The sequence below is a fragment of the Guyanagaster necrorhizus genome, assembly GCF_019112545.1.
Source record: "Guyanagaster necrorhizus MCA 3950 unplaced genomic scaffold BT62scaffold_1, whole genome shotgun sequence".
NCBI lineage: Eukaryota > Fungi > Basidiomycota > Agaricomycetes > Agaricales > Physalacriaceae > Guyanagaster > Guyanagaster necrorhizus.
Genome location: NW_025064880.1, coordinates 1 through 211,055, shown reverse-complemented (window position 1 = coordinate 211,055; position 211,055 = coordinate 1). Strand labels below are relative to the sequence as shown.

General features: G+C 45.7%; 66 protein-coding genes across 66 annotated transcripts; 29 read left to right on the top strand and 37 right to left on the bottom strand.

Annotated features, from left to right (window-relative positions):
* Nucleotides 1-26,920: 26,920 nt before the first annotated feature.
* Nucleotides 26,921-27,352, top strand: BT62DRAFT_1014726 (uncharacterized protein). Its single transcript, XM_043178227.1, is given in 2 exon segments — nt 26,921-27,179; nt 27,195-27,352. 2 exon segments carry the CDS (start codon nt 26,942-26,944, stop codon nt 27,332-27,334), a joined length of 378 nt encoding a protein of 125 aa, XP_043045979.1. The 5' UTR covers nt 26,921-26,941; the 3' UTR covers nt 27,335-27,352.
* A 240-nt stretch (nt 27,353-27,592) lies between these two features.
* On the top strand, nt 27,593-28,076 carry BT62DRAFT_3945 (uncharacterized protein). Its single transcript, XM_043180772.1, has 2 exons — nt 27,593-27,866; nt 27,922-28,076. Exon 1 carries the CDS (start codon nt 27,647-27,649, stop codon nt 27,863-27,865), a length of 219 nt encoding a protein of 72 aa, XP_043045978.1. The 5' UTR covers nt 27,593-27,646; the 3' UTR covers nt 27,866; nt 27,922-28,076.
* BT62DRAFT_3950 (uncharacterized protein) lies at nt 27,812-28,300 on the top strand. The gene is made up of 3 exons (XM_043180773.1): nt 27,812-27,866; nt 27,922-28,077; nt 28,127-28,300. Exons 2-3 carry the CDS (start codon nt 27,973-27,975, stop codon nt 28,241-28,243), a joined length of 222 nt encoding a protein of 73 aa, XP_043045977.1. The 5' UTR covers nt 27,812-27,866; nt 27,922-27,972; the 3' UTR covers nt 28,244-28,300.
* Nucleotides 28,301-28,679: 379 nt separating this feature from the next.
* Nucleotides 28,680-29,410, bottom strand: BT62DRAFT_3976 (uncharacterized protein). Its single transcript, XM_043180781.1, has 2 exons — nt 29,035-29,410; nt 28,680-28,915 (listed from the first exon to the last, which is right to left on the bottom strand). The coding sequence occupies exons 1-2, from the start codon at nt 29,273-29,275 to the stop codon at nt 28,788-28,790; spliced, it is 369 nt and encodes a 122-aa protein (XP_043045976.1). The 5' UTR covers nt 29,276-29,410; the 3' UTR covers nt 28,680-28,787.
* Nucleotides 29,411-30,344: 934 nt separating this feature from the next.
* Nucleotides 30,345-33,845, bottom strand: BT62DRAFT_878913 (uncharacterized protein; the record flags this gene model as incomplete). Its single annotated transcript, XM_043182571.1, has 7 exons — nt 30,345-30,725; nt 30,776-30,933; nt 31,004-31,920; nt 31,973-32,269; nt 32,319-32,589; nt 32,639-33,132; nt 33,184-33,845. 7 exons carry the CDS (start codon nt 33,843-33,845, stop codon nt 30,345-30,347), a joined length of 3,180 nt encoding a protein of 1,059 aa, XP_043045975.1.
* Nucleotides 33,846-36,260: 2,415 nt separating this feature from the next.
* BT62DRAFT_977156 (ARM repeat-containing protein) lies at nt 36,261-37,737 on the bottom strand (the record flags this gene model as incomplete). Its single annotated transcript, XM_043189259.1, has 8 exons — nt 36,261-36,358; nt 36,407-36,535; nt 36,595-36,832; nt 36,886-37,092; nt 37,141-37,236; nt 37,283-37,402; nt 37,461-37,622; nt 37,672-37,737. The coding sequence occupies 8 exons, from the start codon at nt 37,735-37,737 to the stop codon at nt 36,261-36,263; spliced, it is 1,116 nt and encodes a 371-aa protein (XP_043045974.1).
* Nucleotides 37,738-38,029: 292 nt separating this feature from the next.
* On the bottom strand, nt 38,030-39,221 carry BT62DRAFT_860382 (uncharacterized protein; the record flags this gene model as incomplete). Its single annotated transcript, XM_043182497.1, has 4 exons — nt 38,030-38,698; nt 38,774-38,845; nt 38,890-39,099; nt 39,156-39,221. Coding segments are annotated over 4 exons (1,017 nt in total), but the record flags the coding sequence as incomplete, so codon positions are not given.
* Nucleotides 39,222-40,410: 1,189 nt separating this feature from the next.
* BT62DRAFT_1014691 (kinesin heavy chain) lies at nt 40,411-44,736 on the bottom strand. The gene is made up of 16 exons (XM_043178226.1): nt 44,332-44,736; nt 44,081-44,272; nt 44,018-44,028; nt 43,865-43,938; nt 43,652-43,808; nt 43,441-43,584; nt 43,160-43,389; nt 42,445-43,110; nt 42,141-42,389; nt 41,829-42,084; nt 41,704-41,768; nt 41,497-41,646; nt 41,278-41,439; nt 41,080-41,220; nt 40,842-41,028; nt 40,411-40,789 (listed from the first exon to the last, which is right to left on the bottom strand). The coding sequence occupies exons 1-16, from the start codon at nt 44,367-44,369 to the stop codon at nt 40,623-40,625; spliced, it is 2,889 nt and encodes a 962-aa protein (XP_043045972.1). The 5' UTR covers nt 44,370-44,736; the 3' UTR covers nt 40,411-40,622.
* BT62DRAFT_998504 (Elf1-domain-containing protein) lies at nt 44,688-45,117 on the bottom strand (the record flags this gene model as incomplete). The annotated part of the gene is made up of 3 exons (XM_043190730.1): nt 44,688-44,830; nt 44,881-45,006; nt 45,057-45,117. The coding sequence occupies 3 exons, from the start codon at nt 45,115-45,117 to the stop codon at nt 44,688-44,690; spliced, it is 330 nt and encodes a 109-aa protein (XP_043045971.1).
* A 171-nt stretch (nt 45,118-45,288) lies between these two features.
* BT62DRAFT_879338 (kinesin-domain-containing protein) lies at nt 45,289-49,036 on the top strand (the record flags this gene model as incomplete). The annotated part of the gene is made up of 7 exons (XM_043182586.1): nt 45,289-45,788; nt 45,838-46,476; nt 46,523-47,160; nt 47,217-48,085; nt 48,134-48,266; nt 48,316-48,467; nt 48,527-49,036. The coding sequence occupies 7 exons, from the start codon at nt 45,289-45,291 to the stop codon at nt 49,034-49,036; spliced, it is 3,441 nt and encodes a 1,146-aa protein (XP_043045970.1).
* A 412-nt stretch (nt 49,037-49,448) lies between these two features.
* On the top strand, nt 49,449-51,540 carry BT62DRAFT_879605 (uncharacterized protein; the record flags this gene model as incomplete). The annotated part of the gene is made up of 3 exons (XM_043182597.1): nt 49,449-49,688; nt 49,717-49,936; nt 50,042-51,540. 3 exons carry the CDS (start codon nt 49,449-49,451, stop codon nt 51,538-51,540), a joined length of 1,959 nt encoding a protein of 652 aa, XP_043045969.1.
* Nucleotides 51,541-51,631: 91 nt separating this feature from the next.
* BT62DRAFT_983528 (P-loop containing nucleoside triphosphate hydrolase protein) lies at nt 51,632-52,854 on the bottom strand. The gene is made up of 5 exons (XM_043189794.1): nt 52,735-52,854; nt 52,585-52,690; nt 52,517-52,533; nt 52,190-52,468; nt 51,632-52,136 (listed from the first exon to the last, which is right to left on the bottom strand). Exons 1-5 carry the CDS (start codon nt 52,829-52,831, stop codon nt 51,940-51,942), a joined length of 696 nt encoding a protein of 231 aa, XP_043045968.1. The 5' UTR covers nt 52,832-52,854; the 3' UTR covers nt 51,632-51,939.
* Nucleotides 52,821-54,227, bottom strand: BT62DRAFT_983527 (uncharacterized protein). Its single transcript, XM_043189793.1, has 5 exons — nt 54,031-54,227; nt 53,817-53,974; nt 53,668-53,763; nt 53,094-53,615; nt 52,821-53,039 (listed from the first exon to the last, which is right to left on the bottom strand). Exons 1-5 carry the CDS (start codon nt 54,215-54,217, stop codon nt 52,947-52,949), a joined length of 1,056 nt encoding a protein of 351 aa, XP_043045967.1. The 5' UTR covers nt 54,218-54,227; the 3' UTR covers nt 52,821-52,946.
* Nucleotides 54,228-54,514: 287 nt separating this feature from the next.
* Nucleotides 54,515-56,624, top strand: BT62DRAFT_925024 (glycosyltransferase family 15 protein). Its single transcript, XM_043184701.1, has 13 exons — nt 54,515-54,757; nt 54,808-55,121; nt 55,180-55,319; nt 55,370-55,379; nt 55,430-55,460; nt 55,519-55,565; nt 55,632-55,637; nt 55,691-55,764; nt 55,813-55,875; nt 55,926-56,018; nt 56,069-56,169; nt 56,234-56,402; nt 56,463-56,624. The coding sequence occupies exons 1-13, from the start codon at nt 54,701-54,703 to the stop codon at nt 56,510-56,512; spliced, it is 1,155 nt and encodes a 384-aa protein (XP_043045966.1). The 5' UTR covers nt 54,515-54,700; the 3' UTR covers nt 56,513-56,624.
* A 69-nt stretch (nt 56,625-56,693) lies between these two features.
* On the top strand, nt 56,694-58,821 carry BT62DRAFT_958344 (glycosyltransferase family 15 protein). The gene is made up of 16 exons (XM_043188448.1): nt 56,694-56,794; nt 56,847-57,036; nt 57,096-57,219; nt 57,269-57,408; nt 57,460-57,469; nt 57,518-57,548; nt 57,598-57,644; nt 57,693-57,698; nt 57,752-57,825; nt 57,874-57,936; nt 57,984-58,076; nt 58,122-58,222; nt 58,279-58,341; nt 58,387-58,405; nt 58,462-58,548; nt 58,602-58,821. The coding sequence occupies exons 1-16, from the start codon at nt 56,750-56,752 to the stop codon at nt 58,649-58,651; spliced, it is 1,143 nt and encodes a 380-aa protein (XP_043045965.1). The 5' UTR covers nt 56,694-56,749; the 3' UTR covers nt 58,652-58,821.
* BT62DRAFT_925022 (kinase-like protein) lies at nt 58,610-62,655 on the bottom strand. The gene is made up of 12 exons (XM_043184700.1): nt 62,319-62,655; nt 61,511-62,269; nt 61,347-61,466; nt 60,153-61,301; nt 60,066-60,102; nt 59,884-60,013; nt 59,680-59,830; nt 59,551-59,617; nt 59,226-59,495; nt 59,153-59,176; nt 58,938-59,095; nt 58,610-58,887 (listed from the first exon to the last, which is right to left on the bottom strand). Exons 1-12 carry the CDS (start codon nt 62,574-62,576, stop codon nt 58,858-58,860), a joined length of 3,153 nt encoding a protein of 1,050 aa, XP_043045964.1. The 5' UTR covers nt 62,577-62,655; the 3' UTR covers nt 58,610-58,857.
* Nucleotides 62,526-63,920, top strand: BT62DRAFT_925021 (oligosaccharyl transferase subunit OST3/OST6 family). The gene is made up of 6 exons (XM_043184699.1): nt 62,526-62,870; nt 62,922-63,042; nt 63,092-63,195; nt 63,243-63,568; nt 63,619-63,771; nt 63,820-63,920. Exons 1-6 carry the CDS (start codon nt 62,650-62,652, stop codon nt 63,843-63,845), a joined length of 951 nt encoding a protein of 316 aa, XP_043045963.1. The 5' UTR covers nt 62,526-62,649; the 3' UTR covers nt 63,846-63,920.
* A 128-nt stretch (nt 63,921-64,048) lies between these two features.
* Nucleotides 64,049-65,118, top strand: BT62DRAFT_3546 (uncharacterized protein). Its single transcript, XM_043180604.1, has 3 exons — nt 64,049-64,164; nt 64,213-64,517; nt 64,568-65,118. The coding sequence occupies exons 1-3, from the start codon at nt 64,135-64,137 to the stop codon at nt 65,049-65,051; spliced, it is 819 nt and encodes a 272-aa protein (XP_043045962.1). The 5' UTR covers nt 64,049-64,134; the 3' UTR covers nt 65,052-65,118.
* A 254-nt stretch (nt 65,119-65,372) lies between these two features.
* BT62DRAFT_925020 (uncharacterized protein) lies at nt 65,373-67,388 on the top strand. The gene is made up of 4 exons (XM_043184698.1): nt 65,373-65,418; nt 65,472-65,905; nt 65,956-66,706; nt 66,760-67,388. The coding sequence occupies exons 2-4, from the start codon at nt 65,772-65,774 to the stop codon at nt 67,114-67,116; spliced, it is 1,242 nt and encodes a 413-aa protein (XP_043045961.1). The 5' UTR covers nt 65,373-65,418; nt 65,472-65,771; the 3' UTR covers nt 67,117-67,388.
* Nucleotides 67,389-67,499: 111 nt separating this feature from the next.
* On the bottom strand, nt 67,500-68,021 carry BT62DRAFT_998496 (uncharacterized protein; the record flags this gene model as incomplete). Its single annotated transcript, XM_043190729.1, has 4 exons — nt 67,500-67,580; nt 67,637-67,711; nt 67,767-67,808; nt 67,866-68,021. The coding sequence occupies 4 exons, from the start codon at nt 68,019-68,021 to the stop codon at nt 67,500-67,502; spliced, it is 354 nt and encodes a 117-aa protein (XP_043045960.1).
* A 3,665-nt stretch (nt 68,022-71,686) lies between these two features.
* BT62DRAFT_879155 (uncharacterized protein) lies at nt 71,687-72,116 on the bottom strand (the record flags this gene model as incomplete). The annotated part of the gene is made up of 2 exons (XM_043182582.1): nt 71,687-71,906; nt 71,959-72,116. Coding segments are annotated over 2 exons (378 nt in total), but the record flags the coding sequence as incomplete, so codon positions are not given.
* Nucleotides 72,117-72,459: 343 nt separating this feature from the next.
* On the bottom strand, nt 72,460-73,314 carry BT62DRAFT_1070227 (uncharacterized protein). The gene is made up of 3 exons (XM_043178633.1): nt 72,886-73,314; nt 72,745-72,831; nt 72,460-72,686 (listed from the first exon to the last, which is right to left on the bottom strand). The coding sequence occupies exons 1-3, from the start codon at nt 73,002-73,004 to the stop codon at nt 72,554-72,556; spliced, it is 339 nt and encodes a 112-aa protein (XP_043045958.1). The 5' UTR covers nt 73,005-73,314; the 3' UTR covers nt 72,460-72,553.
* Nucleotides 73,315-75,028: 1,714 nt separating this feature from the next.
* BT62DRAFT_925017 (uncharacterized protein) lies at nt 75,029-75,463 on the bottom strand. The gene has a single exon (XM_043184697.1). The coding sequence runs from the start codon at nt 75,346-75,348 to the stop codon at nt 75,106-75,108; it is 243 nt and encodes an 80-aa protein (XP_043045957.1). The 5' UTR covers nt 75,349-75,463; the 3' UTR covers nt 75,029-75,105.
* Nucleotides 75,464-75,770: 307 nt separating this feature from the next.
* BT62DRAFT_998490 (uncharacterized protein) lies at nt 75,771-76,218 on the top strand (the record flags this gene model as incomplete). The annotated part of the gene is made up of 3 exons (XM_043190728.1): nt 75,771-75,870; nt 75,934-76,067; nt 76,117-76,218. 3 exons carry the CDS (start codon nt 75,771-75,773, stop codon nt 76,216-76,218), a joined length of 336 nt encoding a protein of 111 aa, XP_043045956.1.
* Nucleotides 76,219-78,047: 1,829 nt separating this feature from the next.
* BT62DRAFT_1070223 (uncharacterized protein) lies at nt 78,048-79,177 on the top strand. Its single transcript, XM_043178632.1, has 6 exons — nt 78,048-78,321; nt 78,372-78,423; nt 78,473-78,490; nt 78,545-78,617; nt 78,672-78,808; nt 78,863-79,177. Exons 1-6 carry the CDS (start codon nt 78,270-78,272, stop codon nt 79,065-79,067), a joined length of 537 nt encoding a protein of 178 aa, XP_043045955.1. The 5' UTR covers nt 78,048-78,269; the 3' UTR covers nt 79,068-79,177.
* On the bottom strand, nt 79,088-86,086 carry BT62DRAFT_983521 (uncharacterized protein). The gene is made up of 16 exons (XM_043189792.1): nt 85,702-86,086; nt 83,476-85,650; nt 82,772-83,426; nt 82,606-82,718; nt 82,450-82,554; nt 82,227-82,397; nt 81,908-82,177; nt 81,779-81,856; nt 81,612-81,724; nt 81,491-81,558; nt 81,117-81,438; nt 80,393-81,068; nt 80,213-80,342; nt 80,007-80,161; nt 79,416-79,958; nt 79,088-79,361 (listed from the first exon to the last, which is right to left on the bottom strand). The coding sequence occupies exons 1-16, from the start codon at nt 85,921-85,923 to the stop codon at nt 79,206-79,208; spliced, it is 5,952 nt and encodes a 1,983-aa protein (XP_043045954.1). The 5' UTR covers nt 85,924-86,086; the 3' UTR covers nt 79,088-79,205.
* A 36-nt stretch (nt 86,087-86,122) lies between these two features.
* On the bottom strand, nt 86,123-87,351 carry BT62DRAFT_925012 (Swi3-domain-containing protein). The gene is made up of 3 exons (XM_043184696.1): nt 86,865-87,351; nt 86,683-86,805; nt 86,123-86,632 (listed from the first exon to the last, which is right to left on the bottom strand). The coding sequence occupies exons 1-3, from the start codon at nt 87,339-87,341 to the stop codon at nt 86,153-86,155; spliced, it is 1,080 nt and encodes a 359-aa protein (XP_043045953.1). The 5' UTR covers nt 87,342-87,351; the 3' UTR covers nt 86,123-86,152.
* A 206-nt stretch (nt 87,352-87,557) lies between these two features.
* Nucleotides 87,558-88,661, top strand: BT62DRAFT_958323 (DUF858-domain-containing protein; the record flags this gene model as incomplete). Its single annotated transcript, XM_043188447.1, has 4 exons — nt 87,558-87,774; nt 87,825-88,127; nt 88,239-88,462; nt 88,514-88,661. Exons 1-4 carry the CDS (start codon nt 87,676-87,678, stop codon nt 88,659-88,661), a joined length of 774 nt encoding a protein of 257 aa, XP_043045952.1. The 5' UTR covers nt 87,558-87,675.
* Nucleotides 88,662-88,845: 184 nt separating this feature from the next.
* BT62DRAFT_880194 (ADK-domain-containing protein) lies at nt 88,846-90,042 on the bottom strand (the record flags this gene model as incomplete). Its single annotated transcript, XM_043182616.1, has 5 exons — nt 88,846-89,172; nt 89,228-89,420; nt 89,473-89,537; nt 89,589-89,697; nt 89,750-90,042. The coding sequence occupies 5 exons, from the start codon at nt 90,040-90,042 to the stop codon at nt 88,846-88,848; spliced, it is 987 nt and encodes a 328-aa protein (XP_043045951.1).
* On the bottom strand, nt 89,971-91,921 carry BT62DRAFT_1889 (NAD(P)-binding protein). The gene is made up of 7 exons (XM_043179982.1): nt 91,583-91,921; nt 91,376-91,511; nt 91,267-91,321; nt 91,105-91,217; nt 90,875-91,054; nt 90,624-90,827; nt 89,971-90,571 (listed from the first exon to the last, which is right to left on the bottom strand). The coding sequence occupies exons 1-7, from the start codon at nt 91,661-91,663 to the stop codon at nt 90,237-90,239; spliced, it is 1,104 nt and encodes a 367-aa protein (XP_043045950.1). The 5' UTR covers nt 91,664-91,921; the 3' UTR covers nt 89,971-90,236.
* Nucleotides 91,922-92,043: 122 nt separating this feature from the next.
* BT62DRAFT_983519 (uncharacterized protein) lies at nt 92,044-93,681 on the bottom strand. Its single transcript, XM_043189791.1, has 7 exons — nt 93,650-93,681; nt 93,296-93,598; nt 92,704-93,242; nt 92,608-92,653; nt 92,522-92,555; nt 92,395-92,462; nt 92,044-92,343 (listed from the first exon to the last, which is right to left on the bottom strand). Exons 2-7 carry the CDS (start codon nt 93,530-93,532, stop codon nt 92,149-92,151), a joined length of 1,119 nt encoding a protein of 372 aa, XP_043045949.1. The 5' UTR covers nt 93,533-93,598; nt 93,650-93,681; the 3' UTR covers nt 92,044-92,148.
* A 375-nt stretch (nt 93,682-94,056) lies between these two features.
* On the top strand, nt 94,057-95,609 carry BT62DRAFT_939386 (scamp-domain-containing protein). Its single transcript, XM_043187712.1, has 11 exons — nt 94,057-94,266; nt 94,319-94,519; nt 94,572-94,755; nt 94,812-94,856; nt 94,909-94,933; nt 94,982-95,000; nt 95,051-95,099; nt 95,148-95,165; nt 95,218-95,350; nt 95,406-95,447; nt 95,495-95,609. The coding sequence occupies exons 1-11, from the start codon at nt 94,110-94,112 to the stop codon at nt 95,546-95,548; spliced, it is 927 nt and encodes a 308-aa protein (XP_043045948.1). The 5' UTR covers nt 94,057-94,109; the 3' UTR covers nt 95,549-95,609.
* Nucleotides 95,610-95,883: 274 nt separating this feature from the next.
* On the top strand, nt 95,884-98,791 carry BT62DRAFT_925006 (polyadenylate binding protein). Its single transcript, XM_043184695.1, has 8 exons — nt 95,884-95,935; nt 95,985-96,290; nt 96,351-96,427; nt 96,483-96,534; nt 96,586-96,679; nt 96,736-96,930; nt 96,982-98,213; nt 98,266-98,791. Exons 2-8 carry the CDS (start codon nt 96,073-96,075, stop codon nt 98,417-98,419), a joined length of 2,022 nt encoding a protein of 673 aa, XP_043045947.1. The 5' UTR covers nt 95,884-95,935; nt 95,985-96,072; the 3' UTR covers nt 98,420-98,791.
* BT62DRAFT_1582 (S-adenosyl-L-methionine-dependent methyltransferase) lies at nt 98,666-100,471 on the bottom strand. Its single transcript, XM_043179886.1, has 9 exons — nt 100,110-100,471; nt 100,031-100,052; nt 99,876-99,975; nt 99,796-99,826; nt 99,645-99,716; nt 99,570-99,590; nt 99,413-99,500; nt 99,059-99,356; nt 98,666-99,003 (listed from the first exon to the last, which is right to left on the bottom strand). Exons 1-9 carry the CDS (start codon nt 100,232-100,234, stop codon nt 98,801-98,803), a joined length of 960 nt encoding a protein of 319 aa, XP_043045946.1. The 5' UTR covers nt 100,235-100,471; the 3' UTR covers nt 98,666-98,800.
* Nucleotides 100,472-100,660: 189 nt separating this feature from the next.
* Nucleotides 100,661-103,029, bottom strand: BT62DRAFT_958312 (WD40 repeat-like protein; the record flags this gene model as incomplete). The annotated part of the gene is made up of 8 exons (XM_043188446.1): nt 100,661-100,850; nt 100,909-101,033; nt 101,087-101,280; nt 101,346-101,927; nt 101,980-102,126; nt 102,179-102,624; nt 102,674-102,848; nt 102,892-103,029. 8 exons carry the CDS (start codon nt 103,027-103,029, stop codon nt 100,744-100,746), a joined length of 1,914 nt encoding a protein of 637 aa, XP_043045945.1. The 3' UTR covers nt 100,661-100,743.
* Nucleotides 103,030-103,124: 95 nt separating this feature from the next.
* On the top strand, nt 103,125-105,242 carry BT62DRAFT_977136 (signal recognition particle protein; the record flags this gene model as incomplete). Its single annotated transcript, XM_043189258.1, has 9 exons — nt 103,125-103,202; nt 103,251-103,415; nt 103,473-103,571; nt 103,622-103,967; nt 104,019-104,127; nt 104,177-104,425; nt 104,486-104,797; nt 104,846-105,069; nt 105,121-105,242. 9 exons carry the CDS (start codon nt 103,125-103,127, stop codon nt 105,240-105,242), a joined length of 1,704 nt encoding a protein of 567 aa, XP_043045944.1.
* A 126-nt stretch (nt 105,243-105,368) lies between these two features.
* Nucleotides 105,369-107,918, top strand: BT62DRAFT_2213 (Rho family guanine nucleotide exchange factor). The gene is made up of 3 exons (XM_043180111.1): nt 105,369-105,662; nt 105,712-107,077; nt 107,129-107,918. Exons 1-3 carry the CDS (start codon nt 105,494-105,496, stop codon nt 107,511-107,513), a joined length of 1,920 nt encoding a protein of 639 aa, XP_043045943.1. The 5' UTR covers nt 105,369-105,493; the 3' UTR covers nt 107,514-107,918.
* Nucleotides 107,919-108,549: 631 nt separating this feature from the next.
* On the bottom strand, nt 108,550-109,194 carry BT62DRAFT_878844 (uncharacterized protein; the record flags this gene model as incomplete). The annotated part of the gene is given in 4 exon segments (XM_043182564.1): nt 108,550-108,678; nt 108,726-108,896; nt 108,908-109,058; nt 109,103-109,194. 4 exon segments carry the CDS (start codon nt 109,192-109,194, stop codon nt 108,550-108,552), a joined length of 543 nt encoding a protein of 180 aa, XP_043045942.1.
* A 60-nt stretch (nt 109,195-109,254) lies between these two features.
* On the top strand, nt 109,255-110,444 carry BT62DRAFT_925001 (uncharacterized protein). The gene is made up of 4 exons (XM_043184694.1): nt 109,255-109,333; nt 109,389-109,769; nt 109,826-109,947; nt 109,995-110,444. The coding sequence occupies exons 1-4, from the start codon at nt 109,266-109,268 to the stop codon at nt 110,291-110,293; spliced, it is 870 nt and encodes a 289-aa protein (XP_043045941.1). The 5' UTR covers nt 109,255-109,265; the 3' UTR covers nt 110,294-110,444.
* A 657-nt stretch (nt 110,445-111,101) lies between these two features.
* Nucleotides 111,102-111,564, bottom strand: BT62DRAFT_998477 (uncharacterized protein; the record flags this gene model as incomplete). The annotated part of the gene is made up of 2 exons (XM_043190727.1): nt 111,102-111,330; nt 111,383-111,564. The coding sequence occupies 2 exons, from the start codon at nt 111,562-111,564 to the stop codon at nt 111,102-111,104; spliced, it is 411 nt and encodes a 136-aa protein (XP_043045940.1).
* A 261-nt stretch (nt 111,565-111,825) lies between these two features.
* On the bottom strand, nt 111,826-114,105 carry BT62DRAFT_958299 (WD40 repeat-like protein). The gene is made up of 12 exons (XM_043188445.1): nt 114,066-114,105; nt 113,762-114,011; nt 113,376-113,712; nt 113,185-113,330; nt 113,096-113,137; nt 112,759-113,048; nt 112,487-112,710; nt 112,351-112,439; nt 112,237-112,302; nt 112,150-112,191; nt 112,070-112,104; nt 111,826-112,021 (listed from the first exon to the last, which is right to left on the bottom strand). The coding sequence occupies exons 1-12, from the start codon at nt 114,083-114,085 to the stop codon at nt 111,919-111,921; spliced, it is 1,644 nt and encodes a 547-aa protein (XP_043045939.1). The 5' UTR covers nt 114,086-114,105; the 3' UTR covers nt 111,826-111,918.
* Nucleotides 114,106-114,239: 134 nt separating this feature from the next.
* BT62DRAFT_983509 (uncharacterized protein) lies at nt 114,240-116,388 on the bottom strand. Its single transcript, XM_043189790.1, has 10 exons — nt 116,305-116,388; nt 116,085-116,233; nt 116,016-116,029; nt 115,872-115,967; nt 115,795-115,821; nt 115,644-115,741; nt 115,581-115,589; nt 115,017-115,517; nt 114,815-114,958; nt 114,240-114,751 (listed from the first exon to the last, which is right to left on the bottom strand). Exons 1-10 carry the CDS (start codon nt 116,319-116,321, stop codon nt 114,463-114,465), a joined length of 1,344 nt encoding a protein of 447 aa, XP_043045938.1. The 5' UTR covers nt 116,322-116,388; the 3' UTR covers nt 114,240-114,462.
* Nucleotides 116,389-116,603: 215 nt separating this feature from the next.
* Nucleotides 116,604-117,510, top strand: BT62DRAFT_989624 (uncharacterized protein). Its single transcript, XM_043190169.1, has 3 exons — nt 116,604-116,796; nt 116,847-117,078; nt 117,131-117,510. The coding sequence occupies exons 1-3, from the start codon at nt 116,654-116,656 to the stop codon at nt 117,446-117,448; spliced, it is 693 nt and encodes a 230-aa protein (XP_043045937.1). The 5' UTR covers nt 116,604-116,653; the 3' UTR covers nt 117,449-117,510.
* BT62DRAFT_924994 (uncharacterized protein) lies at nt 117,421-118,079 on the bottom strand. Its single transcript, XM_043184693.1, has 2 exons — nt 117,793-118,079; nt 117,421-117,742 (listed from the first exon to the last, which is right to left on the bottom strand). The coding sequence occupies exons 1-2, from the start codon at nt 118,069-118,071 to the stop codon at nt 117,506-117,508; spliced, it is 516 nt and encodes a 171-aa protein (XP_043045936.1). The 5' UTR covers nt 118,072-118,079; the 3' UTR covers nt 117,421-117,505.
* Nucleotides 118,080-118,109: 30 nt separating this feature from the next.
* On the bottom strand, nt 118,110-119,381 carry BT62DRAFT_939358 (SNase-domain-containing protein). Its single transcript, XM_043187711.1, has 8 exons — nt 119,094-119,381; nt 119,014-119,037; nt 118,892-118,962; nt 118,784-118,836; nt 118,607-118,729; nt 118,453-118,560; nt 118,333-118,394; nt 118,110-118,281 (listed from the first exon to the last, which is right to left on the bottom strand). Exons 1-8 carry the CDS (start codon nt 119,303-119,305, stop codon nt 118,179-118,181), a joined length of 756 nt encoding a protein of 251 aa, XP_043045935.1. The 5' UTR covers nt 119,306-119,381; the 3' UTR covers nt 118,110-118,178.
* A 154-nt stretch (nt 119,382-119,535) lies between these two features.
* BT62DRAFT_924992 (uncharacterized protein) lies at nt 119,536-120,280 on the bottom strand. Its single transcript, XM_043184692.1, has 4 exons — nt 120,214-120,280; nt 120,097-120,161; nt 119,905-120,043; nt 119,536-119,844 (listed from the first exon to the last, which is right to left on the bottom strand). Exons 1-3 carry the CDS (start codon nt 120,262-120,264, stop codon nt 119,929-119,931), a joined length of 231 nt encoding a protein of 76 aa, XP_043045934.1. The 5' UTR covers nt 120,265-120,280; the 3' UTR covers nt 119,536-119,844; nt 119,905-119,928.
* Nucleotides 120,281-121,922: 1,642 nt separating this feature from the next.
* On the top strand, nt 121,923-122,357 carry BT62DRAFT_450 (uncharacterized protein). Its single transcript, XM_043180939.1, has one exon. It carries the CDS (start codon nt 122,084-122,086, stop codon nt 122,315-122,317), a length of 234 nt encoding a protein of 77 aa, XP_043045933.1. The 5' UTR covers nt 121,923-122,083; the 3' UTR covers nt 122,318-122,357.
* Nucleotides 122,358-123,760: 1,403 nt separating this feature from the next.
* Nucleotides 123,761-124,664, top strand: BT62DRAFT_897 (uncharacterized protein). The gene is made up of 3 exons (XM_043183284.1): nt 123,761-123,987; nt 124,038-124,294; nt 124,355-124,664. Exons 1-3 carry the CDS (start codon nt 123,847-123,849, stop codon nt 124,464-124,466), a joined length of 510 nt encoding a protein of 169 aa, XP_043045932.1. The 5' UTR covers nt 123,761-123,846; the 3' UTR covers nt 124,467-124,664.
* Nucleotides 124,651-125,760, bottom strand: BT62DRAFT_880728 (S-adenosyl-L-methionine-dependent methyltransferase; the record flags this gene model as incomplete). Its single annotated transcript, XM_043182637.1, has 5 exons — nt 124,651-125,014; nt 125,070-125,170; nt 125,212-125,431; nt 125,484-125,564; nt 125,621-125,760. The coding sequence occupies 5 exons, from the start codon at nt 125,758-125,760 to the stop codon at nt 124,651-124,653; spliced, it is 906 nt and encodes a 301-aa protein (XP_043045931.1).
* Nucleotides 125,761-127,030: 1,270 nt separating this feature from the next.
* Nucleotides 127,031-128,536, bottom strand: BT62DRAFT_924984 (S-adenosyl-L-methionine-dependent methyltransferase). The gene is made up of 5 exons (XM_043184691.1): nt 128,132-128,536; nt 127,995-128,075; nt 127,730-127,943; nt 127,582-127,682; nt 127,031-127,529 (listed from the first exon to the last, which is right to left on the bottom strand). The coding sequence occupies exons 1-5, from the start codon at nt 128,194-128,196 to the stop codon at nt 127,166-127,168; spliced, it is 825 nt and encodes a 274-aa protein (XP_043045930.1). The 5' UTR covers nt 128,197-128,536; the 3' UTR covers nt 127,031-127,165.
* A 53-nt stretch (nt 128,537-128,589) lies between these two features.
* Nucleotides 128,590-130,696, top strand: BT62DRAFT_924983 (uncharacterized protein). Its single transcript, XM_043184690.1, has 11 exons — nt 128,590-128,734; nt 128,785-128,982; nt 129,038-129,096; nt 129,146-129,221; nt 129,278-129,489; nt 129,549-129,591; nt 129,641-129,802; nt 129,860-130,112; nt 130,162-130,228; nt 130,283-130,351; nt 130,401-130,696. Exons 1-11 carry the CDS (start codon nt 128,638-128,640, stop codon nt 130,584-130,586), a joined length of 1,422 nt encoding a protein of 473 aa, XP_043045929.1. The 5' UTR covers nt 128,590-128,637; the 3' UTR covers nt 130,587-130,696.
* A 189-nt stretch (nt 130,697-130,885) lies between these two features.
* On the bottom strand, nt 130,886-132,763 carry BT62DRAFT_879260 (uncharacterized protein; the record flags this gene model as incomplete). Its single annotated transcript, XM_043182585.1, has 6 exons — nt 130,886-131,542; nt 131,595-131,701; nt 131,755-132,084; nt 132,143-132,429; nt 132,491-132,600; nt 132,662-132,763. The coding sequence occupies 6 exons, from the start codon at nt 132,761-132,763 to the stop codon at nt 130,886-130,888; spliced, it is 1,593 nt and encodes a 530-aa protein (XP_043045928.1).
* Nucleotides 132,764-133,614: 851 nt separating this feature from the next.
* Nucleotides 133,615-134,384, bottom strand: BT62DRAFT_924982 (diaminohydroxyphosphoribosylamino-pyrimidine deaminase). The gene has a single exon (XM_043184689.1). It carries the CDS (start codon nt 134,366-134,368, stop codon nt 133,841-133,843), a length of 528 nt encoding a protein of 175 aa, XP_043045927.1. The 5' UTR covers nt 134,369-134,384; the 3' UTR covers nt 133,615-133,840.
* Nucleotides 134,385-134,442: 58 nt separating this feature from the next.
* BT62DRAFT_924981 (transcription elongation factor Spt6) lies at nt 134,443-139,751 on the top strand. Its single transcript, XM_043184688.1, has 13 exons — nt 134,443-134,761; nt 134,812-135,229; nt 135,277-135,397; nt 135,451-136,161; nt 136,208-136,510; nt 136,561-136,893; nt 136,945-137,484; nt 137,533-137,709; nt 137,766-138,765; nt 138,818-139,000; nt 139,053-139,183; nt 139,237-139,322; nt 139,376-139,751. The coding sequence occupies exons 1-13, from the start codon at nt 134,497-134,499 to the stop codon at nt 139,701-139,703; spliced, it is 4,596 nt and encodes a 1,531-aa protein (XP_043045926.1). The 5' UTR covers nt 134,443-134,496; the 3' UTR covers nt 139,704-139,751.
* A 75-nt stretch (nt 139,752-139,826) lies between these two features.
* On the top strand, nt 139,827-142,001 carry BT62DRAFT_924980 (uncharacterized protein). Its single transcript, XM_043184687.1, has 3 exons — nt 139,827-140,124; nt 140,172-140,198; nt 140,251-142,001. Exons 2-3 carry the CDS (start codon nt 140,182-140,184, stop codon nt 141,896-141,898), a joined length of 1,665 nt encoding a protein of 554 aa, XP_043045925.1. The 5' UTR covers nt 139,827-140,124; nt 140,172-140,181; the 3' UTR covers nt 141,899-142,001.
* Nucleotides 142,002-143,702: 1,701 nt separating this feature from the next.
* Nucleotides 143,703-144,320, bottom strand: BT62DRAFT_800 (uncharacterized protein). The gene is made up of 2 exons (XM_043182337.1): nt 143,982-144,320; nt 143,703-143,924 (listed from the first exon to the last, which is right to left on the bottom strand). Exons 1-2 carry the CDS (start codon nt 144,161-144,163, stop codon nt 143,801-143,803), a joined length of 306 nt encoding a protein of 101 aa, XP_043045924.1. The 5' UTR covers nt 144,164-144,320; the 3' UTR covers nt 143,703-143,800.
* Nucleotides 144,079-144,920, top strand: BT62DRAFT_924979 (uncharacterized protein). Its single transcript, XM_043184686.1, has 4 exons — nt 144,079-144,320; nt 144,378-144,422; nt 144,482-144,556; nt 144,604-144,920. Exons 1-4 carry the CDS (start codon nt 144,165-144,167, stop codon nt 144,649-144,651), a joined length of 324 nt encoding a protein of 107 aa, XP_043045923.1. The 5' UTR covers nt 144,079-144,164; the 3' UTR covers nt 144,652-144,920.
* BT62DRAFT_1070193 (Nop10 family nucleolar RNA-binding protein) lies at nt 144,757-145,349 on the bottom strand (the record flags this gene model as incomplete). The annotated part of the gene is made up of 3 exons (XM_043178631.1): nt 144,757-145,150; nt 145,203-145,245; nt 145,296-145,349. The coding sequence occupies 3 exons, from the start codon at nt 145,347-145,349 to the stop codon at nt 145,053-145,055; spliced, it is 195 nt and encodes a 64-aa protein (XP_043045922.1). The 3' UTR covers nt 144,757-145,052.
* Nucleotides 145,350-147,043: 1,694 nt separating this feature from the next.
* Nucleotides 147,044-147,349, top strand: BT62DRAFT_879234 (thioredoxin-like protein; the record flags this gene model as incomplete). The annotated part of the gene is made up of 2 exons (XM_043182584.1): nt 147,044-147,220; nt 147,269-147,349. Coding segments are annotated over 2 exons (258 nt in total), but the record flags the coding sequence as incomplete, so codon positions are not given.
* Nucleotides 147,350-149,483: 2,134 nt separating this feature from the next.
* Nucleotides 149,484-149,927, bottom strand: BT62DRAFT_998456 (uncharacterized protein; the record flags this gene model as incomplete). Its single annotated transcript, XM_043190726.1, has 3 exons — nt 149,484-149,588; nt 149,660-149,743; nt 149,799-149,927. The coding sequence occupies 3 exons, from the start codon at nt 149,925-149,927 to the stop codon at nt 149,484-149,486; spliced, it is 318 nt and encodes a 105-aa protein (XP_043045920.1).
* Nucleotides 149,928-150,017: 90 nt separating this feature from the next.
* BT62DRAFT_998455 (uncharacterized protein) lies at nt 150,018-150,934 on the bottom strand (the record flags this gene model as incomplete). Its single annotated transcript, XM_043190725.1, has 4 exons — nt 150,018-150,140; nt 150,218-150,344; nt 150,381-150,577; nt 150,626-150,934. The coding sequence occupies 4 exons, from the start codon at nt 150,932-150,934 to the stop codon at nt 150,018-150,020; spliced, it is 756 nt and encodes a 251-aa protein (XP_043045919.1).
* On the bottom strand, nt 150,719-151,592 carry BT62DRAFT_924978 (uncharacterized protein). Its single transcript, XM_043184685.1, has 4 exons — nt 151,459-151,592; nt 151,375-151,406; nt 151,025-151,323; nt 150,719-150,964 (listed from the first exon to the last, which is right to left on the bottom strand). The coding sequence occupies exons 2-3, from the start codon at nt 151,395-151,397 to the stop codon at nt 151,149-151,151; spliced, it is 198 nt and encodes a 65-aa protein (XP_043045918.1). The 5' UTR covers nt 151,398-151,406; nt 151,459-151,592; the 3' UTR covers nt 150,719-150,964; nt 151,025-151,148.
* On the top strand, nt 151,541-155,436 carry BT62DRAFT_983500 (actin cytoskeleton organization protein). The gene is made up of 19 exons (XM_043189789.1): nt 151,541-151,670; nt 151,727-151,812; nt 151,869-152,007; nt 152,061-152,179; nt 152,231-152,305; nt 152,355-152,653; nt 152,703-152,908; nt 152,956-153,107; nt 153,161-153,503; nt 153,553-153,734; nt 153,784-153,831; nt 153,881-154,037; nt 154,089-154,189; nt 154,243-154,422; nt 154,474-154,729; nt 154,782-154,861; nt 154,915-154,989; nt 155,038-155,187; nt 155,239-155,436. Exons 1-19 carry the CDS (start codon nt 151,631-151,633, stop codon nt 155,350-155,352), a joined length of 2,802 nt encoding a protein of 933 aa, XP_043045917.1. The 5' UTR covers nt 151,541-151,630; the 3' UTR covers nt 155,353-155,436.
* A 47-nt stretch (nt 155,437-155,483) lies between these two features.
* BT62DRAFT_39 (replication protein A, subunit RPA32) lies at nt 155,484-156,728 on the top strand. Its single transcript, XM_043180755.1, has 7 exons — nt 155,484-155,538; nt 155,589-155,674; nt 155,735-155,845; nt 155,898-156,043; nt 156,095-156,251; nt 156,303-156,535; nt 156,587-156,728. The coding sequence occupies exons 1-7, from the start codon at nt 155,532-155,534 to the stop codon at nt 156,663-156,665; spliced, it is 819 nt and encodes a 272-aa protein (XP_043045916.1). The 5' UTR covers nt 155,484-155,531; the 3' UTR covers nt 156,666-156,728.
* BT62DRAFT_150 (uncharacterized protein) lies at nt 156,490-158,355 on the top strand. Its single transcript, XM_043179861.1, has 7 exons — nt 156,490-156,535; nt 156,587-156,838; nt 156,890-157,006; nt 157,062-157,198; nt 157,258-157,435; nt 157,487-158,073; nt 158,129-158,355. Exons 2-7 carry the CDS (start codon nt 156,797-156,799, stop codon nt 158,202-158,204), a joined length of 1,137 nt encoding a protein of 378 aa, XP_043045915.1. The 5' UTR covers nt 156,490-156,535; nt 156,587-156,796; the 3' UTR covers nt 158,205-158,355.
* Nucleotides 158,356-158,700: 345 nt separating this feature from the next.
* BT62DRAFT_998451 (uncharacterized protein) lies at nt 158,701-159,140 on the bottom strand (the record flags this gene model as incomplete). The annotated part of the gene is made up of 4 exons (XM_043190724.1): nt 158,701-158,754; nt 158,801-158,875; nt 158,956-158,988; nt 159,045-159,140. The coding sequence occupies 4 exons, from the start codon at nt 159,138-159,140 to the stop codon at nt 158,701-158,703; spliced, it is 258 nt and encodes an 85-aa protein (XP_043045914.1).
* Nucleotides 159,141-211,055: the final 51,915 nt, after the last annotated feature.

Here is a 211,055-nt window from a genome sequence, read left to right as displayed (position 1 = left end):
ACCTCAACTGTATTTGGTGATTGTGTATTGAGTGGTTAGGTGTTGGTGTTTGAGAGTTCATTCCTCATTCACTTCTCTTAGTCACTTAGCTGTTACCAAGCACATCAGCAGTCAAATCATTGTCAGGAATCTGCTGCTCTAGCTGGATACTAGGCCTAGCAACAGGGCTTAAAGAGGTCAGGGCTGTGATGATAGTGTATTCTGCTCATGGACAACTTTCAATTTCATTATTGTATTAGTTTCCATCTATTGCTCTTCTACTCTCCACTCTTTTGCTATAGATGCAGAAGTTCCTGTAGAATCACTCATTAAGAAATTGTCAAGTGACTCTACTTTTAAGGAAACCTCAGAGGATGTGAGCAGAGACATAGGCATTGAGAGATACTTGAAGCCCATAGTGTCTGAGAACAGACTCATCATCCTTGAATATGGCATCGATGCTGAGAGTGTATTGGAGAGGGGGATATTCAAGAGTCTCAGGACTAGCAGAGCAGAAATCTGCTCATCTCAGAGGCAGGGTTCCATTTTTCTCTCCTCTCCTAGTCTCATCAGTAGTAAGAACCTCATAGGGTCTGTATGCCTATGGATCATTGTTGTTAGTGCTGGGTTCTCAGGATACTAGAGTAGAGAGTGATAGCTCCAAACAGAGCCCATACTAACTGGAAGAGCTGCTCCCAAGGCAGACTGCCTCAGCTTCTCTCTGTTGCTATCATCATTGCCAGTCTCACTCAGCTTCTTCTGCCTTATGTTGAGTCTCTCCTCTGAGATGGCTTCTGAGGCTGTCAGAGTCCATTGTTCAGATCTACTGTTCTTCTTGTAGTACTACTGTGCTATAATTAAATGAAACATTGAGGTCCTATATGAGAAATAGTCAGTGGATGATTTCATCCCAGGCCTCTCTTTCTTGTCACTCATTGGTAATTTGCTGAGAGAAAATCCTCTCCATCTCCACACTGATTCTAAGAGAGTGTTGGATTGTGCTAAAACTTTGTGCTAGGATAATATAGGGAGGTGAGAGGTCTAGGGAGTTATATTGGGATCTCTAAGTCATTCTGATAGCATCAAGAGAGTCCTGAATATGGTCTGCAATCTCATAGATCTTTGGAGCAGTGGAAAGGTCAGAAGATAGTGACTGCTCAAAGAAGTCTGTGAGAAGGTTCTTATTCTCATGGTCAGAGACTGAGAGAGAGACCTATGGCTGTCAGACTTCTGGGATGCGAGTGTTACTATTTCTAAATCTTTCTTCTTCTTGAACATCTCTCAAATATAAGCTGCTAGGCCCAGCTTTGAGTAAGGGACTTATTGGGAGCTGGTAGGTTATTTTTCAGGATGAGGAGATGTCATATAGAGAGAGGTCAGAGGTTACATTTTTGTTAGACCCAAGCATCACATGAGCTAGTCCACATGGTAAACAGCTGTTCCTTCACACTTTGAGGGATCAGCCAAGTCCACTAGATGGGTACTTTACTCATTATGACTCAAGGTCAAAAGTAGACTCAAGGTAGAATAGTGGTTATAAACTTTAGCTTGAAGCTGGGTTTTAAGCCAGTGAGAGTGAGCCTCTTAAATACTATACATAGGGTGCTATTATTACTTCATGTCTATTGTGGTATCCTCTGTTCATTGTCTTTGAGTCCTTGAGCATCACTACCATACATAAAAGGGTTTTTATGTATTGCTGGTTGTCATTGACAGGTTAAAAGACAAATGGTTGGCCAGTCTTATTGTGCTGACTAAGCCTTGTCCCATGGTCCTAAGTGCCAGGTCTAGATGCCTTGACTAAGCATAAATAGGGTTTAATGATGGAAAAAGAGAAAGTAAAAGGGAAAAATCATAACATTACCCCCTCCTTAAGACCATCATCCTGATGGCCTAATTAAGGGATAGTTTGTAGTCATGTATTGTGTCATCAGCATCCATTTGTTTTTCATTTATCCATTGGTTTGATTCTAGGCTGTAACCCTTCTAGCTGATGAGATAGTCGACAGTCATCATCATGCCTCCACTTTTGGCCTTTATCTTTCACAATTTATGATTTAAAACTTGATCAATTTTGTAGTGTTTTTTGTTATTGATTAGATCAGATGATAGAGGGGGAGGGTGCTCTTGATTTGGGAAGATGGGTTCAATATATAAGGAAAGGAGTGTTTCATTGAAGACATCATGTATTTTCCAAGGTGTTGGTAGCCATAATTTATAAGCACTTTATCCAACTTTGGTGATGATTGGGAATGGGCCTGTTCATTTGTCAGCTAGTTTTTGCTTTGGACAGGGCAGGTGTAGGTTGGTGGTGTCCAACTATACCTTGTTGTTTATGGAATAAGAGTGAGTGGGCTGATGATGTTTGTTGTATTGCAATTTCATTGTGGCAGCAGCTTTTTCAAGCACTGCTTTAGTCTCGATATGGATCTTTGTCATGGTAGTGGCAAAGTCTGTGGAGGTGGGAGTTGACATGTGATGTCAGCTTTTCTGTATGACAGGGAGATGTCAGCTATAATTGATAAAGAAGGGAGTCTTTTTAGTCACTGAGTATATCTGATTATTGTGCTAGAAAGCTGCAAGTGTGAGCTATTCTATCCAATCATCTTGTCAGTAATTGATGAAGAGATAAAGGTATTTTTCCACCTTCTGGTTGATGCATTCAGTTTGCCCATCGGTTTGAGGATGGTATGCTGTTGATGCATTTTGTCTGATGTTTAGCAGTCGATATAGGTCACTGATAAATTTGGAGATGAATTGTGGCCCCCAGTCTGAGATGACAACTTGCAGCATGCCGTATTTAGTATATACTTCGTTGCATAGGATTTTCACCCACTCCTCAGAGTTCAATTCTGTGGAGCAGGCAATGAGAATGATTGCCTTCGAGAATCAGTCTATGACAATTAATATTGTATCATAGCTATTACAGTCGGACAGTCCCATAATCATATCTACTGAGATATGGGTCCATGAGGATGATGATACCTCATTAGGGTGAAGTGAGGCAGCTTGTGGCTTGGTTGATGCCTTACCCCTTTGGTATACTTCACATGCTCAGATATAGTTGGTGATATTGGTTCCCATTTTAGGCCACCAGTATTTCTGCAGGACCAACTCCTTTGTTTTAGCAATTTTTGGATGACCTGCTGTCATATGGTTATGACTTATAGTAATGATGTCCCCACATAATCCCTTGTCTCGTGGGATATAGATTTGGCCATCGTAGCAGATGAGTCTGCCTTTTTTTGTTAACCTCTGTTTATGGTTTAGGGAGAGTGCAATGTGTTGGTCCCATTTGTGACTGTCTCGAGTCGCACTCTTGATGTGCTCATGGACCTCTTCTTCTGTCAGCATTATCATGGCCTGAAAGTGTTCAGGTCACAGCAGGATGACTCCTTCATTGTCACCTCCCCCCTGGTCATGATCTGCATGGTGGCTCAGAAGATCAGCCTTTTTATTGGCTATGCCTGCCTTGTGATAGAGGGTGTATTGGTGTTGGCTAAGTTCCATGACCCATTGGGCTTGCCAGTGATTCAGTTTTTGAGGCTGTCAAAAGTATCTGAGGTTTTGATGATCAGTCCAGATTTTGAAGGTCTCAGCGGCACCAATTAGATAATGTCACCATTCTTCCAAGGCAAGCATTATTGCAAGTAGCTTCTTGTCATAAATCTCATAGTTCCTTTCTGTAGTGGAAAGGGCTTTTGAGAGAAACATGATGAGGTGCCACTTCCCAATTTGTTCCTATAAGAGTACCATGCCAACTGCTCCTTCACTGGCATCGGCCTCAACCCTGAATTTTTCTTCCTGGGACAGGATGGCAAGTACAACATTTTCTGCTATACACTGCTTCAGGTCATCAAATGCAGATTGTTGGAGGGGTCCCTAGACCCAAGGGGCATTGCCGGTAAGTTGTGTCATGAGGTGGACCACCTTGCTGTAATCTTGAATGAATCTATGATAGAAGTTGGTGAACCTCAAGAAGGATTGTAACTCCTTTTTCTTTGTCAGCTCCAGCCATTCAGTTACTCCTGCTACTTTGATTGAGTCCATTTGGATGCTCCCTCTGCTGATAATGACACCAAGGTATTCCATTTCAAGTATCTTGAATTCATATTTTTCCACTTTGAGGAACAATCAGTGCTTTCTCATGAAGGCTAGTACTTATCATACTAGTTTTCTGTGCTCCTCCTTTGTTTGTGACATGATTAGGATGTTGTCAAGATAGATGATAACCTTTCTGGTGGCGATAAGGTCTTTGAATATGTCATTCATCATCCACTGAAATGTCATGAGGGAATTTGTGAGTCTAAAAAACATGATGGTGGGTTCAAATAGCCCTTGGTTTGTTCTGAAGGCAGCCTTCCACTCATCTCCTTCTCTGATTTGGACATCAAGCTTTGTGTAATACTTGGCTTCTCGAAGTTTGTCCATTAGCTCTGAAATAAGAGAAAAGAGGTAATGATTTTTGATGGTCATTTCATTCAGTTTTCAGTAATCTTGGACTGGTCAGAGCTTGCCATCCTTCTTCTTTACAAAGAAGAATAGTGATGCCATGGGGGATTTGGATGGTTGAATATGCCTACTGGACAAGTTCTCTTCAAGAAACTTGTCAAGTTTTTGTTGTTCTTGATTGCTGAGTGGATACATTTTGCAATCTAGATTGGCGCTAGCATTCAGGATCAGTTCGATCGCATGATCTCAGGGCTTTGGAGCCGGAAGCTCGTCAAAACTCTCTTTCTCAAAGAGATCTCAAAAATCTTATGTCTATTCTGGTACTGCTTTCTCAAAGGTCCTTTCTGCCCTTCCTTTATTAGCCTTTACTGCTAGGTTGTTGATATGGTGAACAGCTTGAATATGGGCTTCTTTTTGTAGATCAATGGTGAGAATGGTTTCCCTGTCTTCCATCTCTTTGTCCCATCGATCTTCCGGATCTTCATCAGGTAGTTCGAACAGGACCTTTCGACATCAGTATTGGGCAAATGTGATTTATCCTGTTTTCCAATTTATAAGTGGGTTATGCCATATGAGCCAATCATGGTTTAGAAAAATCTCTTTTGTCCTGAGATCAGTCACAGCTAGGTCGATTCATTCTAAGTAATCTCTGATGGTGAGTTGGACCTCAACAAACTCAGTGATCGATCTGGCTTGGTTTTTTGTTCCATCAGCATTATACACTGGTATGAGGACTGTTATGGCTCGAGTCAGGAGCCTGTGCTTGTCAATGAAAGCTCAATTTATAAAACTTCCAGTGCAACTGCTGTCAACTAAGGCAGTTATAGAGTGTATGGCTCAGGTTGTTAAATCTTTGATTTGGGCCTTGGTTATCAAATCTCACTCAGGGGTTTTAGAGCATCATATAAATTTTCAGGGCCCTTGTAACTCGTCAAGCCACTCAAGGGCCCAAAGTTGCTCCACCTCTTTTATCCCTTCCATTATTTTGCTGACCACTTCTTCCATTCAGGTTTAGTGGACCCAGTTTGTTAGTGCAGCTTTTGCTGCTGCTTTGGTCCTTGCTTCTTTGATGGCTCTCCAGGTTTATTTGGTATTGAATGGTTTGAGCCAAGTTGTAGGGCTCTCTGCCCTTGTTTGGCCTGTAGACATTTGAGTTTTTTCTTGCAATTCATCGGTGTGTGCAGTAATCGGCTGAGGTATATTCAAATGCATAGATAGTGATGACATAGTTGTAACTACAGAAGTATCATAAGTCTGACTAGCAGCTGCAAGAGGCACACCTTTGAATGATCCAGCCAGTCCAGTGGAATTGCTCACTGGCTGGCCACATCTTTTACTTCCTTGACTTTTGTCTCTGTACCAAGCCCCTCTTCTTCCTTTTGTAGTTCGGCAATCTGCATACGAATATCCTCCCTGGTATGCTTCTTCTTTAGGCAGTCCTTAAACATGTGCCTCTTCTGTCCACAATTGAAACACTTTTCTTCCTTCTTCATGTGATCAATATCCATCAGCTTCTCAGTGCTGGTATAGATCGTTTCTGTCTCAGTTTTCTGAGAGCCATAGGAGGGGGCTGTAGAGGATTCCAGTGATTTCTCAGCAGTTGTCCCTGACTTATTCAGGGTTGGCAGTGTCGATTTCTTCATGCTTTCTTGTAGTGTCATTGACTCCGCTTTCTGCCTTTGTCATTCCTTGTACATCTTGATGATATGTTCTTTCCATTCATTGTATCTATGAGGCATCAGGATTTTGATACCCATCTCGAAGATCATCATGAGGTACAAAGGAGGGACTCCTCGCTTGAGGGCCTCGACTATTCAACCATTGTTGGCGACATCATCTCATATTCCTGCCAATTTGGCAAGTCTTTCCAACTCATCAAAGTAATCCATTGCCACTTTATCTCCCATCTTATATTCTTTGATCTTCTGCTTATGCACTTTCTGCACCATGGAATCAATAAATTTGTTATTCAGCATTCATTTGAATACCAGCCAGGAAGGGTATCAGTAATGTTCTCTCATAGTTGATCAGAAATTCAGTGATATGAGGATCCACCATGTTTTCACTTTTTTCTCTAGATAAAAGGTTGCAAAGGCTACTTTGTTCATGTCAGTCCCCAAGTATCCTATGTAGACTTTAAAGTACTGTTCACAGTCTACCAAGAATCTGTCAATGTTATCTGTGGCTCCCTTAAAGGGGTGAGACTTTCAAAGAAGGTTGGGGTGGCACTAAAGGACATTGACATTTTCTGGTAGTGTGCCCATCAGATTTGGCCATTCTGAGAATGGCGGCTGCCACCATTCTGCAGGAGGCCCAGGGAATGAATGAAGTGATTGATTATCAGCTACAGGGCTGCCCTTTGGTTCCTTTACCCAGACGATAACTCCATCCTGGACTGTGAATTCTAAGCAGACAGCTTCAGGATTATCCTGTATGGGTTCCTTTCCTGTCCCACTAGCTTCTGCCTGATTGGAGAGTGGCTGTCCCTCTAGAAGTTGGCTGCCCTTGCCAGTTTACAGGTTTCAGATTTCTTTCTCGAGCCATGGCTGTTGCCTAGTTAGCTGAGTTGCTGTGCTTTGAGTGTGTTGGTCGGTGACTGAAATCCTACTCCAGATTGACAGAGCTCAATATACAGCTCATTGCAGGTTTATAGGGAGAGTCCACAGCATTGGTTGCACAGGTAGTGCTGCATGATATGCCAGGGGTCAGCGATTGGGTATTCTGGGTGCTGTCAGTTGTACTGTTGAGCGGCATAGTCTGTTGCCACCCATTTCAGAATATCTGTTCTTTCGTTAGTGCTAGAATACAAATATAATTGTCCCATTTGCAATGCTGCCCAGGCAGCATCATACTATAAGAAATTTATTCTATGCTAGTAGTACTCCTGATACTCTCATATTCTTTCTTTCTGTGCTAACCTTATAATCTCTTCCTGGTCTGTCTCTTCCTGTGAATCATATGGTGGCCCTCATAGAGGGTCACTGCTCTCCATTCCTTTTTTCTCGTCCTTATCATCCTCCTCGAGGAGAAAACTGATGAGCTGGTCATAGATGCTCTCCATAGCCCCTTGCTGTATCGTTGCCTTACTCTCTTGGCTGGATACTCAGACCAGCAATAGGAGATACCAAGGCATTTTCATAAGCAGAGGCTGGTCGGCTTCTGATGCTGGGATCATATCGATTGCCTCCTGTAGCTCTTGCTGCCTCCACTCACTCATGATAGAGATGGATGTTATTTCTGTAGTTATTGTTAATAAGCTGCCCAACGACTTGACTTCTGAGAAAGCTTTGGAGGGTGCAAGTGGAGATGTGGGTAGTACTCAGGGTTCGTAGTCCATAATGCCTGAGGATGGACTCGTCGCTTCCAAAGGCAGAGTCTGTGCTGGGGGTTCATAAGGGAGAGGGATATTGAGGAGTCAGGGGACTCCCATATCATCAGATTCGTGTGCCACTGGCCCAATACTCTGAGACTCTGCTGCTCAGGGTACTGAGTTCTCTGAAGATGGGGGCTGGGGCTGAGAGGTCAGCTTGTACAGGTGTGAGGACACTGGCAACCTCAGGGCAGAGTCCATACCAGTTGCTGATGTTGACCCTTTCCAGTCGAGCCCTCTCCACCTCTCGCTACCTGTCCCTGTGGTGCTCATTGTACTGCATGGCCTCTCTCCTCTGCTGCTCATGCTGATCCTCTGGCTCTGGACATATTGGCTGTGGCTCATCCCACCGCCTTCGCTCCTCCTGTTGAATGGCATCATCGTAGTTAAAGGAGATGGTAAAGTTTCAGGTCAGAAAGTACTAGTGGATGGTTTTCTCCTATACTCCTTGTTGCTGCTCTTTATCAGTAAGGGGAGGCCTGCCTATCCTTGAGCTGGTTCTGGTGGAGGGGTGAGGGCTAGCAGATTGGCTTCAAGGAGATCTGCTGCTGAATTGTCAAGCCATCCAAGGGGTATCGAGAGAGTCTCTAGCATGGTCAGCAATTCCATAGGTTCAGGAGGTGGTAGAGGAGAAGGGAGACTGGTAGAAAAAGTCCTCTGAGATGTCCTCATCTTCATAGTTGAGAGGGGGTCCTTAAACAAGGATCCCTTGTCATCTTGGGATGCTACTGTCCTGGTCTCTGAGTCGAGGGTGAGATTATCCTCCCTCTTCTTCTTCACCATTTCTCGGATGCAGACTGCTAGGCCTGGCTTTTGGGGGCTGATAGGTTGTTGGTCAGAATTCAGAGATGTCATGAAGTGGAAGGTCGGGGGTTACATTGTATAAGATTTCTTGAATATGTAGAAACTCATTGTAATGTCTGAGAGCCCAGACAGTGATTGAATGGCATCTCCAGCACAGCTGAATGATCACCAGTAATCCTATCAATGTTCCAATGATGAATGAAAGAAGTTCAAAGAACTCGTAGTCGAAATTTGGGTCAGTGGAGGTTGTAGGGAGCATTCAGTTTCTTAGCACAATTGGGCTTAAGAAAGGGAAGATAAAGCTTTGAGCTAATTATTAGACCTAAGCATCATATGAGCTAGTCTACATGGTAAACAGCTGTCCCTTCGCACTTTGAGGGATCAGCCAAGTCTACTAGATGGGTACTTTACTCATTATGACTCAAGGTCAAAAGTAGACTTGAGGTAGAATAGTGGTTATAAACTTTAGCTTGAAGCTGGATTTTAAGCCAGTGAGAGCAAGTCTCTTAAATACTGTATATAGGGTGCTATTATTACTTCATGTCTATTGTGGTATCCTCTGTTTGTTGACAGGTTAAAAGACAAATAGTCAGCCAGTCTTGTTGTGCTGACTAAGCCTTGTCCCACGGTCCTAAGTGCCAGATCTAGATACCTTGACTAAGCACAAATAGAGTTTAACAGTGGAAAAAGGGAAAGTAAAAGGGAAAAATCATAACAATTTTATAGAATATGATGAATATTTTGAAATTCTTGATAATGTCTGATGGCCCAAGTGGTAACTGATTGGCATCTTCAGCATAGCTGGATAATCATCAATAAGCCTAATAATGTTCTAATGATGAAAGCAAGGAGTTCAAAGAACTCTTGATCAAAGTTTGAAGATTCAGAGTTGATAGCAGGTATTCAGTTTTCTCCACACTATAGTGTATGAGAAAAGGGAAGAAAAAGCTTTGAGCTAATTGTTAGACCCAAGCTTCATATGATTATAAACATGTGATAAACTAATATCACTTCACACTTTGAGTGAAATATCAGAGTTTACTAATATGATTATTGATCATAGTGATACAAAGCCTTTTAGGATTAGCTTGAGGATAGAATGGTGTAAGAATAAACTTTAGCTTGAAGCTGAGGTTATCAGTGAGAGTGAGCTATTTTATATACTACAGTCTGTGGTTGCTATAAATACCACTACTTATTATGTGTTTGTGTGCTATTGTGCTCATTGTCCTTGAGCATTATGATGTCTTTCAATAGTGAGATTGTGCATCATTGGGCAACTATATTGCATCAAAAGACAATGACTGACTGGACTTGTTGTGATGATAAAGCTAGTCCTATGATCTTAAGCACTCAAGTTGGGTGCTCTGATTAAGTATAAATAGAGATTAATCTGAGCTAAAAGAAAGAAAATATAAGAAAAATTGTAACAGATGCACAGTATCATCAATGACAGCAAGAGCTTGAAGCTGCCAAGTGAGGCATCTTGAGCTCCTGCATCTCAGACTTATGAATAGAGCACACCTGCTCTCCATTCTAAGAGCCCAACACCTCCAGAACAGAGATTGACCTCTGAGCAGGATTCTACAGTCTTGTCACCCTCAGCAAGGCCACAAAGAGGGACAATAATCCCCCTCTCCAAGCTATCAGCATTGCCAGCACCAACACTATCCTTTTACATGCTGACTCTATACTCAATGTCTACAGACTTCAAGTTCTCCTCAATGCTCACATCTCTAACCAAAGACTTCAGTGATTTCTAAGAGAAAGAGTCACTCAACTCTTTTTTAATCTCCAGTTCTATGCTGACTTCTGCATCTGTAGCTGAGACTTGGAAGAGGTGCAAGCACATGGAGGCCATAGGTATGACTCTGACCTTAGGGCCACCCTCCAGCCTCCTCCTCCAGCCAATACCATTAGATTCAGCAGTCAAATCAATAACCAGTTTCCTAGTAATGATCAGACCTCTAGAGCTGCCAATCTATGGCCTGTCTGACAATCCCTCATGGAGGACAGCAGAGAGGAGGCAGATGAAGAGAGTGATGAGAATGATATGAGAGATGATATCTCTCTTGATTGAAAGCAGCTCAGAGAATATGCCAACAAATTGACAGATGAAGAAGTATTATTAGAGAAGATTTAGCATGCTAGGAGAGAAGAGTACCATCAGCTATATCAGAATGATGTAGCATTTCTGTAGTGAGACATAGTCTAGTTAGCCTCACCTATGAGACAATAATATCTTTCAACAGATGATTCAGAAAGACAAGATATTTTATAATACTCTGCTACTCAATATGCAGTTTCTAGCTATAACTAAAGGAATCTCAAGGATCAGCTCAATGAGTTGTCTAAGTACATGTTTAAATACAACATCAAACTAATGCTGTGGACTCCATCCATCACTCCAAGACATATCACATATACAGCACCATCATTCTGAACTACCACAAGCCAATTCTCATACTCCACCCTGTCAACCTGGTCCTTGGTAATGCAGCTAACATGATTTCAGCCACAACTGACCATTCAGCCTACAGACTTTCAGAACCCCTGGACTGACAAAGGCAGTCAGCTTTTCAACAGCCAACCACTGCCAGACAAGGCTAAAGAAAGTGATAAAGGAAAAGAACTAGTTCAGAATGACTCCAAAGCCATCAAACTCAGATTCACAATCTGAAATGAGGTTATTGTTTGAAAGAAAGTCCTATCCCAAGGAAGCCTGATCACTAATGATAACTCCTTACATTCATTCTCTGGCTTGCCAACTGACTGGTGATGCCCACTATTTAACAAGTGGCCTAATCTGATAGGCACACTCTCAGAGAATACTGCAGTGCTCCAGCACAAGCCTGCTCTACTTCACACTCTCCAACCTTTTAAAAAAGCTTCTAACAACATTGACCAATTTCTTATAGACTGCAAGCAATACTTTAAAGTCTATATTGCATACTTGGAAAATAATATGAACAAAGTCATATTTGCTACTTTATACCTTGAAGAAAAAGCAAAAACCTGATGGATTCTAATCTCTCCAAACTTTTATTCCACTATCTGACAATATCATCACTTTCTCTCTTAGTCCATCTTTAAGCAAATACTTAACAACAAGTTTATTGACTCAGCTATCCAAGAAGTCCACAAATCAAAAATCAAGAAATTCTGAATGGGTGATAAAGTAGCTATAGAATACTTTGATGAGCTAGAGTGACTCACTAAGCTTGCTGGAATCCAGGATGATATAGCCAATGATGAATGAATGGTTGAGATCCTCAAATAGGAGGCATCCACATCATACATCAAGATGATCTCCAATATTGGCAAATTTATTCTGAAAGGATATGATGAATGGAAAGAGAGAGTCATTGAGATGTATAAGGAATAGCAATGGCAGAAGGTAGAGCAGACAAATCTACAGAAATACTAAAAACAGCTAGCAAACTCCAATCAGAAGACCAGCAGCCAATCTGGCACTACCAAAGCCAGATTGTTGACCACCAGTATGCCTTCTTATAGCATTCAGAAAACAGAGACAAGCATAATATATATGGGGACTGAGAAGCCTATAGACATAGACCAGATGAAAAAGAAGAGAAAATGCTTCAACTGCAGGCAGAAGAGCCATATGGCAAAGGACTGCCTCAAGAAGAAGAGAACTTGTGAAGACATCTGGACACAGATAGCTGAGCTACAGAAGGAGGAAGAGAAGCTCAGATCAGATATGAAGATCAAAGAAGTAAAAGACAGGGCTAACTAGTGAGTGATTTCACTGAGCCAGCTAAAGAACTTCACAGTGTGCAACATACAATTGCTGGACAGACTGATAGTACCTTTGTAGCTACCTCTATGATTAAACTATATGTGCATTCAAATATACTCAAATCTTCCACCACTATACACACTGCTAAAGAATTGCCAAAAACTAAGACTCAAATGTCTACAGGCCAAACAGAGAGAGAGACCCCCACTAAATGGCTCAGATCATTCAACACTGAGTGGATGTGATGAGCTATCAAAGAAGCATCAATGGAAGAAGCAGCCAAGGAGTATTCAAGAACTGAGTACATAAAATCTGGGTCAAGAAGATGATCAATAAAATAATCAAAGGAATAAAGAAAGCTGAAAGGTGCTGGGCCCTAGAATAGCTTGACAAGCTTAGAGGACCCTGCTGGTTTATTCAGTGAATGAAAGCCTCAGGACAGAATCTGACCACTAAAGCACAAATCAAGATGCTGATAAACCAGACAACTCATACAGTAGTAGTCCTCATTGACAGCAGCTGCATAGGAAGTTCGATTAATCATACCTTCATCAACAGGCATCATCTCTGAACTTGAGCTATGGCTGTGCCAATCTCAGTCTACAATGCCAACAGTACAAAGAACTAAGCTGGCTTGATCACTGAATTCATTGAGATACAATTAACTATCAGAGATCACTCTGAATGAATTGACTTGACTGTTATAGATTTAGAAACCAAGGAGATCTTTCTCAGTCATAACTGGCTGATTTGACATAATCCACTCATCAATTGGAAGACCAGACAGATCATGTTTGCATAATGTAAATACTATAAGATTCTATTCGAATTGCTTGATGAAGACTCTGAGGATAGATGGGATAAAGAGATAGAAGATGGAGAAACAATCCTCATGGTGGACATCAAAAAGGCTATTCATATATAGGCCATACACCACACCAATAATTTGACAGCTAAGGCCAATGCAGAAAAAGAGGAAAAAATATTTGAAGAGATGATCCCAGAATAGGCCTGAGACTACTGTGACCTGTTTGAGAAGGAGAGTTTTGATGAACTCCTAGAGCTTAAACTCTGAGACCATGCAATTGAGCTCATACCTAATGCAAATGCAAATCTTGATTGCAAGACCTACCCACTGGACATCCAAGAACAGCAGAAGCTCAACAAATTCCTTGAGAAGAACCTCTCTAGCAGATGGATTTGACTCTCAAAGTTGCCAATGGCATCTCTATTTTTCTTCATCAAGAAAAAGAATAAGAAGCTCTGACCAGTCCAAGATTATCAGAAACTAAATGAGATGATGATCAAGAATCATTATCCACTTCTGCTAATCTTGGAGCTGATGGACAAGTTGCAGGATGCCAGATATTACATCAAGCTGGACATCCATTGGGGATATAATAATGTGCATATCAAAGAAGGAGATAAATAAAAGGCTGCATTCTGAACTAACTGAAGGCTATTCAAGCCCACAGTGATATTCTTTGAACTAACAAACTCACTGGTCATCTTCTATTGGATGATGAACAACATCTTCAAAGATTTAATTGCCACTGAGAAGATGACCATCTACTTGGATGATATTCTCATCATGTCTAAGATCAAAGAAGAACACCAACAACTGGTTCAACAGATCCTGGCCCTTATGTGAAAGTACAAACTATTTCTGAAAGCCAAAAAATGTGAGTTTGAGATACTAGAAACAGAGTATCTTAAAGTCATCATCAGTGAAGGAAGTCTCTGAATGGATTCCATCAAAGTTGCTGGAGTAATGGAATGGCTGGAACCAGTCAAAAAGAAGGAGCTATAGTCCTTTTTAGAGTTCATGAATTTTTACCAAAGATTCATCCATGACTATAGCAAAATCATGTGACCAATAACACAGCTGACCAGCAATGCTCTCTGATCAGAGGCTCTCACAGCAAATTACCTTTGATGATCTCAAAAAATGACTTGCTGAAGATGTCATCCTTACAATCCTGATGCAGGACAGAAAATTTCAAGTCAAAGCAGACTCAAGCAAAGAAGCTATCAGAGCTATACTCTCTTAAAAGCAGAATGGAAAGTGGTGACCAGTGGCTTTTCTTTCAAAGGCTTTAATGATAACTGAGTGCAACTATGAAATATATGACAAGGAGCTGCTGGCAATAATGCTTGCCCTAGAAGAATGGTGGCATTATCTAATTGGTGCAACTCAGACCTTTGAGATCTAGATCAACTATTAAAACCTATAGTATTTCTGACAGCCACAAAAGCTTAATTGACAGCAAGCTCATTGGGTGACAGAACTAAGCCAGTATCTGTATACCCTACATTATAAGGCCAGGACCATCAACAAAAAAGCCAACCTACTTAGCCAATGAGCAGATCATGACCAAGAGACCAATGATAATGAGAGAGTAACATTATTAAAGCCCAAACATTTTTGGGCAATGATAATGCCAATGGAAGAAGAAATCCATAAGCAGATCAAGAGCACTACAAGAGACAGCCACAAGTGGGATCAATAGATGGCCCTTTCTCTCAATCACAAGCAAAAGATAACAAGGAAAAGAGGGATGATCTGATATAATAGATGGATCTATGTATCCAGAGATCCACAACTCTATAGTGAAATCATCACCACATGCCACAATCATACAACAGCAGGGCACCTGAAAATCATGAAAACCAAAGAACTCATGCTATGAGAATATTGGTGGCCCAAACTCACCCAAGATGTTACGATTTTTCTACCTTTCTATCATTTTCCTCTTTAACCCCTATTCATGCTTAGTCACGGCGCCAAAGACAAGCGTCTAGGACTGTGGAAAAAGGCTTAGTCAGCATAACTAGCCGAATCTGCCATTGTCTTTCGACGAAGAGACAACGCTCGACGACGCACAACAAACCTTTTATGTACGATAACGACACTCTAGGACAATGGGACAAAGGACTCGACAATGCACAATAGGTAGTCGTATATATTTAGGCATCGCTCAGTAGTATTTAAGCAAGGCAGCTCTCGCTGGTAACCCCCAGCTTCGAGCTAAAGTTTATACCTACCATTCTACCTCGAGTCTACATCTGACCTTGAGTCACGACATACGGTTACACATAAGTGAACTCAGGTGATTCCTCGAAGTGCGAAGGAACATCAGTGTATCACGTGTAGCTATCCATGTGATGCTTGGGCCTAACAATTAGCTCGAAGCTTTCACCTTCCCTTTCTCAAGCCCAATTGTGCTGAGAAACCGAATGCCGCCAGTAACAACCGCAGACCTAAACCACGACTTCTTCGAGTTAATAGCTTCCATCATCGGAACATTACTCGGTCTCTTAGCCATCATCACCCTCTGCCGCGGACGACAATCAGTAGCAGCTTGGATAGTCAGGCACTACCAAGCATTCCAGCAGATCCAGCAAATCCTACGCAACGTAACCCCCGATCTCCCTTTCCATGACATCCCCCCCTCCGCCAGAACATTCTTCTTCCCGCAAGGGGGACCCGTACCAGAAACCGGAAATAGCGACCCGGATCAGAGGAGCCTTCACGAGGAGGAAGGACCCGAACGCCCCCGACGACACAGCAGAAACTGCAACCCTGCTCTCACAGGGTTCCAGAACCTGTGGACGACAAACGTCGCTCAGGAGCCCGCCGAGGTCTCCAACTACGTCACTCCGGCCAACTCCCCTGAGCATCCTGCCTCCCCAATTCCCTCAGGGATTGGAAACCGTGCTCGGGACTCCCTTGATGCCGCTCGGATGGCTGCGGGACCCCGCGAAGGTCCCCACACCCCCCAGAACCCCCCTGAGACCCCCACCGAGCCCAACTCCGACCCCAGCCCATCTGTCAGCAGGTTGGGGATCGACGACCCACAAGGAAGGACAATCCACCCCGACTATGACAATGCGGACATTGCCATCTCAGCAGCAGGGGACCCCTACCGGCACCTCCACGTGGGAAGCGAGCCCGAGGTCGGGACCGCTAGCGAAAGGGGAAGGGCCGCGACGAGAAGAATTATACACAGAATATTCCTAGAGTGGGATCTTGCCGTTCCCTTCAATTACGACGAAGCAGTACGGCAGCAGCAGCAGAATCAGAACCGAGAAGCAGAAATCAGGCGAACCCAGGAGGAGCTCACCGACTACGTCCGAGAGGAGGCTCGAGAGCAGTACGAGGCCGCAGAGTATGACAGACAGGGGAGGGAACGAAGAAGGAGGGAGGAGGTCGAAAGGATGGGGTCAGCCTCCCCTAGGGAGTATGAGCTCCATACCGATACCGGATCTCCCTTCAGAGAGCCCGACACGGATGATGACCCATGGATGGGACCCGCCAGCATCGTCAGCTGGGACGAGGCAATCAGATGAGGAAATGCCGACAGACCCCGACCTGTCACCCTCGAATATCCTGCCCGCACTGATACCATCTCTTCAGACGCCGACTCCATCCTCGGAGCCTACGGGCTCCGAGTACCCGACAATGCCCACGTCTCTGACAGGGCTCTCCAGCGGTTCCTGGGCAGCAGGGTCGCTCGGCAGTTCCTTAATCCCGAGTTCCAGTGACTCTTCGGCGTCTATAGCCGAGAACTGGAGGAGACAAGAGCGCGCGGCGGGACGTGCTACAGCTGACTCAGGAGTCCTCCCATCGCCCGAACAAGTAGCCGAGGGGACGACAGACCAAGCACCCAAGTCAACGGGAGGGTCCCCGACGACCCTTCGACCAGCCGTGCCGTCCATCTACGACCAGCCCGTCCATTCCCTCCTCGAGGAAGGGGACAGCGGGGATGAGGGCGACGAGGAGGGCAGCGAGGACAGTGATGACCCATATCGACAACGACTGGAACGAGCAGGGGAGGACACAGACGAAGAAGCACTGCGGGAGGAGATCGAGAGAGCCAGAAACAGAGAATACCAGGAGTTATACGAACAGGGGAGGAATTACTTATGGCAGGACGCACGCTGGCAAGCGACGTCCCTAGGACTTGAGTATAGGTACGCAGAAGGCACTGAAAAAGAAAAGGTTTTACAGTATGCCGCGACGGAATACGCATGGAAAGAATACGGACGGCGGCATCCAGAGGATCCGCTTGTGCCGATACCCCCATATCGGCCCGACAACAAACCAAAGGCACCGGCACCAATGCCACGTACTCCCCCCATTCAACTGAAACGAGCAATCTACGTCGCCCCCTCTATTCGGAGTCGGGCCGAAGATAGTCCATCGATCTGAAGCACGGCATCACGGCTTATCCAAACCAGAAACCGACCGGCATGGCAGGCCACCCAAACCCAGAATCCCTGGACCGGCAGGAGAAGCCGGCTTCTCAGCGGACAGCCCCCTCCGGACCAAGCCGAATCAAGTGGAAAGGATCCCATTCGAGATGACCCCAAAGCGGTCCGCCTTGGATTCACGGTACGAGATGGAGTAATCGTCCGAATCGTCGATCCAAAGGGGAGTCCAGTCACTGACGACAACTCACTACACTCCTTCCCCGGACCACCAGCGGAGTGGAAGCAGCCGCCGTTTGGTGGATGGCCTAACCCAATGGGCCCACTCCCGGCCAACGCCAATGTCCTACAATGCCACCCTGATCTTCTTCGAAAGCCCTGCCCCTTTAAGGGGGCCTCGGATGACATCGACCGATTCCTAGTGGACTGCGAGCAATACTTCGAAGTTTATATCGGATACATCGATACCAATATGAACAAGGTTGCATTCGCTACCTCGTATCTAGAAGACAAGGCCAAAACGTGGTGGATCTTGATCTCCCCGAATTTCCGCTCCACCACTAGGGAGCATTACCGATATCCCTCATGGCCGGTATTCAAACGAATGCTGAACGACAAGTTCATTGATCCTGCGGTGCAGGAAGTACACAAGCAGAAGATCAAGGAGTACAAGATGGGGGATAAGGCGGCTACAGATTACTTCGATGAGCTAGAACGACTCGTGAAGCTTGCCGGAATCAGGGAAGACACTGTCAACGACGGGAGGATGGTAGAGGCGCTCAAGCGAGGAGTCCCCTCCTCGTACCTCACGATGATCTCAGCCATGGGCGTCAAAATGTTGATGCCGACAGGATATGATGAATGGAAAGAACGGATCATCGAGATGTACAAGAAGCGACAAAGGCAGAAAGCGGAGGCAACAACGCTGCAAGAATATTCCAAGAAGCCGACCCCGCCAACCCCAAACAAGTCGGGGCAAACTGCCGGGAAATCATCGGGACCTCCTCAAACGCCGAGTTACGGAAGCCAGAAGACCGGGACAGGAACTACATACACCGGTGCCGGAAAACCGATGGACATCGACCGGATGAAGAAGGAAGGAAAATGCTTCAATTGTGGACAGAAGGGGCACATGGCAAAAGACTGTCCGAAGAAGAAGCGAACTCAAGAAGATATACAGGCACAGATCACCGAACTTCAGAAGGAAGAGGAAGACCTCGGGAAGGAAACCAAGGTCGAGGAGGTAAAAGACGGGGCCAGCCAGTGAGCGATTCCACTGGACTGGCCAAAGGACTTAATGGTGTGTCAGTAACAGTCGGTGACCAGACTAATAGTACCCCTGTAGTTACGTCTATAACATCTACTACGCATTCGAATATACCCCGATCGTTTCCAAAACACACCATTGAATCGCACGAAAAAACTCAAGCACCCACGGGTCGAACAGGGACAGAGAGTCCCACCACGTGGCTCAAACCATTTGATACCGAATGGACGTGGAGAGCCATCAAGGACGCCAAGGACGAAGCAGCAGTGAAAGCCGTACTTCGGAATTGGATTCATCGAGCAAGGGCCGAGGAAGTGGTGGATGAACTAGTCGAAGGAATCAGAAAAGCAGAATGCTGTCACGCTCTTGAGTGGCTAGACGAGCTCCGGGGACCCAAGAAATACATCCTACGAACTAAAACCCCTGGACGAGACCTAACCACCAAAGGGCAAATCGAGACGCTAACCTCTCGGACCACGTACCAGGTAACCGCCCTTATCGACAGCGGCTGTACAGGGAGCTCAATCAATCGGGCTTTCGTCGACAAGCACCAGCTCCCGACCAGGGCAACAGCAGCCCCAATACCGGTGTACAATGCCGATAGAACAAAGAATCAGGCCGGTTCCATCACGGAGTTCGTTGAACTCAGATTAACGATAGGAGACCACTCCGAACAGATCGACCTGGCCGTAACAGACCTTGAGACCAAAGAACTCTTCCTCGGTTATGATTGGCTGATCCGCCATAACCCACTGATTAACTGGAAGACCGGTCGGATCACCTTCGCCAGGTGTCGATGCAGAAAGATCCCATTCGAATTGCTGGATGAAGACCCGGAGGATCGCTGGGACAAGGAGATGGAAGATGGGGAAACTATACTGGCAGTGGATCTCCAGAAAGAGATTCACATATGCGCCGTTCACCATGCCAACAATCTAGCCGCAAGGGCAAACGAAGGGAAGAGCGAGAAGACATTCGAAGAAATGGTACCCGAGTGGGCACGAGACTACAAAGACCTCTTTGAAAAAGAGAGCTTTGACGAACTACCTGCCCCAAAACCTTGGGACCACGCAATCGAATTAATTCCTAATGCCAACACCAACTTGGATTGCAAGACCTATCTGCTTGGCCATCACGAGCAACAGGAACTCGACAAGTTCCTAGACGAAAACCTGTCAAGCGGCAGGATTCGCCCTTCAAAGTCCCCCATGGCCTCTCCCTTCTTCTTCGTCAAAAAGAAGGATGGGAAGCTTCGGCCAGTCCAAGATTACCGGAAACTCAACGAGATGACTATCAAGAATCGGTATCTGCTACCACTAATCTCGGAACTGATGGACAAACTCCGGGGCGCCAAGTATTACACAAAACTCGACATACGATGGGGATATAATAACGTCCGCATCAAGGAGGGGGACGAATGGAAGGCTGCATTCCGCACCAATCAGGGGCTGTTCGAGCCAACAGTCATGTTCTTCGGACTCACAAATTCCCCTGCCACCTTCCAATGGATGATGAACGACATCTTTAAAGACCTCATCTCCACCGGGAAAGTGACAATTTACCTCGATGACATTCTAATCATGTCCAAGACAAAGAAGGAACACCGGAACTTGGTACGACAAGTACTATCCCTGATGAGGAAACACAAGTTATTCCTCAAAGCGGAGAAATGCGAGTTTGAAGTACTGGAAACGGAATATCTTGGGGTAATCATCAGTGAAGGGAGCATCCGAATGGACCCGGTAAAAGTAGCCGGGGTCACCGAATGGCCAGAACCCAACAAAAAAAAAGAACTACAATCGTTCCTTGGGTTCACAAATTTCTACCGACGATTCATTCGCGACTACAGCAAGATCGTCTGCCCAATGACACAATTGACAGGCAACGCTCCCTGGGGATGGGGATCCTCTCAACAGACCGCCTTCGATAACCTCAAACGACGATTGGCAGAAGACATCATACTCGCTATCCCAACCCAAGAAGGAAAATTCAGGGTAGAAGCTGACTCAAGTGAAGGGGCAATAGGGGCCGTCCTCTCTCAGGAACAGGCGGGGAGGTGGCGACCCATAGCCTTCCTCTCCAAAGCTTTAACTACCACGGAGCGGAACTATGAAATTTACGATAAAGAGTTGCTCGCGATCATGCTCGCCTTGGAAGAATGGCGGCACTACCTTATCGGAGCACAGGAAATATTCGAGATCTGGACAGACCACCAGAATCTATGATACTTCCGACAACCGCAAAAACTGAATCGACGACAAGCCCGCTGGGTGACAGAGCTCAGCCAATACCAATACACCCTGCATCACAAGGCAGGAACGGCAAACAAAAAGGCCGACTTGCTAAGCAGACGATCAGACCATGACCAGGGGGGAGCCGACAACGAGGGAGTAACATTATTACGACCGGAACACTTCCGTACCATGATAATGCCAACAGAGGAGGAAATACATGAACGGATCAAGAGTGCAACCCGGGATAGTCACAAATGGGACCAACGGGTGGCCCCTTCCCTCAACCATGAACGAGGAATGACGAAAGAAAGAGAGCTAATCCATTACGATGGACGCATCTATATCTCCCGAGACCAACAACTTCATGGCGAAATCATCGCCACCTGCCACGATCACATCACGGCGGGACACCCAGGCATTGCTAAGACCAAAGAACTCGTTCTGCGAGAATATTGGTGGCCCAAAATGGGAGTTGACATAACGGCATATGTAAAAGCCTGCGAGGCTTGCCAACGAGGAAAATCCTCCACACAAGCCCGCGCCGCACCTTTACACCCTAATGAAGTGCCCTCTGCCCCATGGACACATATTTCGGTCGACATGATCACTGGCCTACCCGAATGCAATGGGTATGATGCAATCCTTGTCATTGTAGACCGGTTCTTCAAGGCGATCATCTCGGTTTCATGCTCCACGGAACTAACCTCTGAAGGTTGGGCAAAGATCCTACGAGACAAAGTATATGCGAAATACGGGATGCCCCAAGTCATCATCTCAGACAGGGGCCCTCAATTCGTCTCGAAGTTCATTACCGACCTCTATCGCATCCTAAACATCAAACAAAACTCGTCCACTGCCTACCACCCTCAAACCAATGGACAAACAGAACGCGTCAACCAGGAAATTGAAAAGTACTTGCGACTTTTCATTAATTATTGACAAGACGATTGGACCGAATGGCTTGCGCTAGCAGCTTTTCAACACAACAACCGTGTACATTCCACGACGGGGAAGACCCCATTCTTTATAAACCATGGTCGTCACCCATATATCACCCACGCGAACCGACTCTGGACAACGACACCCGCATCGTCGGAATTCGCAGCGCACATGGAAAAAATCCACAACGAAACGAAAGCAGCCTTGGAGAAGGTGGCAACAACCATGAAGAGGAGCTACGACAAATATCATCGACCGAGTCATATATATCACACAAACGACAAAGTCTGGCTAGACACGACCCACCTTCATCTACCACGACCAAAGAAAAAACTCGACGACAAACGAACTGGGCCCTTTACCATTGTAAAAGCCATCGGTCCAGCCGCATACAAACTATGGCTGCCACAAACATGGAAAATCCACGACGTATTCAATGAAACGTTATTAACCCCCTACGTCGCACCAGCATTCCCCAACCAGGAACACCCACCTCCACCGCCACCGGACTTGATCGATGACGAGGAACACTTCGAAATTGATCAGGTCCTGGACCACAAACTCTGAAAAATCAAAGCAAAGGGGGGCGGGATGACAACAACGGTTGACTACTTAGTCAGCTGGAAGGGGTACGGCCCAGAATCTAATCAGTGGGTCAACGAAAAACATATGAATGTGGACACCGCCATACACGATTATGAACTATCCCTTAATTAAGCCATCGGAACGATGGTCTTAATAAGAGGGTAATGTTACGATTTTTCTACCTTTCTATCATTTTCCTCTTTAACCCCTATTCGTGCTTAGTCACGGCACCAAAGACAAGCGTCTAGGACTGTAGAAAAAGGCTTAGTCAGCACAACTAGCCGAATCTGCCATTGTCTTTCGACGAAGAGACAACGCTCGACGACGCACAACAAACCTTTTATGTATGATAACGACGCCCTAGGACAATGGGACAAAGGACTCGACAATGCACAATAGGTAGTCGTATATATTTAGGCATCGCTCAGTAGTATTTAAGCAAGGCAGCTCTCGCTGGTAACCCCCAGCTTCGAGCTAAAGTTTATACCTACCATTCTACCTCGAGTCTACATCTGACCTTGAGTCACGACATACGGTTACACATAAGTGAACTCGGGTGATTCCTCGAAGTGCGAAGGAACATCAGTGTATCACGTGTAGCTATCCACGTGACGCTTGGGCCTAACACAAGACATAGAACATTATGTCAAAGGCTGTGAAACATGCCAGCAGGGTAAATCAATGATGCAGCCAAAGACAGCATCTCTGCATCCAAATGAAATTCCAATAGCATCATAGACCTATATCTTGGTAGATATAGTCATCAGCCTACCAGACTGCAATGACTATAATATCATCATAGTCATTGTTGATCAGTTCTCAAAGATGATCATTCTGATTGCTTGTTTGATAGAGTTAACATTGGAAGAATAGGCAAAAATCCTGCAAGATGAGATATATGCTAAACACAGGATGCCACAAGTTGTTATCTCAGACCAGAGACCACAATTCATTTCTAAGTTCCTAAATGATCTTTATAAACTTTTTCACATTCACCAAAATGCTTCAACAGCCTATCACCCACAGACTGATGGACAAACAGAGAGGGCTAATCAAGAAATTAAAAAGTATCTGCAGCTATTCATCAATTACTGCTAGGACAACTGAATCAAATGGCTGGCACTCACCACCTTTCAACATAACAATCATGTTCACTCTGCCATGGGCAAGATGCCATTCTTTATTAACTATGATCACCACTTCAATGTCTCTCAAACTGAATGTGCCCATATGTCAATATCTGCTTTCTCTGATTTCACCATCATAATATCCAAAATCCACAACAAGACATGAGCCACCCTTGAAAAGGTGGCTAATACTATGAAGAAACAATATGACAAACATTGCAGAGCTGAGCAATCTTACAATATTAATGATAAAGTATGGCTGGATACCACAAACCTTCACCTCCCTTAGCCAAAACATAAACTAGCTAACAAACATACCAGCCTCTTCATCATCACAGCTAAAATCAGCACTTCCACATATAAACTCCTTCTTCTGAACACTTGAAAGATCTATAATGTATTCAATAAAGCTCTCCTCATGCTGTTTATTACACCCACTTTCCCAAACCAAAAATGACTGCTACCCTCACTGCCCAATCTTATTGATGATGAGGAACACTATAAAATCAGCCAAATCCTTGATCACAAACTACAAAAAGTAAAAGCAAAGGGTGGCAGAACAATGACAACTGTAGACTACCTTGTTAGTTGGAAGGGCTACAGCCCTGAATCTAACTAGTGGGTAAATGAAAAACACATAGACACTAACAACACTATCCATAAATATGAATTATCCTTAAACTAAGCCATTGGGATAATGGTCTTAAGGAGGAGATAATGTTATGATTTTTACTCTTTCTTTTCTTTTATATGACTAAACCTCTATTTATACTTAGTCAGAGCATTAACCTCAGCACTTAAAGACCATGAGATCAGCTTAATCATCACAACAAGCTGAATCAGTCATTGTCTTTTAATGTGCAACAACAACTGATGATGCACAATTGAACTTTTATAGATAGTAATAATGTCTAAAGACAATAGGCATAAAGGACTCAGCAATGCACAATAAGTAGTAGTATAAATTGGTATGACACTGTACAGTATATAAGAAAGCTCACTCTTGCTGGCTAAACCTCAGCTTCAAGCTAAAGTTTATCTTCACACTATTCTACTCTCAAGCCAATCCTAAAAGGCCTTGTAGTATAACAATCAATAATCACATCAAGTGGACTCTGATGGAACACTCAAACACAAAGTGACATCAGTTTATCACATGTCTATAATCACATGCAGCTTAGGTCTAACAAAGACAATAAGTCAACAGATGCACTGGCATTTGACACTGGCAATCTAAGGACTCTGACAAACTAGATTCTGAAGATCCAACCACCAAGAAAGCACACACTCTCTGTCAGCATAAAAAAAGTGTCAGATGATGAGAATAACATATCTTACCAACTGGCTAAGAACTGAAGGAAACAAGAATGATGTGGAGTCTCTCAAAGGCCTGAACAGATTGTAGAGTATCCAAAGAAAGAGCATCCTGTTATAAAAGGCATTAAGCCAATCAAGTGAAAGAAGTCTGATACAGCCATCTGAGTATTACATGTGATAGAGGAGTCAGAAGACTTTATCACACTAGCCACCTTGCAGAGATAGATCCATCTGAAGCAGATAATTGAGGTTAACCAAGGGCTAATTGATGCACTCTAAGATATAAAGCACTATAGATGCTAGAAGAGATTCACCAGCCTAAGGAGTACATTTGAGGAGTGAAAGAAGACAACAAGACTATTATTCAGATCCAACTAAAGATGCTAGACACACACCAAATGGTCAGCATGAAAATGCTATTAGACAGTGGCTGCATAGGCAGTTCTATCAATGAGAACTTCATCAGACAGAACAGGTTTAACATGTGAAAGATCACCAGACCCATCCCAGTGTACAATGCTGATAGAATGCTCAATGCCAAAGGCTCTATCTCAGAATACTGTGGGCTCCAAATGACTACAGATGAAGAGCATGCTGAATGCATCAGCTTTGCAGTCATCTGACTCCACAATCAGAAAGTATTCTTATAGCATGACTGACTCAAGAAGCACAACCCATAGATGGACTGGAAAAGCAGAAATATTGTATTTGATAGCTGTATGTGTGTTAAGTGATAATAGTCACATTCAGACCAGGATCATCCTGAAGAGTTGATCTGAGAGGAAGTAAATGAAGGAGAACACCTCCTGATGGTAGACCTCTAACTCACTGGAAATTTGAGCAATGATAACTATATCCAATGAGTTAGTAGCTAAGAACTACATGGAAGAACCAAAGAAATCATTCAAAAGTGGTCTCTGGTCATTATAGAGACTATGTAACAAGCATGTCAAAGACCTCCAATTCCAACTTAACTTCTATTGCTCAATTCCACATTTGATCAGACTCTGTCAGACTCCATTTCTCAGTTTTTATTTTATATTTTATTTTATATTTCACCTACTAATTTCATCTCTTTAATTTATCACATCTAGATTCTGTCATAGTAGTGAATAGATGTATATTAGAGTCCTTGGAATCCCAACTCCTCTAGCTATAATATTTTAGATATAGGTTCTATCTCTAGAACTTGATTTCTCAGACTTCACACTAGTATATAAGCTGTAAAATTACTTGTATATGCCTCAGTTTGAATATCAATTTAGATTAGCCAACTCCCTCTCTCTTCTGTTTGACTTGAGAGCCATACTACATATAGATACAGATTTAAAATACATACTACAGCACTTATTAATCTCACTAAGAAAAATGAAAAATGTAGGATATATAAATATGCCCAACAAGAAACTCATTTAAGTGATGATAGCTGGTTTTTGCAGCAGGAAACAAGTCACCCCAATAAAATGGGTAAAGATTCACAATGGTCACTCAGAGAACACTATGGTAGATATATTAGCAAACAAAGGAGCCAACAAAGAAATAGAAGATACCATTAACCTAGAAATAGATTCCACACCATATTTCAGGTACTGCCTTATGCAAACTGACACAAAGCTATATCTACAAGATCCTCCATGAATGCAGGAACCAAAACCTTCTCCAGCACATGAAAATGGTGGCAAATGTGAAGCAATACAGGGGACATATGAGTCTTGGTTTCAGGCCAATGGAATCAGGCCTATGGAAATCAATCAGGCACAAGGATATAGACCATAACATGATCTCCTCTGAATAGTGATGCACAATGCATATAGAATAGGAGAAAAATAGCTAAATATTGCTCCTCAATATCACAACCAAGCATATTATGATCACTGCAATGGCAGCCTGGAACATATGGAACATATCATAGCTGAATGCTCCTCTCCAGGACAGAAAGAGGTATGGAAACTCATCAAAATGTTCTTGGAGCACCACAGTATTCTCTGGCACCCCCCAACAATGTTCAACATTCTTGCATGTGTGACTCCAGTTTTCAAATTACCAGGTGGAAACAGAGACATTGGTAAAGAATGTTTCTATCAAATCATCATCTCCTTATCCATACAAACTATCTGGAATGCCCAGTGTGAGAGTATTATATGGTGAGAGAACTCATCTTTCTTGCCAGAGGAAATCCATAACAGATGGCTGAAGAGGATAAACAAGAGGCTTGACCTAGACTGTCTGATGACATGCAAACATTTTAGCAGGAAAGCACTTGGAAAAGACCTAGTATTAAGGATATGAGCAGGCTCTATCTTTGATGAGCAACAATTTCTGAAAGATTGGACAGAGGTTGATGGGATTTTAGTGAGTATAGGATAGTGACAAAGGCTGGGTAGTGTGAGGTAAGTATAGGGGACTGTGCAGAGAGACAATGAGAATCCTGGCTGAGCTTCAAGTCTCAAGTCCCACACTCAGTGCATAAGCACATTTCCTCATGATGATGTTTCATCAATTCTCTTAAATGGTATACTAACTATATCTGCTTGGTTTCAAACCCTGGCGACAATACTGGCTGCATGTTGGAAGCAACTATGTTGCTGGACCACCTCTGTAATGGCCTCCACCAAAAAAAGAATTTGTTGCCCTCTGTTTGTGATAGCAACATTACCATTGCAGGCTCATCTGTGCCTTTTGATCCCACTAGCTCTCAGTTCAAGGAGGAAGAAGAATGCACAGAAGAGTATCAAGCTGTCGGTATATGACCACCCTCAAGAGGAAGGATTTTGTGCTTCAGATGTTATGGTCTTCAGTAGCAAGTACAAGGCAAAATGATGTGAGTTGCATAATTCATTTTGAATTTCACTCTTCTCATCTCTTTGCTTTCCAAGGTGTCATATTTCCTGCCGAGATGGTTGACATGTCATTGAACAAATCCATCGATGGGAGCTTGTTTCAGAAGATGTTCGATGAGGGAGACTTCATCGCTGCTAGACATCCAAGTTTCCAGCCAGAAGCCCATGAAGAGCTCCAAGGACAATGATTATGTACGCCCTATCTCATCTATTTCTGCTGCTCGCAATTGAAAATTCATAGATATTCTATGTCATTGAAGGTGTTGTTAATGTCAGAATACACCAGACATACTATACCGTGAGCACTGGCAGGATGTTCATGGTGCCTCGAGGTAAGCCACCTCTCTTCATTGTCTAGTGTTTACCCAGGTGTGCGAGTCGGCCGTAGCATCCGATGGCGAGGATCCAATGAGGCTGGACCGTTGATCTTGCCTCCCACGCGAATTGACGACAGCCAAGGCTTTCATACTGTTAGGGTGGCTCTTTGAGCGCTTCTTGAAACATTTCGCAGTCTATCGAAAGCTGTTGTTGATTTGGTCGATGCAGGCACGCTTCATGTTCCACCAACATATGCATGGTGGAAGAGTTTATGCACTCTTCATCCTCGGGGTTTTGCTGCAGAGTATGCCTTTTCCCGGGAAGTCGGAAGTCAAGTTTGACTCCACCACGCGTCAACATCCAATTCATACGTGACGCCCCACATTCATAGTAGCAGGGAATTGTGCCGTATATGTGACCGCTATTTGGCTCCTAGACTGACTGTATTTCTTACTCTACGTGTATTTACCAGCATTCCTGATCACAACAGTTCGTCATTAGCAAGTTATAATGTGAAAAGTCATGAGCGGTAATCAAAAATGTGTTAGATTCTAATACCCTCGTCGTAGCAGGGCACGAAGCCGTCAGTTCTCTTCCCTCAAATCCTTCAAGTTGTCCATGTACTGTTCCATTACGTCTTCAGGTTCTTTACGCCAGCCACGCCTCATCCTCACTATCTCCAGATGCAGCCCAGTAATCTGCACTTTTGTTTCTTTCTTCTCGGATATGACATGCGGTGCGTGAAGAACAAAGGCGTGGCCGAGAATGTGTGTGGGAGCTTCAGTAAGTCGAAAGTTGTGGCACTATCAAAGACGCGAATTGATGACATACCTCGAGATTGGGAACGTTTCCGCGGACAGACAAAAGATGTCCCATTAACCATGGAAGACCGTTGAAATTGGCGGATCTCTATAGCTTCGATTGTGATACTATGTCGTCCAAAGGTTCTGTGCTGGTTGACATGCTGATGAAATGAATCTATGATAGAAAAGTCGAGTTCGCAGATCACAAAAAACAATAATGTGGTCATCAGCACAGAAATAGGGTCATCATTCGGTACTTTGGTCAACATTTTGGCCCAGATACTCGGGCAGAGTGATACTGAGACACGTCGCCACCTACGGCGCACCCGGGAAGAACCCAGGGACCATGGTTCATATCGAAGACATCGTAAAATTCGTGTCCATTCTTGAAAGCGTAGAAAGTCTCCATGAGAAGGCCGGGAGGAACGCGGCAAATGGGAGCCAAGGCTGTTTTGTATTCGTTATCGATTTCTTCGAGCTGGCGGCTTTGGTTTTCTGGGATCTTCACAATGTCATTGACACGTCGAATTTCAGCGAGTGTCAGAGCCACTGTGACGTGACGAGAGCATCGACTTCAGTACCATGACATTGCAATTTCTTCCACCTAGACAATTGTTCCACGAAAGTCAGTACAAATGAGCATGGAACAGAAACAGAAACACCAGAATGTTCTTTAGGTGTTGATACAGTTTGAACATGGCAAAGGCACAGTGACATAACAGTCTGCAGTAATAGATCGATCGCTAGTTCGTAATTCCGGACACGTGAGCGTAAAATTGAAATTCAACCCAGCCCCTATATTGTTCGAAGTACTAGTTGCATTCTCATCTGTTAATGATTCTGTCTAATTGCAAGGTGTGGCTCGGTGGCCAACTTGAGCTAGGGGTCTCCAGTTCGAATCTCGCTATGGGCATTGTACTAGACTTATTAATCTAAAACTATAAAAAGCTGTCAATCCAGCGGTTATAGACCCTATAAGCATATTAAAAAATCCCTTTTTTTGCCGCGTCCAAGTCCCCTTGGCCTCTGGTTGGGTACCGGTAGAAGTACTAGGATTGCGCACAGTGGGTACTATAGTGGAGCCCTTCTCACTAACGCTGATTTAGGATGTACTCAAGTACAAAAGCTTGACTCGCGACTAATGCATCGATGACTCTTGAGGCCCCTTCAAGTGGGGGTGTCTTCTCAGACTGACGTCCCTCAAAGAAACCCTGTGTTACTTCCGTTCATGATCCTGAAAAGTGTCTCCATATCGATAGGAATACATTTCATTCCAAACGATGTGTTAAGTAAAATCCTAAATAAAATAATGATTTTAGTCTAATGAGCTCAACCGTCCTATGTGGGGGCAGCTTCATGCGAAAACACATCTACATAGCGGTTACGAATAGGTCGCTTCGAGCCTTGCGACTTGGGTCGTCCTGGCATAGGTGACGGCGGCGGCCCAGGCTCAGGCCGAGTACTGGGAGGAGTAGGAGGTCCGGGTTCGAGTTCGGGAGTAGGTACTAAGTTCGAACGAACGCGTGGAAGCGCTCGTCGATTTGGTGGTGCGGTCGAAGAATCGACGGCAGACGCCGGCCGAACGGGCGTTCGCCCATTCATCGAATCGGTCAAAGGTCCAGACGTAGACATGCCTGCGTACATGCCTGGTGATGTCGTCGCCGGCCTTGATGGCGGAGGTGGTGGTGGGGCGGGTTTAGCAGCTACATCAGCACCAGCCTACGCATAACAGTGTGAGAAAAACTCTGTGAAAAAGAGAGACCACTAACCTTTTTGTTGACCCATCGTTTCAGCTCTTTGTCGTAATAAAACGACGTTTCTTCTCCTAGACTGGCTTTGACAGGTCCAGAAGTTTCGCCTCGTTTCCACCATCGACCAAACCAAGATCCACTGCTGCTACTGCTCGAATTTGCAACTGGCTTAGGGTCTGTAATAAAATTAGTGCTACAGCATGAGTGAGCCATAAAGACACATGCCAGATTGTTGAGGAGCAGCACTCTTTTGTCTTTTTTTCTCCTCAGATTCGGTGTTTTTGTCGTCGAAAGGCTTGTTGTCCTTGGGCTTAGAGTTTCCAAACCCTAGATCTTCCTCTTCATCCTCCTCTTCGGAAAATTTATGAGGCGGACGCGAAGCTGGTGCTGGCGGGGACGAAAGTGAAAACGTGGTGTTGTCCATGAGGGATACAAAGCCGTCCGTCGACGTCACAACAGCATCGTTCAATTTCACGAAGTTCGTCGCCGTTGGTGTCCGTGAAGACAGACCATCTCCCCACCAAGTAACCTCTTGTGCACTCGGATCGTCATCAGCCTCATCAAACGATGGCTTAGGTGTCGCAACATCGACTTCGTTCATAGTATCAAGAGGCTTATAATCCGAGAGCGCTTGCCCGAAAGAGTGAGATGGCGCAAACATCGTTGTTGTTGCGGAAGCAGACGATATGCGCGGCATAGGAGGTGATTGCTTTCGGCGAATTGTGTCCATGGCTGAAGCGGCCCGTTCTGGTGGCCGATATCCATGAGTCGACATCGCAGATCCAGTGCGGCCTGGAGTAATAGGAAGATTGACCACGGAAGAATGGGGGGACGGATCCGCAGACGGAGCCGCAGACGAGATGGAGCTGTATTGTGAGAATGGTCCCGTATGCCCGCTACGGTCATCAATTTTTGACGCGTCTTCTTCGGTAGCTGTTGTGGCCTCGGCATCACCAGTAACAAGTTTAGTGAAGCGCCCTTCTAGCCATCCGCCTATGGTATCCAGGCTTGGTTTACTCAGTTTCCCGCTCATCCACGAGCCACCTTTATCCGCGTGCGACACACCGACGATGCGATCAGATAAACCCTTCAGCTGCTCTGTAAGCGTTTCGTTGAAGTACGGTGAAGACCGTGATACGCTAGCCAAAATTGCTTCGCAATACCTCATTAAAAGAAGATCAGCAAACTGGCAGCACCAAAAAAAGGGGACTCTACCTGTTAGCAAGTTGCACATAGCCAAATTCAGCCAGAGAGGCAGCTCTGATAAAACGGTACGCTTGAAGGTGAGGCAAACCACCAAAAGGTTCTTGGCCTTTGGTCGGCGTTGCCAAAGATAGCGCAAACTCGACAATCTCGGAAAATATTATGGGGTCAGAATCTTTGTGGAAATTCGGCCACGCCTGGGGACTACGTGAACCTGCAAGTATGAGTCGTGCCGTAGGGTGTCCAATGCCGCCTATCGGCGGAAGAACGGTGCTACCAGCAGGCAGGGTTTGTGAAGAAAGTAGGTAACTGAAATGCCACGTCAAAATAGCGACGACCATCAAAGCCTTCGACATACCAGACGTGCGCAGCTTCAACCCATTGGTTAGCCAATAAGTGATCACCGAAGGCCAACAGTCCCGATGATGTGTCACTATTTATTGACGGTGACAGCATCATGCTGACCGTCTCAGCCCACTTTGAGAGACAATCGGTGGGAATACTACCGGCGGCCACCTGTGGAACTGTAAAGTTGGGTGTCATGGGCGTCATTTGAGGCAGCACCGGCACAGGTAATGACACATGTCCCGTCGCTCTTGAGAGCAAGTTTTGGGGTATCATCTCCTGAACTGTTAAACCATTAGGATTAATGGCGCTACACCAATCCAATCAACTTACCAGATGAAGCACCTTGCCCAGAGTACAACCTATATGCAGCTCGCAAACCTTCCCGACCATTGACAGACGGTGGAAGAGCCTCATTGCCACGGACTTGTAAACTATTCCGAGACGGGTCTTCTTTCACACCTAGTTCGGTCCTGAGGAACTCATTGACAACTTCTTCCCATGCATCCTTGTCTATCCCACTGGCAATAACCATAGCATGAGCCCATAACTTCTCATCCAAGGCATAATGATATGCCTTTTTCCGTTCTCCGCGAAGAAGGAAGTCTTGCATCTTATCCAACGCTGAGGAGCGAAGAACGGATGTGGAGACGGTATCCTCGTTGCGGCCCACTGACGTTACAGATAGACCAGTGTATGAAGAGATGGCTGTGGACTCCAAGGCTGGCGTGAACCCTGAGGCGACCGTCGAGGGAGTCGTGGATTCGCTGATAGTCAGATCTTGTCGAGGTATCAACGCGGAACGTACAGCGGCGTCAATTTGCGGGCTACCAAGTTCGTGAGTACCAATTGGAGACTCACTATTGTGGACCACTTACGAGCCTGAAATCCGACCGTCGTTTTCAACCATAACCTTCAATAATCTCACGAGTACAAGCTTTCCATCTGCTCGACGTCTTTCAGGGCTATTCGCATGAAGATACCCAATGCCCTGTTTCATTTCCTCGGCTCGATGCGTAAGATACTTGATGACTTTGGCTTTTCGAGTCTTCGCTTGGCTTGAGGCGCCTGTCCGAACTAATCCTGATGTAGAACTACCAGGATCCGAGAACAGAGGACCTGGAAAGGATACAGATGTGTCCAAAGCTGATTCAGGAATGATTTTATGGAGAAGTCGAACTTCAACAGCGGTGGAATTGCGAGAAGAAAGAGCTACATCGAACCCAGTGTTAAGCATCGCTGCTCCATGGAAGCAAGTGACTACGTTGCCACCGAAACCAAAACTGAATACCGGTATTCGAGCTGACGAACGACCTAGCGGGTCATTCGTTCCCATCAAAGAAGGTGAAGGTGCGTATGGCGTATGTGTTGGGGGTTTCATCTCTGGCGCGCCTAAGGTTTGAGGCATTTCATTATTATCATAACGATAAATAGCTGAACCATAATCCGTTTCGCTCGTTTGCGCACGAGTATGACGTACGGGGGCATACGGATCTTCGGCCTCAGTCGATGACGATGATAGAGCAGACCCATTGGACATTGAGCGACTCCTCAACGGCTCCCCGCGGGGGAAAGAAGGCGGTGGTGGTGTTTGCTTAGCTGGCGCGAGATAGATTTGGCTCGGAGGAGGAGGCTTGAAAGCATGACTCGAGGAGTACGTACTACCATAACCAGTAGAGGAACGCTTTTTAGGAACGTACATGTCGGCAGGAGGCGGGGTCCGAGTGGACAGAAGATTGACAATAGGTGATGATGCTCTTGAGATGGTGGCAGAAGACTTCGGACGATGGAGATCAGCAGGAGGCGGTTTCTCCCCCGATGCGTTGTTAACGGCAGGAGAGGATGTTTGAGGTAAACCAGCAGATGGCTGGGGTAGGTAGGGGTTGATAGATGGGGCCCCTCCTGCTACAATGGGGGAATCGAGGATAGCAGGAGACGGAGATGAAGACGAGTCCGTGCTACCGGAAAAGAGAGGACGATATGGATCGGCGACGGTAGACTCCGCTGCAACAGGAGGATATTTTACGCTGTCCAGTGGAGAAGATGTCCTACTCGTCGTATTGAGAGGCTGACCTTGCCAATGAGGAACATGAAACCCGTTCGTTTCAGCACGGCGACCGATATCTGCTGACAATGATTGCGTAGAGGGAATGGTAAAAGACCTTAACCCGTTTGCATGATTTGCATCGCGAACTCCTGAGTACTGTGAAGAGGAAGGCGGAGACGAGAAGGAAGTTGAGACAGGTGAAACGGGAGCGTCTAATTTATGCGTCAATTCGAATGGTGACGAGGAGTTCCAACCCAGGCCCTCTGTCTGACTTATCATACCATTTGCGCCAGCGTACGCTTCGGGATCGACGTCTTCTTCTTGAAGGCCTTCGTTAAAGTTAAGAGGATTGCTATAAGGAGAAGTCGACCAATTTTTGCGGGGCGGGCTATCATAGGATGCAGGCGCGTATTGGTGACTATCACTTGTCCCCGGAAGCGTGTCTAGTTGAAAGGGCTTAGAGTGCCCATGAACAGAATTTGGGAGGCCCAGAATGTTTGGAGGCGGGCCGGTGTCCGGAGTGTGAGAAGAACGAGGAGGAAGGTCAGAGCATGCCGGTGTACTGTAAGCGCTATGAGGTGTGGTCCGGCGTGGCGGCAGCGGCAGAGCAGGGGGAGGAGATGACGAGGTAAACGTGTTATGGGTTTGTATGCTGGCCCCGCGTGACATAGTTCGCCGTGCTTTCGTCATCGGAAACGGTGGGTCATACGCGTTGGAAACCTTTGGCCTCTCAATTGGCTTTGTGGGTGAGGTAGGTCGTGCAGGTAGATTGGTAGGTGGGAAGGAAGAAAAAGCAGGTGTCGCTGATGAATATGCGGTCGGATTGTACTGAGCAGCAGCAGTTGGTGTATGCGACGAATATGAAGCCCTGAATGAGGATACAGGGGGGTCAAATGCTGAGGTGGTCGATGGAGAGGCTGGAGAATCGTAAATATGCAAAGGGCCCGGTGGAGATGCTGCATAATGTGGATAACTAGACTGCGTCGTTGCAACCATAGACTTCACTGGCGGCGAGTAGGCATCATGCGAGACGCCGTACAAAGGTTCCCGTCGTTCTACCGCGGCACTGTAATCATGAACTACTCGACGGCGTGAATGACCAAATAAGAGTACGATGCAAAGAAATCAATACCTGGCTGCTGTCCTTGCTTCTCTCCTGGCCCATCGAACTGACCATGAGCCTGTTCACGTCCGGCACCACCAAACGTCGAACCACGTGAATAAAGGGACTGCGATGGGTTGTACTGCTGATTCTGTGCCGTATCGGGCCATGCACTCTGGTGTTCCGTCTTGTTTGACGCATTTCCTACTTCCCCAGGCGCATCGAAAACGGTATCTAGGCGTTCTGAAGACGTATACGTGTCATTGACACCAAACAGGTGCTCTGCCGATTGTGTGACTTTCGTTTCGGTCAACTCTGTTCCCAGTGTTGCAAACGGGTCTAGGGAATCGTCCGAGCCAAAAAGCGACGCTGCTGCTTCAGCACCTTCCATTGTGCAGCAAAATGGAGGAAATTGGGGGCTACCTAGGCGGTATAGGCGGTCGACACGGAAGCCGACTGGGAGTCTTTGGAGGGTCGTAACCACGTACTATTTGGCCCGCTTTGGTTGGACCCACGACGTGTCACCTCGTCTTTTGGGTTTCAATTCCAAGCGTTCAAAAAGAAACTATCCAACGACTCAAGTACTCAAAATTGACAATTATAACTGTGTACGTGACTAAATGGCCCAGTTAAAATACGACAACTAACAAGAAAACCAAACTATCGACAATATAAGAATAGAAATATCCAACAGAATGTGCAAAGGATAGGATGCGTGACATGGAAATAGACGGTGCAGACAGATACAAAGCAGAAAGCAGAGTTGACAATCACAGAATTAAATGAGCGTGTCCATAGAAAGAAGATTATAGAGTTGAGGGAGTGCGGGCCGAAAGAATGACTTCAGGACGGATAATGGTAGGCTCTCCAGACTGAGTAGGAGTTTTATCAAGTAATTTCTCGACTGTCAGGATAGAGTTAGAGCGAAAAAAACAGGAGAACCTAAACGTACTGGAACTAAGATGTTTATTATACGCGCTAGAATATTTTCGCATGTTCATCAACTGTGGACGAACCATGCCTATTAATGCCTCTCTTTGCTCCCCTTCAGCAACCTGCAGCGCACGTTGAAGGACGTAATCTAGGCCCGGTAAGCCGTGAGTGGCATGTCTTCACGCAGTCACCGTAAATGCGACTTACTGGCAAATTGATCCTTCATCATCGTCATGACCGGATTCGTGCCATCCTGCTTCGGCATCATCAGTTCCTCTATGAGGACATGTCGGCTTTCGGCATCTGCGCAGATAAGGGCTTTCTCGCAGACATTTGACGCAAACTTGTGCCGAGCCATCTGCAACATCTGGCCTCGTAGTTTAGCTATCACCTGAGTCCTATCGTGCGGTTGTCCGTGATCCAATACAAATTGGATAACATAGTTCTGTCCCGCGAGGCCGGTTAGTCTGCGATGATGGACACAAAATGACAACGTACTCCGAACTGATCCTGCATCAAATTGTTGGTGTAGTCGTGTAGTTCCTCCAGCAATGGGCGTGCAAATTCTTCAGGCAAGTGTTCAAGGCAGCGTTGAAGTACACGACAGCCGTAAGCATGTGTGGATAACTCATGAACACTTCCCCTAAACGAACTCACGAAGCCCAGTTTGTCCGGGGACACACGTTCGATCAGCTTTTGAATTACCTACAAGGATGATCAGCACAAGAATTTCAAAGTGCGGATTAAACGTACATGGTTCCCATTTGCGTCCCTGACACATTTTAAAACATGGCCGTCAAGTTCTCTGACGAAGGTCGCCTGTTGATCAGGTGGTATATATTCTATAGCCTAGAACAAGTCAGGGCGAGACACGACGGAAATCAAGGAGGTATACCTTTTGAACCACTCTACAACCATACATTTGTAACGAAAGATGAAGAATATGGCCCTCCATAGTATTGGCGAGCAGCGTCTTTTGCATTTGCGTTCCATGTTCGAATAGTTTTTGAATAACCTGGAAACATCCCCCGTCAGTCAGGAAGGGGGCCAACCAAAACAAACCGTCTGCTCACATAATTACCGAAGACGTCTTGTACTAGTTGTAAAATATTGGCTGGTACGATCTCTTCGAAAACGAGTTGCTTCTCTTCGCTAGTGGCAGTCTCTAATTTCTGTTGTATGAAACGCGACCCATGCTGGTCGCCACTGAACTCAACAATATATCCATAGATATCCTGTGATCGTCAGTTAAGAAAACGCATGTTTCTATGGAAGAAGCCTTACCCGCAGCTCCCACTTACGGGTTTTGTTTGACCGGAACTCATCCAATACCGGACTACGCAACGACATGACCGGATGACCGCCGTCACGCCGGCCAAAGCGCATTCCATGGGGATACATGGCCTGAGCAGTAGGACCGTAGATTGTACTCCCGCCCACCATTGGAGGCACTTGTGCACTATAGTCGATACCAGAACCGTATGGTTGAGCATGAGGGGAAGGACTTGTCCGAACAGGAGCGTACATAATGGTCTGCGACGCTAAATGCTGTTGAATAGTGTACTGTGAATAGAAGTCAGTCGCCAGTCCCAACATGACAAAACAAAATACAGACAGATAGTTCACGTTTCTTCTCATTCGACGTTTCCGGATTATTATTGGGAACTTGCGGGGGTATCATAGGAGAATGGGCGGGAGGGTACATCATAGCTTGGGGAGCCGGATAATAGAAATGGGACCCGGGCGGGCGGTTCACAGAGTAGTCATAGAACATCGCGGATTGCTGGCGAATATCAGCCATGCCATTGAAGGCCTGGTGCCCAGGAAAAATCGTGGGAGCAGTGTTCGCCAAATGTGGGGAAGCATACAGCGACGGATCTGATGGAGCAGCTCCGTATGCATAAGGATATTCGACAAACGAGTCTCTACCGGCCGCATTAGGATAGAAGCCGCTGTAGTCAGGCTGAGGGAACGAGGGATAAGGTCCACGGCCTTGAGGCATAGCTATTGGGCCTCTCAGCTGGCTAGGAGCAGGTTGGGAGGGGCCACCGAGCTGTCGAGTCTGCACAGTGAAGTCATCTTCGACAGCCATACTACGAAGAGTTAATGAAAGATCATCTACGCTTGAAGCCTTCTGCATAGAATCAAACCCTGCGGGGGCACTTGGTTGGGCAGAATAGTTGCTTGCAACGAAGGCTTTCGTCGGCGATGTCGCAGAAGCATATCGAGAAGAATTCGAATCTTTGCCCAAAGTACCGTCGTACCGCTGAGGAGAAATTTGACCTTTCTTCGAACCAGAAGATCGGTCGTCCTGACAGCGATGAAAGTAAGTGAGCAAAAAAAAAAAGGATAAAGGAAGGGAGAAAGGCTATTTGCTACGACATACAATTCTTGGACCCGAAAATGGTGCCGATTGTGACTGCCTTTGCTTGGGATGATGTAGATTCAACGGCGGCTCCTGCTACAGACGGGTCATGTATAAACAAAGTCCGAAGGTTACACATGACTAACCAGTTGAGCGAATTCCTTTTTCTGAGGACTCCCGCCGTTAGCATCATCCCAAGCTCCGCTAGTTGACCGCGATGCTGGCCACCCTTCCCCAAAGTTACCGCGAAAATTATGATCTCCCTGCGACACTGAGAGATCATTCCCACTAGCGGCTGACGAAATCGAGGGATTTCTTCGTGATGGGGTAGTTCCTGAATCCCAAACCTAAAACCCAAAATCAACCATTCTAAAACGGAGAAAGTGAATTTCCAAGGACTCACCTGCCATCCTGAATTATTGACAAGTCCCTTGAACGCATTGGCGCCAGCCATGCCAACGCTTAACATGTTACCACTCGTAGTCGGTGTAATCTTCCTTGGCGGGGCCAGCTAGTATGAAGAATGAGTGCCACAAGAGTACAGTGAAGCCTCGTAACAAACGTTTGTCGAGGGATTCGTAGGGGAGTGAGCTCCGGAATGTGTTGACGACCCAGACGGTTTGCGCTTAGACTCCCCATACATTGACGAAAATAGGTGCTATATAATAAGTCTACGCCATTGAGAGGTGAACAGAAGTCCAGCTGGCATGGCACTCACTTGGTGTAGCCAGAAGGCTAAATTACGATGCTGGGAATGGATGAGGGACTATGGTAGTCAACAAGGAAGATACGATGATTGTTTGCTGGAAAACACGACGTAAACCTAGGCGAAACACACGGTGGCCAAAAGAGGGCGAATATGAGAACGTGATAGGGCACAGGGGGGTTGCTAGAGCGAAATGGAGGCCAGAGACGCGACTTACGAGGCGAGAGGAAAGGCAGACAGCTAGGACCGGAAGGAAGCAGATAGGAGAGAAAGGAAAGAGCGGCACGTCGAGGAAGGACGCGAAACTGAGCCAAAACTTTGGCAAAGGCAAAAATGAACCGTTTCTCCTAGAAAATATTTAAAAAAAGTAACACCGGAGGCAATATAGAGGAATAAAATAAAATCTTGGCTCGCGTTTCAACGGAATCAAATGAGGAAATCTCGCGTGGCACGGGGAACTTATCTCGTCCTTCTTTTCCAATTCGAAGCTAGGCGCGTCAGTGACGTAATAATTGCAATGCTTCCGGACAATCCTTCCCGTCAATCTTTCAGCCGTTGCTCCTTGACTTGACTCCGGCAGCAACGCAAGAAAAAGTCAGAAAAATCCGCATAAAAATCATATTTTTTTCTTCGGTACAGGGTCGTGCTTCCCACCTCGCCGACGGATCCGACCCATTTTGGTCCGATCTTATCACCATTATATTCTGTCAAATCACAGGCCAAAATAAGTACCACTTGTGATGCTCAAGGTGTGCCCAAATATTACGGAGGCCCCAACCGGTTCGATGTCACGTCTGATGGGAGCCTATGGAACAAGGTGGTCCCGAAAGTGCGCGACGATTGCCGCAGTGGCTTGTGCATCTCAGATGCACAGGCGATCACGCCACGTATACAGTAAAAATTCATGCATGGAAAATGCTGCATTAGAGAAAGATAATAGATGCTATGCGAGAGATAAAAACAGGAAGAAGGGTAAGATCCACCACGGCAACAGTTTGTGTACTTCACCGAGAGTTGAAGAACCACGACGCCCGCTTAGCTACAAAGACATGATGAATCCTGATTCTATGACACTGGCAAATGCACATACCTCCGGAACTGTCAAAGTGAACGGCGAATGCCAACGACGGTTAGTATTGTTCGGACCAAGATACAGATGGCACATTACCCTGTTTCTTCGTTCTGAAGTCTGGCCAATGGGTTAGCATTGGTGCTACTACCTCCACTGATGGGCCCAGGCACTGATGTCGAAGACACAGTCCCGCCCCCACCTCTTAGAGGCTTGGCGATACGACCAAAATTCAATGAAGACGTTGTCGCCGCCTTTTGTGCTAAACAAAAAATCGAGATGAGACAAGAAGTGAGAATGCAATTACCGCCTACCGCGAGCCTGATCGAGTCGTTCCTTAACAGCCTGAAGTTGAGCCTCGAATTTCTGATTCTGCACGGATAATCTTCGGTCAGCATCTTGAAGGAGGGCCTCCAAGTTCTGTATCCGTTCGTTTCGCGCAAGCAGCTTGCGTTCCGCAATTCCAGCCTCCTTCTTTAGGGAGGAGTTCTGATCAACAAGCTAACCTTATATCAGTCACACGATATGTCGACGCCACTTGTATCAACGCACCTGTTTCTGCACCAAGGTCAGTTGCTCCAAATTCCGTTCTAGGAATGCCATCTTCTTCTGCTGGGCTTTGCTGTTACTGTTTCGAATCACGTTGTTGTATTGCTCCTTGATCTCGTCCAACTGGATTTCCAACTCAACAACCTGAAGGGTACGTACTATTACAAATACAAATCGGGCATGTCTGAAATAGGTGCTCACCTTCTCACACCGATTTTGCAAATCTCGCATGAGAGACTTCTTGACGCCGTCGAATTCCGCTAATTGAACGTTGATAGCCTTTCGCGTGCGCTCGAGATCTTGGGCACTCTCGGCAAGGTTCTTACCACCTTCAATACCGGCGGATGTTACGGCAAAGGCGCGCTGGGTATAGCCGCTCTGGTCAATAAGGTAAGTAAGTTAACAGATGAAAAGGCTGACCTTAAGTTCCTCGTTGACACTCTTCAAACTCTCAATGGAGGCATTCAAACTTCGGACCTCATTCGCTCTCATGTCAAGCTGTTGCTTAAGATCTACGACTTCGCTGAGATGGGCATCGCGTTTCGCCGCGTATTGTGCCTCGAGTTTGTTCTGGGGTGCAAAACAGTATCAGTTGATGTGGTGAAAGGCAAAGGCATATATATATACCTTAAGATCGACCATAGACTCTGCAACATCAACGTTACTGGTTTCTTCGTCATGGATGGTCTTCTCTATTAAACATATGCATGTCAGGAACAAAATTTCCAAAGCAGAAATTTTTAAAAACTTACCAAGAAGCTCTTCGTACTCAGTTTCCAGTGAGGCAACACGACTTTCTAGTTCATCTCTCCTGCGTATCATCATTTCGTTCTCCTCCTGACTCTGTCTAAGCCTGTCAACGGTCTCTCTAACGAGGCTTTGCCCGTCGGCTAATTGCCTTCTAATGGCCGTGAGATCATCCGTCGTTAGTGAGGAAACAGAGTCGGCTGCATCCAACTTCGCGAGAATCTGCCGCAATTGATCATCTTTCTCGGAAAAGGCACCTTGCTGTAGTTATTATTAGGGTAAGCGGTAGTATGAGTAAGCAAGGACAGGTCACGTACCGTGTCGAATTTGGCCATCATGAGCGCCATCTTTTCCTGTTTGCGTTTCTCTTTATCTTCAGCGGATGATTCTTTCGGAGCAGACTTAAGTTCCGCAATCAGTTTCTTCAGTTCCTCCAGTTCATTCTTGCTATCTGCATTCTGCTCTTTGAGGATGTCTATGGTGATGACACCCTCTTTGTTGTCGTAGTCCAACCGTTCAACTTGCAGTCTAAGCTCGTTGATCTGACTGGACATCGACTTGTTCTCCTATATCACGAAGGACAGTATGAGCTTTACTTCCTTGTTTCGCATGAGTACAAACCTGGTTGACGGAAGCCTCTTGTTCCTTCAAAAACACAAGCTCTTCTTTCAACTCCTTCACAAGCTTCTCTGCTGCAACTAAAGCGCTCTCCCTCTCGGCAAGCTGGTCGCTAATCTCGTTCTCTCTTCGCAAGAAGTCCTCCCGCTCGTCCTTCTCCAGGCCAACCACGGTGGGCGTTTGAGGGCGGCTGTCATCAGATCGCATTCCCTCTATAGTGGGGTTCACGGGAACTGGTGTTAAACTGCGTGATGAAGAAGCCGGGGTTGAGGGTGATGAAGATGAAGGAATCTTCTTCATAGGTGCTGCTGGGGCTGCTGGCGAACCATGCTTACCTGGCGTTGCCCACTCTACCTCTTCGACATGTCCGCCAGAACGCCAGACAGCAAGCTCTGCTTCAAGAGCGGCGATATATTTCTGGTATGATGTGTTGGCAGCCTGCGCTTTGCTGAGGAGTCCCTTGAGTTCCAAAGGCGACAGTTCGGTGTTGACGCGGGCAGAGTTCTTGATGGATTTCGCCCGAATACCGAAGCGTAGCGTAGACAGAGTTTCGGCTTCATTGTAAGACGACGGAGAACAGTTAATGATGAGGGTCGTGCGTGAGTTTCCTCCCAGCGATTCTTGGAGGATACGCGTGAGCTTGGAGTCACGGTAGGGAATGTATTTGACCTGTTCCTTTGTCAGAAGCACGATCAAGAGGAAGATAAAAAGTGAAAACCTTTGCATCGGTTAAAGCATTGATAACCATGCCAAGAGCAGACAAAGATTTGTTAATTTTCTTTGCCTCCTCCAACGTCTGGCCAGAGGCTCCTGTCTTACCAACTTTTTCCGAACCGGCTAAATCAACGAGGTAAAGGTTTCCAGTTTTCCGAGCGCCAGTCTCCGTATTGCGTTGCTCAATAGTGATGAGGAAGATACTGTGAGACCGAGACGATTCGGCATTCATGTCTATGGAAGTAATATGCTAAGCGCCACTCAGTGATGTTCAAAGCGACCTACCTGTTGATGATACAACTCGTGCTTCACCACCAGTTCGCATGATTTCATACACTTCTCTCGCACTACTGACATAGTAGTCGGACAGGTTCTTGACGTATACACCTTTTGACTTCTCTTCATGAACTTGCAAGTTATCATTCTGAGCTGATATCCGGAACAAAGTTATTAGCGTTATAGAAAGGGTAACAAAGCAAACGATACGGTGACGTACGAGCCAGCAAATCACGGATTTTCTCCAAATAAATTTCCATGTACGACGCTTTCACAAGGTATTCCAGGTGCGCGTCACTTTCTACGATGGACTGGAAGATCTGTTCAGTTATTCGTGGAATTATACCCTTGAGGTCATCGGAGTCAATGTCAGCACCCTGAAGATGGTGAGTTATTGTTGTTCATGAAGATGGTGGCAGAGGGTATGACAGACCATCATGGTGAATGTCTTTCCGCTTCCCGTTTGACCATAGGCGAAGACGGTACCATTGTACCCATCCAGTACATCTACAGAGCGCAGAGTATGAGAAATATATTGACAAGGATATCACAGAGAACTGCAATATGACGTGCGATCTGGCATTACCTTTGACGATACTGGGTTACCCTATTCAGTGCTGCATGTTATATATGAAAGAATAGCACTCACTCTTTCACGCCATAGTCGAACACCTCATGCTGCTTCGTGCCCATTGGAAAGACTCGGTCGAAAGTGAAGCCATCCTTCTCGGGACCCGACGTGAGTGATGTCGACCGTAATTTGACTGTGGTGAGATTGTCATCGAACGCGACAACGTTTTCTCCACCTTCACGTTGTTCTATCGCGTTGGGAGGCCGAAATCTAGAGTAGGATGGCAAAGGTGAGTGACAATGGGAACTCGACGATGCGAGATGCCGTACCTACAAACGACTTTGATGTTGTTGCCTGTGGTGGCCATGGCGGGACCAACTCTATTATAGGGGCCGCTCTAAAGAATAAAGAATGCAGAAGAGGCAATAAATGTAAAAAGAAGGAAACGGAGCGAATGCAAAGGGCGTGAGTGACGGAAAGAAAGACGATTGGGATCAAAGGCGGATGTATGTTTGCATTTGTTGCCGTGTTACTACGGCTCAACTGAGCTCGCCTAAAACAGCCCAAGCAACGCTGCAACAGCGTGTTCTGGGAACAATGCAAAATCGTAGATAGTATACACTTGCTGAAGGGAAAGTACATATATTACTATCGAGAAGTTAAATGCAAGAGTACAGCCAGAAGTTCAATCGTCATCGCTTCCGGCTGATGGTGGTGCTCGAGCACGGCTGGATGAGGCGGTAGGGCATCGGACAACTGGCTCGCCTGACTGTGCCGCATCTGCAGCATCGATCCATTCGGAATATATGTCGATGGGTTCGGTGAGATCTAGGAATGAGTCAGGGTGCAATCTCAGGATAGGTGCACAGATAGCATACGGTTAACTTTGCTCTGGAATCGCTGGTCGCAGACCTTGCAAATCAGCTGGGCAACTCCTTCTTTCCTGTCCATTCTCACTGACACTGACTTGTCGTGGTGGCAGAAAAGGCATGTGAACGTAATGTCTGTGTCTCTTGTGAGCATCTGTGAGACCATGAATGCATGCTATACGCACCAAGTGGCTCCTTTTTCCTCGTCGGACCCGGTTTCCTCGACGATTTTTTACGTTTGCCCATGGTGTCGCTAAAGCAAGCAGTCAACCGTAGTCGAGGCTCCTCAAATGGAAAGAGGACAAGGTCACGTGTATGACGCGCCAAGCGGAGTTCGTATTGTCCACGTTTGTTTGGCCTGCAACTGCAACTCCCGTTTGTCCACCATCTCTCTGTTACGCTCGCCTTTTTTTTGCGATGGCTACGCGTCGTCCCCCGTCGTCGCGCTCGAAGAATAACAATCAGGCCCCACCGCAGCCACCGCGCTCCCGTTCAGCCATGGCCAAAACGTCGTCCCCAACAGAGAATCCGTCACTACCTGTGCCATCAACGTCAAGACCCCAGAAACCAGCGACAACCGTCCTGTCGAGGCAGAAAGATGATCCGGAATCGAATATACAGGTTGTTTTACGGTGTCGGCGACGCTCAGAGCGCGAAGTCGAAAGCAATAGTCCGATCATTGTTACTTCGAATGGAGCCAAAAGTAACCAGGTGTCCATTGAAACGACAGCTCCGACCTCCACTTTGGGTCTTGTTACTCTCCCACCTATTCGCACGTACCCTTTCGATCTCGTCTTCGGCCCTGAAGCAGACCAGGCATTGATATACCATGAAGTCGTTAGTCCAATGTTGGAGCAGGTGTTGATGGGGTATAATTGCACACTGTTTGCATACGGTCAGACAGGGACCGGAAAAACGTGAGGACCACCAACAACTTGTCAATTTACATTCACATTTTGGTTTCAGCTACACGATGCATGGCGACTTGGTTCCTACGGCCATGGGTAACCCCTCAGTGCATGCTGGCATGATTCCACGCGTTCTCTTCCGACTATTTCATGCTCTGGAGACGTCCGGGTCCGATTTCAGCGTTAAGATCTCCTACATTGAACTATATAACGAAGAACTCCGTGACCTTTTGGCGCCCGATCTTCCTGTTTCAACAGGGAGTACGCAGCTGATGTCCAAGGACACCTCCAAAAATGCAGATGCTGGTTTGAAAATTTTCGATGATGCCAACAAGCGTGGTGTTTTCATACAAGGTATCGAAGAAATACCTGTCAAAGATTCCGCTGATGCATTGGCGGTCTTGACCAAGGGAAGTGACAGGCGCCAAGTAGCTGCAACGAAATTCAATGACCACTCTAGTCGGTCGCATTCTATTTTCTCTATCACTGTTCACACCAAAGACAATGGTGTCGTTGGCGAGGATTTACTTAGGACCGGAAAACTGAACATGGTTGATTTGGCGGGGTCTGAAAACATTGGACGGTCCGGGGCTCAGAATGCGCGCGCCCGTGAGGCTGGAATGATCAACCAGAGCTTGTTGACATTAGGACGTGTGATAAACGCTCTGGTTGATAAGGCGCAACACGTTCCCTACAGGTCGGGGTTTCTTGATTCGAAATGATTTCATCTGATACCTATACAGGGAATCTAAACTTACGCGACTCCTTCAAGACTCGCTCGGAGGCCGCACAAAGACTTGTATCATTGCCACCGTCTCCCCCGCTCGTTCCAACATCGAAGAGACGCTGTCGACCCTTGACTATGCGATGAGGGCCAAATCTATCCGCAACAAGCCTGAACTCAATCAACGCATGACGCGCAACTCCCTCCTAAAAGAGTACGTTGCAGAGATTGAGCGTCTGAAAGCCGACGTCCTTGCTGCACGAGAAAAGAATGGCATATTTTTCTCTGAAGAGACATGGAATCAAATGACCGCTGAGCAGGAGCTGCGGGAGAGTGAGATCCTCGAGGCGAGGAAGCAAGTGGAGATTGTGGAGGGACAGATGAAAGTCGTGCGAGAGGAGTTTGAAGAGAGCATTGGAAGACTGAAGCTCAGAGAAGCCGAGTTGAAGGACACGAGGGAGCACCTAAGATCTACTGAAAAGGTCCTGGAAGAGAAGAAGGCTGAACTTCTGTCAGTCAAAGGTGTGCTCGAAGAAGAACTTGTAGTTCGCCGAGCATTCCAGACGACCGAAGGTATGCTTGACACGGTTGCTGGAGGGTTGAAGGCCGTAGCTCACGAAAGCATCGCCGATGTTGGAAGTTTGTTCAACAAACTTGGTACGTTCCATGTGCCAATGAGATCGGTGTAATAATTGACGTACAACTCCTCACAGAACGTAAAGCTGATGTCATGGATTCGAACGCGGAGGCTGTTGTGACACATGGTAGAAGCATCACATCGGCGATACAGCTTCTCTCGCGACACCTTGATGAATTCATGTGCACTTCATCCGCAAATGTCAGTAAATTGCGACAAGAAGCCAAACAATTTGGATCTTCCGAACTGTCAAACCTTGCGTTGTATTCACAACGTATCCACGAATATCTGAAACGAGTCCAAGAATCGCTCAACGATGTACGCGCCCAGGACGACTGCGAAGATCAAGCGCTCACGGTTGTGAAGAAGACCATGCAGGAGACGCACGAGACTTTCAAAGATGGCTTTGGATCATGGGGTACAAGTCTAAGTTCCACTTGTGTACAGCTGTGCGCCAAAGTGGAGACCGCAGGGGTTAATGCTTTCGACGGAGTGGAGAATGCTTTGAAAGCGATGGTCCAATTAGTTGAGAGTATCCTGAGTGATGCCCTCCAGTTCATTGAAGCAGAACGGGAAGGACTTTCTGCCGTGCAGTCTCTGGGTTCAAACGCTGCGAATGCCGAGATCCGGCGGTTGCGCGAGCAGAATGAAGCCTTGACAATAATGATCGAAAACGAGCGAATTAGCGCGGACAAATCAAAGAGCCAACTGGTCCAGCGGATATCTGGGTTGCTTGGGGATTTTGTGATGGAGAGGGATAAGGGGCTCAGGGCAGCTGTAAAGGGCGTTCTGGTTGCAAATGAAAAGGGCGCTGAATCTATGAAGGAATTCATAGCGAAGCAAAATAGCGCTCTGAATGATATGGATAGCGAAGGTTCCAAAGTGGCGATCACCCTGGAGAAGAGAAGCGGAGACGTCAAGCGCACAAGAGACGGTGCCCTCAAAGTAAGCATTTGTTTTCTTGCGGGTATGATGTTTCTTATTAGATTTCAGAACCTACATCAAGCTAAAGAGACTGTCACCACTGAGCTTTCTTCTCTGAATACCAACGTTTCTGGATCAATAACGTCGTATTCAAATACGATACAACAACAAACTCAGGACATGATACAGTCTTGTTCTACAAGTATGAATCCTTTCTGTACGTGTTTGATAACCATTCATGGACGAGCCAGGTTTCGAACAACATCAACGTGCCAAACGCGCTCGAATCGAAATGACTAAGGCTCTGGGCGTGGACGTTCAATCCGAATGTCGATCACTTGACCGTGGTCTTGCATCAACATCTCGTAATACCGAATGCTTCGTGAGCCAGGTATCGTCTATGGTACTGGAAAATTTATGTTTTTCTCTTTCGAGAACATCGTACTCAAGTTATTCTTATAGGCTTCCAGTCTCAATAATACGATCACGAACTTGAAAGATGCCGCAAATTCACAAGTGTCTTCTTTGGACGGTGCAACGCGTTCCTTGGCAGAGGAAGGTGCCAAAGACGACGTGCCGACGGGATCTACGCCTCGTGGAAAAATATGGGAATATGTCGACCACTGGGAGCTCACCAAAAGTCGCGATGACTTGCTCAAGGCGTGGCGGCAGACGGGGCTCTCGTCTGTCGATAGTGAGACCTTTTTGACGGAGCATCTTCCTCTACCAGAGGAGGACGATATTGCTATGGCGATCGAGGATACACTATCGACGTCCTCTGTTCAATCACCCAGTTCACCGGAGCCGCCGGTGTCGCTGGTTTCTTCTGCATCTTCCGTGTCATATCCAACAATACCACAACCAATAATGAAAGGGGACATGAAGTATTCTACAAAGAGCTCCAGAGCCATAACGGGGACATTGACGGATGCTAGAAATGTTTACACGACACGAGGAAGTAGACGACGATGATGATGGACGATGTACTGCTACTGTCGTAGATGAATTATTTATTGACCATACTCTTTATTACAGCATTACCAGTCATAGTGACACTTGCGGCTCCGATGAATATGAGTGAGCGTGAGTCATTCCTAAAGGATTGCTGGTCCTTTCCGGCTAGCTACCAGTCAAATATGTTGACGTCTTTGGCTCGGTGCCGCATTAGGTCTGGTATAAAAGGCCATTTGGGAACTGCCAGAACTCCTATATCCCAGTATTCAAAATGGCCTCTACGTCCTCTATCGCAGCTACCACTCAGCGAGTCGTCTTGCCGGATATTCCAGAGCTCTACGACCCTGCCTTTCTCGACATCCTTCCACCAAAGCGCGCTTCCGTTACCGAGGCCTTCACTGAGCCTGTCGCGGTATCAACCAATCCCATGATGCAGGCTCTCCATGCTACCGCAAACCAAACACTCACGGAGAACATGGCGCCTACCTTGGAGTCCACCCTCTCGCCTACCCTTGATGCTTTCAGGGCCTTGGACGGATTCCAAAAGGACAATCTTGCGGAAGTGCTGAGCAAGTCTTGGGCAGAGGATGCGCCCCTCACCCTTCGTCTCATCTGGCAGCTGAGGAGCGTTCCCGACGGCAAGGGTGAAAAGGAGGCCTTCTACCGGCAAGTCTTCCATCACTACATTCTTTTCCCAGTGGCTCATCTTTTCTTTCAGTGCCTTTGGGTGGTTGTACGACAATCATCCTCGTACCGCCATTTCCAATCTCCATCTCCTCTATGAGCCCGTCTGCTTCAACGACAAAATCAAAAACGATACTGGTCGTGCCCATGGATATTGGAAAGACTTGCTCAACATCCTCGCACTTGCCACAGTTGATGAACTCGGGTCAGATGAATCCACCTTCCTTCATCGTGGTGGTCGGGCCGCACTTGCCAAGCGACGGGGCAAAGGCTACCGCGCTGGCCGTCGCCCGCCTACTGACAAACGCGCCAAAACTGAACCGCGCCAGAACCCGGAAGAGCACAACAAGGAGAGTCAGCGTCAGGCTCGAGAGGCGCGAGCGGCTCGTGGGTTGGAACGGTATGAGACTCTCGCATCCAAGCTCAAGGAACCTAAATATCGGGCCCTATACATCGCTGTTGCTCGTCTATTTGCCGCTCGTCTCTGCATGGATATTTCTTTGTTGACCCAGTCAGAGTCCATCCCCACGGAGGCCGGTCGTCTCTCCCATCTTCGTCAGCTCTCTCTGGTCGGAAAATGGGCACCGAGTGCAGGCGGTTCCCATGACCGGTTCACTAACATTACTACAGCCATCAGCTACCTCATGTATAATTCGCGCGCGAGCCTCCCCATCATGTTCCCCTCGTCTCTCGAGTCTTCTACCGTCCACCCCTTCGAAAAGGCCTCTATCCTTCGTTCATTCTTCCAGCGTTGGGTTCTCACCCCTCTTCGTACAGCCTCTGAGATACCCGAGACATACATGTCGGCGAATCGGTGGGATGAGATCAAATACACCCGTGTCCCCTCAGTGTGTATGAAGAACAACAGCGAACGGTTCTTCAAGCATGATCCCGAGGGCTTCCAGGATTACATGATTGAGGTTGAGAGCGGAAAGAAAACTATTAGTGGTGCAACCCTCATGCCCAATGAAATCCTGCACCAAATAGTTGCACACTCAGCTGATCGCGGGGCATCAGAAAAGTATCCAAAGCTCGCAGAGTTCAAAAAGACCATTGCCGAGAACAAAGTGCGTGTAGCAGAGGCTCAGTGGAACACTCTTATCTCCAGACTCCGTGAGTCGGGATCCATCGACAACGCTATTGCTTTGTGCGACGTCTCTGGTTCCATGGGAAGTTTCCAACACAGCGATGCCAAAGATCCCATCCTGCCCGCTCTAGCCCTGTCGCTGGTTCTCTCCAAACTTTCCAAAGCGCCTTTCAACGATGGCTTCATCACCTTTTCTCGTCGTCCTGAATTCATCCGTCTGGATCCTACCAAGTCGCTCTACGATACCGTTGCCGGGATGGTCGAGACGAACTGGGAGATGAACACAAACTTCAATGCAGTCTTTATGGATCTTCTCCTTCCTCTTGCTATCAAGCACAACATCAAGCAGGAGGATATGATCAAGCGGTTCTTTGTGTTCTCGGATATGCAGTTTGATGAGGCAGACGGCCAGTCGAGCGATCCTGCGGCTTGGGAGACCAACTACGATATGATCGAGAAGGCGTACAAGGCGGCAGGGTATGAGGTGCCTCAACTTGTCTTTTGGGATCTCTCCCGATACGGTACTACGCAAGTCATGGCGGAGCGCAAGGGAATTGCTTTGATGAATGGATTCTCGCCTGCGTTAATGAAAGTGTTCATGGGAGAGTGTGAGGAGGGGGAACTTGAGGGATGGGAGAAGGTCGCAGAGGGCAATGAGAAGGTAAAGAAGGAAGATGAATTTAATCCCTTGAATGTCATGAAGAAATCGGTGATGAAGAAGAGTTTCGACGGGCTGGTCGTTGTCGATTGAAAGGCTATTTCGCATACTGTATTTTTATTCGCATTAACCCTCCTCAAGCATAGTCACCCTCCTCTGCATGTAATCTATCATTGTAATAGTGGTGTCCTTGTAATGTACAATATATTTTTGAACAGGGTCCAAGGTGCGAGTCGTTAACAAAACAAAGCACTTTCAAACTTTCGATACAGTGAAACTTGACGAATAACTCAAGCAAGCATGGGTAGTGTATTACATGGAACAATTTGTAAGATGCTTCGTTCGAGTGATTATCCCGTAGGACCCGCGTATGGTGGTACTACGATGCACGGCAATCAGGAACATTCATCATTCGCTGCACTGAAAAGCCAAGACCTAGCGAAGCGCGGACGGCAGCCGACACTAAAAGAAATTGGTTGTATCTATTCGGATCTATACTGGCGGCAAGGACTGTTCATGACAATTACCCCCAGAAACCTGAATGAATCGGGTCCCTACTCGACTTGCCTGCTCATCTGAATGAGTGATCCACACGATGGCTTTGAGCGCCGTGTTGTCGGAGCGCAGGTCCTTTAGCAACGACTGCTCCACCAACAGCACCAGCTCTGGGTCCAAAGCAGACGTAGGTTCTAATCATACTTGCATCAGAATGGTGGGAGAAAAGTGTGCACTATACCCTGACCATCTAGCAGAAGCACTTCGGCAGTATTCAATGCCAGAGCAATGGAGAGTGCAATCCTCTGGGATTCTCCCCCTGATAGATTTGTCCATTCACGGTCCCAGAGGTTGCGATCAAGGCTCCATGCGGCGCCTAGGTCGATGATGTGCTGGAAGGTCGACATGGATCTGTCCGACCTAGCAGATAATGAAAGTACCGTGTTCACAAAGTCCCGCGGAGTACCAGGGAGAAGGGGAGACCGCTGGGGGACATAGGCCACTTTTTTACGGTAAGCAGGTATGCCTGAGGAGGGGTGAGCGGCAGGCTAGAGTAGGGAAAGCAGATGCTGGCCATAAGTCATTGGTGTTCTGCAAAAAAGCAAGTCAAGTCAAAGCTAGCCATAAATATCAAGGGCGTACGATCCACGGTATAGAACGAGACCATCGTATACATTTAGGTGCGCTATGCATTTCAGCAATGTGGTCTTTCCGGAACCACTTTTGCCCTGTAGCGCTACCACATCTCCTGCGACACGTCAAGAAACGCTGGAGCACAAACGACACCCATACCTGCAGTTACTACAAGATTAATGTCTGTAAATATTGGTTCGTTGTTGCGAGCCTCATTGGCGGACGAAATGTCTCGCAGTTCTAGCAAGTTTACCATGGCTGTCAGGATCAAAGGGCCGGTAATTCAAATCACCGCAGCCATGAGTAGAGAGCGTGTATAAACGACGAAAATAATAAGTGCACCAATAATATCTAGTCGTAAATACATTAAATCATGGTGGGGTGACGGCCATCTGTGCCTCCAGCTCTTCTTGCGAAAGCGACGTGCTCTCCATGATAACCCCAAAACCGACTTTCGCAGCATTCTGTCGCAATATAGTGAGCTAGGCCATGGACTGCGATCAAAGAGAAATACCAACCTTCCAGTGATCAATCTCTCCTGATAACATAAAGGTGAATGTGGGGGTAAACCGCTGTTCAAGCAGTGCTGATACTTTGCCCCCGGAATCGACCTGAGCCCGGAACGTCGCCAACCGAAGATCGTACTTGACACCCAGGGTTGCAATCGCGTCCCGACGGGCTGGTGCAGCGATCACCTGCAGGTCGGCGGCAACATCGACCTTGTCGCTCAACTTTTGCCAGTACGTCGCCTGCAATATACCAGCCGGTTGGAAGTTTGCGGTCGCTATCCAGTTTTTGTCCGTACCCGTGAGCTTGGCAATGTAGGTCGTAGCGAGTTCTGATATTTCAGGAGCGGGCCGCTGATACAGGCACTCAACACCAAGAGCGAGGTTTTTCGTCACTGATTGCAGATAACTGCCAACGTAGATGCCCGTCAAATCTGTGGGCCAGGGGTTCACGGCTTTCCCGTTCAGACTGTAGTCCTGTCCCTGATAATCGTGCTCCAATTGGAGCAAGTTGTGTCCCGGCTGGGATGACATCTGTATACTGCGTCAGGAAGACGGCTCACATCGAATGCCATGATTAACGCACCTGGGCCTGAAATTTGGAGACATTTCCGGGTGACCAACCCTGGTTCAGCCGGGCATTCACGTTTCCATCGTGGTCCACTCCACCTTGCATGAATACCTGTGGGTAAAGTCTCAGGATGGCGTATCAATGTTCCGTTGCAGAAAGCCCACTTTTTCATTCGCAAACATGGCACCAAAATTATAGGAAGGCGCAGATGTTTGTGAGCCCAATGCAAAGGAGTGAGTGACTTGGAATAGCGGGTTCATGGACATGCTCTTGGTGAGGTCGGCGCGAGCGCCATCGAAGAACAAATTTGTGAGATGGGTCGCTGGGCAGGGAACGGTCAGTCACGTAGAGCTGTGGAAAGCAATAGAGATAGCGCACCCTTGACTTCCTTCTGGAGATTTTCAACGTTGCCTGGGAATGGTAATCCAAGATCAGCCCGCCACTTTGCAAAGCGATTGTAGTAAGAAAATGGAGATTTGGATGGGAAAGCGGCAGTCGACGAGGATGACGGTGAGGCAGAGGAGTCAGCGAGACCATTTTTTATGGGTAGCGATACGGACGCCATTGTTGACCGACGCGCAAGCAATGGGCTCGTCGCTGCCCAAGCTGAGAAAAAAAGTGGATGACAAACAACAGCAAATGGGTTACGTAAAACCCTAACCTAAGCATTCTTTACGCGAATTCTTTATTTTCGAACAAGGCGGTGCAAGGCCGATTGAACTGCGCGTCCGATACCACCTTCCAGCGATGCACCGGGTGCGCAGTTCCGTAGTTCCCACTTGATGTTATGGCTGACGGAATTTTTCATTATCTTCAGAATGATGTTAGTGTATACATCAAGGTGAGAAAGGCACAGGGGGGGACGCCGAGCTGCGGATAGCTCACGGTTGCCAGTGGCGGAGGTTGCGCACTACCCTTTTCAGGCCAATTTCAGGCATTAAATCGTAATGATCTCGGCTCGCGCGGCTCCACTTTATTTTTGACTGCGCGTTCGTTTTAATACAATACGTCCATAGCCCGGACTGCCAGTCAGTCTTTTCCCCCCATCATGTATCTACCAATGATGACGCCGCGGCGGTACATTACCCTCGTCCTTGTCCTCGTCGTATGTTTTCCTACCTCTCTTCATCTCCGTCATACTGAATAGCGTAACAGATTAGCATTCATTACATCTTGTCTATCGCTTTCGAAGATTATAAGCGCATCTCCTCTCTCAGCAACTGGGGTTCACAACTGCATGTGTCCGAAGAAAAGACTCAAGAAATCAGTTCGTATGCTGTGGCATTCCCAGATACGCTATATCACAATGCTTCGGAACGAGCCAATGCCACGTTTGTCCTCCTGGCCCGAAACAGCGACATCAATGGAGTAGTCTCGAGCATGCAGTCCGTTGAAGACCGCTTCAACAGGCATTATAATTATCCTTGGGTGCTACTCAATGACGAGCCTTTTACGGATTCGTTCAAAGAGTGCGGCTTGTTTCACTATCGTCAACGCCGCCGTCATTTCTGACGCTGTATTCATCAGGCGCGTCAGCATCATCAGCAGAGCTCCGATTTCATTTGGACTAATCCCCAAAGAACATTGGGTTCAGCCTGACTGGATCGACGAAGACCGAGCGCGGTTAGGCCGCCAGAAGATGATGGCCCAGCGTATTATTTATGCCGGTGAGCTCACAGTTACTCTAACCTGTTACCTTCATTCATCATCACCGCAGGCAGTGTACCGTATGAACAGTTTCCGTCCTTTGACTTCTCTGACTCACTGCCAATCGCAGCTACCGCAACATGTGCCGTTTCAATTCTGGAGTGAGTGTATCCGATACTCGTACTCTGATCTTGACCTCTGACGTCAACGTCCACTCAGTTCTTCTTTCATCATGAGCTTTTACGGCCATACCGGTACTACTGGAGGTGAGCTATAAATGGAAACCATTGACCATGATCCTTCTTATTGACCATCGCATCCTATCTGTCTAGAGTGGAGTGAGCTTCGCATATATTATCCGCCTTCCATGCTATTCTGACTATCCTTCTAGACCAGATGTCAGGTTCTTTTGTGATATAAAATACGATCCTTTCATTTACATGCGAGAACACGATAAAATATATAGTGAGTTAATGTCTATCATTACCTGTGACAAGCTTATTGTGTAACTAGGCTTCACAATTTCATTAACGGAGTGGGCGCCCACGATACCCACGTTGTGGAGTACGGTAAAAGGTGGCGTGAAAATCCCCGTGAAGCTGACAGTGCAACTCAGCCTGTTACAGAATTCATGGCAACTCATCCCGACTACATTGATCCGCATAACGCCATGGATTATCTATCTAACAACGGCGGGAACACCTATAATCTTTGTCACTGTTAGTTCTCACCATGATCCCGCCCTGGCTGAACTAACACGTAAATACAGTCTGGAGCAATTTCGAAATTGCAGATATGGACTTTTGGAGGTCAGAGGCTTACCAGGCCTTTTTCAATTTCTTAGAATCAAAAGGAGGTTTCTATTATGAGGTATGTTGCATCTGTTACTGTCCTTAGCCATCGCTGCTGAAAATATCTACCTTTGTGTGTTCAGCGCTGGGGAGACGCCCCAGTCCACAGCATTGCGGCTGCCCTCTTCGCTCGAAGAGACCAGATCCACTTCTTCCGAGATATCGGTTATCGCCATGAATCATTCCAGCATTGCCCACAGGGTGATCAGTGGTCAGAAGGCAGGTGTTCATGCGATCCTGCAGACAGTTTTGGTAAGTACAGGCTCCCACATGGATACCTTTCCATGGATACAGACTCACTGTTCCCCGAAGATTATTCCCCGAATTCTTGCGTGAAGAAGTTTGAAGACTTGTTCTCATAGTACCCCCGTGCTGGCATTAACCACTGTATCTAACAATATCACTTTATAATTATGGGTTGTACGATAGTACAAATAGATGGGATTATTGGAGTCATGAGCCGATGGAACCTGTCCGTATTGCCTACGTAACCAACACGAATGACTGTGCACTTGGCCGAACCCTAACCCTATGAAGGCTTTCTGTTTGCGCAATTTGCCGCAGGTTCAATTCTCTCATACTCTTTACCTCTGCCCACCATGATGACGCCCTGGCGTTATGTTGTACTTGTCCTGGGGATTATTGTCAAATACTTTGCTGGTTCCTATGACCGTCCATCACTGACGTTTCTAACAGATTAGTCTGCACTACATAATGAGCTTTGCTCATCCGGGCTACAGTCAAGCGACATCACTTTCCAACATCAAGACGCAATGGAACGGTTCAAAACCACCGTACCAGATTCCTGTCCCCGACGATTACTATGTTCACAACAATGTAACCTCACCGCAAGGACGGAAGGCTTCCGCAGCAATTGTCATGCTCGGCGCGTCCTTGGTTACCGTGCTGCTTGATAGCAGCTCATTTTCATTTTTTTTTTTACAGCACGCAACAGTGATTTGAATGGTATCATCGTCAGCATGAAGCAGATGGAGGACCGTTTCAACAAAAAGTTCCGGTATCCTTATGTGTTCTTGAATGAGCAACCTTTTTCGGAACAATTTAAGCGGTTCGACCCATCGTTGGCTTTTACTCTTTCGAGACTCATCGACTTTCAGCCGGGTTTCAGAGCTTACGGATGTTGATGTTAAGTTTGGATTTATCCCTCATGACCACTGGTACCAGCCCGAGACCATAGACGAGGCTAAGGCATCAGAGGCTCGAGCAGATATGGTGAAGAACAAGGTCATTTATGGAGGTGCGTTCGTATCCCTGCATACACCGTTGATCTGTCTGAATTGTTGTATAGGAAGCGTGCCGTTGGTGGAAATTTTACCGTGCTTCGAACGTACACTTACTTGACACAGCTATCGGAATATGTGCCGGTTCAACTCCGGAGTGAGGATACCAATTTATATGTACGAATTTTTTCTCAACCATTCGCAAGTTCTTTTACAGACACGAGCTTTTGAAGCCGTACAAGTACTATTGGAGGTAAATCCACATACTTCACCTACACTCGCGCGCTGACACCTCAATCAGAGTCGAGTATGGAAACATTATCTTAAGTTTTACGTTGATGTTCTGACAATTGACAAAAGGCCTGACGTCAAGTTCTTCTGTGACCTTGACTACGACCCTTTCCTGATCATGCAAGACCAGCAAAAGGTTTACGGTATGCTTTAGCACTGTCTTCCTTCTTTCAATCTTTACTATGCATTAGGTTTCACTGTATCCTTGTACGAATACGAGAGAACCATTCCGACGCTTTGGGCAGCGGTTCGCGGTGTGTCTCACGATGTATAATTAGTCACAGTTCTGACTTTGCCTTAGAATTCTTGGAAGCAAACCCTGGTATAACACCAAAAGATAACGCCATGGATTTCCTCTCTGACGATGGCGGCTTGACGTACAACCGATGCCACTGTAAGTCGATATATTTGATTATATCCTCACCGCTCAAGTTCGTAGTTTGGAGCAATTTTGAGATCGGTGATCTTGATCTATGGAGAGGTGAAGCCTATTCTAAATTTTTCGACTTCCTGGATTCGAAAGGCGGATTTTACTATGAGGTTTGCCATTCTAGTGTAGTCTTTTGTTACGGATTCATGACAGGGATTCTCTTTAGCGATGGGGTGACGCTCCTGTTCACAGCATAGGAGCAGCGTTGTTTGCAAGGAAGGATCAGATAGTACGTGCTGCCTCTTCTTTATGAACCGGCTGAAGTTCTTTTAAGCATTTCTTCAATGATATTGGTAAGTATTTCCCGTATGCGCAGAACCTTCTGTTGACCGGTCTCCATCCTGTTTAGGCTATCGGCATGAACCTTTCCAACATTGTCCTCAAGGCGAAGCTCACAAGCGGGGAAAGTGCTGGTGTGATAGTAATCAAAACTTCGGTCGGTTTCTATCCCTACTGAAGTTTGTGACCTCCTAACCAGTGTAAATGCAGACTATGAGGGATACTCGTGCCTCAACCGGTACGATAGACTGTTTAACTAGGATTCAAAGGATGTATCTACATGATAGCCAAGGCAATACCTTTGCCAGCATTATTTGCTTGTTTTTTCCTTTCCAGCTACCCTGCCTGGACTTACTTCAAAGAATGCTAACGCAAGTGTAATATACGAAATGCAAGATGATAATGATACGGTGGATATGCAATGTGCGGTAACTCCAAAGACCCAAAGAAAAGAGAACCAACTTTGTCATAGGATAGACTGGGAGTAGTATTGGAACTGGCAGACTCCTAAATATGGGAGACGCGGAAAATCAGCGAAAGCCTCACCGAGTCGTATAATCGCGTCCAGTGTGACCCCAAAGAACTGTCGATAAGACGATCCACATGTTCTCCAATCAGCGAATGTGTCAAGGAGGGCTGAAAGCGTTCACGTAGCTGATTGGCGGTTTGTTCCCCGGAAGCAGCGAAACATGGCAGGGCGGAGTCTACAAGATTTTAGGTCACTTTCTGACACGCTCGTAACCTTGGCAATGCCTACGTACCCTTTTGCATTAGCTCAACGAGGGCTAGAACCAAAGTCAGCGACACGTCGGAGAAAGGTCAATAGCAACGCACTAATGATTCTATCGCAGTGCTTCCTGGCAGCTTCAAACCCATCTTTAAACAACCGCCTGAACTCTAAGAAAGACGGGCCTGTAGCACCACCCAAAACTTCTATATACTCTAGAGGAAATTTAAACGGGGCAGCCTCAAAGCCGATGTTTCCAGGCGTATTGCTCAGTATAAATCCAAAGTCTATATGTATGAGGTGACCGTCCCTGTCTAGAAGGATGTTACCATTGTGCCGATCCTTTATCTGCAGAAGATAGGTGATGACAGAATATCCTAGCTTCGGTCAGCATATACGTCAGTATCGGACAATCCCAGATTTGGCATTCACCTGCAAGAGATTTCGCGAAATTCCTCTGAGCACGAATGAATTTCGCTGATGATGGATCACCATACGTCTTTTTGGTTGCGGGGCGATTTAGATCCCGGGAGATGACAATAACGAATAGACTGGACGTACGCTTTTGAAATGATCAAACAAAGTAACGTGGCCCAATCGACCTTGAGCGAGCCGACGAGCATATTCAGCTTTTTTGATTGAATGAATGGAAGGTGCGTCTGTTATCGTTTCTACCAGTCCAGAAGAGCCTCCAGTTATGAGAATGTGGAAACTGATCAAAATGAAATACTGATTCTAAACTAATGAGGTATTAGACAGACTTACTATCTCGCCCAGCATTGACAATTTTCTTCCTCCCATATTCGTTGAAACTCACGAATGAGATGGGTTGCTAGCTGTTCCTGCCGAAGATCACCGCCTGTCTTGACAATAACCGAGACGCAATCCCAGTTCGCTGAGGGAATGTCAGACATACATATAGCTATTGCAAGTGGTAAAAGTATTACCGAGATGTCCATATGGTGATCCATGCCTTATGCGACTCTATTATCAGATAGATGAGCGATTAACGAGGCACGTAGGTTGAACCAAACCTTTTTGGCTGCCCAGGATTCACCTAAAACTACCGCGGAAGGGTCTGACTTGTTTATCTCTCTTCTGATAATACCCTCGTCTTCAGCAGTTTTCCTTCCACTGATATTGTCTATCCGTATAAGATTATCCATCTCTCGGTTTTCTCTCATCCGCTCCATCCGCTCCGCCTCCAACGCCAGCATCTCTTGCATGATGCGCTCCCGTATCGCCGAAGCTTCAGAGAGTTGCAGCCGCATTCGTGTTGGTTGGAGATGCAGCGATGACTGATCTTGGGGACCCAACCCTGGGGAATGTCTCGTTGCATAGTCTCTTGGCGTTGCTAACCAACTGGAACCGGGAAGCCAACTTATGGGACCCCATTGTGACTGGGACTCCGACGATGCACCGTTCGTAACAGGTTCCCGAACAAGGTTGGCGTTGAGCTGAGCGAGCATGATCGCAGCCGTCCGCATGCGTTCAGAATATTCATCAAGAGATAGGGCGGGACTATTATCGACGTGATCAGGGACGGGTGACAAATGTGCGGAAGAATCAGAGGTAATGGATAGAGCACGGTTCATGGGTGCGGCGTGTTCTGGTGGTGAAGGGGAAGGTGGAACCGATGAGGAGCGTGACCACGCAACCATATCGAGTTCCCTATTCTTTGGAGTCGGAGGTAGCACTATAGAATCAGAAAGATCAATAGGCCGAGAACGAAGAGATTGATCGGATCCATAGAGCTGCTCGACGAGATCCATCTCTTCGTCGGATTCGACGGGTGATGAAGCTGTTAGAGGCGAAGAGACAAAAAAGGGAGAAAAGGCGGACACATGAGCTACAGCAGCCACGACGTCAGTATCGTTGAGAGGGTCAGAGTTGGGACTGTGACGTGAAGAGAGTGGAGGGAATGGGATCAATTCTTTGGAGGTGCCCTTTTTTTCGTGCTCCTTGACAACTATTTTTTTCAAGACGTCTTTGTTGACCCGTTTGTTTGGATCGAAATCGAGGTCATCGTGAAGGATCTCTATCAAGAGTACGTAGGGGGCGCGTTCGGCTGAGTTGAGAACGACACTTTCGCCGGGGGGAATTCGCACGATGCGATGATGGGGTTGCGATCCACCCATGAGACGGGGAGAATCTGACGAAGAGCACCACATAGGCATGCATACCTATTTCCTTGTGAAAAAGAGGTAGATCGTATGAAATGTAAATACCTCAGCTGGAAGTTGGTGATTCAAAGCGGTCAACTCTGCTCTTAGGGCACTTATTCGGGCCGGCCGTGGAATATCGAGAAGCCTATTTGAAATACTTTCAAGAACTAGCAGAAACTGGATCTAAAAGACTGTCAGAGGAGAAACTAATATTGAACAAGATGTACCTCTGATCGACAATAATGGCTTCGAAGGAGATGGGTCTGGGATAATCCATCGTAGGATTGTAACAGACCATCGGCATAACTAATCGACACGGAACGTGGAGGGGGACGTGACGCGGAGACGGAAGGGGATGACTGATAGGGTGAAACGATTTGTTCAGTGTCGAGTTGTCCCAAAGGATCCTCGGACAGGCGTGATTTTCGTATTCCACTAAGGTGTAAAGGTAAAGAAGGAGCTGTCTGTGCAGGACCGACGGCACGATGTCTAAAGGTCTTGTCTTTGTTAGAGATAAGTTCCGAAGACGGTGTATGCTGAGATCCGTCGCTGAGATCGTCAGCGTCATCGTGATCATCACAGCTTGACTCCAAGGAAGCTTTACTCAAATTTGGACTGGCCGCAGGAGCCACCTCGTCCCCGTGTCGGTCGATGCTCCGGTACCTTGTGTCCCCATCGTCCACTCTCCCCTGCTCTATAGCGACTTGGCCCATGATTTCTGTCAGCCTCGGCATAGCTGGTGCGCCTGCGAGTACAACCCCAAGTCCCACAAGGGATGGTCCAACGTGATGCCTAATCTTCTTTCTAGTAAAGCGAGACTGGAAAGAAGAGCAAATGGACGAATAGGGTGCTGGAACCGGAGGCGGAAGATCTCCAAATATAATTTCGTGGCATTGATGGAGGATACGTTGGCATATTAAGAAAGATTTGGAATCGTGTCGCATACCAGAGAGATCACGGAGACTTGCTTGCATGAACCAGAGGGTCTACGAAAATAAATAAAATGCAATCAGATACAAGATATTGTAGACATACTATCATGGCAATATGGGTCGAGCGGTGCGCAATATCGACTACAAAACATTCCAGAGCGTGAGACTTGGATGGCCTGGTCACCAAAAGATGGCAAACAAAGCCCCAGACATCGGCAAGATCCTTGGTGTCGAGCTGGCGCAGTCGCGAGGTGATGTAGTACGTGATTCCTATGTTGTCCGAGTAGAGAGCAAGGTACTGAAGGGCGACATGGACAGAGAAATAATTGACAAAGAGCCGGAGGAGAAGAGCATGGGACATGGAGGGAGAAGATGACAAGGCCGCCGTGTGATCACGACACGTTACTGAACTTTGCCTTCCACGTCCATCATCCATGTATTGGCGTTCACTCTGCGCCTCCACTCTTTTACTCCTCCCCGTCGTGCTTGCCGTCGACGATATACAGGCCCAGCTCGTCGATCTCGCTGCCGCTGGCAACGGCCTCATTCGTCTCAATGCCCAGACGTATGAACTATTGACCACCTCCGACCGCAACTGGTCTGCTGCCATCCAGTTCACAGCACTCGACAAGCGGCGTAGATGTGAACCATGCAGGTCAGTATCTATGTGGATCACCGCTTTATGCACCTTGTAGACTCTGAACAGGGAATTCGACCCATCATGGACTGCAGTTGCCAAAGCTTGGGCAGCCGTCCCTAAGGAACATCGCGACACCCATTTCTTTGGGACCTTGGACTTCGACGATGGTCAAACGGTCTTTTCGCAGGTATGTAGGCCATCCTTTATGTCTTGGCCACGCTCAGTCATTTCCGCAGCTTGGGATGACCTCGGCCCCAGTCGTCTATATGTATCCTCCAACCCAAGGTCTTCGACAGCCTGCCAGTGGGAAATATAATCCTATCAAATATGACTTCTCCAAGTATGTCATTCGCGTTTCCTATGGTACTATTCTTGACTCCCCCACAGTGGTTTCGAGGCAGGACCACTAGCGGAACAGCTTTCCAATCATACCCCCGTCCCCATCCCATACAAGGCACCCATTGACTGGGCTCGTTGGGGCACCTACATTGCTGGTTTCTTGAGTTCACTCTCAATCTTTCGCTATATCGCTCCGGTTCTTAAAAGCCGATGGCTGTGGGCTGTCATCTCGATCCTGAGTTCACTTATTTTCACTTCTGGGTACATGTTTACGCGTATCAGAAACGTGCCATACTCTGGTGCAAACGGTAATTGGATTGCTGGCGGGTATCAGAACCAGTTTGGACAAGAAGTCCAAGTCATTGCTTTAGTTTGTGCGTCAACTCTCTATTTCTGTGTGTAGTTTGCTCATCTTTTGATGTAGATGGTCTCCTCGCATTTTCCTTTCTGATGCTTACCATTATCGTACCTTATCAGACTTCTGCTGCTCGGCAAAGGCTGCAGGTCTATCTCTGGGTTGGAATCATTGTGATTATCTATTCTGTCCTAGTCAGCATTTTCAGAGTCAAGAACAGAGGTAAGTTCTATGCACATTACCTATGATCTCAAGCTTACATCTTTCGAGGCTATCCATTCCGTTTGTTCCTGTAGATACGATCCTTGCCTTGCTAAAAGCAGGCTCAAAATATAGTAGATATGGAAGTAAATGCTATTGATTTGCTATCATCTGTGTAAGGAAAATACGAATTCCCAGATACCACCAATTTTAGTTTCGACTTTTACTAAAACAGGTTGCCGCTTTTCCCAGAACCGCTAGGAACATGCATCCTCACGACTTCTTTTCCTTGAAGAATGTTTTTGACCCTTGTCTCTTTTTTTCTTTTAGCGAGGAGTCACTCTTCCGGGGTTTGTCTCTTACCATCACCTCCGTTCACGAAAAATGTTGTCCATGGACAGAATACGATGCTCAGTAAGTGCTCTTTCCTAATCACAGTTTCCAAGCTCAATATATTTTCAGTACTTCTCTCATGAAGGCAGGGCACTAGGGCCGTGTCCATACGGAACATCTTGCAAGTATGTACACCCAGACCACAACGACTGGAGCATGGCAAAGTCATTCTACGAGCCGGACCCTCAACCATCTCCCCCCAAGCGACCCCGTCTGCCAGCCACAGCGGCGACCTTGAGAGATACCGAGCTTCTCGCAAATCCCCACTACATTGACCTCGACCGTTCTTCACTATGGCCCACGGACCACAAAGCTTTACCATACAGACCTCCTGTCCCTTCGAGCGAGGACGCGTATCTCCAGCATATCTCAACGTAGGGGCGCATCATTTTGCATACCTAGTGGTCGCTGATATTTCTCCTAGTCTCTTCGTGCAGGGTATCCTTCGGCAGCAGGCGATCCATGAGTGCACTGCACGGCGTCGAGAAATACAACAAGTATCTGCGGCGTTTCCAAATCGTAACCAGACCAGTGATATTCAAGTTCTAGAGAGATACAAGGATCTCGATTCTCTTGAGAGAAAGCTTGGGGGTCTGATGACTGAGACGTTAGGCGACCTTGGCGAACTTATGGAACCGGCAACCCTCCAAATAATGGAGGCCTATGTTGACGAATTGTGTAAGTGGGTGAAGGACTCGCGAGGTCAGGTTGAAGATGTGGTCAAATATCTCAAAGGAAACAGCGATAAGATCCGGATACGCGAGCGGAAAGTCAAGGACACCAGCCCCCAAGTGATGAACAATTTGAAGACATTTCTGCAGACCCGAATTGCTAGAGTTGAAGGCCAGATCATTTGTAGGACCGCCGAGATAGTGTGTAGGCTCCTCCTGTTATCTCGAAACTGCTAATTGAATTTAATGTGTAGGCGAAGCATGAACCCGCAAAAGTCGAGAGGCAGAGTCAGTGCGAGGAAGCGTCAGAGTTTGAGATGTACATGACTGCAGCGAAGCAGCTCAAGACGGCTCATCCGTTATTGAATCCTCAGGTGGGAGAAACAGTGGTGAAATCGCGATTGCAACCGATGCTAGAAGAGTTGAAGAAGAATACCACGACATTTGTTGAAGAGAAGTACAAGCTGTTTGCAGCAGGACTAGAAGAGAGTTTCAGCATGAGTTGTATACAGCAGCATTTGTAACCAAAATGGGGTTGTGTTCAAAGTCCGACGTGAACGTGAACTTGCTTTGACCGTCGATGTCGCGGAGGATTCGGTGTCGCGTACGTAACAAAGCTGAAGATTATCACTTTCCATCTTGAAAGAGGATCCACAGTACTACAGAAACGACGGTACCGTCATCGGCAGAGGCTGTCCCAGGCCTAATACCTGCCACTTTGTACATCCATCAGACAAAGAGTGGTCCTCATTGACTCCAGGAGGTAGACCTGCACCTTCAATGAATCCGACTACAAGGGACCCTCGACGACGGCCTAGCCCAGATTCCATTGTTTCTACTCGAAATACTAGACGCTCCCCTTCACCTCGATGGCCAATACCGCCGCCGCCTCTTTCTGTCCAGTCAGCAGCGAGTTCCTCTTTTCCACCTCCAATCTCTGCGACTTCGACCTCTTTCATGTCGCCTCCCCCACCACCACCAGGCCCCAGTGCCATTCCACCACCACCAGGTCCCCCAACGTTAGGTTTGAAGCAGTCAAAATACGAATTGTCTACCGAGGACAGGAAGAAAATCTGGGAACAGAGGCTAAGGTACGCCTGTTTATATCACTATAGACTAACATCCCTAACGGTCTATCAAGTCTTTGGGTTAGCTGGGCAAGGCACCGCACATCTATCATGTCACGCGAGGAAAGGATCAACAAAGTCCAACATATTCTTCACACCGCTCCTCCGTCCTATTCCCCCGCTTCTCGTTTAGAAGAGCTCGAGCGTCTGAAAAAGGAGCAAAACGTGGAAGAAGCAGAGTTCAAAATGATTTTCAACAAAATCATTGAATCCGACAGTTGGCCCATGGTCCCTCGGCCAGAACAAGGAATCGTCGAGAATAGATACGCCGATATGGTGAAGTTGGTTGACACCTTGTCAAAGAGCATCAGTGAATTGAATATCTCCGTGAAAAAAATGCGGGAGGACCAGTCTGCTACCGAAGAGACGCCGACAGTTACCAGCCGGAAACGCGGCCGATTGTCCGACGGGGGACTCGATAATTTTACTTTCAACGTCGCTGAGCTACAGGAGGGAGTTAGCGCAGTAGAGAACCAGTTGCATGACTTGCAAAATTCACTCCTCAATCACGATAATGATATCCAAGCTGAAGTCGTTGGGCTCATGGAAAACCGGTACGACGAGCTCGAAGCAGCCAGGAACGCTGGGACAGATCCGGAGGCACAGTTTCGCCAATTGTCGACCATTAAGCTTAGCACCATGGAGAAACAAATCGAGGAGGTCGCCCTCGAGATGGCAGACGTCATCAACAGGTCGTTTACGGAGGGTGAAGACCACGAGCAAGTGAAGAGAGAAAATGCCGCTTTACTGGGTGAGATTAACATGGTTAGTAGAAATTTTTCTTTTGCTCAGATCTTGTTATGCTCACCTTCCCGCAGCTTCGAGCCCAAGTCCAAACATGGGAGTCCCGGGAAGCAGAAAGTGTTCGGCACATAGCCGTAATCACTGCTGCTCTCGACGACTATAAATCCCACCCTGCCGCGCCGCCTGTGCCCATTGCGCCAGAGCATCTTCGTCCCCACATTGAGTCTGTCGTCCTTCCCGTGATACGAGATACAGTATACACGATGATTGATGAACTGAGGGCGAATCTCCAGCAAACTATGAATCAGAGGGAGATGGAGATCTACGGAGCGCTCTATGATAAGCTCAAGTTGGCCGGCACGGTATCGGAAACAGTTGTGGCACGTATGCAGTCTCCATTGACTGCATCATCTCTGCCTGCATCCAAGTAGCCCGTTGCACCTCTTATTTATATGCATACATATATCTCTTACCGAGCTTGCTTAATCTGGTCCGCAAGAGTGAATTCTTGCTGTATACTCCCATCATTACTCAGACAGTTGTTTTTCCTCGGAGCTGCATCAAGAAGTGCTGTATGTTCATCGTCCACTTCATACTTTTCTTATGGTGCTAGGTTAGGACCAGGATGGATATGTACAGTGACGGGATTATAATACAGTTTTTGGCATTGGCATTTGGGTGGTAAATCGACTAGCAGGTGGTGATAACAATGCGGTATTTTCCAAGAATCAACAAGAAGACGAAACAGATATTCACTTAACGGTGATTGCAATTAGAGCAACGTCGATGGCAACGGTGGGAACTCACAGTATGATTATAGGATAAGCGATGGTTCAAGGCAGTGGACTCTGAGGATAGTAGCGTGTTCCAATACGCGTTCAAGAATTGCAAAGGCCTTAAGAAAGAGGGGTAAAAAAATAGCAACAGAACAGAGAAGACAAATATACGCACGATAAGCAAACCAAGCAACCACTTCCAACCTCCGCCCCCTTCAGGCTTCGTTTCTCCTGCCTTCTTGTCATACACCTAGAAGGTTAAATTATTGGTCAAAAAGCATCCGCGGGAACAGAATCAAACTTACCATAGCTGCTGCAGCTACGATGGTCAGATCGGGGTCCGGGCCCTGGATAAAGAAGGTTACCCTTGTGGTGTATTAACAAAAAAAAAAAAGTAAACTGACAGGGAGGGTGACGTCGACAATGAGCGGGGCCCCGTATCTGGGATATGGGTGGTAACGATTCATGTAAGAGCGCCGGTAGGCTGGAGGCCTAAGCTGAGACGCATGACGGTCAAAGTGCCTAGTGGTATACGGTGGAGGAGGAAGGGTGGTATTCATTGGGGTCGTAGGAAAGTAAAGAAAGCCAAGGTGAGCTTTGTGCTTCGAGCCCTTAAATAAGACAGAGATCGAGTCTGAATTTGTTCTGTCCAAATACCCCCTTTGTGCAGTGAGAACGCAGTGAAGCATACGCAAACAAGATGCAGGGAATCCCGTCATGGAGCACTATTGCACGCATGGGGCGTCGGTGAGTCTGCATGACTTTCAGCATTTTGAACAATGACTTTTAGCTGATGGCAAGCCCCAATATAATGCCGTCTGTCATATATCAGTACCAGGTACTCCTTGAAGAACCAGACTTTTTCAAGTTGGCAGCGAATCCTGGATCTCTGGGCTAGCTCTGGTACACTTCCTCGATTCCTTGGTCTGAGCTTGCGCAATTCCCAACCAGATTCCAGACCTAATGTCATATCTCGTCAACCCTGCGATGCCTTGTACTGAGCCAGACGAAACGACCATCTGTACGGATTATTGAAGATCATGTGACCATATCACAACACGCGCCATCCCTTCAATGATTCAATGCATTTCATCCATACCACTTGCCTGTGAATTTGAGCCTAATGGACACCAACGACCAGTGGTACCCCGAGGAGATATCAGAGCAAGCAAGAAAGCAAGCAAGAGAGGCAATTTCTTCTGAACGCCCAAAATTTGGATATCATCGCTTCACGTCTCGCATAGCCAATCCCGAGAGCGTCAGACTAGTTAGAAAGCAAAGAATCTAAAAGGACAAGATTTTGCCATCAATCAACGGAGAATCTACAAGTCAGAAGAGTGAACTCACTGAGGAACTGTGGACTCCTTGCTCTCAGCTCGAAGACTCTGCCAAATCACTGTTATTCCCATGGAAGATAAAGATGAAAATGTCTGCAAGCTATAGGGGTCTTTCCCGACTACGAGATGATGTTCTTGGGTGAGGTCGCAAGGGCGGTAAGGCCTGTCGGCTTTGCCTATCCCGCTACCAGAAGTCTTCCTGGGTGAGAAGAGCCTTCTCATTCCAATTGGATCGTCAAAATGCCAAAGTTCTACCTGGAAACCCGAGTAAAGACATTTGCTGTTTTTGCGACATGAATGGCGAACTGTGCATCCCAAGATCTGTTGCAAGAGGTGGTTATCCAGCGAAAGATACTGCAATGCGAGACTATAGGAAAAGGTGTGCCAGTGTGCTGAACATGGCTCAACAATAGGCGATGATGAACGTCGAGGAACAAGATGGATGGAGCGAGTGGCTGCCTATCAAGGTCAAATAAATCGAATTTCAACGCAGAGACAGTTGTAAACGGAAATTACTTTTTCACTCGACCTCAAAACCTTTCAATGACTGCCACTGTGGCTCGCTACCTCTTTTCTTCACTACTGCCTTCTCCAAATTTTTACAAAATTTTAATCGATGCAAAAGCGCCCAAAATCCAATGTAATTTTTGGAAAATGCTTGATAAGTCTTCCTTTTTGCAGCTTAGGTCTCTGACGACGTAAAGGGTTCTCGTTGCCAACCCTCTGACCACAGAGCTTGAAGGATAGACGACGCTCTCCGCCGACGTTCTCCCGCCGTAACAGAAATTCAATCGTTCATCTTTCTCCCGTTTCTTCTTCCGTTTCTTATCGACATCAATGTCCTTTCTCTTCCTCCACAAGCTCATTCAACTCAGATTCAATTTAACTGAGTTACCCTCGAAAAGTAAATCCGTTGATGGCGATTACGGCCATCCGTGCTCGTCTTGACCTGCCATTGGGTCGCCAGTGCTCGTAGATTGGCGTAGGAGCTGACTACAAATTCTGGGCATACTGGTTCCCATCGTCCTCGTTGAGTCCAGCGATGTCGACGTCGTTTTCTGGGGTTAGATTCGTGATCAACAACAACTGCTAATGCACGATATCAAATTGCCGTTGTTTTCTTGATGGCTAACTGCTTGGCATTTACACTCTATTGCGTTCGCGCTGTCGGTACTTACGGACGTATACCACTCAAGTACTGCACGCCATTTCTTCGATCGACAAGGTATTGGACCTATCTTCTGGTCTTATTTATAATTGCGTTTCTATCCGTCTATCCGTAACTACCGTCACGACACATTTATATTCCAAACATTCTTTTCAAGTTCCCAAGGCTACCTCTTCAAGGATAAGGCAAATGGAGGATTGGTGAAGGGAATGACAGATTGTTAGCATGGGTGCAGTACGCCCCCGAACGCTGGTGGAGTAGGCTCGCAATTATAAACAATGATTTAATAGCGCTAAATATAAAGGGTCCTTCAGCATGAGACCGCTACCGCCCTTCGTAGCCGTCTCAATTGACCGCACCATGTATTTCCGAAAATCTGACAAAACCTTTCTTTGCGCTCTTGCCACATGTTCTCCTGCACGCGAAAACCCATTAAGATGTGCTCCAAGACCGATCTCACCATAGCCGCTGCCCACATTTGCAATAAGCTCCGCTGCGTACATAGCTTCTCGTATTCAATTTTCTGACTCAACTTTCTTCAGCAAGGTATAGTAAAACAAGTCCTACACATCTCCTCAAAAGCAAGTGCCTCAGGTAATAGGTCTTCTATGCGTGACGATGCGAAGTTCTTGGGAAAAAGCCAACATGCAGTACTTCACCAGGGCATCGACGACATGCCTGACAGATCTTCCATTCATCTCGATCCAGTGATGGACTTCATCAGTATGCGCGCACATTTTGACCAGAACCGACGGTTCATGGAGAGCACTAAGTAGTGCTATGTGCACTGTAATATTATCATTTGCCGCCCTTTCAAGGGAGTTTATTTGCTCCAACTCGAGAAGTTTGTCCTCGGTATTATTTTCCACATCGACACCCATGGATAGGGCAAGCCTCTCTGTTTGACGGCGAAGGTGTGCGCATTTATCAAGTGTTTCTAGCTGGACTGCAACATCAAAAAATGGCCTGCACCATTGTCAGAACCATTCACTTCAGTCAACATGTTTTCTAAAGATGCACTCTACGACATGATGTAGGTCCCCTCGCTCTGGCAAGGAAATAACAACTCGACCATTCGAACTGTCGTCTTCTACAAGGGTATTGGTAGAATCTCTTGACGATAATTCATAGGACAACTAAAGATGAAGACTCCTCAGCAGTGGGAAAGAGAAGGGAAAACAATGGCACATACCGGAGGAGTCATGGTATTCAAGAAAAACGGAAAATATACTACGTGGGCAACAAGCTTGGAGAAGACCACGACGAACTAGACCATCGGTTACGAGAATTAGAGATCCACTGAAACGGCATTTCAGGCAACTATGTGTACATTCGACGATTACTAGGCAGAACATCAACACATGATCTCGCTGAGATGAGCGAATTTACTTTACAACATTCCTTCATTGAAAGAATCATAGTAGCAAGACGAACACGAAAAGGCGCACAGGTGAAGTCCCAAGATCCAAGGCCGGTGCTAAAAATACACCACCTTCTTCTTAGGTGCAACAGGTGTGCGATTTGAAGACACCGCTTGTCGCTGAGCAGCCTTTTCATCTCGCTCCACCTCCAAGTGATTTCTCTTGAAGACGTGAAAGCCATCTTCGTCAGCACCAACGCCCACATATCTGTCTACAACAAAAACAGAAGGATTATGGGTCAGATCTAAAAGGATGAAAGGAAATGTTAGCTAGCATAGACCCAAAGAACCTAAGGCGTATCAACCTTTCTTCCTGAGCGCGCAGTCCTTCGCAAGGTGAGAGGTGTCTCCACAAAGTTTGCAGCACCCTCCATTCGGATACACTCCTTGCTTGTTCTGAGGACAGGACGAGGCTAGGTGTCCTTGGCCACTGCAGACGAAGCAGGAAGCAAAAGGAAGAGGACTCGATGGATCTGAGGGTTTTTTACACCTAGATAAAGTATGCTTGGTCGAGCCACATCTATTATACCATTTCATGAGCACTTTTACATGACCGAATCACGGAAACGGACCTATAACAGATACCGACGACGTTCTTCCCTGTCTTCCCATCCGAGCCTTGGATCTTTGTCTTGGGGCAATTCCTGGCTGCATGGCCTTTTTCACGGCATGCGAAACATGTTGTAAAGGCTTCGCGTTCAGCTATTCGTCGTTGGCGGCGAAGTTCAGATGCGGCAGCTCTACTGACTTTTGCTGGCGAGTTACATGAATTCGAAGCAATGCAGCGTAGGACATACTTTTTCCCTGCTTCAAGTGTGGACTCTTCTTACTACCGAGCGCCGATGCTTTTGAACCATCTTCTAGTTTTGAACGTTTGTTTTTCGTTGGTGGTGTATTTTCGATAGTTGGTTCCTTCTGCTCGTCTATCGTCGCAAGAACTGCAGGATCTGCAGTTTCCGCTGGTGTCGTAGCAAATCCAGCCTCGAGATAGGTTCGTTTCCGTCCAAAGTTCGTAATACGGGTCATTGGAAAGGATAAGCAGATGACGGTCTTGAGTACATGTAATTGAGAGTGCTCATTGTTCCCACGATCCTGCATGATATACGAGACTATTTGTTATATTCCATGTAACCTATGTAGTCGGTGTATCCCTTCTTTTCATTCTCTTCATCTGCGCCATGTCCATAAAGCTCTGTAAAACCAGGCTGACCGTCCGATGGTTTTCCGTACTGCAGCCTCTCTGCAAAGTCGGGATGCGCGACCCAAGGAATACCATTGTGTTTCGTTCCACATTTCACGCCTGGCATATCGGTCAAAATAATGAGTAATGAACTGACTCTAAAGAGAATGCTGCGTACCGAACGAGGTTGATATATGCCAAACCGAACTTGTCAGCTTCAGAGATAAAATAACTGAAGGTTTCCAGTGTTTCTTGAAGAGGCATTCTGTTAAGTTGTCAACGTTTGCAATGTTAACAGTGGAGAATGATATATTGTTACCCCGTATTATTGTATCCTCCGGTAGGGTTGAGTTTGATGCTGACACGGTCCGCGCCCCAAACGTCTATCAATGACAATGCCTTGCACACCTCCAAGCCAAACCTCCAAGGAACTAACATACGCCCACACTGAACACAAGAATGGACCAAAAATCTGGTGGATTAATTACCCATTTGCGCCGTGTATCTCTATCAATGCTTCCATTGAGAGATAAGAACACGGAGGTCATCGATAACGGTGGGGGTGACATAACTTGGCTGGCCGGCAAGATGACGAAACAACAAAGAATGTTTCGAGCCTAGCCGTACACATGATCTTGTTTGATGGACTCGTTGTGCCAAAGAAGACGTCGGAGACAACCAGCTGCCTTAATCTAAGCTGGTTATGTCAAGCCCATCTTAAATATGACCATGCAGGGCAGAATCCTGGTCGTTCACGGGCTAAAAGAGCACTACAGGAAGTTCATCATCCGATATACCGAGGCCGACCCTGACCATGCCATAGTCATCACAAGCATGAGTTCATTATGTTGCTTACAAGAGCGCATGAAGTAACTTTTAACTTTTCTCTACTGAATACAACGTGCAACATGTCTCCTTCGGAGTCACCTGAGTAGTATCGGCCAAGGCATGATGGTATGTGTGCATCGTGGTATACATGTATAGAGATCATGAGCAATGTTCCTGATAACAAGATGTAGCGCACCGGTACCTGCTTCATTGAATTACGCCCGCCGTTAACCGGTAAACCAGCAGTTCACCTCGGCCTGATGCAGGCAACTTGAACTCTGAGGGAGCCTAACGCGCGCCGGTCCCGAGTCAGGTTTTGTCAGATAGAACGGTGAACCAACGGAGGCACCCATGTTATTGAAGAAACTACATCAGAGTATCCGAAGCATCTTTGTTGGACAAATGCAGAGGAAAGAAAAATTTGAACTGATTGGCTTGGGCGTCTATTTTCCACGAGGATGAAAACCGTTCCAGGAAAGAGTCTCAATTAGAGTCCAAGCATACTACGATATACATGCAACAAGCATCAGAGAAAGGTCAAAGATTCTTCAGACGATGGAGAAGATCCACAGAAGAAACATCAGTACATGATACTGATACTGGCGGACGATACGTGCCTAGTAAGAATTGGTGGTAAGACATGGCGTGCAAAAAGACCAGTATATCCAATCCTGACCAGTATAGTGACAGGTTCTTCGTTGCCTAGCTCCTCCTCTTGCATGTCCTCCCCCTCCTCCCCCTCCACTCCACCGTCAAACCACTCTACTGTTTCGTTGTATTCATCTTCGCCAATGTAGCCGTCATCGTCGTCAAGACCATAGTGAAAAGGGATGGCCTAAGGCCATCAGAGTAATTCCAACACCTTGCTATAAAATCTACTTACTCCGAGGGCCTGGGGAAGGATTACTGGTGTTGGAGGCATTGGTGGGTCGTCATTCCCTGTTTCAAACTGGAGAACATTGGTGAACTGAAGTAGGACGAACATAAACAATACCGTGCCCTGAATCGAGGAGGAGGTCGACGATACGGATGGTAGCGCGTAGCATACGAGAAACGGTAAGCCGGTAAGCGAAGAGTTGACGCAAAATTTTGGCGAAGAACTTCATCGTACGTAGGGATATGACGAGGTACATGACGAGGCACGACTTTCAGGATCGTTTTCTTGGAGCAGCACTGAGGCATTTCAAGGGCTGAATCGATGAAGCTTGAAGGGCGACGTTGACAACTGAAATGTCTGTTGAAGCTTATATATTGGATTTTTTCTAGCTTTCAGGGTAAATTTGACACGGCAACCGCAATTGGCTGACCCTATTCCTTCTTTGAACAGGCGTGATGCCGGAACACAGACAGTTGTGAGGGCAGTAATCGAGAATATTCTTTTCGATAAACTGTTCGACGGGACACGCAGGTAACCATTTCCAAGTAGAAGCCATTCCCAGCAATGAATAGAGCTGATCCAGTAGATTAGTCGAAACAATCGAATTTGTAGAGACGCGCCGGACTCGCAGGAGACCTACACCGCCGGCCAGCCGCGAGCCGAACAACCCAGGACGTCGGGTATACGTTGAGTTGGAGGCGCCCAGTCCCTTCCACCGTATCGTCGCTTGTGATATCGAACGAAAGCACTATTAGCGGCCCAACAGATGTTTCTCGTTCTTGCTCCCAGTCCACAGTGATATCCTCGCGCCAAACATACAAGCAGGTGAGAGTTTTACCTTTCAAACTCCTCTGTCCTTAGACATTGAAAAATCCCTCGTATCTTCCGTTCACTTCCTTCAGTATTTCGCCTTCTGTCGCCTAGGGCATTAACGCGGACGCGCGCCAGTGTGACGTGACCTAATGAGTCATTTCCCGTCACAGCAATAAAAGGTCGGAACCGTGTGTATGCCGCGTTATCCTGTATCAGTGATGTACTACCACCACTGAAATGAACAACGTCGTTCAGGTACCCCATACTGGAGTGAATTCTCAACAACAGAACTCGCCTTTAGCAAGATTCGTCAAGGCTAACGACTTGACCAAAAGTCAGTGCGCATGGACCGTAAACGACTGAACACCGCGGTACTCGTCTAGACCAAAGGATTATTACCCTTCAAGAATAAATGCAAGAATACAGCAACACACCTTCTAGCCGTACCCGTTTTCTCTGAGTATCCACCTTTGAGAGCATCTCCTCCTCATCCTCCATGATCCTGGGTCGATTATCCTGATATTTGTCTCTGTTGGTGACTGAAAGGTTCAAGAAGAGCAATCCCTTGGTCGTAAGGTCCTATTCGCCGAGTATCTTGTTGGTCGAATCGTAAGGTGGCATCTGAGCGCTATCCTCATCCACTGGCCCCGTCAATTATGCTTCTTGAGGCCTTGTCTGTGGTCAGGATGGCCCAGGAGCAGCGCCGAAGACTTGTATGCGCCCATTGCCCTCGAGAAGCACGATTAGCAAGACCAGGCCACGATAAAAACCGACCAGATCTGCCTTGTAAGTGAGAAAAATCCATTGTTATCGCTGTAGACTGAACGAAATATGTCTCCGCTGCGGCAGACAATGCAGGTGATGATGACGGTGTCGACGAAGGTGGTGGTGGTGGTGGTGGTGATCGCAGAAATAGGGTTACAAATCAGAACCTTCGGAACTGCCGATCGCAATTTCTTGCCGCAAACATTTTCTCATCGTCTGTCTATTCTTTCTAATAAATATTCTCCTTCTAATAGCTGCATTTCTCAGTCTTCCGGTGCGGTTTACATCATCGAAATCGACCATGTCGATTTTTTCAAACTGACACCGTGCAAAATGACTGTTCCCAATTTGTCGCGGTTTGAATTTTAGGTTCATCTGGGCCTGCTGTACTGCTTCTTCGTTGTCCGACGCTGCCAGATTCAATGCAGCCCTTGCAGGCTGCTGGGCCCAATTTTTCTGCCGAGCGGAGCAGGAACTTTCCTGTAGAACTCGTTCAATTTCTATTTGTGACTTCATTTCTAGTTTATCGCTGAATTGCGAATGCTCTAGCTCCTTTCACACGTTGAAATTCAACACCAAGTATGCACCGCACTCTTCTTCCGATTTCTGGTATTAATCCTTATTTTATCAGCGAAAGTTTTTAGCACTTTCCAGCTTAAATCTGGGTTCAAATTCTTCTATAGGAATCTCCGATTGGACTCGGACGTGCACCGTCCCGGAAGTCCTAAGTGGTATTCGAATTTGGCCCTTCTGTGCTAAAGGCAAAAGGGGCTCTATAAGATCATGGACCCGGTCCCTTGAAATCCGAATGTTACCTACTTTTCTCTGGTTTTACGTGCTGGCCGATCCTGCATGGCGCAAGCTCTTGTCTGATGCTCTGTGTCCTGGGCTGTGTGAAAACCTGCCGAAACCGCCCAAATCCTGTTGTCATTTGGAATCCATATTTCCCATGTCTCTCGATCCAAAAATACGCGTCTCGTCGACATTGCTCCCTAGTGAAACTTTGGACACTTCTTTGTGCTCAAGGACTTGCTTGCAAGCAATTTCCTTATCGTTTAACTTGTCATGGCTCTCCCCTTCGCCGCCATCACCAGATCTTCTTTTGTGTCTTTGGATGCGTTCCGACTGTGCTCCCGACCTTGTAGCTTTCAGGGTCTAAGATCTGAGGTCGCGACTCGTTGAATAGAGAGTATTGGCGTCGTTGTTCACCGCCGCTTGGCTGGTAAGAGGCGGCCTTATTTTTGCCACTCGCTCGTTATTGACCTGTACTATGGTACCACAATCCGAAATCTGACTGCTCACCTCTTGCTTGTCTATTACCTTAGTGCATAATTCCCGACGAATTAGAGAACGCCTCCCCTTTGCTTCACCTGACTGTTGCGTGCTTGTCCTTCTCAGCTGGCGCGGCTCTGATCACCCGGACGGCCAACCAACTTCTACCCTATATCAGAACTTGTTGTTTTAGATATCTCTTTCAGCCTTCATGCGTCTTCGTACAGGCGTCATCGTACACCCGCAACTAGTCTGTAATGGGGCGCCAAATCTATGCGTTGCCTGGCATCTCGGCCGCTCCCCTTGAATGCCTGTTGAGGCCCTCACATAGATATAGGTCCATTACCAGCACCTACATATTCATCACCTAGACAGTGTTAATACGGCCGAAAAATCCGTTATTCTATCCATGCACACACATACGACATCTGACTATATGGAATTCTCTGGTTTACCTCTGTAGCTCCTGGATGGCCGTTGCCGGCAACATTCTTTTCGTCCATTGGAACGTGTTCCGAATATGCTCCTAATATCATGACATTGAGATTGCTGAAATCCAGGCAACATCCACCGGCTTGTGAAACGAAGGACGCGACATTTTTCGTTGAGTGATGGTGTGTGGCCCGAAGCCGGAACGCCGGATACGGGTATGTTTCTTCCAGCGATGTACTGATAGATGAATAGATGAAAACACGTTCTAGACATATCTAATCCCTTATTGTTTCCTTGGGGTCCTTGAAAGAAGCGAAGGCTATAAGGTTTCGCTTGAACAGTCCAGCCGTACCCAGCAGATTGGTATTTGTAAGTCTATACAAGCCGTACGCGAACTTTATGTGCATATATATTGTATTGATTGCCCAACCGAATATCAACTTGAAGAAGCATCCTGACATGCACAAAAGTAACTTTCCGTCTCTATCAACTTCTCGGGCTCATCTTCGGGGGAAATTCCTGGCTGCCGCATGCCTGTAACGTCACTCTAGGACATCATGGGGCCATGTAACAAGATAGAAGATAGAAGCTAGACAAACACTCCTTTACGAGGACAGCAGGGACTGGAACAAGTGCACCGTGCGACAGATGGCCAGACATAGGGCGAGTTTGTGACCTGTGACGTGACTGAAAACATCTTTACTCCTCCTACCGTCATGCGGATTGAAAAGTGCTATTTCTGTTCGACTAGCGTATATCCAGGGCATGGCATGTCAGTTTTGCTACAATTCTGGCATACGCTAATTAGGTCTTCCCAGGCTCTGCATTTGTTCGAAATGACGCCAAGGTTTTCAGGTTCTGCACCTCAAAGTTCGTATGCAATCGTCCTGCTCGAATAAAAATCTCATTGCGCTTTTAGATGTCATAAGAACTTCAAGTACGTTGCCTATTTTGCCGGCTCTCTTCTTTGAATATTAACGCAATGTCACAGGATGAAGCGTAACCCACGCAAAGTACGGTGGACAAAGGCGTTTAGGAAAGCAGCGGGCAAGGAGATGACCATTGTGCGTACCCAGACGACTGTCGACATTGCAGAAAGCTCATTTGAATGGAAATAGGACTCCACGATCGACTTTGAGAAACGACGAAACGTACCAGTACGCTACGACAGAGAATTGATGAAGACCACAATTACTGCCATGAAGCGGGTCGGAGAAATCAAACAGCGCAGAGAGCGGGCGTTCTGGAAGAACAGGTGCGTGGGACACCCTCTACACAAGGCGCCGTTTGCTAACATCTGTTCCAACAGAATGGCTTTGAGCCGAGAAAAACTAAAGGCTCACCGCAAAAAGAGTATGGAAACAGCCAAGCAGCCATCTTCCACCCTGGTCGAGCCCATGGCTATCGAACCATCCGAATCGTCAAAGATACGGGAGAAAATCAAGGTCCCTTCAAAGAGCCGGAGTGCTCTCATCCAGGGCGAGGATCGGTCAATGACCATGGATATAGATTGATAGTCTTCTTATTCTCTTCTGCGTCTGCCATGTATTCCATGATTCACGTATACACTATTGATACACTATTGAAGTATTATTCTACCGTAAGGAGGTTCAATGCAAAATGCTATGAGGTAAAAGATCGTAAAGATAAAATCAGCGCTGTTTATACTTTGCCTGATTGTCGTGGCGAACATTAGGATCTAACGTGTTGTGAAGACCCAGTAGAGTCTTGCTAATAGCCTCACTGGCGCCTATCATCGGCTTCAAGACTGCGATTGGAACTGCTCTTATAACGGAACGAACGGGTCCCTGTATCTCTTGTCAGAAAACCCGCCAATTGGCGTTTTGAACGAAGAAACATACCTCGTTACCCGATCTCTCGTAGACCTCCATAGGAACAGCCAAAATGGTCTGCGCAGCCGAATTCAAGTTTCGATGCAGACTCCTGTACGCCGACTGCACTCCTTCCTTAATGTCAGCTGGCTGCTCAGCGTACTTGCTGATCATCTCCCCAGCTTCATCCCCATCACCATAACCATACTGAACAAATTCATCTCCTTGCAATGTCTCCGCCATAATAGGATTGTCGAACTGTCCTCCGAGAACTCCTTCGGCCTGCTCCAGTATGACTTGAGTTCCGGTGGCCAAACGGGCACCAAGCTTAATGGCTTCAATAGCTGTCGACTTGACAAACGCTGTAGCACCCTTTTGTACTCCTCGGACGATCCTTCCATCCTTTCTGTACTGTGCAATGGGTAAGAGCACCAGATCTGCAATGCCTGATCCAACGTTAACTACGGAACGTATCGGAGCGACGCCGGAAATGACATCAACCAACTGCGTAGCTTTGACGTCTGGTGTCCATAAGTCGTTCAAGAGGTCGAAAAGACGTGGCCAACCAGAAATCTGCATATATTGTCAGCGAGTAGCAAAGGTATATAACTGCTAACTCACCCCTGCTAAAGTTATATGTCGAAGCGTCATCTCAGAACCATCGAAGTGAAAGAAGTTCATCAACTCTATTGTCCTACCCTCCTTCAGCGCCCTATAATCAACGCGCCGGGGTTTGTAATCCATCTTGACGTCGATAGGAAATACCTCGGCCAGTTCTAGTAAGATGGTATCAAGAAGCATATTTTCTGCATAAACAGGAAGCTTACGGAAAAAAATGTCATCATCTAAATCCTGGGGTGTGGATGGCAGTGCATGAGGATCCTTGAAACTAAAGAAGCTCTTTAGGAAGTCAAGTGCGTCTTGATCCACATGCAGCCTTAGGGGCAAGATCTTTGCCTAGTGAAGTGATGAGATGACCATCAAGCTAAGTTCGAAATGAGAATTACCTTCAGTCTCGCTTCTTCTGAAGAATGCCCATGCACAGGATGTATCATGCGAAGTTCAACACGAGCCATATTTGAATCCGTTTCCCGTACGTTACCACGTGAATCGGATCGCATACTCGTCAAAAATTTATTCCAGGTCGACGTCTTCATATGATCAAGAATCTCAAAATCTCGTACAGTAGAAAAGATCCTCGACACCGTCGGTTCTTCTGGCTTATACTGGTCAACGTTGAGCTTCATGTCAGCTAACCGAAACTCGATACTAGGTCCCTTGGCACGAGTAAGTCGTTTACCATGGACTCGAGGGACCTTTGTCTGAGCTTTGTTGGCTGCCGACGGTTTGAGGGACTGCCATGAGCTTTGGCTAGCCGTCTCATAGTCGTCCTTGAGTTCTTCATCAATCGCAGCAATCAGAGCACCGGGTTCTAGCTCATCAGCGTCCTGGTCCAATCCTATGTAGACGGAATTGAAGAGTAAAGCACTGGTCTCGTCTTCCAGGCTTGTGTCCTGTGTCTGCCCGCTGGCGACAAGCTGTCTGATCTTCGCCAAACGTTTCCGCATCTCCTTCACTCCCTCTTCAATAGTTCGTCTGGTCTTGGCCCAGTCGTATCCGGCATAGAGGAAGACATTGATGTCCGCGTCGTTCAACTGAACGTGCATGACTCTTTCTCCAAATCTGGCATGGTTGTTGAGAATCGTCAACACCGGGAAGGAAGATACTTACTCCATATGACCATCTATAGGTTCAGGCTGCAAAGTGTCGAAATAGTGTTCAACCGGATGAATGCCTTCCGGACGGAGCATCTTGATGGTCTCACCGCCCACTTTTGATACAATCCCAACCCGCTGGTCATCAGGTGTCTGCGTCTCATCGGTACCCTCATCGTCAAAGTCCTCAAGGTCGTCATCCCGCAGCTCACGCAAACCTGCAGCTGCGCTGAATGATTCATCCAAGTAGTCAAGATTCGTCGGAAGGTCGTCATAAATCATGTCTGGAGCCGGTCCTACATCAGGAACGCGCTTGAACGCAAGATCGTCGATGGAAGCTATGAGACTTGTTCATGAGAGTGGAGAAGTAAATTGAGGACAGGCACTTACACATAAGATTTTGGCGACTTGATGGTTGCTCGGAGATCATAGTCGGCCTTCGTTTCAGCTTAATTTCTCTGGGTGCAGAGAATGTAAAGTGGAGGAAAGAAGATTTACATAAGTCACTTACTGCTGTTCTGTCGGAGCCTTGAAAGTAGATACAAGATCACCGACAAAAGCAATCAGCTCTCCCAAAGTATCAGCACAAAGATGCAAGCGAAGTCCAACATGATCCACGGTTACCTGAGATGCAGACGTAGATGAGCAGATACACACAGACGATCAATACCAACACACTTTGATTCCTGACCCCTGTGTCGCAGTAAAATGCACGTCAAGAGAAGCAACCTCCGCAAGCAAAGCATAACCAATTTTCTACAAGACGTCCATCAGCCAAAGACATTCTTATAGGACCATAGGACGAACCCTCCAGTAGGAGACACCATTGCGAGAACTCGAAGTAAAGTTAGGCTCAGTGATGTCAGAGGTGTCGTTGACGGCGAGTAATGCAAAGGCCGGAACACTCAAACGAAATGAGACGTCAGACGATGATCCAACAAGGTTTGTCCCAAATTCTAAATCGCCAATATGCACAACGACAGAACCTGGGTGTTTTGGCGCCACAGCATTGATCGACCCATCAGAAATTCGAATCAAAATACGGGTCCGCTCGCTTGGAATTACAGATTCAAAGGCCTGGAATCTCATAAGCAAATGTATAGATAGGGAGAATTTTGTCACTGACACCAGGAGGAGCTTTAATGAATTCAGCAATATCAGAAGTCCAACCAATATCGGGATAGAACCTGAAAGTGAATCCCCATAATGAAATTTTTATGCGGGATTCCTTCGCTGTTGTCTCCGGTATAACAAGGGAAGTAAACTGAAGGCGAAGCAGACATTGAGAGGTCGCAGTCTGATAAGAGGCGAGTCAGACTTGAAAGAGATCGCAGAGAGATGAAACTGACCAGACTCCGAGGAGCAGTCAATGATAGATATGTTTCGAAAGCATTCGAAGTATCAGCATTCTTCAAAGTCAAATCCATGACTCCCACTGTGACGACGGTTTCATCCTTGGAGAATATTAGGCTAAATGAAATTGATATCGGAATACATGTTCTCGCCTTTCCATCGGGCCTCATTTCGACCAGGATATCGACGTCAGACGCGTACAAGTCTAACGGCCGAACAGACACCAAATCCTCAGACTTCCGAGGAAGAGCTATTCGAACAAATGCTGGAAAAAAATGTAAACCTGACGTTTCCCTACTCATCACAGATTATCTTTACCTTCAGAAATCGTGATCTTCACCGCCGTTTCACTCTGTTTCGGTTTACTGGCCCTGGTGGTTGTTTCGCTACCGCTCCCACTCCTTGATTGGGTGAAAAATCTACTGCCGATGATACTTGACTTGTCACTATCGCCACCACTAGGTGCAGTTCCGAACGCCCCTTCTAACAACTGAGTGACATCATCTGCCCAATATTGCAAGCCGTCGAGTGCAGGTTTAGACATATTAACACAGACCGATGGGATGGAAATGGTCAAAGCTAGTGTAGATGTGCGTGATGACTTCGTCACGACAGCATAGGGTAGTAGAGATATGCTAGCTTCTTCATGATCATCGGAAGAAGTCAGGGGCCCAATAGATAGGAGCGCTGCGGCCTTCCCGATTGTCATCGTTGAAGAAGATATGACGATACGCCCGATCTTAAGAGCGGCAAGTACATCGCCATCAGTTGCCAGAGAAGTTGCGTCAGCAAACCTGGTGCTGGGTGGTTTCCTCGAAAGTCCATTTGCGACACGAATGTCATGCAAATCGAGAATAAGCGAACCAGAGCGAGGCGATATTCCGGTAGGAAGTGGACACCGTACTTGCAAACGAATTAGAGGCACCTCGACAACGATGTTCAGTGAAGCTCCCTGTTGTTTCCGCGGCCGACGCTTGATTATCAATGAGACTGTGCAAAACGTTTCTATGAAAAAAGCAAACCTTTCGCGCTGAGCGCTTCTGTTCAGTCCTTGGTAGCTTCTGAGCTTGATAGTCAAAATCAAGATCAAGATCTTTCAAAACTAGTTGCTCAAGCCTTCGCCTTTCCCGCTCCGCCTCCTTTTCTTTGAACCTCAGAATTCCATGACGAGGCGTAGCGGGTGGTGTATCACCTTCAGCGTCGCCAACGTCCTCGTCCTCGCTGTCATTATCGAAATGATCCTCCTCATCCAGTGTCAAAGAAGTATGAGCCGCAGTGAGTTCATCCAGGAACTCCATCACACTGCACGTTGCAAGGATTTGTCGGAGATCCACAAATACATGCAATGGGAGGATTTTTACCTCAACATCTGTTTGATGGACCTTCCTGTTCTTCTCACGTTCAGACGATGAGGGGCTCTGAGACACGAACACTACGACTGCAGGATGGCTGCTGGGATCGGACCTCTTCTCGGGTCTATGTCTGTGTTTAGTCCTCCACTGTGATAATCTCATTCCATTTAGATGATGCCTATCGTCAGTCCAATCCAAAATATCGAAAGAGGGTAAATCCGGACATTCGCCACACTTCGAGATAGGGTCCGGGTGCTGATGTGGTCTGAGATATGATTCTGGAAGATGGAAATCAGTGATCAAAATGGGCGTGGCGTAAGCATCCTGGGATAAAGGCTCGCTGGGTTGAAATGCGAATGCAGATAGTTCATCCAGGGACAGTGAAAGGGTCGATGACGTGGTAGAAGCACCATTCTTGCCCTTTAACGAGCGGGATCTCGCACCCTCCATCGAGCCTAAAGATATTTCCGCGGAAGAAGAAATACCCTCAACGTGAAATCTTACATAGCTTTGGGGTAGTCTGGGTGGAATTAAGGGCCTTTCAAAGAAGCCTGTTATCCCATTTGTCGCTAGTGCCGCATCGGGGTTGGTCGATGGGAGGAAAAGGATGACCAAACTTCTAAGATTCAAAGCCACTTCCAAGCCCATCATTAATAGCGGTGGAGACGGTGAAATCTCAACTGCTGAAGGGGCTGAAGGGTGTTGGTGTGATGACCAACCATTTGCGATGTCCATAATACTCCGTACATGCCAGGCACGGAACGAACAAGCGATGATCCCTGCCGTAACAGAAAACTTGAAGTTTTCATTTGACGCAGTATCCTCGCGCGGGTGAGAATGACCTGGAGTAGTCAATCGCAGTGAGATTGGATCAGATCCAAATGAGAGAATGATGTCTTCATCCTGCTCTGCTGGATCATTGTCTTTCGCTGGCCTGAAGTCGGGCTGGTCCGGAGATTCACCAAGGTCGGGGGCAGGAGCCTGGATATCGGCTGTGTGATCCAATTGTGTCGAAACTGCACTCTGGTACATGCTACTAGTCACCGAACTTGCTGGAGAGGCAGTTCGAGGCGGTAGAAAGGCGAGGGATTGAGTCATGGCAAGTTGCGTGTCTTCGTCCAGTGACGAAGAAGATGAGGTTGGGGACGGACATCGAGGTGTACTAGATGATGACTGAAGCGTACTAGTAGGGGAAGACACTGGTCGGATAGATGTGGAAGACAAGGACATATCGAATGCTGGCCGAAGATTACGTGCGGAAACTGTGATACCATTGATGGATACGGACCGCACCTTCCCATCCTCCTCATCGTCCGACCTGTCTTCTGTACGATAGCGTATGTCTGAGATAGATAAAGTGAGACTCGTGCGACCTGGCAGTATGAGGGTTATCTTGGTATTTGCTGCATCGAATTCGAACCTCGCAAGGAGGCGTTCGATTAATACTGCAAACATGGAGACACCTGCTGGATCGATATCTGGCAAAGCATCCTCATATTCTGGGGATGTTATGAAAGGATCGAGACCACCAGGGACACTGGGATCGTCGGTGGCGGAGAGTTCGGAGTGAAATGATTCACGCAACTTGAACTCTTCCCTAGGGGTCAATTCATCGTGAATGAAGGTTTCCGCCACTGAAGCTACCGAAGCAACCGAGTCGGCGAGGTTGGTGGTATTTGATGTATGTTTAGACGAGGGCAAGAGAACGAATGTTAGATGAAGGGAGTTGAGAGAGAAGCCGACTGCAGAAGTCAAAGGATTCGGCCAGGGAATCCTAGCAATGACGGAACCTATGCGACCATCACGCAACTCGATCGGCAGACCATTCAAGAGCTCGTTGACAGCCTAGACAATGCGTCAAGCTTTTGCAACCGTCGATACTATAATGTCACGTACTTGATTACTCAACTCCAAGTCAGCAACCTGAACATATCCTGATCCAATCTGAGAATCTACTTGATGCACATCCAATTGACCGGGATTGAGGAAGTGTCCAAGAGTCTTTTTGAGCAGAAAGGATAGGAATCGACTCTGGATACTCGTTGGGAGGGAAATGTTGATTGCTGGAAGCTCCGGGAGCCAGGATGTGAACCAAGACATTGCAGGGGTAAAGGACATTGCAGGGTCGGAGCTGGTGGACGTTACAGGGCTGCACGAGATAGCACTGGCATGGGCCGTTGTCGATACCCTCGGACGCACACGTTGTCGGTGTACGAGCTAGGATGCAACGTGGATGAGGTTATTTGCAGTGCAATACAGCAATTGCAAGGATACTGGATCAGGGGAGGCTGCACCAATTTGGATAGAGGCCGAGCGATCACGTGCAATCAATTAGGAAATACACAAGTTACTCGGCATACATATCATTCAAGGGGACAAGCAAAGGCTCTGCTACAGATTCCCTTTGCTTTGCTACATCTCCCATTTCAATGTCCTCTTTTATATGTCCTTCAGACGACAGAAACACGGAACTCTCAGCCTCCATGTCGTCCATAGCTTCCCATCCCTCATCGTCAAAATCAGGTACTGAGCTTGGCCCACTGTCTCCAAATTCGTGCCACAACTCCTCGTCCTCGTCCATTGCCAATATGCTTGTGGCTTCTCCTCTACGTTCATCTGCATCCATCTGCGCTTCACGTATGAGCGAGTCCTCTTCATCGGGGCCTGACGATACCCCAGGTGAAGACGGTGGCCGAGTGGGAGGAGCAGGTGACGATGAAGCGTAGTTTGCGACTTCTGATTCATTGCCATTGTCAAGCGTGTCTTCGTCCTCAGCGGTGGGTTTGTTCACACCCATGACCTCGTCACGCCAGCTGGTCATGTGAGACTGGAGAAAAGATTACTTCCAAGCCCATTGTTATAAAGAGCGCGACGGACATGCATGACTTTGGAATGACAGAGCTTCTCTATCTTTTCTACCGTATCCTTGAACTGAGTCTTGGGGAACATCCGCTGTGTCCAGTACTGATACCGTTGTAGCAACCGATTAAGATCCATTTCCTATAATATCCACAGTAATTCAACGAAATGAACCAGAGAAAATGTAACAAAGACGGCACCTCGTGTCCCTTTCCCTTAATCTTGAAATCCTTCGTGTCCTTGATCAGCTGCGGAAATCCAGATGGACCCACCAACAAGGCTTCATTCAGCTTTGCAACCTTGTTCTTTTCCTTCATCTGCTGCTTGTCATCTTTGCCCTTTTCTTTCCCCTGATCGCCCAAATCGCGAGACGGTGAACTGCTAGGCAGCACCTCGTGCGGCGTCATCGGTGTTCGTGGCACGGGGTTGTTCTTGTACTTTTCTGCAATCTTCCGCCTCTCCTCTTCGACGTCAAAGCTCTTTTCCTCTGATAGTTTGAAAAGGTCGGCGTCGTTGAATATCTTGTTGACCTCGTCGGCATCACCATACATGTCAGGAACGAGGGGAGATTTACTGGGAGAACCATCTTCGCTGCCTTGATAGAAGAGCGGGGCGGCACTCCGAGGCGGCGTCGTCGGGATGAGTTCGTCGACGGGATTGTCGAAGAGGTCCGCCATTAAGACGCGTTCATTACGTAACGTGGTGTCCAGCTGGCTGGAGACAAATAACCCCTGTCTTGCCTTAAATCTTGCAGATTCCTCTAGTATTCCTCATTCGCCTATGTAATCTACCTCCTCGACCTTCTTGCCAGGGGGGTGACCGTATCATATGAATATGAACCTGCTGCTGGACGAAAAGATTGAGGAACAAGGTCTCTTTCATTATTTAATTAGCTTCATTCGTCCAAGCTCTCATGATAACGAGATCCAACACCCTTGTAATTTTTTTCTTATTTTTTTGGTCTCTTCGGAGCCCGGTCCGGCGTGAACACCTTTAGCACGTACGGTCATTATGGCTTCTTCCCCGCAGCCTGACCTGACTGACGGAATCGAATACTGGTCATCCCAGCCAGCAAGCCTTGATGGTGTCCTGGGAGGATTTGGGACTGGCGTATGTCGTAGCCATCCCTTGAGAGCATCATCTGATTTCTTCCTTCCCAGGCTCTACCACGCGTCGATGCCTTGGGATCACGCTTATTCCTTCTTCACCTATTCCCAGAGCTATCTACGGTTGACTCTGCTTTCAAACCGACAAGTAAAGCACATTTATCCCGCCGAATACGTGCGCTGGATGTGGGGGCAGGTATCGGCAGAGTCACCGCCGATGTTCTGCTCTTCCTCGTCTCCGATGTCTTGTTACTCGAACCGGTGACTCCTTTTATCCAGGAAGCACTTGGGCGGGCGAGACACGCAGCCAATACACCTCAGAAAAATTGGCGCGGGCTAGCAGACAAAAATACAAGCGTTACATTCGTTCAAGGCACTTTGCAGGACTTTGACCCAGCTCATCCGCTTGCTAATCCACCGGCAAAATTTTTGCAACGGCTTGGTTACTTCCCTGAGACGCCGCTTGAGGATGTTGATAGCGGATTTGACGTGATATGGTGTCAGTGGTGTCTGGGTCATCTAAACGATGCACAACTTGTTGAATTCTTCAGACGAAGCCATGTGGCCCTAAGAGAAAAGGACAGGGGCAGGAGCTTCATTGTGGTGAAGGAAAATGTGTGCTCTGATGACGCAGATGGCCGTCCCAAGTCTTCGTTTGATGATCAGGACTCGTCCTTGACGAGGTCAGACTTGTCTAGTCTTTCTTGGCAGCAGACTGACCGTCCGAACGACAGATCTGATAGCGCATGGAAAGCCGCATTTATGCAAGCGGGCCTGAGGCTGGTGAGAGAACAGGTCCAAGAGGGATTACCTGAAGGACTGTATACCGTAAAAATGTTGGTTGTTCCTTCTTTCGCCTCCGAAACATTCATGCTCATTAGATTTTCTTAGGTATGCTCTCCGATAAAAGCGTAATGATTCTTCGGAGCCGCGAAGCTGTTTGATGTAGAAGAAGCAGTGTATAAAAGGATATATCGTCACATTAAAAAATACAGGCAAATGAAAAGGGGAAAGCCCAAGCATCGCGGGAGTAGTAAATACAGTAACTCAGCATCCTATAAAAGCCAAAAAAAAACTACTCCATCCGACTCCCTGCGACTGGACGTCCGTCAACTAACATAGCATCGGTGAGACTATGCCTCCGCTTCACCTCCGCCCTCTCGCTGATATTCGGAAAGGCCGTTTTAAGTACTGAATCTAGCTGAGGCCAGATTTCATCAGACGTCTTCCCCGAGAGCGTCTTGAGCACGAGCTGATGCAGCGGCATCATTGGGAATGAGAGCTGGTGCGGGTGCTGATGCGAATTTCGCGCAGGTTCGGAGTTAGTCGCATTTGTAGTATAATACGATAAGAGGGGGGAAGTAGTGGAGTAGAAACTGTCTAGCCGCCTTGCGAAGATTTCCTGGGAACAAAGGATCAGGAAAGTGATTGAGAAGGAATGGAAACGGGACGCGAACGGGATTGTCATCTGGTCTTTTGGTCAGGGGTTCCCCTGTTTCGTCATCAAAGCCATCGACCGTGGGTCGGTTGTATGATGTGTTATAGACGCGTCCGGACGGCAGATGCACCCAGCGGTCGGAAATGCGGCTGAGAATGACCTGGTCAGGGACATCGAGGTTCACGACGAGGCTCAAGGGCGTTCCTTGTTTTCTGTTCGCGGTTAGATTTAGGGTAATGATAATGCAGCAGACGAGAAGCATACTTGAGATGGGCATCTAGAAGTTCACCCTGGCCCAGTGTTCGTGGGAAGCCGTCCAATATCCAGTGCTGCCCAAGTCGTTAACAATGAGGACGACAAGCACGAGGCAGGACAGTTACCCTGTTGTGCAGAAGATCCAGCTTGCTAGTGACGACCCTGAGCATGACTTCGTCGGGAAGTAGCCCACCCTGCGCAACAATGCCCTCTGCCTGTCGGCCGACCTCAGTTCTGTGGTGCAATGAGCAAAGCACCGGCGATGACGGCGAGGAAAAAGACGTACCTCTCCTGAATATGCTGCCTCAACAGATCTCCCGCCGAGATAGACAATATGTCGTACTTCTTCACCAGCCGCGCCGAGAGGGTGCCTTTCCCAGCTCCCGGTTTGCCAAACATGAGCATCCGGAGCATCTTTCCATTACGCCTAAGGTCCCGTTCACGGTTCTCTTGAGCAGCGGCACGAAGGGTGTTGAGGAAGAACGGCAGTGCCTTCCGAGTCGGGACCGTCGACGAGAGGAGTCTCTTGGTCACTGTCACCGTCGCTGAACGCGGTCTCGCGACTGGGAAGGACAACATGAAGACTGGAGCGGGGTAGGCGGGGAAAGAAATTGGGACAAGTAGTGTTGGTAATAAATAAATAACAGACGGTAAAGTTTGGGGCAGCCCCTGAGTCAGCTAGCTTACGGGGAGGCCTAGGCCAGGTGATCGAGTCAAGTCCGAATGTTGCTGTACAGCCAAATAAGAGTTAGATGTAATTGGCAGAAATTTATTCAGTGTGCTCCATTCAATGATCCGTCGCTAGGTGTAGCCATCCATCCTATCATTTCTCGCATCTCCCTTACCCCAACTGCCCCACTAACTGCATCATTCTCCAGCGCCACACAGACTGCCTCGGCAACATGGTCGACATGGATGGGTGGAATGGTGAGAGCATTCGACATGCTGTTCGTCACTTCTGGTACTGCCAATGCAGACCCTATCGAACGAAGTACACTTGAGGGCGTCGGGATCCCGCGAGGAACCTTGGAATGCATGACAGCGGAAAACTCAAGGAGCGCCGCAAATGGTGTGCTTAGGGGGCGAAAGTGCGCATGATAGACGAGACCTATATAAAAGGGAGGACGTTGGTGGTAACACCTACAAAAAGTGGCACGTACTGGGTCGAATGTAGACACCACGGAATTGGCCAGGTTTCTGAGACACAAGGCTGTCGATTCCTGCTTCTGCTTCGCGTTTGGTTTCAATGTATCGGGCGGGAATAATGGGTCGAAAAATATCCTCTGCTGATATGTATACGAACGGACGACGTGAGAGGCCCTCTGCTGGCCCGGAATTCACAAAAGCTTCACAAACTCGGAGCGCTAGCAGGAAATGAGAAGCGAAGCGAAGCATACTGGAGCGTACTAACCAGCATCACGGTTGAGGCTCTCGTACCCGCTAGTCGTCTTCTTCTCCAAGGGGTTCTGCGAGCCAATCAAACTCCCCACTAGGCCGGAAAGGCTCCCTTCGTTTACCGCGGTCTTGTATTTGCCGTCGTCAAGGAGCGTCCCAAGCGTATGCACTACCCCGTTGGCGTCCTGCAGAGCACCTGCAAACGTTGACGGGTCATGGGCCGTGCCCTGCAACCACATCACCTACACTCGCATGCGGTCAAGGTGTCGTCTTCGTGAGAAAACGAAAGAGAGCGACTTTCTTTTTCTGTCCATGTTGGGCTGTGGCCCTTGGGCGTACGGTATGGGCGCCCAGACGAGCTACAGGTGTGTGTCAAGTTGAGCCTGAGCGCGATTACGGATAACGAACCTCACAGACGTGACCTGCATGCCCTTTGCCAACGCGGCGCGACAGACTGCAGAGCCTATCAATGCAAAGTCTCATTAGTGGCATTTTTTGATGCAGCTTGTTCGCCTACCGATGAAGCCGTTCCCTCCGACGACGAGGATTTTTTTCAGGGCGACACCGCTCATCGAGGATGACAAGATCGGCAAATGCCGGTTTGGGAAATGGGCGTTCATTTGTCCTGCCCAGTCCCGGGTCTGGAGGAGAATCTGTCAGCAAAATATAATAGCAATAATTAATAATTTGAATAAATGCACTTTGAAACACGGTTCCAACTCACCGTCGTGCACACCGACGCATCCACGGTCCCACGCCTTCCGATGTCCGTCCCACTAACTTGCAAGTTACGTCGATCACACATCAAAGGCAAGATCCGTCAACAGATTCTATTACCCAGCGCAGTATGATCGACATTACAAGCGTAAATAGGTACCAGCAGGAACACAGTTCCCAACCCCACCCTCGAGTCCCGCCAAGATGTTTACAAAAGAAATCAAGTAAAAATTATTCTTGTCTGTGGTGGTTGCAATACGACGAGCAAATGATGGGATAATGTAAACCCAAATAAAAACGAGAACATGAAAGTGCAACATAGAAACATCAATAATAAATTCGACACTGACGAATAAGAATGATAATATCAATGCCAGGAGCAAAACCACCGTAGTAGTCAGTGTTCCTGACACTTGTCGTGAAACCCCGTATCAATCGTATATGGTAAATGAAAAGCCTTAGGCCCGCGCCCTTCACTCATAAGAGTGAAAGACGTTAAGAAGAGAAAGGTCCTGGCTGACCTCTGGGTATATATGTATGAACAAGGCCAAGCGATTGACGAGAGGCACGGTCTTAAACCGCGGGGAGCGTGAACGTGACTGGAAAGGGCATGAGAGATTCATGCAACCAAGACAAATGGGAGAGCTCACCAGGGAAAGTACCATCAGACTCGTCAGCAAGAGCGTCAAAGGTACCAGTAGAACAATCAATAGAAGCTCCTCCATCATAACAACCTGGGCACGTATCCGCAATGACAGCGTCGACGGTCTGTAAAGGTGTTGTTGGCCTACAGACATCCATTAAATGATTATGACAAACCTTTCCATTGGCAGTGTTGGTAAGGGTGATCGTCTTACCACACAGAGCCGAGTTCATGACAATGGCAGCTGGTCATAGTGGAAGATTCTGGTCAGCAGGGAATCCATCGTACAAATGTGTAACTTACAAACAGCCACGATCTTGTCGGAATCAGCATGAACCTAAGATACCAGTGTCTGAGTAACATCTTGGGTAAAGTCGAAAAAAACTTACTTGGCCACACGAACCGGCGACACCATACTGATAATAGAAGGTGCCTCTGTAAAGCAAATTTAAAGGAAGAAGCTGATTATATACAAGAACACTCACACGCCCCCCGAGTAGAAAGTTCCGCCGGAACTAGACGAAGACGACGAGCTGTCTGAAGACGCATTGGAAGTGCCCGTCGATGCGGCAGTGGAGGAAGAGGAAGTTGACGTTTCTTGGGTCTGGGTGTTCTTTTGGGCCTGCTCCTGCGTCGAGGAGGTGGTGGGATCCGGGGTCCATGTGCTCTGGCTCTCTTCACTTGACGACGTCGTCGCGGCAGTCCAAGTATTCGTGTCCTGAGTCCAGGTGTTATCCTGGGTTACAGGCATGCTAGAACTGCTGCTAACGCTAGAGCTGGAGCTGGAGCTGGAGCTGGCAGCCGGGGTCCATGTACTGGTAGCCTGAGGCAACTCCGAGGAGAATGAAGAAGTAGTGGCGGGTACGTAAGTGGCAGAGGAAGAAGCTTCGTCATCACAGTCGTCATATTCACTGTCATCATCTGAAGTATCTGTCGAGGTGGCCTCTACGGCGCTGGCGGACGAAGAAGCAGACACTGAAACAGAGCAGTACGAGGGACGATTAGCAGCAACGGTCTCATTAGCCTTTGGAATGAGCAGATTAGCTCTGATGTGATTACGAGGAAGACACGACGTACCAACAGGGGATGACAGCAGTCATCGAAGAACTGGGTGTCGTGCTGGTTCTGACAACCAATGGCGAGATACCGTGCGTGATAAACATCATAGGGCTCGAGGTAGCCCTCGGCATAGCCGGCAGGCTTTGTCGAACGAACTACACGGTGCAGACCATGAAGGCTGCTACGAGGAAAGTGGGGCGTGGCCTGGACAGCGGCAATGGCGACAAGAGCAACGGTGGCGAGGGAAGCGAACATTCTGGGCGGCAAGTAAGGAATGAGAGGTCAGAGAATGTATGCGACGACAATAAAGTCGTGGAATAACTGCCGTCGATTATTAGTACGGTTTAGGAAGAGCGATGGCGAAAGACGTACAAGGGTACCGTAGGGAAGGTCGGGCAGAAGGAGGGTGATGCAAAGGCGCAAATTTTCAACTACCTTGTGCTTCAGTTTATATACTTGGCTTCGATCATGCCGAGATCGGCCGTGGACCCACGCGTTTTCCCTCGATTTGATTCTATATCAGGGTTAAAACGTGTCAAAATTCGTGCCCGATTACCAAATGCACCTTGGTCCGAGGGACGATTGAAATTGATGGCTACCAGTGGTTACGCTATAACATCCCTCCTACAGCAGGCCTCGAGGCTTGCGTTAAGTAGGTATCCATGCGAGATTTTGCCATGTTGTAAGTTCCATGAGAAAACGGACGCTCTATTCTGGCGGCATGAATGCTCGAGGCATCCGTCGGATTTGCCTCGTTCCCGATCCTCCCTCCATCTGATCGATGCAAATTTTAGCGCCGATGCTCAGGCAGTGATTCGCGCGGACGGGTCGGATGCTGTGCGCGATGCAGCATCGGTTGACGCATTCGAACCGTGGCGGCCGTCGGCATCCACGTGGCCTTGTTTGTTCCCTCTGGTGCAAACACGTACTGTTATTGCTCGGGGTTAGGGTTAACTGCATACTTCCATTTGACACCATCCTGAACATGAGTGCATCTATTTCTGTTCCTTTATTATTCTCCCCGTACTCACCTTTCGTCAGGCTACGCTCAGAATCCGTTTGCCTCCACCCATTCCCTGGACACAAATCCATTCGATGACCCGACTCCACCGCAGTCACAGAGTACTGACACTCGTTTGGAGGAGCTGCAACAACGCGAGCTCGACCTAGAGCGACGCGAACAGGAACTCAATAGAAAGGCTGAGCATATAAGGCAGCATGGCAAGAACAACTGGCCGCCTTGTTAGTTTTCTCTGCAGTCGTCTTTGTTCCTCTGACTTCCACGTACTTCCAGTTTTTCCCTTGATTTTCCATTCTATCCCGGAAGAAATACCGGAGGCATCGCAGCCTCTTATAACCCGTCTATATCAGCTATGGCTGGTGCTTCTTGGCACACTTGTCCTCAATATGATCGCCTGTATTTTCATCCTTATTGCTGGTTCCTCTGATGGTGGGCGCGACGTCGGCGCCAGTATAGGGTGAGTCCCTGTGCTTCCTCTGCCGTAACTCATGTTCACCTTGCGATTCCCCGCAGTTACTTGTTCGTAATTTCCGTCACCTCCTTTCTTCTCTGGTATCGGTATGTGTGTCCGCAGTCCTTCGATGGCGCCTCTCTAACCGCCTCGCAAAAGCCCGATTTACAACGGTTACATGAAGGTGTGTGTCTCTGCCAGTGCGTCGTCGCATAATCTCACGCGATTACAGGAACAAGCCTTGTATTATTGTGTGTACTGTATAATCTGCTTTTGTCAATAGTGTCTTATGCTTTCTTAGACCTTTACTTCTTCTTTGGCGGGTTCCATCTCCTATTCAGCATCTACATGTGAGTCACTCTGCCCAACTTGGTGCCCGAAACTTATTGCCATGATAGGATCATCGGAGTACCTAGGTAACCGACATGTTTCTCGCCGAGTTGCACTGCGTCTCATTTCTCCTCGCAGCACTGGTTCTGCTGGCCTTATCCAGACGATTCAGATGTTTGTAAACCACCACTGGGTAGCTGCAATCTTGGGCTTGGTGGCTACAATAGGCTGGATCATTCAAGGTGTCGGTAATGCCTTCTATTACCGCCAGGTAAAGTTCGGTTTTATGTGTTATTTTTTGCGACTTACCTCAATCGACCATACAGATCTATGCACACCACACTGTCGCAGGGCATACTATGGAGAAGGCAAGATTTTTCGCCTCGTGTCCCTGCACCGCGCTGACTTTCTTTAGGCCAAAACGGAGCTGGCCTCCCACGGCGCGAAAGCATACTTCACACGGGGTTGAGTTGCGCCCCTCAGTTGCAAGCTCGAGCGTCTGTTCCTTATCTTGAATTATATTCTGGAGCATGTACTGTTTGTTCTTAGAAGTAAAAATCTATTGGACTTTGTATCATTGTACTTTGGTCAAAGGCTGATGTGTTTTTATCCGTGGCTGGCCCAAGAAGGCAAATGATCAATGCGTTGTAGCTGAGTTTGAAATTTGAATTGCTTTGAATCGAAAAGCGGTCCTTTGTTTTTCTTCATCCACCATCATCTAAAGGTCAGTACGTCCTTGTCGTCGTCCTCGTCCTCGCTGATGCAGAATTTTACCTCCCCTTTCAGCTAAAAAGCCGATAAAAAACATAAAAAACCTTTTTTTATCCACAAGCGGTTGTCTTGTTGCTCCTCCTGTGTATGTCCTAATCGTTGACTCCTCTACTTTTCGTTGACCTCAAAAGCAGTCGCAGAAAAGTTCATATAGCAGTAACGACCCCCCAATTCCCATAAAAAGCCCAAATTTTATTTGTTTGGAAAAAGAAACTTTCTGTCATGTCCACTCCTGCTGTCGTCGAAGCCGTTGCACCCGTTCCCGAAGTAGCCCAGCCTGCTGTTGTAGCTATGGCATCTCCAGCGCCCTCCGCTCCAACTTACGCCCCCCAGACGACTTCGTCGGCTCCGAGTGCTTCACTCTATGTTGGAGAGCTAGACTCTACTGTCACGGAGGCTATGTTATTCGAGATCTTCAATATGATTGGCCCTGTAGCCAGGTTCGTCGATTTTTTGCCGTTATATGCGCCGTATAGGATCTCAAATTATGCCCGAATTAGCATCCGTGTCTGCCGTGATGCTGTTACACGTCGCTCCCTTGGCTACGCCTATGTTAATTATCTCAACACTGCTGATGGTGTGTACCTCCGTGGTCTACTATTGAAGTGGTCTAAATTAATGCATTCTTCTAGGTGAGCGCGCTCTCGAGCAGCTCAATTATTCATTGATCAAAAACCGCGCATGGTCCGTCTGAGTTGATTTTACCTAGCTTGGTCTGAATAATAGCACCTTTAGCCGTATCATGTGGTCTCAGCGTGACCCCGCCCTTCGCAAGACTGGTCAAGGCAACATTTTCATCAAAAACCTCGACGAGTTGATCGACAACAAGGTGTGTATTGATTATCTTCGTCGACAGAGTGCGATTGTTCAACAATGGCGTTGCAGGCTCTTCATGACACCTTTGCTGCTTTCGGGAATGTCCTGTCTTGCAAGGTCGCTACCGATGAACAAGGCCGATCCAAGGGATATGGTTTCGTGCACTATGAGACCGCTGAGGCTGCAGAGAGCGCCATCAAGGCCGTTAATGGCATGCTACTTAATGACAAGAAGGTTTACGTAGGGCACCACATCTCTCGCAAGGTACGTCTATCTCCTTTGACTGAGATTCTGTTTAATCAGTGATCGTCGCAGGAACGCCAATCCAAGCTTGACGAGATGAAGGCCCAATTCACCAACCTCTACGTCAAGAACATTTCTTTCGAAGTCACGACCGAGGAATTTGATAAACTCTTCCAACAATTTGGAGCGGTTACTTCTGCTGTGATCCAGGCCGATGACGAGGGCAAGAGCAAGGGTTTCGGATTTGTCAATTTTGAGACCCATGAAGCTGCTCAGAAGGCTGTCGAGACCCTTCATGACACTGAGCTCTACGGTCAGAAGTTGTTCGTCTCCCGTGCACAGAAGAAGGCAGAACGGGAAGAAGAGCTGCGCAAATCGTACGAGCAGGCTAAGATGGAGAAGCTTAGCAAGTATCAGGGTGTCAACCTGTACATCAAGAATTTGGAGGACGACGTCGATGATGACAAGCTTCGTGCCGAGTTCGAGCCTTTCGGTACTGTCACGAGCTGCAAAGTTATGCGTGATGACAAGGGAACTTCTAAAGGCTTTGGCTTTGTGTGTTATGCATCTCCCGATGAGGCCACCAAGGCCGTCGCTGAGATGAATAACAAGATGATTGGTTCGAAACCCCTGTACGTCTCGCTTGCTCAGCGCCGTGAAGTTCGCAGGCAGCAATTGGAAAGTCAGATTGCTCAGCGAAACCAGATCAGGATGCAACAAGCTGCAACTGCTGGTATTCCTGGAGGGTATATGAATGGGCCCATGTACTACCCGCCTGGTCCTGGGTATCCTCCTCAGGGTCGTGGTATGATGGGATATGGTCAGCCTGGAATGTTGCCACCCCGTCCTCGCTATGCTCCCGCCAATGGGCAGGTTCCTGGTATGCCCCTCCCTGCGCCTTTCGGCCAACCACCCCCGCAGGGCTACGGCATGCCAGGCTACCCTGGAGGCGGTCGTGGCGGTGGACCTCGTCCTTCTGCAGGACGCACCTCCCCTCCCATGCCTGCTGCGCCTCTCCCCCGCGCTAATGGACCCCCGCCTGTCAACGGCGCTGTTCGTCCTCCTGGTCCACCTCAAGGCCCGCCCCGCCCGCCCGCGGCAGTCCCTGCCCCCGCTGGCCGTGCACCGCCTCAACCACAGGGTTATAAGATTAACCCTCAGACTCGCAACGCTGGTGCAGCTGTTCAACCCGCTCCTCCCGTTTCTGACGCTACTTCTGCACTTACCCAAGCTGCTCTTGCGAGCGCGTCGCCGATGGAACAGAAGCAAATGCTCGGTGAGGTGATCTACATGAAGATTGCATCGTATGTTTTCCGTGGTTTGTCAGTGACGAAGATGCTCATTATCCTTTCCTAGTTCTCAGCCAGAATTGGCCGGCAAGATCACTGGAATGTTACTCGAGATGGACAATGCCGAGCTGCTTCACTTGCTGGAGAACAACGATGCGATGAACAGCAAGGTCAATGAAGCTCTGTCTGTTCTCCATGATTACACTGTCAAGGAGGAGTAAGCTAGGGGCTGCCATGGTATATTTTGGACCACTTTTGGATCCGTCCTTTCGTTTTTGTTTGATGTCAATCGCCCCTGCACTCGCCCGCTTTGATACGTTTTCATTGATCATCTTGACTGTCCTTGTCTTGATCCATCTTGTACATCATCGTCATATGCTGTCCTAGGGTTTGGATATGTGTCGTTCCTTCCGTGTGTACTTTTTAGACAGGAACAGAGGTGAACAACTGCTTTATGATTACGACGTGTGATATTGGATTTCAGGACACCACCACCACCACCGCAAGTGGTGGGTTGCTGATGCATTATTAGGCAGAACCTAAGTAACGGTATATGGTCCGTAAGTAGATAATAAATGCATATGATACTTTATAATGACGAGCTACAGGCGCTTCGAGGCGTGGACAATGTTGATACGACATGATAAGTTTACAGAAGGGTGGTATAGGTCGTGTTGGGCATCCGCTACGAGGCTTCTAACTGTCGTCTCCGGAAGTCCAACAGTAAGAAAAAAGGGACGTAGGGCCGGAAGCAACAGCTCGTAATCCATCCATTGCAGCTGTCCAACAGTCAAAGCTACAGGCTCTAGAATAATCGTCAATATAAATTGTTGTTATTGGGAGGCTGAAAAAGGGCTCACCCCTAGGCCAAGAACCGACTGGAATGTTGCCTTCCCGTCTAACAATATTTTCAAACATTCCGGTAGAGACAAGCAGATCTGCCATGCGTTGCGGGACAGTAGGGTCTATTCTCTGGCGACGGAGGCAAGTATGATATGTTTCCCAAAAGGTGAACCAGCCCGATGCGTCGGGTTGAGAGGAGACAGCTGGTGAAGAGGGATCAATGGTTGGGGTGAGGTCTGGTTCTATAAGAATGACCAGACCGCCAGGGCGGAGCAGACGCGAGACTTCACGCAAGAATCGAGGGTAATTATGTATCTGCAAAAACGAGGTCAGATCGTGACTTGGGAAATAGGGCGCCTGAATTTACCTACCCCCATAAACATCGAGCGAGCATGAATGAGATCGAAATAACCGTCTGGGTAAGGAATGGATCGTTGGTCCAAGTCACAAAGTTCAAAGCTGCAGGAAAGAGGGAGAAGAGGGAAGTTTAGGACACGACATGACGGCGCAGAGACCGATATTTCTCACGTGCAGTTGGGCGGGACATCGCTATTGGTGCTGGTGAGCACAGAGGCGACGAATGTGGATTTCTGAGAGGCATACCGGGGCTGAATTGGGGCCAAGTCGATACCAATGACTTCTGCGCGAGGAAATTCGTCTGCCATTTCTATGGCCCTGAACAGAAAAGAAAGCAGGAACCTCGTCAATCCCCCCTCTACGGTTGATCATTGGATGCAGACGAAAATAAGCATACCAAAGACCCCCTCCTGTTCCTAAATCAAGAACTAGACGGATCATCAGGCCTGTGAATTCGATTTTCGCTGATGAACTGACCTCGACGCTGTTGTCCGAACTGCAAGGCTTCTCTTACGGGACCGACATAATTTTGGCCGCCAAACACGAACTTGAGCATCCGATGGTGGTATTCAGAACGCTGGACGGCAGGACGCGTAAGATAAAAGAGGTAGGTGTGAAAGTGAGTGGCTTGCCTTGACTTCGTCGCGATCGGAGCTGGTATACACGTGAGGGGGTAGATGAATAACGCGTAAGGGGGAGAAGAGGACGCACGGAAGCAAATAGGACGTGTTCAAAGTGTTCAGCGATCGACCATGTACATGGCGAAAGAATTCAGAGTCGTCATCTCCGACATACGTTAATTCCTCCCCAGTTGGAGGGACAGGCTGGCGCAACATACATACAGGAGGGAGATTTTACATACTTTCGCGCCTGTTTAAACAAGTCCTTTTGACCCTCCGACTCGGGAAAATGCACAGGCTTCGATTGGGACCACTTGAGTATATTGTCACGTCACACTCGGCCTTTCTGTTAGGCTTTGTTGCCGTTATTGGCTGATGAGAACAATTCACGCTATTCGGGGGCGTTGTGGCAGGAGAAAAGAGGCGAAGACACACTAAGAAGACAAATGTACGGTCTAGATCTCAAGCATTTGTTTTTTGATGTCGAAGAGTCCGGCGAAGCCTCCCAGTCCTATATTGAACTTCATTATTGACAGGTCGTTCTGTTCCTCGGATGCTCACTTCTCAATACACACTCGGAGGCTAATTATGCGCGCGATGGAGCAGTTTGTGATCCTCATGACTTGGCGGCGGGCATGTAAAAAATCTTACAACTTGAGATCCAAACAATGACGAAGAGACTAGTCGGTCTGCCCTTAAGGTCCAAATTGCGGCGTTGTGAACTGTTATTGAACATGCTTTATGTCATGCACAAATACTGTCCGTGTGGACTCCCCATGCCACCCGCGGTTGCTACTAGCACTTACTAAGAATCTGCCTCCAGGATCGACCACTATTCGCATTGTGAGCCAGACAGATCCTATCGGAAAAACACCAAAGAAGGGACCCACAAAGATTAGAGATGTACCCTCCGTGGTGGCCCGGTATGATCTTGAACTGCATCCCAGCCTTGGGTCTGCCAGAGTCAGATTCAACAACATCCACGTTCCACAGACGCAGATTATCGATGGACGCGCTGTTCCGAAGTCAAGGCATCTCTTGCTCGTGTCCAGGTACGAGACCACTTACCAGGCGATATGTTTGTTATCTGGAAAGGCGACGACACATGAAACTACTCCGGAGCTTGGTGGGTTTCTCAGGGTTTTCAGAAGCCTGGGGGTGGAGGTAGGACCCGAACGACCAAGCTGGCGTACATCCCAGACGTCAACGGTCCCGTTACGCCTTCCGGCATATATTTGGCCGCCGTCCGCAGACCAGCATGCCTGTGACGGAATAATATGTCAAAATCAATCTGTGCCCTTCCGGAGCCATAGCATAGCATCCGCACCGACAAGCACCAGGGTGGAGTCTTTTCATTCATCCAGAGTCTCCCTACTCCTGCGCCCGCCCCGTTCACTCTTTTGTCCCAAACGATCACCTGGCCATCTATAGACGCCGTCAATAAAATATCCGCCGAGAATTTTATATAGCTCTCAGGATCGAGCAAGGGGGGCGCATTCTTGGAGGGTGCTATTAAGCCGAAATTGGGACGCGGGGGTTGTTGGGGCTGTTGGGGCTGGGCTGGCGGAGGAACAGCTAGTCCCGTAGCCCCGTTTGCCGAGGCTCGCCATTTGTTTTGGGCCCTGCCCTGCGTATCGTTCTCCGGTTCGTCGAAGAGGTCATCGAAAGATCCATCTGATTGAGATGGTGAATCAGGTGCAGATGCAGCTGGTGGCACGGGTTGTGGCGCCATCGCAGGTGCCGATGCAGTGGTACCTTCGTCTGGTAAAGTTTCGGTTTCGGGCCGGGTGATGGCTGCAGGTCCTGCCTCTGCAAATACCGCATTTGTCGGCCGCACCGCAACTCCTGTGAGCTGGGCACCATGAGACGTGAAGTTTCTTATCTTCTGGCCTGTATTAAGGTCCCACAGCTGTTGAAATCCGGTTCACTACGTTCCGGATTCCAGTCATGCAACGACTTACAAGCGCGTCACCATCCCATCCAGCACTGAAGAATCCCTTTTCATCATGGTCTAGAGATAGCGCAGATACGGGCCCGCGATGACCACTCATGACATGACATAAACGTCCAGGATCATGCCTCACCGTATACAGGCTGATGGGGCCAGACTGTTGCTTGCTCGTTAGTGAGGCGAATTTGGGAGAAAAATGGAAAACGCACGTCGCTTCCCGCAAGAGCCCACAGCGCGTCTGAATGCATCGCTAAACAATATACCGGCGACAACCCTGTCTCATCCTCGGCCGAAGCAGTCGACACGTCTGGAGGCGTTGGATTCTCCCACCAGAAACGGAGCTGCCCAGATTTCATGATTCCCTCCACAACACCAGAGTGATGTCTTTGTGGCGCCGTCAGGAAGTTCTTTCCGTTAAGCGCCGTAAAAATATCGTAGTCACGGATATAACCATCATCAGATCCAGTGAGAAGATGCGTCATGCAGTGAGAAGAGGCGAGTGCATGGATGGGAACCGGGTGGGGTATTGCACATACAGCCTCGACGATACATGTACGATAAATGGGTACGTCAGAGCCTCTCGGATAGTAGAGAGCTCTTTTCCGAGCTCGGGCAGGCGAAAGAGATCGCTTGCGAACCAAGGGTGGTGAGGCATCTATTATTCACGTCAATACGATGGAACGAAAGGACGACCCGTCACCCACGTTTGACAGAAGATGAATGGGATTGGGATTCAGGTGACAGTAAGGACGCGTTCTGGACTGAGCTTTGCTGTGAGGGTATCTCGCTCGGTTGCACGTCTCTTGAAGGCTCTGACTCCTCCTCCTCGTCATCGTCGTTATCGTCAAAGAAACCTTCGTCAGTAGAGCTAGAAGAATCCTTGCAGAGAATAAAACATAGCACAGAAATACAGACAGCGAACACGCACATCATCGCCGTCTTCAGTGGCTTCTTCGTTTATGGCATCGAACAGCTCCTCCTCGAGGTCATTGTCAGCATCTTCCTCGAGGTCGTCTTCATTTTCTTCGAGGACATCGTCTTCAGTGTCTGAGGGTGGCATGATGAAGAACGAGAGTAATTTTTAAACAAGGCTGTATGCACATGATCGCCGCGCGACTTGAATTTGGTGACGTTGCTTGTCTGCCCCTTTCGACCATGGTATTAGCGGACTTGGGCCGCAAGCTCAATGCCGCCCTCTCTTCCCTCAATAGAGCCCCCGTCGTTGATGAGAAAGTCAGTCGCAATTACAGCGCTTCTCCGTGTTCTTGACTCTTTGTTTAGATTCTCGATGCGACTCTGAAAGAAATTACTGCTGCTCTCCTCGAATCGGACGTCAATGTCAAGCTCGTCGCATCTCTGCGACAAAAGGTCAAGGCAAAAGTAAAAGCCGCTCTTGAAAGCGCAGACAAGGCCAAGGAAGCCAACCGGAAGAATCTCATTCAAAAGGTCGTCAGACGCTCTACTACTTTGCCCCGACATTATCCTGAATGTGTATCTCTGTAGGCTGTCTTTGATGAGCTCGTGCACTTGGTGGATCCTGGCGTCGAGCCCTATAAACCAAAGAAGGGGCAGTCGAACGTGATAATGGCCGTCGGTCTGCAGGTGAGCGCACCCTACTTGATTTACTCAAACCGTTTCCAGCCCGGTCCCAGGGTAACGGTAAAACTACGACATGCACAAAGCTTGCTGTACACTACCAAAAACGAGGCTTCAAGTCTGCCATCGTCTGTGCAGATACTTTTCGTGCCGGCGCTTTCGACCAAACACGCCAGTCAGCGACGAAAGCCAAGGTCGCGTACTTTGGATCGTACACGGAGACGGATCCGGTGGTAATCGCTGCTCAGGGTGTTGCAAAGTTTAAAAAAGAGCGGTTTGAAGTTATCATTGTGGATACCTCTGGACGGCATAAGCAGGAGTCGGAGTTGTTCGAGGAAATGGTACAAATCGGTGAAGCAGTCAATCCGAATATGACCGTTCTCATTCTCGACGCTAGCATCGGTGCGTTGCAAACCTTATCAGTAATATACACTAATCTGAACCATTATGTAGGTCAAGCTGCCGAGGCGCAAAGTCGAGCCTTCAAAGAGAGCGCAAACTTCGGAGCAATTATCGTAACTAAGATGGATGGTCATGCGAAGGGTGGAGGCGCCATTTCTGCGTACGTCGTCTCGGGCGCTGAAGCGAACTAAACACTGAACCCTTTCCAGCGTCGCAGCCACAAAGACACCAATAATCTTCCTCGGTGTAGGCGAACATCTACACGATCTGGACCGATTCTCTCCCCAGCCGTTTATATCAAAGCTTTTGGGTCTGGGCGATGTTCAAGGACTCATGGAACACATGCAAGATCTCGCAACACAAAATCCAGACAAGCAAAAGGAAATGGCGAAGAAACTGGAAGAAGGTAAACTAAGTATTCGAGACTGGCGAGAGCAAATATCAAATGTTATGAATATGTCAGTCATATCTTCTCCCGGGAAATTGCCCAGTGCTGACCATCACGGTCCATATCGCAGGGGACCGATAAGCAAAATTGCATCAATGATACCAGGTCTACCTCAGGATTTATTGCAAGGGTCGGATGAGGAGGGAGCGATGAGGATGAAACGGATGATATACATAACGGATAGCATGACAGCGGTGGAACTGGACTCTGACGGTACACCATTCATGGAAATGGGCAAGGATGGCAAGCCGACTGGACTAACGTGGCGTGTGACACGGGTTGCCCGGGGAAGTGGAACGAGCGTACGCGAAGTGGAAGAACTGCTTTGTCAATACCGGATGATGGCGAACATGGCGAAACAAGCAGGTGGGAAGAATGGGTGGTAAGTAAATCCTACTTTTTGATGTTTGAAGGTGACGATGTCTTGAAGGCTGTCGGCGATGCAAAAAATGCAGGCAGCGGCTGGTGGCAAAGGACGTGGAGCGAATGGAATGCCGACGCCTGCTCAGATACAGGCGATGCAGCGGGCTATGCCTCCTGGTATGCTGCAACAGATGCAACGACAGATGCGCAATGGGGGTGGGATGCAAGAGATGATGAAGGCGATGATGCAGGGCCAAGGAGGGGACCAGATGGACATGGAGGAGATGCAGAGTAAGGAAGAACTGTTGCTGCTGTAGTACGGTGGTACTGACGATGTTCCAGGGATGATGGCTTCTATGGGAAACGGGCTGGGTGGATTAGGCGGCTTGGGGGGACTTGGTGGAGGGATGGGAGGGATGGCGGACATGCTCAAGATGATGGGTATGGGCGGGCCGGGACGGTAAAGCGGCGGTATGTATTATTTTGTATATGTAGATTGTAAAATGAAAACCAGGGTAGGGGCGTAACGTTAGAAACCACTTGACTAAGTTTCCTTACATTTTGTCATTTTTGTTTCCTTACCTTTGCCAACATCCGTTCGACGACAAGACTGGAAAAGCGAATACGGTGTGTTAATTAAATCGACGGACACATGGGACGAGGTAACGGTGTGTAACCGTCACACCCGACAGCCGTCGGACCACGACCACCTAGCATGCCTCCTCTTCCAGCGAGGTCGCCTCTACGCCCGCCGCCGCCGCCGAAACAGAGCGAGGCGGTCGTGACGAAGAGACAGCATGCTTTGCAGGAGCTGCTCTCCTCGGAGAAATCGTACGGGTCTGACCTCGCGCTGGTACGGCAGGTACACATACCGCTCGCCCTGGGTGGGTTACTTCCGAGCAATGAGAACGATAAAATTGACGCAGAATGCAGGTCAGCCAATACACCTGGGCGACCAAACCCTAACCTCGACCGTTGACGCTCCGATGACGTCCACCGACGTCAAGCTCATCTTCGGCAACATATCTGACCTTTCTGCCTTTGCCACCCACTTTCATCACGCCCTCAAGGCCGCCATCGATGCTGACACTGTTGGTGCCCTTTTTCTCCGCTCAGTGCCCGACATGGAGCGCCCTTACAAGTCCTACATCGCCCGCCATGAAACCGCCTCCCGCCATCTCCGCTCGCTTCCCGTCACAACCGCCCTCACCGCCTACCACGTTCAAACGCGAACAATCGCCAGCTCCATGTCGCGCGCCTGGGATCTCCATTCGCTCCTTATCAAGCCAGTCCAGCGGCTCCTCAAATACCCTCTGCTGCTCGGAACCATCTATGAGGAAACACCCGACGGTCACCCTGACAAGGGCAATCTCCGTTTGGCAAGGGACGCGGTGCAGGATCTCGCTTTCAGGGTGAACGAGGAGCGCCATAGGGCAGAGGTAGTCAAGGATATGCTCAATCGGAATGTCGTGCGCGTCAAGAGCGTCAAGGGCCCTAGTCCTACTGCCGCCCTGCCTCCCACCGGCGATATGTCAAACTATCACGCCCGTCTGCTGAGAGTTCAGTCCTTTTCCAACCAGCTCGCCCAGAACGTCCTCCACTGGTCGCGTTCAGTGGCCGCGGCTTCCACGCAGCTGCACGCGTTTGCCCACTCATTCGGGAACGTCATTGGTATCTCAACAGAGGTTCAATCAGACTCGTTTGAAGCTTTTATGACGCTCATTAATATACATCTGATACCACTGACAACGACGCTTTCGCAAACATTGAGCAAAGAGCTCCTTACCCCACTTTCCCAACTCTTGGATGCGACCGCCAAGCCCCTTCATCTCGTTGAAACACTACAAAATACTCTACTGCCCCTGCATACCCATCTCATGAATATGCCTGTCTCACACAAGAACCGCCCCTCGGCCGAGCTGCTGAAAGCTTCCGCGGACTATGTAGCTCTCCGGGGAAAGCTTGCAGAAGAGCTGCCTTTGTTCGTGGAAAAGGCTGATCGGGTTCTATGCGGATGCGTCTTTCGACTTGCACGGGCAGAACAAGAGTATTGGAAACAGGTCAATGCTGGTTGGCGAGAACTGTGGGATATGCTAAGCATGGAGCCTGGGAACACGGTCAAGGTTTGGTGGGATCGGTGGGAAGAGGTTGATGCGGTGCTTTCGAGGATGCGATGTGTACAGTTTCGTCCACCGTCTCCATCGTCAGCATATTCTTCTTTGTCCAATGCGACCACGGCAGTTGGGAGTGTCTTGTCATCGTTAGACCCCAAGCGTACGAGCGTCAAGTCCAAGACGCGGTCAGAATTCGAATATGACATGGATGACTCCAAGACTCATGCGCTAGATAGCCTGAGGCCTAAGCTACGCCGGCCGTCAACATCGATGCCATCATTACCACGGAAAAAGAGTTTCCGGCGGAAACTCTCAGACCCGAATGTGAAGGAAAAGGCAAAGGAGGCGCTTTATGTTGTCCGGTCTGTGTACCCGTTTGATCCTCCAAAGAAGAAGTATTTCTATGACTCGCATCCGTTTTTGGCGCTGAATGGACAAGGAGAAGCGCTTGACGTGTTGAAGGAGGCAGGGCATCCAAAGGACCACCTGAGTCGGGGTCTGCTGCTATATGTCGACGATGGTGAGTCGGAAGAGCCCGACTCGCTTTTGTTGGTACGGCGCAAGGCTGGAGGCGAGGTTGGGTGGGCTTTAGCAAGTTATCTCGAGCTGGTAACGATCTAGGTGTGTGGGTTTAGTGCAGCATATTAAGGAATGTAAAGTACATATAATATTCACTCCTACATTTTTCTGTAAAAACATAGAAGTGAGGATTGTCTCGGAGAAGGGAGCACCGTACATGTCTTGTAAACGTTCTGTTCGAATCACAGAGTTTCTACTCATGTTCCGGTTGGCTTCATGGGGTTGCAACCTGAAATGTTGCGCGAGTAGAATGCTCCCAAGGTCTGGATCCATCTTTCTTTGCGTCCGCCTACACGAAGTTCCGCACATACGAGTTTTGCGGATAGAACAAGCCTGCGTGACAGAAGCTAAGGTCCACAACGAGATCATTTGGATATTATCGCTCATTGAAATTCAGGTTTGGGGTCTCGGTTTTGGTACCAAATGAGCAGCCCGTCTCATGCTGTGATATCAAGCTATCCGATTATAGAAATTTGAAGTTGGCGCACCCCATATGTAGGACATAGCCGGACTTTAGCAGAACTAGAGATCCTGATAGATATGAAATCAATGACCGAGGCAAAATGGCGTAAGTACGGAGCACAGGGTACAGATGATAGAGCTTCTTGTGGCATCAACGACCCCTTTACATGCGATAAATGAGGTCAAGTAACGCGACGGGAAAGAGGCGGAGAGTATTATGTTAGCCCAACACACACGAGGCAATAGGGAATAGAAGGAAGCATTGGTCCTAAGATCTGGAGATTGAGTTCACGACTACAAGGTTTTAGTTTCAGGCCCTTAACCACTGTCGTCGTTGTAAGAAGAATGGAAGCCTAATGACGCCGGCAGCGCGCTTAGTGGCGATGATTTCAGAAGAAGTACGAAGTCCCATGTGGATTCGTCGGTGTACCCGCATTAAAAAAAAGACTGAAACTCGTATCCGAGTCCGTTTGTGGCGCTGAAAGGCGCGGGGCATCTGGGGGAGTATCTGAGTTGCATCTGAGATGTTGCATGTGGATAACGAGGATTCGACGGAGCCGACGTCGGCTGGATAGTTCCTGAGCCGCGGTTAGATACTTTTCACTACAGATGTAGATTAAGAATGTCTGCTCTTCCATCTCTTCTTCTCAGCGGACGCTGAAGAGGTGTTGCCAAATATGAAGGACGAAGTGTGTTTATCGACACCGGTGGTCTTGGATATCGAAGACGAATTCCCAAAAACGAGCTATATGCGTGTTATGGCAGGGCTGATAAGAGATGCAGATGGCGTACGATCCAAAGACCCCAGATGGCGATGACACCAGCCGCCACAGAGGTCAGGGTGGCGAGAGAACCGACATCTGTCGTATTGTACGCGAGAAACGATGAGATGAATGAGCACAAGGTGAGTGGGAGTAGAAGGGAGTGCTGCAAACAAGTGAGTGGTACCGAGCATGGAAGAGCCTGGGACATACGTTGAGAACCAAGGCGAGAGCCACAGCGAAGAGGCAGATGCCAAGGTGGAGCATAAGGAACGATTCCAAGGACGTGAGCTCGCGGTGTTCGGAGGCAAAGAAGAGGAGGAGCCAGGGCGATAGTACGAGTGTTCCAGAGGCGATGGTGAGTCTGGAAACAGGTCAGAGGCGAATTGGCGGCAATACTGTACTGACAGGGCAGAGCAGGCCAAGGACCATGTAAATAGCACTGTCGAGTTGTCGTCCTTGGCTGGCTGTTGGTGCTTGGGCGCTGCGACGACGTGCATCTCGTATTCGTCGATCATGGTGGTGGTACTAGTAAGCGGTGATTTCCAAATTAGGGTTGACGATGACTACCATGTCCAAGGTGTACCAGATCGGCTCCCAGTGGCCCGGCTTCCCCGCCATTCGCAACCTCTTCGTCTTGTACGATCCCTTTGTTTTTTTTGTTTTTCAGGAATATCACTCATTCCTCTGCCAGTGGCGACTCGTACAGCTCCGTGCTCACTGCCTACTTTCGTGGTCGCCCAGATATCCGCCCGTCGGCGGCCCTACCCTTGGGAGTGCCGTTTCCTGGCGAGATGGGCGGTCTCTGGAACGAGCCTGACGCACCCAACTGGGTAGGGCACCTTATAACTAAACACTGCCCGCATCCTCGATACAAGCCAGACCAAGAACATGACCCCGAATTTACCGCCAACCCGTTCCTCGTTTACGATTATGCCATCGGCGGCAACACCGTGTCCGGCGTGCAGACACAGGTCAGCTCCTTTCTTGACGGTGCCGGTGCCAAACCCGACTGGGCACTATGGTCGGGGAAGGACAGCTTGTTCGTGACTTGGGTCGGAATCAATGACTGCGCGTCAGTCAGCGTTATTACTTCAGTCGCGCCTTTGTCGTTCACTTTTTCGTTCACAGCTACTCGAGGGATCACAGTGACAATATCAAGACTCTCTTTGACATTCAGCAAAGGCTGTACGATGCTGGCGCTCGCAACTTTCTCTTCATCGATGTGCCGCCCATGCACAAATCACCCGCAAGTGCGCCTACCTTGCCTCATTACACACACGAGCTGATATCAGCCTAGTCTCTTACTACCTTGCCGACTCGGCCAGCGTGTCCTATCACGACTGGAATTCTTGCCTCGCCACGGCACTCAATTCCTTTTCTTCCTCTCATCCCGATACCACCGTCATGCTCTTCTCCTCATACCAGACCTTTTATTCCATCTTTGACAACCCCGTTGACCACGGCTTTGAAGAGAAGGACATCCACAAACGCGGCGGCGCCATCTGGTACGACCACCTCCATCCCACGAGTGCCGTCCACGACATTGTTGCCGCCTTTCTCGCTGACTTTCTCAGTGAAGTTACCCCAGCCAACTAATAGCTTTCAGATGAATGCATATCTTAATATGTCACAAATGTAGAACAGTATAAACACCTCAGTCCCAGCATACTTTTTCCTGAATTCTCTCCGTGTCATGAGTCTACAGTAGTCCGTTATCAGTGCAGTCGTAGTAAAACAAGGATTATACCCGTACGTCACAGTGTTGATCGAACAAGAGACTAATCCGTGCTGGTTCAGAGTACCCAGTCATAGGCTGAGGCACAGGGTATGATTCTGTGTCTCTTGATTTGCTCCATACGAATAATAAATCTGGATTCATCAAAAATTCCGTAGTTGCCTTGAGGTGCAGGCCAAACGTAACATGTCGTCAGGAGGCAGGTATCCAAGCATCTTCGGGGCAAATCAGAAATCATCAATCCATGGAAATAATTTCCTTCTCACTTCGAACCAGATATCCAGTGGCATATTCAGCATGCCCTGAAGAATGTCGCGACGGACCCTCGTTCTGACTATTCCACACAAAGAAAAGCGAAAAGTGTGTCAGGGGAGTAACAAAAAGGCTCAGCTATACGAAGTTAGGCGTCCTTGATATGAGGGGAGGGAGAAGGAGGTGTTCGCCACGCAGCAGTGGCCACTGGCAGCACTTACAGCCAGTCACGTGGACGTGAATACAAAGGCTGGCCGCTTAGCTGCAGCCAGCTTTCCAGAATAACGTGCTTCAACTATACCACCACTCAAAGGACTTGAAGTCAGAGCCAAGATGCTCGGAAAGAAAATCCTGCATTAGCATCTCCCATGGGAGGCCATGATGTGGAATGCAGCGCCCAAAATACCGCAAGGCACGTCAGCAAAGGAAACAGAAAGACGACAACATATTCATTTTCGCCTGTTGAAAAGAAGTACAGCCGTTCTTTATACATGTAAGAACAACATTCTCGCATTCCCAGAGTGACACGATATGAAATGAAAGAGATACGATGCGACGAAAGGCCAGAGACGATGCTAGATGGGAGTATTTTCCCGCATCCGTCGAGTCTGCGCCAGTGATTTTGAGAATGATGTCGTGGCCAGTTCTAGAACTGGCATCAGCTGACAAGTAAAAGATCAAAAAAGAGCAGATGGTACATCAAGTCTTTAATGAGCCAAGTCGTGGAGCGAGTTCCAAAATCTGCACCCAAACGACGTTTGATAGAATATCGATTGTTAAGAACGTCTCCTTCCCCAGCAGGATACAGAAGCACCTGAGGCGTTGGAGAAGATTTCACAGGTAGTCCGACAGTAAAGAAGCGACGAATGCTAGGCAACATGTTCGTTGATGGGAGGGAAACAACGGAAAAAAAAACAATAGCGCCACAAGACACGTAGACGATGTTCAGTCCTCTTCTCCTCATACCAGACCCTTATGTCGCAAATGTAGAACAGTATCCTTCGTCATAGACTTCTCTCAGGCTTAGCAAACAAGTGAGCCAGCCCTAACTGAGCTGAACCAGTAGCAAAATTATGTGTGCTTGCATTCACCTCCAGGACGACTTTGCTTTTCATGCCGAACACTGAACCATGAGACGACTAGACTAACATTGCAGGACCGCATTCATTGAACCAAAAGCTGTTGACAATCTGCATGACGGGAAAAGAGGAACAAAGACAAATCAAAGTACATTCTATTCACGCGCCCAAAGCACACATCGCCCACTTGCGTTGCCACTCACAGCTCGAGCCACGATCTTGGGATGAGAGCATGTAACTGCCTGGACCGCAGAAATCCTAGTCTCGCAGTCAGCAAAGTTCGATTCGCGACAAGACAAGACTTACTGAGTGCTATCAGAAAGCCTTGTGATGAGCTCGCCCTGTTGGCGGTTTAGATGGTTTATGATAGAAACAGGTCCACCAACCTTGCCAGAAAAAATATCTAGTGCATGATTCATGTTCCCAATCTGGGGGTGGGTTAATGGCGCCTAGCTGAAAATCCTTTAACATACCGTAAAATGCGGGTGCGCATCAAGATTCGGAGACCACTGTGCTCGAAGAATCGTCAGCCATTTGCCCTACAGAATTTGAATTCGCTTTTAATACTCGAGAACCACAACACCCACCGTCTGACAATTATGCTTGATACGACTAAACGGCTTAGATGACCCAAACGGACCGGGTTTCTCAAACACGGTGGTATCAAAATTCCAAACTACTTGTCCATCAGCTACGGATATCAATGCGATGGCATTCACTCACGGCGTATAGAGTCATCATAACTCGTACTAACCACACTCCTCCCTCGAGGATCCCAATATGCAGAGCTCACAGACTTTTCATGGCGCCACTCGCCACGCAAGCACCCATGCCCCTTCTTAGACTCCACAAATTTGTTCACACTCTCCAATCCAATCTCTACAACGGAACTATCCGACGAAGTTGGTGGCGTACCCAAGGGCTTCAATTTTCGCACATCCCAGATTCTTTGTTGTTCATCAGTGGTGTTCTGAAAGACAGAAGGCAAAACTTACTTGAGGGAACGGCTGTTACTCGCTGTCAAGACAAACTCTGGTCGCACCGGGTTAACGCTGACACATCCGATCTTCTGGTCAGACAAGCCATACCAGGTGCCCTTTGATTGGTGCTGCCGAAGATCAAGATGCGTCAACCCACCTGCAGCATCTGAAACCCACATCTCGTTCCCGGTGGGCGTCAGATCGATGCTGCAGAGAAGGGTCTCATCAGACGAGAATATCTGACGGGAGACTCCCGTCGTGAAGGAGAGATTACGGATCGTGCAGTCATAGGCACTTGTATAAACCTAAGGAGAATTGAGGAGCTGATGTCGTGTATTAAAGTTGTACGTACAGTGTGAAAGTCGACTGGGTTGAATTTGACACACGAAATAGACTATAAGATTGTCAGCATTAAGATCGAAGGACACCATGCTAACTTACCGACTTTGAAGTAGCGGGCCAATGGACTTGCAATCGCCAATACTTACCGCCCTCCTTGTTGCCGTCATCCACAACATCACCGCCCTCATCCCCCACCTCTTCTGGAGGAGCTTGCGCGTCCCAAATACCCAGCTGACCGTGTTTGTCTACCCGAGTTTAGCTCTTGACAACGGCGCGACGGAGATACTCACCTCCAAAAAAGATAAGGTCCTTCTGCATATCTGGGTGGTAGGCGGCACTATACACGCGGTTCTCCGTCACCTTGGCCCGAGATACGAGGCGCATTCCTTTGAACTCCTTCTTTAAGTCCTCTAGCTCACTCTTCATAATCCGGCCCTCTTCTTCGGCATAAGTACTTGAAACCCCCTTCAAAACATCTGCTAATCGTAACCTCTCCGGAGCATCTTCATCATCCAATGTGGTGGCGAGCTCCAAGTCCTGATGCCTGGGCCTCTTGGCAATTCGCGCGCGTTTCTCTGCTTCGATACGCTCCTCGGCCTCTTTCGCACGCTGCTCCTCCAATTCGGCCTACGTTTTCATAAGGCTTTTTCGAGATCAAAGATGATACACATCGTACCTCGCGCTTCCTCTTCCTCGAAGGACTCTCATTAAGATCAGTCACATTCCGCAGACGTGCAGACTGCCGCCGGACGGTGGGTTCTTGGTCCTCTTTCTTAATTTGCTTCTTTTTTGATGGCTGCACGGGCTTCTTGGTTGCAGATTTCGAGGATTTTGTGGGAAATCCAAGGCCCTCAACAGCTTGCTTGAGCTCAAGTTCTTCAAGCAGAGCACGGTTCCGCGCGATATTGACTTCACGGTCGATTTCGCTGGGATACCAGTAAAGTTTCACGTATACTATGACGACAAGAGGTAGGACTTACTACTGAGAAAGTTTTACCATGATGATGGGTGAAGAACAAGTTCGCTCCACTATCTTGGCCACGCGAGTCAGAAGACGCGTTATGTCACATCCCGTGACCTTCCAGAACGGGCGGTGCCACTGCCAAGGTGGATACAATTAAGAAAACATGGAAAGATTTACTACTACCGGTACTATTACTATAGGTACAGACAGCGTATACCACAGAGCAATGGAACATTGAAATCATCAAGAAACCGTGGACGGGTCGTGAGGTACCAGACTAGTATGACAAGAGAAAGAAAAGGCTACAGTGGACGGGACAAGAGTAACAGTAATATCGCCCGATTAGTGACAAGTAGTGTCCTGGAGCAGAGAGATAGAAAAAGAAGCATGGAAAAGAAAAAGAGTTCCAAAGTCTAGGTCACCTCCAGCACGGCTGTTTCCAGGACCCTGAACATAGTCGAGTCCTTTGACTCCTCTGTCCACCCTACAATTTGTCTCCAGTTAACCGTATTAGCTTCCTTCTCCCCTGCACCGGCAAAGATGCCAACATCATCATCGGAGAGTCCTCGCCAGATAAGAAATAACCGCAGAAACACACATGGGTCTGACGTTACAGAAATATCGATAGCGGCGGCAATCTTTGGAGGAGGAAGGAATCGATAGGCTATATTCTTGTGTGCTGAGAAAGCACCCATATTGGTACTATTAAGAAAGAAGAGTGCAAGAGGTAAATCTTCCGTTCCGATCGAAAGCGAAACCACTCACTTAATAAAATTCGTGCGGGCATAAAGAGACATCCCAAGCTGATCCAACACATTCATGAGGTGAGGAATGAAATCTCGGAAAGACATAGCATATCCGTTACGGGGGGCAATGTAGTCGTTAGGATCCATCATGCCGGGTTCAGGGCTGAAAGAGATTGAATCTGTCAGTAAATGATGGACGTGAATAGGAAGCCGTAACGTACATTGCTTCGTAGTACAAAGCCGTCGACACCATTTCACTTTCAAAGTGCTCCATAGCGCCACCAGGATGAGCTCGCAAGAAGTATTTTACCTTATTATCGGCCACCTGTTCTGCTGGAGGCCACGTAATGCCCAGCTTCCACAGAGGCGAGAAGACGAGAATGACATCACAATATTGCACGTCGGGAGTCAGAAGGCTGAGATGACATCTCGCAGTGGTGGGCTTCGCAGCGACAGCCAGCTTGGTCATGACGCGAGAATCAAACATAAACTCGGGAGTATATTGCTCATTCTGCAGCCGAGTCCCGCTGAACTCCATTTTGTGTGTGTCACCTTGATGGACAATATCAAGTTTACCCCAAAACATGCCGTCAACTGTAGTCCCATCTTCCATCCGAGCCATATCTAGTTCGTCCGACGATACGGTGGTGTCGAGGGCAACGTGTTGGCCGGGCATTAATTCTAGATTGAAGGTCGCCGGCATCTCCAAAACGGGTGGTGGGCTGTGGACGAGAACATCATGGGTTAAGGGTTCATGATCAATATAGAAAAGAACGGCAATTTACGGTGGTGGGCTAGAGAGAAACCCATCTTAGAGTTGGTAGCGCATGGAAGAGAAGTAGACGTACGGTGGTTCATCCGGCGGGGGGGGTGCATCGCTGACAATTTCGACTCGCAAACCCTGGACCCCCATTTGGGCGATTTGAAACGAGTCTTCTCCGGTAAGCTACGAAATCAGTCGTTTGAAACAGTTTTGTGCGGATAGATAAGGTTGCATACATAGATGTAAGGACCGGAAATGAGGCGCTAAAAAGAACTGAGTTGAATGAGATGAAATAGCGCCTGATAGAACTCACAGCAGCGTTCAAAGATGCATACTCTACGGGTATACGAAGAGAAAACATGGCATCGGGTGGCGGTCTTGTCCACTCGCGTGCGACGGCGTCGAGTTCCTTGAAACGATATTAGACGCGACCAAGATAGGGAATTAAGCGACGTACGGCTAGGGTATTGGGCAGCTGTTGTGGTGGCGCTTAGCTCTAGCCCAGAGAAACAGTGGGCCACACAACGCACCATTCGAACAGTCTCCATGTCTTCGAAACATAGTGTCAAGAGGCGCTGTCTAGCAAGAGCCTGTTGTTTCTGCATTTCGTCCTTGTTTTTTCCCTTTAACCTGTTCCATAGACCGCCTTGATGTGGCAGACTGGTGTTGGTCGATCTGATAGGCAGAGAGAGCATGGCGGCGATTGAGATTATAAGTGGGAGAGAGCAGAGGGATGGACGCCTCACGCTGGTGATGCAAGCATGTTCGGTACAGGCGGTTATTGGTGTTTAGTAGAAAGAAAGAGTCATATTCCTGGAAAGGTATCGAAATTTGGGCTTGTTCCGAACACGAGGCAGATGAGGGCAGATGGTATTTGATAGATCTGCGTATCGCAAACAAATCAATATCCATTGAGACTCTATCGAGACAATCAATGAAACAGTTACCGTTTTCAGGGGAATATTGGGAGCCGCAGTAAGAGAACGAAGTGGTGGTACAAAGGTAAGAAGGGAGAATAAAGGTTGTTGTAATGACATCATCTCTCGTAATCTCGAAATTTCTTAGCCTCCGTTTCCCTCCATCATAGCCGGCGCCATGCTCTCCGTCTCTGGTAGAACAGCTGCTCGTCTTTTCTCCCAGCGAAGGACCTTCGTTTCTCCCACCGTTCTGTCCCAACCATGGGACACTCATTCCGTTTCTCACCTCAGGCAGGAAGCTCGAGCTCGTGGCCTATCCCCGTGTGTCCCTTTTACTCTCGTGTTTGGCTCTCCGTCTCAACGCTGAAAAGGAGAGGAAACAAGTCGGCACTGATTGCACGTCTGCAAGAGCATGAAATTAGTTTATCCTCGACGGCAGCGAAGCAGACTGTACGGAACGCGTCGACAGACGCCGCTGGTGCAGGTATAGAAGGCGAGGCTCCTGGGATTCCACCTGCGCACGAGTCGACAGCACCGACTGGATTCTGGGATATCAAAATGCCAGACGTGGCGTTGCCTGATCCAGAACCTGCTATCCAGATCGTGAGTGCCTTGTGCCTTCACCGCCGTTTCCTGCTTTTTTACGTGCGTGTAGCCGTACACGCCTGACTTTTGGGAGTCGTCGACATTGGCAGCAAAGGAAGAACACTCTATTCCTAAAATTCTCGTTGTCGCCGGCTCGCAAACGCATCCTGGCGGCGGACCGTCTCACACGCTCCTTGAGACTGGTGAGACGGCGGCAGATGACGCCTTGCCGGCCAGCTCTGATGCATCATGGGAGGTACCACGGACAGCTACCGGTAGAGGTGGATTCTGGGACGACGCATCAGAAAATTTGGATATCCCGTATCCTGGAGAAATCAAAAAGTCGTTCTCGGGTGCATGGTCTAACCTGAAAAATTGGCTGAGCTGAATTACATGTAGCTACAACGTTGTGATAGACACCAAAGTATATAGAACTAATTCTCTCTCATCTCCAAAAGGTGATCATTTTGCCCAGCCTGTCCATTGCAACCCGGGCGGCGAACAGGATGCATGATACATTCCTTGCTCGCCATTCACGTGTGTATTGCTCTGTCCGATCCGTTTCCTGCATCACCCACTGCTTGTAAAACTCGGAAAGCGCCTTCTCTTTATCTATCGGAGTCGCAGTTGATGGTAAGCTCGCCAGAACGGCTTCTTTACCGCCTTCGAATCGAATATTGCTCTGGCAGGCCATGAATACGCGTTCACGTCGATATGAAACCGCTCACATACATCTAGCCAGAAATTTTGGTCGAGGTCATCTAATTGCTGTCGCTCGAGCTTCCACTGAATGTCGTAGGCTCCCGTTCCGACCGGAGGCTCTGGGTCGAACTCTGCTAATGAATACGGATGCTTGAGCAGAGATGGCGGCGGAGGCGGCGGGACATCGTCATATATAACGGGGCGTAGATGGGAGACAGGGTCAGGGGGGCCAACGAGGTGGCGGGAAGCGACAGAGGAGTGAAACAGACACCGTAGTGGTGGAGGTTGTGATCGTAGTAGACCAAGCATGCGGAAATTGCCGATTCACTGCGAAAAATATGGAAGATGCCTGATTTATTAAGTATGTATTGTATTATAACACAGTTATGACACTATAGGACTTGAAGGCGAAGCAGTCATCTTGGAGGCTTCGCGGTTTCAACGTCAGCGTATCGGCGTTTGTATTCAGCGGGAGACTCTCCTTTCACACCCTTCTTCCACATTCCTCTACGAGCTGCTCTGCATTACGGTGAGTGATGGGTAGGGAAGAGAACACTGTACGACACGTACTTGGCTTCGCTTTCTACTCGGAGGAATTCTTCTTTGCTCCATTTGCCGTATTCAGCGCCTGACTGTTATGTGAAAAAGTAAGCACGAGGCAAAACGAGATTGAATAGCATAGCTACCTACCTGCATATATGTTGTCACCCAACCATGCTTTAACATCTCCAACGATAGGCTCTTCCCATAGAAAAGAGAGCCTGGTAATATTCTCGGTGGCAAAAGGACGGTGGATACCTGCTCCAATGTAAGAAACAGGCTAATGGGAAAAGGGTAGACATACAATGCGAGCGTACTGATCACGCCTCGATAGCTGACAATACACGGTCTTCCCGAACACCTTCTCTTTCAAGAACGCCAAACTCTCCTCCGCGTATGGCTGCGCTGGCCGGCCAAAGTGTCCCGCCTGACTCCTTGCTTCATGAAAGGAATACATGAATTTGTACAAAGTAACGCGCACCTCGGGGGCATCGACACCGCCAATTCGTATATGGAGTGTCTTGTCTTTCAAGTCTAAATAGGAGGAAACGTCGGATAATGGCATCTGGACAACGACTAAGAGGCGTACCTTTCGCGGTAGTCGGCACGCGCCTCAACTTGATAGGCCATCTCCATCCAAAGGCAGGAGTATGGTAGAGACTGGTAAATAGTCAAATTGAGCCAGAACAAGCAATTCAGGACCAGAAGAACCGAAAATTATCAGAATCTCCTACACTGCCCGCTAGTCAATTCACTTCAGGTGCCAGTGGATGATGAAGAGAGGAACGGACCTAGTCACAACACCCTTCACCCAGCGTTTCCTTGTTAGCATATCAGGAGTGACCCAATCACCATTCTGAATTCGCCGGAAATATCGTGTATAAACTCGTCGACCACCAAAGGTCGTTGCTGCACCAAAGGCAAATGCTGAAAAGACTAGCACCTCTGGAGGATATTGGTCTAGAGCCTCGAAAAGTCTGTCGATCCCATCCTTTGACGACATTGCTGATATCGGGAGCTGAGATGGAAGGAGGTACTAAGGCTTAAGTAGGAGGGATCCAGAAAAGGCGCGTCTGCCATGCTTGGAGCACGTGAATAATCCTAAGCGAACCTGCCCTTGATTCTCTTTGCATGGACTCTGATCGTGAATGCTCTCAGGATACAGCAGACAATATCGCTCGTCATTTCAGACGTGTTTATCACAGTCGATGACATTCCTATGGAGCATGAATCCTCAGACAGATTTATTAGATGAGTAGTAACAAACGTATAACCACAGAAGACTGGTACCAGGACGCTCTCCATTTTCAATTATCCTGTCAGGAAAGCACATAGCGACCCCTTTGTCCCTATCACATTGGGCTAGGTTCAATCCTAATGATGCTTCTATATTCCATTCTCTGCAGCCATATGATGATGTGATCCATTTCTTGCTGACCAAATGGATCATACGTAAAAATTGGATCAGTCAACTTTCTTATCAGCTATTTAGAACACACTTTATCATTGTACATTTGGCTGCTAAGATGTAAGTACGAATATCTAAAGACAAAAGAACCATTGATGTAAATCATCTGAGAAGAGGGCCATGGGAATACTTACCTTCCTTCTATTCCCGATGTCAACTCACTTGCCCGTTGACTTGGTAACATTACCACCAGGGGAAGTGTACTGGGAATAACCTGTCCCACTATTATAATAGGTCGAACTATTGGAGTTGGAGTAATAGTACGACCCATCGCTTAGATCGCAGTGTCAATGATACAACCAGTCAAGACAATAACAAGCAATTACGTATTGGAGTAATGATACGAAGGTTTGCCAGTGCCACTGTCCGCACGACTACAGTAATGGTTCCCCTGAAATGCAACGACTCAGCTGACTAGCAGGCGATACTGAAAGGAAACTCACCCGACTGTTAGTGCCTGAACCAGTATAAGTGTACCCTTTGTCGCCTGGCATCGCGTTCGCTTGAAGTGACTGAAGACTGATGCTTGGAGGAGATGATGGTCACTATGAAAGATGCATTCGCTCGGTCTTTAGCCTTTATATAGGACGAATTCCCTTTCTTATCTAAAAAGATAGGGACTAGAATCCACGGGCCTTCTTCAATTGCAATGTGTCAGCCGGGTCTTCCTAGGCTCTCAGCTTGTCTGTCACGCTGGCTTCCGTGGCTCCGATTCTTCGCTGGCCTTCCCACTGAGAAGAACGGCAGATCTCGGCACAGATTTTACACAAAATTGTGTTCCCGAAATGTCTCCCTGGCGGGCGATAGATTCCTCCAAATTGCGAAGTTCACTGACCTCCAGACGATGCTCCCAAAACGTCAAATTCAGGTTTGTCGAAAATGTTCATCTTTCCGGTGTGAGTTTCTCGTGGCGTTTCTTTCGACCGAGCTTCTTGACTGAACAACGTCAGAAGTTGGCTCGTCACCGGGAAGACCGCTAGGATTTCTTCCACGATGTTTGGTTGGTAACGTTTGAATCTAGGTACTGGAATAGAAGTCAGATTGCATGAGCCCATCATGAAAGGGCATATCCTTGAGCTCGAGTCTGGTTCAATCAAAGGAGATATAAGTAAAAGATACGTACCACACCACACTTCATAGGAAGTCAATATCCCAATAATTAAATGCGATGATCCATGAAATGACATAGCCAGGCCTCAAGGTTTGCTCTTCCGGCGAAATTCACTTTATGAAAGCGTGCTTTATCAATAGTTTCGACCCGCACTATTAGATCAGAATGAGATGAAAGATAATTGAATATCAACAGTGTCCTTCAGCAGATGATTTTTCAAAGGGACTGGCCAGCAAAACGTCGGAGAGCTCTGAATTTTGGTGATACACGAGGAAAGCTGAAAAGAAGATCACTTCAAATATTGAGCAGCAGTCCTAAGATCGTGGTTCTATAAAGCCTACTTACGGGAGAAATGAGAGTGCTTGCTCATCAATCGCATGGTCAATATGCTTTGAGGAAAATACGTTTCTATCGATGAGCCGGCACCCGTCCGGTCTGAGATTTCAACAACGATGGAGCATTCAGGGCAGAATCAGAGCTGCTCGTAATCAATGAATGTAACGCCTGATGACAGCCACGAAGGGAGAGATGGTCAAAAGTTACATGAATGAACTGAAGGGATTCTAGGTCGCCCGAGTGGAGGTAAATGGAAAGCTGTACCGTAAAGACAAATGTTTATAAGCAGCACGGGTGCAAAACGGGCTCGTCGCGTCAAGGAGATGTCGTTGCGAAAATGAAAAGGCAGCACAAACACAAGGCCCGTGGTATCACTGGTAGAGCGACGTCAACAAGATGTGTAGATTTGGAGCCGAGCGTTGTAGCAAAACGAACATCAAATTGCCACATGATGTGGGCGGATTTCAATAAGGGGTTTCGTCGCAGGGCAGGAACCAGAGTACAAGGAAAAAGGCTGCGTCATGCGGGATCAGGCAACGCGTAGACAGGAAGAAAGCAGACTCTGTTCCAATGGTCCTTCGGATTCAAAAACATCTCATAGAGTACCCTTGCGTCTTGGCACGAAAGGGCAAAATTTTGAAAATTTGGATCCTGAGTCGTGACACGCTGACGGGGACGACGGACGTCCAATCGGAGATTCCTAGGGAGGAATTTCACCCCAGATTTAAGCTGGAAAGTGCTAAATACTTTCGCTGGTAAAATAAGGATTAATACCAGAAATCGGAAAAAGAGTGCGGGTATAACTTGGTGTTGGATTTCAACGCGAGAAAGGAGCCAGAGGGTTCGCAAATCAGCGATAAACTAAAATGAGGTCGCAAATAGAAATTGAACGAGTTCTACAGGAAAGTTCCTGCTCCGCTCGGCAGAAAAATTGGGCCCAGCAGCCTGCAAGGGCTGCATTGAATCTGGCAGCGTCGGACAACGAAGAAGCAGTACAGCAGGCCCAGATGAACCTAAAATTCAAACCGCGACAAATTGGGAACAGTCATTTTGCACGGTGTCAGTTTGAAAAATCGACATGGTCGATTTCGATGATGTAAACTGCGCCGGAAGACTGGGAAATGCAGCTATTAGAAGGAGAATATTTATTAGAAAGAATAGACAGACGATGAGAAAATGTTTGCGGCAAGAAATTGCGATCGGCAGTTCCGAAGGTTCTGATTTGTAACCCTATTTCTGCGATCACCACCACCACCACCTTCGTCGACACCGTCATCATCACCTGCATTGTCTACTGCAGCGGAGACATATTTCGTTCAGTCTACAGCGATAACAATGGATTTTTCTCACTTACAAGGCACATCTGGTCGGTTTTTATCGTGGCCTGGTCTTGCTAATCGTGCTTCTCGAGGGCAATGGGCGCATACAAGTCTTCGGCGCTGCTCCTGGGCCATCCTGACCACAGACAAGTCCTCTAGAAGCATAATTGACGGGGCCAGTGGGTGGTGATAGTGCTCAGATGTCACCTTACGATTCGACCAACAAGATACTCGGCGAATAGGACCTTACGACCAAGGGATTGCTCTTCTTGAACCTTTCAGTGGCCATCAGAGACGAATATCAGGATAATCGACCCAGGATCGTGGAGGATGAGGAGGAGATGCTCTCAAAGGTGGATACTCAGAGAAAACGGGTACGGCTAGAAGGTGTGTTGCTGTATTCTTGCATTTATTCTTGAAGGGTAATAATCCTTTGGTCTAGACGAGTACCGCGGTGTTCAGTCGTTTATGGTCCGTGCACACTGACTTTTGGTCAAATCATTAGCCTTGGCGAATCTTGCAAAAGGCGAGTTTTGTGTTGAGAATTCACTCCAGTATGGGGTACCTGAACGACGACGTTCATTTCAGTGGTGGTAGTACATCACTGATACAGGATAACGCGACATACACACGGTTCCGACCTTTTATTGCTGTGACGGGAAATGACTCATTAGGTCACGTCACACTGGCGCGCGTCCGCGTTAATGCCGTGGGCGACAAAAGGCGAAATACTGAAGGAAGTGAACGGAAGATACGAGGGATTTTTCAATAGTACAGAGGAGTTTGAAAGGTAAAACTCTCACCTGCTTGTACGTTTGGCGCGAGGATATCACTGTGGACTGGGAGCAAGAACGAGGCACACATTCTCTGGCCTGGCGACAGCTTCGACGTTTTGGATCGCTAGCAACGGTGTCTGTTTCAAGATATGGCGGAACAGACCGAGCGTTTCCTGGTCATCATATCCCCGACTTCCTAGTTGGCATGTCCATTCTCACTATTCGGCCTCGAAGCTGTCAAGGCGCGCTGCGACGCGTTCCCTACAAATTGGACCCAGTCTTCCGGATCAGGACCCTTCTTCGATGGGAACGGTGTCTGCTGCCTGTGACTGGAGACCCGTGTCGTGTCGATCAAGATTGAAAAGAATCTTCGGTTAGGGCCCTCACGACTATCTGTAGTCCACGCATGTTCAAAAGGAACCAAAGCAGTGCCAATTTCGGTTGCTTTGCAATATTTTTTTTTACGAAACCTAAAATTTTGACTCTATAAGCTACTGTGAACATTTCGGTTTCCTGTGCCGCCCATCCCACAAAATGCCTTGCTATCGTTCCTGCAAGAAATTCCTCCCTCACTATTCTTCTAGGCATGATGAGACTCTTCATCAAAATTCTTCTCTCCATCTTTCGATTGGTGCATACGCCGCACGCTACCAACCGTACTCTCTTTCTTATAGGGTACAGTATATCATGGCCTCGTCTTCATTTCAGTGCCTGATTTGTCTCAGTTTGAAGCAGAGTACACGGACGTGCCTGTTCCACAAACACCTGCAATTGTGCCGCAAACCGGCCAAGTAAGTAGGTTGCAATCTCTCTGGGGAAACCACGCCGATTATCCTAGTTCATCGTTCCTCCTTACTATGATCTTGATGACTATGTCAAGTATGACGGTGAAGAAGCAGAAGAAGAGGACGAGGGCGCCTGGAACAGCGACGAAGAAGAAGACCAGGAGGGCAACCATGAGGAAGCGGCCTATGCACCGCTGGTGAATATGATGAATTTTTTTCTTTCGGACGCCATTTCTCACTGCTATGCATCACATCAGTGTCTTCTGGTCGTTATTGTGTGGATATTCTGCTTCGCTTGAAGGATGCTCGCATTGTTCTCTTCTTGCATGTATACCTAGTGTCTTCGGTTTGGGGGGAAGAAGGCGCTGAACGTTCCCAAGTTCTTTGTCGGACTGACGCTTATTCATTATTTCATCAGTATCATAATTGTAAAAGTCGATGGCAAGCGTTTTCTTGATATCTATCAACATTGTCGCCAATTTTGCTTGAACAACGTTGTAGATCAATTCAGTTGGGATTACAAACAGATTCTAGGTGTCTACATCTTCATATTCTAATTCTTCTGGTGCGAAATAACCAAGAAGGTCTGGTAAGGATATTCGAAGGTCCCTTGGCTTTCGTCTATCCATACTTTATCATCGCCTCGCTCTACGATGGCCTTGACGTCATCCAATACTTTAGATCTGACATCGTCGGGTAAAGTCTGGATGTAGCTCTTACTGTTTGCTCTATCTACCGCAAGTGAGACGTTGCAAGGCAAGGTATATGCCCAAGTTTTCTCCACTGGCGGTTGAAAGACCTTTTTGTAAGAATCAGTATCAAAAGTTTTGCGCCACAAGCCCAGACGGAACTGAGGAGTGCCAGCTTCATGTTGTTCGATTTGGTTCCTCAGTTGAGCAACCCATCGTGCTGCATCCCTGGTGGACAAAGGTATTGGATATAGAGTACGCGAAGACCAGAAGAAGAACTAACCTATCCTCGAGGTTCCAAATGAAGGCGACAACACCACCAGGCTTGAGGATCCTGGCAAACTCGACAGAGGCAGCATCAAAGTCTGGACACCAATGAAATGCCTGCATTAATCTGAGTGAGAAACTCTCTCCTGGGGACAAACGCGTGCCTGAGCAATCGTAACAAGATCGGCCCAGCCGTTTTCAATGTTAGTGGTATCAAATGTTCCCTCCCTCACGGAGACACGTTCATCCTGAACGGTCTTGACGAAAACTTCGCGCATTCCAGCGCTAGGTTCCACGGCCCTCAATTCCTTGATTGCACTGGAGAAATCTGGATGCTTGAGGAGCGACTTGGTGAACAGACCTGTTCCGGCACCAATTCTATGTTCGTGGATGAGTTCAGGACATCTAAACTCAGGAAAGGCGTACGTACTCAACGACATTTAATGGGGCGGTAGCCTTTACTGCCTCCCTTATCGCTGACAAGGCATTAGATTGATACGACGGTCGGGCGCTGAATGTAGGAGTCAAGGAGACCGGATCGTTATGGAACGCAACGGTGACGCTTACCGATCGTAGAGTTCGTTTGTGCCAGAGCCAAAACCACTCTGGGCAACGTTGTGAACGATAACCATGCCTCTTCGCAGATGAAAGAATAGCGAAGATTGCGCGATACGCTGCCTCTTAAGCAAAATCCAACATGGTGTCATGCGGGGAACGGTAGAGTCGGCTTTATGGTCCGATTAACCACCTACGCCTTGAATTCTTTTCTTCCGGCTGATCTCCTTTCAAGTATACGCTGCTCTCATCTCATTTCCTCTCCCTGGTCAGAAATATTCTTTCCCCTCTCTGCGCGCGTGCTGGGAATTATCAACCTGCCATTGACGATCTCTGCTTACCCCGGCCAATACTGCATCCAGCACTTGATTCGTACATATGGGGGTCCACTTGCCCTGCTTTCATTCCGTCTACATCAACTGCATCGTAAAATCAGTAAAGGCTCCAGAAAGTCACGTCTGACAAGGTACGATTCTGAGGGCTCGATCCATATATATAACTCATCACCATTTCATTACCCTGAATGGGTGGCTTTTGCATGGTCTGCGATGCATACCTTTGGTGAACATACTATTGGTGAGGTTAATGGTACTAGGATTCATCGATCGGAGAATATCCTCACATCTTATAATGTCATTCAGTATTACTTCAATCGGTTGGGTTATGGTTCGATGTTCCATTTCAATTCGGCCTATCTCATGAATGACCCTGCTAACTACAGTGAAAACATTTAGCGAACTAGAATCTTTAATGCTTATAAGAGGTGCAAGTTTGAGAGACTTCAAATATCTTAGCATAGCGTAATTCTCTATTTCTCGAGTTGTCGATACACAGTTGAACGGGTAACAGTGTCATTACAAAACTTAGTACATCTATTTTTTCGATTCTATTAGCTATGACTCGTAGGGGCCTATGCACAAATATGCGACAAAGAGGATGAAGAGGCTATTATACTCGAATGCCAGCAGCCATACAGATCAAAAAGATCTATGACCCATCTTCGGCAAGAGTATCCATCATCTCAGTCCGTATGCTATCTCCTCTTCCTCCCGAAGAACATTTTCAATGATTATCAGCACCTGACATATAATCGATATGAATAGCTAAGGCTGCGAGGGCAGTGGTACTATAGAGCTTTTGAATCATGTATAGAGACGGTGACAATATGACTTGGGAGACGGGCCAATAGCCATGTTTTGTGTCGACATGTATTCATCCTAGGTGGCATCAATCAAGAGAGGAATATCATGTGAAAACCACAGCCCTAAAATCGATGTCGTGAACTTTTGTACGGACATCGTCGAATAAGCATCAAATGCTGAAGAAAACCTCTGGTGCTCTATGCAATCAGAGTCGACTGATAGGTCTAACAAAAGAGGTTATCAAGCTTGTACGTTGCTAGTAGTAGCCTGCTATTCCATCTCTTCGGCCTCATGTCAGAAATCGATCATCCGGCTTTGGTGTTGTCGGTCCAATGAGCGACGATGGAAGTCTCATGAGTTGCCTGCCTATCGTTTTCAATCGAACCCGAAGGAAACTACTATGCATTTGATCCTATTATTTCTTCTGCGCGATAACCAAAAAAGTCTGGTAAGGATATTCGAACATGCCTTGGCTCTCGTCAATCCAGACTTTATCATCGCCTCGCTCTACAATGGCCTTGACGTCGTTCAATACTTTAGACTTGACATCGGCGGACAAATTCTGAATGTAGCTCGTGGTCGTGGCTCTATCGACCGCGAGAGGGACGTCGCAGGGTAAGCTATACGCCCAGCTTTTTTCTACTGGAGGTTCGAAGGACCTCTTATAAGAATCCGTGCCAAAAATCTTGCGCCACAGGCCTTGACGGAATTGTGGAGTGCCCAGTGGTTCGTGCTGTTCAGTTTGGGCCCTCAGTTGAGCGACCCATCGTGCAGCCTTTCTATTAATTTAAACTGTTACATGCAGATTGCGTAGAGGAATAAGAGACTCACTTATCGGCGAGGTTCCAAATGAAGGCGACAACACCACCAGGCTTGAGGATCCTGGCAAACTCGACAGAGGCAGCATCAAAGTCTGGACACCAATGAAATGCCTGCATTAATCTGAGTGAGAAACTCTCTCCTGGGGACAAACGCGTGCCTGAGCAATCGTAACAAGATCGGCCCAGCCGTCTTCAATATTAGTGGTATCAAATGTTCCCTCCCTCGCAGAGACACGTTCATCCTGAACGGTCTTGACGAAAACTTCGCGCATTCCAGCGCTAGGTTCCACGGCCCTCAATTCTTTGATTGCACTGGAGAAATCTGGATGCTTGAGGAGCGACTTGGTGAACAGACCTGTTCCGGCACCAATTCTATGTTCGTGGATAAGTTCAGGACATCTAAACTCGGGCAAGGGTACGTACTCAATAACATTTAACGGGGCGGTAGCCTTTACTGCCTCCCTTATCGCAGATAAGGTGTTGGATTGGTACGATGGCCGCGCGCTGAATGTAGGAGTCAAGGAGACCGGATCGTTATGGAACGCAACGGTGACGCTTACCGATCGTAGAGTTCGTTTGTGCCGGAGCCAAAACCACTCTGGGCAACGTTGTGAACGATAGTCATACCTGTTCGTCAGCACAATACGTGTCTTTCAAGATAGATAGACGAGTCGAGTCGTATGGGAACAGCGTCATGTGGATGGGCGGTGGGAATTGCTCTTCGGCTTTTCAGTCCAGTTCTTGTTCATCATGACAAATATTTAGAGTTTGTGCGTCAAAAAATCTTGTTGTACGTGCTCTACGTTGATGATTCTTCTGTATGGCAATGGTCCGATAATTCCTGAACAAGCTCGAGTAAAGTTGTTGCGGTTCTAAATTGGTTGAATGACTTACCTTCATACGGGCCGTTAAGTCTGGTTTACGAGACTAGTTGCGCCATGTATAATAATTATTCGTAGTTACTGTTTGAGCAACACGTGTTCGTAAATCGAACGTCGGTAAATACATTACCCGGAGCCGGATCCGTCCCTTAGTCGACAGTTTACAACGTCTGTTTTGCTGGAGGATGGGAGAGCAGGCACTGACCATCCATGTCGTTTCGTCTGGAAAGCCTGTCACACTCACTTATTCGGATACCTCACTTACTGTGAAGGGCGGCGGCAGTACGTGTCTTCTGCTTGTCTGTCTGTCTCCGTCACCTTAGTTGCTCTAGAGCCTAAGGATATACCCTTTTATCAGCTCATACAAGCCGACTTTCATCCAGATACCCTAACTCTCCAAGTTTCATATCTGTGGAAAAAGAAAACCAAAGGTTACCTGTCTCTAGTCCGTCTTGAAGGGACCGCAAAGAAGAGCGAATCTAGCACCGTCAAGGAATGGGCTGAAACGGTGCTGAACTCAGCTTTCAAAGGTGCATCGTTCGGTTCGGCTTTGTCATGTTGCGACGACAACTGACGACCTGACAGATGCGGGTGTCAATCGAGGACGTCGGCTCAAAATCCTTGTCAACCCACATGGCGGAACTGTGTGTCCCGTACTGCTACTCTTGACTTGTAACTTATTTTTCGTGATAGCGCAAAGGTGCTGCTATCTTCACCAAAATTGTCGAACCCGTCCTCCGTGCAGGTGGATGTGCGTTAGACGTGCAGTGTGAGCCAAGTCTAACATTCTTTTAACTTGGTTATCCATTTTGTTTAAATGACTAGACACGACGCACAGTAATCATGCGTATGAGATTGCCAAGGTGCTTCCGCTGGAATGCGATGCTATCGTCACTGTCTCTGGTGATGGTCTTATCCATGAAGTCATGAATGGCTTTGCCCACCATGCATACCCTATGAAAGCATTTTCCATTCCAATTGCGCCTATCCCAACGGGCAGTGGAAACGGTCTTTCTTTAAACCTACTTGGCTTAGCGGTAATATCACCTTTTCTATTATTTCCAAAGTGTTCCATCTCATCCTCCACGTTCGGAAGGATGGTTTCGACGTGGTAGCCGCAGCATTGAATGTTGTCAAGGGTAAGATCAACAAGACTCTCCGCATCGCGCTATTCTGAGCCCTTTTCAGGTCTCCCAATGAAGGTTGATGTGTTTTCATTCGTACAGAATGGAAAGCGTTCAATTTCTTTCATGTCTCAAGCCATGGGTCTTATGGCGGACCTGGATCTCGGGACAGAACATTTACGATGGATGGGTGACACACGTTTTGTGTACGGCCTCTTTCGTGGGCGTAAGCCAATTTTCATTGAAATGCTGCCGTCAGACGTTTGACAGTCATTATGCGCAGTGGTCACTTTTAAACCATGTTCTGTACAATTTTCTTATAAAGCAGCCGAAGAGGACAAGAATAAGATGGCACAGGAATGTTACGCTAGACGTGTAAATGACAAGTCTGCTAGTCAACGTTCCATCCCTGCTGCGACTGAAGCTGGTGACTCAGCACTCCCGCCTTTGACGACTCATGAGTCAGATGAAGGATGGACCACCTTCGATCAACCACTTCTCTACTTATACGCCGGCAAGGGACCTTTTGTTGGACGGCAGGTATTTTGAACTATCACCGAGCTTATTTGGCTAAGGAATGTGCAGCGACTTTATGGCCTTCCCCGCCTCTTTGCCAGATGATGGTCTGATTGACATAGTCGCCCAGACACTGGTACGAAATATGCGTCACCAAAGTTATCTCCCCATTGTAATTCTTCTGTGACAGTCCTCAAGAGGCGAAATCGTCCACGACCTCGCTGAGGGGCCTAAGGGGGGTCACTTCTGGAAAGACAGCGTATGTTTCTCCATTTCGCACTCACTTTCGTAAAACTCACCGGTCATAGTTGCATTACATTAAGGCGCATGCCTATAGAATGAAGCCACTCTCACCTAAAGGGGCTTTGTCTGTTGACGGAGAGATGTTCCCATTCGAGGCTTTTGAAGTAGAAGTGCATCAAAAGCTTGCAACATTATTAAGTCCCCACGGATACTATGCTGCGGATTTCCTTCCTCGGGGAAACAAATCCTGAATCTTCGTTAACTTCGACTTAAACAACGTGGATGTTATGATAATATGAATCTTAATAATTGGAAGTCCTTTCCCTCTGCATTTTCCTGTACACCGTGCAGCGACTCGGAACTAATCATATATCCTTCAAGTGGCCGCGAATTTTCGGTCACTCGGTTCACACAGCTGTCAACAACGCTTTAAAGGAAGTCTAGTTCAAAAGCAAAATGTGCATATCAACCGAAAGGGTAGCAATGGTTTTATTTCAATGTCGAAGTCTGAGAGACCTAACCTTGGGGTATTAAACGATGCGCCGATCATTCATAATCGGACCTCCTTGCAAAGATCATCCAGAACTTCTCCGGCACGAACCCCCAAGACACTGAGGAGAGAATCGCTCAATCCGTGAGTGGCTTCTTCAACGCCCTGCAGATAAATCCTGGATTTCAGGCCTCCATCATTGGTAGGTATAAGGCGGTATCCTCTGCTGATATAGATTTTGTGGTCATCATGACGGTCCAATTCGGTCACAGAGAGAGTTGGTGACGTAGGTGGGGTGCTCACAGCACTTCCATTGGATGACTCGGCCGATCTTCCACCACCATGCAGAAGAGAATCCAACTCACTGTCCTGGAGCGACCTCTTGGTATCCGGAATGAGGCGACAAGTACCTGGTTGGCATGCAGAGGACAAGCCAAAGTGCTTGCCTACGCTGGAATTTTTTAACAGATTTATCCAGGACGTTCGTTGGTAGCCTGTAGCGCAGATGACCGCGTCATACTTCTCCGTCTCCAACTCACGAGAAAGAACATGTTGGATGGTGAACGTGAAATCCGGGTCACCATCGACTTCGGGTGCATGGGCAGCAACGATGCAGGAATAGGGTCGAATGTGAACCAAAGGGATAGAAGAAGATGGACCGTTGGTTCTGCGCGCGATGTCACTGTCCACCTTTTGACTATAGATGACTTCGTAAAGCTGTTATGTATAAATCAGAAAGCGGCTGCAATTTAAACTCGGATGTCTTTACTGCATCTAGGGTGAGAGAATTGATCACGCTGTAATTCGTGCTCCTGAATTCTTGAAGCTGTGTAGCACGAGCTGCGGTCGATGGGTGAGAAAACCATGCGTCAGTAGCTGGAGAGCACACAATTAACATCAGCATTCCATTTTATAAGAGATAGACATACCCTGTGGGTCAAAAATTTCGTTAGCGAACGGGGTATCATCGCTGGGCCTCAAGGCGCCCTTGCGGATGATCATATCAATCTGGTGTCTCCCAGCCGGTACAGGGATGCTCCTCAGTCTCTCCCGTAAGTTGAGAGTTATCTCGCCGGCGGATTGGCCCGCGCCGATGACAGCGATACGAAGACTTGCTTTGCCCTTTGCAGCAACGGAGGCGATAATAGAGTCAACAGACATCAAATAAGTCGAGCTATGGATAATTAGAGGGTGTTCAATGAGTGGGGCGAGAGGTGCTGGGATGCGACCGGTTCCACCAGGTGAGATTATCAGGTTGCCTATATCGCAAAACAGATCAGAATCATTATTCGTCTGTACGGTTCAAGAAAGGCTCACGAGTTGTATACGATGCGACATCGTCATTGGCGACACTTTTGGTGTGAATAACAAGAAGACCATCAGAAGTAGAATCGACGCCGACCACCTCTGTACCAAACAAGACGGGGATACCATGATCTTGGACGTAGCGGGCAGCCCATGACAGATAATCTGCATATTCCCTTCGTGTGGGGATAGTAGAGCCTCGATTAATAAATTTGATCAGACGGTTCTGGCTGTGAAGGTATGATAGGAAAGTGATAGGAGATTGCGGCGAACGCAAAGTAGCGAGATCTTTCATGAAGCTGGCCGGAACATCAAAGCCGGTGAGAAAAGGGTTGCTTCATTGAGTATAGAAGCAAATACCTGATCTGCATACGAGCATCTGGAAGGAGCATTCCAGGGTGCCATTGAAACTTTATATTCCTCTCGAGGAAGAGCACCTTTTTGATAGGATAGTCTTGATGACTAGAATCCTATTTCCCGGTTCGGGAGTGTTAGAGGGCATATTGGAATAAGATAAGATGCAGGACATACCCAATGGACAGCCCAGCTCTCTACTAGAGCTCCGCCAATCGCAATATTGGCGGGACCGAAGCCAAGCCCAATGAGGTCAAAAGTCGTGTCGGGGCTCTGCATACCTGTGATAGATGGTCGTGGGTCAACGTATGAGTACCAGCAAGATGGGGTTTATTTTATACGGAATCAAACGGGTTGAACACGACAGAAAGACGTCAAATTTGCCGAGGATGCCATTTGGACTTGAAAAACTTTTCGAAAGGAACCGGAACATTGTTCCCAATATGAAGATCTAGATCAGGAAGTAAAAGGGTCAAGCTCGTCATGAAAACCACTGGTTAGGCTCCAAATGGTAGAATTCGTCCGGCAGAGAGGCAGAAGGAGTGTTGTTTGCGAACCACACTGATCATTGTGACCAAAGTAGCATTCCTTATCTGATAACCAGTTATCTGATAGTCTACCATGCTGCGTCAAATCAAATGTAATCTTATCAGATAATCTCGTGATCAAAAATCTTTCCCACCTCCTCGTTATGTCCTATGTTGCATCAGTTACACGGGTCTAGCCTGCGTATAATTACACACCCGATCAGGGTCCAAGCGGTAATATTGTCCATCGCTGTTGATACATCTCCTCCTGGTCCAGAGGTAAGGAACATAGCCGATCATTCAGGATGAAAAACGCTTGGACGGGTCTCCTGGCTCACTTGGAGTTATTCGTACCTCTGTCAGTGTGTTCAGAACTAGTCGGCGCCTACGTGACTAATGCCTAGAGCTTGCCGAAGTCCAAGACTTCAGACTGATACGACATTGACCGCCGTTGACAGATTCAACCCGACATGATGTTTCTTACTTGACACGTAGGAGCCAGTTGAATGCCGGCATTCCTTTCTCGTGTCGTTCTCCGGATATAATTCATGCACTTGATGGGAGTCGATTTGTAGGGTGCATTACTTTCACCCGGTCAGGCGAATCAAGCCGTGAAGCGAGACACGGCCGAAAGCGCGTCTGTTGAAAGGCTATAGTCGGCTCCCAATACAATTGTATGATATTCTTCATGGCTATACCAAAGTGATCAATACCGGAAACCAATGGACGGAAGACTAGGACCCTTTACACATGTACCACACTAAGCCCTTTCCAGGAAAAGTAATCCGTAAAACGGTAATTCAGCGAGCGAAGGAATGAAGCGAGAGTATTAATGGCCGCGACGAGCAACTCGAAGACTTTCTTCCTCCAAGCCTTCTACCCACACAACCTCTATGCCAGCATCCTTTAGCTTCTGTGCACCTTCACAGGTGACAAAATCGGCGGGCTCCCCTACACCGATAAAACACCGCTTGATCTTGGCGGCTATCAAAGCATCTGCACAGGGCGCCAGCCCGGATGTTCGGATGGAGCAGGGCTCCATGGTTGTATATACGTCGAGACGAGCCAAGATTTCACCGATGTCGAGTGAAAATGGTACAGAGGATGCGGAAAATATATGGCAAAGCTTATCCTGTGGGAGAGAGTGTAGCTTTGTAAGGGCGTTGGCTTCAGCGTGTGTATTTCCTTCGAGTTCCCTAGAATAACCTGTAGAGACAACGGCAGGGGTGCCATTATCAGGCCATCTCAGTACTAGAACGCAGCCCACGCAAAACGCTGTAGGAGACGCCTGACATTTTTCTGCCTCCGCCAGCGCAAGGCGCATGAACGCGACCTGTTCATCGACGTCGGTGCTCATCTTGTCAAGGCCTCTGTCACAAACATGTCACAACAAGCAAACTTACGCTGACATAATGCTACAAACAGATTCTTGCCCCTTGTTCAGTTGTTTTCTCGACAGCGGTCTCAATTTGAACCTGTACCACCATGTCTTCGCCTGTACCAGACGATGCCAATGAGGTGGCATTCCCCGATGAGGATGTTCCCATGAACGGTTTCGAGCACGGCGACGATGACGAAGGTGAAGGTGATGTAATAATGCCTGGAGCCTCAGATGATAGCTCCGAAGAAGATGAAGACGACCCCGAGGAGGAGAAGAAGATAAAGCAGGGATTCATTGTTGACTCTGATGACGAAGAAGAGGACAGGCGGCGAAGAAAGAAACGTCGAAAGAGGCATCACAGGCATCGAGGCAAGCATTTCGGACACATGTATGCCGGAGATTTTTAACTCTCGTAACAGAGGAAGAAGAAATGCTAGAAGATGATGACCTGGATTTACTCGAAGAAAATACAGGCACCTCATTCAAGAGAAATCGTCTCAAGCGTCTCGTTAGACATGGATCAGACTCACCTCCAGCCGCGTCGTCTTCACGCCGTGCAGTGGTCGAGTCTTCCGACGATGACTTAGATGACGATGACGAACTGCCTCGGATTCAAGATATTCACAAAATATGGGATGACGATCGACGAGGAGAGGAAGACGACGAGGATGCAGACGGGGATATGGATGACTTCATCGAATATGAAGATGAAGACGAAGGTGGTGCCATGGATGAGCAGGCTCGTGAAGAGCGGAGAAAGGAAAGAAAGAGGCAGGAATTGGAGCGCCGCAAAAAAGCCCGTGAAATACGGCCAGAGTTAGCTGGAATCGATGCGAAGTACGACCATCTCCCTCTGGTATCTTTCCTTTCTAATCTATTTCTAGTGCATGGGAGGAGATTCATGATGTGTTTGGCGATGGTCATGATTATGACTGGGCTTTAGCAGCCGATGACGAGTATGAATATGACGAAGAGCAAACCAAACCTGATATTAGGTACCAAGATGTATGTTTATTTTGCTTCTCCATGGCTGTTGGAGCTCCTAACCATTATTTCAGGTCTTTGAGCCAACTGACATCCGAGCTCGAATGTTGACCGAAGATGATGATCTGATACGCGCTCGGGACATACCCGAGCGAATGCAACTGGCGACATCATCCATTTCTCCGAACTCATCTCTATCTCTGCATACATCTCTGACTCCCGACGACATGAATGGCGCTGCCTTATGGGTTAGTCAACGGCTGTCTCACCGAAAGACCCTAGAGTTCTTCAGTCCTCTTGGAAAACATCAAGACTTGAAAGGAGCACTGGTGTTAGCCGTCACTTTCGCGCTCAGGCAGCTCTTCATTGAGGAGTACGAAGTTCCCTATATTTGGACCCATAAACGCGATCACATATCTTATTTCGATGTCAACGACGTTCGAGCACGTTTCGAGCTTCTCAGCTTGTCAGAACTGTGGAAGATTTACTCCCTTGGCCAGAAATATCGATCCCTTGTCGAACGTCGAAACACGCTGACGGCTGCTTACGAGCGGCTCCACGTGAGCGACAAGTACTTTGAGGAAGAAGTCTTGCCACAGATAGATGGTATCGAAGTAGTAGCTGATGCTACCGAGTGGCTGAATATGAAGTACAAGAACAAGAAGCCCGACGAAACATTTCATTTCCATGATGACGAAGAGACCGACACTAAGAAACATAAAATGCCTAGTCGCGTATCGATTTACGAAGTCACCAAGAAGAGCATTGTTTCTCGCCTGGCCCAAGTGCGTTCCTAGCCTCTTGTCCAGCGCCGCTGACTGACATGAACAGGGATTTGGCATTCAACCGCACGAGGTGGTCCTGAATTTTGTGGCAATGAATCACGTGCATTTCATTGAAGACCAGGACCTTAATCCTTTGGTATATGCTGAAAGATTTGCTGATCCGGACCCTGCAAGAGCCCTTCCAGCCGAAGAATTACTTCGGCAGGCACGCATGATCATCGCCACTGAGTTGGGCAAAGATCCTCTGCTACGGAATCATGTCCGCCAGGCTTTCAAAGAGGATGGCCAGGTTTCGGTGCTTCCTAACGAGCGAGGCAAGACGAAGATAGATGAACACCACCCATACTTTGTGGGCATCTTTTTCTCATCTAGGGGCCTATTCTGACGATAAATTTACAGAACTTCAAATATTTACTCAACAAATCTGGCCGTGAAATGACGATGTCTTCGCAGTTTCTCCACATGATTGCTGCCGAAAATGCTCACTTAGTGACTATCTCCATCTTCCTTCCCGTGAATGCGTATTCGGCTTTTGAGCGAAGACTAAATGATGCATTTGCGTCTGATAGTTTCAGTGAATCGGCAAAGGCTTGGAACGAGGAACGTGCCCGAATTGTTCAAGAAGTGCTCGCCCAGCATCTGATACCAGCCGGCATCAAATGGATGCGGGAGTACTTGCGGGATGAGGTCGAAGATTTCCTGGCGGCTGGCTGTGCTGCAGGACTCAGGAAGGTGGGAATCACAAATTTCATTATGTGTCCCCTCATACTTATACGTATATAGCGTCTTGACGTTGCACCATACTTCACGCCCAAGATGAGCCTCGGTGACACTGCATCCATCTTGGCCCTTTCCTGGGGTAAAGGTGATCCTCAGAGGGATCCTATCTCCGTCGTCTTCATGGATGAAGCTGGTCGCATGCGTGAGAGTACAAAGATTGACAATCTGTTCGACCAAGAGCAGAAGGATGAATTCTTCGACCTTATAAAACGTCGTAAACCGGACGTTATTGTCATCGGCGGGTTTACTATGGCCACTGCAAAGTTATCGTATCGTGTCAAGGAAATTCTCAAGCATGGACCTGGACCAGTTGAAGGAGCAGAGCAAGACCCGGATTTTGATATTCCTGTCATCTACATTCGCGACGAGACTGCTCGAATATATCAGCATAGCCCTCGTGCTGCGGAAGAGTTCAATGCCCTATCACAAACTGCCAGGTATTGTGTAGGTATGGCCCGATATGCTCAGAACCCTTTGAACGAGTACGCTGCTTTGGGTTCTGATATAGCTGCCGTGACTTTTGACGAGGATGATCAGCATCTGGTGAGTGCTTGTCAAATTCTCTTTGCGTCTCTCTGACGTTTAGACCAGGTTCCCCGAGAGAAACTTCTAATGGCGCTGGAGCGGACTTTGGTTGATGTAACTAACAAAGTCGGCGTAGATATCAATCGAGCAGCGGCTGATAGTTACTACGGACTATTGTTACCCTTCGTCTGCGGTCTCGGCCCTCGGAAGGCACAGGTCCTTATCCAGAAAATTGCTTCGCAGGTATGTCACTACCGAAGGCAGTTCAAATCCAGTCCGCTCATAAAGACACATCCTAGGGTGGTAATCTGGTCAATCGTAATCAGTTCATCAAAGGAGGACTTTTAACAACCAAGATCTTCTTGAATGCTGCGGGCTTCCTCCGTATACATCAAGAGCAAGAATCGAAGTCCATGAGAAACCGTCACGACGATGACAATGCCCCAGATCCATTGGACGATACTCGCATACATCCGGAGGACTACGAATTGGCTCGAAAGATGGCCACAGACGCCTTGGAACTGGACGAAGAAGACATACATGATGAACACCCATCACATGTTGTGACAATGATCATGCGCGATCCAGACAACGAGAAAAAACTTTCGGAGCTTAACCTTGACGAGTTTGCTGTCAGTCTTTTCAATGCCAACCAGGAGCTAAAACGACATACACTCAACGTCATTCGTGAAGAGCTCTTAAAGCCCTTCGCGGAGCAGCGTAACCGCTGGCCTGTTCTCGAGCCGTGGGACGTGCTCACAATGCTGAGTGGAGAAACTCATCGGACGCTGCGTGTAGGTCTGATCGTCTCTGTTCTCGTGCAACGTGTCAAGACCAACCTCGCTCATGTTCGCTTGGATTCTGGTATTGAGGGTATCGTCCAGCCCGAATTTATGATGGACAATGGAGGTCACCTTCTTCCAAATATGGCCGTACCAGGTGTTGTGATAGAAGTGAAGCTCAGTCTAGAGACCGATCAGTTCATGGTAGAGCTGTCGACTCGACAGTCTGATGTTGGTGGAGGTGACAGCGCGTTTCGTCGTGTACGACCTGATGAACATTGGGATCACCAACGGCACGAAAAAGACCAAGAAGTACTCGCTCGGAAGAAACGGGCGGAAGGTGCTAAAAATCGGCGGGTTATCAAACATCCCAACTTCCACAATTTCAATACCGCACAAGCAGAGAATTATCTCGACAAGCAACAACGTGGCGATGTGGTCATTCGTCCTTCATCCAAAGGCGCCAACCATCTTGCTGTTACATGGAAGGTCGATGATAAACTTTATCAGCATATCGGTGAGTGTCAATTTGCGACAGATCATGTTTCATCTTCTGACATCGACAACAGACGTCACGGAGCCCAATGCAGATCCCACCGGCCAAACAATCGGTAGTCAGCTCATTGTAGACGCATCTCACCGATACGCTGATTTGGATGAACTAATTGTCAACCATGTGCAAGCGATGGCTCGTCGCGTTGAGGAGTTGATGGCCCATGATCGCTTTAAGCAAGGTTCAGAAGATGAGCTTCGTAAGTTACTCACAGCATCGTCGAAACCAGTGCTGACACAATTGCTCTACAGATCTCTTTTTGAAGCAGCAGCTGGCGGCTAATCCCGCAAAAAGTATGTACGGGTTTACACTCAATCGGAAAAGGCCTGGACACTTCAGTCTCTGTTTTCTCGCCAACAAACAATCGGCTGTGCAAACATGGGTACGCTGGTCCCAAGTCAATCGATTCTCTGAAGCTGATCGCTTCCATCCTAGCCGGTACGCGTAACCCCGGAAGCATACTATTTGTTCGAGGCCGCAGCTGTTGGAGTGCCCGAACTCTGTGATGCTTTCAAAGTACGGTAAGTAAACATTTTAATCGTCATTATACTTTCCAATTTTAAGCTTCCATCAGGCATCTCCATGAATCTCAAAATCTGGCGAACACTGGAGGTCGGACACCGTTTGGTGCAGGCATCCGAACTCCTGCCCGCACGGGACAAGCTACTCCGGGACATGCATCCATTCGACAGCCTGCAAGGACGCCGAATCCATACGGAGGCGCTACTCCTGGTCCTCGATACGGCACCAATGGACCTCCTCCGCAGATGCCCTATGGGTACCAAACACCCTCTCATCGTCCGGGTGGTTTCCCGCCTCCTCAACCTGCCGCTCTTCCCACTGGTATGAATCCTCAACGAGCCCAGATGATACAGGAGGGTGGTTGGAGCAGTCACCGTTGATCCACGGCTTTTGTTTATCCTCGACTCCCGTTATTTAACCTATATTCCTACCACTTGTATATCAGATCTTGTCACAATTCATAATTTAATTTCACAGGGATCTATTGAAAGCTTGGGCTTCTACTTCCATCACATCATCTAATGATTCCTCCCAACACGCATGCATCATGTCATTTTCTCTGGTGGTCTCCTGCAACCGACCTCTCACCGCTCTTGGTTGGCCGTGCATCCAACAAGGTATAGCTTCACCATCACGCTAACACCAGACTCGACTCGTTACAAGGGGATGCTTGGCTGGAACCAGCATTTGATTACGCTCGAGAAACCATCATACATCATGATTTTGAAAAGGCATATGTCACTTAAAGACCTGCTCGGAACTTAATCACAGCCCCCAGGCTCTTCGTCGCTATCCCTCACCGTAAGTTTTCTTCCCTTCGTATCAATGTAGCTAATAACCATCCCTAGGCTCAATTTCATGTACAACTCGCGATCGTGAGGAAATCTATAAGTGACATGAACAGGACTGATTTTGATTCTTGTTTAGCACGGAAAACATATGTCGGTCGACGTCGGATGGCTTAGCATGGAACCAGAACGTACGGATAAGTGGTACAATCATGCTAGGAGGCACTTCCAGTGCGAAAGCAAGCTTCGACATACCTATACCCATCATCATTGGGTCAGACGCGGTCGTCTCCCGACTTCCGGTCACTTTGTGGAGGAAAATATTGGCAGAATTGTCTCATGAGGATATTAAATCCATGACGCTCTTATCTGGCATCTTTCGTTCCCTTTTCCAGCCGCTACTTTTCCGGAAGCTCGTGCTACACCCATACTACACATCCCTTGCCGATCGCGGCTTCATATATCTTCACCGACGGCGATGGATGAAACAATCCGAGTTCTTCCTCCTTCCCCACATTGCACCTGTTATCGAAGAGTGCTACATAGTACCCCACGGCTTTCGGCCTGGAGACGGGGAGAGTAAGTGGGCCACCATAGATGACATTGTCGATTCCATCTTTAATATTCTTCCCAACTTTCCGAAACTGGAAAAATTGGTCTGCCACCAAGTTGACCTTACGTCGAAGCGCATGATTGGGCTCAGGGTTCTTTCACTGAAGTCTATCTGGTTGGACTCATGCTATCGCCGCGGGCGAATATCTGACATGGTCCCTATGCCTTTGGATACGGTTGTCTTGTACAATTCAGTGCCGCCGCGGGGGTCTCATATCGACCCGTCGTTCTTGTCACTCTTCCTCCATTCACCCTATCTCAAAAAGCTTGTTGCAGGGCCTACGGACGATATCCTCGTTTCCATGATCCTGCATCCCAAGCCATTCTGGCACTTATCAGAGCTCGACGTGTCCATCGACTGTATCGTGTCGAATAGAAACTTCGTCACCGCGCTAAATAGGTGCCCCGAACTGAAGAAATTGTCCCTACGTCCATTCCACAAACCAGTGCCGAAGCATGGTTTAGGTTCATTCCCCAGCCATATCGTTCCGAAGCTTCAGTCCTACAGAGGACCACACGTTTGTTTGCCAGTATTCGCCAATGATCGTCGATTGAAGACGATCGATATCTCCTTTGTGTGCTCTCCAGAGAATCTAAAAAAATCACTGGATAGAGTAAAACAACCTGCCCAAGACCATGTTGAGTCCTTGACTGTCAAAGTCACCGATAATCCGCTCGCTTCAGCATTACTTCATCATATCCATATTTCGTTCCCCTCTTTGCGAGTGCTGAACATCAAGCAAGCAACATGTTCTGCTCTGGATTGGCTCGCACTTCTGAATGGAGAAGAGCACTGTGGTATCCAGACCTTGCAATTTGGTGTGCATATTGGGGATCCATACTTGACGTGGAACACTCCTGTACAACAGATACGTAAAGTCACCAGAGCGTTTGTATACCTGTACCCTTCACTCATGCGAACATATCCGTCACTACAGAGGGTGCAGATTGTGTATAACATCAATGGGGCATCGTTGGTGTGGCGCAATCGTTCACCAGGTAGATCTACTTCCTTGGACCTGAGGGATGTCCGTGTCGAGGTGGATTCCAACAAACCTGAAAGCACAGGTAGGCGCCTACGACCTGTGGAGATGCAAATGAGCCGTGGACAATGGTCAGTCGTGATTGACCGCAATCTGCTCCTAGGCTTGAAACCCTCTTTAACATATGCCTAAAATTCAGTTGCCTGATTCGAAACTTCCATCAGAGCATACAATAGCAATTACGGATAATTCGAATAGCAGTCTTTAGGACGATAAAAGCTGGCAAGCAGGCGGCTAAGGCAACACATCAAGAATTGCAAGAATTTGGTAGTCATCTGCATAACGTACCGAGAGACTTCTCTGAAGGTAAATCATGGACAACGATGTTTGATCCCCATCAATCGGAATAGCATACGACCATCAACGACAATCCTCGTCCACCACCAGTATCGTTAGGAATGCCTTTGCATCTGTTTAGCTGGAGACGGAAAAGATGATTGGTCCGCGAACGAAACTGTTGCCAACAGGTGTGATTGAGGGTGAAAAAGGATGAATACAAACAGACTTTTTACAGGCCATATGCAACGGCGTCGACACCGCTGCATCCAGAATTAGCTCTAGACAGATCCAACGGTGTAAATCAGCTCCTATACCGAACGACGAGTCCTGGAGACCCAGTGGCATGTCGATGCGACAACGACTGCCTGTACATGTCAGATTCTTAAAAAATCGACAGGTTTGCTTTTGTAGAGTGATGTCGCCAAATTAAATCCGGATTGAGCATGCTTGGGAGGGAAGAGCAAGGAGGTTACGGTTGACGAAAAACGAGAGAAGGATGGGTGAAAGACGAGCGATTGAATTTCTGTCACAGTGGGGAACCTCGGCGGAGAAGATCGTCTATCTTCAATCTTTTTGGCTGGAAAGTCTGCGTCAAGGACACTTAGCAACGTCACCAGAGATACCTGGACTACAAAAAGGAAGACTTATCAAGCACTTTCCACGGTCCAAAAAAATCCCATTGTTAATTGCACAAATTCTGCGATTTCTGTCCTCTTTGCGACGAATAAGAATTGTTAGAATTGCTATTGATTGGCGTAATGAAGGCGAGAGATAGCAGGCCAGCGACGGCCACGCAAAAAATTTGGGGTAAGGAGTGAGAGTTGAAATTCGATTTATATATTTGACGTTGATAGGTGCAGCCACTCGATTCTGGCTTTCTTCTCGACGTTCATCATCGCCTATTGCTGAATGATCTCTGGCACCTTTCCTGCTGATGGGGATTGCAGTGTTTCACTATCTTTTGCTCGATATCGGCTTTTTGCATCAAACATTGGGATGCAGGATTCGCTACTCAGGTTGCAAACCTACCGGACGTCTTCACTCGGTTTCCTAGGTCGAACTTGGGCATTTTGAGGATCTAACTGGAGTGAAAAGGCTCTTCTTGTCCAGGAAGACTTCTGGTAACGGGGCAGTTACAAGCTCGAGGGCCGTGCTGCCCTTGCAACCTATCGAAAATGTCGTTCCACATTCGGAAAAGGCCACAACCATGACTTGGAGACGTTTTATTCGAGTCTTCCATAGGAGCAACAATAATCTGACGAGTCTTCGTTCATGGCCAGCTGAGAGCATGTAGGACACAGTTCCACAGTGAGCTCACTCTTTTTCACTTGTAGAGTCTTCTTGATATTTGATTGACACTGGTATTTTGTCCTCGCAGATTCTTCTATTCGCCGATCGAGGTCCTCAAGAATGGTTTCAGACGTGACGCGGTGATATTCGAATCCTGGATCTTTTGAAGAAACAATCTGTCTTGCTTGTTCCGATATCTCTTCAGGGTACCGCTGGGCCTTGGCAGTCATCAGCTTTGATTTCACTCGCGAGCGATATGGACAAAACATACTGAGTCATTTCCTGACAATTTAAATTTTAACTTTTTAAGGGCGCGGTATGACGTGATCACATGATCTTAGAATGCCCATATAAATCTCGCGAGTCGCAAGAATCTGAGCATAGGCTCCAAAAGGCCGCGTAGATCAAGGAATAGGCCACCAGATCGACGAGAATCGGAATCCAGTCCAAGAAGAGCGTAGATCGCTAATCAGGCTGACAGTCCAGGACCCGCCGCAAGTCTGGATGTTCGAGCATCGACCGCAATTGCGAGAATATGACCAACAAAGAGAAGGCGCCAATAACGACAGACTTGCACCTTAGACCTGGACTGATACGATTCTCTCTCAACACTTCAAAAATTTTGCAGAGGATCCGCCGGACTCACCGATTCCAGGAATAGGAAATACTCGATGGTGGACTTCCCTGCATCTTGTTTGCGTATGCTTCACAAAGTTCCCACTGCAAAAAGCGTATTTGGATAACCAAATTCAGACCTCGGTTTCCTTGTTTAAGGGTTCGAAGCGAGAGGGAGGCTTTCACTCGCCTTTTTTTCCTTCCCATCACCATAATGAACGACAATTTCCCCCCTCCACCTTATACAGCAAGGCACTTTGACCGTCAGGCGTCTGAGCTTAGGGCTCCAGCCTACAGGCGTGCCCATATGCGTCGCTTTCACCCATATCCTAGGTACAGTCCTCCACTCGTCGTCGTCGTCCTCCTACCGGTCGGTTTCCCTTTATTATCTAGCCAAATTTTCACTTACGGCTAGCCCTCTTTCTAGCGCCAAGATTCCGAACTGATTCCCTCAGTGGCTGCAGCTGCTATGGTAAGTATGCCTTTAGTCCCGGGGGGGCGCTTTTTGGCCAATTTTGTTCAACCTTCTAGGTACGCGAAGATGAGACTCGAGAGAAAAAGTTTGAAGGTGGCAGAAGTTGGAAATGGGTGCCCATTGTCCTTATTGTGTGTTCACATTTCGCCTTCCCTGTGCATGGCTCACATTTTAAAAGGTTTTTGCTGTTCTCTCGCACATTTTGGAACGCGCCAATCTCCTCTGAGTTGACGCATTTATACTATCACCCCTATCATAAGTGTGTTTCTATCTTCCCCGTTGGCGTCTCACTAATATTTCCATCATAGATCATCACATCAGTTACACTTTCGCTCCGTATTTCTTGCTGCCACTGGCCAAAAAGTACATATCGCTATTTCTACCATCTGTACACTCACAACCAAATCTCAAACAGTAAAAAGTGTATCACAATCCTTATCATTGTATATATATCTTGTCCCCAACCTAGCGCTATAACAATGACAGGATCATCATTGTGGGCCTATGTACGAGTCTCGACACGTGCCCTCTTGGTGCGCCCACTCTACAGCCTGCCTATGCTTCTCCCAGAGATCAACGAACGGAAGTTCAATACAAACAAATGTCCAGCCAGTTCATTAGGCGACCCTACAAAGGCTTCGCTGGTAGTTGTGTCAAAAGTACACCATAACGCTTTTTAATGGTGACGCGGTGCCTTGAGAACTTGTCATCTGGCGAAAACCTCGCTAAAGAAAGCTTGAGCTCGTCATTGCACGAAACATGGGTATTCGTAGTTACCAGGGTGAGCCGACTTGGTGATTTTCCCGGTGTCTGTAACTTTCTAAAGTGGAAGAGTCAGCCTTCCGCTACATAGAGAATAGTGGGGCTTACTTTCAGAGTATAAACTCTGTTTCCTTCCGCATCCAGAGTGTACATCAAGTGCATTTTGGGGTGTGGTGGAAAGAGTTCAGAAAAGAGTCGGAGATTGCCGAAGGTCAGATCAAAAAAAATTTTTTTTAGGCCACGTGATATATTTAGCATGTAAGTTAATTTAAAAGCAAACTGAAAAGGCAGCCAAAGGGTGCTCAAATTATTTTTTTGGTGGAGCTTTAATGGCAATTGGCAACAAACAAAGTTAGCCTCAAATTGTCAGCTAGATGAGCAGGGATTTTCATCCTGCTGGACCAGGGTAGGAATGCATTTGCACATGGATGGTCCAAAGACTGAACAGTGTGAGACTCACTATTCAGCACTACCAACTAAACCTCCCAATGGAACTGCTGGGTTTGAACCCTGCTCTTGCAGACTCAGCATCTTCAGTTCACCCAAAGACCAGAGCCAGACTGCTCAACTATCTAGCCTCTCACCAAATTTAATTTTGTACATGTGTTGGAATTTTATTCTCAGGCATCAAAGGGGTACCCACCCAACCACATGATGGACAATGATGCAATATATGACATAAATTTCATGACTAAGTATTTAAGCCTTTGCCATGCAATGGTTTGGATGCTGTAACTGCAGAAGCTGTTGAAGGACACTTTGGGACCAACCAAGAATTCATAAAATTTTGGCTTTTCTTGTTGCTGGCTTTGAGTTTTTTGCTGGCTGTGTTTTTAATCAGTGCAGAATCACAGGTTGCCATTTTCCAATGGGTTTTAGTCATATTCTGGATCCCAGCTGTTCCAAGATGCACTGTAGTCCCACATCTTGGACAGAGAGCAGTATTCTTGACTGTATCTATGTGAATATTCTGGGAGACCATGAGAAAATCATTGAAACTTGAAGTTTATAAGTAAAGGTTACCTGAAAGTCAAACACTTCATTTATGATTGTGTTAAAGACAAGTGGCAAGGCCTATTTCAAACTTGAACCTAATACCCTAATTTGGATATCTGGTGCCTAAATTAATATTTGTTACTAATAGTACATAATTTAATATAGATATGTTGTCATTATAGCAAAAAATAGGGATTCTCATAAAATTTTTTCAGGCCTTTCAAGGTGAACCAACCACCCTATCAGCTGTGCCAGGCCAACATTCCCAAGCATTCTAGGCAGCCTCTGCCTGGTGCAAGAAAAGGCATGCCTTTCATCCTTAAGCCTGAATGTTCATTAGGCACATAATTGTTGAGATTTGGTTTTCACAGCTTTAATGTCACATTCTATTTATATATATTTACTGCTTACCTTATACTTTGATATTTTCGTACCTATCGACTTGACTTGGAACCCCCACTGTCCCTACTCTGTATGATGGAATATACCTTCCTCTCGAGTCCAATATGCCTCCTTCCGAATCATCAGCACCTAAATTCCAACAACAATGTAGAACCAGTGGATGCAAACCATAGATTAAGATTTTCATAGTATTTACGGATATGTATGATCCTCTGAACATCAGCGGGCAACACGACACTTAGTTGGATTTAGAAAATCAGACCGATTTGCTCATCGATTAGTCATTCAACATGACCGTAAGTATTGCTTACCAAGCCACCATGATGATGATGATGGTCTGCTTTTCCATTTATCACCATCACCATCGCAATGGCTCGCCAGGAAATCATTTCTCTCCAGAAATTCAAGAAGATCGTGCATACGGTGGATCTATTCATCTGCAACGTTAATCCGTCCAGGTCGACGGTTCCAAGCCAGTTGTTATTGACTTCTGGGCAACATGGTATAGCCTATGCAAGATGATTGGACCTGTCTTCAAGAAACTTTCAGAAAAGCCTGAATTCGCTAGCGTTTACTTCTACACTGTCGACGGCGACGACCAACCCGATATCCTGGATGAACTCCAAGTATCTTCAGTAAGACTCTTGTGTAGTCGTTGATCTACTTCTTACCCCGGCTGGCAGATGCCTACTTTCATTGCGTTCAAGGATGAAAAAAAGCTAGGGACATCGCTGGGTGCCATTCCCAAGAACCTTCTTGTATGAGTCATCGTTTCCTCTTGGGGAATCGTTACTGTTATTATGCTCCTATAGGAGCTCATCAATAAAGCAGTTGAAGCTGCACCTACAGCTACTGAGGGCTCGTCGTCTGCGGAGGCTAAGGGTAGGCTTCCCTCTATATGCGAACCGACTGATAATCTCCTTAAGCTGAAGTCCCAGCCTCAGCCCCGGCCCCAGCATAAATATCCCACATAGAGGTACAGTTAAATTTGTCATATGTACGTCTGAATTCGATCAAGATGCCGGTTGTATTTTATGTGATCAATGGCAACTCTTAATCCTTTTCTGCTACTCGCGAGGTCTTTGGCGGGACCCTTTTTGAGTAGAAGTGGTTTCAAGCTAATCAAGTGATGCCGGGTATGGGTTGGTCGAGGTTTTTATTTCATTGCATGGAACTTTATTACTTATATATTAGCGGTTATGTATATATATCCTGCTTTTCCGCTCTCCACTCGAGCAACGCTTGGGGTCCGGCGAAACACGACTCGTGGGCTAATGAGAAAGGTCCTAGTCAAGATGCATTGCATGCTTTTTCACCTTGGCATGATGCGCTCATGGAATCGTTCATCTCCTATGTTATGACACGGTATTTCCGGATGGTTTCTTCGAATTTCAAGCGCCTTTTAACAAAGAGGGATCAGATCTTATAACCTTAGGAGAAAGCGCAGATGGGTTACTACGATTACGACGCAATGATCAGAAATATCGTTTCGTATTTACAAAAGAAGGACCAGTTGCAGTATAGACTTGTTCACTATCCAAAAGACGTAATTGCGACAATTGATTATCTTTTGCCGTGAGCGTCGGTATCCTGAAAGGCTACATAGACGGGTCGAATCCAAACTTGTTCTGCTTGATGCCATCCTGGAGGAACTCCGTGTTTCTAGGGCATTGACCTGGGTTTACATGAACACCCATCTCATTTATCATGATGGGGTCCGTAGCGAATGATTCGTGCCATTAGATTTCAGTCAAGATCATCAAGGACGTTTTCATCGGTGTGGCGAATTGCCCTGGTTGCTAGTCTACATTTCCATTCTGATCTTTACGTTATAGATGGTACAGTGCTTTGTTTGGCTCTACAGATCTACTTACGAGATTTGCGAGTTTGACTCACACTGTCTATGTAGCGTCTAGCGCCGACCATGGATCCTTCTTTATTTACCCATTTACTACACTCAGGATTGTGCTGCTTCAAATTCCTCACCGCTATTGTTACCTTGGTTTGAAGTTTCTCATAGGCAGCTAGTATAAGTCAAAGGCCCTTCGCACCAAGTCAATGACTGCTTGCAGGCATCAAAGGGTAATATTCCGTAGAAGGGAGATCGTCACGTCGAACCATGTTTTGCCAGGCAGGTCAACCTACGGTAGCACCTGGAGACTGCCAATGATTGGAATGTCCAATCGATGATTACTTTCAACAGGTGCTTTGACCTTGGCCTAGATCGACATTACTTCGCAGATGGTGCTACGTTAATTCAAAGTTGGGCGCCAAGCACATTGAAACGGCATGCACCATCATCTCACGCTTTGAATTGGCATAGGGTGGACGACTCGGTTGCTGAAAATGGAAGAGACAGCGAAGGTTGAAAGATATATTACTAAATGTAGGAATAACAGAGGATCTTACTCTGATGGATATTCGGTGACTTGGTGGCCATAAGATGCGGGAAGCTTCTGTAATGGATGAACCTGAGACTCAGCTTGAGAAACGTACTTATGGACTGTAGAAAAATCAGATAAACTGCAGCGGGCCGCTGACTTCATAAAACCATCAGGCGGATGGTATTATCAGAAGTAATTGATATCAATATTACAATGCGCCCTTCATATGGCAACAGATATTTTCCTTATGACACTAGTAAAATCTATGGCTTTCCCCAAAGCCACCCCAGAAGGAAAATAGCCTGCGAACGACACAAAGCCGTAATATAACGAAGCCCTTAATATGTACGCCTCCTTTTCATGCTAATGTACATGGTCCGTATTTATCTCAGCTTTCTACAACCGCCACGGGTTACCGCTGCGTTATGACACAACGTTCGGGGGCCTGGGATTTCAATACGAAATCCGTGGTCACCGCGCTTCTTCTGATTAGTGGATGAAGAAGGCGGGAATGTTAAAGCGAAGATGAATCGTATTCGCTTCCGGTGTAATAGGTGGTGGACGGAATGGGAATGGAGGTTAATGCTTGCACGGAGCAGTGGGATCGTATGGAGTGCAACTTGTCACGGTGTTGTTCTTCAATGTGCTCATCAGCGACGCGTATAAAATGAGAAAAAGACTGTTACATACCTCGACAATACTGTTGCAGCATAACTCATGTACACTGTCACAAGAATGCTGCACACATTCCTGTCCGAAAATTTTCTGGTCTTCCTAGACGCGCGATCGTCAGTCAATTGGAAACCCAAGAAAAGGGAAGAAACCCGACAGTCCACAACGCCTGGCAGCAGTAATACTGGTTCCCGCTCGGTGTTAAGGACTTGGCTTCTGTCTGAGAGACAAAGAACGGGCGGAAAAAGAGCGCCAATGCCAAAAGAGCGTGTGGTTGGGGAAACATTTCTGATCGTTCGCTGGCAGAAGGAGTAGTTTTATACAGGTAGGAAAGGGAAGAAAAGTGGCAATGGCATAATCTGCGAGGACTGTGTATTTAAACGCGGCGGGAAGACGGTCCCGGAAGCTTGTGGCGTAGTAGTACTGCGTGATCTGTCAAAAAAGGCTCGTTGAGAAGCTCTGCACCCTCGTAAGCAGTCGTAGCCTCGTAGTCCAGATCCTTGTCAGTCAAACGTCAGTTGTTCAGAAGGAGGCGTCAGTACGAGACCGTGTCTTATGCGTCCGATGCACGCTCACAATATGGAGAGCCGAAACAACGACAAAGCAAAGGCCTTGGTTACGCTCAAAATTTTGAACCGAACAATTGGCACCAATGGCTTCGTAAGACGGGTGTCGCTGCCGTCTGAGTCTATTCGAATGCGAGCTTGCAGGTTATGAAGGACATTGTAGAGCAACATACTATGCGAAATCAAATGATGACAACTTCGGTTCAAGATGCAATATCGACAGTTTTGATACACGGTCAGAGCTGTGGCAGACCATTAATAAACGGACGGTTCTTGCACGGGGCATTGATATCAGGGAGCGGGCACCGAGCTGACGGCTGGTAGGTTTGAACCGCTCAATATGCAGAAGACCTGTGGAACGAAGCTCGGCCTTATTGTCTTAAGGCTGCATTGTAGTGGTCTACGGATGAATGGTCACTGCGAGTATGGAGCATTGCTCCGAGGCGAAATGAACTGCAGTACCTTTCAAAAGCAAGCTGAGCCTCTGAGGACAACGCACGAAAGCGAGACCGGCTTTGGGGATCTGCGCCACAATATAATACGAAAGGACGGTACCGTTAAAGCGACTGAAAGGGACCTGCGAGTGACTGTTTTGGACTGTTAATAATACTGTCTCTTGCTGGTGCCTATAGTATTCTGGCGGTGGCGAGCACATAACGAGGATATATAGCGAATCTGAGTAGTCGAAATGATAATGAACCATAATCGTATACATAGACGTAGGCATTTTGGCTATTATAGATGACTACATTCCATTCTGTTTGAGGATCCACAAGTCAGGGTCACCATGATATACTTGGTACCAAAAAAAACACACCAATTTGACTCGAACACGAAGAATATCCAATCTTTGAAAATGGAGTTTTTACGCCAACCGTAGAGGTTATGTTAGTTTTATCTCGAATGCCATCTGATATGAATAATGTCCGTCTAGGACAAATTCATGCATCGACGGTACTATCCTCCTGGGCGAGCTTCTCTTGCCTCCACTTGTCGAATTTCCATCGCGCGAGCTCCATCAATCTTTGTTCTTGCGGAAGGCCTGTTCGAGGGTGTGTTTCATAGAGGTAGTAGGCAAGAACACCAGTGAAGACTCCAAGCAAAGGGTCAAGACCGCTGTTAGAGACGTCAGCGTTGATAGTAGTACACGTTTGCAGGGTGCATCACCGAGAGAGCAGAACAGGCGGCATGCCCGTCGTCTGAACGATATTCCTGGTCAGCCAAGGGAGAGAATGAACTACAAATACATACCTTGGTGAGACAGGATGGTGGTATTTGTCAGGCGTTCATTCGCGATCGGCAGCAAACGGAAACCCGAAAAAAAAAGTCGGCCCGGGACCATCGTTCTCTGGTCGCGACATCTTCGTCACCATCGTTCTTGCTGTTGCTGTCCTATTCCTCTTTCCCGCTCGTTTTATAGCGAATGTCGAGTGCACTTGATCGCCAGGTTCGCCCAATCTACGGTCAGCTGTCACGGTCGAATTTGTCCAGCACTTTTCCAATGTCAATCCTACCACAGATGCTCTCGATACTGGATCGAACAAGTCGGCCATTGTAACGTGCAACAAGATACTGAAAAAACAGCCCAAGAATGAGCTTGTCAAGGTGCATTCCCCTTCGTTTTCTCCTTTCGACGACAGAGAAAGTTAAAATTCGGAAAGGCATTGAAAGCTTTGGCATTAGTTCGATCCCAAAAGGTCGAGGAATCACTGGTCCTTTGCGACGAGGTGCTTGCGGCTAAGCCGACGGACGATGGAGTCTTAACCGCCATGATGCATGTTCTCCGCGGGTTGGGTCGACGTGAGTCCACATAATCATAGCTGGACGAATTGGCTAGACGCGTTCTTTGCTAGACAGAGATACCGTCGTGATGTTCGAAGATGCATTCAAAAAGGAGCCTACCAACGAAGATTTAGGGGCCCAAACATTCTTGTCCAATGTTCGCGCCGGTCATTGGAAGTCTGCTCAGCAGGTGCGACGTCGTTCATAAGTCTGTTGTGTCTCTCAGTGTCTTTCGCGTTAGATTGCAACTAAATTGTACAAAACATTTCAAGAAGATCGATATTTGTACTGGAGTGTAATGAGTGCTGTCCTACAGGTGTGTAGGCAATATACGCCAATTCGATTCAATAAACGCGTACCGACAGGCAAATGATATGTCGACCTCTATTGCTATGCGCCCTGTTCTCTACCAACTGGCTAACAGACTCATCTCTTCCTCGCCGACACCCTCCTTCCACAGTGCTGACCGATTCCACCTCCACCTCTCCATCCTTCGTGAGCTCAAGCTCTATGATGAAGCCATGAAGCTTCTAGACAGCGAGATCGGCATTCATATTTGTCAATCCAGTCTCGTATGCAATGAAATGAGGCGTGATATTTATCGTCTTAAAGGGCTACTTATAGAAGAAGGCAAAAAAGCCGAAATACTAATCACGGAAAAGAAGTACGGGCACTATTCGACTGTTCTCATGCTCGCTAAAACCTTGTTTTAGAGATCGCAACTGGCTAGAATTCCTTTCCGTCATTGATGCAACTTTTTCTACCGTGGATTCTGATAAAGATGCTACTATTGCTGAATGCTCCAGGGTCAAGGATCTTTTTACCGGCATCATGGAAAATGATGGTAAGAGAGACCGCTCTGGGCTCCTCGCTCTTCTCGAACTGGAAAAACGGTGCAGGCAGTACGGTCTTCCAACAGGCAAGTCTGATCTCTTAAGGGTGAACGATCAACAAAAACTTTTACAGACTCCACTCGAATGGTTGACCTGATACAGCAGTATTTTGAGAAAATTGGCGACAAAGCATGCTGTTTCGAGGACCTCTTGCCCTATGTCCATTTAGCCGGTGACGATTTGTCAAGATGGACGTCGTTCCTACAATCCGTTCCTTCCACCGTTGTGCGCCTTTTCCTTTTTTTCGTTGGGAATCAATGCCCTCAAGTTATTGTTAGACGACCACCAACGAACTTCAACGATCAACAAATTCCCACAAATTGTTGCGTCACAATCTTGCCCAATCTGATCTTACGATAGAAGCAGAGCTCTCGCGTGCCACTCTTTATACGAAACAATACTTGGAGGGTCTTCAACTAGGGAAGGATCTACCAACTACAGAACTTCAACCTGCCGATGATCTTGCTATCTTGGCCGGACACGCCTTCATCAGTTTGTGGGTTCTGAGCAACGATGAGAAGTACCTTCTCAATGCGGTTTCCCTCCTTGAGTTTGCTTCATCAAAAAGCAAACAGTCTTTCCGGATACGGCTGATGCTCATCAGGCTATACCGGATCCTTGGCAAGTGTCCTTCATAGCGTCGGTTGAACAGAGATGACATGGTTTATAGGTGCGCCATCACCCGCTCTGGAGCATTACCGTGCTATGCGGATTAAACAGATTCAAAATGATACGCTATCTCACTTTCTTTTCTCTCGATCATCAATGTTCTCTTTGGCTCCCTCCGGAGACCTAACTCTTATGAGCGAGTACGTTGAAGCTTCCCAGATATACATCAACAACTCCCAAGACGTAATTTTTTTCGTGTCGGTCACCAATTTCAAACTGATGTCTTGAACAGACCCCGGAATTCATCGTTCGAGCATTCACATCAGAGAAGTATTCTCAGGTATGCGTTTCATCGTAATTTGTGGTATTTATTTAACAATTATTAACAGATTCCCGAATTCATATCATTTGAGAACCGTCTGGAATGCTCTCTTCAACGGGATATCTCGAAGTTAGAGCACACGCGTATGAGGCTTGCCTTTGAGCCGGTCTCTGTCGATATTATTGACATGGAGCTCATTGAATCAAAGTTCATTTTTGATCGAGGTGAGTATCATATTTGTCGCGTTGCGCTTAATATTCATCTAAGAGGTTAAGAGCACTTTGATAATCGTGACTACAAAGTTATGCCTAATTACCAACCCCGAATCCAACAAACGTTAAACGAACAGACTCTCTTGTTTGGGAAATCAGAAGGGGTACGTTGCCGTGAGGTAGATCTGTACCTACATCTACTCATTTCCATTATCAGTTGGGTTGGCTCTGGTCATTCTTAAAGCTGTATGTCAGGGCGTTCCAGCATGGAAGCGACCTCGATGAAACCGTCGAAGAGAAACTACTGATCGGGGACCGGCCGAAGCATATTCCAAACGCCCACCATTGTCCCCTGAAGGAGCGTTTGCACCAGCGGAGTGAAGAAGAACTATTGGAGGTATGGTCTTTCCCCCTTGGGCTGACTGATGCTGAAATTTTATGTCCTTAGTTGACACCACACGAATTGACCTACATCCGTTACGCCGATGTGCTAGCAGATTGGTTAGAGCCACACCACGATTATGTTCGACCACCACCGGCAGTCGTGTTGGCAGAGGCTGCCAAACAGACAGAGCTTAAGACGGGTCACCCTCTGAAAGGCATTGAGCTTCCAGTATTGGACGGCATCTCTAATGGTCACAAGAAAGACGAAGAAGCTCCCCCTGTGACTGAGGCTCCGGCAGAACTAACAACGTTCTTTGATGGTATAGATGTCTGCTTGATGAAATGATATCCATGGCTAAATGATACTCCTAGATATGAAAGCAAGATTTGAGAAAGTGAAGGAACAGTCCTCTCCGACTGAAGCGCTTGCTGTTGCTTGCCTCATGCAGGAGGTGACAACGGTCTTTTTTTACTGGGCCTTGAGTTGCTAATCATATCTTTATAGGCGTTGATCTTGTTCATGCTTGAAACTCTGCGATTCAAGCAGGCTTCTGTCGTCAAGATACACAAATTAGGAAATGTACGGCGTCCCTTGATTGAGAGGCACTTGTGTCCTGATTTATTTTAGCTGGTGGCGTCCTTTAAAGCTATCCGAACTCATGCGCTTGCTGCTGTCCGAGATGTGTCAGCGCAGCTCGTCAAGATGAGCGAGAACGAAGGCACTGTCGAGCAGCGAAAAATCATTGTGGACTCGTGTGCCGAAGTCACCATGTCAGAGGTAGGCCCGTCAGTCTTTTTCCCTTAGAAGCTTGTTGACTGGCTTTGCCAGCTTGATCATGATTTTGTGCTCAACGTGGCCAAAAAATTATCTGACGCACGCAAAAAGGTGTTGGAAGGGTATGGGAAGGGGATGTTACGCGTTTGCACCTTGTATGCGAACTGAAGTAGTTTGAATTTCATATTTTCGATTCCTGCGAGTAAATAGCGGTCAAAGCGGCGAATTTGTGGATAGGGCAGGAATTTGTTTGTCTACAAACAACGCGTGACAGGACGTGAATGAAACGCGGTTTTTTTGTCACGCTTCATCATACTCATCTCTACACCTACACTCACAACACAAAAATGAGCCGTGCGAATGACCCTGCTACCTTTTCTTCCTTTTCTGAACCTTATATACAGAAGGAGGATACTACGGTGGAGGCGGCGGTTACGTGCAAGGTGGCTCACCATACAGCGCCGGAGGTAGCCCAGGAGGTGGTAATCGAGTCCGTTCCTTCTCTTCGGTCCTGCGGATAGGTTTCTGACCTTTTGACTTCTCATTTCAGAGAACGGACGCGTCTCAGTCGATTAGGCCGTTTACTATCGCCCAACTCGGAAAAGCCACTCAAGCGCATACTGATGCAGAGTGGATGCTGGACGAGATGGTTATTGGACACGTAAGAGTGTAGTGTATTCCTTTTTTGTCTTGTTATCTCATCGTCAGCACAGGTAACAACAGTAGGCCAAGTAATTCGCATCCAAAAGCAGGCGACCAACAGCGTTTACAACCTTCACGATGGCACGGGACACATTGAGGTGCGGCACTGGAATGAGACGACGAATGAAGAAGATGACGCCAAATGGGGTGGTATACAGTGCGTATGCGTCAATTTTCCCCTTGAAGTTGTCTGAGCAATTTTCATTAGGGAAAATCAGAACGTCCGTGTTGTTGGTTCCTTGAAGACATTTGGCAGCAAGCGCTACCTGAATGCGACGCAAATTCGAGTATCTGAAGACCCTCATGAGACATTCTTCCATATCTTAGAATGCGTTACCTGTACTTTGATTGCCGACAGGGGACCAGTACGCTGTTCTTGCCTGGTATCCACGCTGCTGTCTTGACGTCCCTTGTAGCCCGTCATCGGCCAGCAGCAAGTCAAGTCGGACGGACCATCTGTTGCTGGTTCAAGTACGTTGGCGTATCAGTCTCATTCGGCGCAACCGGTATCGAATGACGAATATGCACATTTACCGAAACTGCAGCGAGACATTGTGCACTTCATGCTTAAGCAGGAGAGCAACGAAGAAGGGGTCCACGTTGCATCTATCGCTCGGTCTATCGGTGGTGGCGATGCGCAAATGATCAGGTTGGTGATCTCTTTTGTGCTGCTTGGACCGAGACTGATGCTTCGTAATAGTGACGCCCTTGACCGCTTAATGGACGACGGAGTCGTATTCAGCACCATTGATGACTCTCATTTTAGTGTGTCTCGCTAAGATGCCTTGATCTTGTAGTCGTACAAGCCAACGTAAACGGCCAACCCATATTTGTATTCTATCACTTGCTTTATTTATCCTTCTTTTTACCACCATCATCTTGGGGTGACGCATGGGTATCAGGCTCAACGATGGATAAAGTTGCCATGAATGAAGGCGGGCATAATAATAAGGTATAGAGCAATGCAACAAAGTGTTCTTTTTATTGACCCGCGATGCCGTAGGGACCTCGGTATGATGTCAAAGACTCGATACGTTGCATCACCATTGCTCAAGCAGGGAAATCTGAGAGGATGCACGATGCTGCACCTTTCAAAATAGATGGGAAAGAAATTGGACAGGTCAGGATGATTCACGCTCCCCCAATTGAATAGCTGAGCCAATATCGCGCACGAGGTCGCGATAGTTGGGAACCTTCTCTCCTACTCCTTGGAAGCAAACTATACAGCATACGAGATAGACGACGGGACTGGAAAGATTACTGCCTGTCTGTGGAAATCCGATGCTAGCGACGTCTTTGTTTCAGATATCGAGTACGTTACAGTGTCGTCTCTCAATCTCCGACAACAGCGACCAACGAGGGCCTTTCTAGCCAGGAGACGATCAATAATTTGCAGCTCATTCGCGTCATTGGCAGGCTTGGCCGATGGCAGACTAAGACTACACTGTCTAAGATACTATCGATACATAAAATATCTGATCCTCATGCAGTATACTGCCATTTGTTGCAATGTGCAACGGAGAGCTTGATATACGAACGAGGCATGCCGGTGGGTGATTGTCTACATTTACACATTTGAGTATTGAAACCAGAGATTTAGCCTTCCCAGGAAACAAGCGTTCCTCCCGCACTCCGAGCGTCTGCGCAGCCGGACGACGGTATCCATGTCGTGACGATGAGCTTTGCGGAGACGTCTTTGAGCCCTTCACCCAAGCGAAAGCCGCGAAAAAAGCTCCCGTCTAAGCAGCCGACCCCATCTCCTCCAGACTCTCCCATTGAGATCCACATGATTGAGCATGAAATTGACGAGGACATAGTGATGTTAGAATACCCCAATAGATCCAGCCCAACGACACCCCAGAAAACACCGTCGACCCGAAATCAGGCGACACCGTCGCTTTTGTTCTCACAGGATGCGACAACTCCGACGTCTTCATCAAAAAGGCGCCTCAGAGATCATATTCACGATTCGCCCTCGAAAACGCGCCCTCAGAATCGTGATCCGTATTCAGATCTTAACGCCATTCAGAGAGACATCATTCTCTTTATCAACGAAAAGGCAGGCAACGTTAGCCTGTATCCTGCAATGGACGGCAATCCCCACGCGTTGGCCTTTGAGGAAGGCATTTCCCGTAACACAATTATCAACACGCTGAGCCATCGCCGCGTGCCCGCCGATGCGATACGGTAGGTTAAATTCCGTGTTTTTCAAAACCCAATGCTAACAGATTTTCACTACCAGGTCCGCCATTGAATTTTTAATAGCCCGCGGTTACATCTATTCCACGGGTGACGAAGAACATTTTGCAGTCACTTGATCATAAGGAACGTTCTCTTATGACATGTCGTGCAACATCTTGGAACCTATTTCTTTTCATGTATCACGTTGGAGCAGTTTGTTGTAATATTCTTTTTGTTCGATCTTGCTTGAATCATTTTCGACTTCCGGGACGCGTCATCAGTGTGAATACTCAAGTTTCTGTCCGGTCTGTCGACTACTCAACGAGATGCAGTAAATCTCCGGTAGAAAAAGTTACAAAATTTAAAACAAAAGATTACAGTGAATGAAAACCAAGAGATGACGCAGTAAAAAGGTCTATATACATTTTTCTACGAAATTTCAAGCTAGCAAAAGACGAGTAGTGATGGCGTATCTTACTGTGACCATGCTCTACGTGCCACATGTAGTCAGGCGTTTTTGGTAGAATGATGAAAAATGAAAGAACGTGAAGATACTGTAGAGTTCCTAGGCGGGGAATCGCTGATTCAAGAGATGGGAACTAGTTTTATTGAGCGATCACTCACTTGTCGAGGTCACAATCGGCGACAGAAAACACGGTCAGCTAGATGCCCCACAACTGCAACGACCTGGACACGACTAAGACGACAGTCAAACGACCTGGAAGAGACGTACAACCGCAACAGCCATGACTTTGAACCACAGAGTAGGATACCCGCCTCGTGCCGGCGCTTGGTTTGCTGGAGCAATCTAAGATAATCGGGAAAAGTCAGAAATAACAAGAGTCCGGGAAAAGTTCAGCGTGCCCTGAAGTCCGGAGGGGCTGCAACCGTCATAAACCCAGGGTTGACGGCATTAGCCACCTGTCAGCATCTTGAGTGACGATGCGGGGAAAAGAACGCGTGGGGAAAATACATACCGCAGACCTGCGAAAACTGCGAGTTGAAGGCAGCTGGGGACGAAGGTAAGGATGGGCAGAGCGACGGTCTCGTCGTTGAGTGAGGACCTTGGGCATGGTGGTGGTTGAAGATGGAAATTTTTCGTACCTTGAGCCGTATAAATACGTGGGGAACAGAATGTATGTATACGACTTCCCAACTTAGAACACCAACAGCAACCATGTACAATCACGCCGGGACCAACCGTAACAATCGTTATTTACCTTCCAGCTGCAATGATAGCAAGCTATTCTGCAGAGGCAAAGGCGAAAGCCCACCTTGGTACTTGTCCGCTTCCACAGCTCCCAGGAGGTTCACCGATTGTTCGTCTTGAGCGTTGTGGCAGGTTTTCGAGCCATGTACACCAAGCAGGGAGCCAAGGACAAAGAGGGCATTCCTTATTCACCCTTTAGCGTCGACGTGAAGGGCTGTAGGACCCTCATTGCGATTCGAATCGCAGGCGCCATTGTCGGATACATTCGGAACCAACAGTGTATCGCGTGCTTTGTCTGAGAAATGAATTAGGACACCAAGGATAGTTCCTCTGGGTGCTGCGAGGTATCGTAGCACTCCACGCCTGTGCTGTTGGGTTGCTGTTTGCGCGTCATTCGTTGTCTCCTCAATGCATGCACTATTCTTCCTCTCTCTGTAACATTTCCGTCTGCCTCCATCTTGCCGCGCATCCATCCGTCGTTCTGCTATCGTATTTTCTTCAGAGCGAAGTTGTATGGCAGGGTTCACTGACTCGGACATAGGACACGGAATTTGTGCTTTCGAAGTCACATGATCGACAAGGGTCCGTTTTTCGATTTCTCGATTTCAACACAAATCTGACCTGCGCCCCCAAGCATCTCGATAGACATCTCATTACCCTTAAAACTGGAGATCAACGAATAGCAAATGAGCGTTTGAACGCGAACCTCATACCGACTGAGCTAATATGATATCTTGCAAACCAAACATTTAGCTGGACGGGTATATTTTGTACGAAGCTTCACACAGCATCGGAACAACTTCAAAATTGGCCGGAGCGCAAGGTACACTGATAAAAGCATTGGTGACTAACAGCAACTGTCGCTAACAGTGTATTCGAACACAGCACTTTCAGCATAGCGGATAGTGACGGGTCTAATCGGGACTCCAGTCAGTTCAGCGCTTGACGAAACGGAAGCTGCGCATTGAAATCCGGCCTTTGTCAGACTAGAAATTCTGTACCGTTTTAAGCAATTTCGACGTCCAGATTGTTCAGCTGCAAGTATCTGCCAGAATGACCAATAGGGAGGCTCGGTGAGAAGGCAACGTATTCTAAATGTAATGTAAGCTGAGAAGCGACAGAGGGGCAATATTCTCACCATTTAAATATCTTAGTGGCAACCAGAAATGGCCAATTGTCCTCTTTGAAGGACCATCCCGAAATCGTTCGAGCTTGACAAGCTGCCGGAGAGACGAGCTCGACATTACGTCGTTCTGAGTCGTCAACATTCGCAACCGTGACGACGTCAGTCAAGGCATCGACGACGACAGAAAATAAAGCTCCGCATCCACATCTAGACTCCGGTCCATTCAGACAGAAATCTCTATTTACCTCATTCGGTTATGGTCTCTCGTCGTTTATATATCGGAGCCAGTAGGTGTGCACTTCAAGTTAGCAGCTCCAATCTACACTGCATGGAGAATTCAATAGCTTAAAATATTGAATTCTATAATTATTTATTTTTTCAATATATTAGTCTCTAATATTAAAATATTATTTCAATAATGTTTAAAATAATCTTTGAATATTTTAGGCTGAAAGCTGGAAAAATAAAGATATAGAATTCAATATTCTAAGGCATAATATTAAAATTTCCATGCAGTGGTTGGAAGTCATTCAGACTGTTGGATGGATATAAGCATCTAGATATGAAGAATTATCTGAACAAAGTCTTTCTCTCACAGATGAAGGATTATGAAAGACAGATGAGAAAGTTTGTATCAGATCCCACTGTACTTGGTGAATTTCAGATGATCCCTTCTGACCTGCAGCCTAGAGAACTTGAACTTTCAGGATGAATCCTGTATGCATACTTATGATACAGTTTTCCATGCTTGGTATATGCTATCTTGACTCTATAATGCCTGTTTAATGGATATTGACTCATTAACAAGGTTCAGTTCAGATCAAGCCCTTATGCCAAAAAAGATTTATAGTCATCTCATTCATATTTCAGAATTTTGTGCTATTTTTAGTGCTGATCATCACAAGTGCCACACTTATCAGACTCACTATTAGGATTGGTAACTATTATGCTGTGCATTACTCAGCTAATTTTCTTTTCTTTACTTGAAAATTCTAGTTGTTAGACCTCTATTAAACACTCACAAATGTCTAGCACTGCTTTCACCAGAGTCTAATTCTAGGTTCTGAGTCTGAGTCTGATTTCAGTATAAAAGTATAATGAGGATAATGAGGTAGATAATAAGAATTTCACAAAGGAGGATGAAGGGTAGTAGCTGGTAGATATAGTCTGCCATTGTGGCAAGAGTATTCACATCAGGTAGTCAGAGAGTTTAGCAGGTGTATTAAACCTTAGCTCAAGACTAGAGTATATCAGTGTGTACTACTGCCTTATATACTGTCTAAAGAACTTTATACCCTATAGGCAACTACTGTCTGCTTTTCATGCTCTCTGCTCATTGTCTAGGATAACAATGACTGTGCTCTTGCTTTTGTTCATTATTGTTGCTCTGCTATATTATTGCTATGATGAGTTTTCCATATGCCACAGTTTCTATTGTGTTTAAGATGTGAGACAGTGATAGTTACCACATTGTTCCTTGTCATCTTATTGTGCATTGATGAATAAGGTGTAGCCATAGTATTATCATATCTTTATCATCTTTTGTAAGATTAGTAAGCATCTGCTTACTAAGCATTAACAGATTATGATTTAGAGGCAAAAATCATAACATTACCTCCTTCTCAAGGCAATCATCTTTGATTGCTCAGAGCAGCCCAGGAAAAAGAGATTGTGCTTTATTCTTACCATCAATTTCAGTGAAAACATTATTGATGTGGTTGAGAAAATGGGATTGGTCAACAAAGGTTCCAGCAGCTAGGTTATCTTTCTCTTACCATATAAATAGCTTTTTGCATTCAAAGAGGTGTCAATCTTTTCTGAAGGGCAATCATTGCATATGGATATAGTCTGACTTATCAAACATTAGTCAACCCAATAGAGCAAAGTTGACAGCTGCCAGAGAATTTTGGTGTGTCTGATATTTGGCAATAAGGGTCTTTGCATGCAGAAGGTCTTTTTCTGCATACCATCAGTTTTCCTCATTGCTATATCTCTTGAAATAGACTAAAAACCACTGTTTTCTGTACCAAATCTTATTGTCAAGAATGGCATTGATTTTATATTCATCTTTAACCACCACAGATTTAGGTGGTGGTGGTTTCTGCTGATTAGGAAATTCAGCCTGTTGGAATGGTTTGAGCAAGGCTTTATTGAAGACTGAATGGATTTTTTAAGTCTTCAGAATAAATAATTCATATGCCCTATTGCCTACTTTCTTTGCAATCTTAAAGGGCTCTCCATATTTATCATTCAACTTTTTCATGGTCCTGTCTGTCTTCAGGTTTTTCATGTCTAGCATAATCTGATCTTCTGATTGATACTCTTTTCTTGTCATATTGTTTCTTTATTGAGTCTGCTGCTTTTAAAAGCACTTGTTCTGTCTCATCATAGATCTTCTTTATTTTAACAGTGAAATCTTTTGCTTGGAGTACTTGACTGTCCCTTTATGAGGGATTTATTCCAGTGTTAGAGTGTACACCAGTGTTTATAAAGAATGGGCTAAATCTTGTGGCAGAGTTTTCTCAGTTGTTGTGAGTGAATCCTGCTAAGAGAAGCCATTCTGCCCAGTCATTCTGCCAGTGATTGATAAATATTTGTAAATATTTTTCAATCTCTTGATTGACCCTCTGTTATGATTTTTTCTTGTCCTTTCTTAATTAACCCCTATTTATGCTTAGTTAGAGCACTTAGTCCAGTGTTTAAGACTGTAGGATAGGCTTACTTATCACAATAAGACTGAGTCCATCATTGTCTTCTAATGCAATGACACCCCTTGATGATGGACAACAATCTTTTTGTAGATAGTAACAATGCTCAAAGATAAAGGGCATAATAGCTTGAACAGACACAATTAGTAGTAGTATATTTATCTCAATGAATGAATAGTATATAAGTAGCATAGCTCTTGCTGTAGATACCCAGCTTTGAGCTAAAGTTTATTCATCTACTATTCTATCTTAAGCCTACTTGCAATAGTCTTAAGACACAAAGCCATATAAATATATACAAGTGAACTTAGACATAACTGTATGAATATGATACAGCATTTATTTACTATATGTTCAGATCACATGTCACTTGAGCTTAACAATTAGCTCAAAGCTTATGCTTTTCTTTCCTTATGCATAATAAGCATGAAGAAAACTGAATGCCACCATCAAACATATCATCTCCTGATCTCACAGATGATTTCTTTAAGCTATTAGCTTCCATTATAGGAATGCTTCTAGGCTTGTTTACTATTATTCAACTTTGCTGAGGATGACAATCAGTAACCACTTAGATAGTTAGGCACTATCAAGCTTTTCAGCAAGTATAACAAGTCCTATAAAATATCACATCAGATCTCTCTTTCTACAACATCTCTGTCTCTGTCAGAGTCTTCTTTCAGCCTCTGTTTGGATTCATACCTGAAACTGGATCTAGTGACTTGCATTCATAGAGTGCTGAGAAAAAAGAAAGACACTAATACCCCCCTCAACTTTGACTAATGAACAATAGAAACACTCAGCTCATAGGGTTCAGGAATCTATGAGTCTCACCACACCTCTCTTTAGTCCTGGACCATAAGGATGAAGATCTCCCCAACAACTTCTTTGATGATGAGCTATCCTCTGACTCTTCTATCACTCCACCTGAGCACAGAGTTGGAGACTGTGCCAGAGACTCTTAATGCCACTCAGATGGCTTCAGGCTTCTAGCACTCATTCTCTGACTCCAGACACAACTCACTATATGCAACCTCATGTGACAGTCTAATCTCTCAGACTCTCAGTCTTCTCCTATCAATGCCCAGTGACTTTTACCTCTCCAGCTTTGACCTCACCACTTGAAGGAATATTGAGCATATTGAACAAGAAGATTACTCTGTGGCTACTTAAGCAGAGTTGGAGCAGCAAGATGCAGAAGAATGAGCCTGAAACATTGCTGAATATACAGCAGCTCAGGCTTAGGATAAATACAAGGAGACCTGATATGACTGTCAGTTCTGATGTTGTCAGTGTGAGCTTGAGGCAGCTATGTGGAGATTCAGCTCTCCAAGTTGATATAGTCTCTGAATAAGAACTATGGACTCTTCCTTTAGAGAGCCTAGCACCCCAGCAGGAATAGACCTATAGACAGGATCCACTGAGGCAGTCACTCTCAGCAAAGCTGCTAGAAGAGACACTTATCTCTCTACTCCCAGAACAGATAGCATTATAGACACCAATACCATCTCTTCTCACTCCAAGTTCATACTTGATGCCTATGGGCTTTAAGTCCCTCTTAACACTCATATTTCTGACCACAGGCTCTAGAGGTTCCTTGGAGAAAGAATCACAGCACTCTTCCTCAACCTATGATTTTATAAAAACTTTCACTGATATCATCACAAATTGAAGGAATAAAGAGCATGCAGCAGTCATCAGAAAGACATTGAGGTTGGTGCCAGCCAACCTGACAAGCAGTCTTCTCCTAGGGCTAGTCCCAGCAATGTCAGACTCAGTAACAGGAATGACAACCAGCTTTCCTATGACAATCAAACTTCAGCCTTTATTTATCTATAATCCACTTAATAACTTTCCTGCTAAAAACAATATCGAAGAGGAGGATGACAAGAACAAGGATGAGGACAGTAAAGAGAGGGTGCAGGATATTCCTCTTAAGTGAGAAAATTGGAAATACACCAAAGAAGATGTTGATGAAGAAGTGCTGCAAGAAGAAGTACAATGAGAATGGGAAAAAAGAATATTTAAGGCTGTATCAAGAAGGGATAGTGGTGTTATAGAGAGATATTAGCTGGTTAATATTCTCTCTAGAAAAAGAGTATATGGTCACAGATGATACTGAAAAAATTGATATTTTACAGTATTGTTATAATTTTTCCTATTTTCTTTCTATTTTCTTTTCTTTTTCCTTGGAAATGACCCCTATCTTTGCTTAGTCAGGGTGCTTAGGCCAGCACTTAGGACCATGGGAATGCTTAGCTCAGCAACCCAGTCAGTCACTCTCCTATCACGTTGCTGTATGCTGTGAAGAGAGAGACAGTACTCCTTTTGTCTTCAACTTGCAGTGTAACAACCACAGCACAACAGCAAGACAACAGCTTTTGTGGAGAGCCTGGCAACAGCAGGAGTAACAGCTCTACGACAGACAATATCTTTTGTGAATATTTATTTATAACATGATAACAGAACAGTATTTAAGTAGTGTAGCTCTCACTGTAATATCTCAGCTTCGAGCTAAAGTTTATTCTCTACCATCCTATCTCGAGCGACTTGCAAACACTTTGACCACACACCTCTGTTAACACATCAGTGAACTCAGTCAGTCTAATCTGAAGTGTGAGGTTCTGAACTGTTTATCATATGTTAATAGTCATATGGAGTTTGGGCTTAACAATTAGCTTGAAGCTTCTTGCTTCTCTTTCTCAAGCCCAACCATGCTGAGAAACTGAATGCTCCCTGCTCTAAATCCATCCAATCCGAACTTTACTCACAAGTTCTTCGAACTCTTGGCTTCTATCATTGGAACCTTAATTGGTTTATTAGTGATCATACAGCTGTGCTATAGACGCTAATCTATTACCGCCTGGACCATTTGACACTACTAAGAATTCCAGCGTATCTGTACAATCCTCTGAAATGTCACACCAGATCTCCCCCTCCATGACATCCCTGCCTCTGTCCAAAACTCTGTCCAACACCCCAAAGAAACAGAAGATGAGCCTGGGGGCTCGACTGAAGAGCATTCTAGGGAAGAAGAGGAGCAGCAGTGGCAACATGAGTACCTCCCAAGACCCCTGTCGGCAATCGTCTGAGACCCTGGAAACCCTTGGGCTACAGGGTTTCGATGACCCCAACCCGACACTCTCATCTTCTCCCCTGAGTGCAGCATCACTGTGTCAAGAACCACCATCACCCAGTCTGAAATTAGGTGCTGGACTAGAGACTCCTTGGATGCTGTTTGGATAGCTCCAAGCACCAGAAGTACCAACAGGCATCAACTCCGACATGCCTCCTCAACAAGGAGCAGTGGAAAAAGAACAAGGGTCAGTAGTCCTGATCCCTTCTTTGATGACACCAACAGGAATGAGGTCCGATACTAGCAAGCAGCATCAAGAGTGGCCAGCAGAATGGAACAGGGAAGAGTCTCATGCCTATGAGGGCATGATCCAGTAGTACCAGACCCAATACGACCAACCCCTCACTCTCTTGTCCAGTTTCTCAAAGGACAGATATGGGCTGACCATCAGGCCAGCCATCAGCACAGGACTGGGACCTCTGAAAGGTTCCAACTTAACAATACTCTAGTCAGCACTGCCGACTCTCTGTTCCAGGAATCAGCCACTCTTGCCAGTGAGCCTGATCCTTGGACCAGGCCAATTGCTGGAGTCATCCATGCCGATGACTACCACTATGGGGAGCCAACACTCTTTGACAATGACTGCCTGCTATCATACAGGACAGACACCATTGCTGAAACTGATGATATCCCCATCTGGGGAGATAGGATATCATCAGACTGGGGAACAATCAGGAGTGATAACGAGCATATTGACCCCACTGGAGATCTCAAAAGAGTCCTTGACGGGCCAATTGCTGCCTTCTTCCTTCACTCCCAGTTCTATAGAAACTTCTACTGGTATCGCAGAGCAGTGGTGCCACCAGCAGAAGGAGAAGGAGAGCAGCCTGACTGGAAGCCTACTCCTCGATCCGGACCCAATGATGCTGAGTTGAATACTCAGCCCTGACCCACTCGCCCCAGAAACCTTTGGCCAGCAAAGCAGTTCCCTCCTTGAGGAGACCACTGATAAGAGGGCCAAAGAGGATGACGAGACTGAGGAGGAGGACCAAGGCAGCCAGGCAGTGGACTCTATCCTTGAGTGGAGATCTATCATCAGCACAACCACGTGCCAAGAACAGGAGAAGAAATGACGAGAACGAGAGATATGAGAAAAAGACTTTATTCAGCTATACCAAGAGCAGATAGCTGAGTTATAGAGAGATGATTGCTGGCTACGATTGTCCCTAGGATGAAGGTATACTGCTGCTGATTCCATTGAGTGAGAGGAGATTTTACAGTATGCCATGACTAAGCACGCCATTTTTAATTTCAATCAGCACTATTTACATTATCAGATGATGGCGATGCTACCATATCGACCAAGGTTCAGCAAACGGGAGGCACTAATGCTATAGACTCCGAGTGTGATGCCACCCAAATCAGCAAACACAGTGTCCTCAATTTGAACAGCAACATCAAAATACTCACTCACCACATCGGCCATCCACAGCATGGCATCTCAGCTAGCCTGATCCTATAGATAGCCGAGAACCTACCATCCAAATTCCTGGACCGGCACAGGGAGCCGACTATTGGGAGGACAGCCACCACCCGATGAAGCCGAAGGAAGCAGATCGGTTTTGACCAATGTGAAGAAGGATGACCCCAAAGCAACGGCATAGGGGTGGACCATCAAGGACAGGCAGATCATCCGAAAGGAAGGACTGCCGACTCCAAGAAGTCCTGTTGCTGATGATAGGTTCTTACACTCCTTTCCAGGGCCTCTGACAGATTGGGCTGGTCCCCCTGAGGGAGAATCCTCAAATCTGATGTCACCTCTTGATCTGAAGGTGTATATATTGAATGTCAGACTGATGCTAGAGCAGAAGTCCCTTTCTTTTAAAGGGGCTTCAGATGACATTGACCATTTCCTTATGGACTGTGACCAATACTTCTAGGTCTTTGCCTCATACTTTCTCTATGACATATACAAGGTCAACTATGCCACCATCTACTTTGAAGACAAGGCAAAAGTATGGTGGGTACTACTGGCCCCTAACTTCTGGTTGACCACCCGACAACACCATTGGTATCCCTCCTGGCCAGTCTTAAAGCAGATGATCCATGACAAGTTTATAGACCCTGCTGTATGAGAAGTCCACAGGTCAAAGATGAAAGAATATAAAATGGGTGACAAGGCAGTGCCAGACTACTTTGATGAATTGGAGTGACTCGAGAAACTCACTGAGATCAGAGAAGATGTAGCCAACTCAGAACAAATGGTCGAGTATATGAAGTGGGGACTGCTGTCTCATTACCTGAAGACTATTTCGGATCTCAGCCATAGTGTGCCAGTCGGCTATGATGATTGAAAGATACGAATTGTCTTAATATAGTAGGAGTGACAATGACAGAAGGCAGAAGTGACAAACTTGTAGGACCAATACAGATACCAGAGACAGGGCTTGAAGCCCTCCACCTCTCATGTGACCACATCTGCCAAGCCCAGCAGCTCAACTCCAACTTCTCAGAACAATGAGAAGCAAACTGGTAAGGGCCCAAGTACCAGAATAGGTAAGCAGATTGATGTGGATCACCTCAAGAAGGAGGGGAAGTGCTTTAATTGTGGCCAGCTAGGCCACATGGCATAAAACTGCCCAGAGAAGAAGAATAAATATATGTGGGAGGATATCAGAGCACAGATTGCTGAATGAACAAGGGAGGAACAGAACCTCAGAGATGACGATAAACCTGAAGAGGTAAAAGATTAGGCTGAGCAGTAGGCAATTCGACTGCCTTGGCCAAGGACAAGAATAATAGGCCACAGACTGATATTTCCTTTTCTATAGTTTTCACCCCTATGTCTAAATTATGCATGCATTCAAATATACCTGACCCTATTACTCAGAACCCAGAATCACCTAAGGAATCGACTTCTACAACTCAAGTGTCGATGAAGAGCCGAAGAGGGGCAGAGAGCCCCAAAGGTGCATCCTCGTCGAAAGTTCATCAAACTAAAAATATAAAACAGACTCAACTGCCTTTAGGCTGAACAGAGATAGAGAACCCCACAGGTTGGCTAAAACTATTCGATACCGAATGGACTTGGTGAGCTATTAAAGATGCCAAGGACAAAGCAGCAGTGAAAGCCATACTCAAGAATTGGGTTCATAAGACCCAAATTGAGGAAGTGATCAACAATATAATCACAGAAATGTGAACCATAGAATGATGTTGAGCTCTGGAATGGCTTGATGAGTTACATGGACCACAACAATTCATCTGATGAGCCAAGTCCATGGGAAAGGATTTACTAGCCAAAGCACAGATTGAGATATTGACATCTCGATCAACCCATGCAGTCACCGCCTTGATTGACAGTGGCTGCACAAGAAGTAGCATCAACCGAGCTTTCGTCAATAAGCATCAATTGCCTACTCAGGCAACAGCAGCACCTATCCCAGTCTACAACATAGATGGGATGAAGAACCAAGCCAGATCAATTACCGAGTATATAGAGCTTAGGCTCACCATTGGTGATCATTTAGAAAGAATCAATCTAGCAGTAACTGACCTAGGAACAAAAGAAATATTCCTTGATCATGATTGGCTGATCAGACATAATCCACTAATCAATTGGAAAACTGGACAGATCATTTTCACTTGATGCCAATGCCGGAAAATTCCATTCGAATTACCAGATGAAGATCCCGAGGACCGATGGGATGAAGAAATAAAAGACGGTGAAACCATCCTTGCTGTCAACCTACAAAGGGCTATTAGCATTCGTGTGGTACACCATGCTAATGATCTAGCAGCGAAAGCTAATGCTAGAAGAGGGAAACAGACGTTCGAAGAAATGGTGTCTGAATAGGCACGTGACTATCAGGATTATCGAAAACTCAATGAAATGATGATCAAGAACCGCTACCTACTTCCATTGATCATGAAACTAATGGACAAACTCTGCAGTGCAAGGTATTACACCAAACTAGACGTTCAGTGGGAATACAACAATGTGCGCATCAAAGAAGGTGATGAATAGAAAGCCACTTTTTAAACTAACTGCGGTTTGTTCGAACTGACAGTTATGTTCTTTGGACTTACCAATTCACTGGCCACCTTTCAGTGAATGATGAATGATATCTTCAAAGATCTCATTGCTACAGAAAAGGTGACAATCTACCTGGATGACATTCTCATCATGTCCAAAACCAGAGAGGAACACTGAAGGATAGTATGACAAGTGCTGTCGCTGATGAGGAAGCACTGACTCTTCCTCAAAGCTGAAAAATGTGAGTTCAAGGTATTAGAAACTGAATACCTCAGAGTCATTATCAGTGAAGGAAGCATTCGGATGGATCCCATCAAGGTGGCGGAAGTAACTGAATAGCTGGAACCAACCAAGAAAAAGGAGCTGCAATCATTTCTTGGATTCACCAACTTCTACCAATGGTTCATCTGGGATTACAGCAAGATAGTGCAACCAATGATGCAATTAACTGGAAATTCCCCATGGACTTGGGGAATTTCTCAGCAGGTGGCGTTCGACGAACTTAAACACCAATTAGCTGAAGATGTCATTTTGGCCATACCAAGCCAGGATGAGAAGTTCCAAGTGGAAGCCGACTCTAGTGAAGGCATGATCGGGGCTGTACTCTCATAGGAGCAAGACAACAAATAGCGACCAGTCGCCTTCATGTCAAAAGCACTCACTATAATAGAGCACAACTATGAAATCTATGATAAAGAACTTCTCGCTATAATGCTCACCCTTGCCGAATGGTGGCATTATCTCATTAGAGCCAATCAGACATTCGAAATCTGGACTGATCATCAAAATCTTCGATATTTCTGACAATCCCAAAAGCTCAACCGCAAGCAAGCCAGATGGGTTACAGAACTATCAGAGTATGATTACACATTCCATCACAAAGCTGGAGTAGCAAACAAGAAAGCCAACTTCCTCAGCCGCAGGGCGGACCATAATCAAGGAGGAGACGACAACAAGGAAGTCGTATTATTGTGGCTGGAACACTTCTGAGCAATGATCATGCCAACAGAAGAAGAGATGCATGAATGCATCAAGAGCATCACACAAGATCCCCACAAGTAGGATCAAAGAATCACCCCATCACTCAACCACAAGCAAGGGTTGAAAAAGGAAGGGGGATTGATCTGCTATGATGGGTGAATCTATATCCCAAGGGATCAGAGACTGTGAGGTGACATCATCACCACATATTATGATCACATGACTGCCAGACACCCTGAGATCGCTAATGTTAAGCCCAAACTCTATGTGACTATTAACACATGATAAACAGTTCAGAACCTCACACTTCGGGTTAGACTGACTGAGTTCACTGATGTGTTAACAGAGGTGTGTGGTCAAGGCATTTGCAAGTCGCTCAAGATAGGATGGTAGAGAATAAACTTTAGCTTAAAGCTGGGGTATTACAGTGAGAGCTACACTACTTAAATACTGTTCTGTTATCATGCTATAAATAAATGTTCACAAAAGATATTGTCTGTCATAGAGCTGTTACCCCTGCTGTTGCCAGGCTCTCCACAAAAGCTGTTGTCTTGCTGTTGTGCTGTGGTTGTTGCACTGCAAGTTGAAGACAAAAGGAGTACTGTCTCTCCCTTTACAGCACACAGCAATGTGATAAGACAATGACTGACTGGGTTGCTGATCAAGCTTTCCCATAGTCCTAAGTGCTCTGACTAAGTAGAGATAGAGGTCATTTCTGAGGAAAAAAGAAAAGAAAATAGAGAAAATTGTAACAGCTAAGATAAAAGAATTACTCTTAAGAGAGTATTGGTGGCCAAAAATGGACTATGATATCACCTGATATGTCAAGGCTTGTAAGGTCTGCCAATGAGGCAAGACTTCAACACAACTCAGAGCAGCCCCACTGCACCTGAATGAAGTGCCTTCATCACTATGGACCCATATCTCAGTGGATATGATAACCAGGCTTCTTGAAAGTGATAGCTATGATGCCATCATCATCATACTTGATTGCTTCTCGAAGGTGATCATTTCAATTGCCTGCTCGACAGAATTAACATCCAAAGGATGGGCAAAGATATTACGGGATGAGTTTTATGCAAAGTATAGCATGCCTCAAATAGTAATTTCAGACAGAGGACCACAATTCGTCTCTAAATTCTTGGACAATTTGTACCGACTCCTCAATATCAAGAGGAATGTCTCCATGGCATACCACCCACAGATAGATGGCCAAACAGAATGGGCCAACCAGGAAATTGAAAAGTACCTACGACTTTTCATCAATTACCGACAAGATGATTGGATGGAATGGCTGGCATTAGCAGCATTCCAATATAACAACAAGATTCACTCAGCAACAGGTAAAACCCTGTTCTTTGTGAACTATGGGCAGAATCCACCAGTGGTGAAAATGGGATGGGTCTATACAATGACACCAGCATCAAAGGATTTTGCAGCATCAATGGCAAAAATCTATGAAGAGACCAAGACAGCTCTCGAAAAGACTGCTTCAACAATAAAGAAGCAGTATGACAAACACCGATGAGCAGCACACCAATATTCAATCAACGACAAGGTTTGGTTGGATACAACAAACCTGCATTTACCAAGGCCAAAACAGAAACTGGCAGACAAATGAACAGGTCCATTCAAAGTTATTGCCAAAGTTGGCAAATCTGCATATAAATTGCAACTTTCAACAACCTGGAGGATTCATAATGTTTTCAATAAAACATTATTAACTCCATACGTGGTGTCAGCCTTTCCAAACCAAGAAAAACCACCTCCACTGCTGGTGGAACTCATTGATGATGAAGAACACTATGAAATTGATGAAGTGCTAAACTACAAAACCCGAAAGGTTAAAGCACGAGGTGGAGGCATGAAAACAACTGTTGACTATTTAGTCAGCTGGAAGGAATATGGACTGGAATCAAATCAATGGGTCAATGAAAAATACATGAATGTGGAAGAGGTGATTCAGGACTATGAACACAGAATCAATAAATTGGACATGAAGGGGGTCATATTCAATATTATATCTGCAAAAACAAATGTGGCGACAACAGGAAGGGAGATGATATCTAGCCAGATATACATCAACCAACCTGCCAACAGCAGAGAACATGTTAAAGAGGATGATGAAGATGACCCTGCGACAGATGAGCCAGAAATGGTGCAGACATACAGTGAAGAGCAATGTACCACCCCTTCGACTCGTTTGAAGCCTGCCATTGAAATGATGAGAGGTCCAGCAGATTGGCCACCTCCTGAATGGTGAGGAGAACTTCTCTAACTTAACCATCGGGATGATGGTCTTAAGGAGGGGGTAATGTTATAATTTTTCCTATTTTCTTCCTATTTTCTTTTCTTTTTCCTTAGAAATAACTCCTATCTTTGCTTAGTCAGGGTGCTTAGGCCAGTGCTTAGGACTGTGGGAATGCTTAGCTCAGCAACCCAGTCAGTCACTCTCTTATCGCATTGCTGTGTGCTGTGAAGAGAGAGACAGTACTCTTTTTGTCTTCAACTTGCAGTGCAACAACCACAGCACAACAGCAAGACAACAGCTTTTGTGGAGAGCCTGGCAACAGCAGGGGTAACAGCTCTATGACAGACAATATCTTTTGTGAACATTTATTTATAGCATGATAATGGAACAGTATTTAAGTAGTGTAGCTCTTACTGTAATACCCCAGCTTTAAGCTAAAGTTTATTCTCTACCATCCTATCTTGAGCGACTTGCAAATGCCTTGACCACACACCTCTGTTAACACATCAGTGAACTCAGTCAGTCTAACCTGAAGTGCAAGGTTCTGAACTGTTTATCATGTGTTAATAGTCACATGGAGTTTGGGCTTAACAAGTATGCTGTGACTGAGTGAGCAATTTTTATTTATAACAAGCATAACTCTATGGATCAACTAGGACTGTTCCCAGCATACAAATCCAAATACAAGATTGAACCAATGCTGTGGACTCTTTCTATCATACTGAAATATACTATTTATATAGTACCATCCATTTGAACTATCAGTATCTGATACATATACTTTATACTGTCAGTTCAAACTATAGCTACTTGGCTCACAAGCTTAGTCATCACAATTAGCTGAGTCTGTCATTGTCTTTTGATACAACAGTGCTGTCCAACAATGCACAATCAACCTTTTATATAGGATAGCGATGCTCTAGAATAATAGGCACAAAGGACCAAGAGACACATAATTAGCCATAGTATTATTAGCCAATCTTGTATAGTATTTAAGACTGCTCACTCTCACTGGTAATCTCCAGCTTTGAGCTAAAGTTTATTCTATCCCATTCTACTCTCGAGCCAATTCTTCAAAGCCTTACGACACATCGCTCTGATTATGCATCAGTGGACTTGATCATCCTATCTGAAGTGTGAGATAGTGATCATTTATCATGTATAATTGGTTCATGTGATGCTTGGGTCTAATAATTAGCTCGAAGCTTCTCCTTTCCTTTCCTTATGCTCACTAGTGCAGAGGAAACCAAATGCCCTTTATCAATTCCCAAGATCCGAACTTGTTAGGCTCAAATTCTATATGACTATCAACATGTAATAAACTGTTCAGAATCTCACACTTCAGGTTAGACTGACAGAGTTCACTAATGTGTTAATAGCATTGTGTAGTCAAGGCATTGCAAGTAGCTTGAGATAAGATAGTGGAGAATAAACTTTAGCTTAATGCTGAAGCTACTACAGCAAAAACTGCACTACTTAAATACTGTTCTGTTATCTAGCTATAAATAAATATTCACAAAAGATATTGTCTGTTGTAGAGCTGTTACCTCTGCTGTTGCCAGGTTCTCCACAAAAGCTGTTGTCTTGCTGTTATGCTATTGTTGCTGCATTGCAGTTTGAGGACAAAAGGAGTATTGTTTCTCTCTTCATAGCATATAACAATGTGATAAGACTATGACCAACTGAGTTGCTGACTAAGCCTTCCCATGGTCCTAAGTGCTGGCCTTAGCACTCTGACTAAGCAAAGATAGGGGTCATTTCTAGAAAAAAAAAAAAAAAATAAGAAAAATTGTAACATTACCCTCTCCTTAAGATCATCATCCTGATGGTATAATTAGAGATAAGTATGCTGGTCCTCATATGATCTCTGCACCATTTCTGGCTTGTCTATCATAGCATCAGTATCTCTATTCTTTATAACTCATGTTGTGTTGTCAGATATTGATGGAAGCTCCTCCTTGATGTTGATATTGCTCTTCGCTGTATGTCCTCTGCTGACAGTAGGTGGATGTATTTGCTCAGAGATAATGTTGAATATGACCCTCTCTGCATCCACTTTGTTGATCTATTGTTTATAGTCATGGATTGCCTTCTTTGCATTTATGTATTTTTCATTGACTCATTGGTTTGATTCCAGTCTGTACCCCTTTTAGCTGACTAGATAGTCAATAGTTGTTGTCATTCCACCACCATGTGCTTTAACCTTTCATAATTTATAGTTTAGCACTTCATCGATTTTATAATGTTCCTCATTGTCAATGAGATCCAGTGGTAGTGAAGGTGGTTGTTCCTGGTTTGGAAAGGCCAATGTAATGTATAGTGTTAATAATGTTTTATTAAAAATATTATGAACCTTTCAAGTTGTTGGTAATTGCAGTTTGTATGCAGAGTTGCCAATCTTGGTAATGATTTTGAATAGTCCTGTTCATTTGTCTGCCAACTTCTGTTTGAGGTAAGGAAGATAGAGGTTTGTTGTATCTAGCCAAATCTTGTCATTGACTGAATATTCATGAGTGGGTCTGCAGTATTTATCATACTATTTCTTCATGGTTGAAGCAACCTTTTTAAGGGCTGTCTTCATTTTTTCATGGATTTTTGCCATTGTTGCTGCAAAATCTGATGATGCTGATATTGTTGTGTGTACTCACCTACTTTGTGCAATTGGTGGATTTTATCCATAGTTGACAAAGAACAGTGTCTTTCTGGTTGCTGAGTGAATTCTGTTATTGTGTTGAAAAGCAGCTAGTGAAAGCTATTCTGTCTAATCATCTTGATGATGGTTGATAAAAAGTCAGAGATACTTTTTAATTTTTTGATTGACTTGTTCTGTCTGTCCATCTGTTTGAGGGTGATATGCCATTGAGGCACTTAATGTTGAGAAGTTGATACAAATCATCTAAAAATTTGGAGATGAATTGTAGTCCTCTGTCCGAGATTACTATCTGAGACATGCTATATTTTGCATAAACCTTGTCTCACAGGATTTTGGCTTATCCTTCTGATGTTAATTCCATTGAGCAGACAATTGAAATGATTGCCTTTGAGAAGTGATCAACTATAATAATGATTATGTCATAACCATCACTTTCAGAAAGTCTTGTTATCATGTCCACCAAAATGTGAATCCATGGTGATGAAGGGACCTTATTTGAGTGGAGTGGTGCTGCTCAGGGTTGAGTTGAGGCTTTATTTCATTGGCAAACCTCATAAGCTTTGACATATCAGATGATATTATAGTCTATTTTGGGCCACCAATATTTCTGTAGTATTAGCTCCTTCATTTTAGTGATTCCTGAGTGTCCAGCCATCACATGATCATGGCATATGGTAATGATATTACTGCGAAGTCTCTAATCTCTTGGGATATAGATTCTTCTATCATAGCAGATCAATCCTCCTTCTTTCTTCAGCCCTCTCTTGTGATTAAGAGATAGGGATATTCTTTGATCCCACTTGTGGAGGTCCCAGGTAGCACTCTTGATGTGCTCATGCACTTTCTCTTTAGTGAGCATAATCATGGCCCTAAAGTGTTTGGGTCATAGTAATACAACTCCTTCATTGTTGGTTTCCCTCTAGTCATAGTCTGCCCTGCAGCTGAGAAAATCAGTTTTCTTGTTTGCTATGCCAGCCTTATGGTGCAGTATGTACTCATACTCAGACAGTTCCATGACCTATTGGGCTTGTCAGTAATTTAGTTTCTGTAGGAGTCAGAAATATCGGAGATTCTGGTGATTGGTCCAGATTTCAAAGATCTGGACTGCTCCAATAAAATAATGCTGCCACTCAGAGAGTGTGAGCATTATGGTGAGAAGTTCTTTGTCATATATTTTATAATTGTGTTTTGTCACTGTAAGTGCTTTTGACATGAATGTGACAGGTCACTATTTGCCATCCTGTTCCTGAGAGGGTACCACTCCAATGGTGCCTTCATTTGAGTTGGCTTCTACTCAGAACTTTTCATTTTAGCTTGATATGACAAGAATGATGTCTTCAGCCAATCAGCATTTGAGATTATTAAATGCTGATTGTTGTGAGAGTCCTCAATTCCATAGTGCATTTCCAGTTAATTGTGTCATGGGTCAAACTATCTTGCTGTAGTCCTGAATGAATTGCCAGTAGAAGTTGGTGAATCCTAAAAATAATTGCAGTTTCTTTTTCTTAGTTGGCTCCAGCCATTTGATTACTTCAGCTATCTTGATGGGATCTATTCTGATGGCCTCTTCACTGATGATGACTCTGAGGTATTCAGTCTCCAGTACCTCAAACTCACATTTCTCCACCTTGAGAAAAAGGTGGTACTTCCTCATCAATGCTAGTATCTGTCATACTAGTCATCAATGTTCTTTCTTAGTTTTAGACATAATGAGAATATTGTCCAAATAAATCATGACCTTTCCAGTGGCAATGAGATCTTTGAAGATATCATTCATCATCTATTAGAATGTGGCAGGTGAATTTATGAGTCCAAAGAACATAACCATCAGTTTGAACAAACTGCAGTTTGTCTAAAAAGTGGTCTTCCATTCATGGCCTTCTTTGATATGCATGTTGTTGTATCCCCACTGAATGTCCAGTTTGGTGTAGTACTTGGCACCTCAGAGTTTGTCCATTAACTCTGAAATTAAAAGAAGCAGATAGCGATTCTTGATTGTCATTTTATTGAGCTTCTGATAATCCTGTACTGGTCAGAGTTTGCCATCCTTCTTTTTGACAAAGAAGAAAGAAGATGCCATCAGTGATTTCAATGATTGAATCCTCTCACTGGATAAGTTCTCTTCAAGAAACTTGTCCAACTCCTGCTGTTCATTATTGCCTAGTGGATATATCTTGCAATCAAGGTTTGCATTGACATTGAGAATAAGTTTAATAGCATAGTCCCAAGGCTTGAAATCAGGTAGTTCATTGAAACTTTCTTTTTTGAATAAGTCTCAGAAATCCCATGCTCACTCAGGTACCATTTCTTCAAATGTCTTTTCTTCTTTTCCTGCATTGGCCTTTGCTGTCAAGTTATTGGTATAGTATATAGCATGAATATTGATGGCTCTTTGCAGGTCTATAGCAAGGATTGTTTTCCTGTCTTCTATTTTCTAGTCCTACTAGTCTTTGGGATCTGCATCTGGTAGTTCGAATGGAATCTTCCAACATTGGCATCATGCAAATATAATATATCTAATCTTTCAGTTGATTAGTGGATTATGTCAAATTAACCAGTTGTGGCAAAGAAAAATTTTCTTGGTTCTTAGATCAGTTACTGTCAAGTTGATTCATTTGGAATGATCTCCAATGGTGAGTCTGAGTTCCACATATTTGATGATTGAACCAGCTTGGTTCTTTGTTCTATTTGCATTGTAGACAGGAATAGGGGCTGCAGTTGCCCAGATAGGAAGATGGTGCTTGTTGATGAAAGTGCGATTAATAGAGCTCTCAGTGCACCCACTGTCAAATAGTGCTAGGACTGTGTGGGTACTTCAGGATGTAAGAGTCTCGATTTGGGCCTTGGTTATTAGATCTTGACCCAAAGTTTTGGTCTGTCAAATGAATTTTCATGGTCCATGCAGTTCATCAAGCCATTCTAGGGCTTGGCATTATTTGGCTTCTCATATTCCAGTGATCATATTGTCAATCACCTTTTTGGCTCAGGTCTTATATATCCAATTCTTGAGTACAGCTTTTGCTGCTTCTTTGTCCTTTGCATCCTTGATGGCTTGCCAAGTCCATTCAGTTTCAAATGATTTTAGCCAGCTAATGGGGTTCTCTACCCCTGTTCAGCCTATAGGTGATTGAGTCTGTTTTGGATGTTTAGTTTAGTGATCCATTGATGATGACACACCTTTGGGGCTCTCTGCTCCTCTTTGGCTCTTTGTTGGCATTTGAGTTATTGAGGTCAGATTTTTAGATGATCCATGTTTGTGAGCAATAAGGTCAGGTATATTTGAATGCACATATAGTTTAGACATAGAGGGTACTACTAAAGAAAAATTATCAGTCTGTCTAGCAGTTTGTGACCTATTGCTCATGTCCTTAGCCAAGTCAGTGGAATTGCTCACTGCTCAGTCTGGTCTTTTACCTCTTTGGCCTTATCATCTTGACTGAGGTCTTGTTCTTCCTTCATCAGCTCAGCAATCTGTGTCTGAATATCTTCTTGGGTGTGTTTGTTCTTCTTCTGTAGACAGTTCTGTGCTATATGGCCCTTTTAGCCACAATTGAAGCACTTCTCTCTCTTCTTGAGGCAATCCACATCCATTGGCTTATCTATTTCAGTATATATCATGCCTGTACCAGTTTGCTTCTTGGTGTATTAAGAAGTTGGAGCTGAGCCACCAGATTTAGATGATGTGGTTGCCTGGGAGATGGAGGGCTTTCAGCCCTGTCCCTGGTTCCTGTGTCCATCCTATAATAGAGTGGATGATTCTGCCTTCTGCCACTGTCATTCTTACCACATAATGATAATTCTGATCTTTTACTCATCATAGCTGACTGGAATGCTATGTCTGAGGTCTGAGATGATCTTGAGATAGGAGGGTGGCAGTTCTCTCTTCATGTACTTGACCATTTGTCCCATGTTGGCTGTGTCCTCTCATACTCCAGCAAGTTTATTGAGTCGTTTCAACTTATCAAAGTAGTTGGTGGCTGCTTTGTCATCCATCTTGTAGTCCTTCATTTTTTGCTTATAGACTTTCTGGATGGCTGAGTCTGTAAACTTGTCACAGATCATTTGTTTGAATACCAGCCACAAGGGGTATCGATAGTGTTATCATATGGTCGACCAGAACATGAGGGCAAGAAGAATCCACCATATTTTTGCTTTGTCTTCTAGGTAAGTTGAGACATATATTATCTTATACATGTTAAGTAAGAAGTATAAGGCAAACACTTGGAAATATTGATTGCAATCTATGAGAAATTGGTCAATATCATTGGATGCCCCCTTAAAGGGGAGAGAGTCATGCACAAGATTTGATTTAACATTTAGGATTTGTGCATTAGGATCAAGAGGAAGCATTGAATTCAGGAGCTCACCCTCTGGCAGGCTAGAGAATGAATGCAAGAACCCATCATCAGTAATAGGACTCCTCAGCAGGAGAGGACCCTTTTGCATGATATGTCTATCCCAAATAGTCCAACCCTAGACTGTAGCCTCAGAGTCATTCCCTTCTTTTGGGGCTGCTGGAGTGGCTCCACTGCCTTCGGCTTCATTGGGTGGTGGTTGTCTAGCAAATGGTTGCTGCATCAGCATCCTCCATGGGTTTGAGTAATAGCTACTCAGCTATAGTCGGTAATGAGATAGCCAGGATGCCATGCTGCATATGGCTGATATGATGAACAAGTACCTTATTGCTGCCAACTAGATTGATAGCATAGTGTATACTGATTTGGATGATATCACACTTGGCATCCATAGCTTGAGTGCCATTCTTCTGCCATACCTTGGCTGGTATGGAGGTAACAGCCTCATCTGATAATGTAAATATCTTTAATTAAAATTAAAAATGGCCTGCTTGGTGACTGCATATTGCAAAATTTCCTCTTGCTTAACAGAGTCAGCAGAGGTATACTTTCATCCTAGGGATGATCTTAACCAAAGATCATCTCTCCATAATTTGGCTACCTGCTTCTGGTACAGCTAAATAAATTCCTCCTTACATACCTCACACTCCTTCTCCTGCAACTCCTCTTCTGTTGAGTGCTTGAATTTTTTTCTCCACTCAGAAAGAGAATCTCTGATCTCCTTGTCGGAGACCTCCTCCTCAGCCTTGTCATCTACATTGGTGGTCTCTTCGTCTCTAAGGAGGGAACTGCCATATGGGTTGAAGACCTCCAGGGTGACTGGGCTGGAGCTGCATGCTGGGTCTGGCATTATCAGGTCCAGGTTGAGGAGTAGGCTGTCACTTGGGCTGCTCTGGTGGCTCCTTGATACTTGTTGCTGCTGCTGACACCATTGCTCTATGATACTGGTGAAAGTTTCTGTAAAATTTTAGGTTGAGAAAAAGGGCTGTGAAGTTCCTATTGAGAAACTTCTTGAGATCTCTAGTGGAGTTGATACTCTTATTGTCTCCCCTGATAGTTCCTCTGTCCTCTGGTATCTCATCTCCTTAGATGGGAATGTCATCTATCTCTGCAATAGTATCAGTCTCATAAGATAACAAGCAGTTGTCATTGAGATCAGGTGGTGCCTCATTCTCGTCTGTGTTGGAGTCAGTCCAGAGGTCAGGCTCAGTGGTAGAAGTGATTGGTTCCTGGAATGGAGAGTTGAAAGTGTCATTAGTGGTGGTCCTGATGAGAGTACTAGTCTGACTACCTCCCTCATTTCTTCTATGCTCTTCTGCTGCTCGTGCCTGGAGGTACCATCCAAAGAGGGCATTCTTCCTTATGATCTCATTGTCAATGCATGTCTGCTCCTGCTAGTACTCAGAAAGATTATAGGTATATCGAATTTGATCCTCTCTAAGGAGGACTGAGGTGGTGTGGTCAGATGGTTATACTCTCATTAGAATTGTTTGTATGCTATCTGCTCAGCTAGTATTACCACTAGTTGTGTGACATTCCAGCTGGTCAGCCTTGATGGCAGCAGCTCACCACCAGTAGTACTTATTGCTGTTGTTATTTCAGTATAGGTCATTATCAACCTCTGTTCTGTGGTAAGTACTTCTGCTTCATGCTGACATGGTTTGTTAGAATCCATGGCTCCTAAAATCTCTGGTCCCTCAAGCCATCTGTAGGGCATCTAAGGAGTCTCTAGCATGGTTTTCAATACTGGTGCTAGAGACAGAGATTGTTGTTCTTATTGCTGGGATGCTGTGCTTGAGGGATAGGATGAGGATGTTGGATCTGAGTCATCAAAACCCTGTAGCTTAAGAGTTTTCAGAGTCTTGGATGACTGCAGTCAGGGGTCATGGGGGGTATGTGTGCTGCTGACACTGCTCTTCTTCTTCTCTAGGACATTCTTCAGTCGAGCTTCCAGGGACATTTTTAGAGCTGGATCCTTCTGTGGGTTGGAAGGACTGTCAGACAGAGATAGAGATTTTATGGAAGGGAAGGTCTGATGTGACATTGCAGAGAATGGTTTGAATGCATTGGAATTCTTGATAGTGTCTGATTGTCTAAGCAGCAATTGATTAGCATCCATGGCACAGCTGTATGATCACCAATAAACCGATCAAGGTTTCTATGATAGAAGCCAAGAGTTCGAAGAACTTGTGAGTAAAGTTTCAGTCAGAAGGGTTAAGAGCAGAGAGTATTCAGTTCCTCAGCACAATTGGGCTTGAGGACAAGAATGATAAGTGTTAAGCTAATTGTTAGGCCCAAATTCCATATGACTATCAACACATGATAAACTGTTCAGAATCTTGCACTTTAGGTTAGACTGACAGAGTTCACTGATGTGTTAATAGTGTTGTATAGTTAAGGCATTGCAAGTAGCTTGAGATAAGATGGTGGAGAATAAACTTTAGCTTAATGCTAGAGCTACTACAGCAAAAACTGCACTACTTAAATACTGTTCTGTTATCTAGCTATAAATAAATGTTTACAAAAGATATTGTCTGTCATAGAGCTGTTACCTCTGCTATTGCCAGATTCTTCACAAAAGCTATTGTCTTGCTGTTATGCTGTTGTTGCTGCATTGCAGTTTGAGGGCAAAAGGAGTATTGTCTCTCTCTTCACAGCATACAGCAACATGATAAGACTATGACTGTCTGGGTTGCTGACTAAGCCTTTCCATGATCCTAAGCACTGGCCTTAGCACTTTGACTAAGTGAAGATAGGGGTTATTTTCAGAAAAAAAGAAAAGAAAATAGGAAAAATTGTAATAGAACTTTAACCATGAGTTCTTCAAACTTCTTGCCTCTATTATCAGAACATTGTTGGGATTGTTGGTGATCATCCAGCTGTGCTGAGGATGCCATTCAATTACTGCTTGGGCTATCAGACACTATAATGAGTTTCAGCATATTTGACACATTTTATGAAATATAACCCCCAACCTCTCTTTACATGACATCCTCAAATCCTGACAAACATTCTACCAGTCTCCAACAGACCCCTTACCCAAAGCTGGGTCTAGCAGCCTGCATTAAGAGGATATTCAGGAAGAAGAAAGACACTGATACCCTTTCAGACAACCCAGCTGAGACCATGACTTTCATATCTCAGGATTCTGAAACCCATGGGTCCCAGGACCCCCATCTGACTATAAGGACAAGGACATCCTAGAAGATTTCTTTCAGCAATCTCCCTCCCTCAACTCTATCACCACCTCTCAAACTGAAGGGATTGCTAACCATACTAGAGACTCTCTTGATGCCACTCGGTTGGCTATAAGATTCTGCCAAGCATCACCTTAAAACCAGTCTCACAACCTCACTACATCCATCCTCTGCTCAGTTGGAACAAGCAGTGAGCTGGGAAGGTCACTCTTGAACCAGCTCAATGATGAGCACTAAAACAGAGAAGCCTAGGACAAAATCATATACTGGTACTTCCTCACCTGGGACACCAATATCTCTTTCAACTATAATGAGGCCCTCTAACAGGAAGAGCAGAGACAGTGAACTGTACCACAGCCAGTTCACAGTGAGCTTGAGAAGTGCCTCATTGAAGAAGGAAAGAGGAGATAGAAAGCTGCTGAGTATGACAGGCAGCACCGAGAAGAGCAGCAGAAGATAGAGAGAGCCCAATTGGAAAGGGCCAATATCTCAAATTGGTATGAGCTCTGACCTGAGAGCACTGCCATACTTGCACCAGTCCATGCTGATCTATCCCTCTCCACTCCAGTCTTCAGAGGACCAAGCACTGAGTCCAGCCAGTAGAGCAAAAACCATTGGAGAAAGAAAACCCTCACAGCTGAGGAAAGAACCTCTAAGACTCTCCTGCACTCTCCAACTCCATAATATCCCCCTCTCTGACAAACCCTTAGCATTGACACTATGTTTGGAGATGATGAATCTGTTCTTAGACACTATAGGTTATGAGTCCCTGAGACTGCTCATATTCCCACCTGCATGCTCTGAGAATTTCTTGAGGGTCGAGTCATTAGACAACTACTTGATGACAGATATAGAAGGAACATCCAGCTCTATCATGAGTGAGTGGAGGCAGCAAGAGCAATAGGGAGAAATCAATACAATAAACACATCAAAAGTCAGCTGGCTGTCACCTACCTCAACACTTCTGATGTCTCAGGCCCCACTGCTGGCCCTAGCACCCAGCCAGGGCAGTGAAATGACAGCCTGACTGCTAGAGGATGAGGAGAGTTTCTATACCCTGCCCACCTTTTTCTCTCTTGAGAAGAGAGAGGAGAGAGAGGATGAGGAGGGCAAGGAAACTGAAAGCAGCGATCTGCTCCATGCTAGGAGCAGTCTTTCCTACTTTGTACAAGAAGACACAGATGAAGAAGAATTAAAGAAAGCAATACAGAAGGCAAGGACATAGGAATACCAGGAGTTTTACCTGTGAGGAGTAAACTTTCTATAGCATGATGCCACTTGGATGGCATTGCAACTGGGACAATTATATTTGCAATCATCAGCTAATAAAAAAACAGAAATTCTAAGGCATGCTGCAACTAACTACACCACCATCCAGTATAACAAGAAACATCCTGAAGATCAGATTCACAGACTGCCAGCATACCAAATGCTGGAGCTGATACAACCAATGCCTTGGTCACTATCTGTCACCCCAAAATGAGCTGTATATATGGCACCCTCTATCTGAAACATATTTTCATACTCTGCCCCCTCATTCCAATCTACAGCTACCTGGCTATCATGATCCTGATCACCATCCAGCAAACCACTGACCTCATATTGAAATCTATAGACCAGCAAAGAAAGCAAGATCCTGGGCACTCAACTCCCATCTAATGAAGCAAATGAGAGTGGCAGTGGAAAAGAATCAATTTGAAACAACCTTAAAGCCATACAACTCAGATTTACAATCAGAGATGAGGTCATAGTCTGAAAGGAGGAACTCCTACATGGGAGCCTGATTGTGGATGACAACTTGCTCCACTCATTCTCTGGGCCACCAGCTAAGTGGCAGTGCCCTCCATTCTCTGACTGGCCTAATCTGATAGATGTCTTACCTCAGGATGCTGCTATTCTGCAGTGCCACCCAGATCTCCTGTGAAAACCTCACCCCTTCAAGGGGGCATCTGATAATATCAACCAATTCCTTGTAGACTGTGAGCAGTATTTTGAAGTCTATATAGGATATCTAAGGACTGACATGAATAAGATGGTCTTTGTTGTCTCTTATCTCAAGGAGAAGGCAAAGATCTGGTGGATTCTCATCTTTCCAAACTTCTGATCAACAACTCGGAATCATTACCAATACCTCTTGTGGCTAGTTTTCAAGCAAATGCTCTAAAACAAGTTTATTGATCCTGCAGTACAGGAAGTACACAAGCAGAAGATCAAAGAGTACAAGATAGCTGATAAAGCAGCTATAGACTATTTTGATGAGCTAGAACAATTGGTCAAGCTCACCAGGATATGGGATGATACTGCAAATAACAGTAGAATAGTCAAGGCCCTCAAGCCAGGGGTCCCCTCCTCTTACATCATGATGATCTCTGCAATTGGCATCTGAGCCCTCATGCCAAACAGCTATGATGAGTGGAAGGAGCAAATCATTGAGATGTATAAGGAGTGACAAAGGCAGAAAGCAGAGTCAACAATGCTATAAGACTACTCAAAAAAGTTGAACCCACCAACTCTGAACAAATCATCAGAGACAACTGCTGGGAAATCATTGAGACCCTCTACAGCCTTCACTTATAGCATGCAGAAAACCAGAATGAGAACCACATATATAGGGGTGGGGAAATCTATAGATATAGACCGGATGAAGAAGAAAGACAAATGCTTCAATTGTGGCCAAAAGAGTCACATGGTGAAGGACTGTCCAAAGAAGAAAAGAATGCGAGAAGATATCTGAGTGCAAATTGCTGACTTACAAAAGGAAGAAGAGGAACTTGATGTGTAAACCAAAGTGGAGGAAGTAAAAGACATGGCCAGCCAGTGAGCGATTCCACTGGACTGGCCAAGGGACTTGATGGTGTGCAAACTCCAGTTGCTAGCCTGACTAATAGTACCTCTGTAGTTACTCCTATGCCTACTCCTATTATGCATTCAAATATATCTCAGAATTCTATTACACACACCAATAAATTGCAAAAGAAAACTCAAATGCCTGCAGGCTGAACAGAGGCAGCAAGCCTCACTAACTGGCTCAAACCATTCAACACTGAGTGAACCTGAAGGGCTGTCAAAGATGCCAAGGATGAAGCAATAGCAAAAGCAATACTTAACAATTGGGTTCACTAAACATGAGTCAAAGAAGCTAATACATCACAACCTACTGATCAATTGAAAAACCAAGAGGATCACATTCACTAGATGTCACTGCTGGAAAATCCCATTCAAGTTGCCTGATGAGGACTCAGGAGATCAGTGGGACAAAGAGATGAAGGATGGAGAAACGATCCTCACTGTCGATCTGCAACATGAGATACACATCTGAGCAGTTCATCATGCCAATAACCTAGCTGCCAGAGCCAATGAGTGTAAAGAAGAAAGAACCTTTGAAGAAATGGTGTCTGAATGGGCACATGACTTCAGGGATCTTTTCAAGAAAAAAAGTTTCAATGAATTACCAGAGCTGAAACCATGGGACCATGCAATTGAGCTAATCCCAAATGCTAATGCCAACCTGGATTGCAAGACCTATCCTCTTAGCAACAATGAACAACAAGAGCTCAATAAATTCCTGGATGAGAACCTATCCAGCAGTCAAATCTGACCATCTAAGTCTCCAATGGCCTTCCCCTTCTTCTTTGTCAAGAAGAAAGATGGCAAACTCTGACTGGTCCAAGATTACCAGAAACTTAATGAAATGACAATTAAAAACTGGTATCCCTTGCCATTGATCTCAGAGTTAATAGACAAACTTCATGGTGCCAAATACTACACTAAGCTTGATGTTCAGTGGGGCTATAACAACATCCATATTAAAGAAGGAGATGAATGGAAGATGGTGTTCAGGACAAATCAGGGATTATTTGAGCTAACAGTGATGTTCTTTGAGCTCACCAACTCTCCAGCAACATTCCAATGGATGATGAATGATATCTTTAAAGATCTCATCTCTACTGAAAAGGTCACCATTTATCTTGATGACATCCTGATTATGTCAAAGACAAAGGAGGAACATAGGAAGCTGGTATGACAGGTGTTGGCTCTTATGAGAAAACACAAACTATTCCTCAAAGTGGAGAAATGTGAATTTGAGATGCTTGAAACCAAGTACCTCAGAGTCATCATCAGTGAAGAAAGCATTCAGATGGACCCCATCAAGGTGGCAGAGGTAACAGAGTGGCCAGAACCAGTCAAGAAAAAAGAATTGCAGTCATTCCTCAGATTCACAAACTTTTACCGATGTTTTATCCAAGATTACAGCAAGATCATGCAGCCAATGACACAGTTGACTAGCAACACCTCTTGAATCTGGGGATCTTCTCAACAAAGCACCTTTAACGACCTAAAACAATGACTGGCCAAGGACATTGTACTCACTATCCTGATCCAAGAAGGAAAATTCCAAGTCAAGGCTGACTCTAGTGAAGAGACTATTGATGCTGTTCTCTCTCAGGAACAAGATAAGAAGTGGTGTCTGGTTGCATTCCTCTCAAAGATGCTCACTGTTACTAAGCAAAACTATGAGATCTATGACAAGGAATTGCTCACAATCATGCTCACTCTCAAAGAGTGGCAGCATTATCTGATTGGAGCCACAGAAGTCTTCAAAATCTGGACAGATTACCAGAATCTGTAATACTTCCGACAGCCATAAAAATTAAATCATCAACAAGCCTGTTGGGTCACAGAACTTAGTTAATATCAATACATGCTCTATCACAAGGCAGGAATGACAAACAAGAAAGCCAATCTTCTTAGCCAAAGGGCAGATCATGATCAGGGGGAAACTGACAATGAAGGAGTCACATTATTAAGGCTCAAACATTTTAGGGCCATGATAATACTGACAGAAGAGGAGATCCACAAGCACATTAAAAGTGCAACTCAAGACAACCACAAGTGAGATCAGTGAGTGGCCCCATCTCTCAACTATGAATGAGGAATGACACAGGAGAGGGGATTGATTTGTTATGACAGGCAGATCTATATTCTATGAGATCAAGGATCACATGGCAAAATCATTGCCACCTGTCATGACCATGCCACTGCTGGTCACCTTGGTATTATCAAAACCAAGAAGCTAGTATTATGAGAATACTGATAGTCTAAAATAAGCAATGACATCATCATATATGTCAAGGCATGCAAAGTCTGCCAGCAGAGCAAATTATTAATACAGACACAGGCTGCCCTGCTCCATCCAAATGAGGTCCTATCAACACCATGAATCTATATCTCTGTTGACATGATCACTGGACTTCCAGACTGCAATAGCTATAATGCAATCCTCATCATAGTTGATCAGTTCTCAAAGGCCATCATCCTGATTGCCTGTTTAATGGAGTTAACCTCTGAAGGATGGGCAAAGATCTTGCACAATGAAGTCTATACCAAATACAGCATGTCACAAGTGGTCATTTTAGACTGGGGACCTCAATTTATCTCCAAGTTCCTGGACAACCTCTATCATCTCCTAAACATCAAATGTAATGCATCCACAGCATACCATCCCCAAACTGATAGGCAGATAGAACAAGCAAATTAAGAAGTGAAAAAGTACCTCTGCCTCTTCATTAATTATTGACAAAATGACTGGATAGAATGGCTGGCTCTCACTGCCTTCCAGCATAACAACTGAGTCTACTTGGCTATAGGGAAGACACTGTTTTTTGTCAACTATGGCAGGCACTCAAACATTCTGCAAACAGAATGACACCACACCACAATCTCTGCATCTACAGACTTTGCCACTATCATAGCCAATATTTATGCTGAGACAAAAATGGCACTCAAAAAGCAGCCTCGACAATGAAAACCCAGTATGACAAACACTGCTAGACTGCTCACACTTATACTGCCAGTGACAAAGTGTGGCTCAACACTTCCAACCTTCATCTCTCACACTCAAAACACAAGTTGGTCAATAAGCACACTGGCTCATTTCTAATCATATTCAAAATTAGAGCCAGTGCATATAAACTCAAATTGCTGACAACCTGAAAAATCCATAATATCTTTAATAAGGCATTACTAACCCCATACATTGCACCAGCCTTTCCCAATCAAGAACAACCTCCACCACCATCCTCAGATCTGATTGACAACAAGAAACACTATGAAATCAACCAGGTCTTAAATCATAAATTACAAAAAATCAGAGCAAAGAGAGGTGGGATGACAACAATGGTTGACTATCTTGTCAGCTGGAAAGAGTATAGACCAGAATCCAATCAGTGGGTAAATAAAAAACAGATGCATGCCAATGCTGCCATACATGACTATGAATTATCCCTTAATTAAGCTATTAGAATGATGGTCTTAAGGAGAGGGTAATGTTATGATTTTTCTATTTTTTTTCTTGATTAACTCCTATTTATGCTTAGTCAGAGCACTAGAACAGGTGCTTAAGATCATGAGACAAAGCTTAGTCATCACAACTAGCTGAGTCTGTTATTGTCTTTTGATGCAACAGTGCTGCCTGATGATGCACAATCAACCTTTTATATAGGATAGCAACACCCTAGAACAATGGGCACAAAGGACCAAGAGACACACAATTAGCCATAGTATTATTAGCTGATCTTATACAGTATTTAAGACTGCTCGCTCTCACTGATAATCTCCAGCTTTGAGCTAAAGTTTATTCTATCTCATTCTACCCTCGAGCCAATTCTTTAAGGCCTTGTGACATACCACTCTGATTATGCATCAGTGGACTTGATCATCCTATCTGAAGTGTGAGGTAGTGATCATTTATCATGTGTAATTGGTCCATATGATGCTTGGGTCTAACATAGAAAGTATTATTGCTGATAACAATTCTTTACACTTATTCTCTAGACTACCAGCTGAATGGTGATGACCACTCTTCAACCAGTATCCAAATCCAATAGAGGCATTACCAGAAAATGCTGTCATCTTCCAGTGCAAGCCTGATCTACTCTAAAAGCCCTGCCCTTTCAAGGGCATGTCAGATGACATTGATTGGTTCTTAATTGACTGTGAACAGTACTTTAAAGTATACATTGCTTATCTCAGAGCAGACATGAACAAGATCACCTTCACTGCATCATACCTTGAAGACAAGGCAAAGACCTGGTGGATCCTCATCTCACCCAACTTCTATTTTATGACCAGGCAGCATTATCAACTGCCATCTTGGTTCATCTTTAAACAAATGCTCAATGACAAATTTATTAATCCTGCAGTACAAGAAGTATACAAGAGCAAGATCAAGGAATATAAGATGAGTGATAAACTGGTCACTGAATACTTTAATAAACTAGAATAGCTCATGAAGCTTGCCAGGATATGAGATGACATTGCCAATAATAGGTGAATGGTTGAAGCACTCAAATGAGGAATGCTGCCATTATATATCAAGATAGTCTTAGACATCAGAATAAATATACTAAAAGAGTATGACATGTGGAAGGAATAGGTCATTGAGATGTACAAAGAATGACAATGACCGAAAGCTGAGCAGACAAGTCTATAGAGTGACTATAAGCCCTATCAGCCACAGAACTTGAAGTCTGACAATCAAACTGGCACCACCAAGACTACTGCCTCATCCTCCAGTATCTCTATATATGGAACACAGAAGATGAGAACAGGAACTATGTACACTGGGGCAGATAAACTAATAGACATAGACTGGCTAAAGAAGAAAGGCAAATGCTTTAATTGCAGCTAGAAGAGACACTTATCAAGAGATTGTTCAAAGAAGAAACATACATGAGAAGATATCAGAGCCTAGATCACTGAGTTGCAGAAGGAAGAAGAAGAGCTTAGCAAGGATACAAAGGTTGAGGAAGTAAAAGATAGAGCTGACTAGTAAGTGATTTCACTGGATTAGCCAAAGGACTTAGTGGTGTGTCATAAGCAGCTGCTGGATAGACTGATAGTATCTCTGTAGCTATGGATATGCCTAAATTCTCAGTGCATTCAAATATACCCCATTCTACCACTGCACAACTATCTAGAGAATCACCTAAAACTCAGACTCAACTGCCTATAGGCTGAACAGAAAAAGAGACTCCTGCCAAATGACTCAAACCATTCAATATCAAATAGACTTAGCAGGCCATCAAAGATGCAACAACAGAAGCAGCAGCAAAGGCAGTACTCAAGAATTGAGTACATAAGACCCACACCAAGAAAGTAATAGATAAAATGGTTAAAGGAATGAGAAAGGCAGAGCAGTGCTGAGCTCTGGAACAGCTCAATGAGCTCTGAGAACTCTGGAGATATATTTGATAAATAAAGATCCTGAGATGAGATCTGATCACTAAAGCCCAAATTGAGACTCTTACAAACTGATTGATATATGCAGTAACTGCCCTAATCAACAGTGGCTGCACTGGAAGCTCTGTAAACCATGCTTTTGTCAACAAGCATAGTTTACCAACAAGAGTCACAGCAGCACCTATACCCATATATAATGTCAACAGAATAAAGAACCAAGCTGATTCCATCATAGAATTCATTGAACTATAGCTAACTATCAGCAATTACTCAGAATGCATCAACTTAGCTGTCACAGATCTCAGAACCCAAGAAATATTCTTGGATCATAACTGGCTTATCCAGCATAACTCTCTCATCAACTAGAAAACCAGTCAAATCACATTTTCACAATGTTGATGCCACAAAATCTCTTTTGAATTACTGGATAATGACCCTGAGGACTGATGAGATGAGAAAATAGAGGATGACAAAACTATTCTTGCTGTAGATATGCAACAAACCCTGCACATTTAGACAATTCATTATGCCAATGACCTGGCTGCAAGAGCTAATGCAAGAAAAAAAGAAAAAACATTTGAAGAAATAGTATCTGAATAGATATGGATGGGATTATCAGGATCTGTTAAACAAGGAGAGTTTCAATGAACTCCTCAAACCAAAGCCCTGAAACTATGCCATCAAACTAATACCTAATGCCAACACCAACCTAGACTGCAAAATGTATCCACTTGAAAATCTTGAACAACAGAAACTTGACAAGTTTCTGGATGAAATCTGTCTAGTGGATGGATCCAACCATACAAATCTCCCATAGCCTCCCCATTCTTCTTTGTGAAGAAGAAAGATGGAAAACTCTGACCAGCCTAAGACTATCAGAAGCTGAACAAGATGACAATTAAAAATCATTATCCTCTTCTACTTATTTCAGAACTCATGAACAAGCTTCACAGAGCTTGATACTACACTAAACTAGATGTCAGATGGGGCTATAACAATGTGCAGATCAAAGAGGGTGATGAGTGAAAAGCAGCCTTCTGAACCAACTGTGGGCTCTTTGAGCCAACAGTTATGTTTTTTGGACTCATGAACTCTTTAGCCATCTTCTAATGAATGATGAATGATATCTTCAAGGACCTCATTATCACCAGCAAGATCACAATCTATCTAGATGATATTCTCATTATATCTAAGGACTGTGGAGAGCACTAATGACTAGTTCATGTTATAATTTTTCCATTTTTCTTTCATATTAACTCCTATTTATGCTTAGTCAGGGTGCTTAAGCCAGTGCTTAGAACCATGGGACAAGCTTAGTCATCACAACAAGCCAATCTGTCATTGTCTTCTAATGTAGTGACAACTCTTGATGATATATAATAGCTTTTTGTAGATAATAGCAATGTCTAAGGACAATAGATACAAAGATCAGGACAAGTATAATAGGTAGTAGTATATTTATCTTGACTAATGAGTAGTATATAAGTAGGCTCACTCTCACTAGTATAACTCCAGCTTTGAGCTAAAGTTTATTCATATACCACTTCACTCTCAAGCCTTTTATAATAGCCTTGAAGCACATTAGTCAATAGATATAAACAATAGACTCAGACATGACTGTATAACTATAATACAGCATCTGTTTATCATGTGTTCTAATCACATGTGACTTGAGTCTAATAATTAGCTCAAAGCTTCTGCTTTTCTTTCCTTATGCATAATAAGTGTAAAGAAAACCAAATGCCACCTACACAAACTACAACCCCTAATCTCACAGACAACTTCTTCAAACTTCTAGCTTCTATTATTGGAATGCTACTAGGGCTTCTCACTATTATCCAACTTTGTCAAGAATGCCAATCAGTAACTGCTTGGATAGTCAGACACTATCAAGCATTTCAGCAAGTACAACAGATTCTACACAATATCACACTCAACCTCTCTTTTCATAACATTTCTTCCTCTGCCCAAGTCTCTTTTCAGCCTCAGGTTAGAGCTATATCAGAAGCCCAGCCTAGCAGCTTGGATACGCAGAATGATCAAGAAGAAACAAGACACACTTACTCTCTGAAGAACTAATAACAGAAACCACAATGATCATTTCACAGGCTTTAAAAACCCATAGACACCACCAAACTTCTCTCTGGTCTCAGACTATGAGAATGAGGATCTCCTCTATGACTTCTTTGATGATGAGCCATTCTCTGATGCTGCTACTGCCTCAAGAGAGCCTGGGATTGAAGATCATGCTTGAGACTCTCTTGATGCCTTTTAGATGGCTTCAAGACTCTAAAGTGTTTCATTGAACTCAGGCTATAACTCACTCTATACTACACCAGCCAAAAGCTCCATCTTGTCAGTCTACACTGACTATAGTAGTTATGGAGTCACTGATCTCTAGTCAAACAATGAGGAGCCATATAAGCTATAGAGAGAAAAACTCACAGCCAGGATCAATAAAAGCAGAAGACTTTGCATTCAGATCAGCAGAAGAGCAAGTCTCTGAAATAATACAGTTGACACACCAGGTAGCTATGTATCTTCTGCCACTCAAGCAGAGTAGGCCAGAGTAGAAAAAGAAGAGCAAAAGTGAGCCTGGAAAGCTGCAGAAGAGACAGCTGACTGAGCTTTTACTCAGTATGAAGAAGAAAGGTATGACTAACAGTGATGATGAGAGCAGTGCTGCCAGAAAGCTATTATCTGGGGATCCAGCTCTCTAGTCTAATATAGTCAAGAAACCCTGGACTCCCTTTTCAGAGAGCTTAGTACCCCAGCAAGAAGCAAAACTGACTCTTAGGCAGAGTCAGTAGAGGCTATCACTGCTAGTGAGACTGTCCAATGCACTGTGTATCTGCTCCATTCTGAAACTTCTAGTATCACTAATACTGATACCATTCTCTCTCATGCTGACTCTATACTCAATGCCTACAGACTTTGAATCTCTGGCAATACTCACATCTCTGACTACAGCCTCTAGAAAGAAGAGTTGTAGCACTCTTCCTTAACCTCAGATATTATAGAAACTTTTATGTCTATCACTGAGAACTGGAGGTGCACTGAGTGTAAGGCAGCCACTGAGTGTTAGACTCAAGCCACATGTGATCTAAACATATGATAAACTAGTGTGGTTTTATGTTTAAACCTTTGCACTAGAGTTCACTTTATTGTGTCTAGTTGACTGAATGCTTCAAGGTCTTTGCAAGTATAGTTTGAGAGTAGAATGAGATGAATAAAATTTAGCTTGAAGCTGGAGTTTAACCAGTGAGAGTGAGCCTACTTATATACTATACATCATCCAAGTAAATATAGAGTTACTTATTATGCATTTCTATATTCTTTATGCCCTTTGTTCTTGAGCATTATTACTATCCACAAAAGATCATTTGTGTGTTGTCAAGGGCTGGTCACTACATCAGAAGATAATAACAGATCAGCTCATTATGCTGACTAAGCCTTCCCTATAGTCCTAAGTGCTAGTTTAGGCACTCTGACTAAGCATTAATAGAGGTTAACTTGAGAAGAAAAGAGAAAAAGATAGAAAATTATAACACTAAGAAGATGTTGAAGTTGGTGCTGACTGATCTTTTGAGCAGTCTCCTTAGACCAACAGTAACAAAGCTAGATCCAGTACAAGGAACAATGATCAGTTCACCAGTGACTATTAAAGCCTCTGCTCCATCTATCTATGATCAGCCTGAGAGCTCTCTCAATAAGAACAGCAAGATTGAGGAGAAGAACAAGATTAAGGAGGATGAGGAGAGGATTCAAGATGTCTCTATTAAATAAGAAGATTGAGAACATGCAACAGAAGAAACCAACAAAGAAGCCTTAGAGGAAGAGATTTGGCAGCATAGGGAGAAAGAGTTTCAGAAGCTGTATCAGGAGAGAACAGCATTTCTATGGCAAAACACTAAATGGCTGGCATCAGACATAAAAAAGAAGTATATTTATATAGATAATATAGAACAGCAGGACATTTTACAATATACTGCCACAAAACATGTGATTTTAACCTATAACAGGAGATATCTGGAAGACTAACTCAGAGGACTTCTGGCCTATCAGTCCAAGTATGACATCCAACCAATGCCATAGACTCTCTCAACAAACTCAAAATGTGCTATTATATAGTATCATCTATTCAAACAAATACAAGCTGATATTTGTATTCAGCCTTCTTAGTCTGAATATTGGCAACTCAGCTCTTTTAATTCTAACTTCAGCTGACTACTTGACCTGCTGGATTCTAAAATCCATGGACTGACAAGAGAAGCTGACTTCTCAGTGGGCAACCACTCTCTAATGAAGCCAAAAGTAGTGGCAAGAACCCAGTCAAGAATGACTCTGAAGCAATTTGCCTTAGATTTACTGTGTGAAACAGAGTAATCATATGGAAAGAAGCTAGGCTGATAGAAAGCTCCATCACAGATGATAACTCTCTTCACTCATTTCCTGGGCTGCTGAAGAGGATCTGAGTGTGTGCAAGATGAAAATGAATACAGCAGAGTGCTATCTACTGACCACACTCACACCAATATACACACAAAACTCTTAGTTCATGAGGGGATTATAATATGATGAAAGTAGTAATCAACAAATATAATTGTCTTCTTCAATGAATCCATAGTATGTGAACAGCAATAGCATATGTACAACAGTCTTAGATCTCTCTAAGTCTCAAAGCTTTTTGTTTTATCAAAATAAGAGATGGCAACAGATATTGTCAGGCCTCAAGGCAAAGAGTACTGCAGCTCAATACAATACATCAAAACACTCTCACAAAACTCTCAAAAGGTTCGAAGCACAGCTCAAATCAACTCAAAATCCCTAACATATACAATACATGACTCAAAGCTTTATGCTTTAAGCAAGAACCAATCACAAACACATTCACAAGTGTCAAAGAGCACAGATCTCTGTTCACAAGTTGCCAAACTGATTGTAGACCCACAGGATTCAAACCTATGCAATTCAGAGACATAAAACACAATAAAACACTATCCAACAGACTAAAAGGTTTGAACCTCTGCTAATCTGCAGAAATATCACAATAAAACCCTGTTCACAGACCAAAGAGTTTGAACCTCTGCCAATCTGTGGAAATAATCAAAGAGCACATGTTAATCAAGCCAAAGGATTTGAACCTCTGTTATCTGTAGTGTCATGTATCACAAATACCTCAAAAACTCAAGATAGTGCCCTACAGACACTGCTCTCTTATTCTTAGATTAGAGCACAATCTAAAATCTCTTATCAAATCAGACTCAAGTCATTTGCAAGCTTCAATGCCTCACTTGGTTCTCAAAGCTCTCTCAATGATATTCAATAATGAGTTTATTCTCTCATCCAAAGTTACAAACACAAATCCAGAGCTAGAGTGTAAGACTTTCTGTGCCCAATACACTGTAACTATAGGGGGTTGGAAAACTTTCTTTTCTACTCATACAATATGGTATTTAAATACTTTACTGTAGTACTTACTAATACAATTCTACTATGGTATCTTCAAAGCATAAGACTCTATGCCAGATCCTATGGGTATTATTTGCATGCATATCACAGTTGCTCTGCTTATTCTCTTCTAGGCCAGGACTGTCCACTGTTTTCTCACTAGCCAGGTCTGCTCACTTTCTTATTTCTCCAGTGACACATCTCTGACAGTGGTAAACTGTTCTAGACCCTCAGAGTTATCTCCCATGTCTGGAGTCAGCCACAATGGTTATGTTCTCTTTTTCAGTATCTCAACATTCCATCCAGTTCACAAAATGCACCACTTTTAGCCTGACATGCATCAATTAACTCATCCAATAGGTATGTGTCATATTTCAGTATAATGTGGAGTCTCTTGCTGTGTTATGCATGCTAAGGCACTATAGGTATGCATGTAAGTCTCTGAGTAGTACATGTGCTATTTATCTCTGAGAGTAGTATTTCTCTATTTATTTCTTTGTTGCCATTATTTTATTTCTCTGTTCAACATCTAGTTATTCAGATATCTTTCTTTGGATCTCAGTTCTCTGTTCTAAAGCATATTCCATCAGTGTATCAATAGCTGTGTATCCTTGATCAATGTAATCAGGATTGCTGATCATATTTTGATCATATTCTTTTTATTTTTAGTATATCCCCTTGTAATGGTATTGGCACATTTAGAGCCAAGCATTAGAATCTCACATGCAGTCTAACCTCTCTGATATTAGTCTGCTACTAGACCATGCACTCTGCTTATTGTTACTTCAGTTTAGCCTTATAATGGCTAGGTTTCTGTGTGCTTTTATTCTATTCTCAGTTACATGCTTATTAGACTGGAATGCAGTCTATGTATTCTTAATTTTTGCAATTTTACACGTCTGAATACAGAGAGGGCATGTCACTGCCAACTAAATGATGCTGACTCCCTCTTTGATCAATGGTCAAACTCAATGGAGGCATTATCTGAAAATGCTACCATCTTATAATGTCACTCTGATCTGTTAAGGAAATCCTGCCTCTTTAAGGGCATGTCTGATAATATTGACTGATTTCTCATCAACTATGAGCAGTACTTTAAGATGTATACCACTTTCCTCAGAATTAACATGAACCAGGTTGCATTTACCTCTTTGTACCTCAAGAAAAAAGCCAAAATCTGATGGATTCTCATTTGTCTCAACTTCTACTCAATGATCAGACAGCACCATCAGCTGTCATCCTGGCCAGTCTTCAAGCAAATGCTCACTGACAAGTTTATTGATCTAGTGATGCAAAAAGTCCACAAGTCAAAAATCAAGGAGTACAAAATAGATAACAAATCAGCTACCAAGTATTTTGATAAGTTAGAACATCTTGCAAAGCTTGTCAGAATATGTGATGACATCAACAACAATAGTAGAATAGTTGAGGTGCTTGAATGATATGCTCTATTTTTCTATATTAAAATGATATCAGATATCAAGATGAACATTCTGAAGGGTTATGATATATAGAAGAAACAAGTCATCAAGATGTATAAGGAACAACAGCAGCAGAAGGCAGAACAATCAAACCTGCAAGAATACTGCAAACCAAACTAGTTGATGAACTCAAAGTCTGATAATCAAACTGAAACTACAAAGCCTACCACCTCTTCTTCATCTACAACTCTCTCTTATGGAACACAGAAGAACAAGACAGAAACTACATATACTGGCATCAGCAAGCCAATGGACATTGATTGACTAAAGAAGGAAGGAAAATGTTTCAATTGCAGCTAGAAGAGCCACATGTCATAGGACTGTCCAAAGAAGAAATGAATGAGAGAAGATATTTGGGTGCAAATTGCTGAGTTACAGAAGGAGAAAGAAGAGCTCAGCAAGAAAACAAAGGTTGAAGAAGTAAAAGATGGGGCTGACTAGTGAGTGATTCCACTAGATCAGCCAAGGAACTTTATAGTGTGCAACAAACAGCTACTGAGTGGACTGATAGTACTTCTATAGTTATCTCTATGTCTAAACTATGCATGCATTCAAATATACCCAAATCTTCCATCACTGCACACACTACCAAAGAATCACTTAATCTGAAAACTCAACCACCTATAGGCTGAACAGAGGGAGAGACTCCCATCAGATGGCTTAAACCATTTAACACAGAATAAACTTGGAGAGCCATCAGAGACACAAAGATAGAAGAAGCCAAGACTGTACTCAAAAACTGAGTACACAAGACTAAGGCTGAAGAAGTGATTAATGAGATGATTGAAGGAATGAGACAAGCAGAATGATGTCAAGCCTTAGAATAGCTCAATGAACTTCATAGGCCCTAGAGATATGTCCTCTGGATAAAAACTCCAGGAAGAGATCTGATGACCAAAGTCCAGATTAAAACACTCACAGACCACTTGATATATGCAGTAACCACTCTAATTGATAGTGGCTGCACCAGCAGCTCTATCAATCATGCTTTCATTAACAAGCACAACTTATCAACTAGGACAACAGCAGCTCTAATCTCAGTGTATAATGCAGATGGCACTAAAAACCAAGCCAGCTTGATTACTGAGTTTATTGAACTCTGATTTACTATTAGAGATCACTCTGAATGAATTGACTTGGCTGTTACTGATCTAGGAACAAAGGAGATGTTCTTAGGGCATGATTGGTTGATCTGACACAATCCTCCTGTCAACTGAAAAACTGAGCAAATCACCTTCATACAATACAAATGTCAAAAAATCCCTTTTGAGCTGCCTGATAAAGACTCTGAGAATCAATAGGATGAGAAAATGGAAGATAGCAAAACAATATTTGCTGTCAACATGCAACAGATGCTGTATATTCAAGCTATACATCATGCCAATGACTTGGCAGCTAGAGCCAATGCTGGAATGAAAGAGAAGATATTTGAGAAAATGATTCCAAAGTGGGCCTAAGATTATCAAGACTTATTTGATAAAGAGAGTTTCGATGAACTACCAGAACCCAAACCCTGAGATCACACAATTGAACTTATCCCCAATGCTAATGCTAACCTTGACTGCAAAATGTACTCTCTCAGCAACTATGAACAATAGAAACTTGACAAGTTCCTGAATGAAAATCTTTCCAGTGGACAGATTAGACTATCAAAATCTCTGATGGCCTTGCCCTTCTTCTTTGTCAAAAAGAATGATGGCAAACTCCAACTGATACAAGATTATTGAAAGCTCAATAAGATAATGATCAAGAATCATTACCCACTCCCCTTGATCTTAGAATTAATAGACAAGTTAAGAAGAGCAAAGTATTATACTAAACTGGATGTCCAGTGGAGCTACAACAATATATGAATCAAAGAGGGAGATAAATGAAAAGTAGTGTTTTGGACAAGCTGCAGACTTTTTGAACTGACAGTGATGTTCTTCAGGTTGATGAACTCATCAGCCATGTTCTAATGGATAATGAATGATATTTTTAAGGATTTCATCTCCATAGAGAAGGTCACCATATATCTAGATGATATTTTCATAATGTCTAAGGACCAGATGAAACACCAAGAGCTGATGAGACAGATACTTGAGCTTATGAGAAAGCACAAACTCTTTCTTAAGGTAGAGAAATATGAGTTCAAAGTGCAGAAAATAGAATATCTCAGGATCATCATTAGTGAAGAAAGCATCAGAATAGACCCTGTCAAGGTAGCTGAGGTGACTGAATGGCTGGTGCTGACAAAGAAGAAGGAGCTCCAATCATTTCTGAGATTCACCAACTTCTATCAGCACTTTATCTGTGACTACAGCAAGATAGTCTGCTCAATGATATAATTAACAGGAAATGCCCTGTGAAATTAGAGGCATTCATAACAAGCTACCTTCAATGACCTAAAGTGCTGACTTGCTGAAGATATCATCCTTGCAATCCCAACTTAAGAAGAGAAATTTTAAGTCAAAGCTGATTTGAGCAAAGAAGCAATCAGAGCTGTTCTGTTCCAAGAACAAGATGAGAAATAGCAACCAGTAGCCTTCTTTTTTAAGGCCCTAACAATCACTGAATGAAACTATGAAATATATGACAAAGAGTTACTCATAATAATGCTCACCCTAGAGAAGTGGCATTATTATCTGATTAGCATAGTCCAGACCTTCAAAGTCTGGACCAATCATCAAAATCTCTAGTACTTCTGATCACCTCAGAAGTTCAATCACTGATAGAGTCACTGGGTCACTGAGCTTTTCTAATATGAGTACACATTACATCACAAGGCTGAGATAGCTAATAAGAAGGCTAATCTTTTCAGCTAACAAGTAGACTATGACTAAGAAGGCAGTGACAATGAGGGTATGGTGTTATTAAAGTCTGAACACTTCTGGAACATGGTAATGCTGATAGAGGAGGAGATCTATGAGAGGATCAAGAGCATAACATGAGACAGTAGCAAATGGGATCAACATATAGCTCTATTCTTGAACTATAAGCAAAGAATAATGAAGGAGAGCAGGATGATCCACTATAATGGACAGATCTATATTCTCAGAGATCAGCAACTTTATGGTGAAATCATTGCCATATGTCATGATTATACAACTGCAGGACATCTAGGGATCACTAAGACCAAGAAATTAGTTCTGTGAGAGTATTGATGGCTAAAAATGAGACAAGACATCAAACAATATATGAAAGAATGTGAAGTGTGTCAATGAGCCAAATCATCAATACAACTATGAGTGGCACCACTCTATCTGAATAAGATTCTCCAATCATCTTGGATTCACATTTTGGTGGATATGATTACTGGCCTACTAGAATGTAATGGCTATAATGCTATCATTATCATTGTTGATCAATTCTTAAAAGCAATTATTCTGATTGCTTGCTTGATAGAATTGACTTCAGAAGGATGGACCAAGATACTTTGTGATGAGGTGTATGCCAAGCATGGTATGCCCCAAGTTGTGATCTCTAACCAAGAACTGCAGTTTGTATTCAAGCTCTTGGATGATTTCTACTGTCTCTTTAATATTCAGTGAAACACTTTAATGGCATATCATCCACAGACAGACAGGCAAACAGAGAGTAAATCAAGAGATCAAGAAGTACCTTCAGTTGTTTATCAACTACTGACAGGATGACTGGATCAAATGGCTTGCCCTTACTGTCTTTCAATATAACAACAGAGTCTATTCAGCTATTGAGAAGACACCATTTTTTATCAACTATGGGCATCACCTCAACATATCACACATAGAATGAACAACCACCTTTATATCTGTCTTCTGAAACTTCACATAAGAAATGTTCAAGATCCATACCAAAATACAAGCTACTCTAGAAAAGGCAGTGACTGCTATGAAAAAACAATATGATAAACACTGCTATCCTATATATATAATGTCAATGACAAGATCTGGTTGGACACCTTCAACCTTCATTTTCCTCACTCTAAACAAAAGCTCTCTGATAAACATATCAGCCTATTCTCTATTATCATCAAAGTTGGTAACTCTGTATACAGACTCAAACTTCTAGCTAACTGGAAAATCCATGATATTTTTAATAAATCACTCCTAACATCATTCTTTGCACTCTCATTTTCAAATCAAAAATGACCACTACCTCCATCTTCTAATCTGATTGAAGATAAAGAATATTATAAAATTGATCAGATCTTTAATTATCAACTACATAAAATCTAGGCCTGTGAGAGGAACATGACAACAACTATCAACTATCTGGCCAGTTAAAAGGGCTATGGATCTGAATCTAACTAATGGATTAATGAGAAATAGATAGATACAGTGGATGTGATATATAATTATGGATTATCTCTTAATTAAACTATCAGGACAATGATCTTAAGAAGGAAGTAATGTTATGATTTTTCCTTTTTTTAAATATATTAACTCCTATTTATGCTTAGTTAGAGCACTTAAGCCAGTGCTTAGGATCATGGAATAGGCTTAGTCATTACAACAAGCTAATCTGTCATTGTTCTCTAATGTAGCAACAACTCTTGATAATGCACAATGGCTTTTTATAGATAGTAGCAATACTCAAAAACAATGAGTACAAAGATCAGAACAAGTACAATAGACAGTAGTATATTTATCTTGACTAATAAGTAGTATATAAGTAGGCTTGCTCTCATTAGCATAACTCCAGCTTTGAGCTAAAGTTTATTTATATACCACTTCACTTTTGAGCCTCTTGTAATAGCCTTGAAGCATATTGGTCAATAGATATAAATAGTAGACTCAGACATGACTGTATGAATATAATACAGCATCTGTTTATCACATGTTCTGATCATATGCAACTTGAGTCTAACAGTTCAACAAGTCCTCATGCTAATGAGAAAGTAGAAACTCTTTCTCAAAATAGAGAAGTGCAAATTCAAAGTGCTAGAAGTGGAATATCTTGGAGTGATCATCAGCAAAGAGAGCATCTGAATGAATCTGATAAAAGTAGTCAGAGTAACAGAGTGGCCAGTGCAAATAAAGAAAAAAGAACTGTAGTCCTTTCTGGAGTTTACCAACTTCTACTGACAGTTCATATAAAACTATAGCAAGATTGTCTGATCTATGACTCAGCTGACCAGCAATGCTCCATGGAGTTGAGAATCTTTCCAGCAAGCTGTATTTGATGATCTTGAGTGATGGCTAGCTGAAGATATCATCTTAGCCATTCTGACATAAGATAAGAAATTCTGAGTGGAGGCAGACTCTAATGAGGGAGCTATTAGGGCCATACTATCTCAAGAACAAGATGGAAGGTGGCAACCAGTCATCTTTCTCTCTAAAGCACTCACTGTCACTGAATGAAACCATAAGATCTATGACAAGGAACTCCTGGCAATCATGTTGGCTCTTGCTGAATAGCACTATTACTTGATTAGAGCAGTTCAGATCTTTAAAATCTGAACTGATCACCAGAATCTCTGCTATTTCTAACTCTCTCAAAAACTTAATTATTGATAAGCATACTAAGTAATGGAACTTTCTAAATATAACTATACTCTTCATTATAAGATGAGAGCCACAAATAAAAAGGCCAACCTTCTGAGTCAACAGACAGATCATGACCAGGGTAATGACAATAACAAAGGAATGATATTGTTAAAATCTAAACACTTCCAGACAATAATAATGCCAAAAGAGGAAGAGATTCATAAGTGAATCAAGAGCATGATGTGAGACAATGCTAAATGGGACCAACAAATAGCCCCATCACTCAATCATGAACAAGAGATGATAAAGGAAGGAGGACTGATCTGCTATGATAGATGCATCTATATTCTATGAGATCAACAACTCTGAGGTGAGATCATTGCCACCTGCTATGATTATACAATAGTGGAAGATCCAGAAATAGCAAAGACTAAAGAATTGGTTTTATGAGAGTATTGGTGGTTAAAAATGAGTCAAGACATCAAATGCTATATAAAGAGATGCAAAACCTGTCAGCAGAAAAAGATATCAATATAGTCACATGCAGTGCCACTCCATCTGAATGAGATCTCCCAGTTATCATAGATCCACATCTTGGTGAACATGATCACTGGATTATCTGACTGTAATGGCTATAACACTATATTGATAATCATTGATCAATTCTCAAAGGTAATCTGTTTTGAAAATGGCTTGCACTTTGCTTTAGCCTTTACATTGGTCTCATAAAATTCCAGTTTAGAGTTAAGATGAAGCTCAATTTCTTCAATATAGCTATTAATATACATGCAGCAAAGGGTGATGTGACTTCAGTGAGCACAAATGTTGTATAGCTCAGTGATGTTCATCTTGAGCTTATTTGCTGCCATAGCAACATCTGGTTTGGCTGCTATTAATAAGGTCCTGCATACACACAAGATGAAAATGAATACAGCAGAGTGCTATTCACTGATCACTCTCACACTAACACACACATAATACTCTTAGTTCATGGAGGGATTATAATGCAATAATAGTAGCAATAGCAAATATAATTGTCTTTCTTAATAAATCCATTGCATGCAACAGCAATAGTGTATGTATAACTGTCTCAGGTTTCTCTAAGTCTCAAGGCTTTTTATTTTATCAAAACAAAAGGTGGCAACAGATATTGTCAGGCCTCAAGGCAAAAGAGTACTGCAGCTCAGTACAATATATCAAAACACTTTTACAAAGCTCTCAAAAGGTCTCAAGCACAGCTTAGATCAAATCAAAATCTCTAACACATATAATACACAACTTAAAGTTTAGTGCTCAAAGCAGAAACCAATCACAAACATGTCAACAAGTGCCAAAGAGCTTAGATCTCTATACACAAGCTTTCAAACTGATCATAGGCTCACAGGATTCAAACCTATGTGATCTAGTGATATAAAACACAAATAACCCTATTTAACAGACCAAAGAGTTTAAACCTCTGCCAACCTGCAGAAATAATCAAAGAGTACACACTAATCAAGCCTAAGAGTTCAAACCTCTGCCACTTGTAGCACTGCATATCACAAATATCTCAAAAACTCAAGATGATGCTCTTCAGACACCACTCTCTTATTCTCAAATTAGAACCCAGTCCAAAACCTCTTATCAAATCAGACTCAAGTCTCTTGTAAGCTTCTGTATCTTGCTTAGTCCTCAAATCTCTCTCAATGATATCAATAATAAATTTATTCTCTTGCCTGAAGTTACAAACACAAATCCAGAGCTAGAGTGCAAGGCTTTATATGCCTAATACACTGCAACTATAGGAGGTTGGAAAACTTTCTTTTCTACTCATATAATATAGTATTTAAATACTCTACTATAGTACTTACTAATACAATTCTACTATGGTATCTTCAAAGCATAAGACTCTATGCCAGATTCTATAGGTATTATTTGCATGCATATCACAGTTGCTGTGCTTATTCTGTTCTAAGCCAGAATTGTGTCTGTTGTTTTATCACTAGCTAACATTAGTTAGCTGGCCTAGTCAGGTTTGCTCACTTTCTTATTTCTCTGATGATGCATCCTGACACCAGAGAAATGCTTCAGACCTCTGGGGTTATCTCTCATGTCTAAAGTCAGTCACAATATCTAGATTCTCTTTTTCAGTGTTCAGACAGTTCATGTTAAGCCCAAATTCCATGTGACTAGTAACACGTGATAAACTGACAGAACCTCGCACTTTGGATTATACTGTCAGAGTCCACTTTGTGTGTGACTAGTGTTGTGTAGTCAAGGCATTTGCAGTTTGCTCAAGATAAGATGGTGAAGATAAAACTTTAGCTTGAAGCTGGGGTATTACAGCAAGAGCTACACTACTTAAATACTGTTCTGTTATTGTGCTATAAATAAATGTTCACAAAAGATATTGTCTGTTGTAGAGCTGTTACCCCTGCTGTTGCCAGGCTCTCCACAAAGGCTGTTGTCATTGCTGTTACTGCTGTTTAGTGATAAAAGGAGTATTGTTTCTCCCTTCACAGTGCACAGCCATACGATAAGACAATGACTGACTGGGTTGCTGACTAAGCTGTCCCACAGTCCTAAGCACTAGCCTAAGCACCCTGACTAAGCAAAGATAGGGGTTATTTCTGAGAAAAAAGAAAAGAAAATAGGAAAAATCGTAACATTACCCCCTCCTTAAGACCATCATCCCAATGGTTAAGTTAGGGTAAGTCTTTCCTGCCAGAAGGAGGTGGCCGATCTGCTGGATCTTTCATCATTTCAACAGCAGGCTTCAAACGAGTCGAAGGAGTAGTACATTGCTCTTCACTGTATGTCTCCACTATTTCTGGCTCATCTGTCAATACATGTTCTCTGCTGTCAGCAGGTTGGTTGATGTATATCTGGCTAGACATCATCTCCTTTCCTGTTGTCACCGCATCTGTTTTTGCAGATATAATATTGAACATAACCCCCTTCATGTCCAATTTATTGATTCTGTGTTCATAGTCCCAAATCGCATCTTCTGCATTCATGTGTTTTTCATTGACTCATTGATTTGATTCTAGTCTGTATCTCTTCCAGCTGACTAAATAGTCAATGGTTGTTTTCATGCCTCCATCTTGTGCTTTAACTCTTTGGGTTTTGTGATTTAGAACTTCATCAATTTTGTAGTGTTCCTTGTCATCGATGAGTTCTGATAGCAGTGGAGGTGGTCGTTCTTGATTTGGGAATGCTAGTATCACATATGGTGTTAATAATGATTTGTTGAAAACATTATGAATTTTTCAGGTTGCAGGGATCTGCAGCCTGTATGTGGAATTTCTGATTTTGCATAGCACTTTGAACGGTCCTGTTCATTTGTCTATGAGTTTTTATTTTGGTCTTAGTAAATATAGGTTTGTTGTATCCAACCAAACCTTGTCATTAGTTGAATATTGATGTGCTGCCCATTGGTGTTTGCCATACTGCTTCTTCATTGTTGAAGCAGCTTTTTCGAGAGCTGTCTTGGTCTCCTTGTGGATTTTTGCCATTGATGTTGCAAAATCCTTTGATGCTGGAGTCATTGTATGGGCCCATCCTGTTTCTGTCACTGGTGGATTTCAATCATAGTTCACAAAGAACAGGGTTTTACCCATTGCTGAGTGAATTCTGTTATTGTGTTGGAATGCTGCTAATGCTAGCCATTCTGTCCAATCGTCTTGTCGATAGTTAATGAAAAGTCATAGGTATTTTTCAATTTCTTGGTTGACCTGCTCCATTTGGCCGTCCGTCTGTGGATGATATGCTATTGAGGCATTTCGTTTGATGTTGAGGAGTCAGTATAGGTCATCCAAGAATTTGGAGATGAATTGTGGTCCTCTGTCTGATATTACTACTTGAGACATGCCATATTTTGCATATACCTCATCTTGCAGTATTTTTCCCCATCCTTCTGATGTGAGTTCTGTGGAGTAGATGATCAGAATGATTGCCTTTGAGAAGCAGTCGACTATGATGATAATAGCATCATAGCCATCACTTTCCGGTAGTCTGGTTATCATATCCACCGAAATGTGGGTCTATGATGATGAGGGAATTTCATTCAGGTGTAGTGGAGCTTCTCTGAGTTGTATTAAAGTCTTGTCTCATTAGCAAACTTCACAAGCTTTAATATATCGGGTGATATCATGGTCTATTTTTGGCCACCAGTACTCTCTCAGGACTAATTCCTTTGTTTTAGTGATCCTGAGGTGTCTAGTGGTCATGTGATCATGATATGTAGTGATGATGTCACCCTGTAGTCTCTGATCACTTGGGATGTAGATCTGCTCATTATAGCATATCAATCCTCCTTCCTTGTTCAGCCTTCACTCATGATTTAATGATGAGGCGATTCTTTGATCCTACTTGTGGGGGTCCTGGGTGGCACTTTTGATGCATTCATGTATCTCCTCTTCCATCGGCATGATTATTGCCCAGAAGTGCTTCAGACATAACAATATGACTTCCTTGTTGTCGTCTCCTCCTTAGTCATGATCCACTCTGTGACTAAGAAAGTCAGCTTTTTTGTTTGCTACTCCAGCTTTGTGATGGAGTGTATATTTGTACTCTGATAGTTCTGTAACCCATCTGGCCTGTCTGCAGTTAAGTTTTTAAGGTTGTTAGAAATATCAAAGATTCTGATGATCAGTCCAGATCTCAAAGGTGTGAATCGCTCCAATAAGATAATGTCACCATTCAGCAAGGGTGAGCATTATGGCTAGAAGTTTCTTGTCATAGATTTCATAGTTATGCTCAGTTATTGTGAGCACCTTTGACATGAAGGCAACAGGTCACTATTTGCCATCTTGTTCCTGAGAGAGCACTGCTCCGATCATGCCTTCGCTAGAGTTGGCTTCCACTCAGAACTTTCTGTTTTAGCTTGGAATTGCTAGGATGATGTCTTCAGCCAGTTGGTGTTTAAGGTCATTGAATGCTGCCTATTGGGAAATTCTCCAGCTCCATGGGGAATTTCCAGTTAATTGCATCATTGGTTGAATGACTTTGCTGTAATCTTGGATAAATCGTCGGTAGAAGTTGGTGAAGCCAAGAAATGATTGTAATTCCTTCTTTTTTATTGATTCCAGCCATTCAGTTACTTCTGTGACCTTGATAGGGTCCATTCTGATGCTCCCTTCACTGATAATGACTCTGAGGTATTCTGTTTCCAACACCTCGAATTCGCACTTCTCAGCCTTGAGAAAGAGTCGGTGCTTCCTCATCAGAGATAGTACTTGTCATACTATCCTTCAGTGTTCCTCCTTGGTTTTGGACATGATGAGAATGTCGTCCAAGTAAATTGTCACCTTTCCTGTGGCAATGAGGTCCTTGAAGATATCGTTCATCATCCACTGAAATATAGCTGGGGAATTGGTAAGTCTAAAGAACATAACTGTCGGTTTGAACAAACCGCAGTTAGTTCGAAAAGTGGCTTTCCATTCATCACCTTCTTTGATGTGCATGTTGTTGTATCCTCACTGAACATCTAGTTTGGTGTAATACCTTGCACTCTGGAGTTTGTCCATTAGTTTCATGATCAATGAAAGTAGATAGTGGTTCTTGATTGTCATTTCATTGAGCTTTCGATAATCTTGTACTGGTCAGAGTTTCCCATCCCTCTTTTTAATGAAAAAGAAGGGGGATGCCATCAGCGACTTTGATGGTCGGATCCTTCCACTAGATAAGTTCTCTTCAAGAAACTTATTTAGCTCTTGTTATTTGTTATTGCTTAGTGGATAACACTTGCAATCCAGGTTGGCATTAGCATTAGGAGTTAATTCAATGACATGGTTCTAGGGTTTCACATTGGGTAATTCATTGAAACTTTCTTTTTTGAATAAATCCTGATAGTCACGTGCCTATTCAGATACCATTTCTTCGAATGTCCTTTCCTCTTTTCTGGCATTAGCTTTTGCTGCTAGATTATTAGCATGGTATACCGCCCAAATGCTAATGGCCCTTTAGAGGTCGACGGCAAGAATGGTTTCACTGTCTTCCATTTCTTCATCCCATCGGTCTTCAGGATCTTTATCTGGTAGTTCAAATGGAATCTTCCAGCATTAGCATCGAGTGAAAATAATGCATCTGGTCTTCCAATTGATTAGCAGATTGTGTCTGATCAGCCAATCATGACCAAAGAATATTTCTTTTGTTCTCAGGTCAGTTACTGCTAGATCAATTCGTTCTGAATGATCGCTGATGGTGAGCCTAAGCTCTATATATTTGGTAATCAGTCCGGCTTGATTCTTTGTCCTGTCTGCATTGTAGACTGTGATGGGTGCCGCTGTTGCCCGAGTGGGCAATTGATGCTTATTGATGAAAGCCCGGTTGATGCTACTCCCTGTGCAGCTGCTGTCAATCAAGGCAGTGACTGCATGGGTTGATGTTATGATTTTTTCTGTTTTTCTGTTTTCTTTTTCTTTTTCCTTAGAAATGACCTCTATCTTTGCTTAGTCAGAGCATTTAGGCTAGCACTTAGAATCATGGAAAAGCTTGGTCAGCAATCCAGTTGATCATTGTCTTATTGTATGGCTGTGCACTGTGAAGGGAGAGACAATACTCCTTTTATCACTAAACAGCAGTAACAGCAATGACAACAGCCCACCAGACAACAGCCTTTGTGGAGAGCCTGGCAACAGCAGGGGTAACAGCTCTATGACAGACAATATCTTTTGTGAATATTTATTTATAGCACAATAACAGAACAGTATTTAAGTAGTGTAGCTCTCACTGTAATACTCCAGCTTCAAGCTAAAGTTTTATCTTCACCATCTTATCTCGAGCAAACTGCAAA

Bases quoted from the DNA above. Each gene is read 5' to 3' on its own strand.
- BT62DRAFT_939386 (XM_043187712.1), top strand. From the start codon at position 94,110: ATGCTGTGCGCGATGCAGCATCGGTTGACGCATTCGAACCGTGGCGGC. The intron at 94,520-94,571 runs GTTAGTTTTCTC...ACGTACTTCCAG, and splicing joins CAAGAACAACTGGCCGCCTT to TTTTTCCCTTGATTTTCCAT. The intron at 95,351-95,405 runs GTAAAGTTCGGT...TCGACCATACAG, and splicing joins ATGCCTTCTATTACCGCCAG to ATCTATGCACACCACACTGT.
- BT62DRAFT_983521 (XM_043189792.1), bottom strand. From the start codon at position 85,923: ATGTCCTTTACCCCTGCAATGTCTTGGTTCACATCCTGGCTCCCGGAG. The intron at 82,719-82,771 runs GTAAAGATAATC...ATTTTTTTCCAG, and splicing joins GAAGATCACGATTTCTGAAG to CATTTGTTCGAATAGCTCTT. The intron at 82,178-82,226 runs GTCAGTGACAAA...ATGAGATTCCAG, and splicing joins TCATTAAAGCTCCTCCTGGT to GCCTTTGAATCTGTAATTCC.
- BT62DRAFT_2213 (XM_043180111.1), top strand. From the start codon at position 105,494: ATGCCTCCTCTTCCAGCGAGGTCGCCTCTACGCCCGCCGCCGCCGCCG. The intron at 105,663-105,711 runs GTGGGTTACTTC...CGCAGAATGCAG, and splicing joins ACACATACCGCTCGCCCTGG to GTCAGCCAATACACCTGGGC. The intron at 107,078-107,128 runs GTCAGAATTCGA...TGCGCTAGATAG, and splicing joins AGCGTCAAGTCCAAGACGCG to CCTGAGGCCTAAGCTACGCC.
- BT62DRAFT_925021 (XM_043184699.1), top strand. From the start codon at position 62,650: ATGTATTGGCGTTCACTCTGCGCCTCCACTCTTTTACTCCTCCCCGTC. The intron at 63,569-63,618 runs GTGCGTCAACTC...CTTTTGATGTAG, and splicing joins CCAAGTCATTGCTTTAGTTT to ATGGTCTCCTCGCATTTTCC. The intron at 63,772-63,819 runs GTAAGTTCTATG...ACATCTTTCGAG, and splicing joins TTTCAGAGTCAAGAACAGAG to GCTATCCATTCCGTTTGTTC.
- BT62DRAFT_925024 (XM_043184701.1), top strand. From the start codon at position 54,701: ATGTATCTACCAATGATGACGCCGCGGCGGTACATTACCCTCGTCCTT. The intron at 55,461-55,518 runs GTGAGTGTATCC...ACGTCCACTCAG, and splicing joins TGTGCCGTTTCAATTCTGGA to TTCTTCTTTCATCATGAGCT. The intron at 56,403-56,462 runs GTAAGTACAGGC...TGTTCCCCGAAG, and splicing joins CGATCCTGCAGACAGTTTTG to ATTATTCCCCGAATTCTTGC.
- BT62DRAFT_924983 (XM_043184690.1), top strand. From the start codon at position 128,638: ATGGGAGAGCAGGCACTGACCATCCATGTCGTTTCGTCTGGAAAGCCT. The intron at 128,735-128,784 runs GTACGTGTCTTC...TAGTTGCTCTAG, and splicing joins TACTGTGAAGGGCGGCGGCA to AGCCTAAGGATATACCCTTT. The intron at 130,113-130,161 runs GCAGGTATTTTG...AGGAATGTGCAG, and splicing joins AAGGGACCTTTTGTTGGACG to CGACTTTATGGCCTTCCCCG.
- BT62DRAFT_925017 (XM_043184697.1), bottom strand. From the start codon at position 75,348: ATGGGGTACCTGAACGACGTTGTTCATTTCAGTGGTGGTAGTACATCA.
- BT62DRAFT_925020 (XM_043184698.1), top strand. From the start codon at position 65,772: ATGTCGCCTCCCCCACCACCACCAGGCCCCAGTGCCATTCCACCACCA. The intron at 65,906-65,955 runs GTACGCCTGTTT...CGGTCTATCAAG, and splicing joins ATCTGGGAACAGAGGCTAAG to TCTTTGGGTTAGCTGGGCAA. The intron at 66,707-66,759 runs GTTAGTAGAAAT...ACCTTCCCGCAG, and splicing joins TACTGGGTGAGATTAACATG to CTTCGAGCCCAAGTCCAAAC.
- BT62DRAFT_1070223 (XM_043178632.1), top strand. From the start codon at position 78,270: ATGCGGATTGAAAAGTGCTATTTCTGTTCGACTAGCGTATATCCAGGG. The intron at 78,322-78,371 runs GCATGTCAGTTT...AGGTCTTCCCAG, and splicing joins TAGCGTATATCCAGGGCATG to GCTCTGCATTTGTTCGAAAT. The intron at 78,618-78,671 runs GTGCGTACCCAG...GAATGGAAATAG, and splicing joins CGGGCAAGGAGATGACCATT to GACTCCACGATCGACTTTGA.
- BT62DRAFT_1014691 (XM_043178226.1), bottom strand. From the start codon at position 44,369: ATGGCCACCACAGGCAACAACATCAAAGTCGTTTGTAG. The intron at 44,273-44,331 runs GTACGGCATCTC...ATCCTACTCTAG, and splicing joins AACATCAAAGTCGTTTGTAG to ATTTCGGCCTCCCAACGCGA. The intron at 43,585-43,651 runs GTACGTCACCGT...TCCGGATATCAG, and splicing joins AATCCGTGATTTGCTGGCTC to CTCAGAATGATAACTTGCAA.
- BT62DRAFT_958299 (XM_043188445.1), bottom strand. From the start codon at position 114,085: ATGGTAAAACTTTCTCAGTA. The intron at 112,440-112,486 runs GTGAGTGAATGC...ATGGACAAGTAG, and splicing joins TTATGATGACTCTATACGCC to TTTGGAATTTTGATACCACC. The intron at 112,022-112,069 runs GTAAGTCTTGTC...CTGCGAGACTAG, and splicing joins AGGCTTTCTGATAGCACTCA to GATTTCTGCGGTCCAGGCAG.
- BT62DRAFT_983500 (XM_043189789.1), top strand. From the start codon at position 151,631: ATGTCGAGTGCACTTGATCGCCAGGTTCGCCCAATCTACG. The intron at 152,654-152,702 runs GTACGGGCACTA...ACCTTGTTTTAG, and splicing joins ATACTAATCACGGAAAAGAA to AGATCGCAACTGGCTAGAAT. The intron at 152,909-152,955 runs GCAAGTCTGATC...AAACTTTTACAG, and splicing joins GCAGTACGGTCTTCCAACAG to ACTCCACTCGAATGGTTGAC.
- BT62DRAFT_983509 (XM_043189790.1), bottom strand. The intron at 115,742-115,794 runs GTATGCAACCTT...CTGATTTCGTAG, and splicing joins TTTCCGGTCCTTACATCTAT to CTTACCGGAGAAGACTCGTT. The intron at 114,959-115,016 runs GTACGTTACGGC...AATCTCTTTCAG, and splicing joins GCTTTGTACTACGAAGCAAT to CCCTGAACCCGGCATGATGG.
- BT62DRAFT_924994 (XM_043184693.1), bottom strand. From the start codon at position 118,071: ATGCTTGGTCTACTACGATCACAACCTCCACCACTACGGTGTCTGTTT. The intron at 117,743-117,792 runs GTATGTGAGCGG...ATGGCCTGCCAG, and splicing joins ACCAAAATTTCTGGCTAGAT to AGCAATATTCGATTCGAAGG.
- BT62DRAFT_1014726 (XM_043178227.1), top strand. From the start codon at position 26,942: ATGGAACATATCATAGCTGAATGCTCCTCTCCAGGACAGAAAGAGGTA.
- BT62DRAFT_800 (XM_043182337.1), bottom strand. From the start codon at position 144,163: ATGGTGATGGGAAGGAAAAAAAGGCGAGTGAAAGCCTCCCTCTCGCTT. The intron at 143,925-143,981 runs GTGAGTCCGGCG...GAATCGTATCAG, and splicing joins ATTTCCTATTCCTGGAATCG to TCCAGGTCTAAGGTGCAAGT.
- BT62DRAFT_925022 (XM_043184700.1), bottom strand. From the start codon at position 62,576: ATGTCCCATGCTCTTCTCCTCCGGCTCTTTGTCAATTATTTCTCTGTC. The intron at 61,467-61,510 runs GTACATCTTGTT...ACAGTCTTTTAG, and splicing joins GCCATTATTGTCGATCAGAG to ATCCAGTTTCTGCTAGTTCT. The intron at 60,014-60,065 runs GTAATACTTTTA...ACATTCCCTCAG, and splicing joins ATCACCATATGGACATCTCG to CGAACTGGGATTGCGTCTCG.
- BT62DRAFT_3945 (XM_043180772.1), top strand. From the start codon at position 27,647: ATGGCCTCCACCAAAAAAAGAATTTGTTGCCCTCTGTTTGTGATAGCA.
- BT62DRAFT_450 (XM_043180939.1), top strand. From the start codon at position 122,084: ATGAGGTCGCAAATAGAAATTGAACGAGTTCTACAGGAAAGTTCCTGC.
- BT62DRAFT_3976 (XM_043180781.1), bottom strand. From the start codon at position 29,275: ATGTTGACCAAAGTACCGAATGATGACCCTATTTCTGTGCTGATGACC. The intron at 28,916-29,034 runs GTATGTCATCAA...CCGAGAAGAAAG, and splicing joins GAAACGTTCCCAATCTCGAG to AAACAAAAGTGCAGATTACT.
- BT62DRAFT_924981 (XM_043184688.1), top strand. From the start codon at position 134,497: ATGTCTTCGCCTGTACCAGACGATGCCAATGAGGTGGCATTCCCCGAT. The intron at 137,485-137,532 runs GTGAGTGCTTGT...CGTTTAGACCAG, and splicing joins ACGAGGATGATCAGCATCTG to GTTCCCCGAGAGAAACTTCT. The intron at 139,323-139,375 runs GTAAGTAAACAT...AGCTTCCATCAG, and splicing joins TGTGATGCTTTCAAAGTACG to GCATCTCCATGAATCTCAAA.
- BT62DRAFT_924979 (XM_043184686.1), top strand. From the start codon at position 144,165: ATGAACGACAATTTCCCCCCTCCACCTTATACAGCAAGGCACTTTGAC. The intron at 144,423-144,481 runs GTAAGTATGCCT...TCAACCTTCTAG, and splicing joins CAGTGGCTGCAGCTGCTATG to GTACGCGAAGATGAGACTCG. The intron at 144,557-144,603 runs GTGTGTTCACAT...ACATTTTAAAAG, and splicing joins GGGTGCCCATTGTCCTTATT to GTTTTTGCTGTTCTCTCGCA.
- BT62DRAFT_39 (XM_043180755.1), top strand. The intron at 156,252-156,302 runs GTACGCTGTTCT...CGTCCCTTGTAG, and splicing joins TGATTGCCGACAGGGGACCA to CCCGTCATCGGCCAGCAGCA. The intron at 156,536-156,586 runs GTTGGTGATCTC...GCTTCGTAATAG, and splicing joins GGCGATGCGCAAATGATCAG to TGACGCCCTTGACCGCTTAA.
- BT62DRAFT_924982 (XM_043184689.1), bottom strand. From the start codon at position 134,368: ATGAGCACCGACGTCGATGAACAGGTCGCGTTCATGCGCCTTGCGCTG.
- BT62DRAFT_150 (XM_043179861.1), top strand. From the start codon at position 156,797: ATGGATAAAGTTGCCATGAATGAAGGCGGGCATAATAATAAG. The intron at 157,007-157,061 runs GTCAGGATGATT...ATCGCGCACGAG, and splicing joins ATGGGAAAGAAATTGGACAG to GTCGCGATAGTTGGGAACCT. The intron at 157,199-157,257 runs GTACGTTACAGT...GGGCCTTTCTAG, and splicing joins GTCTTTGTTTCAGATATCGA to CCAGGAGACGATCAATAATT.
- BT62DRAFT_925001 (XM_043184694.1), top strand. From the start codon at position 109,266: ATGTCCAAGGTGTACCAGATCGGCTCCCAGTGGCCCGGCTTCCCCGCC. The intron at 109,334-109,388 runs GTACGATCCCTT...TTCCTCTGCCAG, and splicing joins ATTCGCAACCTCTTCGTCTT to TGGCGACTCGTACAGCTCCG. The intron at 109,770-109,825 runs GTCAGTCAGCGT...TTTCGTTCACAG, and splicing joins GTCGGAATCAATGACTGCGC to CTACTCGAGGGATCACAGTG.
- BT62DRAFT_3546 (XM_043180604.1), top strand. From the start codon at position 64,135: ATGTTGTCCATGGACAGAATACGATGCTCA. The intron at 64,165-64,212 runs GTAAGTGCTCTT...ATATATTTTCAG, and splicing joins TGGACAGAATACGATGCTCA to TACTTCTCTCATGAAGGCAG. The intron at 64,518-64,567 runs GTAGGGGCGCAT...TATTTCTCCTAG, and splicing joins TATCTCCAGCATATCTCAAC to TCTCTTCGTGCAGGGTATCC.
- BT62DRAFT_1889 (XM_043179982.1), bottom strand. From the start codon at position 91,663: ATGTGTGATCGACGTAACTTGCAAGTTAGTGGGACGGACATCGGAAGG. The intron at 91,055-91,104 runs GTAGGTGATGTG...CAACGTTTGCAG, and splicing joins CACCTTGACCGCATGCGAGT to GTGCTCTGCAGGACGCCAAC. The intron at 90,828-90,874 runs GTTAGTACGCTC...ATTTCCTGCTAG, and splicing joins GAGCCTCAACCGTGATGCTG to CGCTCCGAGTTTGTGAAGCT.
- BT62DRAFT_983528 (XM_043189794.1), bottom strand. From the start codon at position 52,831: ATGGTAAACTTGCTAGAACTGCGAGACATTTCGTCCGCCAATGAGGCT. The intron at 52,691-52,734 runs GTATGGGTGTCG...GACGTGTCGCAG, and splicing joins TAATCTTGTAGTAACTGCAG to GAGATGTGGTAGCGCTACAG. The intron at 52,137-52,189 runs GTCAGGGTATAG...AAGTATGATTAG, and splicing joins CGAAGTGCTTCTGCTAGATG to AACCTACGTCTGCTTTGGAC.
- BT62DRAFT_924984 (XM_043184691.1), bottom strand. From the start codon at position 128,196: ATGACTATCGTTCACAACGTTGCCCAGAGTGGTTTTGGCTCCGGCACA. The intron at 127,944-127,994 runs GTACGTACCCTT...CCACGAACATAG, and splicing joins GCCCCGTTAAATGTTATTGA to AATTGGTGCCGGAACAGGTC. The intron at 127,683-127,729 runs GCACGCGTTTGT...AGATTAATGCAG, and splicing joins ATCTTGTTACGATTGCTCAG to GCATTTCATTGGTGTCCAGA.
- BT62DRAFT_1070227 (XM_043178633.1), bottom strand. From the start codon at position 73,004: ATGTTAGTTCCTTGGAGGTTTGGCTTGGAGGTGTGCAAGGCATTGTCA. The intron at 72,832-72,885 runs GTAACAATATAT...ACAACTTAACAG, and splicing joins GGAGGATACAATAATACGGG to AATGCCTCTTCAAGAAACAC. The intron at 72,687-72,744 runs GTACGCAGCATT...CCGATATGCCAG, and splicing joins GCATATATCAACCTCGTTCG to GCGTGAAATGTGGAACGAAA.
- BT62DRAFT_897 (XM_043183284.1), top strand. From the start codon at position 123,847: ATGCCTTGCTATCGTTCCTGCAAGAAATTCCTCCCTCACTATTCTTCT. The intron at 123,988-124,037 runs GTACAGTATATC...GATTTGTCTCAG, and splicing joins CGTACTCTCTTTCTTATAGG to TTTGAAGCAGAGTACACGGA. The intron at 124,295-124,354 runs GTGAATATGATG...GCATCACATCAG, and splicing joins AAGCGGCCTATGCACCGCTG to TGTCTTCTGGTCGTTATTGT.
- BT62DRAFT_925006 (XM_043184695.1), top strand. From the start codon at position 96,073: ATGTCCACTCCTGCTGTCGTCGAAGCCGTTGCACCCGTTCCCGAAGTA. The intron at 96,291-96,350 runs GTTCGTCGATTT...TGCCCGAATTAG, and splicing joins ATGATTGGCCCTGTAGCCAG to CATCCGTGTCTGCCGTGATG. The intron at 96,680-96,735 runs GTGTGTATTGAT...ATGGCGTTGCAG, and splicing joins ACGAGTTGATCGACAACAAG to GCTCTTCATGACACCTTTGC.
- BT62DRAFT_924978 (XM_043184685.1), bottom strand. From the start codon at position 151,397: ATGCCGCCTGTTCTGCTCTCTCG. The intron at 151,324-151,374 runs GTGATGCACCCT...CGTCTCTAACAG, and splicing joins CCGCCTGTTCTGCTCTCTCG to CGGTCTTGACCCTTTGCTTG.
- BT62DRAFT_925012 (XM_043184696.1), bottom strand. From the start codon at position 87,341: ATGGCGGACCTCTTCGACAATCCCGTCGACGAACTCATCCCGACGACG. The intron at 86,806-86,864 runs GTGCCGTCTTTG...TGGATATTATAG, and splicing joins TTAAGGGAAAGGGACACGAG to GAAATGGATCTTAATCGGTT. The intron at 86,633-86,682 runs GTCCGTCGCGCT...TCTTTTCTCCAG, and splicing joins GTCATTCCAAAGTCATGCAT to TCTCACATGACCAGCTGGCG.
- BT62DRAFT_1582 (XM_043179886.1), bottom strand. From the start codon at position 100,234: ATGTTGCGCCAGCCTGTCCCTCCAACTGGGGAGGAATTAACGTATGTC. The intron at 99,717-99,795 runs GTATGCTTATTT...TTTTCTGTTCAG, and splicing joins GGAACAGGAGGGGGTCTTTG to GGCCATAGAAATGGCAGACG. The intron at 99,501-99,569 runs GTGAGAAATATC...TCTTTCCTGCAG, and splicing joins GATGTCCCGCCCAACTGCAC to CTTTGAACTTTGTGACTTGG.
- BT62DRAFT_958344 (XM_043188448.1), top strand. From the start codon at position 56,750: ATGATGACGCCCTGGCGTTATGTTGTACTTGTCCTGGGGATTATT. The intron at 56,795-56,846 runs GTCAAATACTTT...CGTTTCTAACAG, and splicing joins TACTTGTCCTGGGGATTATT to ATTAGTCTGCACTACATAAT. The intron at 58,223-58,278 runs GTTTGCCATTCT...GATTCTCTTTAG, and splicing joins AAGGCGGATTTTACTATGAG to CGATGGGGTGACGCTCCTGT.
- BT62DRAFT_3950 (XM_043180773.1), top strand. From the start codon at position 27,973: ATGGGAGCTTGTTTCAGAAGATGTTCGATGAGGGAGACTTCATCGCTG. The intron at 28,078-28,126 runs GTACGCCCTATC...GAAAATTCATAG, and splicing joins GCTCCAAGGACAATGATTAT to ATATTCTATGTCATTGAAGG.
- BT62DRAFT_989624 (XM_043190169.1), top strand. From the start codon at position 116,654: ATGCTCTCCGTCTCTGGTAGAACAGCTGCTCGTCTTTTCTCCCAGCGA. The intron at 116,797-116,846 runs GTGTGTCCCTTT...AACGCTGAAAAG, and splicing joins CGAGCTCGTGGCCTATCCCC to GAGAGGAAACAAGTCGGCAC. The intron at 117,079-117,130 runs GTGAGTGCCTTG...ACGTGCGTGTAG, and splicing joins CAGAACCTGCTATCCAGATC to CCGTACACGCCTGACTTTTG.
- BT62DRAFT_939358 (XM_043187711.1), bottom strand. From the start codon at position 119,305: ATGTCGTCAAAGGATGGGATCGACAGACTTTTCGAGGCTCTAGACCAA. The intron at 118,730-118,783 runs GTGCGCGTTACT...GCAAGGAGTCAG, and splicing joins GCGGTGTCGATGCCCCCGAG to GCGGGACACTTTGGCCGGCC. The intron at 118,395-118,452 runs GTAGGTAGCTAT...TTCACATAACAG, and splicing joins GGGTGACAACATATATGCAG to TCAGGCGCTGAATACGGCAA.
- BT62DRAFT_983527 (XM_043189793.1), bottom strand. From the start codon at position 54,217: ATGGCGTCCGTATCGCTACCCATAAAAAATGGTCTCGCTGACTCCTCT. The intron at 53,975-54,030 runs GTGCGCTATCTC...TTCCCTGCCCAG, and splicing joins TCTCCAGAAGGAAGTCAAGG to CGACCCATCTCACAAATTTG. The intron at 53,040-53,093 runs GTTGGTATTTCT...ATATTGCGACAG, and splicing joins GAGAGATTGATCACTGGAAG to AATGCTGCGAAAGTCGGTTT.
- BT62DRAFT_983519 (XM_043189791.1), bottom strand. From the start codon at position 93,532: ATGTTCGCTTCCCTCGCCACCGTTGCTCTTGTCGCCATTGCCGCTGTC. The intron at 92,654-92,703 runs GTGAGTGTTCTT...TTTGCTTTACAG, and splicing joins ACTTTCTACTCGGGGGGCGT to AGGCACCTTCTATTATCAGT. The intron at 92,463-92,521 runs GTAAGTTACACA...CACTATGACCAG, and splicing joins CGACAAGATCGTGGCTGTTT to CTGCCATTGTCATGAACTCG.
- BT62DRAFT_924992 (XM_043184692.1), bottom strand. From the start codon at position 120,264: ATGCCAGGCGACAAAGGGTACACTTATACTGGTTCAGGCACTAACAGT. The intron at 120,162-120,213 runs GTGAGTTTCCTT...GTTGCATTTCAG, and splicing joins GTTCAGGCACTAACAGTCGG to GGGAACCATTACTGTAGTCG. The intron at 120,044-120,096 runs GTAATTGCTTGT...CTGCGATCTAAG, and splicing joins TCGTATCATTACTCCAATAC to CGATGGGTCGTACTATTACT.